We start from the raw sequence: 287,593 nt of genomic DNA on the forward strand, positions 1-287,593 counted from the left end.
GGTGGCTGGGTGTCCCCATGTGAGGAAGGGGACAGGTCTGGATGCCAGCAGGATTCCCTGTGCCACTGGTTCAGGGCTGCTGGCAGGGGTGTGGAGGGAATAGCTTTGGACTGAAGCCCTAGAAAGCTCTGGGTGAGGGTTCCCCATGTGCCACAGGGCCTGTTAAGGGCTGATAAATAAATGCCCATAAATAATGAAGAGGCTAAGATTGGATGCAAGGGGGATCCAAATGCCCAAGGCTGGGGATGGGATTCTCAGGAGATTTCTCTCCTTTGGGTAAGCTCCACAGCAGCAGCAGCAGCAGCAGCAGCAGCCAAGGTCTTTCTGCTGAACAGCTGTCCTAGGCTTCAAACCCCATCTGTCAGCCAGAGGAACTACAGGAGAAACTGGATTTTCAGGCTGGTTGTTACTGGATCCTGTTTGCAGAGTTGTCTCATGCCTCTTTACTACTCTATTTACTGCTCTAGTAAAAAAAAAAATCATTGGAATATTTCTTTGCCCTTAAAGATACAAAAAAAAAAAAAAAAAAAAAAAAAATCTTCAAAAGATATGGTGAGAAAGGTCCTTTCACAATGACATTCAGAACAAAACGAGAGAAACGACATCTTACAGATCATCAGAGAGCTATCTTTGGCAGAATATTTCAAATAAATAATTTTTACAAATATTTTCTGCAGTCATATATTTATTTTGAATAGTTCACTTTCAGCTATAGTGTTCACTACTCTCTATTGATAGGAAAACACCACAAATATAAAAATATATGAGCTCAGCACAACTTTTAGGCTACCACGACCGTGTCCAATAATTTCAAAAGTTGTAGATCGATACCACAGAAAATATGAAACAGGTTTTCTGACAGCGTGTGTTGGGCTGGGAGGTCACAGCTGCTGGAAAACACACTGGGGAGGGCGGCTGGATCAGCGTGGGAAGGAGCTGGAGATGTTCGGAGCCTTCCCACGGGGAATCGTCTCTCTCGGACCCCCAGGGCTCAGAGATGTCATGCTGGGTGCTGGCTGGGGGGCAGGGTGACGCCAGGCACGCTGAGAATTCCCGATGGATCCTGTTTTGGGAGCTCCCAAAGCCGCCCTCTTTCACCTTGGTGTGGGGAAAAGCACCGAGGGAAGCATCCCTGCCCCAGACCTGCCCAGAGCCCAGCAGGATGCTAGCTCTGCTGGCACCCCGAGCCTGAGCCATGGTGGCCCAAAAAGGGGCCCTGCCTCATCCCAATCTCCCCCTGCAGCACGTGCCACCGAGTCCACCAAACGTTTAGATTTACATATTTTGCTTTGTTTATACAGCATGTACAGAATATACAGCATCGGACAAGTATTTCCCAGTAGACTGGAAGTGTCTCCCAAGATGACCTCTTTTATCAACAAATATATATATAAATTGACAGTAATAAAAGAGTCGTACCAACAAATATTATGGCTTTTCAAATAGTGTAGCTGCATTGTGCCATTGAATTTTGTGACAGAGAGACTGGGGGGCTCCAGCTGCTGAGCCTGGGGGTGACTCAGCTTGGGGCACAAGCTGGGGCAGTGCCAGGTGGCAGAGGGAAGGTGGAGTTGAATTTATGACCCATGCTCTGGTTTCTGTCTCCCATGCAAACCAGTTCTCCTGCACACTCTCAGCTTTGGAATAATTTGGCTCTGTCCAGCTGGGGTCTGCCTGCCCTGTCCCTGGTAGGGGACCAGGGGGCTGGTTGGGCTGTCAGAGATCTCTGTCCCTCTCTCTCTGTCAAGGTTTGCACAAGATCTGCCCTAGAGTGCCGTGTGGTTGTGAGGGGGACACACACAGGGTGATGGGTGACAGGATGACTGTGGCAGGTGGCTTTGGGTGCGTCAGGAAGGGTGGTCACAGCCTTGGGCTGCCCAGCAGGGACACGTTGGTGGCTGTCAGAGATTGGTGGCTCTCAGAGGAGAGCAGGAAAGTGAGAGCCATTCTTTCTGGAGCACACCCAAAATTCAAGAGGACAACTTGCCCTGGTGGTGCTGTCCCCAGCCACCAGCCTGGCACAGGGTGTCGATGGGGAGACTCACCACACTCCTGCTGCCTGCCTCCCCCCCAGCTGTCCCCATCGCTTCTCAGAGCCGCTTTGAGCTCTTTCCCTCCTGCATCCCACTGTTCCAGGGGACTCTTGCTGTGGGGAGTGTCCAGCAACCCTGGGACAGGCTGTGCAGGCAGCTCCCTGCCCGAGTGTCCCTCCTCTCCTGGGGGGGACAGTGGGAGGAGCTGCTGACATGAATCACATCTCTGCCAAGAAAGATGAGTTTCTCTCTGAGGTGGTTACTCTAGAAGGAGGAGCAGTTGCTCAAGTGTGTGGAAATGACTTTTGAGAACTGGAGTGGTCACTCAAGCATCAAGATAATTGGGCCACTTCATCATAGCAGGAAATACGTGATGGATCTAAATTACCCCTACTGTAGGGCTTTTTAATTAATTCCCATCTCATTTGTCTCTCATTTGAAATATGGCCACTCCTTGCAGGCCTCTCTGGCTGATGGTGCCATGAGCAAGCCCAGGTGTCTCCTGTGGCTGTGCCTGCAGGATGCTGAGCTGTGAGCATCCCCTCCCTCAGCCATGTGGGGAGCACCATGGGGAACCTGCTGCATCTGAGATGGGTGAGGTTTCCCAAGGACTGCCTGCCTGGCACTCTGACTGCTTCCTGCTGGGAATATCCCGTGGGCTTGTGTTTGGGGTGGGAGGTAGGACTTTGTCTCTCTACTCCGTGTCCTCTTCTTGCTCGGTGAGCGGTGACGGTCACACGTGGGGAGCACCAGGTGTGCAGAGACCTCTCCGGACAGCCTGGAGGCAGCAGGAGGGATAAAGGTGCCCATCACTGCTGAGTGGTCTTCAGGAAGTTCGTGATTTGGATTTTACAACCTCATGCCAGGTCTTCTTGGCACAGAGACCCAGGATACAAAGGGCTGCATTGTACAAAACCCTGCGTTTTGTGGGTTTAGCCAGCGTGGCCGTGTTCCTTCCAGCAGGAGCTGGGAATTGCAGGAGAGTTCACCACCTTCTGCCCTTCATCCAGAAATAAAACTGCTGGATTGCTGAGCAGTGTCCTCAACAGGTAGTCTTGAGAGCTGGACTGTGTGCAGAGCTGTGTCTCCTAATGCTTAATGCATCATGGAAAAAAGAAGTAGGACAAGTATTGTCAGGGAAAAAAAAAAACAAAACATTTTCCTCCTTGCTTAACACAGTGCCTGCAGTGTAAGAGGTATTATTGTCATCTTTTGCTCTCTTGAGCTGCAGAAAGTAGTGCATGTTTCCTGATTAAGAGCAGGACAAGCAGGGCTCCTGCAAGGCTCCCTGCATGGGCACATTTTTCTCAAGAGCTCACAAGATGAAGGAGGCAACATGGGGCAAGTGAATGCAGATACAGACACGAGCTCGTTCTCGTTTGAACAGGGGCAGTTCAGCCAAGGGGCAGCTCATCCACAGCTCCCACTGCAAGGAAAGGCCAGGGCTGGAGCTGAAGGCAAGGGAGGCATCTCAGCGTTATACAAAACAAGGAGAAATCCTCACATCCCTGGGAGTCACAAAGCTACTGGTTTGCAAAACCTTTCATTAATGCTCCCAAATAAGCTCCGGGGCACATTTGCACTGCCAGGATCCAACCTTGCCCGTGCCAGCACAGCAATTTCACAGGGACTTAGAAATTCTTCATGTTTCTAAGCATCTCTGCAAAGAAGCTCATCTGCCAGAAGCTCACACTTCTGTGAGTGGGGAGCCTGCCAGGGGCACACATCCTGGGGATGGCAGTGACATGGGCGTGGCAATTTCCATGGGGAAAGTAGAGCAAGGCTGTGTTCCATGCAGGTCTCATCCTCCCATCTGTAAGAGACTCCTCTGAGCTGGAAGTAATGGAGAAGAAGTAAATCCCACCTCAGCAAAGAGGTTGGGAGGTGCAGGGAGAGAGTCCTGTGGCAGTCAGTCTCCCACATCTGCAAGGGTTAAGGAGCTCCAACTGTAGATAAGCATCCCAAGCCATGGCAACTTGCTCTACTTAAACTGCCCCTTTCAAGCAAGGGCAGGAAAGCCTTGAACCCCCAGCTAAAGCAAATTAGCTTGTTTTGGAAGCATAGAAGCAATGTTTGGGCTGGGGGGGTGGAATTGGAGCACCTGTGGGACTTGATAATGGTGGAAATTCAGAAAAAAATCTTCCACAGACTGATGAGTGAAGGAGAGTGGCACAATAAAAGCTGTGGCTGTGGCTGTGCCTGGGTGATAAGCAGGAGGGGCTCAGCATGCTGGGGTTTGTGTGGAAGTTTGCCTGCTCCTTAATTTTAGGGGCTCAGGTCCAGCATGTGGGGTGGTTCATCTTTGCCTTGAGACACAGACAGCAAGGCTGAGCTAACAAGTGTCATTGTTCAGTGCAGTGAGAAAGGAAATCTGTCCCACACAGCAAAGCTGTGGGGCAGGAGGGAGGGACAGAGAATGCCTCTCTGCAGGGAGCTTGGGAGAAGATGGAACGTGAAGAGGCTCCACAGGGGAGGCAAGCACAGAGCAAGCCACAGGCTGGATTGTCCTGGGTGTAGACAGTGATTTTGGGACCTTGAGATGGCTCGAGGCAGAACGTGGAGGAACCCAGCATCAGGTGGGGTCACCAATGCTGGGTCACTGATGGTCCTTCCCATTGCCACCCGAAGTGGGGCTGTGCACTGGGAGGGGCAGGAAGCTTTCCTGGTGTAGAGCAGCAGACAAGGGCTGCTTTGGATCAAAGAGATAAAATTCTGTCTGGGGTTGGTGCCCATGCACAGAGGAGCTGCAGGCTGTGCTGTAGCTGTGCAGAGGTCGAGGTGCATGCCCATGCCCCTGGCAGCCAGGGCAGGGGACATGCTGTGGCAGTGCTTGAACAAGGTTTCCACATCTGGGGGGACCCTTGTCCCTCCCCCATGCCCTCCAAAGCTGGGCATCCCACTGGAACACCCAGCTCCAGCTTTGGGAACAGTGGGTGCCCCAGTGCCCTCTTCCACACTTGCAGTGAGGGCAGCCCCAGGCTGGCATTCCCTTTGGGAAAGGGGAAGGAGCCAAGGGAGGGTGCAGAGCCTGCAGGAGAGGGCTGTGAACCACCCTGCGGGCACTGGGTCCCAGGGGCAGGACTCGAGATGCTCCACAGAGAGAGCAAGACCTTGTGGAGACTCCTTGGATGCTCTCAGGGGCATCCCACAGGCAGAAAATCCTGCTGGGAGCAGCAAGCTGCTGTCTGCCTTTGCTGATAACAGCTCCTGCTTGGCCAGGCAGGCCCCTTTCCCTTGCAGTGTCCCTTCCCTCTGTGTGAGGGGTGCTGCTGGCTGGCAAGAGGCTCTTGGCACCTCCAGTTCCAACAGCAGAACGGCTCAAGTCCTTAAAAGGTGAGGAATCTCACTGTATTTATTGTCCGTCGGTGCTTTTTGCAGGAATACGGACGCCTCTGGATGCTTTCCTCTGCAAGTCAATTTTTTACAAGACAAACAGGCTTTTCCACAGCTGTGCTGAGCATGTGTGTAGGCGTCAGTAGTTGGTCACTGCATGCTCAAGAGAGGCCAGAGAGGTTCCAGGTGCTCTGCAAACACGTTTCTCCAGGTGGGCTTGGGCACCAAAGCCTACAGAAAATAATGCAAGGCTTTGTCCTGGAATTACACCATCCAGCATTTGTGTCACTTTCTGGCTAGGCTCAGCCCTGTCCCTCCAGGAATGTAGTTGAACTTCCTCCTGAGTTATGTGTATGGCCACCAATGCCGATGTTTCTTACCCAAGAATTTAAAAATAGCTGTAACAATAACACAGGGGCTCTGGCTCCCCAGTCCCTGCCTGCAGCAGAAATAGTGCAGTGAGTTCACAGCCAGGCTTGTGACCACAGCGGGCTCCAGGCCTCCCTTCTCCCCTCTGTCCTTCCAGGGAGCAGGATGAAGATGCACAAATGAGTCTTGAGGTTGCCCCAGAGGCACTCCAGGGGCAGGAGTTGGATTGGGGATGAGGGGTTCCCTCCTTGGGATTGAGCAGCTCCTGTGCTGCCCTGGCACAGCTGGCAGGTCAGCTGGGCTCGGCACAAGGCATTGCAGATCTGTGGCTCTTCCCTTTTTTTTTGCTCCTTTTCCCAGATTTCAGGGTGTGCCTGGGATTTGCCTCCATGGCCACTGAGCCCTGAAGAGCTGGCAATAAGGTTTGTCCAAGATGGTTAGGACTGTTCCTTCTGCTTCTGGCCATGTGCTTGGCAGCAGCCTGTGGGGTTATTTGGCTGCCTGGCTCTGACATGTGCTGCATCCTTTTCCATGGAAAGGTTTGCCTTTGGCTGGCAGGGTGATGAGAGCAAATGGGGCAGGCAGATGGATGGAGGCCAAGGGTTTAAACTGCTGCTTCTGGCAACATCCATAAACCCAGGCCTTTATCAGAGATGCTCCATGTGCAGACAAAGGTGGGGAGGCTGGATGAGGAAAAGGTGGGAGAGTTCTGGCATGAGACGGGATCCACGGAGCCGAGCTGTGGCAAGGAGTGACTGTGCTGGGGATGTGCTTCCTCCTGCTGCCTCTGAGCCTGGGCTGGAGTCTTCCTGGGGAGGGCAGCTCTCTTCTGCCTTTGGAGAGGGTGGTTTGAAGAGGAGACTGTGCAGAAGAGCAGACTGGCACCCTTGGGAATGCTGCTTCCCCTCGCTGCTCCCCCATGACCCCTCGGTAAGCCCCTGGGCACACTCACATCACATGGGCACAGCCTTGGAAAAATGCCCAAAACACTCAGCTGGCACACAGCAACTGCAGGAGCAGGGCTGGTGTTTAGCCTGTGATTTAGGCCTTGTCCTAAGCAAGCACTGCTCCACCATTCCCTTTGGAAAGCTCTGTGAGCAGAAGAGTTATTTATTTACTGCCTGCTAACCTGAGTGGCTGCACAAGTCCCATTTGACTTGTTAATAACTTCAGCGAAGGCAATTCATTCTGAAGAAGCAAATGAGGAGGGGAAAACACCAGCATCACCTTTCAGCAGATGCAATTGCTGGGTCAGAAGAGCTGCTTTGCTTCCACAATCCCTGGGAAAAGCACACGGAAAGTGCTGGCCAGGAGTGTGGAAGGCAGTGCCTGCCTGGGGCCCATCTCCAGGGCTGGTGTTTGAGCTCAGCTGTCAGAGCTGGACCTCCCAAGCATTGCAGGGAGGGTTTATCTGGGGACAGCTCAACAGATGCTGGATGAAGCACAGGGAGGAGCAACATCCCTGGGCATTTGGAGACTTTCCCCCTCCTCGGTGTGGCTGAGCTGTGTCGAGGCACATGGATCTGAAGCACCTGGACTGGGGCAGGGGCAGGCACCTCTGGAGAGCAGCCCAACCTCGTGGGGTGTCTCACATCTGCTGTGCCACCCAGGGACCCTGCCCTGGTGATGCATCTCTGGCATTCTCCTTCCTCAACCCAGCACACTGAGAGGCTGGAGCAAGGGCAGGAGCAGCTCTATAGAGGACACGAGAAGAAAGAGCTGCTTGGTGGTTTGGGGGCACACCCACAGCTCACCCCAAGCCTCGGGCAAGTCAGCTCCTGGCCCCAGGAGGGTGGGTTGCCCTGCAGCTCTGTCCCTGGGTGGTTTCCTGCATCCCCCTGAGAGTGGAGCAGGCTGTGAGCTCCAGCAGACACCGAGCCTGAGGCACCATGGAGATGGACTGGGAGGAAGAGCATGAGATGGGGCAGGGGTGGCTGTGCCAAGGCACCACTGCCCCTGCCAGTAGCAGAGCACAGTGAAGGCAGACCAATGAGTCAAGGAGAGATGGGTACAAAGGGGAAACAGCTGGAGGGGAGAGAAGGGTTTTCCATAGAGAATATGCAGGAGCAGTACTGGATCCATCAGGAATCATTACAAACTTTATTTCTCTGTGCATTGTGTACCATTGATAAGGATCATCACAATTAGTGGACTCACTGCCTATAGTGGTGGGCAATACACACAAAGAAAAAAAATGAAGCCAAACAGATGAAAATGAAGTCATTGTACATAAAAGTAATCATAGACCTGAACAACCTGCACCTGTGTTTGATTTTCCCCCAAAACAATGAGAAACAAAAATTTTAAACCCCAAAACAAATCAAAAGTGAAAAAAGGCTCGAGAAAGAAAAAAAAAAACAAACCTGAAACCCACGACTTCATATTCCTAGAGAAAACCTTACAGCAGGTTAATTAAAATTTCCACAGATAGTTCAAGATGAGTACAAATACCCCCAGCCAGCTGGTTATGGTACAAGCATCAGACATGGTTTTCAGCTGAGTGGGAAGAGCTCACCATGGACAGGCAGGCTGGGAGCTTGCCTGGCTGGAGTGTCAGGAGGCCTGGAAAAGGGCGTGGGGTCAGAAGACATCTCTCCATACTGGTGCTGCACCCTCGGGAGCTCCACACCCACATTTCCCTGGCTCAACTCTCTACCCCATTGCACTCCTGGCATCAGGGGGGTGATGCTGAGTTACACCTCCCTGTCTCATCCTGCCCAGTGGTTTTGGGTTTGGAGAGTGCAGAACATGACCTTTTCCTGGGGGAATGCCTCCCGGCTGCGCTCAGTGGAGCAGGAGATCTTGTACAGCCCTTCAAGCCCTCACGTTGGATTTTTCTGCCTCCCAATGGCTGTGGGAAGGGACCAGCTTTGGGGACTGGTCCTGATGGCTTAGCACTCAGAAACAGGGGCTGTCACTACACCTCTGGGGACACAGGGAATAGCAGGGGGCCAAGGGCTGGGAGGCACCACCGACTCGACAGGCAGAAGCGTGAGGTGCTGGGAGTCAGCCACGCTCATTCCACTCGGACTGCTCACCCCACTCACTCCCTGGGACCTTGTGTAAAACCTCCTGCGGGTACAAGAGGCCTTCACACCCCCCTCAGCACATCAGAGGACCCCCATCCACACAGCTGGACAGAGCCTGAAGTCTCTGGGGTGTGGGTTTTCCTCCCCTGAAAACCTACAACTGCCTGGCTGTTATTGCTTCTCATGGACCCACGCCACGAGCAGTGAGTGGGGACAGCTTTCCATCCTCTCCATCCCCGCTAAGAGGAAACAAACAAACAAAAACCCTATGGCAAAACCCAACTAACTAAAAATAAATAAAACCCAGTGAAAAGAAAACGCTTGTAATCTGCAATGCTCAACCCACATGGTTGGAGGGACTATCTCTATAGGATGCTATATACAGATAGATTTCATTTCATTCATGCAAATGTTACAAGTACCACGACAGCATGCCCGAGGAGGCGGAGGAGCGGGAGGAAGGCTCCCGCCGCTCCGCGCAGCTCGGCTTGGGACACCGGACACGAGGCTGGGCTGCGCCCCCAAAGCATGGACAGGGAGAGGTGAGGGCATGTGGGTGGGAAATGCTAGTTGTACACACGCCAAAACGAAACGAAAAAACCAACCCCAAATCAATGACGAGAACGGTTTGTGTTCTATCCTTAGGAAGCTCCCAGTTTCCCCTTGTCTTCAGCTCGGTCTCTCGCTCCTCTCCAGCAGGGCCAGGGCGCCTGTTCCCGAGTGGCAAAGGCAGCTGGGTGGCGGTGGGAGATCAGGACCCTCGCTCTCCTCTCCTTCCCTTGCCCACTGCTCTGTTTCTCACCGGCTACTCCGGCCTTCCCGGCGCCCCGGTCGCCTTGGCGTCGTCCTCCCGGGGGCCGGCGGGTGGGAGTCAGCGTGGGAAGGGCTCGGTGGCCGCTCCTGGTGCTCGAGCTGCAGAAAGGGCCCTGCCCCTGGCTCCTGGCTGGGGCTGCTGCCTGGGGAGGGGTCCTGCTGGCTTTGGGGTCCTGCCTAGTTCAAAGGATGCTCCAAAGCCGCTTTCCATCAGCAGATGTGTGAACATGGCAAATCTCTTTTATTCTTTCTCTGTTCATTATACACAGCTTTATATCTATATCTATACCTATATATCACTCTATATAGATATATATAGATATACACATATTTACTATCTCTGATTGTCCCTTTAGAAGCCCTTTATGTGGCAGTAGGCTTCCAGAGATGAGAAGAATATGTACAAGAGCCAGAGGAGGATAAAGAGTGAGGATGTGAGCAGCTTGGAAGTCCGCGGCCCGCCCAGCTCACCTCCGATCTCGGGTCTCCGCCGGTAGAGCAGCACTCCCACACTGATAAAAGCAAAAATGGTGAAGAGGGTGACAGAGAAGGCCAGGGTGCCAGGGGACACTTGGAAGGCTTGTCCGTGCGCCGCGTGGTAGATGGCTGCGATGGACCAGGCCACCCCAATGCCCAGGAAAACGTTCACTGCGTTGCTCCCGGTGACGTTCCCGATGGAGGCGTCCGCGTACTGGTCCTGCGTGGCTGCTACTTTGCTGGCAAATGTGTCTGTGGAGGAAAGGTGGGGAGAAACCCTCAGGAAACACCCAGGAAAAGAGGGCAGCCTGGGGGGGCAAGTGTCAGTGGTGACACCTGGGGGAAGAATGTAATGGGTAAGGAGAGCGGGCACAGCCCCTCCTAATGGAAATTCCAAGGAATCTGGTTCTTCTGGGCCATCAGGGCCTGGGAATGCACAGGGGGAAATTTCAATGGTCAGAAACACAGGGCTTTCCCCAGCATGGCCTCCAGCACCTTCTGCCTCCCTGTGCCTTGTGCAGGTCCTGACACTTTGGTAAACCAGGTCAGCCTCCATCCCTTGGGAAGAAAAACCATGGGTGCATGCTTGCCCAGGTGCTCTGCCTGTTTTAATACCTGTGATAAAACTTGGCTGGCCATTTTAATGGAAAACATTGTGTCAGGCAGACTAGCATGACACTGCTCTGCACCACAGGGAAGTGCTGATTTTACATCCAAACCCACTCTGGATCTGCAGGCGGGAGGAAGAGCAGGAGGGATTAGTGGGTTTGTTCAGGTGAGCACTCTCAGCTAACAATGAGAAGATGAGTCCTGAGCATACCTGCACTCCCAGATCACCTTGGGTACAGGCAACCCAGTGTGGCTCAGGAAAACAAGGGGATCATACTTCATGTTTTTTAATTCTACAGAATTTACTCTTCATTCCTCCCCAGCGGGCTCCAAGGGGAGATGGCAAAATGCAACCTGGCACAAAGATCCAGTTCCATGGAACAGGAGGGGATGGACACATGTAAGCACAGCCAGAGCATCCATTTGCAGCAAAGAAATCAAAAGTCTGCTTTATTTAAAAATATTTTTAAAATTTAAATTTTTTTTTTTTAAAAAGCTGTCATGGAAATGCATCTGATTGCTAAGGGAAGGAAAAGACCTTGATCATGGTGCAGCAATAGAGTTGTGGGACAGTGCTGATGTCTCCAAGGCTCTGCAGCTGCCACTGGGGGAGAAGGCATGAGTGTAGAAACAACCACCTGCACTTCTGCAGGTCTGAGCATTGCTTTCAATGCAGGGAAGGTCCCTGTCAGTGTTGATCTCTCTGCACTCTCCTCTGGTGCCTGCCCATCTCCTGGAGCATAGAGGAGTTCAACCAGCACCCAGCTAACACAGCACAGCCTGGGAGCCAACCAAAACAAGAGTAGCCCAATGTATCCTAAAAAAGAACTTCTTAAATGCCACCTTTTGTCAGCAAAAGCAGCAGGGAAGATTTTCAGGGTCAAACACGTGAAGAAGCCCTGCAAAATTTCTGCCTAAATCCTCTACTGCCAGAGGGCTAAAAGATGCTCCTTCTTCTGATCCTCATGCCTCAGACCTGTTCTTTCTTTTGGTTCTGCTGCTTCTTCTCTTTGTCTTTGGTAGCATTAGGACCATTTCAGGATCTTTGAACATCTGGGTGCAGATAACTGGAAGTTTGAAGGTGGTGAGGGAAGGTGTGACGGATGCAAGGGATGGTTGGGGTGGGTCAGAGCCCCTTGCTCAGAGATCAGGCTTTGCCAGCCCAGCAGAGCCCATGGGAGAAGGTGAGTGAAAGGCACAGCCTCTTACACAAGCTGACTTGGGAATCCTCAGAGTTTCACAAGTTGCATTTCAAGCAGCTCCCCCAGCTCAGCAGCCTCACCTTGATCAATGTAAGTTGGGTCTCACACAAAGGTGTCCATGCTGGGAAGTGTGCCCTGAGTACAGACTCACACTTAATTCATCCAGGAGCAAGGTTAAAGCAGCAGATGCTTAAAATGCAGGACTCCTAATGCAAGCAGCATTTTAACCAAAGACTCTGAAAGTGGATATCACGGAGGCTGCTCACAGAAATAGATACTTCACAGTCTTTGCAGTGGGATGGTCCTTGAAATAATTCCCATGGGACTAAATCCACGTCCTGGCTCTATCCTTCCAGCCCATCTGAGACCCAAAACCAACTTCCACATAAATCTCAAACCTGTGCTTTGGGACCCTGCAAAACACAGCTCTCCCCCAGCCCAAGCCAGCCCCAGCCTGGGTGGAATGGACCTTCACAGCAAACCCCATGGCTGTGCTCACCTGGCACCGATGTCCCCAGGGCCACAAACACGACGGCAGTGACGGAGTCCTTCAGGCCAATGGTGCAGCCAAAGTGGGAGGCCAGGTCGCCAATGAAAGCTGTCAGGAGGCCAATCATGAGGATGGAGACAACAAAGCAAGCCCAGCCATTCCAGTAGTCTGTGGGGGGCACGAAGGCAAACAGGACCTTCCAGAAGACGGTCAGAAAGTGCATCACGTAGTCAAAGCAGGAGGGCAGCTTCTCCTCCCCACATTCATCGTCATCGTCGTCTTCCCCTGGGGAAAAACAGCAGGACCTGACTAGGTTTGCTCATCCTCAGGGAGGCTGGGCAAAGATCTTGTGCAGACCACAGCCCCCAAAATGCTGTGCCTCGTGATTTGGACCCTGGAAAGCCTTGACTTCCAAATATCTTATTTTCCGAGCAATTGTCAGAGTGGCTCGATGGCCTTTCCTTGCCCCTTTCTGCAGCAGAAAGACACCCCAGAGGCAATGGTTTAAAAAACATAACCTGCACTTCAGAAAATGCAGAGCCTCATGCCAGCACCTCTGCCTGAATCTAACCATCAGATGATTTTTGGGACTCGGCCCCTGCCCAAGAACCCTTCCCCCCGAGGATGTGAGGAATCACCAACCTCGTGCTGGCTGGAGCTGACTGGGACAGGCAACCCACCGAGGGCAGCTCCTGCCTTGTGGACATTCCCACAGGGAAGCCCCTTCTGAGCTGCTCTGAGTTGCTTTCCACAAGTGCCTGCAATTGCTTCCAGCTCTGGGAGGGCAGCTGGTTTTGGTGGCTGCTGAGCCGCTCTGGTGCTTCACCTCACCTTTGCTGCAAACTGGATCAAGTAATGGATTTTTGCCTGCCCTAAAGACTCCCTGCTCAATCACTGCTGGCTGTCCTTCCCTGCTGCATTTCCCTGCCCCTTCACATGCTTCCCTATAAGCTCTGGTTGCCCATTCCTTGGTGTCTGGTCTGTCCTAGGTCAGTGGGAACTCCCTTTCCTGCTCCAGGCATTGGCACCTCACCTGCATCTGCCAAACCACTTGGCATCCAGCCTACAGGGAGTGCCCACAGTGTGGGGCTGACCCCACCAGGAGCCCACTGGGGCTGGTGACCCCTTGCCTGACTCCTGCAGCTCTGAGGAGCTGTCTGGAGAGCCAGCCTGTGCCCTGGGCAGGCTGCATGGCAAACGTGGGGCTTCCCCAGCCTGGCACAGTGCACAACATCACTGCTGTGCCATAGTCAGAAACTCCTCCTGCTCACACTGGAACCACTCCCAGACTTGAAAGGGAGGTGACACTTTTCCAACTAAGTCAGTGGGAGCTTTCCTGCTGCCCTTAAGGAACAAGGATGAGTTTCTAAGTCACGAATGTTCTGTATTCCAAGGCCACTGAAAGTCATGTTCGAGACATCCTTTGCATTTTATCTGGTGATTTTCCATGTCTTTGATGCTTTTTTTTTTCCCCACCAAGGATATGGACTACCAGGTCTCCCTGCATGGCTGTTGGAAGAAGCTCCTTAAAAATAGAAGGATGCAAGCTTTGGAGCTTCAAAGTCACTATGGCAGAAAGAGTAGCTAATCTGCATTATTATTTTGGCAGATACAAATACCTATTCCTGTGCATTGTTGTGAAGATAAGGAACAGTTTTCCAGCCTGTGTTGGCCTGTGTTTTCCCCCAACATTCAAAGGCTGCTAATAGCAGGATATGCCATGCTGTGCTCGTGCTGTAATTCTGCAGCAGGTATTTCAATATACCAAGCTCAGGGAGGCATCAGGACTGCTATGGACCTAAATGTTTACAGAGATGATGAAACAGACTGAAAAATGAACATGAATGCCACTGTCACAACACTCATCCAGATCTGTCTGTCATTTTGTTAGGCAGCCATGATGTCTCTCTTTTGAAGAGCTGGCCAGATCTCGTGGAGGTGACTTGGAGCACAGAGTGGAGTTGGATGGTGACCCAGGGGTGCATTCAGAAACTGGCCTGCAAGCCCCAGAATGTTTTTGCTGTGGAAGAAACTTTATAGCTTTGGGGTGCAGACTAAAGGAGCTTGAGTGACAGGCTCTGGACAGCTCAGAATGGTACAACACAAGGTGGCACAGCCTTGTCTGCAGCTGCACTGCCCTTCCACAGACCTCACCTTCTGCTGCTCCATCCCCCTGCAAACACTGCCCTGAGCTGATCACTGGGTGGGAAATGGGGGTTTAAGGTTAATTTCCTCAGCTGGAATGTTACATTTTGAAATGGTGACAGGTGACTCACCTGGTATCCAAGTTGAGCTGTGGGGGAAAAAACTCAAACCCAACCTCCAGCGTTTAAGGGATTTTAACTTATCTGGCACAAAGCTTGAGGAGCTAAAGCCTGGGCACCTCCAGAGCTCAGAGACAAACCACTGATCCACAACAGCAAGGGACAGCTCCTGACCACCAAAATACATCCATTTATTAAATGCTTGTTAATCATCTGTTAGCTCTGGTCATGGCTGTATATTCAGGCTTTGCAGTTTTCACATGCATCACAGAAGTTGGATCCAACCATCAGTGACTATCTTTGCTTTAACATGGGATGCAATTACATAATTGGTTCTGGCACAGATTCGTTTAGCCATATTAGCTACAAAACCTGCAGCAAGGATTGTCTTGCATGATAAGTTCATGCTGAATGCAAAATAATGGGAGGCTCTTGCCTGGAGGCTCTGAGAAGAGCTGTGTTACAAGAGGAGGGAGCACAATTTGAGAAGAAAGCTGCTGCACAGTGTCCTGCCCTCATTTTCCAGAGGTAGAGGGTAAATGGTACTGCCATCATTTTTAATTACCTGGTGCTGGGCAGAGGTTACCTTGTATAGCAGAGTCAGAGGTAGGAACCTGAGTGCTCCCCCATGCATTTCAGTGCACAATTAGCCAGAGGAGATGTAATTGCCTTCCCCAAGCATTTAATTTAAGCTGGTGGACTTGGCCCTAATGCGTGCACACAGCCCAAGCTGGGCTGTGAGGTTGCAACATCCAGCCAGTAAGTAATAGTGTTTCCAGCTGTTAAAACAACATCTGGAGGAGACCTTTCTTTCTTTCTTCTTCCACATACATGGGAATGATAATATATCCTGTACTGGGCATTCTGGGAAACTGGCACCTGTGAGAAGAGTATGACAGGGCATTTGAGGGAAAGGCAATTCTCCAAGGGAGGGAAGACAAGATCACACAGGATCTGGTTCAGCCACAGATACCATGTGCTGCTGCAGCTATTGGGCTGCTGAGCCATGACCCTCCAGCCACAGCTGGGGCAGCAGGAGTTCAGAAAGCAGGGTGTGTTGAGGACAAATTCTGCCTCAGAGAGAGTGGCTGCCTTCAGGGTTTGCACCCTGCCTATTGCGCCGTCCTCACCACAAGGTACAGGGAGAACCGGGGAAGGGGAGCACTGTTGCTTCACACCAGCATCATTTATGCCACTCTGAATTCCCACCCTGTGTTCACCTCTCAGATCTCTCCCACTGAACTGACTTTTCCCCCTCTGCCGTCTGCTGCCTGCCAAGGTGTTGCTCTGCCTGGTGCTGCGCGCACGCTTCGCGCAGAAGGTTTCCTACACATGAGACAAGGTGCCCTCACAAAAGGGTTTAATCAGCTGCCTTATTTATGCAGGCACTGTAAATAACTCTGCCACCTGTTTTGCCTCCTGCTGCTCCACTGCAGTCTGTGTTAGTGGCAGAGCCAAGGCGAGCTGAGAGCGAGGGTGGTGGTAATTCACCCCGAGCTGTGGCCAAACTCACCGGCGCTGACAGTAATGGCCTCGATGAACTGCTCCCTCCAGCTGTTTGTGCCAACCACCAGGGCCAGGTTCGTCTTCTTAATGAGCTTGTCCACCGTGTTCTGTGCATGGAGATGCAGAGCAGAGGATTAGGGGCTAGAGATACTGGGCTAAAACCCACCACTGCCAGTGCTTGTGGCTGTGTGTTTGTGGAACAAGCTCAGCAGATTTTAAGCTCAAGAGCCCCAGCATTAAACCCAAATGAGATTACTTGCACTTCCCTTCGCTGCTGCTAAAAAAGACCTCAGGAAACCTGCTCATGGATGGGAGTTTGAAGCATCTCAGAGCCACAGTAAGGGTGGCCAGTTGTATTTTGATACTACAGAAAAATGGAAAAGGTAATGAAATGGCCTGGCACATGAATTCATGGCAGCTGAGCTGCACAACCATTGCTTGCATTTGGGGTTATCAGCCCTTTGCACTGGGAGTGCCAGGCTTGGGGCTCACCCAAGGCTGCCTGTAGGTAGGACCAGAGTGTAAAACTCACTGTGAGAATAGGCTCATGTTTTAAAACAACCTGCAGCATTTGGGAGCCCAGTTCCTGTTCTGTGTGTAATTCCATGCACTGCCTCACTTTGCTCCAATTCCATCAACGTGTGCCTCCCAGTGCTGTGCAAACCCAAAAAGTGGGTCCCCAGCCAGGGGGAGAAGAAAAGCAGGGATGCAGGATGTGACCAGTACCTTGAACTCATAGGACTCCTCAATGATGATCTCGAGTTTGGTGTGCTCCCCCAGGACTGGGCGCCCCATCTCGGCGATCCGACGCTCTTCCTCTTCCTTGCTGGTCAGTGGCTGCTTTTCCTCATTCTCCTCTGCAAAGCAAAGAGCCCGTGGGTGAACCAGGCCCAGCTGGTCACTCTGGATCTGGCTTTGTGTCGGAGGGGGAGGCCAGGAGGCCTCCAGGTGGGAGTGTGAGTGACAGAGCAGTGGAGAAGGAGTTCATGGAGCAGCAGACAGGAGAGTTTTAGGAAATGCTACCGAGAGGTCTGCAACTCATCCAGCCTCAGGAGGAGTCCTGCTCATCTTGGGGTTAGGGAATAGCTTATTGCTTGGTAATTGCTGCCTGTCCCACAGGGATGCTGGGAAGGGGAAACATGCTCCATTCCCCAGCATTCCAGGTCAGGGCAATCCCACCAGCCTGTTACAAGAGAGCTGGGACACCAGGGCTGAGACACATATGAAATTTTGGCTCTGCCTCCTCCAGAACAGGGCTTTGCCTTGGACAGGGGGGCTGGCAGCCCATGCCTGCTGTGATGGTGGGACTGGAGGAAATAGCACAGATGTAAGAAGCCATCCACAGCCCAATACCTGGCTCTAAACCTGGAAAGAGGAGGCAGCAGAGGGACTATGAGATCAGTGAAGCAGATCTGCACCTCCACTGCCATCTGTGCAACCTCTGGGGCATGGGGACTGCAGGCAGCACGCCCTGTGTCACTGCCCCTCGTGAACTGCCCCAGTGAACTCCCTCCCAGTCCTGGGAGGATGGGCAGAAGGACATCAGGGCTGAAAAGGACTGGAGGGAATCTGTCAGTCAGTCCAATGAGACTGACACGGTGCCACACCACAGGTACCTTGGATGGAGACCACGGTGCAAGGAAGAGGATGATCTCTAGCCTGGACCTTCCTGAAGACAGGTTTTCCTATTGAAGTGATCAGCAGGAGATCAGCAGGGGGGACTGCAGGCACTGTACCAGCTGTCTCTGTGCAGTTAGTAAACTCCATTCTTACGGCACACGGGGTTAGTGCTGCTCCCTTGCTGGCTGCCCTTTGTCTGCTCAGGTGGCACTGAGGTGAGGGAAAGCCCTTCTCCTCCTGCAGGCCAGACAGACCCACCTTGGAGCCAGAGCCTTCTAAACCTGAATTGCTTCCAGGGCTCCTGGGGGCAGCTCTGCAATGTGTGGGAGCCAGGACCTTCTCGTCCAGTGCTTGGGAAGGTAAGCTTGGCTGGCTCGTGGCAGAGGAGCCAGCCCTGCTGCTGGGTCTGGCTGCAGGGAAGGGCAGGGGCTGCACATCTGAAGCAGCCATGGGGGCTCCTGTATCTCCTGCAGTGCTCAGGCACCTGGCTCAGGCTGGGAAGGGAGGGAAGAGCCCTGTGCGCAGGGACGGCACAGCTGGATCAAATGGAGAAGCCCACCCTGCTCCAAGGCATGGAGTGGGGTTCTTGTCACTTGGGGGGGGGACAGGTCACCCTCCCCGAGGTGGGGTTAGGTGTGTGTGGCAGGCAGAGCACTCTGTGAGAGGACACACTGTTAATGGGACCGGCCGGGGCGGCTCGGAGCCTTCTTACCATTCCAGAGTTTCCCTCCAGGACAGAACAAAAGCAAAGAGGAAACCAAGAGGAAAGAGCAGGGTGAGCATATGGCCATTAAGAGAAAGGAACAGAGGGACAGGGGAAGAGTAGAAATCCATACCTGTGATGGTGAAGCCGCCTAGATGAAACCAAAAATGAGAAAAAGGGAGAGAGAGAATAAATGAGGATTAGCATTTGCACATCAACACAAGGGTGCTCCTTCCCTGCTCCCCAACACACACCCAGGGATAGTGGGGGGGACCTGAACAGAGTTTTTTCAACCCACATCTGCAAGCTGCCACCCCTTGGTGTCCAATATATGCTATAGAAGGGGTAAAGTCTGCCCTGGGGCTGTGGGTGCTTTGGGGAACGAGGGTTTTGGATTCCCTCCCCAGCTGCCCTATCCTGGAGGTGGCCAGCAAGGAAATACAAAGGGTCTAAGTCTCCCCAAGACAGGAGACAAAGTTTGTTTCTTCAAAAAGGATTGGCCAACTTTCCTGTCCAGCCACAAGCATCCCCAAGTCACCAGAAAATCCTGTTTCTGCTGCTCCACTTTAGAGGTGATGGGTTAATTTGAGTGGCACAGGTTGGTATCTTGGGGTGCTGGCAGGTTTACTCTGGCTGTAATAGCACCACCCCCCCAAAAATGCTCCTTGTACCACCTCTTAATATTTATAATATTAATATATATATTTTATATATATATATATATATATTATATAATATGCATATTATATTTATAATATAATATTAGTAAGACTTTGTGGCTCTACTCTAAGGAAAGATGGGGCATTAGGTACCTGAGCTTGCTTAAACAGTGCTGACCACCCTAAAAAGAATGCTGTGAGCAAAGAAAAACATCAAGCAAAATTGATTGTCTTCCAAAAATACGCAAACCAGAAAAATGGAAAGGAAAAATGAATGCGCGCTTACCAAGCTCATTCAACAACAGGGCTGTGAAGGAGACAGAGACAAACACAGAAGAAGAAAAGTAAATGAATAATGAAATAAAAGGGATATCCACAGAAAGACACCAGATCCCAGGGCAGAGATTTCAGATCTGTAAAGCTGCAGGATACCATTAGTGTTAAGTGAAGGACACTAAACAGAAATGTTTCATGGGATTGTGGGTTTAAAATAAAAAACATTGCAAGTATGGGGTGGATATGGGGTTAAAAGACACACTCCAAAAAATTCATTTTTCCCCTTTGAATTGTAAGTGCAAGATCTTCCAGTGGTGTCAGAGGCAGTTCTGCCCTGGGGGGGGACACAAGCTGTCCCATGTGCAGCAGCTGCTGGCTTTGACCTCCTCCAGCTGCCTGATGGGGAGCAATGGCTCCGGTGGCAGCTGCACTTTTGGCATGGACAATGAGAGAAGAAAAGTCTGTGGCAAGGCTTGGCTCAAGGGTCTCGTTGCTCAACATTTTAGATCTCCAAAACGAAAGAGGAAGCCTCTCCCCTAGTGCTCTAGTGGATCTTGGGCCCCACCACAGCCCAGGGGTGACATTTCAGAAATGCCCTCGTCTCTCTGAGCACACTGCTCCTCCTGCCTTGCTGCTTCTTGTACCAGACCAAGTACAAAAAAACAAGCTTAAAAGAAAAAAATTAAAAATTGCATGGCAGCAAATAGCTGCTTTAAATAGTCCTTTAAAGCTTTGTCTTGCCTTCCACCTAACAAGCTGGCAAGCCTGAGCTTCTCTCAGGTTTCCTGTTATCTTTGTGACCAGGTAGATGAGATTTTTTTTTTTTCCCTTTTTCTTTTATTTTTAGATAAAAATTTCAGCTGGGATCTCCAGAGCTGGGACGACAATTTTTAAACTTTGGATCTGGAAAGCATGTTTGCTCCTGCTGGACTGCTGAGCCCACACTGGCCCCTGTGGGCAAGGATGGAGCTGCTGAGTTGAGTCATCCGTGTGTAACTTCATCCTGGCAGTGCTGTCCATGCTCCACAGATGCCACCAGCACCATTTAATGACACAGACCCCACCTGCAGTGCCTGAGTCACGCCAGTGTCTGATTTTTTAGCCCAGCTTTTGTGAGACAGTCACATAAACCAGCAGGGCAGCTGATGGAAGGGACAATGCAGCTGACTTAGCACCTGAGCTGAAGAGGGAGGTGACATGTCCCCACTCAGTGTGGGGCACCACTGAGGGCCCTCTCTGCTCTGATCAAATAAATATTACAGCCTAATGCCTGCTGGAGGGAGAGCTGATGTCCCAGAAATTAGAAAGCAGCTCCAAGATAGGCAGACCAAATCTTCTGCAAAGGCTTTAATAATGGTCCATCTCTTAAGTAACTCTAAAACTGGTTCTTGCTCAGCCACCAGTAGTGTGCAGAAGCAGCTGCTGCCATTAATCCTCACTTAATTTTCTAGCAGAAAAAAAATGCATGGGAAAATAGGTGAACTCTGTCTTTTTGGGAAGATTGGCGTTTGGTTTAGAAATGTGATGAGAGAGGAAATTGTTTTTATTATTCCTGTGAGAAGCTATTATCCAATGCAGAGCCATGAAACTTCATTTGAACATAACCTGATTTACCTAAACTGATTGCATCTCATGGCATTACCTACTTGGGCTGCGATTTTCGTCTATTTTCAGACCCTAGTGCCAGTATGAAAAGACTAAAATTACTGCTCTGGCCATGCATTTTATTTCATGTGAAAGCTGCTTTATCTTCTGATAAAAATGATGCAGCGTTGCCCTTTTCACTTGCCGAGGCTGGATGTTCTCTCTGATTGAAGGTGCAGCAGGGCAGCACTCCCAAAATGTCTCAGTGGGCTGGTGGTGCCCTGCCCAGGGTGGTCCCAGCAGCACTCCTCACTCCCTGGGGCTGAGTGGGGTGGAGTCCTCTCCAAACGAAGGAGGAAAGAAAACAGAGCAAAAAGGTGCAGCGGCCAAGCTTTGAAGGAGGGAGGGCAAAACGAGGAGCCAGAGAGCAAGGAGGAGAAAGGAGTGTGAGAGTCGGGAGACACAGAGAAAGCGGCAGCGTCTCGAGAGCTGGTCTGGTTTTACTCTCACACCTTTCACTCCTCGTCGTAGCCACACGGGATCCCCAAGCACAAGGAAGAAACTGCACTCTTTCTCATACTCCTCACGGTCAAGTACTCTAAGGGTAATGAATTTCCTGTGGGAACACAAGACAAAGGCAAACACATGATTGGCGCCACGCTCGCATGCAGGTCACGTCCGCCCGGGTGCTGTGGTGACAGAGATGGTTGGGTGGGGGAAAGGGGCTGCACATCCCCCCTGGGGCGTATGGGGAAGGGCAGGAGCATCCCCAGCACTGGCTGAGGCCATGCCCTGGTGGTCTGGGGCAAGGCTGTGCTCAGGGGGGATGGGGACTGGCCTTGCTCCTGCCCTTTTCCATAGGCGCCGGGGATGCGAGCTCGGTGTTGCAGGTGCCAGACATGAGTGAGCCAGACAGGGACACACAGGCTGGGCTCAGCCCCGGAGCACATCCCCCACCTTTCTTCTCACTCATCTCCACCAGCCGGGGCTCCCCGATCTCTAGGTAGAAGGTCTTGTTTTTCTCATACTCCTCATCATCTATCACCTTGATTGATATCGTTTTGCTGGAACAGAGAAGAAGAAATAGACATTCAAGAGTAAGGGGGGAAAAGGGAAGAGGAGGGTGGAAAGAGCAGGAAAAAGGGGGCTATGGACAGAAAACAGCAGCTTTGGTGGCACAGGCTGGAGGGACAGCACAGTCAAAAGCAAAGGGCAGGAGCCAATGGGCCAAGATTGCCTCAGGATGGACATGGACCACAGAGCACCAGCAGCCTGCAGGTGCCAATGGGCCAAGATTGCCTCAGGATGGGCATGGACCACAGAGCACCAGCAGCCTGCAGGTGCCAATGGGCCAAGATTGCCTCAGGATGGACATGGACCACAGAGCACCAGCAGCCTGCAGGTGCCAATGGGCCAAGATTGCCTCAGGATGGACATGGACCACAGAGCACCAGCAGCCTGCAGGTGCCAATGGGCCAAGATTGCCTCAGGATGGGCATGGACCACAGAGCACCAGCAGCCTGCAGGTGCCACCCTCCCTGGCACGACACAGCCTGGGCCAACCACCCCCAGAGGTGTCTTGGCAAGGCACGTCTGTCTCCAAAAGCCTGTGGTATAGAACTGTCATTGGATACTGCTGGAAACCAGGGAAAAAGCCTTGAAGCCTTTGGTTTCTCAGGCTGCACAAGAACAAGAGATTATAACAATGATTATGCCCCTGCAGGGTGCCTGAGAGACATGTGAGTGTCTCGTGATGTTTTGCAGAAAGCATGTTTTCAAAGAGGTGTTGCCTTCTTGGACCAGTGAGTGTTTTCTGTCCTGTATTGCACGATCTACCCTATATAAGTGTAGTGTTTCTTTCAGTAAAGCTCTCTCTCTCTCTTTTTTGCTTCTCCATTGCACAAGGAACTATAGCCTCAGATGCAACATAGAACAGCCCCTTGGCAGCTTGCACACTCTGCATGAGCACAAGCACTGGGAGCCAGCACAGACCAAGCCCCTGGAAGCAGGATGCACTGCTCAAGCTTGGGCATGGAAGAGACTGTCTCCCCACACTCAGCAGATTCATGGACAACATCATGATCAGCTGCTCAGTTTGGGCTTTGGAGGCTCTAATTTACAAGCTTGAAAGAGAGGTTGGAGTTAGGCCTTCTGTGAAGTGAATACAAAGGAAAAATGGCCTTTCTGGTTAGGGCAGGCACATGGAAAGCTTTGCTGATGGTGAGATTTTACTTCTTAAATTTACTTTACAAGCACGTCCTTTCCCAAGCCTTCAAGGTTTAGTCCTCTCCCATTAGAGAGTGGAGGAGCAGCAATTCCCTCTCACATGACCCAGGGGTTGCTGAATTTGCTCCTGGAACATCATCAGGACAGGTCCAAAGGCAGAGTCACCACTCAGAGCACAGCCACAAGCACACACCACAGAAGCTGAAAGCCTCTCAGGAGGCTGTGGCCACCACGAGAGAAATTTACTCCTTGAGCCACCTAATAAAGTAAAAATTGCTCTTCCAAGGGCAAAAAAAAAAAAAGCACGGATGTTTTTCAGCTCTTTTCAGGGGACTCACTGAAAAGTGAGAAAAGGCCTGAAAGCTGCTCACCAGAAGGTGGCCAAACCTGGGGTACCAACATGGGGTGGTGGACCTGTGCTGCTGTGGTCCTTCCTACAGTGCAAAGTCATTGCACAAACAACAGGGCCATAAATGCAGCTGCCTCTGCTCCTCCCTGGAGGCTCTGCTCACTGTCATGGCACTGCTGTGGGGACAGGACCTCCTCCTGGCTCTCATCTTGATCCAGACAAGAAATAAGCAGGAGTAACAGCACACAGCAAAAAGCCAAGGCAGTGATTGCATTCCTGTGCTTGCTGCCAGCATTTTTGTCTGGGTTTGCTTTTCCCCCACACTCAGCACTGCCCTCCTGTGAATGCTTTTATATAAACCAGCTTTCCCACTGCTCCCTCCTACCCAAACCTGAATGCCTTGTTCTTTGGAGAAATGCTCAAATCCCATCCCTGGCTCCTCTGCACTTCCCACCAGCACCCAGCACAAGCTGAAGCAGCCCCAAGGCTGCTCCAAGATATGATGAAGGAGGCTCTGCTGCTCCTGGCAGGTCCCAGCACTGAAAACCCATAAACATGGAAGAAAGCCACGCTCTAGGGGAGTGAAACTGAGGCCACACTGCTGTGATTTCTGGCTTTCTCCTCTCCTTGCACATCTGCACTGGCCACCCAGAGCCCTTCTGTTAAGCTACAAGTATTTGGCAGCAGAATCAACATTTTCTACTCATTCAGGGTAAACACCTCAAGCACTTAGAGGAGCAGCCAGGATGATTTCTTGTGCTGTTTGCTGTGAGTCAGAAGAGTATTAAGTTTGCCCTTCATGCTTTTAATGAAACCATTTACTCAAGAGCAAGTGATGGCTGTGAAAAGTGTAACAATGCAGCACGGGCTCAGTGTAATCATATTTCATAATGAATATCTGTAATAATTTGTTCAGTTTGTAATTATTGCTGCAATAGGTTTGTACATAAGAAAAAATGGTTACCAAGCAGGCAGCTGATCTTGCTTTGTGTTGATGAGTTAGGGGAAATTATCGTGTATTAAAAAACTAATGAAGGATATAAAGATACTCTCAGTTAAGCTTTCAAAGAGAACCTGATAGAATTACCAGAATGGCACAATTTCAGAAACATTACTAACAAAATCAATAATTTTCCTGACAGCTCCCATTAAAATGTACACTGCATCCTGGCCTCATGTAGGAAAAATCCCCTCAGGAAAGTTAATTAAGAGAGGTGCCTTCTTAAATTCTGAGGGCAGCAGAGACATCAAGACATAAACTTCCTGTGGGTGCACTCTGGCTTGCCATGTGTGGCACTCCTCAAAGCCCCACAAAAACAATTCTCCCCCACGAAAAGAAATCTGTGTGGCAATTAAAAAAAAAAAAAAAAAATTTCTGGTGCTTAGATACAACACCAACAGGACTTCACTGAATAAAGCAGAATTACAGGGCTTTAAGTGCCTCTGCCAGGAGGTGGTGGTGTTATGCAGTTTTCCAGGTGATCCTTCTGGGATGAGAACAAGTGCCCCGTGTTGGGCAGACTTCTGCACTGCTGCTGCTTCTGCTGCACAAAGCTGCTGGGAAAATGGGTAGGCAGAACAAATGGCAGCTCTGCTCTCCAGGTGAATTTCCAATCAGCAAAAATTGCTGAGGCAAATTTGTCCCTGGGACGAGACCGCAGTCCTGGAGGAAAGGATTGCCTCCTTATGGTGTTGGAGAAACAGTAAGGATGTGAAAATAACACAGGCTATTTTTAGAGCGTGCCTGGTCTCCATCACAGCCTGCTGCCTGCTACAGAGCCCCTGCCCAGGGTCCTGCACACACCTGAGCTCCTGCCCCTGGACTTTCCCAGCGGGACACAGCGGCATGGGGACACCAAAGTCCCTCCTGAAATTTGCATTTACAGCCTCTCTGTCCCAGGGGCTGTCTCTCTGGCTCAGGGGCTCTTTCAGAACAAGCTGTGATAGTGCAGAACAGAAAACAAAAGGGGCACTTATTAGCACCCTAAAACCCCTCATGCTGTGTCACTGCAGGATCAAGGAGTCCCACACCCACAAGGCAGAGGGAAAAAAACCAAAGGATTAAAGCAGCATCTAAACCATTACACATTTTCTTCACTTCGTGGGAGTCTGGGGTCAATACAGAGGGTATTTCCAAGCTGACCATTCTAGACAGAGTCCAAGAATCAGCTTTGATTTGGGTCTGACAGTGATGTTTTTGCCAGAACCTTGTGTCTCCAGGAGCTGGGTATTTAAGCCTAACACTCAGGATCCCATGAGTGCACAACAGTCCTTGGAATAGCTGGATCATCTTTTTTTCCTCTTTTGACCCTCAGTCACGCTGCAGGTGGGAAAGAACAATTTCTGGAGAATCTCCCCAGCACATGGGGATAGAGGTCCTGTGTTGATATAAACCACCAGCCTTGACACACCCCTGCATCCCTTCCTCCAGTGAAACCATGGAGCAAGTCTGCAGCAACCCTGATGCTTCTGGGTTTTCCTTGCACTGGTGTTGGGTCCATCTCATCTCTGAGCTAAGGAGCCATGCTCTGGCATGAAGACTGAGGGCATCCATGACCCATCTGACTGTCCTCACTTCTGTACCAGAAATTGCACTTCCCTGAGCCTGCAGTCGAAGCACTTGCTGAGGGAATTAATTTCAGTGTTCTGGAAATCAAAGAGTAAACACATCTTGTAGAATTTTCAGCTCTTCCCCTCTTGCAGACATGCAGCAGCAACAGGAGAGGGCTGGTGTCTTTGTGAAGGTGTCATACAAAGCTCTGCACTCGCTCCAAGTCTCCAGTGCTCTCCATCAGGGCTTGCTTTTCATTTCAAACGATGCTATTTCATTCAAACTGAAGAGGTCTCTTATCACAGCATTTCCACACATAACCCTTACTTACAACAGCCCATGGAAAAGTCCTCTTGGCTGGTGATGCTCTATGGAAGAGCTGCTACACCAATGTCCAATGGCAAAAGCAGGACAAGAGGAGAAGCAAAGCTTAGGGCAAAATGCCAGTGGGGCAAGGCACCCTGAGAGCAATCCCGTGGGTGTGCAGGGACAGGTACAGGTGGAACGAGCTAGAACAGTCACAGTCTGGCACAGGATGACAGGAGCAGGATAGAGATCAACAGCAAAATATTTCTCTTTGGGTATTTTTTTGACCACAGGAGAGAAGATGAGTGCAGCACGGGGCAAAGATGCAAGAATGATCTGGGACTCCCAGCTCTTTTGTCTTCACTGGCCTTTTCCCTCAAGGGATCAAATGGCATCAGAAATTATTGGTGAGGATCTCCATGGACCTTTGCATTTGTTTTGAAGCTGAATATCTGCACAGTCGTGGCAGCCCTGTGGAAATCCTGAGCATATTTTCAAAAATCCTGTCAGTCCCAATCTACACTGCAGTGCTCAGTTCCATGAAATGGCAGAAACCCCTCTCCTGGCTCAGACAAACAACCAGCCTTGCAAGGACCACGGGAGCCTGGAGAGCATCAGCAGCCAGCTCTGGAAAGGTTCAGGCAGGACATGCTGGAGGACAGGGGACATCATCCAGGAACTTCTTGACAGGGCCAGATCTCCAGGAGCAGAGGTGTCACAAGCCCAGCTCTCTCTCAGAACCACAGTCATGCCAGAGCTGGAATAGCCAGGAAGCTCTGCACATAATCAGTGTCTCCAGTGGGGCAGGAAAACAATGACCTCTGAACACACAAGCAGCTGTTAGAGCAGTCAGCAGCAAGCTTGCCCCTGAGAACATGGCAGGCTGCTGCTGTCTGCACAGACACTTGTCCCTGAATCAACAGAGGGAATGATGCACTTCTGCAGCTTGTCACACATCCAGCTTCTCTGACCACCCAGGAGAGCTGCAGGAGCAGCTTGGAGGGTGCTCAACTGCAGATTCACAGCTACAACATGCAGGCTGGGCAGTCAGGAGTGGGTTGTGCTGCCTAAGCCTGGTGCTGCCAGCCCTGATAAGCAGAGCAGCACTTCCCACCCAGAGAACCATCAATTACAGCCAGGGAATAGCCATGAGGGACACATGTTCTGGAGGTGACACTGCAAAGCCACATCCATCGGTGCTGCCTGTCCTAGCACGAGCTCCCAGACTCCCACAGAACCCTGCCACATTGATTTCTCATGTGTCTGCTTGTCAGCCAGCCACTTAATTAGCTGAAGTTGGAGCTTGCCATGAGAGATGGGCACGTGGCTTGGGAAGCTCCCAGCCTCACACAGCTACTGTAGTCACTGGGGGCCTGGGGGAAGAAAACTCCCAAATCATCATCACCATCGTCATCACCATCATCATCATCACAGCTGAGCCAGAGGGCAGGGCCACATAAATGAGCCCCAGTCACACTGAAGAGCCTGGACCAGACTCCCAGGCATGGTTGGAACCAACCCCAAGAGCAGCTTCCCTGCTCAAATTACTGACAGATACTCAAGGAAAGAAGTTTCTTGTTTCTGGGAAGGAAAAGGAGGTGATGGGGCTTTTCTTCCACCAGCTGACAACAGAATTGCAGGTTGTGGTGAGGAGGTGACAGTCTCACCCACAGAGACACCCAGGTCCGTGGTGGAGGTGTTTGTCCACCCACAGGGTGTGAGTGTGTGCGTGGTGGGGGACACAGGTGACACCTGCTCAGCCAGTGCAGGGACAAACCTCCCCAAGGGGCAGAAGAGGAGCAAAACTGGGGCAGATTCTGTGCAAGACCTTGTGCCACACATGCTTTTAGCTGTCCAGCAGTGGTCTCTGACAGAGGAGAGGGTTCATCAGGGTTGCTGTCCCTGCTAAAGGGTTCCCATCTGTGTGAGATGTCCCATGAGTCACCCATGCAGGATCCTTTGCTGAACCAAGCCTTGCTGACACGAAATGTCTGTACTTAATGAAAATTTTGCCTGCAGCACACTGCAAACATGACAGGGAGGGAAAAGGAAAACCTGCCTGAAACGAAGCATGACGCAGGCTTTGGGAGGCACGGATGTGAGCTGATCTGATGTGGCAGCTTGCTTTGCTGGTCCAGCAGCCCAGGTCTGCATGGGGCTTCACAGTCCAGTGCCTCCCAAAACCGACTGAGCACACCAGCCTGGACTCTGCTAACAAGGGGAGGGAAGTGGAAATGCTGATCCCTCTATACCTTCCCCTCACCGCTGGAGCCAAAATTCACCTGGCTGCTCTCATTTTCTTGTATGCCCTCCACCTTTTTCTCCAAGGTGTCCTGAATGAATCAGACCTCAGGGCTGTGTTGTCATTTCCATGTCTGCATAAACCAACTGCTCCTCTGGCCTTGGGATGTGCTGAGTTTAAATGACAACATACAGCTCAAATAAGTAACACTATCCTGTAACACCAGAGCATCACTACCAGGAAAATCCTGGAAAAAGATCCAGCCTGCCTGCTCTTCCTTGGCCTTGCAGAAACACAAGGCATCAGAGGTGGTCTGCAGAGACAGGAAGACTGAGGGTGGTTGCTGCTCAAATAGCTGGGACATGACAGGCACAGCTGATGCTCAGTGTCTCAGAAAATAGTTTTTAGGAGCAACGATTGCCAGGTAAGATGATTTCACATGCCAGACTGAATGCTGCTTGACTCTCCTCCTAGGAAGACCATATTGAGAAGGATTTGTCAGATCAGAAATGTTTTTCTGGCGAATCCTCAATGTTTGCTCTGATGTGACTGTGAATTCTGTGCTCTGACTAATGCACTTCTTCATCCATCTGCCACATCTTGCTAGGGACCAGCTGGGCATAGATGAATGCCACTCTTGATCTGCCCCAAACCAGCCCTTGGTCATGTTTAAATGTTTCCACAGCTCCAGCTGTGGCCTCCTCTTCCATGGCTCTGGATATGGTGACACCAGGACAAAACTGTTTTCCTGCTTTTTCCCAATCCCATTGCCATGCATGTCTAGTGATTATGACCCACAGCCCTTAGAGCTCCCAGAGAGCCTGCTGGAGGCAGGATCCCTGAGGGATTAAACAGGAGAGACCCATCATCATCAGTGTCTGCAGCTCCAAGGACAGCTTGCACAAAGAGAGCAATACCACTGATGACTAGGAGGGAGAACACATTTGATGTGAATTTGATCAAAACACCCCCAGCAGCAATTACTTAAGGTGCCTAGGAAAGCTGACAGAGTAGAAATAACTTCTCCCCTGGCTGTGCACAGCCCTGCCCATGCCAGCTGAAAACTGCATTAGTCCTGAAAAATCCAGCCTGTGCTGCAAGCAAAGGATTGACTGCCCAGGGCTCAGCACAGCCCAACATCCCTGCTCAGTATAAAACCCTGCAAATCCCACTTCTAACCCCACAGGGTTAAGAGCCAAAGTCTGGCACTTCCCCCCATCTGCCTTCCTGGAATTTTCTCTTGACTGACCTGGCTGGGCAGTCAGGTCTGTGGGTAGTGCAGGCAGATAAATAAGGGGACAGAAACTTGGCACACAGTTGCTTCTTGCACCCAAATACACATCCAGCTTTTCTTTGCAGCCAGGTTCCCCCTCATGACAATAATTGCTCACACCTTTCAAATAGATATGAGTTGCTCTTCCCCGTGTGCACCTGGAGAGTTGCCATGACAATTCTCCTCAAACAGAAGCCATCACTCTTATTTAAATGGCTTTTGGCCTCCACAAAATGAATTTCAACGAGCCACTGCCAGCAAAAAAGGGCATTTCTGCAGTTCTGTAAATAATTTAGCAAATTTTTCTGAGTTAAACCTGACTAAACAAAACAGTGGGGACCACCAGAAATAATAGGTCAATGTCTAACAGTATGGCTTCAGCATCAGGAATCAGGACTCAAGGAAGCCCAAAATACATGTGCTGTGCATGAGCTGCTCCAGCACTGCCACTACAGCAAGACTTTGCATCAATCCTGGCAGTGTTTCCTTCCCAGGGAAGGAACATTTCAATTCCTGCTTCCAGGGTTTCAGGGCGAGGGAGAATTTTCCTTCTTATTTGGGAAGACACTTGATGAGGAGTCCTGATTGTGCCCTGCTACTCTGCCAGGGCTGCTGACAGCCAGCTCTGCTACTGGAAAAGCAGCTGAACATGGGAAAAGAAGGAGAACATGGGGAATGCTCAGTGACAGCAGAGGCCACTCCACAAAAATCCAAAAGGGCAAACATCAATAGAGAATGTGCAGGTCTGCTTTCCAGAGCAGCATCCAGCATCATTTTAGCTCCCTGCTCAGCCAGGCATGGGTCTGACTCCTCTCATTTGATGGCTGGCCCCAAAGATCAGGCCCTGCTTTTCCAGACACTCCTCTGAAATTCTTGGCATGGTGACCCAGCGGCGGGATCAAAGCCTCCTGATGGTGTGGCAGGAATAAACACTTGGCCATCACTGCATTCATCACCCCTTGCCCAGGGAAGGATGCAAGGGACTGATTTAAAGACTTGGGCAGTAGACTCACACTTAAGTTTTACTAGGAAAAGTTGTAAGTTATCCTCTGTCAGGGCTCTAGGGAGGCTCAAGTGGAATGCTCACATTTTAGCAATTTAAGTGACTGGATGCTCATTTCTGGTCCAGACTCCCTTTGGCAAATCCTTCATGCTGGGACAGTATCAGAGGTTACCTGATGGTACAAAAGATGTGAAGTGTGGGTACCAGCACATGAAATGCTGTCATTATACAGGATTGAAACATCAGGGATGCTCATTTCTGAAGACCATCAGCCAAGCTGGGAGCTACACCCCAGTGCCTTGCCATGCTCTCACTGTGCCACAAGGCAAGCCCTGCGAGGGGCGTGATGCAGAACCTGCCTTCTTGTCCTTTCTACCCAGGGATAAGGCCAGCAAGCCCAGACAATGCCCCATAAAGTATTCTGCCACCCCCAGAGAGGGGCTGCTGCTGGGGCAATGATGCCTTAAAAGGGACACTGTTTGGACCATTAGGTCAACAGATGACCACAAAATCTCAGGGGTTGAGTGCCAGCAATGGGGTTTCTTTGTCTCCAGCCCAGCAAATCTTCAGACAGCTTGGTAGTTGTTTGGTTTGTTGGGTTTTTTTCCCCCCCACTTCCTTTTCAATGACTTCCATCTCCAGAGGGCAGATGAAAAAAGGGTGTCAGTTGAGATGGGATTTTTCCCTTGTCCTTTCAAACACCTTCAGGTTTTTAGGAATTGCCAGGGATTCATGCCCTTACCCCCACAGAAACTGCTCTAAAAAGACTGAAGGACCCCAGTATCCTCAGGCAGGTGCTGGAAGGTGTGCAGGGCTGTGGGACCTGGGTGCTGCCACAGCAAGGAGCCATTCCCTGCCCCTGCTGAGGGGTTTTGCCACTCTGGTGGCTGCAGCATCCCGACAAGGGCCATTCCAGTGAAGTTTCCCTGTTTCTGGACACTCTGGAGGTCAGGAGCATGTAGGCAGCTTCAAGAGTCACCACTCACACTGTGACTGACACACCACCTGTTTACTGCCAAATAAATTATGTGGTGAAACATACCCCTCTCAGCTGAAACTGTGCACAAAAAGCCTTTGAAAGAGACACCAGGTATCCTGAAGTGCCCAGTGATCCATGGGGTTAAAGCCTGTGGTGGGAGCACAAAAGCAAACACAAGTTTGCCAAGAATCCCTCCCAGTGCTGAGATAGGCAGGAAACCAATCCCATGAGGAGCATGAAAAAATTCTGCTTCTGTCTCCAGTTACCAAGGAGATTGTTTAAACAAAGCTAAAATAAGAGGAACCAAGTGGCCAAGAGAAATGTGAGAGTGGAAGAGCACTTGAATGCTTTGTGGTGGCTTTGCTGGGCAGGGTGCCTGTGATGGGCTCAGCCTTGGCCAGCAGCTCTTCCCCTCTTCCCAGGGGAAATCGTCCATATTTTGGTTCTTGTACCTGCATGAAAATGGCCAAGAGCTTTTAAAAATGGCAATACAGAGAAGTCCCTGCCCACAGAGGTTTCAGCCATGTGCCAACCCTGTTTATGGTCATTGTGGCAGCAGGACACAGCACTCGATGGCCTCAGCCTGGACCTGTGTGTTCAGGTTCTCAGAGGTCTCCTTGTGGGAGTAAACTAAATCCAGCTCTGTGTGGGGCTAAATTCCACCCTTTGGGGTCAGCTCAGCAGCTCCAGTCTGTCTATATGACCTGAAGGATGGCAGATACATGGAATACAGGATGGAAAATTCCCTCTTCAGAGCCCCGTGGACACACACGTGCTGGGTTTGCTCCTGTGACAGTCACAGGATCACGGAATCATTCAGGTTGGAAAAGACACCCAAGATCATCAAGGCCCACAATTAAAGGCCAGAAGACAAGCACCAGCAGACTGTACATGAAGACAGGGCTTTCTCCAGCCCCACCTCACACCAGGGCAGCACAGGGGCTGCCTCAGGTCCAGCTGCACATTTCTCTTCTGCTGGGAACTGCAGATGTTAGTGGCAATTCCCACACAAACCCCAGAGCCTGAATGCTGCTTTCCATCCCTCTGCAATCTTCAGTTAAGACAAGGAGAGGGAAAACTTCCCAGATGCTGTTTCTCCAGCAGATCCTCCTATCTTACACATGCTCATCCTGCCTGATGCAGTCAGGGCTGTGAGTTAAAGGCAGTGCCTGTTGTTCAGCCTGCCCACGACTTTCCACTATTTTAGAGTCTGTCTCAGCTGCTTGGTGCTTTGCCAGACTTTAGCCATTCAGAATGAAACTTTCCATGTAGAGTGGCCACTGCTGAGAGAGTAATGAGAAACCTCACTGTCTCAGCTCTGGAGAAAAAAAAAATAAAAAAACATGCTGGTCTGCCCATGCAAACATTTTTTCCCCAAACACTATATTGAGTAATTCTCTCTTCCTTATGCTTTTCTGCAGAGGACAAAACTTAGCAGAAGGATCTCTCTCTCTAGTGCTCAGGATGTGCCAATTTGCTTAAATTAGACCAAGTCCTAAGACTCTAAAAACTTGCAAAATGCGTAGGTTTCTTCAAACTGGCAGCTCAAAGTCTTGGAAGATTTAATCTGCTCTGGAAATGCTCCATTCTTTCCCAGTGCCAAACCTGCTTTTGCACAGGCTGTGCCCTCAGCAGGGCTTTTCCTGTGCCTGGGAGCTGCTGGGGAGCTGGGAGCTCTGGCAGCAGCAGGAAAACTGGCTGGCCTGGATACCCATGGCAGGGGCAGCCTGGGGGTTTGAGAAATTCCACAGCCACGCCTCCCCTCCTCCTTTACTGCTGGCCTCTGAGCTAGGAATGTCTCCAGGCACATGGCCCCTGCACCACAGACTTTGCATCCTTGCTGCAAGGATGACAGGCTCTCTGCAGTATTTTTGGTAGCCCTCCTCACCAGCTGGTGTGGGTAAATGATGAAGCTTGCTGGGACACAGACACATACTGAGCCTGGGATCTGCAGAGGATGATTCTCCTTTTCTGCCCACCCTGATCCTGAGCCTGACTTAGTGAGCCAGGGCTGCTGGGGAAAGCTAGAGTTTAACTCTGTCCAAGGAGCTTGGCTGGTGTCTTGGGTTGCAGTACAGGATGTGGCCAGAAATGTGTATTCCATCACCCTCTGTTGAAGCTGGGTGGGACAGTGACCCTTATCTCCATGGCACATACCATCTGCTAATGGGCCAGCTTTAAAACCAGCTGGGGCAATCATCTTTATCTTTTCCACACCCCATCCTCCCTCCAGGAAGATATCATCTGCTGCTGGCCCATTCAGTCCCACTGTGTGACTGATAAAATTACATCATCCCACTGGGAGATGCTCCAGCCAGGGGGAGCAGCCAAACCTTTCCTACCTAGATAAAAACTGAGATTTGGAACACCAAAGCAGCCTTTTTCCACTGGATTCCAGAGGAAAACCAGACCCTTCCACATCATCCCTGGACTTTCAGAGGAAAACTGCACCTTCTCCAGGAGCACTGCTCCAGCTGAACCACATCTGCCACTGCAGGAGGATGCAGCCACCATTTAATGAGACTGCTACCAACACCCTGACTGACTGACAGGGTGTCAGGCTGTATTCTGACTCTGTCAGGGTTGGGATTGTTCTTTGTAATATTGTATTTCTATTTTAATTTTCCTAGTAAAGAACTGTTATTCCTAATTCCCATATCTTTGCCTGAGAGCCCCTTAATTTCAAAATTATAATAATTTGGAGGGAGGGGATTTACATTCTCCATTTCAAAGAGAAGTTCCTGCCTTTATTGGCAGACACCTGTCCTTCAAACCAGGACAGCTGCATAGGTAGAACCTGTTCCCTGTGCTGTGTTCTCTGGCTGCAGGTGGAGTGATGCCACCAAAAAACCCCTGCTGCTCCTGAATTTAACACTAGGAGACTCAGAAGCATTTAAAGCATGAAGAAATGGAAACACACCTCAGTATTGTGCTCAGGAGTTTCTCCCTAGTGTGGGAACCACTGGGATGGTTTAGGAGCTGTTGGGTGGGAGGAAGGCAGGAGGGAGGCCAGGGAAAAATGGTTTCTCACATAGTCCTCCCAGTGCAAAGCTGGGGAGGGGGAGAGAGAGAGTGATATATATATATATATAAGCAAAGCCAGCATGAGTTGCCTTTGGCTCCAGAAAGCCTCCCTAGTGATGGCAACTGCAGTATTATAAAAGTATCTTTTAAGAATTGTTCTAAAGACACTGTCAGGATTTAAGGAAACCCTAGTAAAGTGTAATAAGAGGAAACCAAATTGACCAAAACAACCAGCCAGGAAATACAAGCTGCTTTTTGTATCTTGCCCTTCTTCCTCTCTGACACTCATTTGCTTTTCCTTCAAGCATAGACAAGTGCTGTTGTGGGGCTATTAATGCTTTCAAAGAAGAGAATGAAATCTCAGCTGGAGACTCCATTCAGAGACAGGCTGAAGTGCCCTTCCAAGCCCTTCCAAATTCCCTGCAGTGCAGCCCCCCTGGTGTCATTCATCACTTCAATTCACATCATCTCATCATGATACCGAGTTTCCCACTGAATATCAGGATGTCCAACTGACCATGAGCAAATTTATTTCCTACAGCCAGGTAGGGATCCTCCAGTAGCCACACGCAGTTAAGTTTTATTTTCTCACCAGTGCTCACATTTTAAAGCTATTTAGGTTAAATTAAGCCCTAACCTTAGCAGGGTGAGCCCCAGCTCTGTGTTGGGCTGAGCCCAGGGGGAACTGCAGCAGCCTTGGAGCCCCTCCTGGAAGTGAACATTTGTTCACATGGCTGCTGTTTCCCCAGAGGAACCTTCGCAGAGCACATTAGCAAAAGTCTCTAATTTTATTGGCACTACTCAGGGAAGATGTCAGGGCATGGGAAAAAAACAAAACCCAAAACCTTAAGAATCTGGAATGGTGCTTGCATGCATTTTCTGAGAGAGATTTGCAATTTGCTGCCTCCTTTCCTGAGAGCTAGGCAATGTATCAAATAACATATTTGGGGTGGTGTTTTTTTTATTTTTATTTTTTTTATTTTTTTTTTTTTTTTTTTTGTTGTTGTTTGTTTGTTTGTTTTGTTTTTTTAAAAGAACCCTCTAGCAATGGTCTTGATTGTTTTCCAATTCACAGCTGCCAGAGAGCCTGGAGGATTATTCTGCACAGAGCTATAAATGATGCCCCATATTAATGATTGCTTCCACTGATCTTTGCAGGAAAATTCCAGAGCGACTCGTGAAGATGAGATTTCCATTTCTACATCTCAAATAAACAGCTGCATGTCAAAATCCTAGAAATAGGCAGAAAAACATGTTTCTCATCTCCCAGAAACCCAGATAGAAATGCCCAAGGTACATTCCAAGTGGACAGCAATTTGTGTGCAGTGGGCCCTGCCAGAAGAGCAGCGAACAAAAATGATTCCCAGCTGAAGAGCAGAGAACCCCACTTGGGCAAAGGGGACACCACAGCTTTTCCAGGGGGGCATAAAATGCCATTTTTTCTCACCTGAAACAGCTGTTCCATGAATAACATCAGAGGGAGGCTGGTTTGAAAGCTGAAGATGGTGAGATTTACATCTGATTTGAGATTTATGCCTGATGTGGGTACAGGCAGCGATCCTTCAGTGTTTGCCATGAGGCAGAGCCAGCCACACATTTCCCTGGTACACACCCTATTTGTGTCCCACAAATAGCAGGGCCATGTATATTTAATAGGCACAGGCACAGCCTGGAGGCACTCAGCCCAGCACTTGCAGCCTCCTCGGGCTCCTTTTGCCTTTTTGGGGCTGGAGAAGCCCCATCTCTCTTCTGCAATTTGTGACCACGAGCCAGGCACAGCTAAGGGCTTGTTTTCCAGCACTCAAACCCTGTGAACACAAGAAGGGCAATGCCACAAGCAGCACAAACCCATTTGCTGACCTGATGGGAACTTATACGCACCATGAATTTTGTCCTTTATTAGGCCCCCTCTATCCACTCTGTTACTGATCATTCCAACCTCAGTTTTCTCAAACTGCAGGGAAAGCCAAGAGCTAATCAGGATGAATAATTTTTGGGCTGGTACCCTTCAGCCAGCAGCACACCATGGAGATACACTGGGTGCCAGGGGAGCCAGGATTTCCATTCCAGGGTTGATATGGGCTCCAGAAAAATGAGCAAGATCCAGGCAAATAATCAGGACCAGCTGTGAAAGCTGCAGCCATTGGGAAAAATTTGACAAGCCTGTAGGGCTTCCCCTTTTCTAGCATGTTGATAGCTACAGGAAACAGACACTTTTTAAAGTTTTCACAACCGGGTTTCAGGAGGACCCATTAGCCTTACTAAATATAATATTTCACTCTGTGAGCCATTATTTATTTATTTCTCTTGGCCCTGCTGTCCCCACAAAGCTGCCTGGAAGTGAGGAAACTTGGCCTGAAACTGCATTTCAGACTGAAGCAATGCTCTGGATCTGCAAGCCAAAGGAAAAGAGAAGTCAAGTTAAAAATATGCACATATTTTTGTGCATATATATATTTGCAATTATTCTTTGTGGCAAGGGTTTGGGAATTTTTTTTGCTTTCGACAGAACTGCAGGAAGGCCCTAGTAAACAAGAGGAAGAAGGCTGGGAAGTGAGGGATGTTCAAGGCCTGCTTGAGCTGTTTATTTAATAAAGACCTTTGCATGAGATCCATATATTGATGCACCCAAACTAGGTGCCACCCAAATTTGGTGAGTGCATTCAGGTGCCAGTTGATTTCCCATTCTCTCCACGCTGTTTGCTTCAGCTACATGCTTGGGTCACAAGTGGGTTTGTCCAGCTCCTCCACATGGACATTGAAAGTCCCCAGATGCCTCAGAGGAAAGGAAAATGACTGACTTTGGAGCTGGCTGTGCACACCAGCCATTTGCACCAATTTGCATGACATTTGCATTTCATCACTAATCACTACTCAAATGTATGGAAAATCTGGTTTTAATCAGCTGGCTGTGGGCAAACAAAGTAATCTCTCTCCCAGTTTTGAGCCAGTGACCTTCTGTCCTGGCACCAGGAATGACATAAATTGTCACTTGGATGGGCTGGGCTTTTCCCAGGCAAGCCAAGCCACCCTGAAGACACCAGGACACACTGCCTGCCCATCCACCCTCCTCTGGCTCCCTCTTCCTTGCAGTGATAATTTCTTCTAGGAAAAGAGGCACAGGGCTCATCCCAGTGCTTCCAGAACCAATGGATTTGCTCTCAGCAGTCCCCTCCATCACTGGGCAGTTCAGAATGTCCAGGGAACAACATTCAGGCTGTTATGAAGCCATAGATAGTGGATCACTAATGCACACTGGTTTTCCTGCCTCCTGCTCTCCTTGGGACATCCATGATGGCCTGGACTTTTTAGCCACGTTCAAAAATGCATTTTGGCATAGTATTCTGGTTAGACATTAGAAAGCTTTGGCCTGCCAGCAGAATTCTGGGGACAAAGTGGATGTTCGTGAGCCTGGGGCTGAGACATCCAGAGAAATCCCAGCTCTGCTTGTGACCGACTGTATGAGGTCTCAGGAGAATGAGCCAGGCCAACATTTCATCTCAGCCTTTGGAGGAGGATGCTGGAGTCACCCAGTCAAGCTGGCCCAGCGCCCAGTGGCCAGTGTCACCCTAGTGGGCAATGGGCCAGTCCAGCAGTGCTGCAAATGCAGCCTTTTTAACAAAAGTATTGAACTGGATCAGGATGTCTGGCCCTAACAAGCCCAGATTAACCAAGGACTGACTCCCCTCTGCTGCTATTTTTAGCTTCCAAAAGCAGTGTGGCCAGTGTCAGCCTGGCTTGCCTCAGAGAGGGTTTTGACACGAGCGTCCCCGTCCCCATGACTTGTCCCCAGTGTCCCCATGGTGCTGATCTGCCATCTCTCCCCCTGTCAAGCCCACTCTGGGCTCTGCTGCCATCCACACGACGGAGTGGGTGTCTCCAGAGGCTGGTGGAGTGGCTCCCCAGCAGCTGCCTTGGGGCAGGGTGCTGCCAGGCTCAGCGGGATGATTCCCAGCAGAACCACCCGGACACGCAGGCGGTGTCTCCGAGCCTCGGGTGCTTTGCTGATTTAACAAACTGCTACACGCACTGCTGATCAGGTTCCTTTGGCTGACAAAATGACAAAACACACCTCTGCAGGCAGCAGCTGTTTGGGCTCATGCACCCAAACACCTCAGCAGACAGGAGACCCGCTGGGACTGAGGTGGCTGTGAGTCAGGAATGGCACGGCCACGCTGGATTTGGCAGAGCAGGTGCCAAGTGAGATGTCCCAGCTGGCTGGGGGCATGGGAAGGGCTGCTGGCACATCAAGATGTCCATATCTGCCTGGAGCACGCTGGAAAAGTGATGTCCTGCTGGGTCCAAGCCAAACAGCTCCAGCTGCCTTTCTCTCAACAGCTCCAGGGCTGAGTGCTGGCACACCAGGCAGGAATGCCATTTACCTCTTCCCAAATAGGTAAGGCACTGCACAGGCAGAAACTCTGATAGTGAGGTGTGAAATCCAGCACTGAGCCCGTGTTTAAAAAGCAAAGGTCCTGCAGGGCCCCTTATCTCTCCTGCTCCATGAAATGCAGTCAGATGAAGATGTGAAAAAGAAGCAATGTGTTTTTTCCCCCTGCTTGTGATTCTCAGAGGAAGGCAGGGTTTTTAAAAGGATAGGCAATTACTAGTGGTCTCCCTTTATTTTTTTCCAAATCTCAGTCCTTTAGAAGAGGACAATTAAGTTTGGATCTAGATGTCAAAATCTACTTGAAAAAAACACTCTTAACCCAACCCTGAAACTCCTCAGTGTGAATTAAATTCCTGCTGGACTGGGAGCTGCTCTAGCTACTGGATTTTGTAAGTGGAAGGAAAAAGTTTCTTCCACTTTAATTCAGCAGGGCTGGTATTTGGTTTTTTTAATTTTTTTTTTTTTTTTTTTTTTTTTTTTTTTTTTTTTTTGTGTTCAGAAGGTACAAGATGTTAATTTATTACAAGTATGTATTTCCTGCAGAACAGATGGGGCCCTGTTGTGCAGATCTGAGCACTAAGCCTTTTCTGCACCTCACTTTGCAGCTGCTGACTGTAACTCTCCAAGCAGCAGTAACACACAGCCCACACCTCACCCCTGGACACATCTGGTCTCATCTAGCTCAGGACTGTGGTCACCAGTGGCTGCACACAGAGAAATTCAGCTGTGGTTCACCCTGGTAGTGGCTGCCTCTAGTTCTGGGGGGTTTGGCAGGACAAGTGACAATGCCCTCACTGACATTAAAGGCTGAACTGGCTCTGTTACCCCCCCCATCCTCAAAACCTTCTTACCCTGGAGGAAAAAGATGCTGAAGGATGGGAGAGCACCAGAGACTCATTTTCCCAAATACAGTATTTATGGTGCAAAATATGTAGATGCCTCTTTTATTAAAAATTATGCATTTCCCTATATCTTAGGATCCATTTAATGTACCTTATGCTATTGGTATTGCATAAGCTGAATGCAATATTTATATTGCATTTGCATTAATATTGGGCTTATGCAATATTGGTATTGCATAAGCTAAATGCTTATGCATTTAGTTGATTCACTTACAATCTTACTTTTCATGTTTGCAATCACATAGGGGCCACAACACTCCTATGAAAATGATCTCAAGATCCTCAAAATGACTGCAACTCTCACTTGTATGAAAGCAGCCCCCCAGTCCTAATCCTAAATCCAGCTGTCCTCACTAAACCACACACCAGTCCAACAGACCAGCAGATCACAAATAACAGAACTCTGGTGCCTTTCCTCACATCCAAGGCAAACTCTGGGACTCCCATTTGTGTTGCACCACTCACCCTGGTGGTTTCCAGCTCCAACCCCTTACATCACTTAGGAATCACAGATGGACTCAGCAACCCCAGCCAACAGACACGAGCTGAACTCTGTGATATGACCAATCCTCTAAAAATACTGCAGTTTCACAAGAGGAAGGGCCTGGGTGGGAGAGTGCCAGCAGTTCTGCTCTGGCACATTTTGCTTTGGCCCTGCTTGGTTCCCAGCCTGTTCAGCAGTGTGGAACAGCGATCCTGCATCCCACAGTTAAACAGGAACAGCTCCTTCCTGCTGTGGGGAGAATGTGTGTGAGATAGATCCCTTCATGTTTGTCATCTCCAGGGCACCCACAAAAACACTTGGCAAGTCCCTTTTTCTCCCCCATTCCTGTCTGCTGACAGCCTGGCTTCCAGGTGGGAATTGTGTGCGGGAGGTTTGGGGACACCAGGCAGGAATTTCATGCCCCTGTGAAGACGGAGGGAAATGTGCTGCCAGTGCCAGGTGTGGCAGTGCTTCCAAGTCCTTCCTCACAGCCTGTTCCTGCCAAACACACCCATGCCATTTGGCTCTCCATTCCACGTCAAAAGCAAGGGCTGCTGGTGCCCCAGCCCTGTGGGCAGCACCCGTGGGTGTCTCAGACCTTGGCAAAACCTTGATTTCCCCTGAGTGAGCAGATCAGCCATCTCACAGAGTGCTCAGCCCCCTGAGCAAGGCGTTGGTTTGTTACCCCTGCAGTCCATGCACAGAGCAGTGCCACTTGCCAGGTACCACTCCATCAGGAATGGTAGGGGAGGGGGAGCCCCTCTTTGTACTCCTTCCCCAGCGTGTTCAGCTGAGCTCACCCCTGCTCCCCGGCATTTCTCCTGCCCTCCCTCACTCCCTCTGTCTCTGCAGGGCAGCCCTGACTCCTCTCCCAGGAGGGGATGCTGAATTATGGCAGAGTCAGCAGCGAGTGCTGCCTCCTTGGCTCATCCCTGAGTTTTGATCTGCCAAGACAAGCCCAGGCAGGTCACAGAGGGCTCCTGGAAATGTGCCCAGGTGCTCCTCTCGCTCAAGTTTATTTCCTCTGAGTACACACCCGATGGAAACAGAATTATGGAAGCCCTACCCTCACTCCAGGTACATCCCACACGCTGGCCCTCCACAGAAAGAGCAGTGAAATGTAATTAACACCTGGCCCCTTTTCCCAGGTTGACGTTTCCTTCTTGGGAGAAAAGGGAAGGGGAGTTGTGTGATAGCCCCAGCCCTGCCAAGGAAGGTGCCAATGAAGGTGCTGCCACACAGCTGAGCCTGGACACATGCCAGGAGCTGGTCCAGGCTGTCCAAGCAGAGAGCAGAGAGCAGAGAGCAGAGAGCAGAGAGCAGAGAGCAGAGAGCAGAGCCTCTACTGTGCCGCAGCTATACAGATTCTGCCTTCCCCCCATTGCTCCAAAGGAAAACCTGCACCAGTTGTGAGCTACCCCAGGAGCAGGAGCAGGAGCAGGGCAGGGTGGGGTGTGTGGTGCTGCAGGTTTTGGCACAGGAAACAAGCAGGACACAGAGCAGCCCCAAGGAGGGGATTACAGAGCTCCTGTTGCAGGCGGGACTGGACGTCCAGCATAGTTAATGCCTTCTTAATCACTCATAAGCCATTCTGCTCTGAAAGAATAATAAAAATGATAAAAAATCCCCCCTCTTTAGTCTCTTTGCATTTTGTTTTCCTGTTTGTAAATCCCAAGGCCTTCAAAACGCTGTCCCTGCTGAGTGAACTTAACCATTAACCTACAAAGAGCCACCGATGATTATGCCTCTGAAAATAGATTTTATCCATTCCCTCCACTCGCCTCTACTGATCTAGACACAAATGCTTAGTGATTGTTACTTGGCAACCATGGTAAAAATGTACTGAGCCACACGTGGCTACAAAGGATGAAATCACTGTCATGAAATTTCCAAAATAAGTACTGTAATACCAGAACACTTATTCCTAAGAGGAACAAACAAACCTCTGCCTTATATATTGTTGTTGCTGCTTAAAAAAAAAAATAGGTTTTTTTTTATTAGCTAGGCACAGTTTTTATTCTTGCTTCATTGTGACTTCATTCAGCTTGTTTTGCTGTACTGAGCATCATATCCATGCATATATGGACACACAGCATTCAGGGAAGCACAGATACCCTCTGCTGAAGCCTGGACAGAAGTACAGAGTTGTAGAAGGGCTCACAGGTGAGCAGGGACCTCAAGAGGTCTTTGGTCAAAGCAAGGCTCACCCCCAAGCAAGGGCAGGGTGCTCACATGGGTTCTGTATAGATGCATGCACATGCACACTTTCCAGGCTCTCAGAGACAGAATACAAGGTGAATCCATCTGAAACTGCTTTAAACTAGAAATCACTAGCGCAGGGAAAAGCTGGGGTGGATATCAGTAATTAATTAATCAACTCCTTGGACCTACAGCTGTCAAATGTCCAACTCAAGTCCCTGTAAATCCACTCTTTTCCTATGGGTAAGATCCTGTATCCAATGCAAGACAGAGACAGTCCCACAGACTGCCAAAACCAAGATGCCACTTGCAGGAGATACTTCTCCTCATAACAAACATCTGAGCTTTAATCTCTGATAAAATATTTCCTGATGGGAAAATGTTTGTGTCACAGCTCTCACGACGAAGAACTCAGTGCCTTTAGATGTGATTGAAAGCTGTCCTGGGTAGCCTTTGATTAATCCATGTTTCTCTGTTGGTCTCTCAATAAAGCAGGGAAGAAATGGATGTTTTTGCTTTGCTCAGAGACCCAGAGGCTGGGCTGGACAGACTCAACTCCACACAATCAGAAAGATCTGAAACCAATGCACACCAAGCTGAATTTTTCAAGCACGAGCCTCTTGAAGTTGTCTAACTTCTCACCAGGGAAATTTTTAATTTCAGAGATTAAACACCATGTTTGGAGATTCAGAGGCAAGATGCAATGCTGATTAGCATTTGTCTCAAAGCCTGATTATTCACACTGTTCCTCTTTTAGGGAACATCTTTCAAGCTCACACATAAATTTGTGCCCACAGATCTGCTTTCTCCTCTGATCAATACCCATTAGTTGCAACTTTTCCTAGACTTGAGTAGCAAGGGCATCTCTTCCTCCCCGGACCAGTGCTAGATTGGATCAGCAATCTGCAATCAGATTCACCCCAGTTTTCAAACAGTTCATCCCCTGAGCCCTGCATGCTGCACTAGTGCTCCTGGTGAGGACAAGGAGCACAAAAGGTGCTTGTCCCTCTCTGCCATGCTCCCCCCACCAGTGGGAATGGCTGCAAGGGGCTTTCAGCTCCTGCAGTGGGAATGCCTGCTCAGCTCCCTTCTGCCTCTTTGGGTGGAATTTTATTGTCAGTGGAGAGACCTGCTCCACCTCTCCCTGCAAGGAAGGGCTCAGTGAGCAGGGTCTGTCACCCCCTGGGATATTTCCATGCCTGCAGCATGCCATGGATGCCCTGCTTGGCAAGAAAAGAAGCCTTTGCCTGCTCTGCAGCTGCAAAGGAGTGAGAAGTCCTGGGGCAAACACCACTCTTTGAGCCCCACAGGGGGTCAGCATGGATATCCATGGAGGATGCTCCTGTGGATCCCCATGGAGGATATTCCTGTGGATATCCATTGAAGATGCTCCTGTGGATATAAATGGAGGATCCCCCTGTGGATATCCATGGAAGATTCTCCCGTGGATATCCATGGAAGATTCTCCCGTGGATATCCATGGAGGATGCCCCTGTGGATATCCATGGAGGATGCTCCTGTGGATATCCATGGAGGATGCCCCTGTGGATATCCATGGAGGATGCCCCTGTGGATACCCATGGAGGATGCTCCTGTGGATATCCATGGAGGATGCTCCTGTGGATACCCATGGAGGATGCTCCTGTGGATATCCATGGAGGATGCCCCTGTGGATACCCATGGAGGATATTCCTGTGGATATCCATGGAGGATGCTCCTGTGGATATCCATGGAGGATGCCCCTGTGGATACCCATGGAGGATATTCCTGTGGATATCCATGGAGGATGCTCCTGTGGATATCCATGGAGGATGCCCCTGTGGATATCCATGGAGGATATTCCTGTGGATACCCATGGAGGATATTCCTGTGGATACCCATGGAGGATATTCCTGTGGATATCCATGGAGGATGCTCCTGTGGATATCCATGGAGGATATTCCTGTGGATATCCATGGAGGATGCTCCTGTGGATATCCATGGAAGATTCTCCTGTGGATACCCATGGAGGATATTCCTGTGGATACCCATGGAGGATGCTCCTGTGGATATTCATGGAAGATTCTCCTGTGGATATCCATGGAGGATGCCCCTGTGGATACCCATGGAGGATGCTCCTGTGGATATCCATGGAGGATGCTCCTGTGGATACCCATGGAGGATATTCCTGTGGATATCCATGGAGGATGCCCCTGTGGATACCCATGGAGGATGCTCCTGTGGATATCCATGGAGGATGCCCCTGTGGATATCCATGGAAGATTCTCCTGTGGATACCCATGGAGGATGCTCCTGTGGATATCCATGGAGGATGCCCCTGTGGATATCCATGGAAGATTCTCCTGTGGATCCCCATGGAGGATATTCCTGTGGATACCCATGGAGGATGCTCCTGTGGATCCCCATGGAGGATGCTCCTGTGGATATCCATGGAGGATGCTCCTGTGGATACCCATGGAGGATATTCCTGTGGATATCCATGGAGGATGCCCCTGTGGATACCCATGGAGGATGCCCCTGTGGATATCCATGGAAGATTCTCCTGTGGATACCCATGGAGGATGCTCCTGTGGATATCCATGGAGGATGCCCCTGTGGATATCCATGGAAGATTCTCCTGTGGATACCCATGGAGGATGCTCCTGTGGATACCCATGGAGGATGCTCCCCAGGCACAGGCAGCAGGGCTGGTTCAGCCCATTGCAGCTGGGGCTCTCCCTAAGCCCTCTGCACCTTCTGTGGCTGAGCCTGGCTCCCTCTGAGCCCTGCCTTGGTGATGTGGGCTGTGCAAGGAAACCCTTGAGTCCTGGAGAGACCCTTGCTGACATCTCCCATCCACTCTCAAGTGTTGCTTTCCTATTTCTCTGTCTGTAATTCAAGCACAAACCTAAGAGAGACATCCCCCCAGTCTTCCCTCTGCAAGGATTTGGAAACAGCACTTCAAAATCTCTGTGAGGCCCTTGCAGATCATGAAATGATGGTGAAAGCAGCTTAACTGAGTGAAATGAGATGATGCCAAAAAAGAATTATCCTCCCCACCAACCTATGCCTTCCCCCTTATGCCTGGCCAGCAGATTCAGATTTTTGGGTCAGGGTTTCCCTGATGGATGCATGGCCCATCTTGCTGGGATCTTTCCCTAGGCAAAGACAGGAAGGAGGTTTCCCATCTCCCTGTGGCTATTCATGCCCTCTCTCTGAAGCCTTTGAGAAGAAGCTGGCCAGAAATCCCACAGACACTGGGAAGAGCTCTGGGACTCCCTAGCTCAGAGGAAGATGTTTTTATCTGTAAAGTGAGATGAAATGAAACAACACTAAGAAGGGAAAAGATCCATGCAAACAGTTTTACCTTCCCTGCCCTTCCCTGACACAAAACCAGCCTTAGACAACAACATACTGCAAAACAACACAGCTGTTTCCTGAAGCTGGGCTCAGGGTTAAGCTAGGCTCTAAACTCTGGCAGAAATCATTTCTGTTTCCTATTGGCACTTCAGAAATGGGTTTGAACGCTGGCTTTTTAATTGGTGAGAGCTGCCAAGCCATATCAAGTTTTCCATACTTAAAAGCTGATTTTTCACAAATGCACTTTCAAGAGATTCTTCAACAAGAAAATTTTAAAAATCCCCCGACCTTCTAAATTGCATCTGCTTTCTAAACTCACAATGCATGCAGAGCTATGAGTGACTAATAGGTATTTAAGCTAGTTATTATTTTCTTCTGCAAATAATGGCAAACCACAAAAGCTAATAACATTGGATTTCATTATCTCTTGTGCTGAAGACTTTTTGCTCCAGACAGCTGAAAGCAAAGGGAGAAATTAAAACCCTGTATCTCAAAAATGCAAACTGTACAAGAGCTGGTTGGAAGAATGATGACCTCAGCCCATTTCAGCAGGGTTAACCTGTTAACATCCACTTGCTGACAGGTTCCTGATGCGAGTGGTTTGCAGGAATTTAATGCTTTGATTGCCCAGCAGCAGGGCAGTGTGACCATGCAGACACAGCATTGCCCCCGTGGCCTTCTCAAGTACTGTCTTGCCTCAAGCAAGTGCCCTGCTAATTTCACACCCTTTTCTCAGTGGCTTGGCAGTCACTGCACTGCATGGAGTGTGCTGAGAGCTACCTGTGCACGGGCAGGAAAGCAAAGTTGTCCCTACAGCCTTAATTCTGTAAAAATTCACTGTAAATCCAATGTTCAGTGTTCCCACACGACACCTCCAGCAGTCAAGTGTGATGGTGCTGCTTGCCCAAATCTCTCTGAGCACACAGCAGGGCCAGCATGTGCAACTGAGTGCTCCTGGGAGGGCAGGAGGGAAACAGTCCTTTTAAACCATTTCCACTCTGAGCTGCCATCACTGGGAGCATTCCCAGCTCAGCATCACTTTCAAGATTCATAACTAAAGCACATTTTCTGGCTGACAATTTTGGCATAAAAGCTGAGCCCTGCGTGTCCCTGCTCTGCATGGACAAAGACCAGGGGGAAGGAAATATTCCTGCTGCCTTACAGGCAGCAAGAGGAGCTGTTTCTCCAAGATTTTAGATGTTTAGGTTGTGTTTTCCCCAACACCTGAAACAACAAAAAAACCAGGTTTCCTATTTTTCCTATTTTAATTCCCCCAAAAGCTGATGATCTCCCTGTCTCTGGGCCAGCCCATTCACCTACCTGCCAGCAAGTGACAGATTAAAACAGCCACTTTCACTGCAGCTCTCCAGTCTGGGAGCTTTTTGAATCAAAATGAGACAGGCTATTTGCCAATTCACTTCCCCATGAAATGTGGCTTTCAGCTGGGGAAATGGCAGCTCCCCTGGCTCCTGTGCTGTGCTGGCAGCCTGTGACTTGGGCATATCCCACTGGGGCGAGAGGCACAGCAGGGATGTGGCAAAGAGGTGGCTGAGGTATGAGTTTTGTGAGAGTCCTGTGTCCACCTTCTTCAACACATCCATCCTGCTCCCATTTGGCTCCTCTCTGTCCTCCTCTCTGCCAGCCTCAGTTTCCAGCTCTCCCAGGGACCAAAATGCCAGCAAGCAGCCAGGCTGAGCAGTGCAGCAGTCACGGGCACAAGGGGACACCTCACCTGCTTAGCTTGGACCAGTGAGAGTGACAAATCTCCTCTGCAGCAGGATATGGCCACAAAAACCCGACCAAACTCTTTTGTGAAGTGCCCTTCTCCATTCATCCACTTCTCTCTCTGCCCTTTTCCCTCTTTCCACCCACTGGAGACAGCACCAGCCCATGCAGGGAGCCTAAGAACCTGTCCTGAGCCTGTGTGTGCCTCCAGCACAGGAGCCCTTACACATCCACTAGCTGAGCCAAAAAGAAGGCTGCCAGAAGAAACTGGCTATATTTTAATATGGTTTATGATTTCCTCATGAACCTGGGAGCCCAGAGGCTCTGGTCAAGGCTAGTTTAGCAATTTATCTTTGTGTGAGACAACATCCTACAACAGGTGATGAGCTGACCCCCATCTCCACAGGCACCTGGGACACACACAGACAACAGGCTAAAAAAATACATGCAGCCTCAAAGTGCTCAGAGATAAAGAAAGATGTGAAGGCAGGAGGTGCTGGGAAGGCAGCAGCTGTCGGAGGAGCCAAGGGATGGATTAGTTTGCATAATTCATTCCTGCACTTCAAGGGGAGGCTCAGGAGCCAAGGTCTCCGCCTGCTGAAGCTGCTCTCCCCCGTCAGCATGCAGCAGAGACACGATCAATCATGGCCACTGTAGCTCCCCAGTGACATTTCCAAGTGCTCCTCTGAGCAGGGATGAATTAGAGATGGCCATGATGTAACTGTGGGGTGCCCAGGTCTCTTTCCTGGACTCCTGCAGCCACTGAGCTCCACCCTCGCTCTCCCCTCAACCACATTTCCTGAGGCAGATGGGATCAAGGAGATAATGCTTGTACATAGCTGCACCAGTCCTGATAACAAGCTATTAACAAGAGGCATTTTGGTACTGTACTGCTCTTAACAGGGGACTGACAGCTGTGGAGTAAACACCAGCCAGCAGATAAGCCCCAAGCACTCTGTCTGTGCCAGGTGCTGCTCACAGCCCAGGGCACGTGCTGGGGAGCCCTGTGTCTGCTCCAGCCACAGCACCCCTGTGCCAGCCCCTCTGTGACTGTGTCCCCCACCTCTGTGACAGCAGGACACCAGCCAGGCTCTGGGGAGCATGGGGACCTCTAACCTGGAGGAGCTGCATAGGACTCTGGGTGTTGCTGCAAGCTGCTGAGCTACTGCAGGCTGGCACTGATGGCATCCTAAGGTGGTGTGTGGGACATGCATGACCAAGTGGGATTTGGCCTCCTGAGCCTAAACCAGCTCTGGATTTCTTGTGTCACCACTTCAGCCCTACTGGCATCAGATGTTCCCCAGTGAGCACAAGAGAAATCCTTTGCCAGGCACGGTGCACTCCCCGGGGCTGCAGCTGCTCTTCACCCTCTGCTTGTCCAAGCATCTTGATTTCAAGAAGAAAGCCCTGAGCTGTGACAAATTCCCTCCCAGCTCTCCTTGGAGCCTCAGCTCCCACAAGGAAAGAGCAGGAGAGCTGTGAGTGCCCTTTGCTCCATCCTGCAAATGTCTGCTCATACCATTCCAGCCTCTGCCCACAGGGATGTTTCCCCTGTTAGGGCCATGCTCCTCAATGACAGGCACAGCTCCCAGCTACAGCTATTTTCTTCTTACTGGGTGACAATTTTTACTGGCTGATGCCTCTGCAGTCACTCAACCTTCCACTCTGTCTCTGCCCAAGGATCTGTAATCCACTGGGCAGTGGTTTCCACATGTGGGAAGGGAAGGGAAGGGAAGGGAAGGGAAGGGAAGGGAAGGGAAGGGAAGGGAAGGGAAGGGAAGGGAAGGGAAGGGAAGGGAAGGAAGGAAGGAAGGAAGGAAGGAAGGAAGGAAGGAAGGAAGGAAGGAAGGAAGGAAGGAAGGAAGGAAGGAAGGAAGGAAGGAAGGAAGGAAGGAAGGAAGGAAGGAAGGAAGGAAGGAAGGAAGGCAAAGGGATGATCTGGCTCTGCCGATGTGATGGCTGCATCCAGGTGTGACCCCAGCTCATCATCCAAGCTCAGAAGAAGCACAGAGTTGCTCCAGCTGATGCAAAAGACATCCCCCAACGATTTAGGTGCCAGTGAATCCCTGAACATGCTGGGCTGGATCAGAGGGTCAGCATGTCAGGGTTCCTGTCAGAAGGCAGGCAGGATCTCAAACTGCAGGGAGAGTACAAGAGGCTCTCTAAAGCTGACAGAGGGAGGACTGCTCCTGCAGGAGGAAACAAGGTGTGAGTGAATGAAGCTGCTGAGTGAGGAGGTGATGGTGGTCCTTGTGCCTGCAAGTGGAAGGTAGGAGCTGCAGTGGGAACAGGCAGTTCCCAGGGATCCACGGACTCCTCTGCCGTGGAGAGGAGGCACCTGGCTCTGGCACCAAGAGCTAAATTTACCCCAATGCCAGCAGATTCCTGGGAAAGAGCAGGATTCCCATGGAACAGCCAGAAAAGCAGAAGGCATGCAGCGTGGCACAGCAGCACCAGGGCAGCTGTGCAAACCCACCTCCATCCCTGTGGGAGAGCTGGGCTTAGAAATGGATAGAGCAGGAGGAAAATGTGCAAAGGATTCGTGACTCCCATCCAGTTGGCAATCTAGATGCTTCAAAGACAGGTCTAGCCCTGGCACCACAGCCTCAGGTGATGGCTAAGGTTTGAGACTTTATTTACTTCCCATTGGAAGACCCTGTCTGTTGCCAAACTTTTACTGCCGTGGCTGGAATCTGTCCAGGCTCAGTGCCAGCCCTGCAGGGACCCTGCTGGTCACTCTGCTGGGCCAGTGCACCAACCCTCCCCAAAAACACACCCATGGCACCAGTGCTGCTCACCCCACTCTGCAGCTCAGCTCTGTTTGAGGGGACAAGTCCTTGCCAATTCACATAGCCAGGTGAGGGATTTAAATAGATGATGAGCATTCAACAGGGAAAGGGGTGTTGCTTACCAGTGCAGCATGTGAGATCTAGTTTGTCACTTGAAGAAGGGCAGGTTTAAGTCACTTCTGAGGTTGCCCACCCCCCTGCTTGGGTTGGCATGAAGGCACGCATGCTATCTGCACTCACTTTGTTCAGAGGCAATGTTCTTGCCAATTTCAGCAATACAGGGTGATGTAAGTGTATCATCCATTATTACTATTTTCATTCTTGACACATGGAAAAATTAATTTTCTTTTTAAAAGTGATGTATGAAGAGCCCAGATTTGCCTGAATAATATACGATCCTATAATCTGGCTGCTACCCTTTGTCTGAAGCATTAATATTAGCAGAAGGCAATTTAGGATGATTGCTTTTAAGTTGTAAAGCCAATGTTCAATTAGAGCATGAAATGAAAGACTTATCACTAGTACTGGCATAGAGATTTATTCGCAGAGTATTTATTTTCAGCCACAAAGATGCTGGTTTTGTCAAAAGTGACATGTTTAGAACAAGCTGCTTTTGTCTAATATTACTATGAAAAAAATGGTTTGGAATCAAACATTTTTATATTTAGGATAATGACAGCATTTTGTTAAAAAAATTCAATGCCTTGCTTTGAATTTCAGTCACTGAGTTTGGTTTGAGGAGGTTTTCATTCCTCTGCAGACTGTAGAGGATATTGTTCACATCCTCCAGCACCTTTTGCTAGGGTGAGGGTGGTGCAAGCTATACCAGGAATCTTTTAATAACCAACCAGAGCTCCCAGAAGTCTCCCACAAATCTGAAGCTTTGTTGGACTCCAAACTGAACTGTGAATTAAGCCTTTGTGAAGTGCTGGGGACCAGAATCATACCTCCAGCAAGCAAAGAGGTGGATGAAAGTCCATGGCTTGTAAAAAAGCCCCAAACATGGTCTGGTACCTGCCAGCACTGCTAGCAGTGCATGGCAGCACAGGAGCTGGGGAGCCCTGTGTGCAAACCCTGGCTGCTTCAAAACAGAAATCCCCATTTTGTCTGCACCTTTGGATGGCCAAGACTCCAGACTTTCTAGTGACATCTCAAGGGAGGCATGGGGAGGGATTGGTTTGTGAAGTTCCAGCAGCTCAGCCGGGAAAAACCGTGCGCTCAGCACCTGGGAGATGAAAGGGAAGGCAGTGACAAACAGCCTGCTGCTCTGGAACATCATCACACTGCAGCTGCTCTGGGAGCTGCAAGGGACTGCTTTGTCCCAGGTCATGCTGATTTTCAGCACACAATGCTCCCCAAGCCCCAGAGCTGTCCCTGTGCTTCCCAAAGGGAAGCAGTTTGTGGCCGAGCCAGTGGCTGCAGTCCGGGGGTTTGCGCTGGATTGCTGCAAGAATGATGCAAAAAAAAAGGGATTTTGGTGCTGCTATGCCACGAGCTTGGAAATAACTGGAGGGAATGAGCCACATGCAAGGGGCAGCCATGGCTGGGAGGGCTTGTGCCACCCAGTGCTGGTGGGGGAATGGAGAAGGTGCACATCTCTGCAACCTGTCTGTCCCTAACTCCCAACATGACCAGTCAATACCACCCTGAAGCGGGGCTTAAGGGATGCTGAGGCTCCTGGAGCTGTGAGAGAGCAAAGCCATCAGGGCTGAACTCTGCCTGGGGAGAGGGAAGCTTTCCTTTCCCTGGCTCTTTTGGGGGGACAGCCAGGATTCACCTGGTCCCAGGGACACTCGCCAGTACATCTTGTTCCTGCTTGGCACTATTAATTTGGCTAAGCAGCCAGAGCTGGCAACACATTTGCACAGAGTCCTGCACTGAATAAAAAGCCCCGATGCTGAGACACAATTCAGGGCCAGGATGGAGCAGTGGCCTCTCCTCCTGGCCTGGCACTGCCCTCCATGCCTGTGGGTCTGACACTAGCACCCTTCTTGCCCCTCTAAAATTCACCACTGCTGTCTCCCAGCTTCATCCCTGTTTGGAAGCTGTGATCCAGCCTGGAAGCACAGAGCAGAGTTCAACCCCTGGAGATGACAGCTCCCATTGCTCTCTGATCCTCTTGCAACATTTATGTAAACAATATGCATTCAAGCAGCAACACACACAGCAGCTCTCTGCCAGCACAAGATGGCCAAGCCTGTTCAACAGAGAGGCACTGATTTTTTTTCCAAGGCGAAGGTCTGAACCTGAATTGCCACCAGGACTTTTTCTTTTTAGCAGATGAAGAATGGCAATTAGAAATGTTATTCATGCATGCTTTCAGATGGGTTGGCAGTTGTTTAGTTCAGTGGTATGAGATGGCTAGTTAGAGCAGGACAGCTGGGCATCTGCAATTAATCTATGCTTAAAACACACTGCAAATGAGCAATGCAGTCTGGTCGGGTCTTAGGCTGCTGATACGGAAATCCCAGCGGAAAGATTAAAGGAGAGAAAGGACAAATCTCCAAGAGAAGTTTATTCCCACAAAAGAAATCTCTAGGTTCATTTACACAAAGCTGTTTCTCGAGGCTGCAGCGATTATCTCCTTCCTGAGATATTTTCCAGCTGCACTTAGCAGAGGTTTGGATGGATCTGAATTACACCTTGGTTCTGAGCAGCCTCTGGCATAAGTTTACAGTGTCAAGAAATGGAAAAAAAAAACAAAAAAAAAAAAAAAAAAAAGAAGTACTAGAAAGTTTCTTGCAGTGGGAACATTTGTCACTGAGATGTTTCACGGAATAAACCCTGGGCACGAGACCAAGAGAAGTAATTGGACTGGCCGTGCTCCATGTTTAAGATACTTGTCTTGGGCTTTCCAAATGTGCAAAGAATATCACTTCTTTCTTCCAGAGAGCAAGGATGAGAGGGGTTGATGGCATTTGTTTCTTCAGCTTGCATATCCTCTAGGCCTTTACCCCAAAGTCACGCCGCTTTGTCCCTTGAAACACCGCCAGCATGCAAACCTGCTTTTCCTTGCTGTCCTGAAAGCCCTGCAAGGCACTGAGCTCAGAGCAGGCAGGAGCAGGCAGGAGCAGGCAGGAAGGAGCCCAGGTGGGAGGATGCCAGGCGGGAATCAGGCTGCAGCACGCGGCGAGTCGCGCAAGGACAGCGTCCCCAGAGAGGCTCCTCGCCACATCCCGCACGTGCCCCGGGCTCAGGAGAGCCAGGGAGATGATTCCAGCCTGCTTCCTGCTGGAAGCTGCCCCCAGCCATCCATCTGCCACCTCGGTCCCTAGGGTGCCCCCAGCCTGCCTCTGCGCGCAGCCCCCAGCCCTCCCCACGTCCCTGGCAGCTGGGAAAGGGAGGGAGGGAGACGGTGTGAAAGTCACTGGGAATGCTGGAGGGGTAGAGGAGGCTGTGGCCAGAGATCTGCCCTGTGCTCTCACACTGCCAGCACGGGGAGAAGCCAGCCTGGAAAGGTGCCTGCTTCCCCAGTCCCAGCCTGGAAATTTGTCTGCTTCCCCACTCCATGCTGTGGGTGAAGCATTTGTGCTGGCAGCTATGATGGGCCCTGCTGCCTTCTGAGCTAAGCACCCATTGGTCTCAGTTCAGGAATTTCTCCTGTCAAGAGCTCAGGCCACATGGATGGACTCAGCAAGAGGCTGTGAGAGAGGAAAAAAGCAGATTCCCAGCATCAGGATTCATCTGGGACAGCCCAGAATTTATCCTTGTGCAGGCAGCCCCTCTTGCTCTGCTTGGCTTGGAATCCAGATCCTTTTAAAGGTAGTGAGAAGGTCTGGGGATGGCAGGGGCAGGATCCACCCAGGAAACTCAGGGTCCTATAGGTCTCTGGAAAGACTGTGCCTGGCCTGGGCTGTACTGCAGCCCCACCTGGATTTGGGAAGCTGCTCCTCACTGCGCTGGTCTCTCAACACCGTGGCTCCCAAAGCTCCTCTGGCACCACCCCACCTTTCTCAGCAGGCATCTGCTTTTCAATTTTATTATTTTTTTTAACGAATCCCCCATGCTGCTGCATGCCTGGCAGGTTTTGAAGCAGAGGAACACGGCTGAAGGCAGCACTACTGAAGCAGCTCCGCAGAGGGAGCGGCAGCCCCGCCATCCGAGCCGTGCTGCAGTCCCTGCTGGGGTGACCCGGGCTCTGCAGGGATCTTCCAACACCAGCTCATTAACACTGCTCTGCTGCTGTATTGCCATGCAGGTGAGAGCTCAGGCACAGAATAATTGCCATCTTCAGGAGGTGATTAATGGGACTCTGAGCCCCCTCTCCATCCCAGGGAGCACAGACCACATGTCTCGGCCACAGCACCAAGTCTCTGCCTCCAAACCACGGCAGGGAGAGGAGATGGATGGATTTACACAACCTCTGTTTGCCAACAGGCGATCTGCCATCAATGTTTAAAGCTGAATGAGTCTCAAGAGTGGGATGAGGAGCCCTTGATAAGGCAGCATCCATCATCTTGGTTTTTAATTTTGCGCCTGTTCACTCAGTGCACGGCATTGTGCACATATTGAGTAAATGAATAATGGATAAATAATTCACCAAATGCCTTGTCCCCTTGGTTCTCCAGCTAGCATGGAGCTTGGGTGCCTGGCACAGGGATTCTGGAAGTACCAAGTGCAGGGAGGTGGTTTTGAGGGGTAGCACCACATTACTCAGCACTTCTGGAGTCCATCTGCTGACGGCTGTGACTCCCCAGCTGCCCAGCTGCCTTTATAAAGGTACATCACACCCTTCTGTCTCCCAAAACTTCTCAGCAACTCACTGGAGTCTCAGCAGCCCCACAGCCATATCTCTGTTGACTTTGAGTGTGCAGTGGGAGCTGAACACCCACCCCAGCTATTCCCAAGGGTGCAAGGGTGCCAGCAGCACCATGGGCAAAGTGCCCAGAACCTCCTGCTGTCCCATCTTTATGCTCTGAGGGCAGACAGAGAAATCCTGGTCTTCCTGAAACTTGTGCTGAAACTCTGGTGGTCTGGCTAAAACAAACTCCAGCTGCCATCACTGAATAGGGAGGACAGAATTTTGTCACCCCGTGGGGCTGTTGGGCACAAGCACTTGGACGCTGCATGTGACAGCTCTCAGCAGCACCTTTAGAAGTGGCACTTTAGTTGAGGGGAAAAAGGACAATGGTGCCAGTGTCTGCCCCAGGAAAGGCAAGGAAACCAAGGATGCAACAATTTTGGGAAGCCCTCCCCACACTCTTGTGAGGCTACAAGCTGGTTGCACCCCCCTCCACATTTATTCCTCCTGCCCCTGCCATGTAAGTACAGGGAGGGGAGCAGAGAGCTGCATTAGAGCAGAGGGACCTGCCAAACCTTGGCTAGTAGCTCTCTGCTGACCCTCCACTTTCCAGAAAAAGCACTGAGGTCTGCAGGATCTGCAGGACATGTACACCTAGTTCTGGGAGCACCCAGAAGCCTTATCTGCAAGAAGTGCTGACAAATGCCTAGCTGGATAGTAAGAGCATGACAGGCACAGGAAGGATTTACCACATGTAGCTTTTGTGCCAGGCTTCTTCAGGGATCAGACATTGATCCTCAGCTGCCCTACAAGTCACACTGGGAAAGACTTTCACCCAAGAAACTTTGATCTGCTTCCACTTGGTCTCAGCGAGAACCTCTCAGTGCTCAGCTGTCTACAGCTCTCCTGCCATGGGGTTGGGGCATCATGATCTCTGGGGAGGAACCATCAGGGCTGGGATACCCAACAGCCCTACAAGCTGCTGGTGGTCACAAGCAGAGCTGTGAAACCCCCAGAATCCTGGTGCCATGGCTGGAAAGGCTCCACCTTGGCAGCTCATGTTTGCTGGGTGCTTGCCTTTTGCAAGGATGGATGGCCAAAGCAGCAGCCCAGCTCTGGCTGCAACTCTCTCTTGAGGTTTTAGACTTAGCCTGCCCCAGTGCAGCACAAGAGACACTCATCTCTGCTGGGAGAATCCCTCAGGGGAGGGATCCCTGGGGGAGAGGAGCCCTGTCAGCAGAGCTGCAAAGCTTCTCCTTTTAGCTACCAGACACACAACTCAGCTGCTTGGGACAAACTTAGGAAACACTGAGTCTTAATTTATGGTGGCAAACAGAAAATCAGCTCCAAGTGTTTGGTACAAAAGGCTTGGCAGTTCCTGCTGGAAGTGGATTCTCTCCAGTGGCAATCAGCAGGCTCTGAACCTCTGCAAAGCAGTTTGCCTTGTGCAGAAAGCTTTATAGATTCCCCAGGACTTCTGGAAAACCTGGTCCCAGAGGGGTGTGCAGGCAGTGTCAACTGTTCCAGGGCAATCTCAGCCCCTCTCTGCCTGCAGATGTCCTGATCTTATGGGATGTGATCCAGGTCTGCTCTGGTTTCAGAGATCTGCTCTGTGAGAGATCTGCTCCTCAAAGCTCTGCTATTTCTGGCTCTCCACATGAGATGTTAGAGCAAGCCACTATTCATGGACACATGGCATGGCTTAAAATTCAGCAACCAGACTCCTAAGACGTGGATCCTGAAATGTGGACAACAGTTTTGGTTTTCCTGCATCATGGCTGCAGTGAGCAGTCATTTCCCACTTCAGCCCATCCCCAGGGATGCCTGGCTGGGGCTGGCTGAAGCATTTTCAGACCAGTGACACACAGAGCCCATGTACAACCACGGGTAATGAGTACCCTGTGACCTGAGGCAGCAAAGGGATGCACAGAAATGCTTTTGGCTTCCTCAGGGAGCTTTCTGCTCCCCTCCTCAGTCCTCTTCTCCTGTATTTCTCCCAAGTGCAGCTGTCACACAGAAGAGTGCAAGAAAACTCATTGAGGCAGTGAAAGTGTTGCTCAGCTTCAGAGGAAACACATGCAGGAAATCCCTGGCAAGCCATGTGCATCCAAGCAGGGGCAGGGGATTGGAGCAAGCCTTTCCAAACCACCTCATCAGGAGAAGGCTCCACCTGGCTCCAGTTCCTGCTGTGCCCCTGCAGTTTCAGCACCAGTGCTTGCAGGGGACACAGCACTGGGATCTCTCAAGCTCTGGCAAAGCCTGGCGATAAAATTTGACATTTTGGGGGGAGACAGTTTTTATTATATTTTGTTGTTGTTTTGTTTTTGTTTTAATAGCAACAATAAAAGTCAGTCTTTTGGCAGGTGCCCAGAGCTGTGTTTTGCCATATGAGAAATGGCTCAGCATGTGATAGCTGAGTTCATGGGCTTTGAAGAGCTTGGAAGAACAGTGGGATGGTGTCTTTAATGCATTTCTTTTAAGGGGAAAGCTCACAGAGGGGCAAATGAGCAGAAAGCTGAAGGAAGTGGTGTAGGAGACCCTTTGAAAGCCCCCCTGGACAGGGCTCCCAGCACTGGCAGGGTCCAGGCCTCTGATCAGCTCTGTGCCCAGAATGAAAACATGGGAGCACAAGGGGAGAAGGGCACTTTGCTTCCATTCCTTCCCCCACCCCCAGTCCAAGGAAGAGAAATAAGAGCTCAGTATCAAAGTAAAGAGCAACTAGATCCCCTCCCCTGCCTTGGCTCATTTTGAGCTGACCTTTAATAATTGCAGAAGGGAAAATGGGCTGGTCAGTTTGCATTAGAAATTCACTGGAGTGGCTGGTGCATTCTCCTGCTCTTCAAATCCCAGATGCTTGGATAAGCCCTGTGAGCAATCAGTGCTACAACCTACAGCCAAAAAATTTTAGAAGTCCACATGCGTATAGTTAGGAAAATGTTGATTAATTTGTTCTGATACACTCCAGAAAAAACCTCTGCTCAAATAGCATCAGGGAGCTCAGGCAGATTATAAATTGCCTTGCTCAAGATTGTAAATATTGCATCCATGCCTCCCTGTGTGTTTTAAAGACATTTTCATGGGTTGTGCCTGTGTGGAAGAGATTTGTTTTAATATTTTACTAAGGGAAGCATATTTCATCTGTGTGGTCCTTGCCAGTGAGGGATTTTTTATTTTGAAAAGCTTCTTCAGCTGTGAAGAGAGCAAGTGTGGACAATACACAGACTTGCAATAAGGCAGGATGCTGCAGCTGCCCTGAGATGTGATTTAAAATGCACAGGGCAGGTGCAAGAAAAAGAGAGGAAAAAAGATAAAGATCAGGAAAAATAGAACAGGCACTGAGCCTTGAGTCTCTGATCCCCCTAATTCTACATGTGTGCCAAGGGCCAGCCAAGGATGGACAGAGAGGGATCTTTAAATGCTCCAAATTCAGGAACATCACCTCTTGCCATCAATAGCCAAGCATTTACTGCTCAGGGCTGGCATGGCATTTACCATCAAGGCAAATTTATTTGGATCAGGGGGTGCCCAACATGAACAAAGCTACTTTCTTTTTTGCAAACAGAAGTGAATTTTGCCCTATACACTCACAGAGGAAGAGCTGGAAGTGTGGGCTGGGCAGCTCCATGACCTGTGCTAGTACCCTCCTAAATGTCTGATTCAGGGCTGCTCTCACCCTGGGTTTTCCTGCAGCCCCTGAGCTGATAATCCTGTACTGAGCCATGCAAGCTCCCCCCTGGGAAGTTTCGGCCTCCTGCCATGAGGGGCTGCAGCTACACCTGCTCAGCACTGTGCACACTCAAGAGCTCCCAGCAAGGCATTTGAAGTCTGATGCATCTGAAGAGCAGAAAGGATTCCCCTTCTCCCCTGCCCCCCCAAGCCAAGCTCACCAAAGCCAAGGATCTACCTGATCAGAGGGCTCCTCCTCTCAAACTGCCTGAAGAAATATCCCTGGCTTGGCACTCCCAGGGAGACCATCACACTCCAGCTGGAGGTGACATAGCCCCAGGGGACCCTAGCACAGAGACAGCTCCAAATGCCAGCCAAGCTGCAGGACTGAGAGGAACACAGGGCCCATTCGTGCCACAAGCAGCATTTTGGGGAGAAAGTAAGGCAGATAGACTGAAAGAGCTGCTGTTCAAAGAGCTGCTAACATTTCCAGTATGCCTTGAAGAGTTTTGTCTATTTTTGTGACTGCTGATCTAAATCCAGATCAGCTCCGCTTCACAAATGCAGCAGCTCTGGATCCAGCCTGGTTTAGCTCTGGTCTTTTATCCCTGGGAAACATGTCTGGCTCTGAAGATTGGAAGAAGCACATAGAAGAGCACAATGCTATGAAAAGCACCAGGAATTCAGCCCTGGGAGCCAGAGAAGCAGGCACATGCTGCAGGGGGTGAAGCCCACGTGCAGCCAGCCGCAGTTATCCTGAGACACTGCAAGTGGCTCAGCATCCAGCCCAGCCATCCAAGGCATGGAAAGACCTCACAGAAACAAGGACAACTCTCTCCCACTGCTACCAGGGATGGATTTGGCTGGGATGGTGCTAAAGGTTTGCCAATCTGCCACTAACAGCAAGATGCAGGGCATGCTGAAGACCTGGGTCTGTTCTGTACCTCTGAGACTTCTCCAGCTTGCAGCAGCTGATCCTGTTTGGCCTTCTGCAGGGCTGCACTGGGCACTGGCAAGGTTTCAGAGCAGCACAAGCACTGAGCAAGACCTGTGTGCAGCTGCAAAGAGCCTGGCATGTTGCCCCTTGGTGCATACATACTCAGAGCCTTCTCTGAAAAACCCCCCATGCTTTTTATTGTGAGGTGGAGAAATGCTGTTCAACGAGAGGAGATGTGAAACACTGCCAACAATTGTCTTCTGCAGGGGTCAGGACAGACATCAACACCCTCAGAGCTCTGTCCTGGCTCAGACACATCCCTCTGGTGACTTCTCCTGGTGGAGCTGGTGGGCTGCCTTTCAGTTCTCTGCTTTCAGAACACCAAAGCAAGGCAGAGTGCTGCTCCATGGTGGAGTGTTCAGAATGCCCAAAATGCACCTAAACCAAACTGCTCGTGTGGGAGCAGCAGGAAAAGGAAATGCCTTCCATGGCTGCACAGCAGCTGTCCCTCAATGACTCTTCCAGGCACTGGCAGCTTATCTAGCACACATAATCTGCTGAGATTGTCTCCATTTATCACTTTTGCCATGGTGTTTGTGCACCTTGCAAGCTTTACCAGCTCTCTGCAACACAAGGAGCTGCTGCTGCCTGCTGGGAGAGGGTGGGGGACTGGTGTGGATGGCACGTGTGAGTCCTGGGGATGGGAAATGTCCCCCCTCAGCCCCTCTCTGCCAGGCTGCCCAAAGCTGAGCATGACTCTAAAGCACGAGCATCTGCCTTACCCTGGGTAAGCAGCAAAGACCACGAGCCTGATTCCTGTCCTCTCTTAACCTAGATTAGAAAAGCCTTTAAAAGCTTCAGCCTCCTCTTGCTGGCTGCAAGCAAAAAGCCTGCAGGGCAGAGGAAGGAGAGCAGCCCTTGGGGGACACCAGCAATGCCCCCAGCCCGGTGGGTGACAGTGACCAAGCTTGCCACTGGCCCTGCTGAGCTGTGCCACCGCCGCTCTCCGCTCCTGGGAGAAATCCTGCTCAGCCACAGATGCTTGGGCAGCCACACTGCCTGCCTGGCCTGCAGCTGCCAGCCCCCAGGGAGGGAGGAGAATTGCTTCCCAGAGCACAGAGCCTTGTGCCTGGATGCACAAGGCCAGGCACACGGGCAGGGCGCTGCAGTGACCCAGGATTTACTTGTTACATCTGCCCCTGGTCTCATCCCTGTCAAGTGGCATAAGCAATCAAATCAGCATTAACAAGGGCATTTGGTGGAGGCTTTTAGGTTCTTATCTTGCTTTTGATGATTCATTCAGCTTCCCTCAGCTCTTGCAACCCCAGCCCTCTCCATTCTTCTGATCAAAACCTGCCGGGAGCCACCCCAGCACTGGCTAGGTAAATTAAAGGGACTCGAGCTGTGAGGACTCAAGGACTCTTGAGGGGAGGATGAGTTATAAGCCACATTTGCTTGAGCTTATTATCCCTAATGAACAGCTCCATGGATGTGTAACCACGACACTGCTGCTGCTGCCACCACGTCCATCCATGCCACATTTCCTGGTGGAATCATCCTTGGCAGCCCCCAGCCCTGTTCTGCCACTCTGCTGTGGCCCCATGACCACAACAATGCTCTGCTGAGGGGGTGGCCACCATGGAGGGGGCAGGAGAGCACTGCACCATTTTCATGTCTCCATTTTCATGGCCCACACCTCTGTGTCAAACACTGAGCAGCTCCCAGCCAGGGCAGAGAAAACCTCCAGCACATCTCACATCTGCCAGGCAGCTCTCCCTGCTCCTTGATGCTGATGCATGGTCTCCTTGTCCAGCTGCCAGAGGAACCCCTTACATCAGATAGCTTTTATCTCAAAATAAGCCCTGGAAAAATACCACAGGCTTTATTTGTCATTCACTCTGGGAAAGTTTTGAGCTAATAAATAAAGTGAAGTTATTTTAAAAAGCAATAGCTTTCCTAAAAACTTCAGCTCAGGACTCTGACAGAAATAACAATACCTCTGTTGCCTAAAAACCCATCAGCTCAGCTTCTGCAAAATTTGGTTTCTTTGGCTGCAAAGAACAAAACTTTGCAAATGAATTTGCTTCACACTCATGTAATTAGCAATTAGCTCCCTGGTGGAAAATGATTCCCCCACACAATATTTGGGTGAATCATACCCAAGAGGGGTTTTTTAAACTTGTTTTGTGCATGTGCACATTCATAAACACAGAGGCACATCAGAATCTTGGCGAAATTCCTCCCTTTGATCTGCCTCTCATTTCAGTGCAGTTGAGACCAGAGGTCTCAGCTCTTAAACCACAGGAAGCTTCAAGTGTTAATGTTGGTATTAGCAACCCCACTGCCCCACAGACATTAAAAGTCAGAGATGGGGCCCTGCTTCCTGATGTCAGACCAGGACTCCTGAGGACATCTCCAGAATTCCTGCCCAGATTTGAGGAGCTATTTACAGTGCTTGAGTAAAGAGGTGAGGGTGTAACTCCACCAGTGGTGTGCAGACATATGAGAAGCACAGCACCATGCAGGACAAGAACCCTTTGCCCTGAGCTGGATTTTGGACCCTCATTCTTACATGATAGATCAGGGCTTGTCTTCCTTTCCTGCCCCCAGCAGGAAACCTTTTTTTCAGGGTACAAAGTGGCTTTGTGCAGTAAGTGAATTAAATTTGACTCACTTTTGCCTAAACCTCGTGCATCAGCTTCAGGAAACACCCCTCCACAAACAACCTTATTTCTCCTTATTCTCCTTTTCTGTGATGGCAGACATGGCCTTTCATCACTTGGGTAGATTGGCAGGATGATGGAAAGATAAAAGAGCCTCAGTAAATTCAGTCAGTGACGTTGGCCAAGTCTGACTGAGTCCCCTCTGCCACTGATACAACTCTGACACTCAGAGGAGCCATTACAACCACGTACATCCATGCCTGTATACGTATTTTTGTATTTTCATTGAATAATTGGATGTTCTGTGTTGGAAGACCATCTAATTTCAACACCCCTGCCCCTGGCAGGGATGCCAGCCACTAGAGCATGTTGCCCAGGCTGGCCTTCAACAATTCCAGAGATGGGGCATCCATAACTTCTCTGGGCAACCTGTTCCAGTGTCTCACTCAAGGTTATGAGGGCAAATCACGTGAAGATGGGCTTCAAAGCCATTTAAACCTTTGGGTTGGTTCAGTTCCCAAATCAGCAAGAGAAACAGCCTGAAGGCTTTGTCCTGACAGAGAAGGTTTATGCACACTTCGGGTCTAACCCAAGAGTCCTTAAAGGTAATAAAAACCCATGCAAAGCAGCTTGGCATCTGTGCCCATGAAGGAAACGTAGGATGGGAGCCACAGGAGGGTTTTGCCTTCTTTTCAGGATGGCTGAGATGGGGGTGGAAAGGCACCTGTGCCCAGTGGGGAACGTGAGCACCACTCTGGCAGGACAATCAGGACACGTGCAGAGCTGTCCCTGGGCTCCAGCCCAGCCCCTGCATTGCTTCAGCACACAGCTCAACCAGAACTGCCAACTTCAGGCACCTGCTGGCATTTCTGCTCCCAAAGTTCACGGCACAGCAAGTGCTTTTTTGTTGGGACTGGTTTCCCGGTCTGCAGGGAAATGTGACTTTACTGAAAAGCGAGGATTCTGAGTTCTGCCCTCTCCCACGCACATCGCAGCCCTGCTTGGGGATAAAAAAAGCTCGGTCTGTTTTTATGGTCTCTTTCTCCCCTATACTATTTAACATTGTTTCACAGTGACTCAATAACAGTGTGCGTGATACGCTCCATTTCTCCCGGCGTGGTGAACCCAAATTTTATGTATCAGAGAGCCCAATGTGCTGAATGAGACACCAGACCTCACTAGTGGAACACTTCCCCCTTGAATTGCCACTGGGAAATTTGCCACAAAGGGACTCAGTGAACATGAGGTTAGCTCAAATTTAAAATGAAACAAAACAAAACCTTAATAAAATGAAGGAAGCTGGCTCTTCTTAAGGTGCGTCTAGAGCTGAAAGGCTGCAGCAGAAGCAAGCAGGGCAGTAGCTCTCCTCGTGTTCACCCAAGAGCATGCACCACTCATTTCAGCATGTGGCAGCCTCACTGCCTCGTGTAAAACTTGCTCATGTTGTTCCTGGCTCCTTAAGGATTCCCAAAGAAGCTGTCCATCCTGCTCTGCTGAGGGAGCTGTCAGGATCTGCAGCAGGGATATCACTTCATGCCCACCTGGAAAACACTGGACTGTTTCACTGGCTCCAGCAGCCTGGGGTGATTTACACCCTGTGAGGAGCTGGCTGTATTTCTGGATGGGGATTAGATTTGATTATGTGCCTGCTCATTTGGGTTTCACCAAGCTGTGTGGGGTGAGCGGCAATGGGTCTGCTCAGCCTCGCTGGTTCGCTGGCACGGCAAAGAAAAGCCCTTTGATGTTTTGTCTTCCTCTCCTGCCCCCAGCTCACCTGTGGCTCGAAAAGTTTCCGAGTTCTTTCTCAAGGTACAAAGTAGCATTGTGCAGCAGCTGAATTAAATTCGGACAGAAAGTGAGCCATCACCCAGGGGTGTCTGGTGTCAGAGCAGGAAAGCTGAGGATAAGCATCTAAGAGCACTCTGTGCGTAGTTCAGATGGCTTCAGCCCGGCCCAGCTCCCATGAAAGGACAGCAGTGACAATAGTTAAGGGATCTGAGAGAGGCTGAGGCTTTGAAAACATCTCAGAAGTGGAAAACAAGGAGGAAGAATAAGTGGTCAGCTTTCAAAGCAGCGAGCTCACCTGGGGGTGAGTGGGAGGACAGACAGGGCTGCAGAAGTTCCTAAACAGGCTGAGAAAAATGTATGGATGTGTCCATGGGTGTATACACACACAAATGGGCTAATACATGTGTCTGTGCATATCTGACAGCTCAGAGGGAGCTGTGAGAACCTCCAAAGGCACCCAAGGAGGACAAGGGAGTGGGAAGATGAAGTCTGAAGAAACTAATGCAAAGCAGCACACATGCCAATGGCAAAAGACCCAAACTACTCCTACGTGCCCTGCACTGTACATCAGCTGAAGCTGCTCCTGAAAATGACTTCCCAGCAGTCAGCCCGGCGAAGAACTCTGACATCATGAAAGCAAAATACAACCTTCTGCTGTGCAAACAGCAGATTGGAAAAAATAGTATCAAACCAGCACAATAGCATTCAGTAAAGCAGCTGCAAGGGCACATATGAGGTTTCTGTTATTCCACTTCAGAAAGGGAGAATATCAAGTAACAGGGTGACAACTGATAAAGGAGTGCAGAGATTTCCATACTAAGCCAGGCTGCACACAGAGGATTTGTTTAGCTTAAAGATAAAGCAATATATAAAAGGTCTGCCTGACACTTCTCATTTATTCTTCCTTGACACAAGAATAAATGATCTCGGTGAAATGAAAAAGCAATGGATTCCAAAGAAACAAAAGGTTTTTTATATTGTTACCTACAGTGCACCAAATTGTGGCAATGACACATTGTTGAGATCAGGAAATTAGCATGATTAAAGACAGAATCAGAGGTTTAGGAGGAAAAGACAGTAACTTTAAATGAACGTTTAGGAAAAAAAACATGCAAGCCCCTGTGCTTTTATGAGGAAATATTGACAAATATGCTTTCTCATTCAGTCCAGGCCAAACAATTAGGAACAAAGAATGGGTCCAAAGATGCTGGAAAGTAGCCCCAAACCAGTGATTCTGGAAATGGTGCAGCTCTCCCACCACCTTTCTCTGTGTCCTGAGCTGGGTGCATAAAAAAAGGAGATGAAGATGGGCAGTGACATGGCAGCCCAGCAAGAGTGGGACCACCAAAAGGTCTTTCAAATCCCATGGCCACCTCTCAGCATGGCTGTTCAAGGGCCTGGTAAAGGCTGAGGAGCAGCTGAGGTCTGGGAAGCTGAGCTGGCAAGTGTGCACCAGAGGAGGGAGGCAGCCTTCTGCTCCTTTGGGAGGGTCTGACCTAACCTGCACAGCCATAAGGGCATCCTAAGATGATTATTTTGAGATGTGCAACTGCATGCAATAAGATGCACAAAAAAATTTTGCTATGTCTGTAGAAAGCAAAAAGGGTTGAATTTCCTGGATAAGGGGAGTAATTTAACTCTCTTTTCTCTGAGCCATGTAAGACTCAGCACAACTCATGCAGGAGGGTTTCCCCTGGCTCTCAGTGGATAGGATTTCAACCATCAGCTGTTTTTATCCTACAGCAACCTTATTCCCCATGCCCCCTCCCTGGCTTCACTCCTTTCAACCTTGTTCTTCACAGCTGAGTGCCTGGGCTGGAAGAGAAGGGTTGGGAAATGAAATCACTGCAAGATGCAGAGGGCAAACAGGCAGCCCAGGATGCAGTTCCAGAGGTCACACCCTCCTGTCCTTTCCTATGGGAAAGGGCTCTCTAGATCTGCTCACACCCTTCTTCAACAGTTTAGGAGCCCAAAGCTGATCACCCATCAAGCCTGTGGTGCCTTTCTCCAGCTGGGGCATCCTGGGCAGGGCTGCTCTGCTGCAGGAACAAAAGGCTTTTTCCTCTCTCTGTCTTTGCTGGGACCCTGAGGGTGTCCCCCAGAGCCAGAAAATTACTCTTCCTGAGAAAGACAGAGCAAGGGGCTGCTCCTTAACAGTGGTGGGGGTACAGAAAGGGACAAGATCTTCCCACAGTGGGCTCAGCTTTGTGGTGGAATGAAACTCCAGCTCCTGGCAAGATCCACAAGCCAAGCCTAATCAAACCACTCACTGTGGCAGGGGGATGTCTGCAGGGTGAAACAGCTTAATTGCTGATCTTTGTGTACCCTTGGACATGCTGACACTTTCTTCTTGTGCCACAGGAGCACTGACACCTTTCATGTGGAGCAGCTCTGGGATGATGGATGGGGAGGAGAAGCAGCACAGGAACACTGTGACTCTGCCAAGGTCCTGCTCAGCAGCTGGACTGGGCACAGGACTGAGCCTGCTGGAGGGCTCTGCCCATCTGGCCCCCCTAAGAGTGCTCTCCAAAGTGACTACTTCTGGCTCAGGGTTGCCCAGCCACAGGAAAACATGGAGCCTTGCCTGGCAGAGCCAGTGCAGCCAGGGCCTGGGCATGGTGATGCCTGCAGCAAAAGCAGGGGGGCACAGAGGCCTGCTGGTCACTAGGACTGTTCCTTCTTCCCTTTCAATGGTCCCACCAAGGGGAAAAAGGACAATAATCCTGTTCCCAGCCCCAATGGGCACCCCCTTGTCCTGTTTGCTGCAGGGTGATGAAGATGGGTGACATGTATAAGCCAGCCTTCTTCACTGCTTGAGCACACACACCCACAGGAAATCTCCACCACAGATTTCCCTACAGTCTCTTTACAGAGAGACTGGAAAGGTGAGACCCGTATTTTCAGCTGCTGCATTGCTCCCAAAGGCAGCAGGGTCTACCAGAATGAGGAGATCTGTGTTTGCCCAGCCTCTCTGCAAAGTGTGGGACTTGTTGGACTCTCTTCATCCTGTTTGCCATCAGCAGGCTTAGACTGGCTTTCAGACAATGCAAGTTTGTGATTTTCTACCAAAGGCATCAGACAAAAAATGTTTAGAGGTGTTTAGCCCCTCTAGAGCAGTTTTCAAACTATACTGCAGAGGGGCTGGGTTTCCTTCTTGCCCCCCATCGGGGTTTGTTTCACCAAGGAGCAGTGGGAAAGTCTCCAAGTCCCTTCACTACCCTTGCATTGTCCCTGGGAGACAAACAACCCCTTGCTGTGGGACCATGCAAAGGGAATCACGTCTGGCCAAGACCCAGTTCCACCACAGCACTGGGGCCAGGAGAATGGATGCAACATAACCCCATGCAATTAAATGGGGCCTTGGGAGGTGCTCTAGCCCCTGGAGGATCCATGCAGAGAAACTGGACTTGGTTCATGGCAAAGGGAAACTCAGAGCTGGACCACCACCGAGACAGAACAAGGGCTCTGGGTTTTGCATGGCAGAGGGGAGGTGCACAGACACACACCCGAGGAGCTCAGCTGGGCAGTCACACATCCAGGAATGGCCACCATCAGAAAAGCAGGAAAAGGGGGTGGAGGGCAGCAGCTGGCAGGAGGAAACAGTGAGATTCTGAGACTCATCTGGAAGGAAATGCAGCTGAGCCTGTCTCTGGCACATCCCCAGCAATTCCCCCAAAGCTGGGGATCAGACAGGTTTAGTATAAGGAGCCTTGATCCTTATGGAAGCTCCAACCCTACACTGGAGTCCTTTGGGAAACAAAACCAACGATGACAAGCCCCTTCCCTTTGGAGCAGGAGCAGGAGCTATGGCTTTGCATCACTAAGCACGTCAACACACATTGGACATGCTCTCCTGCAGTCCCAGCTACTATTTCTGTCCCTGGGTTTCCACAGCTTCTTCCAGAGATGCCAGTGTGGTATCCAATTAACTCATCAGTCACAGCTCCACAAGCTTTGCTGGGTGCAGACTCTCAAATATATAAATAATAAATAGGAAAAAAACCCAACATCTTGCTTCTGTTCCTCTGCTCCTTTCAACTGCAAATGCATCTGGTGCAGTCACCTTAGTGCATGCTCACACACACTCACACACACAAATGGAGACACCAAGTGCCTGCACCCTCTTTGATTAATTGTGCATTTGGTGACGAGTTCAGCTTGTGGCAAAGCTGTACACACGACTAGAAAACAAGGCTGGCTTTAATGGATCTAATTTTCATTAATCTTGCTGCCTCTCTCTGTCTCACTGCTGAAAGGAACGGAGGTTAATCAGAAAAAAGGAGTCTCTTTTGTAGAGCTGGTGGGAGGTTGCAACAGGGCTGCATTGGTTATTTTCCACACTCCCCTGAGGCTCATGTAGGAGCAGACATTTAGTCCAAACTATATTACTTGGCTAACAAGATTTACAAGCAGTTTGAGATAATGCAATCATTTCCAAAATTAAGGAAGGGCATTCTCTAAAAAGTAAAGCTTGGGAGGGGGGAGCTGAGGGCTCATTTTCTCAAAATTCATTATCTGCAGCCTGGGTTTTGCACGTGTGTGTGTGTGTGTGTGTGTTGCTTTCAGAGTATGAGACTGAATTAAAGGCCAGCTCTATAGATTTGGAGCTAGCTTTATGTGCAGCATCATTTTTCATCTTCATCTTCATCCAGATTTTTTGCCCCTCCCTCTGCTTCCCATGAATCTTACACAAAAAACACCCCAAACAAGAGCACCTAATCAGGGTGCCCAGCCTTGTCTCATCACCCTCTGTGTTTTACCCCAGGCAGCCTTTGCTTGCAAGGAGCAGAACATGCATCAATACCAACAGGAATGCTGAGCTCATGCAATAATGCTCTCCCAGATGGATGCCTGCTTTACAGTGTGTCAGATCCCCAGGGAGTCTGCCTGCTTCCTTATTCACCTGAAGCTGTGGAGTAATGTGGTTAGCTTTCCAAAATGATAGATGGGCACTGAGTCACAGAAATCAGAATGGAAACACCAGGTGCATCATGCTGCTGTCCACCACCTCACCTTGCCTATGCACACAAGTCTCCTACTGCCTGTGCAGGGTCCCTCCCTATGGCTGAGTACATTTGGATTTTAAATTACTCCAGCAGAGGGGTTCCCAGTGTGTTCCTGGAAGTCTGTGAGCTAACCATGCAGACGTCACCCCTGTACTGACAGCCCTTCCCTCCCAAATGATTGATTTTCCCCTGCTCCATCACCCTTGCTGAGCTCCAGCATCCTGCTGAGTTCCCTGCCAGTAAACAGACTTGTCTTGGTTCCAACAAGCTCTGCACACACATTTCTGCTGTTTCACTGTAAGAAAATCCCTTGGGCTTCCTCTGCCCATGTCTGTGGTCCTGGGCTGTGCACTGAACCATGCCCATGCAGGCAGTGAGGTTTTAGTGCAGAAGGATGAGGAGGTGTGGGTGGTCGTGGTTGGAAGGGCAGGATGGCCAAGGCAGAGGGACTCTGAGGACTGTGCTCAGTGGAAGATGCACTGAGGTGTAACTGGAGCAGCAGAGGGAAGAGCAAAGGATCAAACCTTGCTCCTCTCTAAAAAAAAAAAAAAAAGAATGGGGCACATTAGAAATCCTGCATGGCTGTAAAGACAAACCACCTGCATGCACTTCATCTGCCAAGTTTCACGTGCACAACAAGGTCTGGTAAGGGCTTGGGATGTTTAATATTAAATGCACAATTCATTATTTACACCACAAAAAAAAAGTGCACACTAAGGAAGCTCTTCTGAGGCGAGCAGTGTGCCAAGCCTGGCCCCAAAAAACGTCCCTGGCTCCTCCCAGCAAGGCCAAGGGGAAGAAAGTCTTTGGAAGTCTGGGAAGGCATCCACCAGCAGCAGGGGTGTATGTAGGTCATGGTGCTGCAGTGGAGCTGGGGCTGGGGCCAGGCTGGCCAATGCTGCCTGGGGCCAGCACTGTGCCTGGGGCTCTGTCCCAGCCTCCTCCTGCCAGCCAGCCCTGCCCACAGCATGGTGCCCCTCTGTGCCCTCCCTCCTGACCCACACCATGGGGGAAAATGTCCTGCCCTTGGTCTTTCCTGATTTCTGGCAAGGTGAAGGCAGCAAGACGGGAAATAAACAATTTCAAAAGAGGAAAATGACATCAACACAGAAAAGGGATGAGAGAGGCTGGACAGGGAGCTCAGCAACCCAGGGTGTGAGCACAGGAGAGCCCTGAACTCTGGACACAAGTGCAAGGGAACAGGACTGTGAGGCTGCAGGGAGGGATACTTGCTAGAGGTGGTGGGGAAAACTCCAGATCTCTTTGGAAATCCCTCTCATTTCACACGGTTACAAAACAGAGCTGGGTTGCCAAACACATACAAGAGAGTTAAAGCTAAACATACCCAAAGCATTAGATCCAGCCCCAGGCAGTGCTTCTTTGAAAGAAGAAAACGTTTTTCTCTTAGCTGGTTAATAGTTCAGACTCTGGCCAAATTTGTAGGAGCCTACAGAGGACCTGAGGATCACCTCACATAGTTATTTTCTGCCCATTATTCTTGTGCTGCTGCTGGGAGCATAATGGACCTGTCTCCTGTGGCAGCTTTCTCTTGGGGTTGTGCCAGGCTGCCCCAAATCCAGCCCTGCCACGCCCAAAACCACCCCCTGGCTCAGGGCAGGCAGGCTGCCCCCTCCAGATATCTCTGAAAGTCCTGGCTGTTTTATTTTGGAAATACTGATAGCAGGAATCATGTTCCTAAGCAGAGAGCGAGCTCCTGAATTGTGCCACCAGCAAGGTTTGTCTCCCAGCACACCACCAGGATGGCTGTGACATAAACAATGTTTTCCAGGGGGTTTCGTGTTGGTGCATTCAGAGTACCTCATTGCCTGCCTCCCAGACACAGGAGCTGTTTAGGAGACATGACTTTTCAGAGAAAGCAGCTGTGGTATTTTCCCCTTGCACAGAGCGAGGGAAAAAAAAAAAAAAAAAAAAAAAAAGGGGAAGAAGTTTCCAGCAAGAGCCAGCAGCACACAGTCTGAGAGACTTTCAGCTGATCCCTTTATTTCCACCACACTGTGATGAGCCAAAGTTGGACACTTTCATATCAGTGCTTCTTCCACAGAGCTTTCTCCAGCACTTCAGTGCTTTCCATTCCTGCACTTTTATTTGTCGAGGAAATGAAACTAGAAACTCCAGAAAATACATGTAAAATCCTATTGCACCCAAACTCCATGCAGATCAGAGAATGTGCCTCCTCAACACCAAACCCTGTGTGCTTAGCAGCAAAACCAGAGATCTGGAGGGAGTTCCTTTCCCAAATGCCACCATGCTGAATATTTCCAAATGTACCTGTTGGAAGCCTGCACCCTTCAGCTTCCACGTGGATTGCACAGTGCACTTCCAAACCATCACTGCTCCTCAGCAGGGCTGCTCTGAGTCAGCAGAAGCTGCCTGAGACACTAAAGCTGCTCACAGAGTTCAATGTGATGGAAGAAGCAGCAGGCAAAATCCTGTAACTCATCAGACAATGTAAGATATGGTAAGTAATAAGCAGCAGTGGCAGTCTACAAAGTGGTTTATAAAGGGCTTGATGAGTAACTCAGCTGAGCCTCTGGATTACACACAAGACCGATCACTTCATTTCTGTCATGCAGCAGCCCATCTGCAGTGTGCAAGGAAGCATCCCTGCTTCTCACATCTCAAGGGCTTCAGATAAAAGGGGGAGAATTGCTGCCAAAACCAGGAAACACAAGGCAAATTTTTCACTTCTTTCTGAAAGAGACGAGTGGTTCTGTACCAGGTTTCTATAACTGGGGAGCACTTGGTATGCACAGATGTGCAAAGCCTGAAATGGACACACAACTGTGAAAAGCTCAAGGAGGGGGCCATGCTGGTTGATTGCTGCTCCTGAATTCAAAACCAGATTTGGCTGGAGCCACTGTCTTAAATCCTATAAAACTGCAGTGATTTCCACCCTGTACAATACTGCTGAAATTCAAGGGACAAAAGGGAGTCCCAGAGTGAACACTGTCAGGTGCAGGAGCTACAAGCACTCACTTCTCTGGTCCAGTCACCATCTCCAGCATTAGCAGTCCTGCTTCCTCAGCAGAGCCTCCCTGGCTATCTGCCCAGGGCATCCTACTGCTTCAGCTCTCCTAATCTCCCTGCATTTTTCACCAGACTGGCTCCATTCTGGCTTCTCACAGAGGGTCCCTGAGTAACCTACTCTCTACTTTGAGTTGCTTGAATAATTCAGAGACATGGAGAAGCCAACAAAGAACTTGTCTGATTCTCCTGGGAGACTCGAGTCAGCATCATTGCATTTACCTGCCACAAGGAAACCTGCTGCATGTGCAGCAGTGTGCCCAGGTGGCCAAGAAAGGCAATGGCAGCCTGGCCTGGACCAGGAATGGTGTGGCCAGCAGGACAGTGATTCTTCCTCTACACTTGGCACTGGTGAGGCCACACCTTGAATGTCCAGTTCTGGTCAGTTTGGGAAGGAGACCTAGGGGCTGGAGCCAGTCCAGAGGACAATGGAGCTGCTGAAGGGTCTGGAGCACAAGTCCTGTGAGAAGCAGCTGAGGGAGCTGGGGGGGTTTAACCTGGAGAAAGGAGGCTCAGGGGAGACCATATCACTCTCTACAAATCCCTGACAGGAGATTTGATCCAAAGTGGAGGTCAGCCTCTTCTCCCAGGCAACTAGTGACAGGACAAGTGGAAATGGCCTCAATCTGTTCAGACTGGACATCAGGAAGAATTTATTCACCAAAAGGGTGGTCAGGCATTGGAACATGCTGCCCAGGGAAATGGTGGAGTCACCATAGCTGGAAGTGTTCAAGAAATGACTGAAGGTGGCACTCAGAGCTGTGGTTTAGTTGACAGGGTAGTGTCTGGTCAAAGACTTGACTCGATGATACCAGAGGTCTTTTCCAATCTTAATGATTCTGTGATTCTAAGCAACAGTGCACTCCTGGGCTCTTGCCAGGAGAGCTGGGTTGGTGCCAAATGGAAAAACATCAGGAGAAAACATCTTCAAAATGCTTCAGATCCCTGTCTTGCACTTCAGCCCACTCTGCTGAGATAGAGACATCCCAGCCACCCTCCCTTTAGCATCCCTGTGTGCAATGGCACCACTGCCACTGCCCCAGAGCACCCCTGGCTGCACTTTGGCATGGCTGATGTGCCTCAGGCACAGGGACAGTGGGTCCTAGCTCCCTCCAGGGACAGCCATTTCCTGAACCTCATCCATCTCTCACACAGCTCTCTGCAGCTCGATGCAGCACAGACAGCATCCTCCAGCCCCCACAGGCTCATCTGCCTCCTGCTCAGCAGCAGCAGGCTTCACCAGCAGCCCCAAAGTGCAAGTCTCCATTCCATGACATCTCCAGGCAGCCCTGCTGTTCCAGCACCTCTTTCCCTGCATGGTTTGGCACTACCCAGAGCTGATTTTAAACCTTGAAGGGTTGGAGTTCACCATGCCACAGAGCCCTAAAAGGCACAGCTGTGCAAGCTAGGCTGGATGTGAGACCAGGAGCACACCAAGCTGGACCCAGGGAGCAGTCTGGCTTCCCAAAGCATGGCAAGATAAGCACAGTCCAGCCTTCCCTCCAAATCCACGGCCATGAAACCTCTGTGCTTTGCTGCCTTTGTCCATCTCATCCAAAACAAAGATCCACATCTCTGGTGGCAAAAAACAAGGCAAGAACAGCTGCCCTTCACCCAAGAACACAAAAACTACCCAGGGAAGTGTGCAAACCCTGGTTTCTCCTGCTCTGCAGCTGGGGAATTGTCAGTGAGGAGATGGGAACAAACCCTTCTGGCTGGAACACGGCTTCCAAGAGGGCTGAGGTGAGGCAGAGCATTTCTATTCTGAGCCTCATCTCAAAAGGTCTCCAGCACACAGCTGCTTTTCCAGACCTTCCTCTAACTTCTCTGGAATGATGGGAGCTGGCCATGGAGCCCTCCTTTCCAAGGGGCTGCTTTTTGGCACCATGACATCCATGGCTGTCAGCTTCAAGGGGGCACACAAAAATGCCAAAGTGCTGTGGGCTGTGCTGGTAATCAGCACAGTACACCTAATTCTGCAACCTCAAATGTGTCAGGCTCTCCAGTTCTTCTTCCTAATTTATTCTCCCAAGCTGAGATGGTTGATTTGTGCCTGTGTAGCTTCTCTACAAGGCAGACTCAGAGACTATCCCAGCTGGGTAGTAAACCAGGATAGCAGTGCATTGCAGCAGAGGAATTAGCAAATGGAAAGGAAAGCAGAGCAAGGGATGAGAGCTGGTGTGAGCCATCACGTCTGCAGTGATTTATTTTCAATTTCACTTATGAAAGCCTCCCTGGGTACAGACTGCCTTTCCCCACATTGTCTTCATTATCACTGCACCTTGAGGCTGGCTGATGTGGGCGTTTGATAGACTACCTGGAAGCCTGGTTTATTTCCCTGGTGTTTCCCCGTGGTGTGATGAAACCTCTGCTTCAGAGAGCTGTGCCAGCCATGCCAGGCAAAGCCCTTGCTGTCCCACTGTGTTGCAGTGCCCTAAAAAAACAACTGTGTCCCCACTCTGAGGCACATCTCAGCTCCTCACAAGTGGAGAGTCTGCACACCAGCCAGCACAGGATCTCTTCATGTGGGAAGCAAAATCAAGCAGGGAGTTTCCTTCTCTTGCACTGATAGAGATCACAAGCATCTCCCTCACAGGTGGCAAGCTGCTGATGACTCCCAAGCTGCTGTGGCCTGGACCACACTCAAGAAAACATCTTGTCACATTAGCAGCATTATCAGTTATCAATCAGCTTTCTTTCTCTCCTGCCTTTTTGGTCATCAAAGTGTTGAGGGCAGGGGCTGCTCCAAAGAATTGGGTTCCTTCTGCAAGGGTTTTGCACCCATCTCTTCTTCCCAAATTGCTCGTGTCTTCCACATCCCTATAGGTTTGTGAATCCTAATCAGCCAAACCCAGGAGCACCTGCCATCCTGCATTTTGGACCCTGGACAGGACAAACTGCAGCAAAACGAAATAAAAGGCACTGATTCCACAAGTCAAATGATCCTTTGGAGCAATGGAAAAACACCTACTTCCCCTGTTAAACCAGGATTTGTACATCTGCCTTCAGCGTCTCGCACAAGGAATTGTGGCTGCCTCATTGGCAGGATTTAGAGCTGCAGTCAGCTCAGGGAGATCACGAGGCTGTGTTTATTGTCTGACAGATGTATGGGTTTATCACAGCCTCTCTTTTGAATACATATCCCCTCCAGCACACAGACCCAAGGTGTCTTTGGGCAGAGCTCTGACAACATGAGGGAGAGAAGAGCCTGGTTCTTTCCTGGGCTGAGCTCTCAGTCCAAGCACAGCAGGACTGATGGCACAGGGCGTGCTGGAGAACGTGTTTCCTCACTTGTGCATGTACCATTTTGGGTCTAATTCATCCTGGCTGACAGCTACTAATTTGACAAGTACTTTAACCAGACATGTTTTCAGAGTGCTTCCCTTGCTCATGCGTGCTGGGCTACACGGTTGCACACTGTGATTGTGAATCTAAAATTATGGTAGCTGATAAACTGAAGGCAGAAAAGGCAGTTAGAGCTCAAGCAGAAGCCTGCCAAGTTTCTAATAAAATTCAAAACACAGCAATATTTAAGAGCGTACACGAAGCCAGCGTTTGTCTGTGTTTCAGTCTGCCTTGAAATCCCCTGAGCAATCAGCCCACATGGAGGCAGCTTAAGGAATGGAAAAATCAGTCACTTCTATTTCTCATGTCTTTTTTAGTCTGCAAAGTACAATATGCAGTGGGAAAATAGGATCCAAACTACTTACTCTGCAACAAAAGCGATTTTGGTTGTTTTCAGCTTGAGAAAACCAATGATACCACTTCCTAAGGCCTGTCATGACAGAAGCCCATGGATGCCTGACCAATCACCTATCCTCAAATATGATGTTTTTTAAGAGAAACCCCAAGTCCCCAAATGATCCTTTAGTTCCATGTGCACTAAAGAAACGTGCTTACAAGTCTAAGCAACAACAACAACAACCAAAAAAAAAAAAAAAAAAAAAAAAAAAAAATCAATTCTTCCCACTATTACTACTGCAATTCTTGGCTATTTAGTGCCCCACTCCCAAGCACAGGTTTTTAGTCACTTCTTGTTAAATATCCAGAAGGAAAGAGGCATTTGTGCTGCATTTGTGGTTGTGTCCTCCACCTCTTACAGACCAGGTTTGGGAGATCTCAACTGGCAAGGTTCCTGCTCCCCCCTAGTCCTGCAATGAAACAGAAGAAACAGCTCTCTGCTGCCAAAAAGTGCCCCTCAGGGGCCTTATCCAGGCCAGGATGGATAGCTGGGAAAATCCTTGTGAAAGCTTTTCCTAAACAATGCCAATGGCCTTGGCTTGCAGGTGACATTTCCTGAGCTCTGACAATGTTAAGCTGCACGCTGGTGTTTGGCAAAACCCCTTAAAATCACCACCTTGTGCAATAACATAATTTTTCTAAATATCATAGGTGACATTTTAGCTGCTTGTTTTACCAACTAGAATTCCAGCTTATGTGGCAGGAGAAGTAGTGCCCTACAATGAGAAATACCTTTGTTTGTGAAAATTTTGGCTCTAAATTTCACATCTGAACTACTAATTGCCCTTATGGTTGGAGCCTTTCCCAGTTTTCCTTTTGAATATAAGAGACCTCAGATCCTTAAACAAGGCAGCATGAATCACTGCATTTGTGTGGAGGCCACTTGCAGCTCTGGCTTAAGGAAAATCTTTTATTTCCTCTAAATGTCCACAATTCTCCTTAAAAGAATAATATTTACTATCAGACCTGCCCAAAAATGTCTTGCTAGAAGTTTTTTCCCCCACCCAAAACTTATCTTGGAACTCTTTTCTGGAAATGTCAAGCCCTCTCTGTTCTTCAAACAAAATGTTTGAGTATCACATTTCCCCTGACTAATTTTTACAGTATTGTTTTCAGTGTTCTTTTAAATTCCTATTATTATTATTATTACTTTACCTATTTTTCTGCCATTACTTTACATTCTCACTGTTGCTGATTTGTACCAATTTCTTTGACTTTCAGCATTTCATTAATTTTTCAAAACTGTCCAAAAATGGAGGGGAAGAATGATTGTTGTCTTAATTGTCTTTGCCAAACAGTCTTCTACATTCTGAAATGCTACAAGTTACATGGCTTTACTTTTCATTTGCCATATCAGAGATTTCTTCCCATAAACTCAGGAAATTCTGGGAAAGATGGAGAGTAGAAAAAGAAACGTTTAAAGAAGAAAGTAAATAAAGAATTTCTTCCCCACCCCTCCCAAGGCCTTGACAGTCACATATGGTCCTGTTTGAAAAGATTGGATAAGAGCCAGAAAACAAAGAAAAGGCAATGGTTCTAGGTTTGGGGTTGGTTTAGGGATTTTTTCTGGATTAATGTGGCATTTTCTTATTTCAATGCTCCGAGGTTTTGTATTTTTTCAGTTAAAATTCTTTTATCCTCTTCGGTGAGGGACTATGCAATTCAGACCATGTAATAAGTATTAACATTTAATATTTCACCAGCTCACCTGGCACCTGCCTCCAGAAATAAGGCTCAGCAGTGATTATCCGTGGCTGTGGGAATAATTACTCGGCACAGGCGAACCCGCGGCGCAGCGCTGCCATCCCCCGTGGAAAGAGAGCTGCAGGCTCAGGGCCCATCCCCTACCCTCAGGGTGCACCCCAAAGCCTCTGTCTTGGGGAAACGCTGTCTCCAAGGCCAGCCCAGGCACAGGGAGTTTCCTGGTTACAGGGTGTTTGCGTTCCGCTTCCCGCTGGTGAGATGCGGGGCATGAAAACTCAGGGGCGTTATCTCCAACCATCAGAAAACCTCCAGGCTAAAAATAAAAAACCAACTAAACCCAAACCCAACAATAAAGTGATTGTTGCAGGGATTAAATTATTTTTTCCGCCCATGCTTGAGTGTTTGCCTTTTTCCTGGTTACTGGTTATTATGGATTACTGCCCTAATCATGCTGGCAGCAGCACTGCCAGGCCCTGTTTATTGTGGGGAGAAGGGGAGCAGAGGAGTGTGAGCAGGTGGGTGCTGCTGACCTGGGGAAAAGGAATTCAGGGCAAGGCAGCTGAGATGGGCCAGAGTGACCAGCTCAGACAGGGACAGAGGGAAGCACTGCTCCACAATTGCAAAGTTTCAGCTATTTTCAGAGCACGACTGAGACTGACTGCTTTTAATTCTGAAGCAAAACTCTTAGAGTTCTTTAAATTGTCAGAATTAAGAGAGGTAAAAAAACCAAAACAATCCAACAGAAAACCTGGAATAAGGACAAAGCAAACAGAAATTAACATTCAGAGAACACTCCTGATACCTCTCAATTTCTCATGCTGGAGAAGAAGATAAATGCTAAAATCTTAAGCTTTCCTACTTGCACTATCTCTTACAGACAGAAAATTCTGGCTTTGCAGGGGAACACCATGGACCCAGACTGTTTTGGACAATGATTACATGTTCCTGGTGTCCAGTACCTGTCCATCCAGCCTGACCAGACTTTGGGCCATCAAATCAATGCTCTTACATTTTTGGAAAGCCCTGTGTCTCCCAGGTACGTGGATCAGGACCTCCAGCCACGAGCAGCTGCCCTGGTTTTCCCTTATAATGCACATTAAGGCACACAGACTAACTAGGAGGCAGGTGCCAAGGAATATGAAAGACCTCAAGGAATTATTATAAAAAAACCAAAACAAACAATGTCCCAAACCCACGAGGTTCTGTTCCAGGTTTGAAATGCAGCATGCAGAGCTGAAGCCAGCCTTTCAGCCCAGCAAATGCTGAAGCACATTAGGAACCCTGAGAAGGTCTGCTGGTTCCCCTCAGGAGACACTTGGCTGAAGCCAGCAAGAAGAGGCTGTGAATAGGACACAGCTGCTGGTTTCCCCTCCCAGCACACCCAAGTCCCACCTGTGGGCTGCTGGATTTCTGAGAGCTCACCCCAAAGCACCTGGGCTGGCAGGGGAGTTGCTGCCATGCTGCAGGCTGCTCCCAGACCCCTCTGCCTCCATTTTCCATCTGCAAGGGCAAGATTTGTGGGGGGTTTAGGTTTGTGGAGAGTCTGCAAAGCGAGTGGGATGGTGCTGGCATGGAATTGTGTGTGGAAATGCTGCTCCATCACCTGAAGGAATAGTGGAGAGGTGATGCAGGCAAACTGGAGATGCTGGATGCCACATGCAGCAGGGCAAAGATTTCCCCCACTGGCCTCAAACACCTATTTTTAAGCTGTTGCATATGTTTCCTTTCATTACCAGTCATACTCATTTGCTTTGAAAGGAGGTTACAAATAAGGAGAAAGTCCCTCGTTAATTGACTGGATGATTTATTGCATCCTCCCTCTCTTAGCAGCCAAACAGGCTAAAAAGCTGCATGAGGAATAGCTGCTCAGCTTTGGTTTGGAAATGGGCTGGCTGAAGGCTAAGGTGGAGGAGATGGGAATAACCCCAGTCTCTGGCTGCCTGATTTTTAACTATAGACAGCTCTTTGGTGGGGAGGGGTCCCCAGAAAGGAGATTCTCCCTGCACTGTGCTGGTCACAGGTCAAAATCTGTCCAGCAACATGTCTGGTGTTTACTCTGGAGCATCAAAACTTGCTCTCTCTTGGCACTTCTGAAAGATGTAAATACAGACAGGATAAGTGGACAGATATTTTCTAAAATCTCATTTACAGGCACTTTTTCAATGCACAGAAGTACGAGTACTCTCTGCTAACCCAAAGGGCAAGTTGTGGTGTCCTTAAAGTCAGTTCCAGCAACTGATTCAGCCAAGAGGTTTCAGGATGCTTCAGAAAGGCCAGAAAGTACCATGGAGAATTGGACTTCCCTGGTAATGAGAGAAGGCAAGGAGAAAGGTAAAAAAGTCTAAAGGAAAGGGAAAAATAGTTTAAGGAGTAACATGATGGAATGGAAAAGGGAATGAAGAAGAGCAAGTGGAAGCAAAGTTTAAAACAAGCTTAAAAAGCCACCAAGGGAACAGCAAATAAAATGAACCCCTGATCTCCAACAAGGTGTTGAAATGTCTTGGTTCTGGGTATGAACAGAAGAGCTTGGACAGGCAGGCCAGAGGGATGTTATTTGCAGCAGCTTGCTGGCTTTCCCTGGAGTTTAATAATAGCAACTGTATTTATACGACTAAAATGTTTTTGTTAAAAGGCTAAGTACTGGTATGTCATGCTAGTCACTTTAATTTAAAATAAATTCTAAAAGTTCTCACTGGAAAGGCTTGCAGCTAACTATAAATATATGCAATATGCTGATGAATTTTTTTAAAAAGCAAATTTATTCTTCTTCAGAAGCATTAAATTGCACAACTGCGCAGCATTTCTGTGGGGCCCCAGGAGTCAGGATTTCTAACTGATCTGGCTGCATTTTAATGTTTTTTTAGCCTTACTGCATGTAGTGGCTGCTCTGGTTGGTTTGATGTGCGTTTTTGACACATGAAGAGATTCAAAGAGATAGGTGAGAGAGAGAGATAAAGGGAAAAACGAAAAAGGAAGAGTCCTGGGCAGGGTGACAGCACTTTTCATCTCTACTACTCTGAGCATTTGGATGATTCGCCAGCAAGGGGAGAGCCACCAGGTGGGGTCAGGACTGCAGAAGGAGCCCTGGTGAGTCCCTCAGGCAGGACTGCAGCCCCCAGTGAGCTCTCTGGTACCCAGTGCCCCTCCACTCCACTGGAGCAGCCGGAGCACGTGCTGCGCTCACCCTTGTAAAGGATAATTGTGGTGAATTCCTTAGAAGGGGCTGAAGTCAGCCTGCTACCAGATAGCAGGAAATATTTATAACAATCACTTCCAACTGCAGCTTTTCATCTGAAATCTAAACAGAAAGCTGAAATCCCAGGCCTGTAAGTTGATACCTTGGCTATATATGGTCAAAGAACTCCATGGGGGAGAAAAAGATGCTAAGTCCCCAGCACTCCTCATACCCGACTCCAAGAAGATCCATTAACCTCTGTAAAATTAGCAAGCCCATATTGTCAATTAGCTTTGAAGTATGATTGTCACGCTGCTGCATTAGGAGCTCTGCTCTCCCAGGGATGTCTCAGCATGTCACACTCACAGCCACGTGTACGCAGCATTCCCTAAATGCTCACAGAGTCCCCCAGCCTCGTGTGCCTGTGGCAGCAGTTGGGAATTATAAAGCACTGCCAGCTCCTGAAAAGTTATGGGGTGAACCCTTGCACTCCTGCAGGAAAGCACTGCCAGGCAGAGGCACAAGAACAAGACACAAGACACAAGAACTGAGGAATGGTATTTTCTGGTACTCAGGCTGGCAAAAAATGAGAGCAAAGCCAGCTCCTGCATGAAAATCACCAGGCATTGAAATGCATTTCTGCAGACTCTACTAGTGACTATGACTTCCCCTTTTTGAAGTTCTTCTGATAGCAAAAGTCAGTATTTTACACTTTTTTTTTTTTTTTTTAAGGACTTCTGCCTCACATCCTTCCGTGTCAGGAGGAAATGAACTGCAGAGCTTCACTCACAGAGGTGCCTCCACTTTGTGTCCCCCTAGTTCAGAAAAAAAGGTCCTTCACACCCTGGAGCGTGGGTGAGATGGAGACACTTCGTTGTTGCCCTCCTCTGCTTTTACCTAAGCATTTGCTGACAGGAACAGGCAGCCCAGAGAAGCTGTGAACATCCCTGGAATGTTCCAGGCCAGGCTGGATGGGGCTCTGAGCTACCTGGTCTAGTGGAAGGTGTCCCTGCCCATGGCAGGAGGGTAGGGCTGAGGTGATCTTTAAGGACCATTCCAAAGTAAATCATTCTGTGATTCTACGGTTGTGTGATGTATATTCAAAACCAGACAGGCCTGAAAACAGCACTGCAGCCTTTTCTTACAGGGGGGATATACAGGCTCATGGCCCCTGAAGAATCAACAGCTTTGACCCTGTGATATTAAAAGCTTTTTCTCGCTGAGACACTGCTGCTCACCACAGAGATGGCACCGTGCTTAAAAGCAAGGAGCTGGCATTCCTGCTCTCAGCCTGCTGCATGCAGGCTTCAAACAGCTCACCCATAATGTAAATCTCAAACCAGCCAAGTGAGTTTGCCAACTTGTATAAGCCTTGAGCTGGAGCTCACAATGCTTGGTCCTCATCAAGACATCAGCCTCTGCTCAGGACATCTCATAGAGCATTCTGACAGGCATGTGCCTCTGGGGCAGCCTTTCCTTTTCATTGCAGCTGAATGCCTTCCCACTACTCGCAGCTGAATTTTGAGAAGACAGCAGTGAACATCTCAATTAAAAAATAGAGATTATGACCAAAAAGTCACGTTTCCTTTTGTGAGATCTAACATACTGTCTCAACCTGCTTATTGTTATTAAGCAAACAGCAGCAAATTCATTTCTGCATATGTGCCTGCCATATGGAGTGTCAAAACCATGAGAACCACTTCTATTTCAATACCAGCTCTTCTTTGTTTCTCTTTCTGTAACTCATGCTGCATCTCACAGGGTATGATCATGAAACCACCGACCAACCAAATTTTGGTCTCTCTCAGTGCCAAAGCTGCAGTGACATCACCCAGCAAATGGTGAGTTCCCAGGGTGGAAACAACCACTGGACACAGCAAACTTCTTTGCAGTGATGACAAATAAGGACATGCAGGCTTGAGAGCCACAGTTTGAAACGGAACAGAAACAGGTTTTCCAGCCTCAGAGAAGGATTAGGTGCAGTGAGGAGAGACCTTGCTGCCTGCTGCCTTGTGTGAGAGCCCCTTTGCTGCCCTCATTCCAGTGCCTTGGAAGCCAGGCTACCTCTGTGCCCAGTGCACACTGCTCCCTGCCTTGCGTGCCACGGCCAAACCCGGCACAGGGAACGTGGAAAGAGAGATCTGAAAAGAAAGGCACATCTGCCAGATATGCCCAGGCACAAGGCTGGAAAGGAGAAGGAGCTGTCCCCAAAAGAGCACAGTGATATTTGCATGCAGGCTCAGCCTCCCCAGCTGCAGGAGCAGCCGTCTCCACTCATTCATGTGAATCTGCGGCGTCCTCTGTAGAAATCTGTTACAAATATTTGTTGGATCTTCTCTCAGCAATCTCAACAAATATAACCCAGGGGTTTAGCTACTGGGGAAAACTCTTCAGGTTTATCTGCAGTCTTTTATACTCCTCTAGACTTCAAAGATGCACTGCCTTTGCAGCTGGGATTTTTGAGATTTGGAAAGAGCTGCTTTGCTGAAAGAGCAGCCACAGAGCTCCCAAGAGGAGCAGTGGCCAGGGGCTTAGCCCTCCTGCTCCGAGGCATTTTCAGCCCCAGCTGTGGCTCAGCTGGCTGCCCTCTACCAGGCTGCAGCCACCCTCAGAGCTCCTGTGGCAGGAAGAGGAATTATCCTCCCTTCAGCTGGCAGGAGCTGCTCCCCAGTGCCCCCATCTCCCAGGCACAGGCACACCGGCCTCGTGTACCCTGCCAATGCATTCCCCTTCCTCCACTTGGTGGAGTCAGGCCTATTAGCAGAATAATGAGAAGAAAGAAGTACAAGCCTGAAAAAAGCATCTCTGATGGGAGCATTTCTAAAGGCAGCCAGTTTCCAGAAGGCAAGAACTATTCTCCACGTCAATTATCTACAGAGATGCAAGAAGCTCGATGACAATGAGGAATTAGATAATAAAAGCTCTGATTTAACTCATTAAGTTATGGCTCCAGGTATGTGTAGTCCCAGTGCATGCCAAATTTTATTTATGCCTGCATTGCAACCACCTCTTGAGAGCATTGCTACAAGGCACAGAGCGACTGAGGAAGAAATTGAAGGCAATTTTGTTCTGCAGCTCAAGAGATGTGAGCCATTTCCACTGTCACAGCATGCAAGCAAAGCTCCACCTCCCTCCTCAATGGAACCTGGAGCAGAGTGACTGCACTCTCACAGCAGGACCATGGCCCAGGGCCCTCCCAGCATTGTTAAATCTCTGCAGGTCACTCATCCTGAGTGTTGCAGTGCAGGTTTCTGTCATCAGGGACTGAAGTAGGCAAAAGTGACATTCTCTTTTGTACCAGGAGTTTTCTTTAAAATACAAGCCAACAGCACCTCTAAATCTATATGGTTTCTCCTCCTCCAGCTTCTTAAATGAAAAGCAGGCATGCTTCTGTGGAGTTTGCAATTTTCCTCACTTCCACTGAGAGGAGAAAATGCAGCAAGGTGCTTGAGGGGGAAATCCTCAATCTAACATTTCCTCAGTTTCTGCTGTTGTAGGAATGACAACCAACAAACATACACAACCTCTGTCCCACAGGGAGGTAAGCCAGATGATCTTTCCAGGCCTTTCCAGCAGCTTTGGCACACACTGCTATGTTGCAGTTGTAGTTTAGACCAATTTGAGATGAAGCATTTCTCTACAGCCTTTCATGCTATAAACTGATGGCCTCCATCTCAACCAAAACCTGCCTGCAGCCAGCAGAGACATCCCACAGAACAATGAGGAAAACCTTGGTCACTCCAGCAGGCAGCAGAGGCTCTCAGGAGACCCCCTTCCCTCCCACTGCAGCATGCCCACCTCCTTGGGAGCACATCCCAGAGGGAAAGGCTTCCCTTGGTGGTGCCTTCCAGCCTCCTAAACTCAGCCAGCTAGTCCCAGCTTTGTTACAGGTGTGACATGAACTGCTCTGTCCCAAATCCTGCTTTGGATTCCCACCTCCCTGCTGCATGAATGACACACTGCTCTTTCTGCTGGAAGTCATTAGTGCTGTGGTGTTGGGGAGATAGCTGCTGCCAAACCAAGGCCCCTGCTCACAGTAGCTGGTGCAAAGAGAACATCATCTCACTTTATTTTTAATGACCCAAATGCAAGCCTAAAGCTACCCGTGCTCAAATGTGTTAGCTGAGCTCACCAGCTCTCCTCTAATTAGTCCATGAGTCTAAGCTCAGAAAGAAAAAAATGAATAGAACTTATGCCACAAAGCACAGGGCACTGCACCCAGCCAGGGCTGGAGGGCAGGCACTGCTCTCCACTCCCCATGGGGGTTGAGCTCAGGTCCAGAACTGGCACCTGGCTTTGTCACTGCCACCTGCTCCTTTGCAGGCTTTTCCACAGCAAAACTGGGGTGCTAGAAGCAAATCCTTACTTGCAAAGAGCTGTTGCTCAAGCTGCCTGACAATATATACCTTCCCAATGTATGGGCTTTCACAGAGAGGGTGAGGTGCTGAAGTGTTGTTGCTTCACCTTCTGTCACAGCAGGATTTCTCAAAACACTTGGCCTGAAATGCATCCCCCCCTGCTTAAGTTTCCAGAGTCAATGAAGGAAAGTTTGGTTCAAAATGTAAAATGAATCTTCAGTGAAGCAAGAAATAAATTTAAAAAAAAAAAAAATCGGACAACCCAAAATTTAATTTCTTTAGACTTCCAAATTGGTTTATTCAGGTTGCAGATTTCCTGAAAGGTAAATCTTTCTTCCCTAAATAATAACACACAGATCAGTACATTTTCCCTCATGTACAGGAAAGGAATTTTAAACCTCTGCTCTAGCTGGGAGAGAAGAGTTTAACACAATATTAAATATAGAACTCTTCATGTTATCCTTTTTCTTTCCTCTCGCACATGCACTGCCTTGGCACCAAAACACTGATGAATAGCAGGAAAATTCAGATCAATTTAGTTCTTCCTTTCCAAGACAAGTGATTTTTCTTGGCAAGGCTAGCTGTATTCTCTCTTCCTCATTGCTTTTACCTTTGATGCCTAGTGCCAAGCCAGGCTTCTCCTGGCAAGCACACAGAACATGAAACTTGATAGCTTTTCCAAAGTACCTGTTGCAAACCTGGGCAGCACAGCCTTGCTCTAAGGTTTGATGGGACAGGGGGGCTCTGGGGGGGACCCAAGCACTTTGCAGTCTCAACTGCTCAGCTGAGCTAAGAGGAGGCATTCATACAAACCACTGTGATTTTGGCCCCTCTTCCACTCCTTTTCCAATGACTCATATTTTACCTTAGCCCACCTCATCCCCACGGATGCATCACCCTGGTTATCATTTCACCTTCTCTAAGTGCTGAGGCACAGGCAGCTGCAGCCCTCAGGGGTTTGTGCACCTTGAGGTATTTGCAGCCCTTCTGGAGGTGCTGCCTGGGTCAGCCCATCTACCCACAGCCAGAGGAAGGGGCAATGGTGAGGATTAGCTGCCTGAGCTGTGCAATGGCTGCAGGTGACAAATGGGCCCTGCCTGTGAGGCAGAGCTGTGGCTGAGCAGTGCCACATTGCATCTGATGTACAGCATTAATTGCCTGTTTTTCTAACAGTGTGGCTGTATTTTCCAGAAGGCCTCTGGTTGATACTGGGTGTGTGGTTAAGTAGGTTGCTGTGGTTCTCCCTTGCCACTGGTGCTGACTCTGCTCTTCTCCATTTCACACCAGAAACCAGAGACCTCAGCACAATACCAGCGTGCCTGGCCCTGAGATGACAGTGACTGGGGGTGGAAACCAGCCCCTCTTGTGCCCCACAACCACAGAAAGAGAAATTATTCTCATTGTGAGCGAGCCCACAAAGACGATGCTCGTCTCCTCTGCCAGGCTTCCTCCCAGCACTGCCAAGCCTCTGGTCCTGGCTCACAGCTGGCAGCTTCCCAGCATCTCCCCTAAAAATGCACTTCTTCAGCAGGGTAATGAGCTCCCCAGGTTGAGTCTTTTACCGACTCCCCACAAATCACTGCAAGGACAGACTGCTGCTTTGGTTCATTAGCAAGTGCTTTGTGGAAATCTGTTTGTGTATTTGCAAGACACCAACATGCTCATTCATACTAATGGAGGAAAGCTCGAATTGAGAAGTAACTTAAGCCTTCTACCTTTCCTTGCAGCTCTAGAGGACTGGTAATTGAGAGCAATTCTTCTTCTGAAGCATGGCAACTTCTGTCTTGGAACACCAAGGACCAGGCAGAGCACACTAGATATTAGTCAGCATTTTTCTTAGGAGTCCTGGGATTCAACAAGAAATTTAATTTTCACCTAAAACACAATGAGTGACGGATGCCCTGAGGTTTTAGCTCTTGGCACAGCAGAGGAAAACATCACCAGGAAGGCTCAGAGAAATAAAATGAACCTCAATGGCATGGGCATCACTTTTGGGTCCTGCACCATTTGAAGCAGCTGTGTCACTAGGGAAGGAAGCTGTGACAGCATCACAGATGTGACTCATAGGCTTTGCACATCGAAAGGAGAAGGGTTCTCTGCAGGCAGAATGTGGGGGCAAAGGCCATCTGAAAGACTGTTGAGAAATCTTTGCAGTCTGACCCTCCAGGAGCCACTCTGGGAGCCACAATTCCAGCACCCAAACCTTCCCTGCTGGGACCAAAGCCCCTTGGCAGCAGGAGGCTCCAGGGAACCCCCAGGTGCCCAGCCTGCCTCCTTTCCACACACCACACTCACAGTCAGACAAGATTCTCTACCCTCTCAGTCCCAGCTTTCCTGCAGATGTCTGATTCTTTAAGTAATTAAATTGAGGTGCAGTCACACTCTAACAGCTGAGTTGATTCCAGGGTCAGTGAGGGAATTCCTGGGCTTCTGCACCCTTACAGCCTGTGCACCCACTCTCCTCGTGCTCTTTATGCCCCTTACACTTGATACCTGTTCGGGGTCTTCTGCTTGTTTATTTGGGTTCTGCAGAGTTTCCAGGGGACTGGCCACCCCCAGCCAGTGCTGCAGGTCCCCATCCCCTTTGTCAGACAAAGAATTGGTGCCAGGCCCCTTGCCTGAAGCTCCAGTCATTTCCCCCACCCTGGGCACAGCTCCCACTGCAGCTGCACAACGAGAGACCTGCACCAGGTGTGCTCCTCCACAAGAACAGGCCACAGGGATGCAGGAAAAGGAGCTCTAGGCTTTCACCTATGCTTTTCAAAGCTACTGCCTTCAGAAGGTAGAAGCCCTCTGGCACCTGTATTTACAAATTAAAACAGGAATCACTTCCTTTGGCAGCCAAGGCTAAGCTAAAAGCCTGCCTTAAGGGTTTGAAAATACTGAGGAAGAGGAATTTTGGATAACTTGAGTCTGGTTCTGCAGTTCTAATCCGTCAGATGACATGAATCCATCCAAGCTCCCCCTCATCGTGATTCTGCATTAACACCCAGCAGCAGCTATGGGATGAGAGCTGCTGCAGTCCAGGGAGCTTGCTGGCTCAGCTGGCACAGGGAATGTTTGAGCACAAGGCAGGCACTCTGCAGAAAGCCAAACTGCCCTCCTGGCCTGAAGAGGACAGGTGAAAGGATGAGAAGTCAGGCACTCAGTGTGATTCAGCAAAGGGACAGAGAGGGGACGTGGCTGCTTTAGTGGCTTTAGAGGGAACTTGTAGGAAAATAACCTCAGATAACTTTGCAGGATTTGTGGAGCAAAGGGGAACATTGGCATGGTGCTCCCTGGAGATTCTAAGATGCTCTTGGCTGGCAGGCACAGGGGCAGGAGATTGTTCTCCTGTGCACTGGAAGAAAAGGGCACAAAGGTTGTTTCTCAGACCAAGTATTCACAACCCTCTCTGATTTCCCCTACATTCTCAGGTTTGCCTTTCCTTGAGTATGTGCCTTCAATGGTCTTGCCCAGCTGCATGTAAGAGCAGAACAATCTCCCTTTCTGTTCCCAAGAACTGTGTTCCCATTACCTGCTCTAGGTGAGGGAGGACGTCCTGCAGGAATAAGGAGCTGGTAGTCCAAGGGAATTTTCCCAGCTCTTCTCTTCAGGTGTGTTTCCCAGGTAAAGTTTGATGAGCACAGCCCCAGCCTACTGCTGCCTTCAGATCTGTTCATTAGCACCTTTGTGAGGACTTTCCAGGACTGCCAGTTCTCAGGGGGCTGAGATACAGTGTTTTAATTGTATATAATTAAATACTGCTCCCTTATCTAGATTTCAAAGTTTACTGTTGGGGCTTCAGTACCAATGCTCTCTTCCCCTCTAATTAGCTGCCTTAATCTGTGCAGCCTTGCTTTTTCCCCCAAGGGGACAGGGCTCTCCTGCAGGGAAGCTTGGATTGCATCTAATTATTAGCAAAGGAGACAGATGGCAGCACTGCCCCTGCCCCAGATATCCCTTGAGAGCAAGAAGCCCAGAGTGGGTGGCCACAGGGAAGCTGTGCAGGTTCCATGTGTGCATTTGGTCTTCCTGCTCCATCTGTAGGTTGCTTTGCATGTTATTCCATGCAGAGGACCCTGCAGGACAAGGGGCCACCTGGCTGGAGTGCAACTCACAGGATGAACACTTTTGCCTGGCTAGCACAGGAAGAGAAGAGAAGGAGAGGAGAGGAGAGGAGAGGAGAGGAGAGGAGAGGAGAGGAGAGGAGAGGAGAGGAGAGGAGAGGAGAGGAGAGGAGAGGAGAGGAGAGGAGAGGAGAGGAGAGGAGAGGAGAGGAGAGGAGAGGAGAGGAGAGGAGAGGAGAGGAGAGGAGAGGAGAGGAGAGGAGAGGAGAGGAGAGGAGAGGAGAGGAGAGGAGAGGAGAGGAGAGGAGAGGAGAGGAGAGGAGAGAAGAGAAGAGAAGAGAAGAGAAGAGAAGAGAAGAGAAGAGAAGAGAAGAGAAGAGAAGAGAAGAGAAGAGAAGAGAAGAGAAGAGAAGAGAAGAGAAGAGAAGAGAAGAGAAGAGAAGAGAAGAGAAGAGAAGAGAAGAGAAGAGAAGAGAAGAGCTCCCAAGGCCTCATCTGACCCAATGTGTATTAAAAGAGACAATACACCTGACACCTTCAGTAAGTTTTTGAGCAGTGCCTTCTGATCTGTCTTCTGCTGTTGGCAGTGGCCACCCACTGCCCCAAGTGAGATCATGAGGATGGAAACCCTTCTCTTGAATATCTTCAGGATGGCATCTGTCTCATTCATTGCAAGAGCACAGTGTTGTGAGCTCAGGTTTGGCTGATAATGGCACCCCCTGACTTGGTTGTTCCCTTCCCACTTGAATTTGTGTTTATGACTATTCTTACACAAGCACTTTACAGTTACTTGCTTCTCTTCAGGCTAATTCACATCTCTGTAAATCCCCATCCTACCCCTGTTAATGCTTTCAGACTCTATTCTCTATCTGCAAGCTAAAACACCAATTTTCTCTTCCCCATGCCCAACAAGCTCCATTTCAGGACAAGCACCTACTGAACACCTTTTCACCCCCATCCAGTGACACATTTCTCTTTCCAGACAGATTAAACCCCATCACCCCAGTGGCCCATTTAGCCAGGGCTTGCTTATGACAAGGCAACATTAAAAGCCCTTCTGAAGCTCAGTGATATGACAACACTGCTTCTCCCTTACCCAAAAGGCTGGCATAAAAGGAAATTAGGTTGGCTTGATAAGATTTGTTCTTGACAAATATATGCTGGCTGTTATTCATCTCCTTGTTATCTTTGAGGTACTTACAAATAACGTGTTGATTTATTCTGGGCTCTTCTAGGTACAAAAGCAGGCCTAATCTGGGTGAGATGCTTTTGAAGGCAGCTTCTGAGCTTGCCTGCACATGTCACCCATTGCCCAGGAAAGCTTCCAGAGGGACTGCTAAAAGCCCCCCATGCCCTCCCCTCACAGGACAAGGCTAGATTTCCATGTGCCTTCTGTTCTGAGGACAGGCACACTGAGTCATCTCTGTCCTACACCTGCAGGCTTCATGACCACAGACATCACAGAGGGACCTGCTTCTTGGCAGAATCTGTTCAGCTCCCTTCCCTTTGTTCCTCTGCATTGCTAAGGCATGAATGTCCAGAGTATCCCATCTAATTCTTGTCCAGTTCATACTCAGCCTGATTCTGACCCAGCCCTCCCACACTTCTCTGTTACAATCCTGCCTACTAAACTGACCCATTTTCAGGTTTTTGTATGAGTCTTTCTGAGTTCCAGGTCACCAGAGAGCTCATGAGTCAGGTAAATCTCCTGCTACACTTCCCTCCTTATTCCCAGGATGATGTGTGCCTGGGGCATTGATATTGACTATGTTTACATTATTTTTGCCCTGTGTAGGGGTGATATCTTATTCCTCTAGGTCCTGTCACATACTCAGCCACTAAGGAGGAAGATAAATTTCAATGACCAGACCTAAAGTGTGAATGGAAATCTACTGAACCAAGCAGACACTTGGCTCTTGTGCAGACTCCAGTGCCAGGTAAAACCTGCTTCCTACCTTGCCTGAGCCAAAGGAACAGGTTTTGTTTCAGATCAGGCCTCCTCTTCTCAATGGAACCAGGGCGTCTCTCCCCTGCTTGCTGCGGCTCAATTCACTCCAGACTCCCTGCAGAACTGGCTTTTTCTCTGCCTTACACGCTGTGACAGGGCTGTGAATTGCTGGGAGAGCTGTGCAGTGTGAGGACAGCACAGCCTGGGCTGCACAGAGCACAGTGTCCACAGTCTCCAGGCAGAAGTGCTGCCTGCCCTTACCCAAAGGAGTGCCAGAATAAGTCATCTGTCACAGCCCTGGTGCTCAGGAGGCACGGGGGAGGTTTTGGGGCAGAGGATGGCAGAGCCAGGGCCACATGAGCATTGCAGAGATGGGAGAGCAGGGGGAATGCTGAGAGCCTGCCTGGCAGTTTTGGGGGCTCTGAGTGCTCATGGATCCGTAGATTTCTACTCCAGATTGTTTGCAAAATGCACGTTTAACTGTTTTGTTCTTTAGGATCACGTGTACTGACAAATTAAACCAGGAGCATGCAAGCACGTCTCAAAATGAGTTTCTTGCTAGGAAGCAAGCAACCAAGTTTGGAAAAGAACTCTGAGCAAATTAATCCTTTTTTGTCTTCATGTCCTTCTTGTGTCCCAGCCAGCGAGACAACAGCTTTGCCACCTGGTGACAGTGCATCTGGCCCTTGGGACAAGGGTCTCCTGCGGGGTGTGCTGGGCTTGTGGTTGAGTTAGAGCCATATTGCACAACCCCAAAATAGCACAGTGTGTGACAACCACACATCAGCCTTTTAATGGCAGCAAATAACCAGAGGAATCACTCAAGCTCTCCCAAGAAGCTTCCTGATAACAACGCCATAAAATTTAAACCATCCCTTGAAAAGCTCCAAAGCTAGTATCTCTGCACTGGACTCCACTCAGCTGGGCTCAGGGGACCTTTCCCAGGGAAGGACCTGGCTCTGAGGGGGCAGGCTTATGCCATCAGTTCTGACTCTGTGCTTCCAGCACCCAGTTCACAGGGATCCAGCCATGCCCCCCATTCTTTGTTATTGCTTTGCTTCTCACTGCCAGACACATTTGATTGTTACTTTGATTGTGTAGGAAGCAGTCCAGACATTATGGAAATGGAGCCATATAGGGACTGGGCAGAGGAGGCTCATGCTGGTCACCCTCTTACTTACACAGCAGTGGGAATATTTTCTCTCTTACACTAAGATATTTTTAAAACAGAGAATGCTGTTACTGTTTGTTGTCACCCAGGATCCAGCATTGCCATTCTTGGAAAACAGCACAGTGCCTCTAATGTCATTGTCAGAAACTTTATTAGCAGAGTTTTTGATATCTCCTGAGATGTCCTCAGTCTAACTGGCATTTTTGGCTTGGGGAGGACTGACCCTTGCTCCTACCTTGCTCATGACTGCAAGGGGGACATACCCCACAGTACCAGTGCATGCACACACCATGGCAAACACTGTGGTTGTGAGAGTTTGTTAACCAAAGCTCCTCATCTAAAAGTACTGGGAAAACACAGCTGGTTCAGCAAGACCAGACTGTGAAGTTGAGCTAAAACAGTTCCTCTGTGGTGCTGGAGAACAGGGGAAGGAGCAGAGACAAAGGACAGGATAGGTGACTTTCCCCTTGCATGGCAGTGATGTGCATGTCCTTGCTAGCGGACACATGATTTTTCTGATGTGAGCAGAGCCAGTGGAGACACACAGAAGCCTGATCCAGTCATGGAAGACTGTGCATCTGATAAGGGCAGGGCAGCTTCACATCCCCTGTGAGCACAGAGCTGGCTGACCACACTCATTCGCCTGCAGGGTGATGCCTCCAGGCTCAGCCTCTCCCTCTGAGGAGGGGCTGCTTCTGACTCAGTCTGCCAGGTCCAGCTTTGGATGGCAGCAGATGTTTCTCTGCCCATCTGTACAGATGCTTGGATGCTGGCTGTGGTCAGCTGTCTGCTTTTTGTTCTGGCACTCTCATTTTGAGCCCACGGATCCAGCCCTGCTGCTGGAAGAATACCGAGTGCCATCGTCTGAGTTCAAACCCAAGGGCAAAGTGTCAGAGGAAAGAAATCCACTCCCAAGGCAAATGCCCAGCTTGAACTCCAATTGCACCAGGATCCTGTGTATGAATGAATTACCTCTTCCTGCTCAAGGATTTGCCACAGCCATGGATCCCATGTGACAGCTGGGAGAGGGACAGATGCCTGTTCTGTTGTAAAAACTGCTGGTGCCAGTGCTGCTCTGAGCAGCACATGCCAGGGAAAGAAGGGTCTGCAAAAATAGGACTTCTCCTACCCCCTATTCTTGCCTCCCCATCAGGGAGCTGTGGAGCAGTGCTTCATTCTGAGAGAAATTTCCTCTGCCAACAAGCTTTGCTAGGGCTGCTGTTTTAATTTCTTAAAACAAGCCTAGATCCTGCATTTTGTGAATCACTACAATGCATTTAATAGGTAGCCTTTTCATAAGGGAGCACAGCGGATGTGTACACAGGCCCTGATGAAGCTAATAACTACCTCTCAATGGCTTTCAGGGAGTTATTACATATTTAAGATCCAAGCTCCCTTAATCAACCACAGAGATGCAGCTGGCAGCAGTAAATTGCCAACAACAGTTCATTACAAATAAGGAAACATTGGTTTTTCAAGGACAAAAACTGTGTCAGTTCTTCAGCTAACTCTTGTCCTCACCCTTCTCCCCCCGCCACTCACCCCCAGTGATGTGCTGGCACAACTTGCTTTGTCCAATAACTGCCTAATCCCCTCCACAGGGGACATCATGCAATCAAGTTCCTGGATTTCCTGACTTATTTGGGCAAACAGCACAGCCTGCATCCCATGCTCACCCTCCCTGAGGCAGGCACTGGCAGGACTTGTCCCACAGCACCAGGATGATCCACGTGCCACAGGAGCACCCTCAGTGGCTTCACCCTGGGCAGCAGATGAAGCCATGGGACACACAGATATGGGTTTGCCTTCAGGGGATGGAGACCTGTGGCACTTGGGAATGAGTTTTCCAGTACCTGTCATGTCCTGGGCACAGCACAGAGGAGAAGGTCTGTGGACATAAAGTGGCTTTATTCCTTTGCTGTCTCCTGACAGACGTGGCTGATCATGCAGTGAGGAAAGAGAGTTTAAGAGAGATGCCCGTGCCTGGGAGATACTAAGGCAAATATTTTAAGAGCATTCAGGAAAGACTAAACATGGCTTGAATGAAGAGAACAAAAAGACAGATGACCCTGTTAGAACTGTATCTTCCCCTCTGAAGAGGTGGCAACCAGCTTTTGGCCTTCAGGAACCAAAGAAATTATACATTTCTGGCCCAGAGAATTTCTCCTCCTGAAAAGAGAAATGGGCACCATCCATCTGCCAGGGCCACTTCCTGTAAGAGGGATCTGTCCTGGATAGACCAGGAACACTGGCTGCTTCTGCCAAGGATCCAAGCCCTAGATCCAGCTGTACTGCCTGCAAATCCCACTGGGCCAGGCAAGACTTCCAGTGGAGAGGGGAGGATACTCTGCAAACCCCATGCTGGGCTCTGGAAGCAGGCCCAACAAGAGTTTAATCTTTGTTTGGTCTCCTCTGGTATCTCACACTGTGCTGCCAGACATTAACCCCGTGCAAGCTGGGGCTGTTGGGTCAGGGGATGCACATTGTCCCAGCAGAAGAAAGTGGGATCACAAAGATGAAGAGAATGTACTCAATAGTGAAACCTGAAAACAGGAATGTTTTTTTGCTTCCCTTCCAGCCTGGTTTACAGAATTTTCTCTGCCACATCAGAAGGCATCCTGCTCTTCAGCTGCATCCTACTGCAAGGCTGCTCATGCTGGAGGCTTTGCTTTTTTCCTCTGAAGCTGCAGGCCAGAGGAAAAACTGATATAGATGGATTCCAGGGCTGAGTAAGGATATTATTTTTGCTGTTTCTTTAGAAATACCTGACCCAACTTCTTTTTGGAAAAGAAAAGGGGCACTTTAAAAAGCCATACCACTTGGTTCCCCTCCTGCCACCATCTATATTTATTGACATTGATATTTTTAAAGGGCTCTTGGGAGGGAGCCTATTTGGTTTCTGGGGACACTTTCCCAAAACAATCATGGGATGTAGCTGATGTTTGTGTGTCCATTAGTATTCAGCTCCTAAATTTATGCTTCCAGAGAAATGCCAAAACTGACTTGGACAAGTCAAATTCAGTGGGCAAAGAGTGTAATTTCCTAAATGTGCAGCAGCCATTTAAAAAAAAACCAACTAAACTGTATATTACGAACAGCAAGATCATTTGACAAAGATTTTCCAAGCATTTACAGGTGTGACTGCATAGGTGAAATGTGAGTTTAATTGATTGTCCATATGTACCATCTTCCCCACTGACATTAATGCAGTAAAATCTTTTCTTTTGGGGTGTGTGTGCTGACATCTGGAGCGCAGATTGTGACAGATCTCCAGCTGCAATGTTATCCCTAGAAAAACTTTGGTTTTTTGAACATGAAAGAGCACACTGTTTTCAAAGAGTTTTGCAATCACATCTGGAAGAGGTGCTCCTGCTGGTGCTTCGAGACAGAAAGGAGAAGAGCTGATGGGATATCAGCTGAGGAACGATTGCTTCCTCCTCTAACATGGGAAGCTGGACTTCTTTTGAATTATTTATCATTCAGTCAGGAGATAAAAATATACTGGCTGGATGAACCAGTGACCTCTTCTATGGTCACAATAGCTGTAGGGGGGGGACAGGAAGAGCCTACAACTGCACATCTTCAATGTGAGAAAATGGAGAAATCATTAACAGAGATGCAAGACAAGGCTGGAGCCACTTGCTGAGAGGGGACCCAGAGGGAAGGCTCTCCCACACTTTAAATCACAGCACCTACACTAATATCTCAGAGCCCCAGGTACCAGCAGGGCTGGGTTAAACCTTCCACAGAAGGACCAACATCTTCTCCACTACACACCTCTTCTTGGTAGAACCAGTATGAGATGTTTAAATGTGCAAGAGCAGCATGGCTTCAGCAGTTAAACTGCTGTTTTGTGTACTCTGGGAAGGGGGGACATCAACAGATTGCAAAATGGGAAAGTCTCTCTGGACAAACAAACAACGTGTTACATAATTGGGCCTTTTGGGAGCCAGAGGAAGGTCTCCAGAAGATCAGGGCCCTCCCAGCGCTTTCTAATTTTACTGGGACTTACCAGCAAGCCAGCCCTCTAATAATAGAGGCTTGTGCATGCTTTTCTTTCGTCTTCATGTCTCCCTGTACTGCTCTACCTTTGTTATTACTGCCCCAGAAAAACACATCTTACTCACTTTTATCAAGCTGATTCATTCAGACTTGAATGGCAGAACTGAAGAGGCACTAAAGACCTTTAGAAAGGGCAGCAAAGACATTTCTTGGCCATCAGGGCATGGGAAAACCTAGAATTTTAGAACTTTATTGAATCCAGTGTGCTAGGGAATTGCACCATTCTACAGAACCATGGCTTAACTAAAGTACAGCACTATCAAACAATGACCGAGCAAAAAGTCTTTAGCTCCATAATCCACATATTGTGCTAGTATATTTTCTTTATTGGAGCAAATTCTTCCAAGGGAGGATGCCTGTAAGCAGCAGCTCAGCATCAGGAACACTCTGTCTCTGTGCTGCATGGCTGTCCTAAACTTGTGTCCAGGCAAAACATGGACCTGCAGGAAATCTGCCAGGCAGATTGCACCACCCAGCACCTGAACATGGACTGTGGCAGCTAGCTAAGTTTTAAATTAATACCTGCTGCCTTTCAGTCACAGGGATAGTTTGGAATATGTACCACTGGTTTCATTCTGTCAATGTCCTCTCCCACCTGAATGGAGAAAATCCCTTGGCCAAAATCTGTCCCTGCAGCCATCCCCTCCTTACACCCCAGGCCCCAGGCACTTCTGAGATGCCACCCCTCCCTGTGATCCTGCAGTGATAGTTCACAGCCAAGAGAGATACAAGGGCATCTGCACAGGAAAAGCATGCTCAGGTTTCTAAGAAAGCTGCTTTCCCCTGTTTCTTGCTTGCTGTGCACATTCTGGCAGCCGGTAAGAAGAGGAAGGAGGAGGCTTGCAGCCCTGGAGAGGGCACACCAGCACAGATCCCACAGGATGTGGTCAGCTCCCTTCCAGCACAGCCCTTGGGCACTGGGCTGTTGGCAAAAGCCAGCTCAGAGGAGGGAGGCCAACCCCAGAGGCAAGCAGTGCCAGACAGAACACCTCACCTGACCACAGCCCAAGCACCAAGAGGCAGCACAGGCACAGGTCTTGGATGAAGGACAGCACAGAGATCCTGGCCACAGTGATGGATCCAAGGCAAGGCATAGTCCAAGCTCCTCTGAGCTCCATTGCAGACCCTGTGGCTGTGTGTTTGGCCTGCCATGTAAACATCACATCCCATGGGAGCTGGGAACAAACGTCAAATCTATCTGCCACTAGCCCAGTTTTACTAGTGCTGAGTGACCTGGATAAAAAGCAAAGAGCCTTTGGGAGATATCCTTATAGCCTAGTTCATTGCATCTCTGCGGACAACTTCCCCCAAAATGATAAAAAAAATATTCAAATAACTGCATTCCTCTCTACTACATGTATCATTCAGGAGTCAGGAGCCATGAGCTCTTGACCCTTGTATGAGCAACATGTCTATTGTGGCCTCCAGATTGTAGAGCTGTGAAGTTTTTGCTCAGTTTTTGCTGGGAAGTCAAAATCCCAACTGGTATAAATCCTACCAGAGAACTAAAAATCACTGTTTTTTCCCCCCATCTACTTCAAAAAGTTTTATGAAGAAGTTCCATTCTCCCTGCGCAGATGCAGCAGATTCAGGTGACAGAACACAAGGACCACTCTGGGCACTTGGCATAGTTTGTCACAGCTCCTAGGAGACCAGTAGCACAATAAATAACACCCAAACCAAAATTCAGCTCTTCCTTGACACAGCAGTGCCCTTTATCATTTACTTCTTTCAGTTCTGTGCAGTGTTTTTGTGCTACAGAACTTAGTCCCTCTTGGCTGCAAACACGGAATTCATGCAGGAAGAGCCTCAGGCTGGAATAACACAGCTCCCAATCCTTACTCCTCCCAGAGCAACAGCTGGGCAAGTAAAAGTCTTCGGGACATACCCAAGGATAGATGTTTTCTACCATGATTTACTGAGCAAATTATTATTATGTTCTCCACGTAATGTAATAAGGCTACAGAACTAATAATTTCCCCACCACCCAAATAGCAACACTCAGGAATAGTCTCCAACAGCAAGCAGCTGAACGTGGCTGCAGTTACATCCTAACTATGAGGGTTCCCTGCATGACAACACTTTTTCAACTGGACAGCGACCCAGACCTGCACCCGTAGAACAGGCAGGGGCTAAGTGCATTTTGTTTCAGGAGAAACAGAGACTGCAAGGAACAAACAAAACCTTGACTTACACTATCTCATCATTCTGGAACTCCAGCTCCCCGCAGGTGTCTTCAAAGTCCTCTCCTCCGCCTTTGGCCGTGCCTTCAATGGTTTTGTAGGGCACAATAACATTTCCTCGTGCTCCAGAGGTTCGCAGCACTTTCACTTCCATGGTTCCTACGCTTTCGCTGATGTGCGTCACCGGCTCCTCGAAGGTGAAGATGCCGGCGTGGTCGTCGTCGAAGATGGTGACGGTGGCAGTGGACGGCGACCCCAGGCAGGCCAGCGCTGAGACCCGACCGGCCTCAAGGACACCCTCGTCCGAGGCCTCGGTGCTCACACGGACGTTGCTGAGATGGACCAGGAAGTTCTCATCCTCCTCGAATATGTCGTCGTCGATTATGCCGACGCGAATTTCCTTCTGGGTCTCCCCAGGCTTGAAGACCACGGTGCCCTCGGTGAACTCGTAGTCGGAGCCGGCGTTGGCCGTCCCGTCCTCGGTGCGGAAGTCGACGTACACCGTGTTGGTGAGGTCTCCCCCGCGGCGAACGATGGTCAGGGCCACGGTGCCGCAGTTCTCCAGGCACTGGTAGGTGCCCTGCTCGAAGTAGAGCTTGCTGACAGGGTCGCTCTCGGCCGCCTCGCTGTTGACCTCGTGCATGCTGACGGCCTTGCGGGCCTGGTCTGCGGCGTGTCTCTTGAGGATGTTGCCGGCGCCGGTCATGAGCCGAGTGGCCTGGATGCGGTAGAAAGCCCTGCTCTTCTGCTGCTGGCTCAGCACCTGGTAGTTGGCCAGCTCTATGAGCTGCTCGATTTCCTTGTCCGGGTGCTTTTGTTTCAGCTCCTTCAGGATCCGAGCCATCTCCCTCCTGGCTTCCTCGTCATCCTGGTCCTTCTCGTCCACCTCCAACACCAGTGTCCCGTCCAAAAAGTTCTCCACGTGAGAATTAGCAACCTTTCCATCCATCTCGATGTCAGCCTTGGAGGAGGGCCGGTCACCCTCATGCTCGATGATCATCCCCCTCTGCTTGCCAGCTCGGTATTTCTTGTAGACGTACTTGTAAAATAAAAGCCTCCTGTCAGCTATCCAGGCAAACACTACACAGATGGGGAAGAAGAAGAAGGTGAGCAAGCCTTCCCAAACCTCCACAATCCCAGGAGAAGACACAGATAAAATAATGTAAAGCCAAGTGTAGGCAAAGATGCTCCAGGCCGCTGTAACAAAAAACACTCGCAAGTGCTTGATCTTCCTTATCTCTCCGTCGGGCACCACGTACACGCAGATCGCGATGATGACGAACATGTTGAAGGCAGCGCTCCCCACGATGGTGCTCGGCCCCAGGTCCCCCGCTGTGAAGCCGTGGCCGCACACCTCGATAACGGAGAGCAGGATCTCCGGAGCGGACGAGCCCAAGGCCATCAGCGTGAGGTTGGAAACGGTCTCGTTCCAGATCCTCACGGTGGTTTTGCTGGTCTCGCCGTTGGGCTTCTTGATGGTTATTTCCCGCTCTTGGGATGTAATGACTTCGATGGAGGACATGAAGCGGTCGGCTATGATGGACACTCCCAGGAACATGTACACCATTGCTACAAAATACACCGTTGCCCGAGCGATTTTGTCCCCAAACGAGGGGTCCTGGGGCTCCCATATGGGTAAAATCACGCCCTTTTTGCAGATGTAGGAGCCAGCGCACTCCTCGGTGTCGTTGGCGGGCAGTTCGCTGGGGCTCTCCGCACGTGTGCCCTCTGCATGGCACAGCAGCACCAGGACAAGGCTCAGGAGCGGGAAGCTCGCCGGGGAGGGCTGTGTGAGAGCTGCTCGCGACATGGCCACTTCCAGCAGACAGCTCCCAAACATCCTCAGCCTGAAGAGGCAAAAAGGAAAGATGCATTAAGTGAGGCCAACCAGACATAACAGATTTCCCTCTCCAAAGATACGACCGAGTTATCCCGTTACTCAAGAAGACGCAGCTGGTGAGCCCATCTTGTTAAGATTAGTGATGTCTTCCATGTAGAAATCCCCTAGTTCAGTCATCTGAACCAGGATGGACTCAGATGGCACCAGTGAGTTAGCACCTACCCCCTTTAGGTACCATGATGTTTCTTTCTCCTTGTTGAAAACCTATTTGTTCAATTGCATTTCCTTGTTCCTCTAATCTAATTAAAGCCCATCGTTCTGCTTCACAGCTGGCAGAAGTGTTTCCCATTTCAAAATTACAGTGCACTCGCTGGAATTCAAGGATAAGAGCAGCAGAGGACAGGGAAATCCACTATCCCCTCACCATGTTTAAAAAATATTTTTATACTTTTAAAATCACTGTAAGCTATGTATTTCACAGTCTCTTCTTGTTCACAGTCCTCCCAAACATCTACTCCACATCAGAAATCTGCACAAAGTGAGCTTGAGCCCTGTCAAAACCTTACTCTTAACAGTAATTTGGTCATAAGATGCACCAGAAGGGCAGCCTGTAATTAATGATTTTGGAGCCATTCCTTCCACAGTGCATCACTTTGCACCTTCCCAAAACTGGAAAGAGCCCCATATGCATGGAAGCCTGGCTCTCTTGGCATGCTTCTAGAGGAAACGTGTCCCTGTGCTCTCTTCCCACTAGGTCAGCTTTGAGGGCTTCCCCTTCAAGGGCCTTTCTCACTCCATTTACAGCATCAGTCATCAGGCACGACAGCTGTACTTGCCCTTGTCCTGCCTCAGGATTTTCCAGCAATGTAGAGGAGCTGTTAAAGAGGTTTGCAGTTAGTTAACAGTGCATAAACCGACAGAACAGATGCCTTTAAGTACAAAGGGATGCTTAGTGAAAAACAAATCTGAGCATGCTCAGTGTTGCATTCTCAAATTTACTAGCCAATAAAAGCCAGATCCCTAGTTATTAAAGCTGTATTTTCTCCTCAAGGAGAGCCTTTGCTATACCACGCTTCTCCAATCCAAGTTAATTTAATCAGGTGGTACTTAAAAATGTTTCTATGAAGAGAGGAAAATGAGCACGTCAGTATCTCGACTTCACAGGGAAATACAAAAAGCTGAGCTGATTTTCCTCAGAAAAAAACCCATACACCTGAAAGAAAAAAGGGAGCAAAGCTCAGCCATGGAAGGTTTTAACTCCTCATTAGGGCAGGGGCAGATCATGCAGGGACAGGGCTGTGTGCAAGGGAACAGCTGGCTGGAGGGAGCAATGGGAACCATCCCACACCCATCATATGGGATCTGCTCCACAAAGAGACACTGGAGTGCATCAAAGCCCTCTTTCTCCTCTGTTTGCTTTTATTTATGGATGATGCAGTAGGATTATTGGTCTGGAAGAGTAGTACTGAGAATTTATCAAGATGGTTTCATATAAATGGCATTTTCTTACCAGAAACTGTTGGTCTGCCTCCAACTCCCCACTCCCTGGTATTGTAATTAAGAAAAGAAAAAGATACATAGCGGAGGAAGTGAGCAAATCAGAGAGCTGGGTGATAAGAACAGATAAACTGAACAAGAAAAAGCAAGTCTCTCGTAGGAAGGCAGATTTAAAATAAAGTTGTTTGCATTGGGAATCCTGCTAATGCTACAAAAAAGCTCTTACTACCAGACTCACTGCCCCTCTGATCGTAGTGCCTGGGTACCTTCTGCTTCCCCAAATGTGAGCTGTAGCCACAGCTTACAAGCCCAAAGTGAAAAAGATGCAAGCATGATGTTTGTGAAGAGGAGCACCTTGTTGCAGGCCCCTCAGTGGATGGCTAAGCTGAAACAGATGTGCATTCACGGTCATTGAAATTTAGCTGAAGCATGAATTAGCCACCTGACATCTGTACTCCTGTGTTTCACACTGCTCCAAACCAAGTTATGGAGACATTTGATAAAGGGGCTGTCAAAACACAGGCAGGATTGGCACCTACTCTGTTTATCCCAGATAGCCCTTAAGTGTAGTTTTGTTTCCTTTTTAAACATGTAGGCTAAAAAACATTCATTATGGGCACAAAATACTACTCAGCTGAATGGTTCTTCACCCTCTCCTTCTACAGGGTAGTAGTTTCTTCAGAAAACTCAAGAACATCCACCTGTCCTTGTTGAGTTAATTTTTCTCCCTGTGGCAAGTCATATCCCTGCACATGTACAATTATTCAGAGCAATCAGGCATTGTGAAATCCCCTTGGCAAGAAGAGAAAACAGATGGTTCTAGAAAAAAATATTATGCTTTGGGTCACTGATTTAGGTCATGAAGAATAGGAGAGTCCCATCACACTTTGGACCAGCTCTCCATCCTTAAAAGTATTTGGGTACTAGAAGTCTCATTCAGAAAAAAAAAGACACCCTCTAAATCAAATTAATAAGTCATTTGAACTTTATTTACCATGTGTTTACCCTTTCAAACATTCTAATGTAAGTCTTGTTTTGTTTTGGTTTGTTTATTTGTTTGTTTGTCTGTTTGAAATCAAGTCCCATACTATGTTAAACAGGAAGAAAAAAGGCCTAGAGGCTTGCATCTGAGCAATCCTTATTTCTGGCATTCCCAACCAGCACTCCATGTACAAGCAATATTTTTCCCTCAGATGTCAGGAGGTAAAAAATGTGGGGCTTTTCTGGAGAGGGACAAGAAATGGCTGGAGCTTTGGGAGAGACACCCACCAGCCATGCCAGGGTGCCTCCTCTGAGCAGTACCCCCAAGCTCTGTTGAGCTTCCTCCAGCATTTTGTGGTGCAGCCATCAAGTAGGGCTCACACACTATGGCCAGCTTTCCTACTTAAACCAATCCACAGTGAGGCTCAGGAATTAGGAAGGGCTAGAAAATGCTTGGCCACAACATGCTAGTTACACACGTGCAGCCAGAGCCTGACACTCAAAATATCTCTGAGAAGCCCCTGCTGTTAAATCATCAGCATTTCTTTACTTGTACAATCCAAAATAAACAGCTTGGTCCCCAGAGACCCTCTTGCTCTGCATTTGCCTACAGTCTCAGCTCATGGTCAGCACACTGTGGCATAGTGTAGGAATACACCCAGAAAAATAATTTCCAACATGCTGTAAGGAGAAGCAAGGCTACCTGAAGAGCAGCCCTCCCTCCAAACCGAGCTTTGTTAGCTTTTCATTAAGGTGTTCAATTGCATTTCCCATCCCAGCCATCAGCAATAAAAGCCTGTGCAGCAGCTGATGCCCAGTGCCAGGCTGGCAGCCCTGGCAAACCCTGCCTGCCACGGTGCTCGTGGCCTTGGTGGCACTGCCCTGGTGCCTCTGGGGCCAGAGGGATCAGGGCAGCACAGGGCAGGGACACAGGCTGCTCTCAGGCTTGGTGCTGGCTGTACACGTGTGGTGAAAAATCCCAAAATGCTGCCCTGGCCCATGAGCAACACCTGATGCCCAGGAACAGCAGCCAGAGCCCTTTCTACCCCTCCTGGTGCTGCTGGGGAGCTCTCAGGGAGAGCTAGAAGTAGCCAGGAGAGACAGAGCCCAGGCTGGGCCCTCCTGAAGTGGCACTGAGCCCCTTTCCCTGTCCAGACGAGCTGCACAGGGGTGCCAGCAGGTGTTTTGGCACAGTCAGGGAGGACAGCCTGTGAGAGGCTCCATAACAAGCTCAGTTTAGATGGAGCTCCTGGCCAAGGGCTGTCAGCCCAGCCTTTCTTCCACCCCTTGGTGCTGTGAGACACCAGGAGGGCAGTTGTTGCCCACAGTAGGGCTGGGAGGGCTGCAGAGATATTTTCCTCCCTGCTGGACATGGGAACTCTAGGTTTTACAAATTGGTGGGAGAGAGCTCCTGCTGCCAGCTCTTGCTCCTGCCCCCCAACTGAGGAGCTGCCAGATGGGGAGGAAACAGCCTTTTAGACTCTGCTCTGATCTTTCCCTGGCAGCATCGATCCTTCAGACCGACTGGCTGCTGCATGCAAAGCGGGTCTGAAAGCTGCTCTGCATTTAAACAAGCACAGCTTTTTCTCTGCTGCAGCCTCCCAATAGTCCCATCTCCATCAGGGCACTTCAGCCTTGAAATATCCACTGTAAGACCCTCCCCTTTGTATCACACACAGGTCTGTGACCATTTGCAACACGCTAGAAGCACCATTATTTTTAAGAGCACTAAAAAAACCACTGCTGGTCCAGACACTTTAATTACAGAAGGACTGGGCAAAGAAGGAAACAGCCTGGGCTCAGGAGGAATGAGTGGCCACACAAAGGAAGACTGAGAGGCTTTCCACGTGGAAATTCTTCCCCAGCATCCCACAGAAAAGCTGTGCAGAGCAGCTGTCACACAGCAGTGTTCCCACCACTACAGCCACTGCGGTGCTACCCCACGGTGCCCACCCCGCTGCGACATCAGCTCCATCTTCAGCATCACCACTGCCAGTTTACTGCCAGCTTGGATGGGAGAAGGTGTCCCCACAGCTGTCACCAGCCTGCAGGAGGCTGGAGCAGCACCCTCTCCCCACAGGGTGCCTGGTGGCTTGCTGGGGAGCAGAAGAAAGTTTGCTCTTCACGCCAGAGTGTCTTTTCAACTCCATATGGGAACACAACCAGGAGCGTGTCGCAACACCACGGGGATTCCCAAAGAGTCTTTTCCCATCCTACGGCCAGAGCTAGACAAGAGAGGGCCTTTTCCTAGCAAGGGTGCACTAGGGAAGGCAGATCAAGTCTCTCCTTTCTGGTGTCACAGGCTGGAGAAAGTCTCCCTTCAGCCAGAGGGGCCCAAATCTGATGAAGAAGCAGCCAGTGGTCACTGCAAGGATAACCAGCATGCACGACAGAGAAACAGAGGCTCAGAGCAGCTCAGCTGCTCCTCACCTTGTCCCTGGGCAAAAGACAGTAAGCCCCAAAAAGGCAGACTCTCTCCTACCCCACAGTCAAACCTGAAGTCCCCAGGTTACAGCAGTCCCCAGTTTCTCTTGCAGGAGAAGAAGAATCCACTGCAATCCTCCTGGGAAGAAACACTGCATTCCTTGCCTGCATGCATGGGACTTGCAGCCACGGCCCCATCTCTGGAGGAATACTAAACTTCTCCCCTGTTGCTGGCCCTGCCTGGCTGTGCTCAAGCCTGTACACCTGTGCCTCACTGAAATCAGCAGCCTGCTCTACAGCAGACAGCTTGGGCAAAGCCTGTACTGGGAAAAGATATGGCTGTAGGAAAAAAAAACCCAAACAAACCATCTGGTCTCTGCCCATCACAGCTTCTGGCAGCCAAGGGACACAAAAAGGATGCCAACAGCCCTGTGAGGAGGTGCAGGGTGCTTGGAGATCTGTCTGGGCAGCCACAGGCTCTGCTGGGTTCTCTTCTGATCTCAGTGCTGACCCACTTTGGTGAAACTGAGCTCCTGACAGCTGTGAGATTTACCTACCAGAGCAGGAAAAGGAGCCTTCTGCTACACTGGCTGTACATCCAAACCGTGGAGGAAAGCTGCTAAGTCCAAAGCCTGTGTTGCCACTCAGGGCTGCATAGCGTGACGGCACTTTGAACGCTGCTTGGAAAACCCTTGGCTCGCTTCCCTGCTCCAGCTCTGCCTGGCTCCTGCTCCCTTTCACCCAGCTCTGCCACTCCAAAACAGGCACAGCCTGTTGGCACCCCCCCACCCATGACCCTGTAGATCTCCACATCAGGAAAATGATTTCCAGGCCATCAGCATCCTGATTGCATCAGTACAAAAAAACATCGAAACCTTTCCAAATATAGTCAGAGGCACAAAGCCCTCCATGAAGCTGATCAAGTAAAACACACATCAGGCCACCCTGGTTTTTGTAGAGGACATTAAAAAGTAAGAATAATTATCAGTCTGCAACTGATTTTTCCAAGTATCCTATCTCTTCAATGAAACATCCAATCTCTCCCACAATTTCCCCAGCAACTTTCCAAAATAAACAGGCAAATAGAGAAAATAAAACATCCCTGATATAAAATTTCGACCACATTGCAGGAATTTGGGGGCAGCTTGCAGAAAATGAGCTTGGAACTGTTTGTCAGGGAGATTACAGTCCTGCTTTTCGTACATGGAGACCAAGTGTCAAGTTGTCCCTTTCTCCCACGACTCAAGATCTCAGCAAGGAATATGCCAGGAAATAAGAAGCAAGGGGGAGATGCTATATTTCTCTGGGACTGTTTTTTTGTTTGTTTGTTTGTTTGTCTGCTTTTTAAACAACTGTCTTCCTACTTGCTGCTGTCTTCAGACCATTTCTTTATCCTTACCACCTGCCTTTGGTCTCTTCTTTATCAAGCAGCATCAGGCTCTTCCGTGTGATTCCCTTTGGGTTGCTGATGCCTTCCTCTCTGCCTGTGCATCTCCCTCGCTGATTTCAGCCCAGCCTGCCCATTCTCCTGGCTGGCCCCAAGGCTGCCTGTCTGGCAGGCTCCTCGTGCCATCCCAGGGCAGCCCTGCATCTCCCTGTGCTCTGTGGCTCGGTGGAAAACGGGAAGAGCATCTCCTCTGAGTGCTGGGAGAATAAAACACTGCTAATAAGCCTGAGGCTCTTGAGCAGCCTGGGGAGGAAGTATCTGCCCAGAGGTGCCCCAAAAGGGCCAGAAGGGAGGAATTAGCAGGCCTATTGATTTCCCCCACACCTCTGTCCACTCTTCCTCTGGGACTATTTTTCACTGGGTTTGTAGCTGTGTGTGGGTCTGCTGTGCAGCAGGATGCTCCTCTGGGCCCTGCAGGAACAGAAAGCTTCAAGGGCAAGGAGATAAATCCCCATCCCCAGCTCCCTGCAGCCATCCAGGGATGAAGAGGTGGAGATGTCCATGGGGATGGGTGTGGGGAAAGACTGATGCAAATGCAGGTTGTTGAGCTGAGCAATTCAGGCATGGTAGTAGACAGGAGCTGGGCAGGTTGGGCTGGGCTGGGGGCTCACCTTGGCATTCTCCATCCATCTGTTCCTGGCTGGGGAGGGGTGTAGCACCTCCCAGCAGAGCCACGTCCAGAGGCACAGCTCTGGCACGGCTAACTCTAGAGGGAGCTGGATGCTAGTGCCAAGCAGATGGCCAGTTTTTAGACCCCCAGACCTCAGGCAAGGGATTCTAAGCCCAGGTGTGTGCCAGGCCTTCTTTACCCATCTCAAACACAAGGTTAGCCACCCCTTCCTTCTCCTCAGATTCCCCCACATTCTCTGTCTCCTCAGGAGCTCTATGCAGCACCAGATCTCACTGCTATTTGTAGCCAGGTTTCCTTAGGAAGCCAGGCACATGAAATCACAGTTTCCATGTCTGTCTGTCTGTTTGCATCGCTCCCCCCTCTTTCCAATTTCAGCTGAAGTCACCAGAGGGATAGAGATAACAGCAAAAGCCAAGTTCCTCCAAGGTTCCTGGAAACAGCTGGAGAGATACCACTCCCACCCTTGGCAAGGGAAAGCCCGGTCAGGGAGCTCAGTGGATGCCAGAGTATCAAGAGCACAGCAGCCTGCAGCAGCCCCAGGTGCAGGCAGGTTTTTCACAGCTGTGTGCACCCATGTCCAGGAGCTGGGAGCACGTGCAGATCCCAGCACTCTGAGCTTGGACAGAGCTCCAGGCTCTCCCAAAGAGAGGCACTGTCACTTGTGCTGTCTATGGCCAACCTGTTGGTTGGTCATCCACTGATGCTTGGATCTTGTGGAGCACTGGGCTTTATTACAGGATCTAAGTTTCATTAGGATGCTGGAGAACAGGGGCTTTTTACCCAGTGAGCAATCAGGACTGTATCCCTTCAAAGCCACAGCAGAAACCCCAATTCTGTCCCTGATGCAGCACCAGAAAATCACAACCCTGAACATTCAGAGTGTATCAGGACACTACAAAAGGCAGAGAAGTGGCTGTGCCTATACAGCATCATTTAATGTGCTGTAGAGACTCCCGAGAGCAAGAGCATGAAACCAAAGTTTGTGCCATGTCATGTGCAGCAGTGCCAGGAGAGAAGACTTGGTGCAGCCTGGGCAGATACAGGACAGTGAATATTTAAGTTTCAGGAGCCATTCACAGCCTATAAATTACAAAAGCCTTAGTGAGAGTTAGAGAAGGAGAAATAAGTGAAGTTTCATCAGGTTAGAACTGTGCTACTCTGTGCTGGCACTCAGAGATGCTGGACACAGAGAGTATGTCCAACCTCCTTAGGTATCCTGAATGGTGGAGAGGCAGCTTTGATCAACGTGGCTCCTCAGCACTGACTTAGGAGTTGTTCGTGTCGACAGAGCTGGTAAGAGGAGTCAGACAGCTTTCCTGGGACTGGAGGTGGGGGCTCATGGCTTGGCTGGCAGGTGATGGTCCTACGAATGTTAGGTTATTTCCCTATTTGGCCCTTTGGACAAGGGGCAAGGCTGCAATTGAAGAACCAGTCAGAAGGACAAGGGGGAAAGGAACAGCTAAATGGAGGCTCCCAAAGGATCGCAAATGCCTTTCTTTGATGATAGCCACGTCTGAGCCAAAGCCATACAGCACAGCTCTGTGCTGAGTGCCACCATCACATCAATATCTGATTCTCACCTTCCCTTTTCTAAACAAAAGCTCACCCCTTTTCTTTGCGATAGTGACAAAACGCGCGTGAATTCCTTGGCGGGTGACAGGGGAGCACACAGATAACCCCAGCCTCTCCCAGCCTTCATTTCCATTGCCTGACTTGCGAATCTCCAACATCTGGGACCGGAGGAATGAACAGGTTCCTGCAAAGCGCAAGCGAGAAGGAGCCCTGGGAGCACACGCTCGCACCCACACGCCCGTGACCTTGTGATTTTACTACAGCTTTCATTTTCAGACTCCAGTCCCCAGTGCTTGCTGCATTTCTGCAACATTTTGGCAGCTTGCTCTCGCCTTGGAGACAGAGCGGAGCGTGGAGTTGTTTTGCATGGCTCGGCGGGGAGGGAAGCAACAAGGCTGTGAATAAAGAATTAAACTCAAGATGACGGAAGAGCCCCAGCCATGCTTCCACCTAGACAAAGCCTACGTGATGAGCGCTGCTTAATGCCAGTCCCTAATAACGCGCGCTGCAAGAGACGAAAATGGGAATTTCGGCGTGGCTGCAGGTGCCTGCGAGCACTCACCTCGGGAAGCGTTTCCAGGCAAGAAAAGCAGCCCCGCCAGGCGGAGGCACCGCACCCCGCCGCGCTCGGGGGGATGCTGTGCCCCAAACCCCCCGGGGAGGGAGATTTGCCTCAGCCCCCTGCCCGACCCCACCTGCCCGGCAATGCCCAGCTCTCGGGCTGGGGGGGAGGGAGCGACCCCCACCGCAGCCGCGCCTCCCGTCGCGACATGTCGCGATCGGCCGCCGGGGGAGGGCGGCGAGCCCCTTTCGCCTGCCCGGAGGTGCCGCGGCTGGGCTGCAGGGAGCATCGCCGGGTGCGTGCAGCGAGTGCGAGCATCCTGCCCCCGCCTGCCCACCGGCTCCGCACGGCCCCGGGTCCCCTCGCCGCCTCCCGCAGCCTCCCGGCGCTCGGAGCTGGGGAGCGGCCGGGGCCGGGCGGTCGCGGTCCTACCTGGCGGGGAGCGGGAGCGGGCGGCGCCGGGGAGGCTCAGCAGCGGCGGCGGCAGCAGCGGGGCATCGCGGCGGGGCGGGCGGCGGAGCCCCGGTGCGCGGCTGCGGCGGGCGGGCGGGCGGGAGGGAGGGAGGGAGGGAGAAGGGAGGGAGGGAGGGAGGAAGGGAGGGATGGAGGGATGGATGGAGGGAGCGCGCACACACACACGCACACAGAGACAGAGACAGACACACAGACAGACACACAGACACACAGACACAGGCGCGCCCCGGGGATGCGCTCAGCCGGCCCGCCCCGCAGGCAGCCTCCCCTCCCTCCGCATCCCTCCGCCGCGATGCGCGGGCAGCCAGAGACCCGCCGTCCCTCCTCCTCCTCGTCCTCCCGCTGCTGGAAATATTTCCCGAATTCCTCCTCGGATCGAGGGACTTTGAAAGGCAGGGCTGGTTGCGGACCCACCCCCAGCAGCCCTCCCCTCCCTGCTTGGGGCAGTCCCCAGCGCTGCCCGGGACTGTCCCCATCCTCCATCCCAGCCCACCCCTCCCTGGTCAGCTCCTGCCTACATCCCCCCGGCCGACCTGCGAGGGCCATCCTGAACCCCTATGCACCCTTCGGGAGGGAGAGAGCCCTGGGAAAGATGGACAGACGGGAAGCGTGTGTCTGTGTGTGTGTGTGTCTGTGTGTCTGTGTGTCTGTGTGTCTGTGTGTGTACAAGGAGTGCCTTGCTGTGAATGTCCCCGTGTCCCACAGTGAGGAAGTCAGGAGCATCCCAAGGGGCCTTGGGTTGGCGTTCAACCCCCCCCACTTCACATCCTCAGAGTTGTGGCAGGGGTCAGCAGGGGACATGGGGTGACAGGCAAGGAGCCTGCGGGTCAGCTAGGACCCTCCTGGGAGCTGGCCTCACACCTGGCAGCTGGGTCGGCCCCTGAACCCACAGAGCCTCCTGTGTCCACAGGAGAGTCCTGCAGGAAGGCAGCAGCCTGGCACAGAAGGACTTGCTGCACCTCAGGCTGACCAAAGTGTCCTTCCTGTGGGCAATTCCCCTTCCACCATGCCTGAATGACTCCTCCACTCTTCCCTGGCTCCAGCAAGGAGCAGATGAACCCATTGTCCCACCCTCCAGGCAAAACTCTGTGACTTTAGGAACTTAAAATAGGACCAGAACTAATAACTCACACGCTGGTGTGCAAGTACCCAGCGACCTTGACAAGCCCAGGTCCTCAGGTGCAACAAGAACTGTGGGAAAGCAGAGACATTGTTTTAGCTCCTGCACCCTCTTACACCTTCTTCCTCTTATCTTGTCAGCTCTGCCTGTAATTTTGGTCACCACTGGCAAAAGAGCAACCAAGAATTTTACCTTTTCACCTTTGAATTTCATTTGTGCTTTTCTTACTTGCTTTCAAAAAAAAAAAAAATTTTTTTAAGATTTTTGCACCACTGTGTCCTTCAGCAGAGATGGAAAACTAAATTTCTCTGTTCAACATGAGGGGTAAGATATGGACAATGTCACAAAATTCCTTTGTAAAGCACTTTGTTATGAGCTGACCAGCCAACAAGCGAACTACTTATAATTAGTGTTGCAGCAGTTATGGATATTTTTAGTTATTTGGTTTAGCTTATTGCCTACATATGAAATGAAAGACATTTCCAAATAAGAATTTGGTTTAGAAAAAAACCATGATTTTGTGTTCAACAGCTAATTCCGATTTTCTGCCTCACCTCTTTTGATTTAAAACTCTTTAGAGGAGGGATAAGTTTGCATCTGGCCATGTGTGGTGCTTTGATGGTACTCAGTTCTCCCAGCAGGGCCATTGATATAAAATGAGCACATCTAAATGTGTGCAGCATGCACAGTGCTGTGCTGGGCTCAGGAGCTGAGCAGAGCAGTGGATGTGTATCAGTGCCATTTGGTTTGGCAGGGGCTGCAGGATGCAAGGCACTGCACAAGCTGGCATGGCAAAAGGATAGTGTGAGCAGGAAAAATTGTCATGGTTGCAGCAAACACAATCCCTGCTGGTGCTTTTCATCCTGCACACTGAAATCCAATCACTGCGCCACTAAGCAGTGGAACTCAAATTTTAGTCATGGAGTTCTCCCTAAAACTCCCTAATTCCCTCAGTAATGTTGCTGACCTACTTCCCAGCTCTTTCAGTGAATACAGTGCCCAGCTCCTCTGGATCCCCAAGACTGTGCTAATGGGTATCCACCGGTGAGCTGCCCCCCGAAGAGCCAGGCACGCCCACGGCTCCTCCGGACTCACCTCTCTCCGCAGCTTGCAGTGTGTGTTCCTGGCTCCCAGTCCTGCCTCCTGCTCAGAAAGGCTCCTCCTCGGAAAGGCTGCTTCAGCTGCGGGATTTCTGTGGCATTCCAGGGGAGCTGAAGGAAACAAAGAGTTTGTCAGTGTTTGTGTTGATGCTCATTAGTCCATGAACCCTCTGTTTCCACCCAGCCCTAATGGCACTGGGACAGAAAAGGTGAAGCAGCACTATCCCCTCTGAACACAAGCAGCTTTCATCTGTCTGCTTCAAAAGAGACTGGTTAGGAGAAATATGAGGCTGGGAGGCTTGGAGAAAATGTGCCCCACTCTCCAGTCCCTCACACACCCCTTTCCAGGGATATTTAGACCTTTATTTCTTACAGTCTCCAAGAGAAAGGGGGAGCTGGCTCTGAAGGAAAGGTTGTTGGGGTGGGAGAGACAGCGAGTCCAGCTGCTGAGAGGAGCTGCTGTGCTCCAGGACTGCTCCCCCATGCAGTGGCCATGGTTTCACAGTGCTGAAGTGGTGGCTGTGGCAGAATGGAGCTCTGCATGGGCTGTGAAATCTGCTGGGCGAGCTGAGCAAACGCTCCTGCGCCCTGCCTGATGCTCTGTCAAAAACACAGCAAGACTGCTCGTGTCCTGACACAGCAAGTTTTGCCATGTGGGCACATCCATGCTTCAGCATTCCTGGACTGTGCTGGAAGAGGCAGCACTTTGCTCCAGCTACCTCTACCTGCCTGTCACTCTTTGCAGCCATGCACCCACCACTGCAGCCATGCTTACAACCACTAATCACTCCTCTCCAAATCATGGAGATCCTCATGCCAATAGTAGCGAATGGCTCATTCATTCATTCCCTCATTCATTCACTCCCACCCACAGCTCTCTCCCACAGCAGCCTGCATCTCTCTGCAGTTGCTGGAGGAGGTTTCTGAGAATTTTCTGCATGTGCACAGCACAAAGGCAATTCCTGCTGGCAGAGGTTGGGGTTAGTGGGCTGTGGAGCCTCGAGCACAGGACAGAACGGTGCAGGCCAATTCTCTGCACGGTGCCTTGGGGAAAAAGACATCTGATCTGCTGCACAGTTTAGAGGAGGGGGGACACAAAGCCTCAGGAACTTTTTTGCTTGGAAAATTTCTGCCTTATGTTCCCTGTGAGAGAGAAGAGGTCAGGGCAATGCTGAGCTCAGCCAAAGCGTGCTCATCTCCGAGGAGCTGTCCTACCACCCTTTCTCATCCCTTCTTGGAGCACCTCCTCAATGGAATGCTTTGGTGAGGATGCTGGAGGATAACCAGTGAGCCTGCTTTGGCTGCTTCTCTCTGGTCATGGCTTTCCTCGAGGCCCTCAGGAGATGCCTGAGAGGCCCTGCAGAAGCAGATGGGTTGTCACCTCTCTTGCCATCCATCTGCCTTTGCTCCTCGCTGCAGCAGGCTTGAGCATGCGCTCCCTGAACGTTCTCTGGCTCTCCTGTGTGTGCTCTTGGCAGAGACCTGGAGATCCCTGGAGAGTGGTGTTTCTAAAAAAGATGCTTAGAAACACTGTTTCCAGCAATTTGAGCACTTCCTTTCACTGACACCCTCAAACCAGCCTTTGCTGTTAGGAGGATAAATCAGGCATTTAGAAATGTGGCAGATGGAGTGGGACACAGCAGTGAGTAGGCAGGGCAATTTTGTGTGCTGGACATCAATATATTTCTTTTTGAGCTGTCTAGGCAGTGCCTCCTTAACTGTTTCCCAGTACCTGGTACAGCCTGAGTCCCGATGGTCCCGTGGAGGTCTGATTACATCACAGCTGTCCATCAGCCAGCCAGGGGCTTGGTTGTGAAAGGTGTCTTCTTCCCTGGAAAACTGAGAGTACAGGCTGCACCCCGGGGAGGGAGGAGGCTGTGCTCGATGGAATGTTTTGGCACACCTGTGAAAAATGGGCAGTGTGTGATTTTCTGTCACTCCCCTTTGAGAGCCTGCAGAGGTAAATGGAGAAACAGAGCTTGTGCCACCTTAGAGATTCCCCCTGGATATTTGCTCTGTGCTGTGTTTTATGCATGTTTAAACAATAAATCCAGAACACCAATTCATGAGCATAGCATTTAACAGCTTGGGAGAGAGCTTTCCTGGAAGAAGCATTGACTGGCCAAATTTTGCAGATTTTTTTTCCATTTGCTTATGTGTAACAGGCAACAAAAGTACACTTGCACTGGAAACCACCTGCTGCATGGGGACTGAAAGAAGGAGTAGTTAGAGGGGCTGGACTTGAGTTTAGGAAGCTTGGAAATGGGGAGAGCTGCACATATTTCGCAAGCATTTGGGCTGAAAAACAAGCCACACATTCTTCTCTTCAAATTCTGCTTCACGGCCTTACTTCTCTTTTTTGGAAAAAACCTGCTTTCTGGTCGCCAGGCATGTACAGGAAAAATTCAATCTGTGCATAGAATGGCTTCAGCAGCTGGGCTTATTGTGAGAGATGTACAAGGTGCAAACTGTCTCCTCACTCTTCTCAAAGGGGTAGGAACGAAAAAGCTTTCTGGCAGCTGCCAATTGTCTCGCCAGCAGTGCATGCTAATACCAGCATCTCACTTCCACTTCTCAGGCAAAAACCAGCTCCTAGCTGGAGCCACTGGATCACTGGGAAATGAAGGACCAGATGTCCCCTGCTGAACTGGCTGTCCCTTAGCATCTTCTCCTAGCAAAGCCATGGCACCAATGAAGCTTTGTTTTGCTGTTGCAAGACTTCAGAATGCAGATGCAAATTTCCAAAATGCAGGTGCAAGGTTGACTGAAATGTGTTTCCCAGTGAAACCATAACCCAGTGACTCTGATGCTGCCCTGCAGAGGGACCTGGAAGTGCAGTGTGCCAGCCCTGGGGCAGCACTGACCATCAAATAGGCTCTAGCACTCTCCAGCTGACACTCTTCCTTACCATTCCAAGGCCTGGAAAAATTTTGGTTGAAAAAAGAATTCCCCCTGCCTCAAGTACAGAATTGAAAAGTAACAAATAACACGTTCTCTGGATTTGTCTTCTGCTTTTGAGCCCTAGAGTTCGGTGCTTTCCAATTTACTTGGCAACCAGAAGTCAAAAACTGTAAGAGTGCTGAAACAGTAATCACATGACTCCAGGAGCTGGGACTTCCAGAAAAACAGAAGTGCAAATACCATGTGGCACTGTCTGGGAGCTGTGTCCTGCAAACTGGGGACTGTGAGGCTTCCTCTGCAGCTCTGGCCCTATTCCTGCTCTGATCCATGAGCAAGGTTCCCATAGTTACCAGTGGGAAGCACAAGGCAAATCAGATGTAGTGCACGGCTCTGGCTGTGGCCCCTGGTTGTGAAAGTAATTTGGCCTCCTCTGTATCATCTGTTTGCCAGCCTTCAGCCAGGCTGGGCATTCCAGGGAAAAATATCCTTTTTTATTAAAAGTGAGATGTGACTGGCCTCAGCTGCACAAAGCACCATATTTGTATTTAATTTTTATATTTTAAATCAAGAAAGCTGGTGGAACACCTTGCAAAAGCCAGGCCCATTGGGTGAGAGGCTGTACAATGATTTCTCCTAAAGAGAAAATTTCTTCATGTGGTGGGCTCTGGTCTGCTGTCCTTGAGGATGGTCAGAAATGTTCCCTGGCTCCTTCTGCTTTGACTTTACCAAGCTGTGCCTCAGCCCTGCTTTGTTTCACCTCCAAGTGGCCTTGCCTGGTGAGGTGCCCCTCCAGCACAAGCTCTGCCAGAGATGAGTTCTGGAGTCCTGGGGGCAGGGGAACGTGTTGTCTCTGTCAATCAGTCAATTTTAGGCCACAAGGACCCAAATGTGGCTGGAATTTCTGTGCTCCTTGGTCTTCCCAAGGCACCTTGGGGAAATTCTGTGTCCTTGCTCCTGGCTGACTTCCCCCCTGGGACAGCTGAGACAGCAGCAGGGTTCTTTCCCCAGTTTCCTTCCCCACAGCTTAGTCTGCTGGACTCACACTGGTGCACACACAAATCTTGTGCTGTCTGGGCACAGTGTGCTCTGTTTCTTCTGTTTTCATCTGAAGAAGTATGAACCAAAAATGCTTCTCCTCTCTGTGTTGCCTGCTCGAGTAGTACTGAGGCAGAAACCAGTGCTGCACGCCCTGAACAGAGGAATTGAAGCCCTACATGTAAAGGGAATTTACAAAAAAAAAAAAAAACAAACAAAAAAAAAAACCAAAAAAAAAACAAAAAAAAAAACCCAAAAAAAACCAAGAAAGCCAGATGTAACTTCCTGATTATTTAGTGGTTATGGGTTTGAGGGTTTTGCTGGACACTTTGGAGATATGAAACTGCACCCTTTGTAAGACCGGAGTCTCCTTTCAAATTCCCATGCTGTCACATGCTAGTCTGTTTCCCCCTTGGAATTTCAAACAGGGCCTGTTCAAAAGCTGCTCTGAGCTGGATGTTTTTATCATGTCATTCTGGATTGTGATGATGCTTTAAAATGATTGAAGATGCTTCTTTGCCACCTGCCTCATGGTTAGAGATCCCCAAGTCCCATAAGGGAATCTTCTGCTCTCATGGGAAGCTGTACCCAGCTTCTCTGCAATCTGTTTTGGTTCTGAGGCTGTAGAACCAGTTCTCTGGTGTGTAGGCAGCTGTATGTTTGGTAGAGCAGTGTCTCACAGCCTGATGGGAATACAGGATTTCCCTTTCCACTCAGCTCCCCTCCATGTGCACCTCAGTCACTCAGGAACTTTCTGCCCCCTGCACCTCAAGATACCAGTGTGGTATTTTGGTAATTGTGCCAGGGCTGTTAACAGCACCTGGATTTTATTTGCCATTGGTAGATTACAGAGTTAACAGCTGTATTTATATGACCAGTGGCATCAGGAAAGCAAACAGGAGAAATAAGAGAAGTAAGAGGTCTTGAAGACATGATTCAAGAGGAAACATTGCAAGAATGCAAACTGACAAGTCAAGAGGAGACATATATCCTTGCCCCATCTGAAAGAGTAGGTGCTTTCCATTCCTCCTGTTGATGTGATAAGAAGCCAGGAGGTTAAACCATAGGCAGGGACACTGAAGTTTGGCACAAGGAAAAACTTCCTATAGCCATGAGAGTAATGGTGCAGGCAGCTGGACTGTCTGTAAAGAGACAGAAGTGTGCATTTCATCAATGAAAGGTTTTAAGATCAGGATGAGCAAACCTCAGCTCAGGTGTAGGTGACCTAGTTCTCAACATCATTTCACCAGAAAAATGAATCTGAGAGATGAAAAATCAGGAGACACCCAGCACATCACAAAGAGAAAACCAAGACTGTGATTAGTCTGAAAGGAAAAACGACATGCCTTTAGGATTTGGGTAGAAATTTGGTGTTGCAGAAGAGTTAGAACATTGGAAATTAGGCCATGCTGGGAGAGCATAGTGAATCTAGGTGGCAATACTGTCCAATTTCCCACAGCCTGGGAGCAGGCTGACCTTTGCTCCAGCTGGCAGCCAGTTTCCTGGGTGGATGAGCCATTGAGCTCACAGGACACCAGGGAAGAGAGCTGATTGCTGCTCTGAAGCCCATGGTATATCCCACTTGTGTTTTGTCCTGTCAAGGCTTGTTCCAGGCTGTTGTTGTTTAGTAATGGCATTCCCCAATTTAATAGAGCCACTAAAGCCACGGGCTGCTCCCCCCTCCCAACTGGAGGCACAAAAAGCAAAGATCATGGGCTGAGATGAGAACAATTTACTGGGAACAGCAGAGAGAGAAGAGAATGAATGGCAACAGCAACAATATAAATTTCAAAAGTGTGCAGAGAGAGAGTGATTCACATGCCAGTATGCTCACGAGGGAGCCATTTTTTGCACAGGCAGATAGTGATGGAAAAAAATGCTAATTGTTTTAAACTAAAGGAGAAGAGATTTAGATTAGATGTTAAGAAGAAATTCTTTACTGTGAGGGTGGTGAGGCACTGGAACAGGTTGCCCAGAGAGGCTGTGGATGCCCCATCCTTGGGAGTGTTTCTGGCCAGGTTGGATGGGGCTTTGAGCTGGTCTTGTGGGAGGGGCAGGGGATTGGAACTGGATGATCCTTAAGCTCCTTTCTAAGCCAAACCATGCTGTGATTCCATGATTCTATGAAAATAATATATTTATTTTAATATCAGGGTTAACCCTGACTTATCCAACCCTGACTTAGCCCTGACTGGCTGTCTAACTACATGAAATAAAGGCATGAGAAGTTACCAGAACCTGCAGATTGTAAGAAGGGGGTGATGTACATGCAGCTGACCATGTCTGATCAGTAGCTACACTGAATAGACAGCAGCAGGAAAAACGGCAGGAAAGAGAAACATTGCTGCTAACAAGGGTGGGGTGCCAGCTTAATCACTTGTTTGTCTGGGGCAGAAGGGCTGGATAAAGAAGCAGAACCCTGGAAGGAAAAAAGAGGCAAAACCAAAATATAAGCAAGTGGCACAGTCAGGAGTGATCTGGGGCTTTTGGTCAGCTGTGAGCTCGATTGTGGCAAGGTGACAAATGAGCAGCACAGGTGTGGAGCTGTACCTGGAGCCAGCCAGGTCACAAATATCTGCCACATCCAGCACACCCCCAGCTCCTCATGAGCCTGGCTCAGCACAGGGCTTTCCTGCAGATGGCTTTGTGTGCCAGAGACCCTGCTGAAGTGTCTGCATAAGACACTGCCACAAAGGAAGGGACACACGGCAAGTGACATCCATGCCAAAGGCAAGAAATGAAGTTACAGCTCAGGATGAAGGCAGGGCATCTGTGCTGGCAAAACATCAACTTTATTAAGGTTAGAGCCTTCAAACTTGTCTTGCTCTGTGATTTTCCATAAGCTGCATACATCAAGGCACGTTTCAAGATAATCAGACCGTCTGTTTCAAAGAGAAGAATGCTAAAATTTGTTCTTATCAGCAATGTTGATAAGAACATGTTCTTATCAACAGGGACAGAAAATGTCTAGAAAACATCAGTAGTGGCACAGCTTGTAATTCCTGCAAACTTGTCTTGTTTTGTAGCATTCTTCTAGGTCTGTGCCCTAAAGCATGCTCAAAATAGTCTGCCTGCTTAGTTTTAAGTCAGGAACACTGAAATTTAGGGTAAAAGGCTGAATACCTTGTTAGTGCATTATGGTGGAGGTACATCTTCAGGCATTTTAACACCTTAAGGCTCTTTCCAGGTACACATGAAGGAGGTGCACATACAGACAGACTTGTCCTGGCTTCTAAAAATGCAAGGGCTCTCACCAAAGTATAAATCCTCAGGTGGGTCTTTGGTGATTTGTTTCAGTGGCTTTAAAAATCTAAAAAGGGTCTGACTAATTTTTCTAAAATAGTCATGACTTGTCCTGAATCATAACTGATGATTGATAACTTAACAGACAAATCATTGCCCACTAAGCAGATTTTCAGTGGCAAGCAGTACAAAGATTTCTCTTCTCTGAAAACAAAATGTTCACATTCCCCTCATGATCCCCATACACATCTCCATACTCACAGCAGAGAACCTTCAAGATTAACTCTTTTGTCAAGATTAATTTGGACACATGTCACACTTCAGGGGAAGGGTGAGGTTATTAGCAAGGCTCTAAAAAACTCTAAAGTGTTGGTTACTCTTGCTCTCAAAGCTTCACTTACAATCAAATCAGCTCAAGCCAAAAGGCAAATCTCTCCGTTATCAAGAAAGATGCTTTGTGGAGCATCTCTTTTCCACAACCAGTGGCTAAAACAGCAGGATCACAGAATGTTTTAGGTTGAAAAGGGCCTCTAGGACCATGAGTCCAGTTGTTAACCTGACACACTGAAGTCCATCACTAAACCTTGTCCCCAGCCACCACACCTGCACATCTTTTCAATACCTCCAGGAATAGTGATTCAATCATTTCTTACATAAATAAACAGGACTCATCCCAATAATGAGGCCTGGGGAACACCCCTAGTGATGGGAGGAACTTTTCAATGTGTTTGTTTTCCCAGCAGTGCAATGGGATTTGTCCAGGATATAACATGGCAGGATCACAGGGATAGAGTGCTGGACCTTGTTGTGTTAAACCTTTGAGTAATGTAAGCAGAGAGCAAAGCAAGGACACCTCACACAGCTGCATGTCTCTCTTTTTGCAGTGTTTTTCTCATGAATTAAGGCTACCAAGGAGATTTGGAAGACTAGAATTCCACAAAGAATTGGTTCACCAGGGACTTGGAAAACCATGCATAAGAGGTAAAATGCTCAAAGTTAAACTTATCTCCTTGGTCAGGACACAGCTTCTGCCCTGTGCATGTGGCTTACATCTGAAAGATGTCATAGCAGGCAGCACAGCAGCAATAAACATCATTACTGTGGACACTCAATAAAAATGGGGACCTGCTTATCCAGATAAAGATAGGACAATCCACAACATCTGTCTTGCTCCCAAACTGGGCATTTTTCCTGGACAGAGAGTGCTTTCAGAGCTTCAAGTAGCTATGTTCTAGATCTGTGAGTTCATCTTGAAATAATAGTTGGCAGCCCAAAGCAATGTAACATTTAGCATGCTTTACAGGGCCATATGGAATAAGTTACACTGGAGTAAAACAAACACCAGTCTCTCACATCCAGTGTTATTGTTAACAACTTACTGGGCTGTGTGTGTTTTTCAGCAGCAAGGATGACTCACTAAATAACAGGATAATACCATGGATCACTAGCATGTTGTGGTTTGTGGCCACAGGAAGGGTTTACTTTTATTGAGCACAAGTTGGCAGTCTCAGCACACCAGCAGCAAACCCAGAAGTTTATTGCTGCATCTAGGGCAGAAGCATAAGATCTCTACTTGGAGCCTTTCCCTAAACCAAAAAAATAACACGGGATAATTCTCCTATCATGCTTGCCAGGCTGCAGCAAAAGCAAGGAGCTGAGAATTAGAGGCTGGGAAAGAAGTCATCACCTTGGATTTGCTTCCTTGCTGTGGTGTGTGGATATGGCAAATGGTGATGCTGGGAGGGGATCTTTCAAAGAGATGGGATCCCTGCTCCCACACTGGAGCCTGGATGCCTCTTTTAGCAGCAGGTGTCAAATCAAGCAGGTTTGGAAGGGTGAAGAGGGTGTAGGGCAAGAGATAGAATCGTGCACCAAACCCCTGCAGAAATCCTGAGCGTGGTGAGGGATGCCTTAGGTGGACCAGCCCAGCCCATCAGCTGCTTCATGGCTCTTCAGGCTTCTCTGCCTGAGGCTGAAACCATGCCCAAGTCACAGGGGGCCAGGCCCCTTCATCCCCTCCCCTGAGCTCCTGTGCTGTCCCTTGCTTCTTAAGGCTTGTTGAGATGTGACATTCCCTGTGTAGCCTGGGAGACCTCGGTGTCTGCAGGGGTGCAGTAGCCAGAAGGGGACAAAGTTGGGACTGGAAGGTTTTTTGGTAGCCCCTCACATCATTGCCAGGAGCAGGGGAAAGTGTTATCAGGAGAGTGGGTCTGTGTGAGTTGTTTCTTTTCTTTATCTCCTCTGACATTCAGCATTATTGCTGTTACTGTTCGTTTTCTTATCCCATTGCTGTTTCCAGTAAATCATTCCTATGTCAACCTCTGATCTTTGCTTTTTGTTCCTCCAGCTGGAGAGGAGAGGGAGCAGCACAGAGTGATTTTAGTGGCTGTGTTAAACTGGGGAATATTGCTCCTAAACCACAACAAGGGAACATTTCCTGTGCTGTTTCCAAGAGGGACTCAAGGAAACCTGACATAGAAAGGCAGCAATAATTTTGCAGGCCCCATTCTTGCCCTTTCCATGTTTTCTCATTTTCACATTTTCCTCTATTTTCATGCTTTTGCTTATATAAGAGGGGTAAAAACCTCCAAATTGATGTTCCAGTGGAAGAAGGAACATCTCTCTGGAAGAGCAGGAAAGGATGTGTGGTGGTGCCATGCAGGATTAGTCTGCAACCTCCGTGGCACACTGTGGTCTGTGGGATAACCTGAGAAACACCACAGGGACAAAGTTCTGGTGAAACTCATCCTGAGAAGAGCTCGAAAGCCCTGGGGGACTGATGGCAGGAAAAGGATTTTATACACTATTCAGTGCACTTTATTCCCATGGGGAGTAAAGCAACCCAGGTGATGAATCTCCTGCTGGCAGGGGAAAATCTATACCTGAACAGCTCTCTTGGCAGAAGAAGTTCCTGAGCATTTGTCCTTTTTTTTGGTTATTTAGAGATAAGTCATTAATCATTGTTAAGCTGTGTGGAATCAATACTAGTCTTCCCATTGTACCTTTACCCAATACTCACATTTTGCAGAATACCAATTCTGTTAGCATTTTCTTTCTCCTATGCCCACCTTTCTCCATAAATAAGCTGATGTAGAATCCTCCAGAGTGAAATGTTCTCCTCTCCTCTCCTCTCCTCTCCTCTCCTCTCCTCTCCTCTCCTCTCCTCTCCTCTCCTCTCCTCTCCTCTCCTCTCCTCTCCTCTGTCTCTGGAAAAGACTCAGATAGAGACATCACAAACTGAAACCTGCATTTTATGATAGCAGTGTCAGAGTTCAGCATTCCAGGGATTTGGGAGAGATCCTAAAAACAAACATCCCAAACTCAGGAGGAAGTTCAGCATTAAATATAAGAGAAATCCAAATATGTTGAAGAATGGAGATCAAAATAACTTCAGCTTTGCCCTGCAGTGGCCCCATGCAATAAGAATACATTTATGATTAGATAACAGTGATGGTTGGAGCCCTAAATAGGAATAAACTGAGTTTTGAAGACCTCCAGGTTTACTATATTGTTGCTTTTCCCCTATGTGTTGCCAGAATAATAGTGAGTTCCCCAAAGGAACAACTCCAGAATGAATGTCCACTCATAAATTCCCTGCTTAACTTGCAAATTTTCAGAAAACTCCACCACTACTTAAAGCTATCTTGTTGTTGCCTCTTGTGTAAGAATAGGAAGAAGATGTTTTTGCAAGAAAACCAAAGAAGAGAGCTGGACATTTTCAGATTTTTTTTAAGAGGTCTCGATTCCTGGACCAAATTAGAATTGAATTGGCAAATGGGTCTACAGGTTTCTAGGCTGGGAGCAGGCAAAGCCATTGCACAAAGCCCATTTTGCAAGGACATAGGCAATAAAGTGTATCTGGCCAGAGAAGTGGATCAGTCTGTCAGCATGTCTCCAGAATCTGCTCCAATCTTTTGACTTCCTAGAGAAAAGACAGAGATGGTGTCCAAACACCATCCTTCAGGAATAACCATAAAACATTGAGGTGTCTGGAGAAGGAGAATATGCAGTGGGCTTACTTCAAGTCAGAGCCAGTTTGCAAAGTCCTTGCTGAGCAAATTCAGGGTGTAGCTCTCCTCTCTGATTTCTTTTTGGGGATGCTCTCTTCTTGGGCACGCTGTAAACCACAAAGGCTTTGCCTTCTCACACTGAAGTCTGAATTTGGTGACTAACTGTGGATGTCTGGTGCAAAGACTTTCTTCAGATGTGCTGTCTGAAACCCAAGTGTGTTTGGGTTTGTTTTTTTAAAGCCACTAAGGTTTGGGAGCACAAGCCACCAGTGTGCATCTAGAGGTCCTGGGTGCCTTGGCTCCTCTCATGAGCCACAGAACACATTTCTGCTCCCTCCAAGTGCCACAGGTTGGGTGAGGAGAGCTTTACCCTGGTCAGAGTCCAGCAGGAATAGGCACAGAGCTGAGCTTTGCCCTTGATCCTTCCCTGCTGGTGTGCTGCTGCCCCGACCGAGCCTTGCTGAGGCTGCTTGTGAGACAGAGCAGAGCTCCCCCTTCCCCCTCTCTGCCTGCACTCTGGCAGAGAACGGAGCGTGGGAGGATGCTCGGAGACTGCAGCACTCATAATGACTAGTCACTTATAAAAGATGTTAGTGATACTATCACTGATGCTTTATGTGGCTCTTTGTATTCATGGCTGGGGTCTGAACGAGATCCCATCGGCTCCAAATCCCAGCCGTGCCCACGGCTAATCAATAGTAAATATTAATAACAGGCAGCACACTGATAATAGCAATAAATACCAGGGACAACACGGCCTGCCTGGAAATGCTCCCGAGAGAGGGAGGGGGCACAAAGGGCAGTCTGCCCTGGGGCTGGCAACCAAGAGATGACTCATGCCACCAGGGCTCTGTCTACCAGGCCTCACTGCCCCAGCCTCTGGACCAAATGGAAACAGCAAATTAAATAAGTCCCAGCTTTTCCAGCTCCATCCTGCCATCCTCTTCCTGGCCTGCCCAGCACAGCTGTTGGGTAACGCCTTGCTCAGGGATCACACATATCAGCTGGTCCTTGTGGCTCTTGGGGAAAGGAAAGCTCACAATCTGGGGCTGGGAGGGAGAGAAAGCGGAAAAAGTTGAAAAATAGTTTTTCTATATCAGCAGGTTTACAGCAACCTATGAACCAGGACCATATCCAATAGAAAATGGAAGCAATCTGAGTAAGAGTGAAAGGCAGAAATATTATTTCACAGCATTAGCAGCTAAAAGGTTTATTTGTTAGTGACTCACTACCAGTTTAAAAGCTATCTATTGACCCCAATTGTTTAAAGATTGATTTCTGTGCCAGCATTCCTGTAGGCAGCTGGCACGTGTTTTAAAGGTACCTCTCAAAAGAAGCAAAGTTTGCCTAGCAGAGACAAAGGAAACCAGACAAAGAGGGGATGTCTATTTCAGTGAGGGTGAAAACTGAGGAAAGTGGGGATATCTGTGGAGATGCTGGCTAAATAAGGGAAGATGAGGGCATTGGCCCTTTCAACTGCAGACTCTACTGTGGGGTTACAAGCAAACACTTCCATTATGTTCTTCTTATGTAAGGAAAAGAGAAAGCATTTTCATTCATGAATGGAAATGTTTATGACATTTGTGGTCGAGTGATTTCCCTTTACGATCATCCTTCATATCTCTGGAAATCTACAATTTCAATCATACTCCTGGTATTATTTTGAGTTCTTTCTGTATAATTTCCCTTCACCTGCTCTGATGTTTTTTTTCCAGTCTATTAACCACCTGAAAAATGACAAAGCTTTACCTAGAAATTTGCAGTGGGATTATGAATACTATATTATAACACCTGAAAACACATGAACTGTTAATCCAAAGCCATTCACCAGCATTTAAAGAAAAACCTCATGTTTAACTGTACCACCATATACCAACCGGATTTTAAGCCAAGGCTATAAAAAGCTTTTTTGTGTTCTTTTTAACAAAACACTTGGTGAAAAAAGCCTCTCTGCCAAGGCTCTACTCTGGTTTTTTTGACAGTGCCCAATTCCCAGAGCTGACACATTTCTGTGCTAGTTTGAAGGAGACCTATTACTTCAGTAGTTTGGAAATATTCACAACAGCACACAGCTGTTTTCGCTGGAGCTGACTTTCACAACGCTGTAATGGCAGTTAAAACTGTACCAAAAATCCTTGCACAGGATGTAATCAACCTCAAATCTACAGAGAAATATTGGGAAACTGCCTTCAAGTGCCAAGAAAAACAACAGTCGTTTACAAGAGCTCTTCCTAATGTCCAGTCAGCTCAACCCAAGTGAAATGTATTTCTCAAAACGAAAGTAGCAAAGAGCAGGGAAGAAAAAGCCCTTGACTCTTTAAATGAATTTTTCTAAACAGAAACACAGAGAGGCTCTGACACTGGCAATCACCACTGGTCCCTCCTGCCCGCTGAAGCTCTATCATCACCCAGCCTGCAAATCCACTTCTGGAGTGATACAACTCTTGTTTTCCAACATTTTTCTCTTGCCTCCTTCAGACACTTGGAAGGTTCCTGTCCCTCCAGCGGCAAAGCTGTTGCATGTCATGTTTCCCTGCTCAGAGAGCTTAACCATTATCCAGCCACTGGAGCCATCCCATTGCCCCAGATTTATGGCTTTTCCCAGGATGCCAGTCCAACCCAATCCCCAGGTGCTCCCAAGAAACTCCTGAGTCTCTTTTCACTTACCCCAGCCGAGGCTCAGCAGTTGTGGGCAATGCAGGATGGAAAAAAGCCCTCATATGATAGTGTCTCTATATTTACCAGAAAGAAAGGAGCCGGGGTGCTTGTCCTTTAAGTGTCTCTAAAGATGGTTTGCATAGCTGGATCTCAGCTTATCTATGCTTTTCTGCTTTTGCTTCCATACATGGATCTGTTCCCAACAGTAACTCCAAGCTGTCGAAAAGAAGCTATCTGGCAGCTTTCAGCTTCATCTGACACGTAAATGAGCGCGAATAAATAATTACATTTTCTGCCATCTCCTTCTTTTTTTATTTTTTATTTGCACCTCAGGACACCGTTTCTTTTTTTCCTTCTCCCCAGATTAACATTTTGCTGTTTTTCCCAAAGCAATTCCTAGGGGAAAGCAAACAGAAATGACCCAGGCAGATTTTTTTTCTTCCTCTCCCGCAGGCTCACATAATTTCATTCTCATAAATATCTTTTTTTTTTTTTTTTTTTTTTTTTTTTTTTTTCTATTTGCTGTGCTGATAGGTCAGAGTTTTGCATGTTTGCTACTTGGAATCATGTCAAAGCAATATACATAATGTCTGTAGCAAAGGAAGGTTAAAAGTCAAATTTTTGGAGAGAGAGAATACAGCTGAGCCACGTGACTGCTCCCAGATTAGCAGCAGTAGCAGGAGTAAGCATTCCTCTGATATTACAGTAGCCACCGTGGGACATGCCTGAAACACTGAAGAGAGAAGCTGCAGATCTATTTGTGAATAAATCACTCCTTGCTCTTTTCCCCATCTTTCTAGGTACTTTCCTAGTTCCTAGGTTTCAGTTTCAGAAAGGGCTGATAAAGGACAAAAATGGGAGGGAGCCCTGTGGCACAGGTCAGGAAATAAGTCATATAATTACCTTTAGCTCTGCCCTTTGTAATCTTTGCTGTGCAAATGGAAATGTTAAGGGCTCCAATGAAAGGGGAACACTAAATAGATGTCTTTATTATTGTTTGTTATAGTGACAGCTGGGAGTAATAGAGATATTAGTGGGCTAATCTGTGGCTTCATAGTGGGCTCTGTGGATGAAAGAAAACTGGTGAAAGGCGTATTCATGGAGACCCAAGATATCTAAGGCTGAATGTAGGTATCCCTGTTCAGGCACTTGCATGGAAAATGGCATCCTCAAACGTGGTGGCTTTGATTCATTGCAGGAGATGGAAATTCCTTGTATATTCCCACACACCAATGACCTTGACTGCTAGAGATTTTTCCTAAACATCTGCTGAACACCAGGCAGAAGAAAAGCTTTTAAAAGAGCTCACCAGCTCCACCTTTACAATTAATGATAAACTACATTTTCTACATTTGCAAATTGCCCAATTAGAAAGGCTGCTCCAAGTGGCATATTTGAACTCCTGCTGTTTGCTGTCTCAGACACTGGAGGGAATATGCGTGGGAGTGTGTGTATAGATGGGGATCTGGGGAGATTTCCAGCATCTCCCCAGCTTCCAGAGAAGGCAGCCTCCCTGGGAGCACATCCCAGGGCAAGCTGAAGGCCAATGGAAGCATGCAACAGGCAGCAAAAGGAGTCTTTTGGAAAAGATCAGCAGCTACAAAGGGGACCCTCCAGTTCTCAGTACACTGGCCAAATGGCTGTGCACAACCCCCTGTTGTTTGGGGTTGTGGAGAGGAATGGGATGAGAAAAATTCCTTCTGGAAATTTGCCCTGGAGCTTCTCCAACCTTTCAAGAGCAGGAGCCAAGCTCATCCTAGGAAGGTGCTTGAACAAGAATATCACCACTGCCTGTTAGACACACCTGGTGACTCAGGAGGTCTGTGCAAATGAGAACATGATTCAGCACAGGATTAAATTCATTGGTTAATTTAAAATATTGAACAATGCTTTTGACTCCCCTGAAGTTATTCATGTGATTTTCATTCTATGCTTTACTAGGCTACCCAGATATGGACATGAAGCTGCCATGAAGCAGCATGAAAAATAAACAAGATTTGTCTCTCACGTGTGAGTGTATTTGCATCTCACAAACCTCTTGACTTTAGGTATTGCTCCTAGGAGGTCTAAGGACCAACAAAAAATGAGCTAAGATGAGAAAAACCTCAATTCACTGCATGTGTCCTCCTTTCCAAGAGGGAAATGTGTCTGTTTTCAGTGCCAAAGAAAAGCCTAGGTGGCTTTGAGAATAACATGACAAAGCAGCACTCAGGATTTCAGTAGCTCCAAGGACAGGGGAGTAGGCTGTTTTCTGGCTTTGATCTGCCTTTTGGCACAGTGGCCGTGTGTCACTCTCTAGGTGGGTGACACCACCCTCTTCAAACTCTGCTCCCCACAGAGAGCAGCCAGAGAGCTCCTCAGATTTTCCATCGAGAGGTTTTTCCATTCTTCCCTGCTGGGAGAGGTGAGGTTTGTATCAGGGTGATGATAAGGTGGAAGGCATTTTCCTAAAGCAAAAGAAGGAGCAGACAGCAGTGTTGCCAAGCACCAAGAGGGCCACAGGGAGATGGAAACAAAGCACCTTTGACCTTTGTGCCCAGCAGCTTCTCTCCTCCTCCCTGAGACAAGCAGAACAGGAGGACAAAATCCACATTTTGTGGTGAGACATGTAGGGGACACCAGCAGCTCTGCCAGGCTTGGCACCTGCTGGACTTGCAGGAGTACTGGAGAATGCAGGGCTGGGATCAGGACCTGTCTGTGGTGGTGCTGAGGGTGGTGGGGACTCATTTCATCTGCTGAAGCCTGGTCCCCCCTGGGCATCTCCCCAACACCTGGGTCCCATCCCAGAGCATGCCCCTTCCTGGGGAAAACCCTCCCCAGGCTCTCCCACAGCATTTAGAAGCTGACTCTCCAGGATTGTTCTCCAGGAGGTTGTGCTTTTTTGGTGCTGTTTGTCCTCTCTGCCTGCTGCTATCAACACCATAGCCACAGAAAGAAGCCAGGGCTTGGTCTCCAGGAACACGTGTGCTCTTCCCCACGCTGCGCGCTGCAGTTTCGAGCCACCAAAGAGGTGTTGAAGTGTCTTTTATGAATATCAATGTGGATTTCGTAAGAGTGGTTTAAATATAGCAGCCTGCTTTCCTGGGAGACCCTGTATCTGTATTCTCACTGCAGCAAGAGCTGCACCATCTGCCCAACATTCGCAGCCGCTTCCCAAGGACCGCCAGGGACTCGTCATCCTGCATTTGGCTAGCACAGGGCTCCAAAGTGAAGGGGAAAAGGGATGGATGGGCAGGCTTCAGCACACTCAGATGTGTAGCTCAGGTGTGTTTGTGTAGCATTGTGCCCTGGGAAAGCTGGACACAGCTCTGAGCAACCTGGTCCAATGTGGAAGCCAGCCCAGCTCCGAGCAGGGGCTGGACCTCCAGAGGTGCCTCACAGCCTTGATTATCCTGTGGTTCAGTGTCAGCTTGGGATATAACCATATGGGAGAGGAATAGCAAGGCAATCTGAACTCCTAGGACACCTGTGACATTCTCTGTGTTCCTCTTGTTTCTCGTGGCTACCTTCAAGCTCTTTGAGTGTGGTTCAGCTCTCATTCCACATCCATGGCTTGTCTCCAGTGTTGCCTGAACCTTACTGCTCTGCAAGTGAAAATCCACTACTTCCCCCCCACTTTATTTTTTTAAAAGCAAAGTGATTAAAATGCAGTTGGGTCTGTGCCCAGGTAAAGCACAAGAAAGTCAGGCAGTCATTCTTTCCTTGTGTTAAGTATGTAAAGTTTTGCAAGCAAATAAGACTTTTTTTCTGTTTAGGGTAAGCAAATATGCCTTGAACCTGGGGAGTGTCCAATTCTTAGTGATTGTTTATTTCACCAAGGCATAAATTACTGTGCCTTCAGGACAAAGCTAATAGAAAAAATGCTAATTAGTGCTGGTCAAAAATTTTCCAGTGGAACATTTTTCTGTCAGAAACTCTCCTGATTAGTCAAAGTTGAAATGTTCCAGAACATGTTGATTTTGCTGAGCCTCAAATGCCACGGGGTGAGCTGAGGTGGGGTGGGAGTAAGGAAAGTGGGAATCCATCAAAACCCTCTTGCTGATTCCCTGGCAATTTATCTGCTTGGCTGCTGGCCTCGTGGCACTGCTAAGGATTGGAGTTTGGGGCAATCTGCCATGCAGAAAACGTGCTGATGGGCAAGTTGTGAAAATTCCCGTTCCCTGGATGGGAGTTGTAAATACAGAAGTCAGGGAGCCTGTCTCATCTCCCCAGCTCCCTTCCACTGGACACCAGCCTGGGAACGTGCATGCAGAATGGCATATCACCATTCCCAGATGAGATACTTCAGGCAGCTGAGTCAGACCTTCTCAGCTTATAAAAGAGAAGGCTTGGATTTTGTTCTGAGACTTCTGCTGCTCTGATATTATCTGTGCTCATTTGAACTCGAGGTTCTGCAGGTGCAGCTTTTCCATCCGTGACACGCCGGATCCGCATGCGGCGCTTTTTTCACCTCACACTTCCTTGTCTTCTGACAGAGCTGCTTCTGCAGCTGAAGAGATGAGGATCACAGCACTGTGATATTCATGCATTCAGGAACAACTACATGGGCTTCAGTTTGTTGTGACTTTGAGGGCTTCATGGCCAAACTGGAACTGGAAGCCCACGAGCATGGATCTGGTGGCACCAGTTCATTCCAGACCAGACATGCCCCCAGGTTTGGATGGTGTCTGCACCAGTCCATGTCTGCTCCTGGCTCACTCCTTCACTTCAGTCCTGCTGAACCCAGCCCAGCTCTTCAGCCTTCCACATTTCCCTTTTCCAAAGGAAACCCCTGGGGCTGGGCACCAGCTGGTGGGGTGGTGGTCATGACCCTTCCCTGGGCTGGCACCACCTCTTCAGATCCCAGAGCTGGCAGAACGTGGCTGTGATGCTGATCAGAATATTGCAGGAACCAGGACTAAGGATACTCTGAATTGCCAAGCATTAATATTTGATGCATTTCAATATTTAAAGAGCTAAGATAATTTAAGAAACACTGTCATTTTTTAAAAATTATTTGTAGGCAACTCATAATGGAGCAAATCCACTTGGAATGAACAATATTTTGGCTAGGGTAGATGTATGGCTCAGACAGCTGCCTACATCTATTTAAAACATCAGAGAAATGACAATTTTAAAATTCTCTGCTAGAAACCTCAGGTCTCAACAGGCCAGACTCCCAGCCAGCAGAAGCAAGCAGAGCATCCAGCCAATGTTTTAACACTGGATGTGCTCAACAATTTCGTTGAAAATTTTGCCTTTGGAAGAAAAAAAAAAAAAAAAAAAAGAAAGCAAAAGAGACAGAGGGTTTCCCTGAGAGTTTTGCTTTCAGTGAAAATATTTGGGTTGTCATCTGAAACTCGAAAACCACAGCTGGAAAAGAAAATGAACTGCTGGTTGCCAAGAAAGGAGAAAAAAAAATCCTCCCGCCTTTTTCATTTATATATATATATACATATACATACATACATATATATCTGTGTATATATATATTTGTTTGCTTGTTGGTTTGTTTACCTAGAGCATCGTGGCATGAGGGGCTGCAGCCATTCACAGCTGATTAGGGTCATTTGCCTGATAAAAGCCCTCTGAGGCTGCAGGGACCTGGCTGGGGCAGGAGCATCATCTCCCTTACATATCACATAGCTGCCTGCCCCCGGAGCAGAGGGCAGGGAGACGGTGGCACAATTCATACACCGCTAAACGAGCTGCTTTATGTAACACAATCTGCTTCAAAAGAACCCAACGCACCACGGAAACTATGCGAGGCAAGCCAAGAAACCCTGGTACAATAGCACAAACAGAGACAAACAGTCTGTAAAGGACAGCACACTTGGTTACCAGCGAGGGAACATTCTGCATTAAACAGTCCCTTTGTTTCTCATTTTCTCGTCGTGATCATCAAGGGAGATCTGCAAACATGACATCAAAAGATGAGCCTAGGAGGAAAAATTCATACCTGCAGTGGGTCTTGGCAAACAGGAGCTGCTGGATGTAAAGTGCACAGGAATTTTGTCCAGCTGCCCCTGAGGGACCTGGGGAGAATCACCACACTTTTATTTTCTTCCCTAAAAAGCACTGTGGTCTAAGCCACATCTTCACCTTCCTCCTCTCTGATGCTCCTTTGTGTTGTCCAAACACCATCCTGTTCTCTTAAATTCATAGAATGATAGAGTCATAGAACATGGGGAGTTGGAAGAGACCCATCAGGATCATGGAGTCCAGCTCCTGGCCTTGCACAGAACACCCCAAGGATCACACCATGTGCCTGAGAGTGTTGTCCAAATGCTTCTTGAACTCTGTCAGGCTTGGTGCTGTGACCACTGCCCTGGGGAGCCTGTTCAGTGCCCAACCACCCTCTGAGTGAAAAACCTTCTCCAGATATCCAACCTAAACCTACTCTGACTCAGCTGCTTGCCTTTTCCTCCAGGCCTGTCATTGGTCACTAGAGAGAAGAAATCAGTGCCTGCCCCTCCACTCACTCCAGTGAGGATGTTGAAGATCCCACTGTTGTTTTCCCCCAGTCTCCTCCAGCCTGAACCGACCAAGTGCCCTCAGCCACTCCTCATATGGCTTCCTTCACCATCCTTGTGGTCCTCACTTGGACACTCCCTACCAGCTTTACATCTTTTTTATATCATGACACACAAAACTGCCCCAGCATTTGAGGTGAGGCTGCCCCAGCTCAGAGCAGAGCAGGACAATCCCTCCCCTGCCCTGCTGGCCATGCTGTGCCTGATGCCCCCCAGGACACTCTTGGCCCTCCTGGCTGCCAGGGCACTGCTGGATCATGTTCAACTTGCCTCTGACCAGGACTCCCAGGTCCCTTTCCATGGCACTGCTGTCCAGCCTCACATTCCCCAGTCTGTACATCCAGGGCTGCCCCACCCCAGGTGCAGAATTTGGCACTTGCCCTTGTTAAACTTCATATGGTTGGTGATTGCCAATCTCTCTAACATGTCTAATTTGTATGAGTCTGGGTAATTAAAAAAAAAATCATTTTCAACCTGCAAAAAGTGGAAAGATCAAGGTTCTGCTCTGCATGGTTTCCTGCTGAATTGCTGGCTTGGTCCAACTCACTGCCCTTGCCCACAAACCCTGCCTAGCTCATAGCCTCAGGCCTTGGCAGATCCTGCAGTGCAGGACACAAGGACAGTGCAGGGAAAGGGTTTCCTATGGAAGTCAACTTATATCTTCACAGCTGCCTGGTGCATTAGCATCTGGAATCAGTCTGCAAGCAGAAACTGGGTTTGATCTTTTTCTGTTCTTGTTTATACCAGTGCAGAGCAGAAATGGTGTGAGTTTGCTTTCTGCTGTTGTGTATTTTTGGATTGATGGGGCAACTGCTGTCTCTCACTGGAGGTATGGAGACACTTAGAACAGAAGTGTCTGATCCTGTTGGGTTCTGGGTACAGCTATAATGTAGTGAGGGGAAGCAGTTCTTGTTCTCACCAATGATGCACATGGCAAAACTGTTATGGCAAAAAAGAAACTGCACCTTTCCCAGAAAACAGAAGCAAACATGACAGAAGTGTAGTAACACAACAGTTGCAGATTTCAAAATGTTCACAGTCTTATGATGGATGAAGGCAAGAGAAAGGCAGAAAGAATGGGGTTTCACACTTCCAATCACAGCAAACCACCCAGAGGAAGGTCTGGTTCAGCCACGACTGAATATCACTAGCACAGTTCATCATCCTTCAGCCAGAGGGGATTTTGGAGCCCTGAATGGTTGAATATTGTGAATTTCAGAAATTTCTCATCTCTACAGTTGGCTTATGGCCTGATACTCCTTTGTCCTGAATGGAAAGGAGATCCCATCTTTTGATTTCTTCCCCTGCTGTGAAACCATGACCAGATTCACCCAGGCCAGTGGAGCTGCCAGGATAAGAGCAGTGCTTTATCTGAAGAAAGCTTGGTCACAGAATTTTGCCTGAAGGTGTCTGTCATCCAGGGAATCACAGAGATCATTTTCAGCCCCCTGGGATTAGGAAGGAGTTCCCATCCCGTGGCTCAGGGGCTTCCTTGCGTCTCCAGTCATGTTGAGGTGATGGGATTTTGACAACTTTTCTCCAGAGTGTTTTCGTTTCTGAAACCTTGTTGGTGTGATAACATTAATCAGCACTTCCGTGGAAATAGTGCTTTTGGAGATGAACATTGTAATCAGGATGAAGAGCCTCTGATGAGTATTGCTGAAATTAAAGAGTCTAAATCCAGCAAAACTGCTTACACTGGGAAAATGTGTTTTGATCCAAAGCCACTGTTATCCACTAGCTCCATGCTGGTTTGAGAAAGTCAGGGATGTTCCCAGTCAGAGGGGCTGGCACCTCTGTGCAGGTTCAGCAGAGATGCTCCTCATCCCTCACGTTTTCCAGACTTATTTCCCTCAGTGTGCCAGGGGTGTCCCTCTTATGCTGTCATCTGGCCAGATTCTCTTGCATCTTCTTGCAGCTTCTGCCACAAGGGCTTGGGGAAGGCAGTTCTTTGCACCTCCCTGTTGCAGTATAAACTGGAGTAGATAAATATTCAAACCCGGAGAGCAATGCAAGGGTGTAATGTCAGCATTGGTGTGACTGGAATTAGGCAATTTGTGCATGAACGTGACTAAATATGAATGAAAGATATCAATTTGCCCATAAGCATGTCAAAGATTAAACATTTCAGGAAGTTTAGCCTATAAAACAGGAATACAAAGACTAAAAGTGTCACTTCCCTCCAAAAAGCATGAAATGACTCACTGCCAGTGCTGGGGTCAGAAAGCTGCCAGTGCACAGCTCTGGGACAACCCAAGATTCTCTTTTCCTACCTTCAGTCTCCGTGAGTGGCTTCTTTCTATACCACCTCCCTGGAAAGAGAGAGGAAGTGTCCTGGTTTGAAGGGCAGGTGTCTGCCAATAAAGGCAGGAGCTTCTCTTTGAAATGGAGAATGGAAACCCCCTCCCTCCAAATTATTATAATTTTGAAATTAAGGGGCTCTCAGGCAAAGATATGGGAATTAGGAATAACAGTTCTTTACTAGGAAAATTAAAATAGAAATACAGGATTACAAAGAACAATCCCAACCCTGACGGAGTCAGAATACAACCTGACACCCTGTCAGTCAGTCAGGGTGTTGGCAGCAGTCCCATTAAATGGTGGCTGCATCCTCCTGCAGTGGCAGACGTGGTTCAGCTGGAGCAGTGCTCCTGTAGAAGGTGCAGTTTTCCTCTGAAGGTCCAGGGATGATGTGGAAGGGTCTGGTTTTCCTCTGGAATCCAGTGGAAAATGCTGCTTTGGTGTTCCAAATCTCAGTTTTTATCTAGGTAGGAAAGGTTTGGCTGCTCCCCCTGGCTGGAGCATCTCCCAGTGGGATGATGTAATTTTATCAGTCACACAGTGGGACTGAATGGGCCAGCAGCAGATGATATCTTCCTGGAGGGAGGATGGGTTGTGGGAAAGATAAAGATGATTGCCCCAGCTGGTTTTTAAGATGGCCCATTAGCAGATGGTATGTGCCACGGAGATAAGGGTCACTGCCCTACCCAGCTTCAACAGAGGGTGATAGAATACACATTTCTGGCCACATCAACCCAACACAGGAAAGCAGAGGACAAAGCAGAATTTCTTACTGCTGGCTATTACTGCTTATACTTCACACACTGCTACTTAATGCTGTTAATGCGGTTCATACAACACAGGACAGATTTAATATGCAATTAAAATAATTACTAGGTAATCATTAATAATTCCCTGCATGTTCTCAGGGGTCTGAAAGCAAGCTCCAGGCTGGCAGAGCAGTAGTCCTGCACAGCATGTCCCATCAATGATCAAGTGTCTTCATATTTTTTCCCTTCTCCGGGATTATCTGCCTAAAATAATAGAATCACAGAAACACAGCATGGTTTGGGTCAGAAGGGACCTGAAGACCATCCAGTTCCAAACCCTCTGCCATGGGCATGGGCACCTTGCACTTGACCAGGTTGCTCAAAACTCCATCCATCCCCTGAGCACTTCCAGGGATGGTGCATCTACAGTTTCCTTCTAATATTTCTTCCTTAGACCTGATCTAAATCCATCCCCATTTGGCATTAGTTTGAGGGCAGAATGAAGAAAAATGGAGCTGATTTTGCCTGCTGTTTCCTTTTGTACTGTCAGACACATCCCCATTCTTCTTGAAGCATAGAAAAGGGGACAGTGTCAGCAGGCAGATAAAGATAGGAAGATTTTCCAGGAAATCTTCTTTCTCTGTGGTATTCAAACATGGGCATGGAAGCCCAGAGAGGCTGTAGGATTTCCCTGTCTGCAACCCTCAAACCTCAGCCAGACATGGTTCTGAGCAGCCTCATCTGAGCCTGACCACAGTGCCTTCCCACCTGGATTATCCTGTAATTCTCTGTATTTCCAAGGGGTTGTTTACCCAGCAGGAGGCCCAGAGCAGAGCCAAGTGCTTCTTTCATGGGCATGGGCTGGCTCCAGATTTACCTCCACACCAGATGCCCTAACCTTCACACTGTGTTTCATCTTCTGCTAATTAAATATTCAGGACTGGAAGGCAGTGGAGACAGAGATTGATCACTTGATATTTCAGCTGTGATTACTATGAATTCATTCATTTAAACCAATTTGGAATTTATTTTTTTTTTGCTTTTGAAGGCAGACTTCGGATAGTTTAATAACATTACCTCTATTGACTGCAAAAATAAATATCTGACAGCTCTAGTTTAGCAATGTCTCATTTGTATGGATGCTTTCTGATGTATAATAATAAATAAATCCTTGTTAGGAATATATGATCTATAAATCAAAATTTCCAAGGTCTTTGATTAATCTTTGTGAGTGGTGTGAGGAAGATTGCTTTCAGCCTGTCACAAGCAATCCCTGCTCTGGGCTGTAGTAGCAACCACTGGCACTGAGGTCACAAGTCAGATTCTATTCAATCCCGTTTGTTTTCATTTCCCCATAACCTTCTGAGACATTCACCTCTGAGGCTAACATTTTCCGTGCTGTGCCTCTGCCTGAGGAGGGTTTTGGACAGCTATATTTTGGGAGGAAGGGCAGTAAGAGGCATTGTTTTCCCCCTCCATCCTATGGCAAGGACAGTGGGATAACATTTGCAAAGTAGCATGAAAGTCCTTCTTCTCTCCAAAGAGATGGATACATCCCACAACTGGAAGTGGCTGGCTGAGGCACATTTACAAGCACACAAAAAATATTGTATCAAGCATGAACTCCAAGGAGACACATGGGAAATAGTTTGGTAGATCCCCAGACCATTCCAATCCCGCACAGGCAACCCCCATTCTCATTTTTGGGGTGCTCTGTTGCCCAGGCATCATCCCCATGACTGGGAGAGGGCAGGGAAGTGGGACATCTCCAAGAGAGTGTAAAATTTCAGAAAGATGCCTGTGCCTCCCTGATACCAGTATGTTTTCTGTTTTAGGGTAGGCCATGGGTTTGTGTATGCCCTGCTCACAGCACTTGAAAAACCTTTTAATTGAGGCTTTGGCATCAGTGAGTTCTTGTTTAAGTGTCCTGGCCTCCCTTTCCCTGGGTTTGTTGTCTCCACTAATAAAGGTGATGCTGGTTAACAAAACTTCTTTGCAAAAGTCAGCCTTAAGTTTAGAAATGGCTCACCTTACCTGCCTGTCCAGTCCCCACAATCAGCCCTGGTCAGTCCTGCAGGTTTATGGCCATGGGACAATCCTCCTGGAAACCTGAGTGACCACATAACATGTTTTCTTCTACAACAGCAGGTTTGCCAGCTCAGAGTAGGAGATCTGGTATCTTCTGACGTGCATTTAGTAAGACAAGTAAAAAATTTGCATAAATCCCAACAGGATTCTTTTTTTGCAACAAGATTATGATTTTACTTAACTCTAGCCTTAACTTAAACTCTAGCTAGGTCTTCTAGATTAAACTTGTACTTTTCAAGCCCATACAGTTATTCTTAATGGTCTAAGCTCTTGAGGTTGCCAGAAGTGTAAGGATTCTGCTATGAAAATATCCAAGCACTTTTAATCCTGTGCTTCTAGTGTATCTGGAAGCAGGAAGAGATTCTTAATGATTCCAAGCCCACTGCAGAGTTAAACTGCAGCGTGATGGTGCTAAGGTTCCCTCTCTGCCTGGAACTGAGTCAAGGAGCTAAGATAAGCCTGGTGCTCTGTTGGCGTCAGCTGGGGTGTCTCTGCAGAATGAGCATATGTTCTCCAGAGCAGCCCCTTCATTTGCTCTTCCCTCATAAACTTTTATGGTATGATTTCCACATTTCCACCCCCCGCCTAAATTAAGAACTTTGGCTTTTTTTTTTTTTTTTTTTTTTTTTTTTTTGAGGGGTTTTTAAGTTTTCCCTTCCCTGTGTGGGGCGGGGAAGGGCAGATGCTGGGTGACAGAAGCTTTCATTGACTGATGAGATCTTCCATGTCCTACCTGAGAAGAAAGCTTGAATAGCTGGTAACTTGAGCAGCTTTCTGAAAGACCTTAATGGTTGTCAGGTTGTTAAATTGGCATCCGTGATGCATGGTAAAGAGGGAGAAAAATTAGATGGAGTTACGTTAGGCTGGTGAATAAATCTCTAAAGGCTGCAGAGTCCTCAGAAATGTTCTGCAAGCTTGATGGTGGTGCAGGGATTATATCTGCTAATCACCTCCACAAGAAATCATGAGAAAGAAAAGAATTAGAGGAGGCATAGAAATGAGAAATGGAGTTACATAGGAAAGTGTGTTAACAAATGTTTTAAAAGGTAAAGGAGGAATAAATGCCTGTTTTCTCCATGGAGAGAACTTGCCTGTGGAATCTCCTACATGGGATCCAGGAGAGTATGGCCAGGCTTGGTGCTGATACAGACCTGGCCTGGATGGTCTAAACTAACTTAGGAGCTTCAGACAAAATGAACTTACCAATAAAATTAATTTTGTTAAACTGCAAAATTGTATCTGTGCATGCGGGGGAGCCTTCAATATGCATGTATGATGTTTGTCTCTAAATTATCATGTACCAATTAAAAATAGGATCTGATAATTTGTGAGACTCTGCAAATCATTGTGAAAGCATCAATTTGCAGCTCAGCATGGTCAAAATTGAAAATGGGACGTAAGCAGCTCTTGGGAAAGATATCCAGGGAAAAGCAGATGACGTGGTTATCCTGCTGCATAAACCCCACACTTGCACATGGCATGAAGCTTTGTGCACTCTGCCTCAGAGAATTCCATGGAAGCAGCAGAGGGACAGGAAGAAGGGATCTGGGAACCAAGGTGTAGGTGAATGCTCTTTAAGAAGACTTTAAATATAATTGGGAAGAAAGCAGCTGAAAGGGCTGTGATCAGTCCTTCATGAATAAGGGTGAGAGCAGAGAAACAGTAGCTGCTGCTTCTCATCACTGAAAAACCTTCAAAGACGTTTTAAAGAGATATTAAAAGACACTGAAGAGAAGACTCTCTTCCATGGATCCTTTGTTGCATAGTGGAGCCGTGGTGCCAGAAAGTGCTGCACAAACTAAAGATCTAAATGAGAGAAAGCTTAAGAAAATAATTAGAAAACTCTTCCAGAGATGATCTGTCAAATGTTGTCTAGCAGGATAATAACTCCTGTGTTATTTTTGCTGAGCAAGTATGGCAAAGAAGAGGTGTTTGTGTGTCCCCCCTAGAATTTGTCCCCAGCATATGGTCACACAAAGTGCAGACAGAGATGTACTGACTGTGCCTGGTCTATGTATCTGCTGGAAGAATAACTTTTTGCCCTGTGTGTTTTCCTCCTTGCCACTGAGTTTTCAGTCTGTGCCACGCTATGAATTTACAGAAATAAGTATGAGGAACTCTGTTTGGGTGGGATCCCTCCAAAGGACGACAACAGTGTAGCATGGTGGCAGTCAGATTCTGCAGGATATTTGAGAATATAAATCTATTCTGTTCCACATAATCTCCAGAGCCCAAGTACAAGGTGCCTTGCAGTCAGCATTTTCCACGTGCCCCTGGATGATTTGGAACAAGAATGTGAAACGTGTTTTAACAGTTTCAGTGCTTGTTCTCAGAAGTGGTAGCGTTTTGGTGGCATGGGATCCCATCCCGTGTGGTTTTTTTTCCTCAGCCTGGGTATCTTTTATACTGAAAGCACTTTGCACATTTTGAGTTACTCTAGCAGTGACTGCTTTCACTGCTAGAGTGAAAGTGTGAAAATTTCTTTTTATTTCCACCACTTGCTAATCCTGTTTTGGCTGGTGCAGCCCCTGCAAAGAGCTCTCTCCATGGGATGTGTTACTCGGAAATGATCCGTACTATTGCTGAGATTTGGGGAGTGCTTTGATCTGTTTTATGATCTGTTTCACTTGCAAAGCAAACTTGTTTGCCCATTTGGTGGAAAGGGGGAAAAAACACTTGCATTGCTTATTTTATCCCTTTGCTTGACAGGGACAATTTTGCTTTTACATATTTACCAGATTTTTGAAAGGTGGTTAGGGGGGCAGGTAGCACATCCTGAGCATAGGTTTGGGAGGCAGGGACTGCAAATTCCCTGCAGACCCCAGGGGAAGGGAGACTGTATTGCACAAGGTGGAAGTACAGGTGGGGAGGGCAGGCTGGGAAAGGATGGGAAAAGGATTTTATTGGGAAGCAAAGGAAGGGTCTGGCTTTGAGGTGAAGGTGAGGAGAGAGAACTGGGAAAAGAGCATAGGGTAGAGGAAGCAACTGGCTTACCCCTGCTAGTTGGGAGGTAGGTTGGGATGGCTTGAGAAAAGAGGATGAATCAAAGTATCACAGACAGAGATCTAATGAGAGGAAACAAGGCATGTGACCCCGTGCCACTTCAAATGTGTTTTTTCTCTGTTAGCCTGAAAGGAAATCCCTAATCCCTTTTCCATTCTCTGGAGCCAAATGCCTCTTACAGCTTTCATTTGATAATTTGGGAATAGTATCACCTCGGTGGTGTGGTGAAAACAGGTGTATTCATGTGACAAAATAAATGTTTCATTAAAAAAAAAAAGTTATGCACACAGGAGGTGGAGACTTAGTAATGGACAGACTTGCAGATTCATTTCTGGGGTATTTTTTATTTGTAGTTTGAACTGGGAGAGACACCAAGGACCATAGCCCCTGTTTCCATAAGATGTGTTAGAAATTTAGCTTAAAAGATGCTCTGGATATAAGAAAGGTTAAACACTTTTAGAATATCTAAGTATCTCTTATCTTCATGGTACAGTAATTTACTATCAAGTCCTGTACCTGGGGACAGATGAACAAATTGTGTTGTTTCTGCTTTTCTTTTGGTGGACTGATTTCTGCCTGGTAACTCTTCCATATGGCTCCTTCTTTACTACTTTTTCCTTATTAATAACATCCTTGCCTTCCTGACATGTATTTCTTATGAGCACTATCAATTCCTTTTGCCCTCATCAATGAAGAAGTCTGGCAAACACATTTGTGCACTGGATCAGATGCCAGTTCTCCAGAGCAAAATGAAATTTAAGTTACCACAGCTGGTGTTTAAATCTGCTGATGCTGCATTCCCTTGGGAACAAACTGATTTACTCAGTCTCTACCGAGCAAGTGAAGCAGAGAGGTGAGCCCAGGTCAGGAAATGGGCAGGGCAGGACCAAAGCATGATGCTGTGTGGTGGGTGGAAAAAAGGCTTTAAATGAGAGCACAATCTCACTGGCAGGAGGGAAAGGATTTCTCGCTCCCCCTTGGAGGCAGCAGGGGAAATGTGCCCAAGGGCAAAGACAGTCACTCCAAGACACATTTGGATTTTAGACTACTCTTACATTTTGTTAATAGTCCAAGCTCTTCCTAGCACTGAATTGTGAAATCTTTGCAGACATAATTCTAATAGACTTTCTTTACAGTACAGCAATTATGGTGATTGATATGGACAAATGTGATCTTGAAACAGCAATAACGAGACAATATAGCTCAATACTGAAGCAAATGCATTTTGAAAATCAATTTTTGAGATGAAAATTGCAGGAAAAACCATGCAAGTGTGCGCTTGACTTCCTCAGTCTTGTCTGGCTTTTGTCCTGCAAAACTTTTAGCAGTGACCTCAACCATGTTGATGTGGATTATTATTCCCTCAGAAGGCTGTGCTGTGACAAATGAGCTTATACCAAAGGAAGTTCAGGTGTATTTTGCTGCATAGTATCTTTTTAGAGGAAGAGAAAATGTTCTGGAACATGCTTATCAGCATCAAAGAGGAAAATGTGAATCCATTGCAGCTCACACATTAGAACTCACTAAAAATTTGTCCAAGTGAAAGAGTAGAGAGCAGACACTTTATAGAAAAGTGGAATGGGCAGAGGCAGCTCGAGCTGTGGGTCTGACCTAGCAAACAAGTTTACAAACACATTCAGTGCTCACTTGGCGCTGTAAACAAAATATGTGGCAAGTTGTCTGCAAATCCTTGTGCACAGGGAGCTGATCTGTAGCAATATTCTCATTTACCACCAGCTTCCTCCCAAAGCTGCCCACCCCTGAAAGCTGGCTGACCTCAGCCTGCCCCTCCTGCAGCTCTGGGCTGCGTGAGCAGGAGTACGGCGCTTTGCGCAAGATGAAATCATCATCGCAGGCTCCGTGGAAATGCCAAGCTCTTCCCTTCTCCTGGAGCTCCTGACAGCTCATGCTGCACAGGCTGCACTCCCCTCTGCTGGAGGGAAGCTCGGTGGGCGAGATTCCTTGGGCTGCCCGTGGAAGCCACGCTCTTCCTCCAGCCAGGGAGGTTTTCCTTCCCTGATGGGTGGAAGTTTCAACGGGAGGTGAAAGATGCTGTGCCCTGGCAGTGCAGGGGGATGGTTTAATGACTGCATTTCCTTCTCCTTGTCACTGCAGGATTTTTCTCTCTCAGATACCACATTTAACCTGATGCTTTGTCATGATGCTGTCTCTGAGCACAAGCATACATCTTCTGGGAGCTAGCTGGAGTACTTCCCAGATCTGTGTCTTTTGGTAAACTTGCTAGATTTCTCTTGCTACTATGGGTGATTATAACAACTTTTTCCAAATGATGGAACAAAGATTTTATATGGTTCCCATCTCCTCGTGTTGCAGTGCTTCAGGATTTGAACTGGCAGGGGTCAGTGATAGAGAAGACAGAGGTGTACACAGGAAATAGCAATTTTTAATTCTAAATTCTCAAGAAACTTGTGTGTGCATCAGAAAAGAGAAATGCAACGTAGGCCACCAAAATGTACCCTTTTACCAAATTCTGGGCTCACAACAGCTCTGTCTGACTCCAGCAAGACATATCAGGGAGTTTTGAAGGTGCCAGACACTGTAGATTTATCTGTTACTCCGACATTACCAGCTGCTGGTAAAAACCCCACACCCCAAAAAGACAGCATCAGTTTCTGTTTCCATTTAGCCCAGTGGAAGAAAGAACACATTAGTACCCACTGTCTCCTGGTGAGAGTTACACCTTTAACAGTAAGGGTGGGGACCACTTACACAGCCTGTCTTCCCTGGTGCATCCAGGTTTCTAGGAGCATCTGCTGCAGTTGCTGATTCATCATTCACTGTGTCCACAGTTTCCTTTTCTGTGATTACAGCTGATCTGAGCATGGCCAGAACTCCTGAGCAGGGACTAATGCTGAAAGGGAAGGGGTTGAGTTGCGCCTGCTTGGGCTAAAGGCCTGTAGGACAAGGGGGAATGGCTTTAGCTGAAAGAGTTCAGGTTCAGATTAAATGATGGGAAGAAAATTCTTCCCTGTGAGGGTGCTGAGGCACTGGCACAGGCTGCCCAGAGCAGCTGTGGATGCCCCATCCCTGGAGCTGTTCCTGGAGAGCTTGGAGCAAGCAGCTCTAGTCAAGATGCCCCTGCCCATGGCAGAGGGGATGGAACCTGGTGATCTTTAGGGTCATTTCCAACTCAAACCATTGTATGGTTCTGTGGTTCTGTAAAGCTACACTTTCTTTTGATTCAGTCCACAAAGCTCCGCCTCTTCCACCTGGGATATGAAGGGAAAGTCACTGTAGGACCAGTGTATTTGGGATTTGTCACTGGAAATAGAGTCAGGTGAATGTGGCCTCAATGACCAGATTTCTTGCTGTTGTGTGAACAGTTCTAATCATTGATTTTATTTGAATGCTGATGTTTCTCATTAATGTTGTGCCAAACTCAGCAAAGCAAGCTGTCCTTGGATTACCCCTCTGAGTTCAGATGTTAGAAAGGACAGACACAACAAATAGGAAAATGGTGTCTTTTCATCAAAGTGTTGAGTTGTAGCCTGGCACTGAGAATTCCTTAACTTTCCTTAGTGCACAGGAAAAACTGTGAGGTATTGCAATAATTATTATGGAATTTCTTTAACCTGGGGTTTTGTTCTAGTGTTGGAAACTCACCTGACACATACAGAATTATCTTGAAATATTGCCACTCTACTGAAAACTGAATTGGACACTTTTTTCCTTAATATCCATTTTGATAATCGTAAATAATCCTAGAAACTGAGAAATGGGAGCATTATATGACTAATTACAAATGAATCAGCATGTTTTACAGGGTCAGTGATTTACAGGCTGGGGTTTAACTGCATGTTCTGCTTAGTTGCACTAGTTAGTTGCATTAGTGAGGGATTGCCTGAGAAATTCCTGCATTCAAACAAAACTTTGAAGGGGGGAAAGCAGGAAGAGAAGAAAACAGTCACCACTGGATGTTTTCAAAACTTGACAGGAGAAGGGCATGATCAATCAATCTGGTTTGAAGTTTCCCTGCTTTGAGCAGAGAGTTGGACTTGGTACTCTGGAGGTTGAGTTACTCGATGATTCTGCAAATTTTCATAGACGACTTCCCAAGCTGGGCTTGAAGCTGTGCAGGATCCGTGGTTGGTATGAAGAGAGCAGTACTCCTGCTTCCAAATGATCCACAGACCTTGCAAATAAAGAACAACCCAGCCTGAACAGCAAACCTTATTCAGCTGATATCATCAGCACAACTACATTGATAATGGAGTTGTCAAAGCTAAGCTAAAATAGGTCCTAAGAAAAAAGTAATTTTTGGGATTTCTGACATTGGAAAAGAACTGTACCCATAAACATCCACATAAAGTTTGACTTGGACATCAAAGGTGTTCCTTTGCAAACAGTCCACTATGCATGTTAATAGTTCTTAATATCTGTTGGAGGCTGCCCAGGGATTCTGTAAAATGCCTGGGAGCAAATCCTGGGGAATATCTGCCACACAACATGTGATTAACAACTCTTTCAGTCTTTTTCCCTCTAAATCCTCCCAAAGCCTACACAGTTTTGAAGACTGTCTACAGGAAGGCTGAACTAAATCATAGTTTTTTGATGGCAGTGATGTCTTCAGGAACTTCAATGGACTTACCTGAGCCAGGTGTGACAGCTCATCACCAGAATGAGGCACTTTTGCTTGTCCAATTTACTTCTTAGGAATTTTTTGTCTTATTTTAACAGGGAAAGGATAAGATTGTGATCTCTAAATACAATGCAGTGTTTGAAGGGTCACATGGCACCAAAAGACAGAGGATGTGCTCCAAGGATTTGAAGCAGGGAATATTCAATGTCCACAGGGCTGCGCAGAAAGTGGTAAGAGGCCACTTGCTCCTCACAAGAGCATTTGGATACAGAGGGTAAAGGCATGAAAACACATCCTGGCTGTTTTCAGGCCTAAGAATATATTTATACCAGTTTAACAATCAAGATGTGCAAATTCATTTTAAGGCAGAGCATACCCAGAAACACCAGCAGTTCTTTCTGAAAGTGTTAAGGAAAGGCCTCTGGTGCCTATGGGGTGGGCCATGCTTTTCAAGCAGCTTCAGCCCAGTCACAATGTGATGTCTGGGTGACTAAAAGAGTTATGGCCTGGTCATCTGTGCAAGGCTGGAAATTCTCTGTTTGGGATGTGGAAGTGAAAGAAGAACCATGCAAGGCCAGTGGAGTGAGAAATCAGCAGCCCTCAAGCATTAGGGAACAATTCCTCCTGCCACATCCTCAAATCCTTCACACTTTGTTTCCTCCACTGAATACCAGCCATGCCATTTTCCTGTGTTGCTTCTCTGCTCATTTCAAGGAGTTGAAGAGAAGTCCCACTAAAGGAACAAAAGCACAACTTTTCCAAAACAGTTAATCCCCAATAAAGTCAGATTTTAAGTCTTGCTGTAAAAAATCGAGCACTTGCCTCATTTGCTTGAAAATAGCAGCTTATTCCCCATAAAGAAAAAGGGATTTTCAAATTATTGAATAATCTTCATTGATTTATTTAATTCATTCTATCATTTCAAAAGCTCAAAGAAGGCTGGGGCTGTGGATTTTTTTTTTTTTTTTTTTTTTTTTTTTTTTTTTGAGAAGTAATCTGGAAATACTTTACCTACTAAGTATGAGTCTGTCCTGGTTTGAAGGACAGGTGTCTGCCGATAAAAGGCAGAAGGTTTTCTTTGAAATAGAGACTTTAATTCCATTCCCCCCAAGTATTATAAACGTTTGAATCAAGGACTCTGAGGCAGAGATAAGGGGGTAGGAATAACAGCTCTTTTACTAATATATCCAACTGTACCAGCAGAAACAACAGCAGTTGTTAAAATTACTAACAGAACAGAACAGATAACTCGGTTTCTTTAGCTGCAGGCGCACTCTCTCTGCACTCGGTCCCGGCGCTGCAGACGGAGCAAAGCCCGACAGCTGCGGAGAGCAGGCGGGAGCGGCTGGAGCGGGCAGCTCCTCGCTCACCGTTCGGGTTCTGGTGCTCAGCTGTGTCCGCAGAGGCAGGAGGCTGTAGCAGGGCAGATGCAGGGCAGGTGATGGCAGAGGGTCTGGCTGTCCTGCCTTCCGCCTCGTGGCTCCAGACGGGGAATCCTCTTCCGAGCTCCCGGAAACACGAGTCACCCCCCTGGAAGCGCGAGAGCCCCTCTCCAAGCCCAGCTCCCACCTACCCCTTTGTCTAGAGTCCTCAAAAGGTCCTGGGTGTAACCCGGCCAGCTCCATTGGCATGATAATGGGAAAAATTCTTTAAATTGACACAGTAATAGAAAAACACTCAACCCCCAACACAGTCTTACCTTTTTAATGGCATTTTGCAGAGCATTTGCACACAGCCTCTTTCAGCTCTGATGTACATCACACCTTTTCCCAGAGCAGGAATATGGGATGATTTCCTGCCCTTCCTCTGCTGTCTTCTTCAAAGGGCTCTCCTGGGACTTGCAAACTTAACACAATGGCATGTCCTGTCCTCAAATTCCTGTTTTCCCCAGCTGATATAATTCCCTTGAATTTTGCCTCGGATCACTCAAGCAGTTCCTAAAATAAAAACCTTGAAAGATTTTTGAAAGCCTTCCCTCCTATGCAGGAAGCTGCCTGTATCAAGTCATCAGGTCTAGAAGAGAGCCTCAAATGCTGTGCCAAGACATGAAAATGTGTCACCATCTGCAATATCTGCACTTCAAACTCAGAATCTGCAGCTCAGAAGGAACTTGTGCTGGTGTGGCAATAAGTTATCTGCTGGTGCCTGCTCCTGAGCCTTGCTCCTGATACTGCCCTGCAAAGGGTTACTTTGAAGAAGGTGGCAAATTGAATTAATCCTGTGAGGAAACCACATTTTGAGTGATCATTCACTTATTAAAGCAGAGCCAGTGTTTAACGTTTCTTCAACACAGTATTAGAGGGAAGTGAATGAATTATTGAATGAACTATCTTCAAAAGTTCCCTAAGGCTTATATCATCTTGCACTTACCAAAAGCATGATGCCTACTGCGCTCAGATAATCCATTTACAAAGCTTTTAAATGTATTAAAGGGTGAGCTTTGTAGGTTTCCAATTTCCAATTAAACAAAGCGTCGGCTTCTTTTAGAGAAGCCTTTAAGAAGCACAAAATCTCATTGTTTAAAATAATTTTGAAAACTTGTTCCCAATTGCCAACAGGCCTCTCTAGTATTTGATCATATTTTTTTTCCCTATAGTGTCATTTTGAATTAAGTAGGTTTACCTTGAGTTTGCCATCTCTGATTTCCTTATGGTGTTCAGAGTGCAGCAGTCTCCTCTGCCTCTTCCCTGACTGCTAAAATGTAGTTGGCAAAGTTTTTCTGCTCTGCTTGGCCACCACGATGGATGGGGGGTTGTGAGTGTTGCCTTCTCCAGGAGGTTTTGTTCTTTTCCTGCAGCTGTTTAATTTCAGACTTGTTTTGAGAAAGGTCAGCCCCAAAAACTGACAGTAAGATTTAGCTCAAAGTCCCCAGTTATGTAACCAAACACTCTTGCATGTGCAGTTTTAGGGTCCAATGTTGGAGACAAGATGTTGCTCCTTTGTGAAATTTCGAGTCAATTCTGTGACAGTGAATGAAAAATGTTAATGCTTTCACTAATAATGGTGTAAAACATACAGAAAACTTACTGCTCAGAATTTTGTTTAAATAGATATGTTTCAAACATTACAAAGTAATCCCTTTTTAGATTGATTCAGGCCTTTCCTCCCTTTTTGTCTTGTTCTCACAGAATGAGCTGTAACCATTTGAAAGTACAAAATCTGAACTGTTTTGCCAGAAAGATTGAAAATGTGGTCCTGGAAGCAGCAATCTACAAATCTTCAGCAGCTGTGGTGCTGTCCAGTGGGAACTTTTGCCTTAATGATTGTTCCCTGGGCAGTGCCCGAGCACTGGGACAGATTGCCCAGAGAGCTTGTGGAGTCTCCCTCCCTGGGGACATTCAGAAATTATTTGGACACCATCCTGTGCCATGTGCTCTGCCATGACCCTGCCTGAGCAGGGAGGTTGGAGGTTGGAACAGGTAATTCACTGTGGCCCCTTCCAGCCTGACCCATCCTGGGATTCTCTGACTCTGTAATGTCCCAGGATTTTCTTCCAGGAGGAGCAGCGGGACAACAAAAATCTCTTCTTAGAGCACAGTGATCAACACTGGTATTGGAGGACGTAAAATTGCACTTACTTACTTTTAAGAGTCTCAAAATTATCTCAGTTTCTTGGGGTTATGCCTAAATGACAGCATAACTAACAAATAATATTTCAACCTAAATGAAATAATAAATGCCACCACATGAAAGCTTTTTTTTTTTTGTTCTAGATATATTTTGCAGTCACTCCAGTTCTTGCTATGGTCCATCAAGTTGCAAAGACACCCAATACAAAGAGCTAAGAGTCATTTGCCTTGATTTAGGGTTTTCATCTGCTGCACAAGCAGGGAAATTAATTGGAATGGGTGTTCACACTTCAGGGAAAGCAGATCTGAGCTGACTGAGATACATAATGACAACTTCTAATTTGTACAGGGCAGCCTTCAGATGACTATGGCCTTTGGTTCCTTGAGTGAGCAGCCAAATCTCCTTTTCATAGCCTCTGTTTAATATTTTGCTTGTGGGATCAGTGGAGAAATAGGAAGGAAAAAAAAAGGTTCTTTATACGCATGCATTTTTCAGTGCTTTTGGATACTGTTGTAATTTAATTCCTAAAGGAATAAAATTAATGAATCCTGAAGGTGAACAGCACCAGAAACATCTATGGGAAAGGCTGCAACAGTCAGGATGTTAATTATGGAAACATCCATGGTAGTGTGATGGATCCCCAGCTCTCCTCAGGCTCTGGCTCTGCTTGTGGTCACTCAGGTTTGCCAGTCCTGCAGATGATGTCAGCGAGCACTTCTTGAAACTTTGGGAGTGTTGGCATCACAGTCACCACAGATCCTGAAGTAAAAGTGCAAGGAGAAGGGATCTCCACAAGGCTGTGGACAAAGCTGTTTTTTTCATGAGGGAAGGTTGAGTTTTTATGATGACTTGGTGTCTGTACCTTCAGAGGAAGGAGATGGAGAGTAGTGAGTGGTAGATCATGTGCATGCCTTTGAATTTGTGAAAAACCCCATCAGTGCTTTCTCACATGAGGTTCCTGAGTGGGTACAGCAGGAACTGGAAGCCCTGCTCAAGCAGAAAAACCTGCTGAGTGACTTATAAAACATCCCAATTTGTTATACTCTGAGTGGATAAACCACTCAAATTGCCTTCCTCTTGGGATTCTGGAGGTCTTGGTTTAAAATGAAGTCATAGCACAATCTGTCCAAAACAAGTCTCAATGTTTCATTACCAACTTTTGGCTCTCACTTAGCTTTCAGATATTAGACTTTGGCTTTGGTTGAAGAATCGATGAGTTTAGCTGAAAACCAGACTTTTTTTTGCAAAACACCAACTAAAACCCCAACTTTTCAGAACAAATCACTTAATGCTTGACTGTGCCAAGGCAGGCACTTGTGATGTCCCACTATGCCCGTTTCATTTGTGCCCCACAGGGTTCCTCAGAGGGCTGAATATCTTCTGAGTCATCCACATCTACTCCTTGAGCTTCCCAAATCCAACCAGAAGCACCCACAGATACTTTGCAAATAAAACACACAGACCCATTCCAAAGACCAGAGACTTTCTGCAGACCCCCTGCCAGCTTTGGGGTAGCGAGGAATGTTAATTGAAAGCTGAACTACCTCTCTTGCTCAAGATGTGTTTACACCACCTGTTGTGGAAGATTTTTGAGCTGTAATTTGAAAGTGTAGGGAAGGCAGGGATGGCAAAACTCTCTCGTGGCAAACAACTCCAAAAGTGCCAATTAGTCTGAACAGTGGGGGTTGAGGCAGAAATCTTGGGTGTTCACAGATCATCTGGGAGCTCAGCAGCTGAGTAGCACTCGGGAGGAGAACATCACAGCCCAGAAGGAGCAATGAGTGCAGGGAGGGTCTGTTGATCCACAAGCATTTCTCAGGATGATCATCATGTGCATTGTCTGGAAAATGAGGGTGATTTGTGGTTGCAGGTCCTCTGTTAAAGCTGCCAAAGCTGGTTTCCTCCAGGGATCATCAGAGGATGGGGTGCAAGGTGAATGTGAAGCCAGGCATCAGGCTCTTTGCTTTTTTCCAGTCCAGCGCCACTTTTTTCCTCCATCGTGTTTTGGATCTGCTCTTGTCCACCTCCATGTGCATCCCTGTGGTTCTGACATGATATGCAAAATCCTGCCTTTCTTGAAGGCAAATTGCTCTTCCTTTGGCCTGAGTGTAGCCAGAGCTGAACCTAAGGGGCTGTGCTTATCTCTGATGGGACCCAAACAATGCAGGAGGGATTTGCTGGTCTCAGGTGGGAGCTGGGCTCCAGACCTACATCCACCAGTCTGTCCCCACCTCGGGCTGCAGGTAGCTGCTGTAATAGCAGAGTCCATCACAGGAGAGGCACAGCTCTCTCCTCACACACAAACACTCAGATGATCTGCTCCTAGCAGCCACTGCAATGAGTCTGGAGCCATACATCACAAACGAGAACCTGTGATGACTCTGTTTGCTCTGATGGAGGACTTTGCCAGACCTGTCAATGCTAAAGGAAGCAGGGAAATGAACATATCTGTGCTGACTGAGGCTGTTTTGAATTAACTTTCTGTTTCTTTTTCTTTCCCTGAGGCAAGGTCACACGAAGGTATTGGAAAATTTCAAGGCAGGGAAACTCAACACCTTAAACTTTGTATAAATAGAGTTTTTAGATATATGAAACCCTGGGATATTTGGCAGTCTAAGGTTTTAAGTGTTTTCTCAGAAAATCTAAAGGTTTTAATTCTGGCAAAATTATGTCAACAGTCTGTCAGTTGCCTCTTGGTAAGTAATTACAGAGAGCAATAAATGTTTTTGAACTCTGAAACGTGGGCTACATCAAGGGGAGAAGGATGAAGCACTGAAGTTGTTAAAGGCAATCCATCTCCTGGCTTGGAAAGACATGAACCTGAAAGACATTCCAGCTGCCAGGTCCCATATTAGCACAGAGCCCTGGAGCAGCTCTAAGCTTTGTTCAAATAGCTTGTCCCCAGATTGAGAAGCTCAGGTGGTTTAGCCAAGGTCTTGGAAGGGACAGAACATTCCTGACACTGAGATCTGTCCTCTTGAAGCTCCTCTGCACCTCTCCTGGCAGGGTGAGTGGATTGCAAACTTACAGGTGAGAGGGTTGTTGAGAAGAAGACAGAGTGGACCTTTTAACTAAAACATCAGTGTAAATGTGGTAGAAACATAGCACTGTGGTCATAAATATTAATTTTGAATTAGCTGGAAGTCAGTTCCATGAGGTGTGATGGAGAAGACAACACTATGCAGAGAATGGATTTCGAGAAGTACTCTAGTCACATTTAAGTTATAGCTTTTACTTTCATATATTATTAAACCAATAATTCATGACATACAGAAAGTTCAAGAAACTTGAACAGGGATGATTAGTTTTTCTAAATACTATTTTACATTTTTAGTACAGTTTTTGATGGGTGGAAGCAAGAGGACATAATGACTTTTTTTTCTTCTTGTTCACCAGCAAGTTCACAGCTCTTGAACCCATTTGCCAAATTCAATGAGATCTGACCAAAGGGAAGAGATTTCAAAGCTGTCAGCTTGAATTATATCCTAGTTACCTCATAGCTGCTACACTACTTTCTGTTTGCTTAATGAAAATTGGCATTTACATAGAGGTAATAGCTCCTTTTGGGCTCATACTCAGTCAGAAAAAGGCTCAGAGCAGTGCTTACTCCTCCCACTTAATCTAAGTTGTCTGTCCTACAGAAGCTATTCAGAACTTTTTTTAAAATGAATATAAAGTCTTTTCAGCATTGAAAATTTCTAAATTAGCTTTTGTAATTCACTGCTGTTAATCATAGATGGACTGTTCCACCCTGGTGGTGTGAGAAGGAAGAAAGGTCTTTTTTTGTCTGAATGCTGATTTTTATCCCAGAGCTGCATTTATTGTGTGTACTGTCAGAAATGTAAGCTAGAGAAACAGGCACGCAAGAAAACAGTGAGCAAAGGAGGAACAGAAAACAATGTTGCCAAGGCAACTTTCTCTTGGTTTCCAGAGATACCTTTAAAAAAAAATCCTGAAAACATTAGTCATACTTTAAAAAAAAAAAAAAAAAAGCGCATTATTTTCATCTATTAATTTGGAGTTTGCTTTGCCATAGCATGGAAGGCATGGAGGTAGAAGACAACCTCTCCAGGAAGAGAAGAGTTGGTTTCTTGGTGAGGTCTCGGGGCTGAGCTTGCAGCCAGCCAGGAGTGCAGCATCCTGGTGTGCCCACAAGGAATGTACACACTGCTGTGCACCAGGAGGTGCTGCTTCATTATGACCCCAGCCAGAAAGGTTTAGGTGCTGGGAAGTATAACTGAGGTGTATTTTAAATTTTCAGCTGCAAAGGAGAGGGTGGTGGAGATGATGCTGTGTCCCTCCAGGCACGGGGAGCCCCACCTGTGTGGCACTAAGCTGCTCTGAGAGGCACAGCATGTCATGCAGACCCCATCCATGGAGAGGTTCATTAGCTCAGCCATTTGAGCTATAACTTGAGCATCTCCTTGGGGGAGAACAACTTCATTCATCACCTACTACCAAACAGAAGGCATCTTGCCATAACTTCTTTTGGGTAAGAGCAAGTTCACCCAGCTGCAGAGCTCTTCCATTGTCCTGGGGCTGAGAGGCAGGAACAGCACATCCAGAGCATGTGGGGATGCCATCTGGGAAGGGCCCTTCCATCACAGAGTCTCCAGGGAGACTCTGCAGACCAGAAATATTAGCTTTTCATGCTGAAAGCAGTCCAGAGTGTGCCATTTGCAGACATCTTTGCACTCTGGCATTGCAGAAGGAGCTGTGGCACTTTCTGTAGCACAACAGTGGCTGCAATAAAGCCTTGCCAGCTATTTATTTATTGTCCTCCCAGATACTTAATCTAAAACAGAGTAACTGCAGCCTACCTCACGAGCTGTGCAATTTTTCTGATGAAAATTTTCATCTTACCCTAGCATGCTTAAGAGCAGTTAGGAAATCACCAGTGTTCCTTCTAGGGCTGTGTGAAATGATTTTTTTTTCCCAAAATGGAAGATTTTAAAGCCATAAAAGAAGGAAAACTGGCAAATAGAGGATTGAAATTATACTTTCATTGGCAAGTGATTTCTTTACTTTGAAACAATTGGCTTGAAGGAAAATTACAGAAAAAATTTTTGTGACTGAACAGACACATTTAATCCTGAAAATGCAGAGAAGGGAGCTTGGCATTTATCTGAATTATGTAACCAATCCCTCAGTGGAACTGACAAGATTTTCAGGAGCACGTCAATCCCCAAATTCCTTGCAAATCCTTGTACCATGGGTAGGGCCACAGAAATTTTCCAAGCCACTGGAGGTGATGTGCACACGCAGTGTCTCTCTGCTCTGACCTGCAGATGCTTTGAGGAGTTTGCAGTGACAGAAACCCAGGCTGTGACTTGGGAGAGCAAATCCCCTGCTGCAGTCAGGATATTGCAACAGGAGCTGTGCTCCCTCATCTTGCTGGCTCCCTTCCCTCCACCTGGAATGCAAAGCTGGTACTTCCCAAAACTGGAAACACAGGAGCCAAAACTAGCTGTGAGCTCACAGTCGAAGAGTGACTTCATCACCTTGCTCTGAAGTTTTGTGTCCAAATTTTGACCATCCCCTGCCTAACAACAGCTTGGCATAGTCCGGAAGAAATGCTGAAAACAGGGAGATTTTCTTTAGTGATGGAGAGCATCCCCAGCCTAATCTGTGTGTCTGTGAGAGCACTTCCAGCTGCAGTGCACCAGGAACTGAAGGCAAACACTGCAAGAGGTTTCAGAATGGAAAAGGCAGATGAGATTGATGCACAGAATAGCAACTGGAATTATTTGTGAAATGAAAGGAGGAATAGGTCACAAATTGGCCTCTTGCTCACAGCATTTCTGAAATAAGAATTGAAGTAGTCCTTTCAAAGCCCTGGTGATTCAGGGTTGCCAGCTTCCCAAAGCTCTGTGTGCTTGCTTTGGAGTGGTGGTGGGCTTAGGTTTTGTTTCCTGCTAGGAATAAGTGTGGATATGTCACCCACACAGTGCAAGGTTGAATTTTCTCCTCTTTAATGGATGCTGTGAATTCAGGACCTCCATGTGGCCTCAGTAGCTCTTAATGATGTTAGCACAGAAAACACTTGCAAAAAACAGATGAGCTGAGACACAATAACTCCCAGCCATATCCCTCAGTTTATTTTTTTGGGGGGGGGTTTTTTTGTTTTGGTTTTTTGGGTTTTTTTAACAAAGATTTGGAAGCACATGCGTTGTTGAGACAGCAGTAGGAATAAAATATTCAACCTGCCTTGAACCAGAAGCAGACTGTGCATTTTTCTGTAGGTTTTGGAATGGTGGGCTTCAGAAATAATGCCACTGGCCAATTAGTCCCTTCCAGGGCAGACAGATTCCTTCTGCAGGAGTGAATCTGCCTTGTTTTTTTGCTGGACTAATTTATTTGCTAAATGATCTGGACAAGTAATTTATGAGTGGGTGTTCAGGCAGCAATTTGAATCCTGGCTGTTGGTTACCTGAGATGTGTGACATTATCCTTGCTCACTGCCTGGAGGGTGGCAAAGAGGATAAACAGTGTCACAGGTAAACAACTCTGATGAGAAGTCAGGAGGTCTTGCTGGACAAACAGACACTTTTTGTGGTCCATAGGATAAGCTGTGGCTCATGTGAGCTCAGACCAAGTATCCTCATCCATAAAAGCCATCCAGGAGCAAGTATTACAGTTAATCTCTTTATTTATACATTGAACTTTGATCTCCTGATGTCCAGGGTAGCAACTCTGATAGCTTTATTTTTTTTCCCCATTACGGTGAGAATTTTCAGCTTAATAATTTTTTGATCATTATGGCCAAGATAGTCACCTACCATCACATCCCCCACGAGTCCTTCTCTATTCACAGGAAGCAAGTCTAGGGGTCATCCTTCCTAGCTGGCTCACTGAGTGCTTGTGACAAGAAATTATCCTCTAAAAACCTCAAGGATTTCCAAGACCTGTTCATCACAGCAGTATGATATTCACAGTTGGTGCCTGGCAAGCTGAAAGCTACTGATCCAGGAATTTCTCCTAATTGCCTATGGAATAACTCATCACTGGGTTAACCTGTCCTGGCTGGAGTATTGGTGGCAGACACCCACTACATTTCCTTTGTTTTCCTCACATCCCAAAACTCTTTATCATATAATCACTAGTTTTAAGGGCTGTGCAGTGAAACCTCTCCCTCACACAGTGATACCTCCAGCTTGCCTGCCCTGCTGAACAGGCCTTAGCCCTGCACCCCATCACTCCAGCTGTGGAGAGTCTCACTAACACCAGTTGCACTCTGGGGAGAATAATTCCATGGATACTCTGGGAGCTGGTCAATGCCTTCAGTTCATCCCAGTTTTTTGTCACACTGTGCGTGTTGGTGTAGCAGAATTTCAGATGCATCCCTGAGATCTTTGTGCTCCTGTGAGCAGTGCAAACGGTCCCACTGGCATTTCCCCCCTGAGGTAATGCCATGCCAGCTCTTGGTTTGCCTACTGCTATCCTGTTGGCATTCCCTTCTCTTGTGTCTCCAAGGCTCTTTCATGGTTTAGAAGCCCTAAGTTTTGGCAGACTCACCATCCCCAGAGCTCACCTGTTTGATCCAAAGTCTCCCCCCATCACTGTGAGGACTGAGGTAAACACAACGTGGTTTTGGGATAAATTCAGTGCCTGCAGTGTCCCAACACAGCTCCTCAATTCTGTTATTTGGACAAGGTCTCTTGGGTTAGTCAGGGCACGTGCTGAGCCAAGGCTTGCCCAAGAAGGCTTGTCCTCATGGGGAGAGGAGCAGGTTTTCCTCACCTTGAGGAGCACTGGCTTAGCTTCCAGGAGAGACTGCCCCAGCCTGTGGACACTGCAGGCTGAGCAGAGGTGACCTGGAGGAAAAGTGAGGAAGAAATGCAGCCCAAGTGCTGAGCAAAGCCCTGAGAATAGATCTCCAAAGCCTGGCTTTGATAACCACAGTTCTGCTTCCTCAGCTGGCTCAGGGGATGCAGCACGGGGAGCTTTGCTCTGTGCTTCCACACTTTCCCCACCCTCACCCCTGCTGCTGCTTCTCTTTGTGCTGTGCCAGGAATGCCAAATTTATCCTAGAGCAGAAAGCCTTGTGCAGGTCAGTTTGGCAGCTTATGTCCCTGTTGCCCTGGGAGCAGGGATGTTATAGGTGCTTTCAAAAAATGCTCTGAAGTAGAAACCTGCTAGGCAAGAAGTAAGAAAGTAAACTTTTCTACGCAGTCTCAGGACTCAGATGGTTTTGCTGTTACAGCCCTTGCTACAAAATTCCCAACTGTAATACTGTAGGAATATGAAATCAGACTATCCTCAGACTCAGAGGCATCTTCCTTAAATACAGAGCAAATCCCAGATCAGCTTTGGTCCCAGCAGTGAGAGTCTGGGGTGGTGACAGGGTGACTGCCAGAGTGGTCCTGAATGGTCAGACAGGAAAGCTTCCTTAACAAGAGTGATACAGATTTAGTTAAACTGGCAAGGTGCAACCAAGTCCCAGCTCTGAGCTGTTTTAGGCAAGGTTTATTTCAGCATATCTAAAAGTCTGAAGGAGATCCTGTGTTATCTCATTTCTCTCTGGGAGATCAATGCTGAGTTTAAATTTAACTTAAGATGAAAACATCTGTTACTCCTCAAAGTAAATATGTTCTGATATTCTCCAATTGATTGAGAGGCAGACAGTTCAGGAGACAGAAACTGGAGGCATTTTGAACCGTCACTGTTTATACTTGGAGCAGGAGTAATTTGTTTCCCACTCTTATGAGTCATGGCTAGAGGTAATAAAAAATCCTTCAGAAAGTGATGATGATTGAAAATGATTTGTAGGTATTCGTACCTTTTCAGCAAAAAAAAAAGTGAGGAAATGATGTTATAGACTGGTGGGATTGCTATGTTCTTATGAAAAATTCACATTTGCTATATTAGCTGACTGGAGCTTAGAGCACTGTCTGCAATCTGCACTGTTATGCTAATTCATTATTTACATGGCAGTCGTGCTTGGAGATCTCAAGCACAATCGTGGGTCTGACTGCACTAGGTGCAGGCACATGGAAATAACAAAAGTGAAATGTCACCTCACAGCTGGTTTCACTTCCTGCTGGAACCCAGAAGTCTGGGAGTTTTGAGCTCTCTGTGCTTTCTGACACTGACCCCCAGGAGAACACTGCTTTTGACTCGAGGTCTTGGAGAAGGCTTCCAAATTTGAGTGATGGAGTTAAAATCACAGGTGTGTAGTTGGAATAGAAATGTGTGATTTCACATGGTAAAGGGTTCTGAATTTAGGATTTTTATAATATAGTAATAGGTATGGGACAAGATGGAGGGGTTTGAATGTTGTCTCTCTCTGTCTTCTTCCTTCTTCTTCATGGTTTCAGGCAGTAGTTTCTGGTTGGACAGTAGTGCTGCACTGTGGGTCACAGGGGTTTGGTTATTGGGTCAAAAGTATAAATAATATAGGTGTTAATTCTTATTGGACTGTTTAGCTTTAAAAGACCTTGTAGCTAGCTGGACTCACCTCCATTTTGCTCACCTTTAGCTGGCAGCTTGAGGTGTTGCAGAACTCTCTGTACATTAGATAAGATTTAATAAACAACCAAATCTGAACACGAGAAAATTTATCTCCTTCGTGTTTTAATCCTGACTCTGAGTGAAGACAAAAGAAAACAGAGACTAGCCAGTAAATAAGTGGTGCAGTTATCCCATTTGCAACTTTCCCTGCTTCCCAGGTGAGAAGGGAGGGCCAAGCTTAGTCTGTTCCCCTGATGGTCAGGTTGGCTGCTCCCAGGTGTGGCTTTTTGGGAGTAAATTGTGGGTTCCAGCGACTCCCCTGAGGGACTGCGTGCCATGGGCATCTCTTCTGCCTATGGCAGCTGTGTTTGAGCCTCCAGTGAAGTGCTAACACCACTAACTGGGCTGGTTCCCTAAACCCAGGGCTGGTGTGAATCACAGTTAGGGTACTGACTGGCTTAAGCCAGCTCAAAGCCTGCCCTTCAATTCAAAGAAAAGTGCTCTTTAATATAAAATTCAAAGCGTTTTCCCTGTTGCCTTGATTTATTACATTTATTATGTCCTGTTGCCTTACCTTTATCATTATTTGCAGACACTGTATTTTCATCTCCCTCTGTTTGTTTTCAGTCATGATCAGGTAGTTTTTGACCTTTGGAAAATCTGTGAGAGCAGAGAGGATGCCTGAATACAGCACTGTTCAGTGTGGTAGCACTGACCTTTGCCATTGGGTTTTTTGCCCTCCTCAAAGCTTCCTCTCTTCCTCCTGCCTGTTTTCCCATTAAGTGACATCGTGGACCAGAAGAATTTGTTGACATTTTGCTACACTGGCAAATTTTATTCATATAAATATTACTCTATAACACTTTGGATTTTTAATATGTATATTATTAATGCCTTACATAGATGGCTTTCATGCTTTAGGGCCCTGTAACAGTGCTCATTCATACAAGGGCTGAATCCAAAACCCTTGGCAGTGAGTGGACTCAGACTTCAGTAACTAAAAGGAAGTCACAGTATGAACTAAAGCTGAAACAGGGTGAGGTGACTTTCCACACTGCCCCTTATGAAGGCTGCCATCCCAGCTGTCCCTCCAGACCACTATTACTCTTAGCCAAAATGCTCCCAAAGAGAACTTGGTTTGCTTTCAGTTCCAGTTTCCCCTCACAGTTTGCAAACTGGAATATTGTATGTGGGTGCAAATTCAGCCACAGTGTTTAGCAGGCCTGGGAAGATTTTCAAGTGCGGAGATGTAAATCCATAACTAAATGTGCATAACAATATCCCTGGCTTTGAATTACTATCAGAACCCACAAAAATCCCCTGCCATCTCCTCCAAAATATGTAGCAGAGCAAGTTTCAGGACACTGGGGGGTTTAGCCTTAAAAAGACCCCAGGGCAATCCCATTCTCCCCTGCTCTGGTGGAAGGGATGACCAGAGACATAAGGATGCTCCATCTCTGGCTGCAGACAAAAGTCCTGGCCTCCCCAGTGTTTGGGAACATTGCTGCTCCAAGAAGGAGCTGGGATGAAGGACTTTGGATGTCTCCTCCCTGTGCCCTGGCCAGAGCAGAGCACCTTTCATGTCACTGTCAGGCTAGGAATGGTGATTATAGCAACACACACACGACTTCCTCAAGGCAGCAAGGAAAAGCGATTTATTGAAAAGCCACCACGTTTATATAGGGTAGATCATGCAATACAGAACAGAAAAGGCTCATGGGCCCAAGAAGGCAACACCTCTTTGAAAACATGCTTTCTGCAAAACATCATGTAGCACATGCACTGCTCTGTGATCAACAACAGGTGTTAATTTATGTTATTCATTCTTCCTTCTCTTCTTTATCTCTGAGAAAAGTCCCCAGCCTGGGAAAGATCTGAGCTGGAGATGAGAAAGCCAGCAGCCTGGGAAAAATCCGAGCTGGATTTTTCCTTGAGCCTCCAGCAGTGCCCACACTTTCATGTCTGGTAAGGTGTAAGAGCAGCTGCCTTCTCCATACCTGGAGCAAGAGCTTGCTGCTTCAGCTGTCCCTGCTACTGCCCCACAGCTACGTGGAGTGGGGATGTGTGTAAACATTTGGGTTGTCCATGCATCATCCCCGTGCACCAGGATCCCCTTGCCTCTGGCTGGCATGTTCCCCCTGCAGTTCTCTGGGGTTTTTGTCCTGTGCCAAAGCCAGAGACTGTCCAGGTCCCTTCACATCCTCCCTGTGGATCACTGGGCTGCACCCTTGAGCTCTGTGCACTCCACCAAGAGCTCTGCTCACACTGTGGCATCTGTCTGGCATCCATCTCCTCTGCCTCCTGTCTGGTTCCCTGCCTCCCCTCCCTAGTTTGTGTGCAACTCATCAATCTTCCCATCTCTTTTGATCTAGTGCAGTATTAGGTTGTTGGTGAGTCTATTTCTTTAAGGCCTTGCTGGTTTAATGACCCCCTCTGCCCAGCCTCATGGAAGCTGCTGCTGACAGATGGCTGGCATTTGCATTTCCATTTCAGAGGTTCCAAGCAGTTGTGCACCCAAGGGCTGGTGAGGTGCCCAGGTGGCTGCTGTTGAGAGGTTGCTTGGTTGCAGTGCTTTGGGCATCCTTGCTGTGCTGTACCTGCCAGAGACAGCTCTGGCTTCTAGCAGGGTCTAATTTTGCATGGCACACAGCCAGGATTGCATGGGATAAAGCTTCTAGATGGAGCCTTCCCTCAGCCCCTCAGGAATTTAATTCTGCTCCTTGATCTGTTTTCTTTGTAATGATTCTGGGCATCAGCCCTACCTGGTTGTCAGGGCAGTAGTGTTTGTTCCTCAGCAAGGATTGTGGGGCACTGTGGGTTATTAAACCATTATTTGCTTGCTGACCTGCATGGGCAAAGGGCAAAAGCTTTTTCTGTGACAGTGGATACACCTTTCTTCCTGAGAGGGTCCAAAGGGTGTTACTTACCATGGGCAAAATGAATGTTCTGGCACATACAGAGAAAAAAACCCAAACCACAAAACAATAGGCAAATGAAGCAAGGACAGTTATTTTCAATTACCTAAAGATATAATATCTTCTGGCTCATCCATGAAAAGAAACAGAGAAGGTGTACATCCCTCCCACACTGGACCTACACATTTCAGATTTCCACAGAGGTTAAAAACCCAAACCCAAACAAACAATTTCTTTTTTGGTTGATGCTGTGTAGACTAAGCAAGTGTTATGACTGGTGCTTGCTCACCTGAACTTTACAAAGAGATCCTCACTAAAAGAATTCCTGTCCTGTGTTATGATACAATGACTGGTGAAGGTTTCCCTGCTACCCCACAAGTCAGTTTGGATTCAGCCAGCCTGTTAAGGAAAAACTATTTCATGAGCCAGAGTTTCAACCAGGCTTCAGGGCCAAGGCACATCTGCTCACAGACTGAGGAGTAACTTAGTCTCTTTTCTTCCTGAGACACAGCATGGCATCACATGGGAGGAAATCTCTGACTGAGGGTCCTTTAAAGACAGAAGGGACAGAAGGCACATAGCATCCTTCTAAATCAGATGGTGGAGTGGATCATAACCAAAAGCAGCTGGTTTTTCTGATCACTCACACCACAGCTTTTGTCAGAAAGAATTTCACTGAGTTGAAAATATTTTTAATATGGTATCTGTTTGCACAGAAAAAAAAATTCACTGCTGGGTATTTTACATGTTCTTGAATCCCTCCCATGAATTTGCTCTGTCCCCCATTTTAACCCATGGTTGGCACATTTACAGGTTGATGACTTATTACTGTATTTTTTCCCAGTTTTGCCACTGAGACTATGGACAAATGAACAATGAAATGCCTGCCCTGTAAGGCCAATCATGCTGCTAGGAGACTCCTCCACTCTGTTCCATTCCAGGCAACATCAAAATTCCTCTCCATGAAAACGTCTGGTCATCAGGGCTCTCATTACAAAAAATAAGCTATTAAAAAGTCACATCCTAAACATAGCACTCAAGGGAAAAAAAAAACCCAAGCAAATAAAACCTGCCCTCTGTACAGTCCTCATTTAAATCATATACCTTCATTCTTTCAGGGAAAACCAGTGCTTTGAAAAACAAATAGGTGTTAGCTTTCTCCTTATTTCCTCATCAATGGGTCATTATCCACCCTTCAGAAACTGGTCAGTAGAGCTGGGGATCACGAATTCACATTTACACATTTACACATTTACACATTTACACTCTCCATCTCTTATCATTTCGCTTGTTCCTTTTTTTCTGACTACTGCTGCCTCAGGAGACAGGACACACCACAAGGATGTCAATGTCCTATAAAACAAGGTGTTCAATAAGCAGAAGAACGGATTAAAACTTGTTTCCTACATAAATCTGGTTCCTGTCCTGTTTCCTTTGTGGACAGTTTCTGTTCTGTCACCAATGATGCCTGTAGGTAGTGACAAATGACATCCATGCTCGTTAGCCTGCCAGCTGACAGGCTGCCAGCTGCTGCCAAGAACAGTTTTAGCAAGAACACTTTCTGGACTGCATTCCTCTAGCCAGATGCCAGTTTTCACAAAAACTGTAGGGATATAAAATCCTGGAAACATCAGCTGCTCAGTGAGATTGGTTAGTGAGTTAATATTTATTAGTGGAGGATTGGAAGACACATGAACAATGTAATCTCTTAAACATCATGGATGTAAGGAATGAAGCCAAAAGGGAAGACAAGCATGTGCAGTCAGAAATGATTACTTCTGTCTTTATCCCCTTCCTCTCTCTACAGGAGATTTGATGTAACATAGTTTGAATTCCATAATCCTTTGATCAGAAATCAGAACCTAACTTAATGTGTTCCCTTAGTGTTCCTGCTGCAGAAAATATCTTAAATGCACACTTTGCAAAAATATTGTCACTTTTTAACCTTCCTCTGAGCTTTTCTAAAATGCAAGTTTCATTTGTGAGTGACCTGCAGCAGATGTTCCAAAAATTGCCTTTCTTTATCAGATCAACAGAAAACATGCTATCTGGAGGATTGTGGAATATTCTTTTTCTTAGTTAACCAAAATCCAGATGAAGACTTACAGCAGTACTGCTGTAATTTAGTGTGTCATAGTTGCAGTGATGTTTAACTACATAAAACATGCCTGCTTCTTTTAAAGGATGACAAATCCCTTGCCTTGCACTGTGTTGTAATTGATTTGACTTTGTTCTGTCCGAAGACTTTTCCTCTGTGCTAGGCACTCACAACTTCATCTGATGGCTGTTCATGGGGCACATCACATTTCCTAACTTGTCCACTGGATGTTCAGATGCTTCCTGTGCTTCTCACCCAAACCCCCAAGAGTCTTTTTTTAATTTGACTTTTAATTTATTTTGCAAATTGCTGCAAAATACACATGAAATTTGCTTGTGGTCGTTTCCAAGGTCTTCAGAGAGCTTCATGCCAGTAGGATATGTTGATGTCTTGGAGTTAGGCAAAACATTAAATCCTGAGTTAGAGTACATGATGTAGCAAGAAAGAAGCCAGCAAAGCTAAACCATGAGCAGTTCCATTTCTGTGCCCATGGCCATGGGCTTCAGAACACATGTTGTGGTGTGTTTTCCACTGCAGAGTATAATCTAATAGCTAGGGATGTATAGAAATTCCTCCAAAAGAATGAACAATATACTTTTTCAAATCACAGCTTCTACCACCTGTCTTCACAAAATCAGCTGACAACCAGGTAGGTTTGTGCCAAGATGGGAAAGAAAAATTTTGGTTAGATTCCATTTTCCTGAATAATGTCATAACCCTCTCTCTTTCCTGAAACCATTGCAAATATCTGCTGAACTTCAGTAATTTCAAGCTTTTCTTGACATTCCTAAAATGTCTTCAGCTTCTTTGCTTTTGCTTGTGGGGTCCAGCACATACAAAATCATTTGTTTTATTTTATTACAAAGACAAGCAGAACATCCTCCTTTCCCTGAGCAGAATCATGTTTGAAATACATACTTTTTCCAGTTTTATTTTGTAAACCACTTGCACAAATAAGTTCACTTGGTTGTCTTAGGGAGTGCCTTTGGGATGAAAGGGAAGAGTGTGGCTGTAATAGAGGTTAAGTGAGTCTAACTAACTGTGTCAGTCCCTGAGGTGTTATTAGTGTCTAATTGTAACACATTAGGTCAAAACCACATAATTCTGGCAATTGTAAAAGGGTGGTGTGAGAGCCCTCCTTGTGTATGTAATGAGGAGAGCATTATCTCTCAGCTGAGCTGTTTCAAATGGCAAAGCTAAATCTCATTTGTGCTGTAAGCAGCTGTAATTGTCAGCCAGTGCCAGCCACTGTCACAGTCCCAGCCTTGGTAAGAATCAGATAGCACATGAGCTTTGCATGATCCAGAGCACTGAGAGGGGTGAGAAATCTCTTACCAGCCTAAATCAGTTCTGGGACCTTGAGCAGAAGAGGGAAGCTCTCAGTTCAGGGTGTCCATCTCACCTCAACAGAGGAAAGAAAGGCATGTCTCAGTGTTGTCATTCAGATTTGCTCTAGAAGAAAATTTTCACAGAGCTGGGGGATTCCCTTCTGTGCTGATAAACATAGCATTAGCTGGAAGATCTACAACAGTTTGCCTTATAAATACACCACAAATAATTTTAAAATATGGCAGCTTGACTTGTATAAGACAAATGTCTCAGTGCTCACTGAAAGTATTTCAAGTCTGAATTTTGAAAAGAAGAAAAAAATATGAAAACATTCCTTTGAACAAATTCTACATTTGTTTTGCTAAGGCAATAGATTGCTCTTTGCAGGAAAAAAAGTGATCCCTGAAAGACAGTGTGGCTGCTCTGCCTGTTTTAGATATACTTGACATGCCCTCTGAGGATTACACAACTATATATATTATACATAATTATATAAGCAATCATAGAATAAATAGGAGGATTAGAAACCTCTGAGAGTGGGTGTCTTGTCATAGCATCCCTGCACTTGAAGTGGCAGAGAAAAGGATGCAGCTAAACCTTTTTCCTTTCTTCATTTTGATGATCCAGCAAGGTCTGAGACCATTCCCTTGACTTTGAGGGGAGTGGGATCAGGCCTTTCCTTCCTGGCAATAGCAAGGTCATGTATTTTCAGTGCAGCACTTAAAATACATCCCTTATCTCTAGCCTGTGCCCTGTGGCTGCTCTCAGCTGCCTCTGCTGCAGCTCTGTCTCTCACTCAGGACAATCTATGGCTCACTCCTTGTAAGGCCAGCTTTTCCTGGGTACTTCACTCTGGGAAGCCCCTGCAGGCTATTGTGATCACTTGTCTGGCCCTTTTGTTTCTTCAGGCAAAAAATGGACTCAAACCAGCTGAAGCCATTTGGTTAAGGGCTGGCTTTTGCCTGATGGCTTTGCCATGGCAGTGACTGGATTTTTCAAATGGCAGGATCTTCCTTGTGCTGGCACTGGCCCTTGTGGTACTCAGAGACTAACTCTTCTGGTTTGCTGTTGGTGTGTCATTGGAGAGTGCTGGGAAAAACCAGGGAAAAGCAGCCTTGAAACCTTGGGTTTCTCAGGCTGCTCAAGGACAAGAATTACAAAAATGATTATGCACCTGCAGGGTGTGTGAGAGACGTGATGTTTTGCAGAAAGCATGTTTTCAAAGAGGTGTTGCCTTCTTGGACCCATGAGCCTTTTCTATTTTTTGTTGCACAAACTACCCTATATATAAGTGTAGTGCTTCTTTAAATAAAGCTTGCTTTTGCTTCTCCACTACACAAAGAACTATGTTGCATTATCCTCTTTGCTGCTCTCCCATAGCTCAAATGCAACACAGGTGGATGCTGCTAAGCCAGCATCCCATCCCTCCTGGCCAAGACCAGCCTCCTGCAAGGCTGTCACGAGGCTGCAAAGGGAATGGGGGAGCACTTGGAATGAACTTTGGTCAGGAGCAACTTTGAAGACCTCCAGTGTTTGTCTTTGGTTGGAAGATAAGACACATTCTAGGAAATCCATCTTCCTCCTCATGCTGTGATGAAGGCCAGGCCAGAGGAAAAAGAAACTGCTACACTTCCCCTCCCTGGTGGTCCACTGCCAAGCACAATAAACCTTGTTTTGGTATAGACTGAAATATCACAGACAAAATTTGATTTCATTATTACATTTCATTTGTTTTCTTGGCACTGCCTTATTCCTGTCAGGCTCCCTGATAATCCATTTTTCTTTTCATTTTGCTGGGGTTTTTTCCATCCACTTAGGTTTACTTAGTGCCCAAACCAATCTCCTGTTAGCAGTCATTCATCTCAAATCTTTCCACTTTATAGAGACTGCAAATGACTTGGAAAAGTCACTTGTGTTTTATTTTTAAAGGTCATTTGCCAATAACAATGCAAAGTCAAACTTGCTTTCATACTTGAAGGAAATCAGCAAAATAGGTCATTTTTTCCTGCAATGGATAAACTCTACACTTGCTTATTTGGGCTTCAGCTTTCTCACTGGACTCCAGCTATTTCCAAGTGTTCCAAGGATGCTTGGAGCAGCAAAATGAATGGGGAGCCTGACTTTGAGCAGTGTTTTTTCATTTGCTTTGCCTTGGTTATGATAGTGGATGCATTCTGACAGGATTGCTTTAAATCAGAATAGTCCTAGCAGGAGTAACCACAGGTTTAATTGATGTCTTGGCTTTCCTCTTGGTTGTTTTTGGCAGCAGCACACTTTCTACTGGTCTTATCCAGCACTATTAATATACTAAGTCTGGGAGCACATACCTGCTGTCCACTTCATTTTTAAAAATATACAAATGACCAAGCAATGGGATTTCTTTGTGGTGGGGCCATTGGTTATTTCTACAGTCAAACACATGCTCTTACAAGTGTCTTTGGTTTAAATACTGGCAGTAAGTCACTGAAAAGAAGGGGACAGTTATAACAATACCATTTGACATTTTAATGGTAATTTTGAAAGGCTGATAGTTTCAGCCCTCTCAAGGGCTTTTTAGGGAAATCTTGCACATTTTTTCCTAGGTAGGAAAGGCCCAGTACTTTGATCCTTGTCTGACCTCAGTGAAATTTGATTCTGGAGGAGCAGGTTAAGAAATAACAGGGTCCTACATGCCTGATAGAAATGGATGGCTAAGTGAAAAGGTGAAATCCTACTAATATTCCTCCTGGAGACTGGAGAACAGATTCATCCTTTATCAGACATCAGGGAATGCACGTAAAGACTCCTTTCATGTCTCTGCTCCCAGAACCACTCATTTTCTCAGACAGTCTCTTTCCTTTAAAAGACAGGAAATTAACTGTACTGAAATATGAAATGAATACATTTTCAGCATGATGTCTTGATTTGTGTATATTTTAGTTAGGCTTTCAAACATTTAGAGTTTCAAATAGTCCTTCTGTAAATCTTTCTCAGAGATTTGTTGGGTTTTGTTTCTTGGCCTTTGGAAGGAGTTGTCTGTACTAATTTCTTTCTGGTTGTTTCCCCTTGTCTCTCACATTTAATTTGCACCAGATACCTCAGCTCCTTTGAAAAGTGTTTGTTTTGGTGGGTTTTTTTTCACCAAATTCAGCAGCAGCAGCAGCTCTGTTTTTTTCCAGATGATTTCATCATGTTGTCCCTGACATTTCCTTGCATTTGTACCACCTATTTATGTTTGAGATAAATGTCTATCTGCAATGACAAAATAATGTTACAGACAGAGTTTGTAGGTTGAAGTCTGCTTGGTAATTCTTTATCTTCTATCAAGTAGCCATCAGTTGAAGCCTCAGAGATGATGAACACCAGGGAAAGAGATTTTACAGTGGCTACTGCTTCCTCCTTGTCCTGTCTGATTGTATTTCGTGTGTGAGGCAAAGCAATCCAAAATCTGGAGTGTTTTATCTCATGAGCAGTCTCAGCTAGGGATGCAGGATCAGGAGTTTTTCTTGGAAATTAGAAAATCAGATACTCCTGGAAGAAGCCAGAGATTGTGCCAGGGCTGCTGACTCAGTGTGGTGAGGTGTAAAGAGGGTTTCTTACTGGGAGTCCTGCTTTTTATCAAATTCTTTTGGTTCTTTCCACAACAACATGAGAAAGAACATGAGCAGAGCATGCAGAAAGAACTGGGGATCTCTGCTCTACGTGCACAGGGGAATCAAGAGCAAGGACCTGCCTTTGAATTCACCTCTATCAGTCCCCATTTCCATTAAATTCTTTGCTGATACTGTTCTGCTTGAGGATCGTTCTCATAACAGCAAATTTTGCTGTGAACAGTCTCATAGAAGATTTACCTTCCTTGTCTGGCTGCAGTTTTGCATAGATTTCTATTTTACAATGTGAACTCAAGATAATTGTTTATATTTTAATGTCCTTTCCTTCCAGTATTTTGGAGATAAAAAACTCACATGTACTATTAAAAACAAAATATATTTTGATAGAAATCAGTAATATTTTATTTAGGAAATGTAAAAGAAGGACCAACAGACTTTCAGGCTGCCTTCACTATCCCTCTCTCTACTGAAGTGTCCTGCTGCATTTGCTTCTCATTCCTCCTGCTGGCAATATTGGCAAAAATTCTTGGAAAAGATCAATCTGTTCTGCAGAGCCAGCTCTAACCCCACTTGTCTTTCTAGCTGTTTTTTTCAGGTAGTTCCTGGCAGGTCCAACACAGATTGCCAGTTTCCCTCCCTCCAGAGAGAGAGCATTTGCAGAGACAGGTTTGAACTTGAGCTCATTCCTTCTTTCTGCTGCCTGTGGGACAGTTTGGGATATCAGAGCAGAGAAACTTTGATCAGTGGCAAACTGGTCAGAAGGAAAGGGACTTCAGGGAGCCGGAAAATATTTGTGAGTTGAATTTAGCAAGCAGTTGTGTCTGAGAAAATAGTTTCCACCAGTGCTGAAACACTTCCTTTCAGACAGAACCTCAAGCAGGTTTCCTATATCATGCCATGAAAAATCAGAGTGTGCAGTGATTAGCTGTAGACAGGCTGTGGGAGGGGTGATGAGTGTAACTACAACACAATCAAACACCTCCTTTTGTGCCTCAGAGTGAAGTTTAAAATGGCTCTAAGCACTTAACAGGTTAGGATATTTTTAAAGTCAGGTGTGCCTTTGCACAATTGATCCCCAGTGAGTGAGTTCCTCCTTGTGATGCATCCTGCTTCACACCATCTGCCAAGGCTAAGCAGCACCAGACTGTGAGAATTAAGAAATTGAGAAGAAGTTCCTTTCCCCACTCTGTATTTCGAGTTTGACATTTTTTTTAAATCCCATAAGAGCAAATACAGAGTAGCTCAGATCTCAGTATGTGAAGACTTGTCTGATTTGGCCAGTTTTGGCCATCAGATAAGTAAGTGCCATGACCATATGGTACCCTCTCATTCATTCAGTTCCTGAGCTTTGTTAGTTTGCTTATGTAGCTTACTCAGCTGTTCACCGTAGTCAGAGTCTATTTTCTTTAATATACAGACTGTATTAAAAAAGCTAAAACAATTTTTCAACTCCTTATTAAGAATTTATTTTTGAGCTATTCATTTGTAGCTTGTGTTTTTCCCAGTGCAAAGGCACATCCATCACATGGGGGGAGGGTGTCATCAGTAAGAGTAAAACCATAATTTCTAATTTACAAGCTGGCTAAGTTGTAGTGTAGCTGTGGGCCACAAACAAGTCTGCAACGTGGATGTCCCAGAAAGCATTATTGCAATTTGCCATCCCACATGGGATGAAATATTTCATTTGGGGCCACTGGCTGTCACTTGAAAAAGTGCATTTCCTCCTTGGGAGCTGCTGATTCTCTAGTGTTTGCAGAACTTTAATGTCTGTGCTGAGCAAAGAGGGGAGGGGGAGGCAGGGACCCCTCTGTGCAGCTCCTGTGCCAGTCCATGGCAGGTCCTGTGCAGGAACAAGGGGACCCTGGAGGGCAAAGAGGTTGCCCCTCCTCAGGGCTGGGAGGGCTGCAGCTCATGTCTGGGAACAAGCAGATGCAGCACTGTCCTTGGCAGATGCCAAGCCGAGGTCTCAGCAGCATGAGCACCACTGTCTCTCTAAATTTAGCCCTGTCAGTGCCTCCTGGGTTAGCTCTGGTCTGTGTCTGCAGCTGGGAGAGAGCCAGGGGCTGGGGGAGAGGATGGGATGCTGGGGCCATAGCTCACATCCTGCTCGGTGCCTCGCTGCCAAGGCCAAGGACCAATTCTCCCCTTACGTGGGAGAGAGAAGGAATCGTGCCCAGAATTAGAAAGAAGAGTGACTTGGTGCCTGTGGCAGGGTGAATGAGCTCTCCCATTCCTTGCTAGAAGGAGCTCAACAAAATCAGGGCTTCACTAGATGGAATCAAGTATTTCACTCTTACACTTTTACTATCTTCCAGCTCATTCCAAGGAACAAAATGGCTATAAATAAAACCTCCCTGCCAGCAAGTAGCTTTGGCTGCTGTTAGGAAGAAGAGATTGATGCATTTCTGTTCACAGCTGGAAACAATCCTCAGTTCCCCTAGGTGATGAGCTTCTTTGCAGACCACACCACCATATCACATTACATTTCTCTGGGTGTTAATTAAGAAGCAGGTTTGTGAATGTGAGAATATGAGTCTGGAAAATCCACTGTTCTGTGGTGGAAGGACAAGAGTAGAGTGATAAGGAATAGAAGGGATTTCCTTCTTCTGCTTTTCAATGTATTTCATAGGCATGTGAGACAGAACAACACCTCTCCAAATTGTCCCTGTGCTCTCACTATAGTGAAAAAATGACATTTATCAGCATGGCTGGGTGTTAGGGAAGTCTATTAATGGAAACAGTATGCAACTGTACAGAGATGGTATTTAGTAAAGAGCACATAAAGCTTTTCTTCCATTAAAATGCTGCTTCAGGCAAGAATGTATTGCTTGATTAGTTTTTTGGAGAGCAGTTTTTCATTCATAATGAGAACACATATCTCAGCCACTGTTATTAGTGAGAACATGATCTAAAATGAAAATAGAGAGAAGGCAAAGCCAGGAAACTGTCAGGACAGTGTTAAACAGCATCACATCTTGACAAGGTGGGCTGTCAAGAGCATTTAGGCACCATAGGAGCACGTGCTGTGCAAGAGTCACTGATAGCAGCAGAGCACTCATCCAACACAGCAGCCAGGTTGGATCACCCCGTGGTCTTGGTGGTGCTTGATCCTCCCCAGCACTTCTCTACTCTCCTTGGCTTTCAGGATGCTGTGGAGAGAATTGCATTCTGCAGATTTCTAGGGGCTGAATGCCTGGTTCTTGTCTGTTGACTGAAGAGGTGACTGATTTTCCCAGAGCTTGTACAGTGTCTTGGGTTGCAATACAGGATGTGGCCAGAAATGTGTATTCTATCACCATCTGTTGAAGCTGGGTGGGACAGTGACCCTTATCTCCATGGCACATACCATCTGCTAATGGGCCATCTTTAAAAACAGCTGGGGCAGTCATCTTTATCTTTTCCACAACCCATCCTCCCTCCAGGAAGATATCAGCTGCTGCTGGCCCATTCAGTCCCACTGTGTGACTGATAAAATTACATCATCCCACTGGGAGATGCTCCAGCCAGGGGGAGCAGCCAAGCCTTTCCTACCTAGATAAAAACTGAGATTTGGACAGCAAGTTACCTTCTTTCCACTAGATTCCAGAGGAAAACAGGATCTTTTCCACATCATCCCTGGACCTTCAGAGGAAAACTGCACCTTCTCCAGGAGCACTGCTTCAGCTGAACCACATCTGCCACTGCAGGAGGATGCAGCCACCATTTAATGGGACTGCTACCAACACCCTGACTGACTGACAGGGTGTCAGGTTGTATTCTGACTCTGTCAGGGTTGGGATTGTTCTTTGTAATCCTGTATTTCTATTTTAATTTTCCCTAGTAAAGAACTGTTATTCCTAATTCTCATATCTTTACCTGAGAACCCCTTAATTTCAAAATTATAATAATATGGAGGGAGGGGGTTTCCATTCTCCATTTCAAAGAGAAACTTCTGCCTTTATTGGCAGACACCTGTCCTTCAAACCAGGACATATAGAAAGGGGGCTCTTCACTGCAGTGCTTTGCACAGGGACAACATTTTTGTTTCTGCACAGGGCAAGTGGCTTTCATGGTGGAGTGAAAGGTGAAATACAAAAGTAAGACAGAGTCCTTCAGGCAGTCAGTTTGACTGGAAAAGGACAAACTCAGTTTAGTTTCTGTTCTTTTGATCATCTCTGTTGCAGTATGTGACAGAAGCAGTGGCTCTTGCTGTTCAGCACTGTCACCCCTCTGTTTAGTACAATGTGTGGCCATCTGCAGCCAGGCACAGGCACCACACAGAGAGAGGAGGTTTGTGCCTCCCTGTTTGCCTTGCTCATATGAATGCATCATCTGTGAGAGATAAATAACACAACAGAAACTGGCAATGAAGTGGAATGGCTGTGTCATCCAGTTCCTGTGGAGGGAGAGTTGGAGACACTGCAGGTTAAGGACAGGTGGCAAGGAGCAAAAGGAGTTTCCAGCAGTGAAGGATGAAAACCCTCTGCCTCATCAGCACTGCAGAGCCTGAGATAGCTTCTTTTGCAGCTGATGGGTGAGCTTGTGTCCTTCACAATCTTCTCTTTGGTTCCCTTTCTCCCCCCTCAGACAGTTCAGCCCTGAACAACCAAACAAGTGCTTTGCAGCCCCACACTGGAAGTAAATCCTTTGAGTGCAGGAGTTTTGAGGGTTGAAACTAAGATCAGCCAGACTGGGGCTTAACTGACAAGTGGATACCCAAATAAGAGCAGCCAGCACCTCTGTGTAAACCATCAGAGCCCTCTGCCCTGCAGGGAAATGTGTGCTTGCTAATTAAAGGAGCCAACTCTTAAATTGCTCTGCTGTTCTCCTGCAATCTCTCACTGGGGGTTCTCCCTTGGGATCCGAGCTCAGAGTCTGTGTGTTTGCATGGGGGAGCCCTAACTACTCCAAAAGTTTCTCTTCTGATCCCCTCTCAACCTGACTGGGGAAGCAAAAAGTCACACACACCTCCCAGCCCCACTCCCCAGGTAATGCAACTGTGGCCAGGCTGGCAGAACGCAGAAGTTGAACAGTTCTTCCTTTAAAACCATCCATTTGTTGCTTTTTTCCCCCCCCCTCTGAGATTATAGTATTTCTGCTGCCAAATTAATTTTGAGATCAGATAAACTGGAAATAAGTTAAATTGTTACCAAAAAACCAGGTAAGAATGAACTTCTGAACTTAAAAATAAACCTGTGAATTACTGTTCTTTCCCCCTGTTTGCATACTTTGCTACTTTTCAGTTTCCTTCTGACATGGAAACTTCTATTATGATTGCAACCTTGCCAAAAAAGCTAAAAGCAGGAAATACAGCTGGATAACATTCACAGGAGCTTTGTAGGCAAAGAGGTAAACCTACATAAATATTTTAAGGCTCAGACACTTCTTGAATTAAGCTGCAATTGCTCTGTCCAGCTTTGCCCATTCAGTCCTATGCTGTGTTTAGCATGGTTGACCAAGTTGAACAGATTTCATGGGAGCTGCAGGGTAATTGAAGTTTCTACTGCTTGTGTTTGTCATTTCTCCCAAAGTACTGGAGGTAGCTGCTCCTGTGCTTGATGTTTTCTCCCTGCTGTAACATGAGTTGCTTGACAGATTAACGCATGCATTTTCTTATCTGTCAGTTTTTACTGCGTGCTGTGAGCTTTGGGAGTATTTTTATTGCCTATAATTTTCTCCAGAAAATGAGTGATTATTTGTGCTTTATTTTTTTACAATTATAAGAGTTCAGGCTGGAATTGACATTTCCTGGGACCATCTCTAAGTATAAGCAACCTTTGCAGCAATATTTTCTTGCTCTGCTACAGTTCTGGGACTTTTCCACGTACTGAATACTTTGATTCATAGACAGAGGTGAGCCTGATGCTTCCAGGCTGAGGAGAGAAAAGCAGTGCAGTCCTTCATCCATTTCCCAGGCTTGGATTTTCATCCAGGTCTACAGATGGAGCCTGTCTTGCCCTCTGATATACGTGATCGCCTGTGCATCACCCAAAATCCTGTGTCTGCATGAGAAAATGAAATAATTAGGTAGGAGGTCTGGGAGTGTTTAAACTCACAAGGTTGTCATCTCAAAAGTCACAGGGTGTCACAGGGAGCTTCCCCTGAGCTTTCCCCAGCACTTAACATATCTCCACTTTAAAGTTTTGTGGCAGCTCATGTTCCCCAGGGCTTTGTGGAAGAGGGTCCTGGAATTCATCAGGTAACAAGATGTCCTGCTGTAGAGGGAGGAGAAGATATGTGCCATAAGGAAAACCAGCTTTGGAAAAGGATTCAGTGCCCTAGGGGAATTGTTTACCCAATTTCCTTAGAGGATGTCTGACTCCTTAAGGATTGTCAGTTTCATGTGTTCCCAACCATCTGGAGTGATTTACATCCCATTCTTCCCATTTCCAGCTCCACAAGGCCAGGAGCTGGCCTGCATCATGTTTTAGTCTGAGACTGGAAGTGGTGTCTGTATTTAGAAGAAGAGCCAAGTTCTTGAGTGTTTCAGCTCTGTAAGATGGATAGGAACCCTGAAATGGGGATAACAGGGCATGGAATAAAGACAAGGAGAAATACTTTCTTCCAGAGACCTCTTGCATTTAGTACAGAACTGAAACCTGGTGAGGAACAGTCTGTGAAATTGTGGGGAGGCATCAAGGTGATATGTTCATTTAGTGAACTTAAAGATCTGTGCAAGAATTGAACAGGGGTGGTACAGTCTCTAAAAGGAAGGACTGGAGAGGTTTGTGGTAGGAGCCTTATACTCATGAAACAGCTTCTCTTTTTCCATGGAAGGGCCATTAATTGTTCTCTGCTAAGGAGATTTTCCCCCCTACTCCTTTCTCACTCTTTATCAGCTATTTGTACTGCTAAGACATCCATGGTACGAGGAGCTGACTCAGAGCTCAGACGTGCAGTGTGCTTAGGGTCTTGATCTTTGGGACAGAAATACACACATCAAATTTAATTCTGCTCATAAAACTGACAATATCCAGGCCAGGAGGCCTAAAATATGGCCTTATGGGTTTTTATGATTGGAAGAGGAAAGTCAAATGTCTCCATTCTCATTCCTCTCCACTCCAAAAAAAAAAAAGGAGAAAAAACAATTTATTTACACATCTGTACCCACAGATGTTCCTCTATATATAGACACTATCATAAATTTCACTACACACTCAAACACCCTGATATTTAAGCTTAATCCATCCACGTGAATGTACCAGATAAGGGAAATGCCACAGTGAAGAGACACGTGCTGTGTTCATAATTCTAGACATATTTCTAGGCTTAAAGCAATGCCACAGTGTTGGTCTTTTAAAAAACACAAAGTTGTATCCAGTGGTTTCCACTCCTGGAAAACCTCTGTTAGAGTTTCATTTCAACAGAAAAAAAGAAAGAGTTATTGCTGGCACAAATTCTGGGAAATCCATCCTCTGCATTCTTTGTGCTGCTTCCAACCTGCCACTCAGAGCTCTAAAAAAAGGTAGGGCTCTACTTCTCCATTTTTTTACTGAGGGACTGAGAAGGACAGCAGCACAGGATACAGAAAAATGAGTCAAGGAATTAGCACAGCAACAACTTCAGGCATTTGGGAAACATTCAGACCATTTAGGAAAAAGAAATTCACATAAACGTGTGCTGGATAACAACACTGGAAAATAAATTACAGAGAAAAGAGAAGCTGATATAATTGTTGTAAACAAAGCCAAGTATACAATTAGAGCTACTCAAGGCTTTTATTGTGATAAAGCCAGTTAATCCAACAAAATCCTTGCTCAGTTCTTTTTAAAAATAAACACACAAAAAAAATCTGTGCCACAGAAGCAAACTCCACAGAGGAGCTATGTTTTATCTCCAATGAAATTTAGTGAGAGGGTGAAGAGAAAGATAAGTATTTTCTGGAGAGCTTTTGTTGAGAAAAAAATAACTGGACATCAAACCTTAACATCAAAACTAAGAATAAGGAATAGCAGGGATGGAACAACCATACAAAGCCTGCACATTTCTGTTTTTTAGGCCATCTGATCAGCTTTGCTCTGCCCCCGTGGCTGCACCCTTGCTCTTCAACATTGTGTCCCAAAAGGCCACTGAATCACTCAGTATCTGAAAAGGACATTTATCATTCTGCAGTCAGAGAAATGCAGGACAAACATATTGTGTTGTGTTGATGTGGCCAGAAATGTGTATTCTATCACCCTCTGTTGAAGCCGGGTGGGGCAGTGACCCTTATCTCCATGGCACATACCATCTGCTAATGGGCCAGCTTTAAAACCAGCTGGGGCAATCATCTTTATCTTTTCCACAGCCCATCCTCCCTCCAGGAAGATATCATCTGCTGCTGGCCCATTCAGTCCCACTGTGTGACTGATAAAATTACATCATCCCACTGGGAGATGCTCCAGCCAGGGGGAGCAGCCAAGTCTTTCCTACCTAGATAAAAACTGAGATTTGGAACACCAAAGCAGCCTTTTTCCACTGGATTCCAGAGGAAAACCAGACCTTTTTCCACATCATCCCTGGACCTTCAGAGGAAAACTGCACCTTCTACAGGAGCACTGCTTCAGCTGAACCACATCTGCCACTGCAGGAGGATGCAGCCACCATTTAATGGGACTGCTGCCAACACCCTGACTGACTGACAGGGTGTCAGGTTGTATTCTGACTCCATCAGTGTTTTTGAGATTGTTTTTTGTAATCCTGTATTTCTATTTTAATTTTCCTAGTAAAGAACTGTTATTCCTAATTCTCATATCTTTACCTGAAAGCCCCTTAATTTCAAACTTTAAAATAATAATTTAGAGGGAGGGGGTTTCCATTCTCCATTTCAAAGAGAAACTTCTGCCTTTATTGGCAGACACCTGTCCTTCAAACCAGGACAGACTTCCTTCTTCCACTAGGCAGCATGATCCTAAATATGGCCAGCTGCATCAAATTCACCAGCCGGGAGAGATGGGCTGATGCTGGCAGTGCTGCTGGGGGTCCTGCTGGGCAACCTGGGGATGGATGAGGTGCTGTGGGGAGAGAGGCAGCGAGTCAGGGAACAGCTTTTCCCATTTCAGCACAAGGGAAAAGCCTGGGGAGCACCAGAGATGCACTGCAGCACTGCTCCAAACAGATGGCTGGTCCCAAATGCACTGCAGGATGCCAGGAAACCTCCAAGGACTGAACAGTCCCAGTGCCCAGAGGTGGAACCCAGCAGCTCTCCAGACCACCTCTCACACTAAGAGGGCAGCCACAATATGGGATGCAAAGGAACAGGGTTTTTGGAATTGCACAGGGCTTAGTGGCAAAGCAAAGGCAGGAGCAGGGTGGTGGTTTGGTGATTTGGGGAGGAGCAGAGGGGTCAGGGAATAAAAGGGGCAGCCATGTAAACAGTTTGCTGGTCAGTGCACTCCTGTGGGTGCACTCTGTGCCCAGCCAGCACAGCCTGGCCTCTGCCCCTGTTAAATGGCTTTTTAACCCTTCTCCAGGCAGGAGAGCCTGTGGGCACTTGCACATGTGAGGCTGTGAGTGCAGCAGCTGGAGCTGGGAATGGGGTCAGGGTGTGACTGGAGTGAGCCAGGACGTGGCCTGGGAGGAAGATGTGCCTGTGTGGGTGTCCCTGGGCCAGCTCTGGGTGTGACAGCACCTCTGTGTCCCCAGGAGAAGGACACAGACCAAGGGTGGGACCAAGGGTGCCATCCACGGAAGAGCTGCACTCCATGGTCCTGGTGGATCCCCTCCAGCTCTGTGATAGAGAAATGTGGCTGTGGGCATGTGCCTACTGCAAAAATACTTTTAGCCTTACTGCTGTTTGGAGCTGAGGGTGTGGAGCTGCAGCAGCCTCACATCTCTTAGGTAACTGAATCCAGCATGCTGTGTTTTCTTGGACACTACCAAGATTTGATCTTGGTTTGAGAATCCCTAAAAACTGTGTGGACCCTGGTGAAGTAGCCTGAGCTGTTTCTTGAAGTCAGCCCTATTTCTTGGGCTGACAGGTTAACTAAGTAGACACTTTTTAGATGCTTCTCCTCAGCCTGTATATTCAAGATACAAAATAATCCAGGATGGTGTTGGCTCACTTCAATCTGAGAACTAAAAAAAAAAATTAAGCATAAAAGCATCCTGTGGCATACTGAGGTACAGCACAATTTCTTACCCTTCTTGTCATTTGGATAATGAGGACATTTATAGTCACAGTAGGAACACTGTCACAGGGTAAGTTTCCTTAATGCTCTGTCTGAAAAACACCAGGTGACTAAAGAAAAGAAAGCTTATTACAATTAGTGCTGCTTGAGAACTTCTGGATGCTGAGTACTTGCTGCCTGCACATCCATTGTACATCAAAAGTGAAATTTGGTGTGAACATGTTTTAGTGGCTCTTTCTCAAGGATTAATGCGCCCTGCACATCCCAGACCAGCTCAGACTGTTCAAGCTTTCAGCTCCCTGCCAGAATTTGCTGGCATTTGCATTGTCAGGTTATAATTCTGCCACTGGCAACACAGAGCTGCTGCTTTCCTGAAGGCCTCAGAGAAAATGTAACAAAAGCTTTGCCTTCTCCAACATCAGCCCCCTGTCCTGATGACCAGGTATGGCCCTAAAGCCAGATTTTCTTAAGCTTTTCCACACCTGAGAGCAGCAGAACTGGAAAAAAAAAAAAAAAAAAAAAAGGAGAAGCAAAAGCTCCAAGTAGGATAATTGAGAAAATAAGTAGTGAAAAAAAAAAAAGCCAAACAGATTTCCTGGTCTCTTTTGGCAGAGAGCAGACATCCTGATAAACAGATGGGATAAACCTTAACCATTGTGTGCTTCACTTGTATGTTGTATCTGACATTAAATACCAATAAATACCATTAAATACCATTAAATACCATTAAATACCATTAAATACCTGCCACCTGTGCTTGAAGGGGCCTCTGGGTTCCAAAGGCTACAAGAGTAGCCTGCTGAGGAAGCCTTCCAGGGTGTTCAGGGCAGCCAGCTGGCTCACTGGACCCTTGGTGGCATTGATGGGGTTGTGTCAACTTATTTGGTTTGATTAATGTATGGATAAGGTTTTTCATTTTCATAAAGTTTCACTTGCAAAGCTGCCTTCCCTGTACAGCCCATTACCCATCAGGAGAGTCTTCCACCCTGTACTGGCCTGAAGTCCTTTGAAAATCTGGCTCATTCTCAACTTTTTCCTTGAGTACTGAGCATTTTCTTCTAAGCTTTGTCCCAGACCTCCCTTGCATGCAGCCATCTGTGAAGGACTCCTGAATAATTCAACAGTACAAAGCTGCTGTCAGTACCCTCAGCTCAGCACCATCCAAAGGGAGTCACTCAGAGCCAGAGGCTGCACCACATCCTCACCTGTCCCTCCTGGGACACATGAAACTCCCAGACCATTTCTTCCTCCACAAAAATACATCCAGCTTCTATTAATTGTTGCTGTGTTCTGTATCAAGCAAGCAATTAACTCCCAGTAATCTCAGGCAGCAGCCACATTCCCAAAACTGTGAAGGTGATGCTGGAGCTTGCAGTCAGCAGAGTCAGCTCTGTGTGTTGACATTAGGTAGATGTCCCTCTCTGTCTTAAACACATGTTTATACGTGCACATGCATGCTGTTCCTCTCTAAAACTCACTTTTCTTATTTAAAAAAAAAAAAGGCTCAGAGGACATGTCCTTCTTGTGAAGCCTGTCTGGAGCCTTGTGCTGGTCCTTGCTCTGTCCTCTTGGAGGACAGCAGTTGATAACATCCCACACACAAACATATCTAGATCTTATCCTTCCTCTAAGAGTAACAAAATGATGCTCTGCAGGACAGGAGGACAAATTCACACATTCATCTCTCCTGGATTTATGAGCTGAATTTTGATCTTTGATCTGTTGGTCAGCTCTAAAAGTGTGGACTTTAGTGTGCTGCAACTCAGACTTCCTCAGGCTTTTCTTTCTGCCCTGAAATTCATAATGCTGGCTAATGAGCTTAGGCATGGATGTCAGGAGAGTAGCTGTAGTACAAAAGAGAGAAAAAGCTTCAGCTTGCTTCTAGAACACACTTTTCTGCCTATGGTAAGAGAAAAAGATGCTTTGATTCATAGCAAATGAAGCCTTTCCAAATAAACTTGGCTGGGCATGCAATGGCATCTTCCTGTCACTGCAAAATAAATTCCTCCTGAAAAAAAATCCCTTTTGATAAACAACTCTCAAAGTGATTTTGTCAGGTCAGAATTTAAACAAGAAATTTCCTGCCTGCAGCAGGCCAAAAGTCAGGAAAAAATAGGGATGGATCCTCTCAGCTATAGGCAGCTGGGATTTTTCCATCCTGGGTGCCCTCTCTTCACACTGTGCTCCCAAAGCCACCCCGAGCACGCTCCACGCTCTGCTGCTGCCCTGGCTGACAGAAAGGAAAAGCTGTGCTGTGAGTGAACCCTTGGAGCTGGGGCTCTGCAGAGCTCTGGAAGAGGCACCTCCTGGGGGTCAGAGCAGACATCCTCTGCAAAGACACACTCCAGCCTCTCTTGGCTGGGCCACAGCCCGGCTGCTCCGTGGGGAGGGCAGGCTGGGTGACACGGAGACAGGGCTGGGCAAGCCAGGACAGGACTTTGGGCAGCCAGCTGAGAAGTCCCAGAGCTGGAAATAGGGCAGGCACCTCCCTGGGGACCAGGAGCTGCTCAGACTAGTGCAGAGGCCCATGAATTTTTTTTCTGTGCCCATGGGGGATGCAACCTGGCCAAGCAGGGATAACATCTGCCTGCCTGTGGTGTGTAGTGTTGCATAGGAATGAGCAGGGTCTGAGAAGCTCAAGCTGGCAGGAAGGCTTAAACCTTCCTGCCACACCATCAGGGATTTTTACTTTGGCATCTTGGTATCTCTTTTAATCTTGTACCCCACAGCCCTTGGGAATGCAAGGGTGGCACCTGAGTGGTGCAGGATGTGAGCCAAGCCCAGATTTCCCACTGGACACTGCTGACATCCTTGCTGCCATTCCCTGTCTGGCAGCCTGCCGAGGGCTTGCTAAGCTTGAGCTCCCTGCATACACCCAGATGTGTTAATTGCCATGGCAAGTTTATTCTCAGCCCAGAAAATGTATACCTGTCCAAAATTCCTGCCCTTGGAATAAGCTGGTTATTTCCCTTTTGGAAATCTGTGCAGGTTCAGCAGGGTCAGGAGACAGTGAGCACAGCCTATTTGTCTACTCCTATGACTTCTAGAGGAAGAGGACACCAACATAATCAAGGTATTTCTCTCCTAGAGTAAAGAGAACCTTCCCAGAGCCCCAGTCTCTGGTTAAGGCTCTCTAGGCTTCGAATAGGAAAGCTCATCTGCCTCAAATGTTTGACATAACCCTGGCCCCTAAATCAAACTATCATTTCCCTCCTTTTTCCACTAATCTCACAGAGAGTATCTTCCCAAAGTATTGTTTGCTAGCAACTCACCTATAACATATGCTCAATTTCCCTTTGGAATGAAGGCTCATTCCCACCCTGTGGCAGTGCTGAAGGGTTTTCCAAAGCAGATGATATCATTGCTATCTTTTTCCAGACCCTCTGCAAACTTAAGCTCTGCAAGTCTTATTTGGCCCAGACCTCTTTGTTTCCAGTATTTCTTCTTTCAATCCCATTGATCTCTTAAAAATCTTCATTTGGCTGTGCAAGTCCTCCCCTGCTTGGCAAATTAAAGCTCTTTTGTCAAAGACTATTTATGGGTCTTGTCTTTCCCTCTCAATCCCCTTTGTTCCATCCCAATCAATATTTTAACCCTCCTGCTCCATTTTTATGTGTTCTACTCAAGTTCCTGTGCTGTTGTTCCCTCTTTCTCTCTGCCTAAATGTACATGAGTGTGATGAAGTGCCTCCAAACCAATTTCAGAAATTAAGCTCACATGTCATCTTTTTGACTAACATTCAGTGATACCTCCTGACTGTTTATGGAAGGCAACAGAGCCAGCCATGAGAAATAAAATTCAAGGAGAGGAATAGGAGAAGGAAAGAAAAAAGAAGGGAAGAAATAAATGAATGAAGATTTGGGGAGAGAGAAGAAAAGAGTCTGCAATCTCTCAGTGAGATAGAGAATCAGTCCGTGAAAACTGGATGAATTATTGATGAAATAAAACTTTAAAGGGATTTACATACTAATTAATAACAGAGTTCATTCTTATTAAATGACAAACCCTCCAATTATGCCACCCAGCACAGTCATGATAAAAGCAGCTCTTCTTTCTGCAGCTCCTGTCTGTTCTAAAGACTGCCAGAATTTGTCTCCAGAAGTCACTCAGAAAAAGGAGCTCTCAGATTCCCTTCTCACCTCCTTTGTCATCTGTGTATTAATCTCAGCATATAAGAGAGGTGGAAAGTCCCAGCCACATGGCTACATGAGGTTGAAAACAACAACAGCTGACAGACTTCATCTTGCCTAATGAAAAATTGGATTTTCTTTCACTTTTAAAAGTGGGTCTGTAGAAATTCATGGATGTGGGAAGCATCTGACAATATGAGTCTGCTCAACTCAGAGGAGACTGCAAGAAATGAGCATTTTTTGATTTTGAAGTGGATAACTAGATATTGCATTGACCTTCTTAGGCAAAGGGGAAGATCTGCATCACTTGAAATCTTGGATCTGACCTTTTCTGAAGTGGCCTTCTTCAATTCAGTATGAAGTTGTCAGATTCAATCACACAGATGGAAGGGAAAAAACTAATTCTGCCTATTCCTCGATCAGCCTGGAAGGTCATTGCAATCCCATGCTATTTTTTTGTCTCTGAGCAATGCACCTGTGAGGTTAACATGCTGAAGATATCCCAGCATGAATCAGCTTTTAGAGTCTCAGCAAGTGGCTGTTGAAGGGTTCCAGTGGGTTGGCCCTGGCTGGGTGCTCCATCCCCCTCTTTCCCAGTGGGGCAGGGGAGAGAGCAAGATGGAGAACAACCAGCAGGGTGGGATAAGGCAGTTTTATCACAGTGAAAGAAAGAAACAAGCGAGGGTTTGAGAATAAGGGAGGGGAAAAGCCAAGCTCTGCTTCCATCAGCAGCAGCATTCCCACACATCCTGGGAAGCAGGGACTCAGCACACGTAATGATTCCTCTGGAAGGCAAACACTGGAGAATCACAAATGCCACAAAGCTTGAACTACACCCTTAAACCATCCCTACACCAAACATACATTAATTACTACCAGGGCTCTTGGCAGATCCCGTAGTGCTGGCCAGCCAAGTGGCTTCTGCTAAGTTTGCATCCCTGTGCTTCCATGTCCCACTACCCAGTGCCCTTAACACAGCTTTCAGCAGCCCATTATAGCTTGCAGTCTTCACAGAGGCCTGTGGATGATGGAAAATGTGATATATCTACTCAATGCTGTGTTTCTCTGCCCAGGAGTTTATAAGGCACCCCTCGCCACTGTGAATCACATACTTAAGAATTATCATTAAAATCAGCATACAATCTTCACTTAGAACAACAAAAAAGCCCCAGCTGAACTGAGCAGAAGAAAAGTTGCCCACACCTAATCCAAAAATAACATCATCACAACACAGAACAAAAATGGGCAATTTACACAAGATCTGCTGCTGGATTCTTCACTGCAATTACAACACAAATTCTCCACTACCATTTCACTTGATAACACGGTTTAATACTTGTTTTGCCCATTATTTCTCCCAATTAATACCTTATCTCAAAGTCCTCATGACTCCCCAGCATCTCCACCAAAACCTGTAATGGTTTGACACTGATCAAACACCAGGCACCCCCAAAAGTCACTCACTCATCCTCCCTGCCACAGCTGGGCAGAGGAGTGGGAAATTTAACAGGGGGTTCATGAGTTGAAATAAGGATGGGGAGAAAAACACTCCAAGGGCAAAACAGGCTCAACTTAGAGATGTGAAGTGAATTTATTACTAACAAATTCAGAGCAGGATAATAACAAGTAAAATAAGCCCTTAAAAACACCTTTTCCCCCAGTCCCTCACTCCTTGCCACCAGCAGTGCAGGGAGACAGGGCATGGGGGTTTTGGGGTCAGTTCATCACCTGAGGTTTTCTTCTGCTTGCCTCAGGGAGAGGAGTCCTTCCCCTGCTGAACTGTGGGGCCCTATCCCATGGGAGACAGGTCTCTGTGAACTTCTCCAGCCTGGTTCCAATCTCACGAGCAGCATCCTCCTAAAACAGCTGCAGTCTCTGCATCCCCGTGGATCCCCATGGGCTGTGGGTGGATCTCTGCATCCCCGTGGATACCCATGGGCTGTGGGTGGATCTCTCCATCCCCCATGGATACCCATGGGCTGTGGGTGGATCTCTGCATCCCCCATGGATACCCATGGGCTGTGGGTGGATCTCTGCATCCCCCATGGATCCCATGGGCTGTGGGTGGATCTCTCCATCCCCCATGGATACCCATGGGCTGTGGGTGGATCTCTGCATCCCCATGGATCCCCAGGGGTTGCAGGGGCACAGTTACTTCACCATGGTCTCTCCACAGCCTGCACAGGACTCTGCCTGGAGCAGCTCTTGCCCCTCCTTCTCCATTGGCCTTTGTGTCTCTACGTTGTTTCCCTCACATTTTCTCACCTCCTCCTTTTCCCTGGCTGGAATTAACCTTGTTTTGAATTTTCTTCTTAAATATGTTATAACAAAGTGTTACCATCCTCTCCAATTGGCCCAGCCTTGGCATGTGCATCTTCACATCATCAGGGATTGCCTCTGCCAGCCCTGGTGGAAGCTTCCAGCATCTTCTCACAGGAGCCACCTCTGTGGTCCCCCTGCTACCAAAAATACTGGTTGTACAAAACAAATACAAGAGTAAATGAATTGTTTATAGGGGAAGCAAATATGTCCTATCAAACTAGCAAGTGCTCTCAGAAGAAACAGATCCAGTTTGGGGTTCACAAGCCCTTCTTCAGAGCTGAAAAGCAAAGCTGCCACCAAGACATTCTGTCACTCCCCTCTTCAGCAGGACAGGGGGACAATACAGCACAGGGATGACATGTGTCAAGATAAGGACAGAGAGAGATCCTTCACCAAGGATCTTAAAAGGCTAAACAGGCTCAACTTGGGAAAAACTGATTTCATTTATTGCCAATTAAGCAGAGTAAAATAATGAGAAATAAGAAGAAATATAAACAGATCTTCTCCCCACCCCTCCCTTCTTCCTGGGCTCAGTTTCACTTTCAACTTCTCACCTGCTCCCCCAAACACTGCAGTGGGATGGGGAATGGGAGTTATTCGGGAGCTGTTTGTAACAGCTCCCTCTCTGCTGCTTCCTCAGCTTCTCCTGCTTTTCCCCTGCTCCAGCATGATGTCCCCTGTCCCAGAGTGTGACACACGAGATACAATCCTTCCCAGCCTTCTCTGATGGGGTCCTTCCCATGGCCTGCAGCTCCTCATGGACTACTCCAGTGTGGGTCATTTCCACAGGGTACAGTCCTTCAGAATCTGCAGTGTGGGGCCACAGGTCCTGCCAGGAGCCTGCTCCAGCCTGGGCTTCCCATGGGGTCACAGCCTCCTCTCCCATGGAAAAGGACACAGCTGCTCACACACCCACAGAGATGCTGGTCGGAGGGACAGGCTTGGAGCAGGATTCTCAGCAGCTGGGACAAAGCACCTGTGGTTTTGGTTATGGTTATGTGAGTTTGGTTGTGGTTGTGGTTGTGTGAGTTTTGGAACACTCCAGGGAGGGGGATACCCCATCTTACCAAAGTCTGTGTCTGCACCAGCATCCTGGGAAGAAGTTTTTCCAATGCCCAGCATGAACATCCCAAACTGCATCTCTGGCCTTTGCCCTTGTTCCACCACCTGGACCTGCCAAGCAGAGCTTGGTACTTGCCCCCCAAACTGTAGTTATCCACTCAAACTATATTAGATGGTACTTTGGCTCCTGCTTTTCCAGATTAATCCTGTCCACTGCCCTGCTCTGATCCTTGTATTTTATGTATTCCAGGCCTGGATCATTTTGGTAGGACACAAATGGACTGGCACTCTGGGGTCTGATGTGATTGTGGAAATGGTACATCATAAACCAAATACCACATTTGCAAAAACCTGATTTTTCAGGTTCAGTAGCCAGCAGAAAATTTCCAAGGTCTATAGCAGATATGGAGCAGTGCTTCAACCCACATGTGTGCCAAGGCAGTCATTGTGCTGTGGGAAACAGCATTCCTTGCTGTGAGTTCAGACATAAAACCTGGGCAGAGCACAGCTGGAAGCTGTGCAAGTGGCATCACGCTTTATAATAAAGGCATCTGGGATTTATGTTTTGCTTTTCCAGAATGAAATTATTTTGCTTTCTGATATTCCTTGTCGAACAACTGACCAGTGCTGGTGGGTACCATGATCTCACACTAATCCTGAAATGAGGGCAGCATTCCTGCTGAAGTGGAGAATCTGCCATGCCTCTGATTTCTTCTTTATCCACCCTGCAGTAAAGTCAGCAGCAGCAGACAAAGCTGCTTGCCTGCATCTTCTCCCCAACTTTTTGAAAATATAACCTGTGTTACACAGTTTTGAGTTAGCAAAAAAGCTTTTGTTTCCTTTGACAAGAATATGCAGAAAACTGCTCTTGAAATCCATGGCCTCTTAATCCTTTTAACACTTCATAATCAGAGTGCACAGGAGGCAGCAGGAGAATCTGGTGAAAAAAAATTAGCAAGAAACAATAATGAAGATTTTAAAAATGGAGCTCTGGTAAGCAGCTTAGAGAAGGACATTTAAATCTTCTTTTTGAAGTTGCACATTCACAGATTTATGCACTATTACAAAACTAATCAGGGTTCTGCAATGTTTAATATCACCTTTTGTCATTACTCATGGCTGCATAGCCTTCCACGTGTTATATTCTGTTATTTTTTTAATCATGAATTTCACATCTTTTTTATTTATTTTATGCAGTGGTTTTTTTTCTCTCATGAGCATTTTAAATTTATTCCATGTTTTATTCACTGAGTAGTGAACTTATTTTCTTTGAGCATCCACTGCATTAAAAAAAAAAGGCTTTATTCATTTAGCAGTGAGAGTCCAGATGTCTCCAGCTAAACTGATGCTATGTTTTGCACATACCTATAAAATCAGAGTATTAAAAGACTCTAATCCCCTCCCCCCAAAGGAATTATATTAGTGCCACGTCAATGTAACTAGATTTGGATTCTATCTTGTTGTCTTCACTCGGGTTTCTAAGTTCTCAGTCAGATCAGAGAGCCTGGGAAAATATTAGGGGTTAAGGTATTTGAACAGGGATTTAAGAGCAGCTGAAAGGGGTTAGGTACACAGCTCTCATTACACTCATATTCAGTTCTGAAGGAAAGAGATATAGGATAGAATTCTCTAGAAATGAGAAATATCTGGAATATTTTTACTATCCTCCACCATCTCTCTCCTTCATGTTTTGGGTTAAAATGCACTGGATGTGTTTTCTTAAGTTGACAGAACTCTGTGTTAATGTTGCTATATTCTGGAACAATCAACTTGTCTCTGTCTTTCCACTTTAAAACTTCTCAGACCTTAATACATTTGGAAGTCAGAATTTGGAATTTGCTGTACCACTCTGGCAAAAAGCCTAACACATACATTAAGATACATTTATACATCAGATTTTCCATCTGCAGCATGAAAATTGACTTCCTGCTGCCTCACAATGATTTCACCCTAGTTCCCCCTACTTATTTTCCTTCTTTCTTTATGCAATCCTTTCCATCTATGATGCCAGTGAGCAAGATACAATCTATCTGTGTAAAGATAGATATTTATATATATCCATGGTCCTTAGCTGAGAGCAGTGGCTCAATTTATACACGTAGCTGTAGAACTGCTGTATTTGTGTGATTATGTAATCAGCAGTAAGTTAAATTACTGTTTAGCTGTGTGTCCATACATTACCCTCAGCTTCAATAGCTCAAAAACCCAGAAGCCTTACAGAATGCTCCTAAAATCAGTATCTGCTCACATATTTCCAAGTTCCTGCAGCCACTGCACATCCCCTTGGCTTGGAGTAAATCCTGTTTGCAGCATCAGACTGAGAAACCTTCATTTTCTCCTCTGTACATCCCAAGTACAGAAAGAGTGTTGCTCCAGGAATATCTGGACTGTTCCTGATGCCACCTATCCATTTTGGAGCCTTACCATGCTTGGGTCTGGCATGTGGGTCTGCCTGTCAGCCACTCAAGTCTCTTGACCAACCTCACCCAAATTCGACAGTGGCCTCACAGATTTTGTGCACCTCGGAATTTTGTGAAACGACATGGACAGGGAATGAGCAGCCTTCACCATGGCACCATCCCAGACATGCTGCTGGGCAGGGCAGGCATCTTTAGAAGGGAAAAGTCTTTGGGAACCATGTCATTTGTGACATGTAACTAGGCTGTGTCTTCCCCTGATCTATTTCTGTTTCTTTAGACAACAGCACATGCTACCTCTGTGCCCTCACAGTGTAATTAACCTGTTCTCACCAACAGTGTCCCCTCTTCCTCCCCCAGCTCCAGAGCTGATAAACTAAACAAGGTCTTTGGTTATCCTGGGTGTCCTGTCTGCTAAGAAAGCCAGGACCCTCTCCTTGAATTGGAAAATGTAAACCCCCTCCCTCCAAATTATTATAATTTTGAAACTAAGGGGCTCTCAGGCAAAGATATGGGAATTAGGCATAACAGTTCTTTACTAGGAAAATTAAAATAGAAATACAGGATTACAAAGAACAGTCCCAACCCTGATAGAGTCAGAATACAGCCTGACACCCTGTCAGTCAGTCAGGGTGTTGGTAGCAGTCCCATTAAATGGTGCATCCTCCTGCAGTGGCAGATGTGGTTCAGCTGAAGCAGTGCTCCTGGAGAAGGTGCAGTTTTCCTCTGAAGGTCCAGGGATGATGTGGAAAAAGGTCTGGTTTTCCTCTGGTATCCAGTGGAAAGAAGGTAACTTGCTGTCCAAAATCTCAGTTTTTATCTAGGTAGGAAAGACTTGGCTGCTCCCCCTGGCTGGAGCATCTCCCAGTGGGATGATGTAATTTTATCAGTCACACAGTGGGACTGAATGGGCCAGCAGCAGATGATATCTTCCTGGAGGGAGGATGGGTTGTGGAAAAGATAAAGATGACTGTCCCACCTGGTTTTAACAGATGGTGATAGAATACACATTTTGTTCATATCCTGTATTGCAACCCAAGACACTGGGGCAGTTTCACAGCCCAGGTGGGAGCAGTGTCAGGGAAGCCTCGTGGCTGCCCCACACCATCCTCTGTGTGCAGGCCCACCACACCAACCAAACAGCCAGAAGAGGGATGGAGCTCCTCTGGAATTTCTATCAGACTGGGACAAAACCAAGGGCTTCCTTTGAAAAGGCTTTAGCCTTCCTCATCTGGCTGAGGGTGATCCCCGAGCTGCTGCCTCTACTCTGCCGCAGGGATCCTGGTGTTTGCCTTCCCTGGCAGCTTTGCAGATGCTGAGAAGGTTTTCTGTACAGCCACTTCCCAGTGAATTATGGACCAGCCCCAACTGCTCATTCCACTGCAGCTTAGATGAAAAGATGGAAAAAAGCAGAGACCATTTTTCTTCTTTCTGTCTCCTGGGGGTGAAGCCATAAACACACACTCAGTGCATACCTATAATTTGTCTCTCTTTATAAGCTAAATGTTCCTTGTAGAAACTCATTTTAAAAAACCAACTCTGCTTCCCAGATTTTTCTCTAGTGCTTTTTGGTTTTGCTTTTGTTTTTTTTTTTTTTTTTTTTTTTTTTTTTTTTTATTGTTTCTATTACAGTATAGATGATCTAAATGCTGTTCTCACTGCTCTGGTTGATTATGTGACTAAAATGCATTAATACTCATGTTCTGTAGTTTCATCTGATGCCAGTTAATGCTAAAATAATTATTTATGATATGTTTTACTTCTTACAGTCACTGCATTCTGTAAAATGCACTTTTGAGATGAGTCTAAACCAGTTTTCTCTCTCAGTTTTGCCAGTGGGGGTAACATAGGAAGTCCCATCTTGCACAGGTTTGGAGGTCATTTCTTTGGACACTCAATTCATGCAGAGTGAAACACCTCATCATCTGGACTTTGCAGGACTGAATAGGAGGGAAAATGTGCTTTTACAAGATACCTTCTGGGGTGATTTTTGCAAAACCCAACTGCTTTGAAAATGGAAATATTTGCAAACACAACCTCTGTGACTCATTGGTCTTCCAGTCTGGACACCTTTATAGGTTCACTCTGCAGACAAAGCTCCAGGATGAAGTGATGTGTCCTTCTGTGTGATGGGTGCCTGTGAGAGCTTGTTAGCCCCAAGAAAGGGGGAGACTCACAGGAAATAACTGTGCTGAAGCTCCCACAGAAGTTTCCATGAGCCATTCTATACAGAGAGGCTTAGGCTGGGGATGTTTCACTAAAAATAATTTTTTCCACAGAGAAAAGCATTGGAAAGAAGTGACTGAAACTAAAATATCAGAAGAAATGCAGGAGTTAGGAGAAGAGGGAGTAGGCCAGAACTAATACTGCTATCCCCTCCAGCTTACCACACCAAAAATATCACAGGTTTGATTGACATGTAAAATTCATGCTGTACTTCACAGCAATTTTGAAGCACTGTTACAAGTAAAGCAAAAATACTGCTGACAAGCAGGCTGAAGGGACAGCAAGGAAAAACAAAAATTGAAGAAAACTCTCATTTATCAAAACTTTGCTGTGATATGGGATAGGATCACATGAAACTCTGCCTTAAGGCCATGTCTAGGGAATTTGTTAAGGGTCCAGCGCTGAAACACCTGCATAGCTTGAGTTCACTGACTTAAACAAGGCTTTGTTTCATTTCTGTGCTGACTTGGAGTTGAAAGTATAAAGGCCCACTGAATTTTGTGAAATGTGCCCTGAGTATTTTAAAAATAAAGGAAGGATGTTGAGATTTTTCCCAGTTTGGAAGATCATTGAAAACTGTATCAAGGACAATTGGTGAAAGAGACAGTCTCTATTTAGCCAGGTAAATAATACATTCATGGAGGAAATTGGAATTGTTTGTTTGTTACAAGCATTTGTACAATTTACCTTCTTTTCTTCAAATGGGGAGGTGCAAAAGGAGACTTCTTTAAAGTAAGGAGGCTTTAAAAGGAGATGTATGGAGCAAACGACATGTACAAATATATGTCCATATAAACATTCCTCTGTGCATCTGTCCATCTGGAAACATATTTGCTTTAATCTCTGAAGAGGGTGGGAAAGTGATTTGATGCCTACATAATTTTTACCTGTCTGGTGCTGATTTCTGTGACAAACCCTTTAATATGGCAGCTGTTCTGAGACACAATGGTCTCATATAACATCTTGTTCTGGCTCCAGCCAGGATAGGGTTAATTTTTGCAGTAGCCAGGAGGGTCATGGCCTGGACCATCCTGTACCACCTCACATCCTGCCCTGGAGGAGGAAAGGGTTCATTCTGGGGGGATAGTGGGCAGTGAGAGGCCAGGATAACATCGTGTTTGGTGGGGTGAGAACTCGAGGGTCATTTGCCTCTCTTGTACACTGCTATCAATATTCTATTAGCATTTGTTTCTTATTTCACTGCTGCTTCCAGCAAACTGTTCTGATCTCAGCCCCTGCCCTTTACCTTCTGTGCATCCACTTGTCTCCAGCCATGGCAGGAGGGTGGGAGTGAGAAGGCAGTGAGTGAGCAGGGCATGGTTTGGGCTGTTTCAGTGGGTTTTGGGTCTGGCTGAGCTGCAGCTCATTTCCTCACAGCAGCTCTCAGTGCTGTGCTCTGCACTGGCAGCTAGAAAGGTCCTGACAGCACCCTGTGCAGCCAGCACTGCCTCTACAACATTCCCCTCATCAGCAGGCAGGGCTCAGCAAGGTCCTGGGAAGGGACACAGCCAGGCCAGCTGATCCAAATTGACCAAAGAGATATTCTGTACCACATGGCATCAGCTCAGGTAAGGAAAGGAGGAGGAAGGAAGGGCCAATTTTTATCTACCATGTTTACTTTCTGGAGCAACAACTCTGCAGGGGCTCAAGCCCTGCTTTCTGGGAAGTGTCTGAATATCACTCGTGATGGGAAGTAGAGAATAAACCTCTTTTTTTTTCTCCTTGCTTGTGCATGTGCAAACTTTTGCTTCTGCTTATTAAGCTGCCTTACCTCAACCTGTAAGTCATTTTCCATCTTATTTTCCCTCCCCTGTCCGAGATGGGAAGGAGAGTGGTAAAGTGGCTTGGTCCAGACAAGGTCAACCCACTACAAATGAGAACATCAACTGGGGAGTACCATTCCTAAACCACAACACCTCTCATTTTAATTCCAGAATATTCAATGAATTCCAAGAGCTAAGTTATGATGTTTGAGGGTTTTTCCCCTCAGGAAATTTCTGAGTGAGCTGGAACCACAGAAAGAGATTTCACTCTTGATGCTGGTTTTGTTCATGATGACAAACTGGTGTGTGGGTCCATCTGTACTTGGCTTTAATTCCAGCAGGAACTTTTCATGCTATTCCTATATGATTCCTATACCTGGGCTCACAAAGCTATAGGCTCCTTCCTGCTCACAACAAGTTGTACAACCAAGATCCTAGAGGCAAAAATAGATAGATAGAAGATGTTGATTTATTACTGGAGAAGCAGTCAGGATGAGGAAAGACAAAAGAGGTAACTGCATCCTTAAGTGCAGGCTGGAGATGTAGAAAAATGTGCTCCATTAGCAGCCATTCTCATTTACAGGCCCTTGTCTTTGTGACAGCTTCCAAGCTGAAAATTTTGTCCATATGATCACAGGGAAAATATATCCAACAGTGTTAACAAAAACTGAAACTGCCTATACTCTCATTCCAGCACCACTGTATTTCCCTGGTGTATGTGTCCACCTGACATACATGTCCTCTCTTCCCAGACATAAGCAACACACCTTGTGGATATGTGTTTATCTGAAAAAATGACACACAAATGAAGTCACTTTAGAAAAAGTCCTGCATTTAAAATTCTAAAACTAAAAAATGTCTGAATTGAAATGCTACTGATGTGCAGTGTGAGCAGCCCACACGGACTGATGAGCCTGGCTAGGAGTTATGAGACTTCGTTTGTAGCTGCTAATGTGAACAAAATGTTGTCCTGTTCTCTCTAGCAGCTTCCTGCTCCTCTTTCTCTCTACTTGCTATATTTAGGTCACACCATTTTCAGAGCCACAGATGCCTGTTACCAAACCTGTGCTGCAGCGAGGCCCTGGAGTGATCAGATGATTGCTAAAAAGAAATACATCCTCAGAAGTGTGGCGCCTTGGAAATACACTGAAACATTTCCCGTGTGGATCATTGTGGCAGCTAAGCTTCTCCCTTGGTCACTCATCTCCAGTCTGGACTGACTGGCAGGTGACCTTCCTCCATCCTGCAGGTGTTTGGCTGGCCATGGAATGCAGTGGAGGTCTGTGAGGTTGTGTATGAGGAGCAGATCAGCTGGGTGCATGCTCACACATTAATTAATTAATCCCCAGAAATCCAGGCCTGGGTCTGGCAGTCCTGTTGATGACCCTGTGCCAGTGCTGGGGCACCCAGAGGGTTCAGGGCTTGTGCCAGGCGAGCAGAGCAGAGCCAGAGCACAGTTCTGCAGGGCAGGCTTCAGAAGAGAAGCATCTGGAGGAGAAACTGCCAGCAGGAGGATCTCTGGGGTTTTGCAGACCTTGAGTGATCCAGGGGGGAATTTCAGTGTTTCCCTTACCTCATTTCCCAATAAACCTCTGAAAAAGAGAGAAAATGAGAGAGACAGAGACAGAAGAAAGCAAAGGTTTTGACTGGCACCTCCTCCCTCTGCTTTGGACCTTGTAAAACAACTGAAGGCCCTGACACATCTGGGCTCTTACATTTTCCATCAAGATGAGTGCATTTCATTTATGTCACACTTTTGAACACGCTTGCGTGCACAATGAGCTGTGCTGTCTGCCAGTGGAGGAAATGGAATAAAGCAGAGCTGGCCAGGACATCATCAGGGCTGTTCCAAGACCTAGCAAAGCCTGGCTGCAATTTCAGGTTATTTAATCTCCCCGCTGTTTTATATTAAAGGATAATGGTCACAGACAAGAACTGCTGACACTTGTCAGGTAGTGATCAACTGGACTGCCTTGCAAGTCTGGCTGTAAATCAAGATATTGACTCCAAGGAGAGGAAGCCCCCAGATGCCTCCCAGTCCTTCAGTGGGGCTGCAGTGTGCTCCAGCCATGCCTTTGATAGAACTTCTGCCACCTGTTAGTCAGAGGAGGGCTCAGGGCATTGCAGAATGCTCTTGAAAAATGCTCATGAAAAAACCTTTGTGTCCCTGTAGTGCCCAGGTGGGGAATGCACAGCTCCTTTGGATGGCTGGGGTAATGGGACAGAAGCACTTGCTTGATCCCAGGCTGTGCCTAAGGAGAAATAGGTCTCATGCCCTGCAGTGAACCTGTGACCTGGAGAGCTCCTGGCTTTCATAGGTGCAAAATGAAGACACATCTCTCTTGTCTGTGCTGTTGATTAGCAGCCAATTACTTTACTCTGTAAATATTCCCATCAGGATGGGCCCAGTCTCTCCCCTTGAGCAGGTACATCTCACAAACCTCCCTGCTGCCAGGGAGGACTGGCTGCAGTTGGGATGGAGAGCTGGTCCTGGCATGAGGACACAGCTGGCAGGACCTGCATGCCCAGCAGCCTCCAGAACTCTGCAATATTTACTTCTAGGCTGCCATTGTTCCCTGTTTACTGGCACATCATCTTCTTGGGCTGGGTACCCAGTGGTGCTTACAGACTGAAAGGTACAGGCAGATTTACTGGGGGCACTGAAAAAAATTCATTCTTTGTAGTTAATTTCCCTGCTGGCATCCCGTGTACTGATTGAATCCTGCTCCATGGCTTCCCCTCACAGTATGTGATTGTGCTTCTCTCACCAAGACAGGCACATTATTCATCAAAACACAACGTTCAACTAAATAAATTACTCAGAACTTTTTCAAGTAAGTGAAGTGAGTTTCACCCTCTCTTTCTTCCCTGCATTTACTGCAGTACTAAGCAAAGGCACCCAGTAGCCTAAAGGGATATTCCAGATATTAATTCCCTAGCTTTGTAGTTGCACAGTTTCAATTTTGCAGTGGCTCTGAGCTGCTTGCCTAGCAGAATGCAGAAGGGAGCTCAGGCTGGATTTTGTGCACAGTAATGGAGTGCAGGATTGAAAGGCTGCAGGATTGTTCATGCCAGTAAAGAGCCTGGCCCTGCCTGAGACATGCCCCTGATACCGTGGATATTGAATATTGGCCCTCCTAGGGTTAATTTAACACTCACACTGATTCATAGTCTAGGCTGGCATGGGCCATCCTGCCTCTGCTGCTCTACAGTGGAATCCTGAGGTCCACAGCTTCAAGTGGACCTTTAAATGCCTTTTATACCAAAGACCCACTGCCAAGATCACTTGTAAGAGTGATAGGGAAATGTCAGAGCAATGCAGCAATCTGAAATGCTCCAAGAGTTCAAGCATGCTCCAGATGCTAGGATGATGAAGGAGTACAATGGGAAAAGAGAGAAAAAGCTAGGATTGTTTTCTAATCTCTTTGTTTGCTTTGGTCCAGATAAACCCAAATACACTTCTTCTCAAGCTTTGGTGATGCTCTGCTTTTTCACAGGAGAAAATTCTGCTTGGCAGGGCAGCCCTAACTCCCTATGGAGCTGAAGCAGAGACTCACAAAACCATGCTTGGTGATGGCATCCAGAATGACTTGTTCCATCACCTTTCCAAGGATGGAGGTGAGGCTAACTGGCCAATAATTTCCTATGTTCTCCTTCTTGCCTTGTCTGAAGATGGAAGTAACATTGGCTTTTCTCCAATTATTCAGCACCTTTTCTCTTCACCATGACTTTTCAGAGTTGAAAGGAAGAAGAAGGGAGCCTTGCAATAAAACTCTGCAACCTTCTGCACAACAGCAAAGCAAAACTGAAGCTTGTCTTTGTCAGCTCCTCAGCTGATGGTCTGTGTGATGCCTCATCAGCCCTGCAAGACAAAGTCCTGCTGTCTTTTTGGTCATGAAAGTTCCCCATAACATCCCTTTGGCAGTACAATCACAATCCAGTCACCTTCTCAGTATCTCAGTATGGCTCTGGGAGGTTTCCAGAGCAAAGGCAGCTTACACCAGCTAATTCAGGTGGTTAAGTAATCATCAGTGAGTCTTGGACGAGGAAAATTTGCTGAGGAAGGTTTGGGGGATAAGATCCTACTGATCCCACTATCCAAATCTGTGCAGGATAAGATAAAGTAAATTTTTGTTCATCTCTGTCTTTAAAAAGATGATATGGTGTAAGGCAATAATGTTGTTGTCATTGTTGTTGATGATGTTGTTGTTAAAATCAGAGGAGCTGCCCACAACCAACTAGGCAGATTTAAAAAGTGTGATCAGAAGTGTTTGTCTGTGCCTCTGTGGGCAGCACACTGTGTAAGGAAATTTTATTTTTCTCCTGCCTGAGGTGGTTTCTTTGGGAAGAAAGCAGTCAGCAATTGTGGCATTAAAGAGATCGGCTTTAGATCTCTGAGTAGAGATGAAAGGGGAGCATTTATTGTCTGCAAGTCACTGCTTCTGGTTTTCTTCAGAAGCAGCCAAGTAGCTCTGCACCAGTTACACTTATTTCAATGTCTGCAAGATGTTCTTCTTATGCAATAGGGTTGCACAGTTCCTTTTTCCAAAGAAGAGATAAAGTTTCAGGAAGAGCAGCACAAAACATCAAACATATTAGCAGAAGATCTGATGTCTTCTTGTGCTTTTCTCATTCAGAAGGAGAAAGATACTGCAAATTTGAAAAATTCCTAAGGAGAAGGTTTATAAAATCAAGTCCCACCCCAATCCCATTCCCAAAATAAGCAGTAGCTGCTTTGGCTCAGACAATGCCTCCTAAGCTGTAAGATCAGACTCCTGTGGTTCAGGGGTGCTTTGCAAGGTGGAACTCTGCAAAGCATCAGGAAAATGTGGTTGTGTCTGTTCCATGCACTTTAGTTCTGCCTACAAAGCCAAAAGACAAAACTTAGGAACTTTGATTATTCGTTTTATAAGAGAAAGTTGATGTGTTGTGTCAAGTTCTCCTGCTGCAGAATTTCACAGAACAAATGAAACCCTTAAAATGGAACATAAGAGGATGACACTGTGCTCTCATATACAAAACAACTCAAAAGAACAAAACAACAAAAGAAAGGCATCTTTTGTATTTCAGGCTCTATCACAGGTGACTTCCCCGTGGGACACCCTACTTGGACCAATTATTATCTGGACTGTCTGTACAGGGGAGCCAAGGCAGTGCTGTCTGACCACAGGTGGGAACTAAAAATGCCCACAAGTTACAGAGAGAGCAGGGGAACAGCTATCAACCCCTTTAACTGCAAGGAGAGAGGGGATTTGTGTGGTTGTATATGTTTGTAAATGGCACAAACAGACATAACCCAATGTGCTGAAAGGCAGTGGCTATTTCTACCCATGGGATGAGTTCTCTGTGCCCAAAGGAGAAATACAAGGTTCAGGGCTTTTTTATTAGGTTTTTGTTTGTTTGTTTGTTTGTTTTTTGGTGTGTTTCCCCCACAACCCACCAATTAACATCTACATTGTACTCTAGGCTGTGCAAAACCCAGAGGCTAAGTTTGTATTGAGTTCTATACTAAAAGCAGCTCCCATTTAACTTCCAGAACATGTCAAGAGCTATATGAGATCCTGGTGCAGGATACCAAGAGGGATGGCTGAGCTCTTGGCAGCATCCTGTCTTAAGACTCAAGGTGAAAAAGGAGCAAGAACTCCAGGCTGCTATTGCAGGTAGTAATTAGGGGAAGCAGTTGGCAAGGCACGGAAATCTTCCCAGATCACACCTTTCACTGCCGTCAGAACAAAGTCCTAAATCAATATTATTGGTCCCTGAAGAAATTCTGGAGATAAATTAACATACCCTCCTAAATGACAGGCTTTTCCATTCCTGTCAGTCCCTAGATAGAAACCATCCATTGCTTCTTCACTGCACCAGTCCCCAGAAACTGTCCTGGTGTTTCAGTGCTCCCACATGCCAGGTATCACAAACCAGCCTTTGCTCAAAATGAAAACAATTTTTATATCTTTATCTTTATAGAAGGGACAAAACAAACATGAATGTAACCCTCTCTGCCAGAGCCTTACTCATGTCACCACCTTCAAGGGCATCCCTTTTCAGCCATGGAGATCCCTGTTGGAGAGCTGAAGGTGAGGATCCACAAGAGTGGATTACCATGAAATTCCCTGGCAGCAATGATGGGTGTAGATCTTCCCAGGCTCATGCAATATGATTTATATCACCTCTGCTGCTGCATGTTGTCTTTCTTGTCAAATACATGGCAATCAGTAGAGGATTTAAACAAACTGCAGACATAGAGTGGGCTGGGAAAAGTATTTTCCTCATTTAGACCAGGAAAAGGAGGTCTTTATTTTCTCAAGAAGTTTATTTAGGGAAAGATCTGGAGAAGAAAGGGAGGAGAACAGAAGAACCTCAAGTTGGGGAAGAAAAATACTCTAGATGTGACCTACTTTTTGATGCTAGGAAATGCTCTTCTCTACTTATCTGTTGCTCCTACTTTTTAGAACACCTAATAGACACTTCGTTAATTTTCGAACCAAGCCCCTCTTGAAAAATAAGTGATTCCTGTGTGCACAGAGCTTTTCAGTCTAGAAGGTCTCAGGTGGTGTCATTGTCTTTTAAAATATCTCAAGGTCACGGGGATGTGATGAACAAGCAGGACTGAGCTGCATTTTATTGTTCGTGGGAGTTTGCTGTATGCGCAGCAATTTTCTCCGTTGGGGCTGGACTATTGTGCTGTGTAACAGGGAATTAAAGATAGGCCACAGAATGAAAGCAAGATGCCTCTCACCTGTATTGTCAGGATTTTATAATCACAAGCAGCCTGCTGAACTGCTGTGATGGGCTCGCTTTTCTGCTTGCCCATCTTTCTGCTCGTTTTCGGGAGGGTTTGATTTTGTTAGCCTGTGTTGGATCCCAGAAGCCTGGGAGTTTTGAGCTTTCTGTGCTTTCTGACACTGACTCCCAGGAGAACACTGCTTTTAACTTGAGGCCTTGAAGAAGGCTTCCAAATTTGAGTGATGGAGTTAAAATCACAGGTGCGTAGTTGGAATAGAAATGTGTGATTTCACATGGTGAAGGGTTTGGAATTTGGGGTTTTTAGAATACAGTAATAGGTATGGGACAAGATGGAGGATTTGGGGCATTGTCTCTTTCTCCTTTTTGCTCCTTATTCTTCCTTATTCTGCTTTCAAGTAGTAGTTTTTGGTTGGACAGTTAGTGCTACACTGCAGGTCACAGGTGTCTGGTTATTGGGTATAAAAGTATAAATAATATAGGTGTTATTTCTTATTGGACTGTTTAGCTTTAAAAGACCTTGTAGCTAGCTGGATTCACCTCCATTTTGCTCACTTTTAGCTGGTAACTAGAAGTATTGCAAAACTCTCTGTACTTTAGATAAGACTTAATAAACAACCAAGTCTGAATGAGAAATTCGTCTCCTTCGTGTTTTGATCCTGACTTTGAATAAAGGGAGAAGAAAATGAAGGCAAGCCACTAATTAGGTGGTGCAGCAAACCCATTACAAGCCTGAAGTTTGGAGTGTGTTTGCATGAAAGGGGGACAGAGGAATACTCTGATTTATAACTTTACAAGAGGACTCCATAACCTGCTTGGCTTGCACATGCAAGGCAGGATGGCTCCATGGCTGCCAATGGCCTTCCAAGCATCATTGTCCCTTGGATCTGTGCTGCCAGGTGGGATTTGGTGTCCCAGGACTGTCCTGACACAGCCACAACACCAGCCACAGTGGTGTGTGTTCTTTTAACACTGTTCCACCACTGTTCCTTGGGTTTTTCCACTGGTTTCTTCATTTGCCCAGTCCGGCCTGAGAACCCGGAGACCAGGCACAGAACAGAGGAGAGTTTGGAGGGGGAAGAAGTGGATCAGCCACCAAAAAAAAAATGCCACTCTACCCTCATCTGAAGGAGATCTGAATTGTAGAAGAGACAGCTGGAGATTGCCATGGACCTCTGTTGGACAAAACCAGCCACAGTCGATTTTTCCATGTCTTTGTTCTAAAAACTGATTTAATTTGTGCAGTACAAAAATACTTCATAAGGATCTTTAAAAGTGCCAAGAAGGAAGACAAAGCTCAGCTGAAAGAAAAATGGAACTCTGGTACAAAGCAAGGAACCCAGATAATAAATGGGTCTAAAGGAATCAGCCTTGAACAACTGCATAGCACTCCCTTGGTGGAAAAATGGTGACTGGTTTATTGTTAAACAGTCCATATTTCTTGTGGGAAGTAATCATGCAGAGTAGTAACACTAATGTAAATAGAAATTCTCTCCAGAAATTGTTTCTGAGAAATCCAGCAGTCTTAAAATAGTTGCTTGCTCCCTCCAAATAGACACCACTGAACTTACAAATTGATGCAATTCCAGCAATGGGCCTGTAGCTTTCCTCTGCAGTCAGGCTGTTGAATTAACAAGTAAGAGGCAAATAGAATGCAGAGAAGGCAGAGTTACTGAACACCTTCTTTGCATCAGTCTTCCCTGACAGGATCAGCCCTCAGGGATCCCTGATCCAGGAGAGCTGGGTAAAAAGGATTGGTGGAAGGACAACTTCCCCTTGGTCAAGGAGGACTGGGTTAGAGATCACCCAGCCAAACCTGCCACCCACAAATCCAGGGGCCTTGATGGGATCTTTGAGAGGGTGTGATTGGGAGAGGTGCCTGAGGACTGGCAGGAAGCAAATGTCACCCCAGTCTCCAAAATGGGCGAGAAGGAGAACCCAGGGAATCACCAGCCTGTCAGTCGCACCTCAATCCCTGGAAAGATGATGGAATATCTCATTTTGAGGCCATCTCTATCCACATAGAGGAGGACAAGAAGGTGATCAGTAGCTGTCAGCATGGACTCACTAAAGTCACGCTGGGCTTGACCAACCTGGTTGCCATCTACAGTGAAAGGTCTGTCTGATGGATGAGGGGAGAGCAGTGGGTATTGTTTATCTGTACTTCAGATTTTGACACTCTTACTTGGACAAGCTCAGGAAGTCCTGTCTAGAGGGATGGATGGCAAGGTGGATTGAGAACTGGCTGAACAGCAGATCCTGGAGCATCGTGGTCAGTGGCACAGGGACCAGTGGGGGGCTGTCATTAGTGGAGCCCCTCAGGGCTCTGTACTGACCCAGTATTGTTTAACTTATTCATCAATGACTTGGATGAAGGGGCAGATGTCTGCTCAGCAAGTTCACTGGTGACACGAAGCTGGGAGCAGTGGCTGATACCCCACAGTGCTGTGAGCTCTTCACAGGGACCTTGACAGGCTGAGAGATGGGCAGGGAAGAACCTCCTGGAATTCCACAAGGGCAAATGCAGGGTCCTGCACCTGGGGAGGAGCAGCCCCAGGCACCAGCACAGGCTGGGGGACCTGCTGGGCAGCAGCTCTGCAGAGAAGGACCTGGGGGTGCTGGTGGGCAGCAAGCTGTCCATGGGCCAGCAGTGCCCTGGGACAAGAAGGGCAGTGGGATCCTGGGCTGCATCAGGAGCTGCTCTGCCAGCAGCTCAGGGAGGTGATCCTGCCCCTCTGCTCAGCCCTGCTGAGGCCAGTCTGGAGTGCTGTGCCCAGGTCTGGGATCCGCAGGACAAGGGACACAAGGGGCTCCTGGAGTGGGTCCAGCAGAGGGTGACGAGGATGATGAAGGGACTGGAGCACCTCAGTTCTGAGGAGAGGCTGAGGGAGCTGGGCCTGCCCATCCTGGAGCAGAGGCACAGAGGAAGCTCATCAATGTCAGTCAGTGTCTGCAGGGAGGGGTCAGAGCACGGAGCAGGCTCTGCTCGGCAGCGCCGGCAATGGCACAAGAGGGCACGGCAGGAGCTGAGGCTCAGGAAGTTCCACCTGAACATGAGGAGGAACTTTTTCCCTGGGCAGTGCCTGAGCACTGGGACAGATTGCCCAGAGAGCTTGTGGAGTCTCCCTTGCTGGGGACATTCAAGAACCATTTGGACACCATCCTGTGCCATGTGCTCTGCCAGGACCCTGCCTGAGCAGGGAGGTTGGACCAGGGGATCCACAGGGGTCCCCTCCAGCCTGACCCATCCTGGGATTCTGGGATTCTGGGATTCAGATCTAACACAGTAAGGCAAGTAGGGTTGGATTTTGCTTTCATAAAGATGAGATGTCATGGCCAGGCATTACTGCTACCAGAGAAAATTTGGGAGGATGGAAGGAAGAAGTAAAGATAGAATTTGGGCAGAGATCCCAGATTGCTGCTGCTAGAAGACATTGGGGATATTATCAGAAGTCTCCATGTATGTTTTAAAAACTTTTCTTTCTCTAAATCTTTGTATAACCTTTACTTCTACTGTAAGTAAATGACATTTAAGCTTTCTGAGTTTGTTTCCCTCTTTTCATCATGGATTTTTGTTTTTCTTTTGAGTGTGTGCTTCCCCAAATTCCTATCTCGCTAATTCAAAAGCCAAGGCACCTTTACAGCACAACTCACAACTTAGTTCATATCCTTAAAGTTAATTATTTTGTGTAAGATCATTAATATAATCTTTGATACTTTCATTAAGATATAGTGGTTTTAAAATGAGACATTGTTATTCACCTGTTTATCTCAAACCTACAAAGAATTACATAATTTATTAGCAGTAGTGCTAATGAATGTTTTCCTTGTATTTCCCATGAAAGTCATTATTTCCATCTCTTCCTTCTCTTCCACTGAACCTCAGAGCTGAGCAGAGTTACTTATTTTCCTCTGTGATCCTGCAGAGTGACCCCAGGAAGCTGCCAGGAGCCAGAATAGAATCCCACTGACCCCTCCCTAGGCACTGAGATCTGGCTGTTTCCAGGTGGCTGCCAACTGAGGGATAGCAAAGGTGAGCACCAGTGGCCATCACTCAGTTCTGCTGAGATCAGGGTCTGGGCTGGACTTTCAGCACAGAAAATTTCCCAAGTGTTTCATGAAAGCTGAAAATTAATACAATTAAATTGTTCTCTGGAGAGAACTTGACCTATAAATAACTTATATCTACATATTCCCCAATTCATATGATTTTTTAGACTCAGCTGGTCAGAGCATGGTTAACAACACCAAGGTCACAGATTTGATCCCTGTACAGGCATTGACTCAGAGTAGGACTTGATGATCCTTGTGGGTCCCTTCCAACCTGGAATATTCTGTTATTCTCCACTTTATACCATCAACTCTGTGATGAAACACTGCATCTGAATTGTTTCATTTCACACCTGGCTTCCTCTTTATATTAATGTTATTTTATGCATTTAGATTTCAGAGGAAGCTAAACAGAAGGTAGCGTAGCACAGCAAACCTCGCAGCCTCGTTCATCAGTGTCACTTAAGGTGATGCTGTCTTTGCTGAGTCAGAAAGCTGCCCCTTGATTTATGACTGCCTGCTTTTTGGAAGAAGCTTTTCTCAACCACAGGGTCTAAAGCCTAAAGAAACTTTCCAGTCACCTGCCCTGGCAATCCACATGCTGCAGTGTGCTGGTACAGACACACACACACACACAGAGGGACTTTTCTCTATGAGAACTTCCCCTGTGAGTTGCTGAGTTGCTGGGACCAATCAGAAGCTCATTTAATAATTGACAGCCTGGGAAACCAATTAGAGAATTACTTTGTCTCCATAATTCACATTGGTAGAAGTAAGAAGGTCTCTTTTGACTTCTGGCTTGCTGGCTCAGAGCAGCCGTGGGAAGGCAAAACCTTCCCCAGCGTGGCTTGAGATCCTGGCACGGCTCTGCATGGCCTGGCCCAGCTCCTTCACCTTCTGTGTAACGTTTTAACCCTCCTAATGCTCAGATAAGACTGCAGATCTCCTGTTCTCCCTTGAATGAGAATAATAAAGCAGAAGGTATACTAAAGCTAGTGAAGTAAGAGCCAAGTTTCCAGATGGGAAGAGATTGAGGAGACGCCGTGAAAGCTGGCTGAAAAATCTTTTTGTAAGCTAAGGAGTGGACTGTGTTATACTGAAGATTCCTATAAATTGTGAAAAAAACTTGGGGGAGTTGAAGTGTTTGACAAAAAAATCCTTTGCCCTGAGAGAAAAGGGGTCTCTGTTCTGGAGAATGGAAAGATGAACACAGACATTTGATGAAAAAGGGATGAAGAGAACTTTTGCTTTTGAATAGCTTGCCCTTAAAAGTAATAGCCCATGAATTTGACATGGCCCAGAAACCCAGCTCTGGGAAGATGGGAGGAGTTTCACGATTTGCAGATTTCTTTTTCCTGGTGGATGCGAATTGTGAGAGTGAAGACACACTGGCTTTTTTTTCCCTCTTGGGAAAAATCCCTATGGCCAGACAAAAAGAATCTCCTCTCCCTGAAGTGAGCTGAAATTATTTAAGTGAAAGACTGACCGAAGTGTTTCTGTTTGTTGTTGTTAAGAAATGTGAGAGGGGAGGAAAGAGGAAGTGATCTGAAAATCTTATTCCGAATTTCTTATTTTTCTCTGTGTTGTTAATAAATTTCTTCTTAGTACTTTAGGCCTGCCTTGTTTTTGCTCCTAATCCTATAATCCTATCCCAGAACAGAAACTGAGTATATTAGAATTGGCAAACCTAAACCAAACCAAGACGTGCAGGCTGTCACATGTTGGTGCTGTGCTGTGGTGCTGGGGATGTGTGCAGCAAGCCAACAATGTGGCATTTGAGGGGCTCAGCTCTGTTGTGCCTGCTAACAAGCTTTTGTGCAGTGTGTGTAGGCAGCTTTAATTGCTTCTGCTCAAAGCCGGGCAAAGCAAAACTATTTCCTTTCAAGGTCATCTCTAGGATGCTGCTGAGTTTCCAGGCCTGATGCTAGCTAAGATTTGTTCAAAGAAAAAAATCTGTTTAACTCCATCCAGCCTTTTTTTGGATGTCAAAATACTTTGGTAGAAAAGAGGGAAAAGAGGGAAGCAGAAAATAGTGTTGTTGAAAGATACCTCTACTCTTAGTTATGATGGGAACAAGAGATTGGCTTTTCTGGGAAGGCAGCAGCCTGGGTTAGTAAAATCAGTTTCCTGAGATTTAAGTCTCTTCCCACCAAAGGTCATTCCTACACAGTTATTCACTTAGATGTATCAATTAGCCAAAATAGAGGTGGATTTGAGCCAGATGCTAAGAACTAACCCCTGCTCATGTGGTTTATTGACTGCAGTAGAGAGCCTGCTGATTTACAGGAGTGTAGTTAAAAGGAGATCCAGGACTTAATGAGGTGCTTTAAAGCAAGGAGTTATATATGAGAGTCTCATGAGTTGAAGGTGAGGGTGCAGCCTCCAGGCAGCTGAGAATAGGTGAATAGTAGAAATAAGCTCTGGAATCAGTGGCTTAGTAAGGCACTTGCTCATGCTTGGCTGGGCTGGCTCCTCTGGGACTGGGACCAGTTGGTCCCAGATGGAGACCAGCCCCTTTGGACAGTCAAGGAAGTCACAGCATCTGACCCCCACCACACCTTTTCTTATTTTGATGCAGTTTTGACAATCCAGGTAATATCAACCAACAGCTAGTCTCACCATGACTTTCAGGGGAATGGAAGGATGCTGTCAGCATAAAAATTCTGTGGGAAAGGGTGGTAGTTCTTGCTTACTTGGGCTTGTAAACTGTTAAGTGCTGAACTTGGATAGGGCATCTGGATGTGAGACTGCTTATTTAAAATGGAAATCAGCAAAGAAAACAATATGTATGATCTCCAACCAGACCTTGTCAGTCCAGCAACATTATTCATGTTTGCTTCTGTTCTGTTGCTTCACAGTCAATATAATGGGGTGTTGTACATTATCAGTGTAACCTATAGTCATTGCTCCTTATAATTTGCCCTTTAGAAAGGTGATTTTTCAAATAATCCAAATTACTGGAATGCTAAATGTCTCTCAGAGGAGGGCCAGACCACTCAGGAATACTGGGAATCATGTATGCACTTTGTAGGTGCTTTATTAGCTACCACTTAAAATCCCTCAGAAGTCCATGGATCCTTGGGATTGGATGGAAAACCATTGCTTCAGACAGAGAAGATGAGGGAAGCTAGTGTAACCCAGCTGGGGAGAAGCAAAACTGTTGGAATAATATTGTCTGTTAAGAAAATTGAACCTTATGCTATTTGTCAAATGGTCAGTGATTTCCAAACAAGCTTCATTCAAAGGTCAGAATTTTATGCTGAATGTTCAGATGTGGTTATTTTTGCTCATTTACATGATATTCAATTATTTCTTAGTTCCCTTCTGTCATGTTATGGATAGGCACTGTAAACAGTGCTAATGAGGCTGTATCTGTTATCTTGTAGTACATACAACTAATCACCAAGTAAAATTAAGATAGGCTGAATTTCAGTGTTTGAAACAGTGGATGGGATTTAATAAAAAATGACATTGAGGTAGCTGCAACAACTTCACTTTTTTAATATATTCAGATTTGGGAACAGGCTGTAAGTAAACCTTTTTGGTACAGCCACTGAATTTTCTTAAGAAAGGATGCTCTTTGATGTTTGATCTTTGCATGCTTTCAAGCCTAATCAACAAGAAGATTTAATCAGTGAAACAGATAGCAGCTAACAAGCTCTGAGAGATGTTCATGTGTTAGAAAAACAAATTACTTGTGGGTAGAATTGCCTCGTTAAGGTTTAGGGCTGGACATGCTTCAATGATCTTAGACCCAGGGGGAGCTTAACTAGGCTTGGGAAGAAGGATGTACCACTGATAGTGGACATAAAGAATGCAGAATTTATGGGCCCCAAGGACATTTAGCAGAACTCCCAAGGTAAGAAAGAAAGCAATAAAGCAACTCTGCTGAATCAGCTCTGACTGGGTAGAAAGTAATTCTTGCAGGGGGAGATCACAACCACCAGCTCACAGACCACTGACCAGAGAAACCCAGCACAGAAAAGGAAAAACCTGTGCATGGGGACTAATTAGCATGAGAAGTGAGAATGTCATTAACCAAAGACAGAATACTAATTAACAAGTGAACTGTATAACTTGTAGCCTAACCCCTTTGTTTGCTAAAATGTAAAAATAGTAAAAAGTTTTGGTAGCAGGTGTGCTTGATTTGTGGAACACCACAGAGCACCCAGGCCTGCACAAGTCTGAAATAAATAATCTATGTCTCTCTCAAGTGTGTAATTATTGGCTTATTGCACACCAGGTAATGAATCTGATTTTTGTGGACAACATGGGAGGACAGACTGTGGAGGTATTTTATTTTCCTTATTTTATTTCATAATGACTGATTGACCAAACTTTAGGTTTGCTGGAGAAACTTTTTTCTTCTTGGTTTGGATCCTAAATTTACTCCTAAAGTGCTTTAGAAATATATTGTATAGAGGAAAACCAATGGAAATACCTTGGCAACACATTTATTATAAAGAATTAGGTCACTGTTGTATTTTTTACCAATCTTTCTGTGGAATGAATGTCATATTTCCTGAAAACTAAATATAGCAATGTGCATTGAATGCTAATGTGTAGATTTCTTTTAGTTGAAGTGTTATAGACAGATCTTCAGAAAGTCTCCGGGGGTTATGTAAGGATTTTAAAGATAAGTTGTTGATTACATGTAAAATATTGCAGATCAGTTAAAGAAAGTGGTCAGAATTAGTCAGTGTGTCTTGTGTTTCTGTAAATGATTTAAAGAATAAGGAGTCAGAAATGTTTAAATTAGAAGTGTCCTGCTTGGGCTAGTGTGGAATATGTCACTCAAGGTAGAATTAATGACTTAATTATCCCTGTTTTTCCAAATATGCTCTCATTGAAGACTCGCTTTGATGGTTCCTGCTTCATGGCTTTGCAGGACTCACCAAGATATTATTAGTTCAGACTCAGAACGAGGGAAGGCAACTCTGCCACAGCTTGAAGTATAATGGAATGAAGCCTGACACTGAAATATTGTATGGTTTGCCTGAATTTGCACCCTCTGATGTGTGGCATAATTCGCAGGAAGGCAGAACCTAGGCAGCTGCTAAATCTACATGCAGGTCACTATAAACCAGCTGGAAGATCTTCCATGAGCCTGATCACACTGTAGAGATAGTGCTGTCAGCATTGTACTCCCATGTGTGTGACAGGTTTGTTACCTTGTGCTGGTGAGGAAACTCAGATCCACAATGTTTTCAAAAACTTGTTGTATATCACCCAGCCAGGCTTGACTAAAATGTCTCTTCTCTGCCTGCCCCCAGATGGGCATAAACAAAAGTAAATTCAGACATGCTCCTTGCTTTGGGACATGTCCTTGAAAAGATTTAGAATTTTATTTTTTCCCTCCCTGAAGTCCACTGATTGAATTCTTCAATCTTGTCCTAGGTTGCAATGTAAAGACATGCCCAAAGGTGTGTATTCTGTCACCATCTGCTGAAACCAGGTGGGGCAGTGATCCTGATCTCTGTGGGAGATATCCTCTGCTAATGGGCCATCTGTTAAAACCAGATGAGGCAATGTTCTTTATCTTTCCCACGACCCACCCTTCCTCCAGGCAGATACTGCCTGTTAATGGCCCACTGAGTCCCACTGCACGACTGATAAAATTACATCATCCCACTGAGAGATGCTCCACCCAGGGGGGGAGAGCTAAGCCTTTCCTACCTGGGTAAAAACTGAGATTTGGAACACTAAATCTGCCCTTACCCACTGGTTTCCAGAGGACAAGAGCTACCAGGATCACTGCCAGGATTTCTACTGGATCACTACTTCCACAAGCCCACTTCATCTGGACTGCTGCCACCACCCTAACTAGCAGGGTGTCAGGTTGTATTCTGACTCTGTCAGTGGTTTTTCTTTTGTACTATTGCATGTATTTAATTTTTTTCTCTTTTTTCCTATTAAATTGTACTTCTGACTTGGAGTCTCTCGCTGGTTTTTATTTCAAAACCATTAGAAGGCTCAAAACTTTTTTTTTTTAATTTTGGGGAAGAGGAAGGGTGGGTAAACAATTGATCCTGTTACATTGGCAGCACAGAGAAAGATGGAGAGGGAAAGTCCTGTCCCTTGGCAGTGCCTGGCTGTCCCAGAGAGTTGCAGGGCTTTCTGCCAGCAGGAATTGGGACAGCCCTTCCCCCTGACCTCTAGGAACAGAGCAGTGTAGTGCTGTGGGAGGGACAGGCCAGTGGCTGGGCTTTGGGAGATCTGGGAAACTGCAGATTACCCAGCATTATCCACCAAACACTGTGGCTGACCAGCTGCTTCTACAGGTAAAAAAGCCAAAACCTGACACTCCTTGTTCTGTTGCTTTATTTTCATTGTCTTGGTTTTGTGGCGTCTTGTTTTTCTCCTCACATCTCTGGAATTCATCTGGTGCCCAAATGTTTGCTGGCAGAGGTGCACAGAACCCCTCAGTAGACAGGTTCAGGAATGGCCAAGGTGCAACACAAAAGCTGTGGATCAAGGCAGAGGCTATGCAGACCAGTCCCTGCCCTCTGGAATGAGCAGTGGAACACAGGAATGAGCACAGGCTGCAGGCGAGGCAGGGGAGGGTGCATGGGGAGCTCTCTGGCTGCTCAGCTGGACTAATGAGCTTGTCCTGTTAGTTCCCTCTTCAGACAGCTCACACTGGCAGAATCAGCTCCGGAGGAAAAGGGGGACAGCGATTTGAAGCATCCTAAGAGACTTCTAAAAGCACAAGTCGTGTTTGAGCACAGAAAGCTGCAAATGTTTTGATGTTAATTGAAGGATGTTTCAGCCTGATTTAATTTGTTCATTGCCCTGCTGACAAATTATGTAGCTCTGTGATATGGTGGGTGCCTTTATGCACTTTATCCTAATTATTGATAAGTAAGTGTGAGGAGTAACAGTGCCTAGCCCTTAATGGGGGGAGGGAGGGGGTGGGGAGGAAAGCAAGCAGTTTGAATCATCAGGACTTCTTTGCCTGTGACTGGTGGTGAGATGATCACCTCATTTTAGGGCTGGAAAAGCAGGCATCTTAGAGGATTTATCCTGTTGAAGGTCTGAGACTAAAACCCCCTCCTGTCTATAACCTTCATTGCCAACTCATCAGTTTTGTGAAAAACAACTACAGAGCTCTCATGGAGTCAGGTAATTTTGGGGAATTTTGACTGTGGAGCAGGGATCTTTGTATGGCTCTTATCTGATTGGGGTGGTTTGATATGAGCTGTATGCCATGTGCCCACCAAAGCCGCTCTATCCCTCCCTTCCTCAGCTGAACAGGGGAGAGAAAACACAATGAAAGGCTCATGAGTTGAGATAAGGGCAGGGAGAGATAATTCACCAGTTAGTGTCATGGGCAAAGCAGTCTCAACTCAGGGAAATTACTTTAATTTACTACCAATCAAAATCAGAGTCAGATAATGAGAAGTAAAATAAATCCTAAAAATACCATTCCCCCCCCCCAACCCTCCCTCCTTCCCAGGCTTAACTCAATTTCTGATTCCCTGCCTCCTCCCTGCCAGCAGCACAGGAAAATGGGGAATGAACAGTCAGTTCATCAAATGTTTCTGCCACTGCTTCCTCCTCAGGGAGAGGTGTCCTTGCTCCAGCATGGGGTCACTCCCAGGGGAGACAATCCTGCACCATGAGTCCTTCCCATAGGCTATACTTGTTTACAGACTGCTCCAGTGAGGGTCCCATCCATGGGGGCATTCCTTCAGGTTGTAAAAAACAAATATGAATATTTTTGGTGGTAGCAGAGCACTGAGAAGACGACAACATGGGCTAGGTCCAGGTCTTCAGTTAGAGGCTTTGAAATCATGTTGTGAAATTAGGGAGCAGCCAAGATCTCTTCTCTGAGGAATTCTTGTCCCTGTCTCAGCTCTCTGCTCACTTCTGTGCAGGTCTTGTGGTGTGGTGCTTCAGAATGTGGTACATAATCTGTGTTGTGATTTGGTTTCCAGTTCTGGCTGCTCCTTTCTGAAGTCAGTTTTTTGGCAAGTGGAGCAGTTGCACGTTCTGTTTCTGGAGTGATTTAGTATGAGCAGAGTTTAAAAAAACACCAAAGGTGCTAATGTTAGGCAGTTGCATATTCTTCATACAAAACTATCCTTCTAGGCAGTATTCCAGCATCTAGATAATTTCTTAAGGAGAATTTTGGTGCTTTGCAGTGTGCTGTGTGAGCAGAACACGTAATACTCATTCCAGCCACTGGACACTATAGTGATAAGGAATATTAAGGATTTTTTTTTTTTTTAAATATATCCTTGATTAATAAAAACATAACACTTACTGTAAGATCAGGTGCTGGAAGCAGATCAAATCTTATCCTTTGCTGAATTACGAAATTAAGCTAACGCTCTAAAAATCTCCCAACTTTTTGGTTGGGATGGAAAACGTTTTGCAAACTGTAGGGGTTATAAAAGTGAAAATAGCTGGGTTTCCAATCTAATTCTGTAACAAAAGTATATAATGCAGGAGAAGCAGAAATGGATGCTGTTGAATTTGTGCATAAGGGTTAGTGAGGCTTGGCCTCTTTCTCAAATGTGCTGCAGTTGCATGAAACAGTTGAAGATGAAAAATGGGATTTTCAACCAGGACCCAAGTGCCCTGTCACATTGTGACACTTAAAATGGGTAAATAAACTTCTTCTGAAATATGAAAGTGCAAATTAACAAAAAAAAACCAGGAATACTCTGAAAGATGGCCTGAAGCTTCTCATGGAGGAATGGCTAGGTTTTTATTTTAATTGTATTGTTATTATTCACCATAGTGGAATGTGCATGTAGGTTTCTGAAATTTCCTCTGGACCCACTTGAACAGGTCTGTGCCCTTTTTTTATGCTGGAGTCTCCAGAGCTGGATGCAGCATTCCAGGTGGGACCTCACCAGAGCAGAGCAGCAGGGCAGGATCACCCCAATAGCCATGGGTGTGTGTCTGGTGTGGAGTGTTTGTCCTCTCAACAGGCAGCCCAAGCCAGACCTGTCTGAGGGGGTGTTTGGTGGCCTCTCTACAGCTCCATCTTTGGGGTTTTTTCCATGTTTTAGATCTGCCTCTGGAAGCTGAGTGTGATACAGCAGTTCTTGTTTTTGTGTGGTGCCTGCACAGCTGTCACTTTGAGCGTGCTTGGCAGGGTGATGAGATTGATGGTGAGGAGAGGTGTGAGCAAGTGCTGCACTGCTCTCCCAGCCTGATAAAATAAATGCACTGGGCGTGCTGGAGCTGGCACTCTGCAGCAGGACTGCTGAATCAGCCACCCTGGTACCCCTGCCAGGACATTGCTAGAAGCAAAACTTGTATTCTCCTGCAGTGGTGCAGAGGGACTTCGAGGCTTAATGGGATGACATTAATTAGCAGAGCTCCCCAGCTTTAGCAGTACTATAGTTTTCTATTGGAGTAAGTCTTGCATGATCATTACCTCTGTCTGATTTTCCTTCCACTCCCAGTAATTCCTGACCCTGGCTGACAAATTTCATCGATCTAATGAATGTGCAGCATTCCCAGGGTTATTGAATTTCCTACAAATACTGAGAAAATTGTTGGCCAAAGGAACAGTCCTGATTGACTCAGGAGTTTGGTGCCTCAGCTTGCAGTTGACCCAAATAAGCATCAAGGCAAGCTGAAAGGAGAGATTAGCAGCAAATGTCTTGTGGAACATAGAGAGAAATTGTGAGTATTGCAGTGGGGAAAAGTGAAAAGGAAAAAGTTCAAGAATGTAAATATGCTAGGAGAAATTCCACTGATTGGCAAACTGGCTTGCTAAGGAACCAGAGCAGGGAAGAGAACTCCCTATAAAAACTTGCACCTTTCCTGTTGGTGCATTGTCCAAGACATTCTAGTCCTTAGTGTGTAGTCAGCCTCTATCTCGTGGGACTTGTCCTCTCTTCATGTGTCCAGTGCCACCAGAGAGGAGACAGACAGAAACTGGGACCTACAAAGGAGTGACCCTGTGCTCTCAGGTTTTTTTTGTGGCTGTCCTTGTTTCACAGCACATCCAAATTCTGCAATGGAACCCGTGCTGGGGGAGCATTCCCTGGGAGGAGGATCTGAAGAGGTGGTTTGGCACCTGCCAAAATTGGTGAGGCCCTGCTAGGGCAAAGGTGCTGGTGTTGTTTCACGTGTGAGGAGGCTGAAAAGGGATGTCTGTGGGAATCTGCCAGGAACTGTTTATCAGCAGGGAGACAGAGCTTGGATCCACAGGGTTTAACAGCCACAGGGTCACCACAAGCTCCAGATAAGACACACCCCCTCTTTTGAGGGGTTCTTTCCAAGCAGGAGAGATCTTGCTCAGAATACACTGAGGGGTTATGGAGATGTGTCTGGGTGACCACAGAATGAAAAGCCACACAGCAGGTGGGAGGCTTGTGGCTGAAAATGCAAAATTATGCATGAGCTGAGCAAACCCTGGTCACTTCTGCTGCTTTGTTGTTGTGGGATACATCAGGATTTTGCCAGCCTTTGGCCACAGTAGGGTAGAAGGATGACTCATGCCTAAAGCATGATCAGGTTCTGAATTAAAAATTTAAGTCACAGATGGACCTTCAGATATTTTTTTAAAACAAATCTGTTTCAAAACTCTTTGGAGGAAGATTAGTTGGGAGATACCCCAAGCCACTCTGTGACTGTTAATACTGATTGTAAGAATTTGTCAATCCTCCAAGTTAGGAGATTAAGGAGAAAAAAGACATATCTCTTCTGCTTTAACAAGATCTCTGTCCAAAATCTCCTGGATGGCTTCTAGGAACTTCAATCTTACCCTCTCATGTCAGAGTATAGGGAGCACATCAACATTTGGGTTCTGATTTGGTGATGTCTTGAGTGTTTCATGAAGAAATATCAAGAGCTGAGTAAGTCAGCTCTTTTTCTGACCAAACACTGTTAAAATTTGGTTATTGTATATGATATGTATTATAGGGAGAAAATGCAGAGAAATTATGATACTTCAAATTAGTAGGCAAGACTAACATCAAAGCTATGCAAATTCAGGTTAGGTGCTGAACACACATCTTCTGTATGGAGTAACTGTCCTAGGAAAGCATCCTCCAAGTTCCTTCAGCTCTTGATGCCTTTAAATTACTGCAACTGTATAGCTTCCTTCTGGCAAGTTATTTGTTTTAGCACAGGCAGAGTTGGGTGATGACCTGTGGCTGGTTATAGAAAAGGGCAAACCCAATGGTCTCCTGGTCTGTGCTGAAATGAAATCCTTTTGCATAACTGAGTGGTTTTCTTCAAGTTTTGTTTGCAAGAAAAAAAGCTTTAGTATTAATTAGCTTTAGTCTCTTCCCTTTTAGTACTTTCCTTCCAATATTTTCATGAATGTTCATAAAAGCAGAGATGAATCTATGTTAAAGCAGGCCTGTTAGCATCTACCATGACCAACCATCTTTTAAAGTTGAATCTAGAGAGTATACTGAAATCTTCCATCCAGTTCCTCGGGAAAGAGAAGAAACAAAGAAAGAGCTGCAGCTACACTGGCCATGGGAAATATTGCACTGCAAGATTCACCCCTCAGCTGTTGTTCTGCTTTTTTATGGTGTGAGTGTGAACATTTCTGTGCTGCTGTGCATCCTGGAGGCACAAAACTTTGCAGCAGGTAACAAGGAAAGGAAAGCAGGAGAGTGTATCTTCCTCCATTGAAAAACACAGGAAGGGAGTCCCATTAATATTGCCATTTTGATGGGTGCTGCTGAGCAATACACACAATATGGAACATGCTGGAACTTCCTAGAAAGCTGTCAGAAGTATTTGAATTTTCTCTGGTGATTTGAACCAGTCTGAGTCCTGTGAGCTTGCAGGGATGAGTGTAACTGCTTGTCTGGGGTCTTTTAACACACATACTCTGCTTGAATTGCAAACCCCAAAGCACTGCTGATTATTCACACTCCCAGCACGGGTGCTTTTGCTCTGGGGGATTAAATGAAATGCCATTTTGAGAAATTGAGGGGAGGGGAGTATTAAATGTCTCTCTAAGACATCAGTCACTGGAGGCCCATTGCTGCCAGAGTATGTGGGTGTGGTACATGGCTGTTGACTGGGGTTTATAAGTGCATTTGTCCCCAGGTAATCATCACTCTGTGCTTGCTCTTAAGGCTATTTTTGCATAAGGTCCCTAATGCTTAGACTGATTTTTGAACAAAACAGCTCTGAATTACTGCGGTTCTCTACCAGAGCACTTGGAACCTGATTTGGAAGTTGTAATTGTTGCCTTTTCTTCTTTCTTTCTTGGGGTGGGGTGGGCTGGGAAAGGAGGGAATTCTGTGTTGGGCAGGACACATTTTGTGTGTGTGAGCTTCTTGCTCTGGATGATTTCCTAGTGAGCCTTCTTCAGCTCAAAGCTGTTTCTTTGGATAACTAAATTTACATTGGTGCATCGAAGCAATAAACTCAGGGTTACTCCTTCAACCAGTCTGCACCTTTGACAGGGACAATAATACTCAGTGCTTAGGAGTGAGGTGTTGTTCTCAAAATAGGGGTAAGATTGTGCTCTCAGGGGTGCAGGACACTCTGATTTCACACAGTGGCAGTGCAGCAATAAAATCTTTTCCTTATTATGCACAGAGGGTAGCAGTAGTTATCCACTGCTTACTAATCCTCGTGGGTTATCCCGCTCCCTAGCTCATCCACTGGAGGTGGAATGCTTGGAAAGGAAGCTCATATCTCCCTAAAAGTTCATATAGCCATTGGTAGCCTGGATGAGACCTCTTGCCACACAGGGAAAAAAAAAAAGTGTTTTGTAAAGCATGTGTTGTGAAGGAGAGAGCAATCCCAAATCTTCTGGCAATCTGCTGCTGCAGGAAGTACCTTGGCATCGTCCGAGCACATCCCATGTGCTGCTCTGTCTTCAGGTGCTGTCTCCCATGGACCTCAATTCTTTGCTCTTTGTGTGATAAAAGATAAGATCATCTTCTAAGATGCCCTCAGAACCCTTGGTGTCCTTGCTTGCTGCCCTGCTGCTTGTCATTCTGCTCTCGTTGCTGCTTTGGTATCCAGTATGGAGAATACTTCTGTCTCCTCTTTTCCATGTGCTTTAACTTTAGCTTCTCCTTTACTCTCCCTGTTGCACTCTGAGTCTGTTGGTGAAGATCAGTCTAGATCTGTCCTGTACACTTCTCTTTCTGTCTCTAGACCTGTCCCTGTCCTGGTTTAAAAGACAGGTGTCTGCCAACAAAGGCAGGAGCCTCTGTTTGTAATGGAGAATGTAAACCCCCTCCCTCCAAATTATTATTACAGTTTTGAAAGTAAGGGGCTCTCAGACAAAGATATGGGAATTAGGAATAACAGTTCTTTACTAGGAAAATTAAAATAGAAATACAGGATTACAAAGAGCAATGCCAACCCTGACAGAGTCAGAATACAACCTGACACCCTGTCAGTCAGTCAGGGTGTTGGTAGCAGTCCCATTAAATGGTGGCTGCATCCTCCTGCAGTGGCAGATGTGGTTCAGCTGAAGCAGTGCTCCTGTAGAAGGTGCAGTTTTCCTCTGAAGGTCCAGGGATGATGTGGAAAGGTCTGGTTTTCCTCTGGAATCCAGTGGAAAGATGGTAACTTGCTGCCCAAAATCTCAGTTTTTATCCAGGTAGGAAAGGCTTGGCTGCTCCCCCTGGCTGGAGCATCTCCCAGTGGGATGATGTAATTTTATCAGTCACACAGTGGGACTGAATGGGCCAGCAGCAGATGATATCTTCCTGGAGGGAGGATGGGTTGTGGAAAAGATAAAGATGACTGTCCCACCTGGTTTTAACAGCTGGCCAACTAGCAGAGGATATCTCCCACGAAAAAAAGGATCACTGCTCCACCTTTTTTCACAGATGGTGATAGAATACACATTTTGTTCATATCCTGTATTGCAACCTAAGACAGTCCTGTATACCTCTTCCAAAGAAAATTGTCTTTGTTCTGTGGCTCTTTTACTTGCCCCTGTTGAAGAAATGTTTTGCTCCATGCCAGGTGCTAATGGAGCATTTAGTGAGTGTTGAGAGACTTGAGATGAGGTTCAGCAATTTCTCTGAGGCTGCTTGGGCTCTCTGAGTCACGCAAAATGTATGAATCAAAATGCTGTCTGCAGGCTGGTTTAACCCTAAAAATTACTAAGATGTACCTGTGAGCCCAAAGGAGAGGATAGTAGAGTGTAGTTACAGCCCAAACACACCATGTAAGCAGGCAATAAATGCATTTCAGAGAACTGGGCTGTGTGGTTCAGGGAACTGGCAGTCCATCAGCTGGTGGTGTCTGATGACCATCTATGGGACAGATATCAGCTTTAGTACAGCTTAATCTTCAATTTTTTGCTGCTTCTTATGTTCCCCAAATAGAGAGAAACGTGCAGCACCGACAGTCCCGTAGGCCCAAAATTTGAATTCTCTGGGTTTAGAACTGCTCCTCTGGACTGATTAGTGCTTAGCACAAGGGAGCTCTGTGTTCCCTCTTGCCTGATTAAATTTGGCTCCTAAGTCCTTGCCACTCAGTTCTTGGTTGAGATGAGATCTTTCACACTTCCTCAGCTGGATGCAACTCTTCTCTCCTCCTCATGGGCATTTTAGCATTGCAAATAACCCATTTTATCATGGGCTACAGAATGCAAAAGCTTTTAGAGAAACCTCAGCAAACAAATTAGTCGCAATTGTAAATTAGGGTAATTGCACAGTTCATGGCTGGAGAGACCAGCTGAACTCTTGGCACAGTCTGTGCTAGAATATTAAGCTACCTAAAATCCTGGGCAGCTGCAGAATGATGTGAAAATACACTTTTATCACCCTGTTGATGTGTCAGTTTGGTATTAACTAGGACAGTGTGATGCAGTATTTTGCCACCTCCTGCTGCTGTTATTCATCTTTACTATGAAAGCTCAGTATTCTCTTTTGAAAAATGCTGCAACTCACCACCTTGATAAAGATAATCCTTATTCTGCTGTGTGGTACTGCAGCCCTCTCAAGAGAAATTGCATTTAAGAGGAAAGTTGAAACTAGTGCATCTACAGGAGACCAATATTAAACTGGAGTTTTATTTTAGATATTGATTTTTCACAGTTTCTTTTAACCCAGAAATGAGTATGTCAAAAAAAACCTTAAAAAACCCCCAACAAAACAACAACAACAACAAAACACCAAAAAATCAAACCAAAACAGAAACAAAAATGTGGCAGTTTTGCGGGGAGAACTTCTAGCTTTGCTTGTCTGCTCAGAGGAAAGAAGAAATATTTTTCTTTCAGACCCATATTCTGTTTGTCTTTGGTACCAAAAGAAAGAATAGCTTTAAGAAAAGTGAAGATACTGCTGTTGGGAGTGAGGTTGGTCTTTTTGCATGCTTATTTGATAGTGTATAGTTGTCCTTCTAAAATTAAGGTCATCTGTCTAGTGGGTGACAACAATCAAAGATAAAACTTGTGGGATAAGAACAGTTTAATGATTTAAGACTAATTGAAGTATCATAATAGATGATGATGATGATGATGATAATGATAATGATGATGATTAACAGCAAATGTGATGCTCGGTACAATTGCTCCCCATCTCTGACCCATGGCAGACACCATCCTGGAACACAAACTGGCCCCTTCTGGGTGACTCCCCCAGTTTATACACAGGGCATGATGTTCTCAGGTGTGGAATATCCCTCTGGCCAGTTTGGGTCACCTTTCCTAGTCATGCTCCCTCCCAGCTTTTCTTTTGTGCACCTCCTCACTGAGGTGACATGAGATGACAAAAAAAGAAACCCCCATGATTTAGCAAAACCCAAAATGTCAGCGTGTTATCAACTTTATTCTCACACTGAGTCCAAAACACAGCACTGTACCTGCTACTGAGATGAAATTAATTCTATCCCAACCAAAACCAGGACATCACTGTAGGTCCCTTTTACTGAAATATTCCATTCTATTCTGTCCTGTTCTATTCTAGCCTGTTCTCCTGTTCCTGTTGTGCCTTCTTTTCTCCTCTCCCCATCCTTTATACTGAGCAGTGCTTTTGGTCCTAGCTCTGCTGGAGGAGGTAGTTGTTAAAAGCTCACAGGGGCCTAATGTAGAGTTCACTGCTGTTAATGTCATTTACCACAGCCAGTGGCCATTGAAAGGCCAGTGAAACTGGAGTAAGTGAAATATATTTGGTGTCCTTGTGCCTCAGAGCAAGACAAAGGCTTTGATCTTTTCCTTGACACGACAAAAAGCATGCGGGGCAGGTGGGCAGACTAAGGCACGTGGCAAACCTTAAAATATAACAACATATAGAGTACAACAGTATTCTCAGTCTTTCTCCAGCAAGCTCCAGAGATGCCCTTTGAGATAACATAGCCTTAATCTCCCCTGTGTTTGTGTCACAGTTTAACCCTTGATGGCAGCTCAGTACCATCCAGCCACTCACTCCCCCACCACAATTCCCCACCCCTGCCCCAGGTGGGGAGGAGAACTTGAAAAAAAAAATAAAGTAAACTTTCCAGGCTGAGATAAAAACAGTTCAAAAACTGAAACAAGATAAAAGACACTGCCAATGGTAGTAACAATAATAATAAACATAAATAAAAGGAGGGAGAGAGAGAGAGAAATAAACCCCAGGAGAAGCAAGTGATGCACAACACAATTTCTCAGCTCTCACTGGCTGATGCCCAGACCATCCCTGAGCAGCGATCAGCAGCTCCTGACAAACTTCCCCAGTTTATATACTGGGTGTGGTATGGAATATCCCTTTGCAATGTCCAAGCTGTGCTAACTCATGGCTTCTTGTTCAGCTCCTCACTGGCAGAGCAGGGAACAATGAAAAATCCTTGGCTTAGGGTAGGCACTACATAGCAACAACTAAAACATCAGGGTGTTACCAGCATTATTCACTTCCCAGTTCTCCATCACCTTTCCTATTTTTTGATAGATAGACTCACAGAAATCAGAAAATCTGGGCCTGCCAAGGTATAAGCAGTTCACCCTTCTGCTGACCAATCCAATTCCACCTGAGCCACATTTCCTTTTCCTAAAAATAAATTTAAACCTCTATCCTTTTTCTTAAATCTATCTTGATCCTTTGATTCCAGTCAAGCAATTTGATTTTTAAGGAAGTTTTTCTACAACTGGGAATGTGTTCCACTCTGATTTTGTGTTAGTGATAATGTTCTGTAGGAGAAGGAGAATCATTTGGAGAATGAAAGTGTCTGAGGAAGAGAGATGGTGTGAGACAGAACAGGGTTAGTGCCTGATGCAAATCCACTGGGACCACTGGGACACTGTGTCTGGAGAAACTGGGAACAGACAAGTCCTGAATAAGGAAAGTAAAGACTGCTAAGCAGCAGAGAGATTATGTGGGAGGGTTTTAATGTAGGAAATCAGTCCAGGAGACCAACATAGATGAGACAGACTATTTGCTTAAAAGGTAATTTGGAAGGAGAATTTATCCTCATCTGGGACAGCTCCTTCCATCATGAGTCCCTCCAGAGCTGAGGCTGCTCTGGCCCAATTCTTGTGATCAGCCTGCTCTCAGTGAGGGGTTGCAGTGGAGATAATCTGAGTTTCTTGAAGTGGTGCTTGTGTGAGTCTTATCCATCAGACTTACCAGAGGAAAGTATTTATGGGATTTTGTTCCTGCCCTTGGGGTGTTCAAGTGAATGAGACTCCCTGCTGGTGAAAAAAGGTGGGATGTGCTGGCAGAAACCCCTATCCTGACCTTGAGCAGATGTGGGAACTGCAGCTCTCCACCTGGCTGGTGATGTGAGGCCAAGGTTTTGGTTTTTTGGAGCTTCTCCAAGACCTGCTCAGTATCCCCTGGGCAAAGTATGGGTGTGAAGGCAAAGCTGGCCTATGCCTGAAGGTCAGGAAAGTTAGGAAAGATGGAAGGACATACACTGGCATCTCCTTCAGACATCATCCAGGAATCCCTGAACTGAATGCCTCAGCTGTGAACCTTGCCTCTTTTTTGTTCTTGTCTTGCCCATGCTCAGAGCAGCACTGACTCATTTTACTGTCACAATTTCTTCTATAAATCTCGTACATTGTCATACCTTGTTGTCTGTCAGAAATGGAAGACCCTGGGCTCCTAGAGGCTGTGGAGCTAAAGATATTCTATGGAAAATTGTGTGCAGCTGCGTTCTCCCTCACCCACACTCTTTCCCCACTCACTTTTAAGCTTCCTTAAAGTCTTGCTTTATCTCTTTTCCTTATCATTTTCTGTTTAGACAAGCATCACTTGCACCCTCTCCCATGAGGAAACTTTCCATGTGTTGCTGTTTCACTTTTCCTGAGGGCAGTTTCTTATCTGGAGCCCTAGTGGTCTTGGCTTCCCTTTGATCCCTAATGCAGCTTGTCACCATTTGGAATAAGCAGAGGCCTTTTGGAGTAGTGGGTCTGGATGTTAGATGCAAGTGTGCTGTCATTATTAGAAACTGGTCTTCACCAGGGAGGGATTTCTTAGTTAGATCCTTGGCAACACTGCAAGATTTTCCAGTATTTTAGTTAAATGCAGTGTATTTAGTCTTATAGCACTGCCTTAAAACATTGAGGTGGGGTTTGCCATTTTCTTGGGGAAGGAATTACAGCTGTAGCCTGTCTGCCATTCCTTGCAGAGCCCCACGAGGTTTTCAGTTCAGCCTGGGAAAGGTTTGTCCTGCAGCATGCAAATCCTTCTTGTTGGGAAGCCCACAAGGAAGGCATGTGTGTGTGATGTAACCCAGGGGCACTGAACCACTCAGGGAACTCAGGCTGGAGGAGAAAACACTCTCACTTGTCACACATGGTCCTGCAAAGACTGGCAGCCAAAGCATGGCACACAGACAAATGCAGCAGGAATTTGCATTCAGGATGGGCAAAGTGCATTTGAGGCTATAGGAGATTGGTGAAAAGGATAATACAAAATAGTTCTTTGTGTAATGGAGAAGCAAAAGAGAGAGAGAAAGCTTTATTTAAAGAAACACTACACTTATATAGGGCAGTATGTGCAAAACAGTGTAGAAAAGACTCATTGGTCCAAGAAGGCAACACCTCTTTGAAAACATGCTTTCTGCATGAAATACCAAGTCTCTAGCAGGAGTTTAATCATTGTTATAATTTCTTGCCCTTGAGCAGCCTGAAAAAGGGCTGTTTTCTTGGCTCCCAGCAGTATCTTAACAACACAAATATGCTGGCCTCAAATCTGTAAAGGGGGCTCCAAAAATGCCAAATCCCATCCAATGCAGGCATGTTTGTGGAGGCAACCTATTAACCTATCTCTGCCTTTGAAACTGGGTGCTCAGACACCTGAAGTTTGTGCAGATTCTTTCAGTGTGGATATGATGAAGCCTTTAAATCTTTTTTAGTTTAACAGTCTCTTCCATTGCATGTGGAAACTGCCAAAAGCAATCTAGGAAAAAGGAGCAATTTTTAATTGAGCCACATGTCTCTGCAGACCTTCTTGTTCCACGTCCAAACTCTACCTTCAATATGTTTTATCTCCATTCTCTGCTGTGTCTCTGGGCAGCAGAGCTGCTGATTTGCTGTCCATTGGGTGTCAGGCAAGGATGAGTCCTGATGGTGTTTTGGAAATCTTCACCAAACAGCTCTGTGTCTCCCCATGGGTAAGCTTCTTTGTTTATTTAACAATTTTAAAAAAACCATCAATGACCTGAGTTCTCGTGGTGCAAGTTCTTGACTAGCCTGAGGACATGCTCATGGGTGCATTTACCAGGCAAGCTACCCAGAAAAATCTCAAGTCATCTTTGGGATGTGCTTGATGAAGGCAACTAAATCAGAACATCTCTTATGGAGCAGACAGGTACTCATCTTTCATGCAGAGATTCAACATCTGTGCATATCAGCTGTGTCTTTTGTTCACCAAAGCACAATATGAGCTATTTTTTAGGGTAGAAAATTTTGTTTAACATGTTTCACAACTGTAATGGTTTGAAAGCAAAACCAGTGAGAGACTCCAAGTCAGAAATACAATTTAATAGGAAAAAAGATTTAAAAAAAAAACATGCAATAGTACAAAAGAAATAAAAACAAAAACACTGACAGAGTCAGAACGCAACCTGACACCCTGCTAGTTAGGGTGGTGGTAGCAGTCCAGATGAAGTGGGCTTGTTGAAATAATGATCCTGTAGAAAGGTCTGGTGGCTCTTGTCCTCTGGAAACCAGTGGGTAAGGGCAGCTTTGGTGATCCAAATCTCAGTTTTTATCTAAGTGGGAAATATTTGGCTCCTCCCCCTGAGTGGAGCATCTCCCACTGGAATGATGTAATTTTATCAGTCATACAGTGGGACTCAATGGCCATTAACAGACAATACCTTCCTGGAGGAAGGATGGGTTGTGGAAAAGATAAAAAACACTGCCCCATCTGTTTTTTAAGAGATGGCCCATTAGCAGAGAATATCTCCCACAGAGACAAGGATCACTGCCCCACCCGGTTTCAACAGATGGTAATGGAATACACACTTTTGGGCACATCTTTACATTGTAATCCAGGACAATGATTTATTTGAAGTCCAGCACAGAAGCAATTTCCTCGTGCTCAGCTTTGACTAAACCTCCTTTGCTTTCTCAGGTGAAATGCTTGCAAGGAAGGAGAGCACTCTGCAATCTCCTTTCATATACTTATTAAAACATAGCTCTATTTTGTCTTCCAGCAGGCATTCCATTGTGCTTTATTTATATTTTTAATGCAAAGCCATTTTTTATGCATCAAAACTGGCAGTTAAATTAATATACAGTATATAAATGCATTATAGAAAAACAAGAACTCTGGCAGCTGCTTTAGAGAAATGATTAAAATTTAAAAGGCAGTTTTCCAGTAGAAGAAAACATAATAAACTAATTATTTACCATGGCTACACCACTAATGGAGTGTGGAAATTATTTTATTAATGTTTTTGGTATTTCAGAGAGTGGGCTTGGATTTTTTTTCATGATAGCTACAAAAGATCTGCTTCTTTACAGAAAAGATGATTACTCTGGAAGTTAACAGCACTTTCTGTGGTAAACCTAGTTGCTCTGGCAACTGCTTTCCATCCAGAAGATAATATTCAAGAAATAATTCTCTCCTTCCACTTCTGGGCCTACATCCTTGTAAGTCAACTCTGTTTACTCCTCTAGATACTCCTGGTATTGAAAGAAACTGTACAGAGGGTGTTGGTCCATCAGACAAGCTTTCCAAGAAGAGCACAGCAGAAGCTTTATCTAACTTCTAAAAAATGTCCTTGGATTCTTCAAAGTCTGGGAGGTACCAATATCATAAGCAGCAGAAAAGAAAGAAATCTTGTTTGTTCTTCAGTGAAGAAGGTGCAGGGCTGGGACACAGAACTGCTCACATGGCACCTAGATCTCTGCCCTGGCCCTTCTAAGACTTTTATGTCCTTCACTCATTTTTTAACCAGGACTTCCCTGTGCAACTCTTGTGAAGCCTCTGACTGTAAATCCCCGTCTCTGAATTGGAATTTTGCTGCAACCATTGACTGCTGCATTTCAGAGATGTATTGAAACTTCTTGATCTTTACTTAAAATATAAAATATAATTTTTAATGTGTAGCTTCCCTAGTACAAGCTTAGTTCACCTAAACTTATCCTCGTAAATGAACTGGGCTGCAGAACAGCTGGAAACAACAGCTGGAAGAAACTGCACCCCTGGACTGTGACCACCTGAGAACTATTTCATTTTTTTTTAATTGACTTAGCACCAAGGAAACAGTGATTTTCTTGTTAACTGGATAGCAGGGAAATAAATACTTGAGATGTGCTAATTGGCTGTGCTGAGATGTCTATTGACTGAACAATTAGGATGTTATTTCAAGATGATGCTTGTGTGAGATGGCTGTGGGCTGGATTTGGTCTGTCCAAACTGTTCCCTAAGTAAGGGAAGCAGAAATGCTGAAACAGTGGAAGGCAGAGCCCTGTACACCCCCTGTATGTCTGAATGAGATGTCTCCCACCCCATTTTGTCTTCTGTTTTAGTTATTGCAAGAGGCTGCGAGTACAAGAGAAAAAACAAGGCCTGGAATGTAAGAACAGATCTTTAATCTTGCTAATCAAAGGATATTAGTGATGCCTTCTGCTTTTGCATATTGTTCTTTGTAATAATTTTGGTAGAGCAAAACCCCACAACTGTAGCTGGGTCTTACCTCCTCCAGCTAATTTGACTGTCAGCAAAGGTGTCCCATAGTTGAATATTACTTCAGTCTGTTCCAGTATCTAGATTTATTCCTTCAAGGCTGGGAACTAATTACTTTCAGGTTTAACCTTAACCTAAGCAACTTTCTCTGATAGGCCTTGAAAGTGCTAAATTCCAGAGGCTGCTATTTACTTTTTCCAGCAGTTTGAATATAATATTGTAGTGAGATACAATTGCAGGGACTACTTCTGAGGAATGTTAACTAGTGCTTTCCTTTTAAATTTAAAATCATGCTGTGAGCTGGAGTGTAAAAAACCAAGAAAATATAAAATATTTAGCTGACTCAATGTAACACAATGCAGTGAAAGAATGCAATCTGAAGGAGGAAATGGGATCTTTTCTAGACCTCTGCAGACTATTTTTCATGATCCCCTTGGGCCTGGGGTTCCTGCAGTGAGGAATTCCTGGGCTCAGCTACCTTGCCCAGAAATTCCTCACATTTCTTTACATGGCCACTATGGCAATGTTGAGAGTGTTGTAGTTAGTCTAGCACTAGAAAAACTGGAGTGTTTACTAACTCATTCCTGTCTTTGCACCTTGTAGGGTTTGAGAGCCAGGTGTTTGCTGCTTCCATCCCAGGGACTTACAACCTGCTGCTGCCCCCAAGTCTGAACAACATTCCCATTCATCTCCCTAAGGGAACTGCTGCTCCAGGTGGCACATTCAGGAAAATGCCACACACCGTGGTTCAGTCTTCTTGAGCAGCTCTGAAGGGCCTCAGCGTGTGTGGCACCTTCCAGAAGTGAAACAGGGTTTGTTTGCAGCTTTTTTTGTTGGCAGCACTGCGGTCATGCCCTGCTGGATCACACAGGAAAACCTGACAGGCAATTCCACCCGCTCTCACTGTTAGGAACCTGTGATGAGACCATCATTACTGACCTCCAAGCAATCCCTCTGCGGTACCAACCTACTTGTACCTTTTTCACAGGTAATAAAACACAGACGTGCTGTTTCACAGCCAGGGAGGTCGGGCTGCAGGGACCTCTCAGGTCCTTGTCCTCATGGTCACCCCAGTTTCCGGCCCCTGCAGCTTGTCCAGGGTGGGGTCACAGATTCACCAGCCCCTCCAAGGCTTGCTGTCACCTGCAAAACTATAGGAGGTGGCAGAGTTATTTTGGGCTGTGGCTGAATTCTTAGGTAGAGCCAAATGCCAACAGCTGAGGAACAAGACTTGACTGTGAAGGAACACTTGCAGGGTGACCCATTTTCCCTCACCTCTCACACTGGCCATACCAGAGGAGCCACTTGAAATTCTGAGAAACTAAAATATGCTAAATGCTCTTTTGTCAGATAGAAATCTCTCTCCCAAGCAGAGATTACCTAGAGAGTGAGCTGCCCCAGGCAAATTAACATTATAGAAATAATAAACCAAGTTTAAACCTGTTTCTATTCATCTGGCAAATGCCTTCACACTAATAATGGAAAGGGCAGCAGTATTATGTAGTAATAGCCTCTTTTCCATTGTTCTGTGGAACTGCACTTCATTAAAAGGTAACCTTTCTCCTGTCCCTAAATAGTAAACTGTAGCAGTAACTATATAAAAGCACTTCAATATTTTATAGCAGCTAAGGCTGCCTGCTATCTATAATTACAGTCAATACTTGGACTGAAGAGAAATGACTTCATTTTCTTAATGTTTCATACATGGAAAAACAATCAGGCTTTTCCTGTATTTCTAATTGCATTGACTGGCTCCAGATGAGTGTTCTTTTCCAAATTATTACCAGGCCCTGGAAAAAGTAGCACTGAAGTAAAAGCTTCTCACAACTTAATGCCATTCCTTGTTACGGCTTATTTCTGCAAGCCTCAGTCCCAAATCCCATTTAGTCTAGGGACCCCTAGTTCCAAATTCATAAACATTAAACCTTGATTAAACTCTGCCTGGAAATCAATGAACCTGGGAGCTCCCTGTGGTCTGGTGCCAGCTCTGTGCTGTGCTACTGGAGTGTTGCTACTGAAAGGGCAAGTAAGGGAGGGGTGGAGAGAATTTTCTGGTTGATGCTGCTTGGATGAGGGGAGTTGAAACAAAGGCACAGTGAACTCCAGCTGTCACACTGTCTTAGTTCTGTCCCCAAAAGCCCTACCAGAAATCTAAAAAAATACCATGCTCAGGCCCTTGCCAAGCAAGCCCAGTGCTTTGTTTTCCTCGAGATTCACAACCTACGAAAAGCAGCATTTGTTTTGTCACAAACTAGATGCTTTTGGTTGTGTGATACAGAGAAACTACATCTGCAGATGGCTCTCTCCTGTTCTGTGCCTTCTCATCTCTCTCCTGAAGGCAGGCAGATATATGTCCCTGTGCTTAAGGTTGCTTCCAGCTGATGCAACCACAGTTTGGGATGTGGAATGTGAGGTAGTGAGGTATGGATGTGGACATACTGATACAGTGAGCACATCTGGCTGGAAAGATGTGGTATCTTCTACCTGCTCAGGACCAGGGCTGTGTGCCTGGCTGTGACCATGCAGAACAGCTCAGACTGAAAAGATAGGATTTTTAGTGGATATTTTGCCAAAATGCACAAGACTTGCCTCCAGGAAAGTCACCCATTTGCTTGTTCATTGCTGCAATTACTGTGTGCCCATGACACTGGTTGGGTAGTCCAGTGAGTAGAGATGATTTATGCACAGAAGATGCTCTAACTGTGGGGATTGCCAAAATACCTCCAGCACTGCTGTACCCTTGCTAGGAGTCTAATTTAGTTAACGTGGCTGAGCACATCCCAGAGCAGAAATTTCCTGGGTATGCTACCACTGTGCTGGAGTTAGAGCACACTTGATATGAAACCTTTCATTGTAAGAAAAGAAGAGGTGTTGACCTGAGAAAGAAATATTTCACCATCTTGCCAGAAATACTCCAGTTCAGACTGTCATGTATGTTAATTAGTATGTGAAAGCTGATGGAGCTGATGCCCTGACTGTGGCCCCTGATCTGTGTGGGCTACCAGGACTGGTGTACCAACTCTGAAGCTGGGGCAGGAAGCAATGCCAGTGCAGAAGCTGCCTCAAAGTCACTGTGACCTGCAGAATTTCAGGATTCATCCTGAAAGTCTTCCCACTTCCCACCTCCTCATTACAGCTACTGAGTCAAAGAATCAGTTATCTGAGAAACTCTGTGTTTCCTTTGTGGTTTGGCTGGTTGTTGCATCCAGGTTCCCTTTTTTATTGCTCACTTCCCATAAAATGCTAAGGGAAAATTTAATGCCCACACAAGTAAGTGTCTAGGAGCCCCTTCCAGAGAAAAAGCCACATCTGTGAGTTAAATCAACCCTTCTTCAAAATCATTACAAAATTTTGAGAAGGTGATTCAAGTATTATTTTGAAATAGAAAAAAAATAGAATTTCTTTCCGTTACTTGAGAAAAAAAAAACCAAAAAAAAACCAACACTTTGAGCAAGTGTTCCTTTAGTATTTTTTTCCTTGTTCTTGGAAGTGTTTTTATACAAAAGTGAAAATTAATTAGGATGCAGAATGTAGGATCTTGTTTATGTGAACATATTTGTTGAAAGTTTACGAGGGCTGAATATTGCAGTAATTGATGGGTGCTTGTATTTCAGTTTCTTGTGGATGCCATCTGCTCCTGTTAAATTGCTCTGTTGTTTTATATCTTGTGTTGTGCTGGTTTATTTTTCTTTCTTATGATTTTGTGATTACTGTTGTTGGGAGGGGGAGGGAGTGGGAGAGAAGGAAGTGTGGACAAGTTGGAGGAAGGATGAAATATCTGTGAAAGCACGAGCACAGGATCAGTTTTGATTTATTCAGTTTGTATATGTGCTTTACATTAGGGACTGGCAGCATGTGACTAGAAGGATAGATGCATTTCACCCAGATTTTTGAACATAGTTGGCTAATGTTAAGAATGACAGAGAACATCTGCTGATCTGTTAGTGAAAAACATGAATGTTTTTATCCCCTGCAAAAATGGACCACATTTTCATAGCTGCAAATAGCCCGTGTGGTGCGTTAATTTAATTTAATTCTTCCTGAAAAGGCCATATCTGGACAATGCCACTGCTCTGCTGAGTTGCTGCCTGCTCATGTCCCCGTCCCTCAGCAAGCTCTGTGTTTGTGGGTAGTGATGTTTCTCCTTTTCTCCAACATCCTGGTGTAAAGGAGGAGTAACCAACTGAACCCGGACCAAGGAGCTCCAGATTTTCCATGCCCTAGGAGTTATCTTTCCATCCCAAGGGCTCAGTTCCCTTCCTGCTGTCCAGGAATTCTTTCTTGGTGAGCCTGACCTCATTTAGCCCAGCAATGACCCAGCTGCCCGTGGGCAGCCCTGCCTTTGCACCTTTTCCATGGCTGCCCACCCTCCTCCCAGCCCAGGACTCTGCTGTCAGAGTGGGTTCCCTCCCTCTGATCACAGATTTCCCCCTCCAGCCCCCAGGTCTCCACCAGTGAGTGTTAACCCTGTTTTGGGCCATCTGCCTGTGTCTCACTCCAGCAGCAGATCTATTGCAGACCTGGATTCTGTCCCAAAGCCAAGCACTTCCCTCCCCAGGGTGGCCTTGGGCACAGCCAGGGCCACTCCAGGGCTGGCCATGACCACCTGTGCCGACACCTCCATGGGGAGAGGAAATGTTTTCTTTGCAGATGGGAAGAAAAAAGTTTTCCAATCAAGAGATTAAGATGTCATAGGAAGCTTTTGAACATAACAGAGTAAAACCCTGTGTTTTAGAGGGCTGTATATTGCTTTGGAGAGACAGAAATTATTAGGTAGAGTTTGATATCTCACTTCTTTTTTATGACACTTCTTGGATGTTAGAGCCCTTTTACTGCCCACACATTTGTATATTAAGAAGGTTTTTGATTAGAAATGGGCAAAGCTTTGATAGAAAACTAAGGTGGAAAAAATATTAATTCTACTCTTAGGAGAGCTGGTTGGGAATGTTTCAGCCTTCCTTGAGGGGTGGAAACTGCAATCAATTTTAAAAGTCAGTATTTCCCACATGATATTTCTGCTTTGCCAAAAAAAAAAAAACAAAAAAAAAAACCAACAACAACAACAACAACAACAAAAGTAGAAAATAAAAATAAAACAGTAATACCATTATTTTCTCCGAACTCGCTCACGAAACAGGATCTGCCATGATGACTTTTCTCTGGTGATAAGGATGTGATATACCCTGGACAACCTCCTGGACTTCAATCAAAACTGATTTTTAAAACACTGGAGTGATCTCAAGAATAGAGGTTCTTTTTTTGGTTTGGTCAAGTTTGGTTTGTTTATTTTTCCCTATGACAGAGGAGCCAGAGGAAATGACTGAAGAGAGAAACAACATTTTCCTCCCATAATTGGTGCTGAGTCATTTCTCTGTTGGATGATGAGGCAGAAACTCAATTATGGCAGAAGACAGACTGCAGTGAAGTTCATCTGGCAACAGAACTTCCATACTTGGAAAGCCAAGGTCCAAGTACAGATTGGACTGGGAAATGGATTTTCAATCAGGCCTTCCCATCCAGGTGTTCCTTGTGTCTCATTTATAAGATTCATGTGGTAATTTACTGGTGCTCTGCTTGGGATGAAACAAATCTTCCTTCTCTGCTCATCCTTGGCTGGCTGTTTGGCTCCAAAGTGTCCTGCCAAGTGTGGGAGCTGTGCTGTGTGCTCAGCTGCCCAGACAGCACTCCTCTGGTGTGGGAGAGAGCTCAGACACTACAGCAGTGCTGTCCTTAGTGTTAACTTGTCCCTGTGTCAGCTGCAAAGGCTTTGGAATCACCCCTGCTGTGTCCTGCAGCAGCCAAGGGAAGGCTCTTGTAGCTTCTTATTGTGTTTGTTAAATATTCTGGGCAGGGAGCTTTGCCACAATATCTTATCCTGCACTTAGCCCTGCCTGCTAAATGGGAGACTGGTCTCCAAATTTTAGCTTTCTGAGATATTTCTTCTAGTCCTTTTGAAGAAAAAAAATAAATAAAAAAAATCAAACATTTTGATCAATGTGCAGGGTTTTTGGATGTACTTTGTATAAAAGTTTTGTTGGGTTTCAACTATGATTTCTCTGCTCAGCTTTTGACAAATGCTCAAGCTCTTTGTTTAGTTGCTTTGACAAAAAAAAAAAAAAGAATTTATGTAATTGCTTCACTGGATCAATACTCTGATGGCTTTAATCTTCCTTACAGTGATAATTTTCTGTATTCCTGACCCTCAGGGTACCTGAAACACACGGGTGATGACTGCTCTACCTTGTCCAAAATGCTTTCCTGGTGGAGGTGTCCCTGTTACAGGGTAGTCTGCTGGGAATAAATTCACAGATGTTCTTATGGCAGAGGGCTGGGACACAAAGGAATGATGAATCAAATGCACACTGACAAAACAACAGGGTCAATTTATTTGGAGTAGCAGCCTTGTGTGCAGCCTTGTCCATGGTGCCACAAATGCAGACCCAAAACAGCTGTATTTGAGTTCTGTCAGCTTTAGGGCATTCACTTCTTTCTCAAATGTTTATCCCTCTCTCAACAAGGAGATGGAGATTGCACTGGATTAAAGGATTGCACTGGTTTTAAAGCAAATAACTGAATCACACTAATTTTTTACTTTATCTAGTAAAGGCAGTGGGGAAGAGGCAGATCCCTGAGTGTGAGGAGATGGGAGCTGTGATGTCAACCCAGCCCTTGGAGTGGGTGAAGGTGGTATGTGATGTCTGGAAAACTTCTCATCCCATGCCCTGATACCAACAGCTCACTCTACACAGGAGGCCTCAGGAGTGGGAGGAAATGGCAAATCTTCTAGTGGAAAGCATCTCCTCCCTCCCAGAACAGATTGAGCTCATTTTGGTAACACCTGCCACAGCCAAATAAATCCCACTGGAGTAACGCAGCCACCACGTATCGTGCTCCAGCTCTTGGAAAGCAGCCCCTGTCCAGGGCAAAGAGACCTGCAGACTTTGCCCCTTTGCACCTTAAATCCTGGGTGCTCCTAGGATTTAAATGTGCCTGGATGGAGGAGCTCATTTGGCTCAGCACTTGTGAAAGCCCCCCCAGAATCTGTCCCCTCTGCAAAGCACCATCTGCTCCTCCTGACTCTGTCTGCCCTGCAATTATGAGGGCTCACACCTTAACTTTGAGGGTTTTGAGGGATTTTGTAGCTCTGAAATTCTCTATTGTCTGCAGTAAATGAAGTGTGGGGTTTGTTTTCCTAAAAAAAAAAGGAACTATTCATCTAGAAATCTTGTCTTGTAACTATTGGAAACACTGACATGGTCATACTGCAATCAGCTGATTATTTCCATTGCTTTTGAGAGAAATTATGAGCCAATGAAGCAGGCTCCCTTCTGGTCACGACATTACTGTTTTACACCATGAACCTCTTTCTGGTACCTGGGATATGCTATTTCTAGTGAAATACATTAAACTCAGAGCTTATTTTTTTATCAGGCAGACTTTCAAATTAGTAAAATAATTGGACAGGTGTGCTCAATTTTCGACTGCAAAACATCCTGGTCTGAGTCACCAAGAAACAGAGATCCTACAAAAAGACATGTAAGACTCTGTGCATTCTTTTCTTGTAATGATGATATGTGACATTTTTTTGAGCTATTCTTCAAAATTTTTCTCTTCTCTTCTCTTCTCTTCTCTTCTCTTCTCTTCTCTTCTCTTCTCTTCTCTTCTCTTCTCTTCTCTTCTCTTCTCTTCTCTTCTCTTCTCTTCTCTTCTCTTCTCTTCTCTTCTCTTCTCTTCTCTTCTCCCTTGTTTCTCCCCCAATATATCTTTTCAAAAGTCTAGCTACCACTAAAGAATTTCTTCATTTTTTAAAATATTTCCTTCAAAGAAAACCATGGAAAATTTCCAGAGATAATTTATTCTATGGCAATCATGTATTAATTCTTCTCAGAGAGAAGATTTTTCTGCAAAAAATATCTTCTGTCCATTAATAAAACCCCAATGTTTTGCTTTCCCATCTCTTAGACTATCCTTTTGTCTATTCTGTGAAAACTTGAGGAGAAATTCATTGATGTGCATCCCAAGCTCTAGTAGATTTATTTGTTTAGGGTTCTCTCACTTCCAGCCTGTTTAGCACATAGTCACTTTTAGCATCCTTGAGTCTTGTTTGAAATTAGGTTGGGTGTTTAGAGAAGCTGTAGCACTCTTGGTGAGGTACTGGGTTGTCAGGTCCAGGAAGGTTTCAAGATCTGGTTAGACAGATCCATGACAGACCTGATCCAGCACTGGCAATGGTCCTGCTCCAAAGGCAAGGCAGGTCTGGAACACCAGGGCTCCTGGTGTCCCTTCCAACCCAGACACAGGGAAAAAGCACTGTGAGAACCTAGAGCTGGATGTCAGCATCAGGCTGGGGGGCTGCTCCCTGCCCTTGTCAGGCATACATTGAAAAACAGGCTGGAAAAAGTTGTTCTTTGTCACCCCCAGCATCTACAGCCCAAAAAGGTATTTGGCAACACCTACAGGCCCAAATGCCAAGTCCACCATGGACAGGTTATCCAGACATTTTTTATTTTGGAAACTACCATTCAACAGTGAATCAAAATGGTGAAAATCTGTGACTTGACAGCAGTTAAGGGTTTCTGGGTGAGACAGTTTTGAGTTAGGCTGAGCTCTTTTCCATACTGCTCATCCCCAGGCTGTCCAGGCTGCACCTTCTGAGCCATGGCTCCTACAACAGCACAAGCTCTGCAACAGCCAGGAGAGGCAATGGCTGGGTGAAATCCAGGGAAGCTCTGGCCAGATAAACTTTACACATTACACATTACTGCAATTAGGAAACAAACACGAGAACTGAACCCTGGTGAAGGAAAAGGTGCCAGAACACACTCTGATATTTTTGCCTTGCAGCTTCTCAGACTTTGTCACTAGGAGAAGCACTTCTCCTTACTTTTTTTTTTTTTTTTTCCCCCTCCCTGATGTTTTTTTTCCTTTTTTTGGTTGTTTGCCTGAATGGATGGAAATCTCTGTGGCTTATTTTAGATATACGTTTAGTCTCCCTGGGATACTCTTTCAATAACTCACAGATCAGCAGTAGGGCACAGGTGTGTGTGTGGGAGAATTGACAGAAGGGAAGCTCAAATCTGTAACCTCTTTTCTGACTTTTTTTTTTTTTTTCTACAGTTTATGGTTGGAAATCAAGAATATTTTAAAATGTCTTAAAATAATAATATAGCCTAAGTGAGAACTGAGTAGGTGGGGATTCAATTTTTCCAATGCCAGTTACTAAAATAAAACAGATTAAGGATTTGTCAGAAAAACGTCAGCTTTTCTATGTTTTCCTCTTAGTGCATTAGAAAAAGTCAATGTGGAAGCAAGATTCTCTAGTCAGGAACTTTAGGGAGTTTAACTAAAGCAAATGTCAAGCCCTGCAGCTCCAGCCCAACCACCAGCAGGACAAACTAGGGCAAACAGATTAGAAAGAAGCTGTGCAGGAGAGGTGAGAGCCCTGGTGGTTTTTGTCTGGTCACACATCTACACAGCTACCTCCTGAAGAGTATCAGCAGTCTTCCCTCCTCTCACACAGAGCAGGAGTGCTTCTGGCAGGGCAATATCCAGGATATATTGATCCAGGATATGATCAAAGGATATTGCTGCTCATTGTCCTCTGGTCTGTCACTGAGGTCAATTGGGTTCAGGATTGAAACTGCCCAGGTAAATTGTGTGTGATATTAGTCTTCAGTGGGAGGTGATGAGTCCTGAGGGACCTGATGTTATTAAAACCCCTCCATGCACCTGACTTCTGGCACTAAAATAAAAATTGGGATTTGAATGAACTCTATTTCAACCAGTGTAAATTAGAGAAAAACCTTATTTCTGATTTCCAAGCTGTGCACAGTGGAAGAGGAGTGAGAATAGCAATTAATACTTTAATATCTGATATTTGCAGAGCAGGAAGATTCCTGCCACATTTTTATGCTTCATAAATGTTGTAAGGTAGAGGGATGCCAATATTCAGATCCAGCCTCCTGGCAAGCAGAGAAAAAGTTGAAAAGCAAACCCTGTAGCTCAGGCCAATTTTACAAAATTACAAATAAAAGCTTTCTGTAAAATTAAAACTGCTGCTTCATGCCAGGAACTCAGAGGAGTTGGATCCTGGCTTGGACCATGATGGGAAGGTAGATTTTAAGGATTACCCTTGTGTGGGGAGACACACAGCCAAAAGGCTGGAAATCAGAGCTAAGTAAGGAAGTCAGCTCACATTTACTGTGGGTTTGCAGGTGCACACAGGACAGCTTTCCTGCAAGTCAGCTGATGGCTGGAAACTCACTTTGCTGCTAGGACCTGGCAGTGAGAGCTGTGGGAGAACACATCTAGAGACACCAGGAGAGGTGGGGCTCTGGCAGCATCTGCTGTGCCCTGCAGCTCCTGTCTCTCCCCTTTACCCACACTTAATACTGCCTTAAGGAACACCAAAATAAAATTCCTCTTTTGCCACTTTAAAGCAGAAGGCAATAATATTATTGTATCAAAGGTTAGATACGTATTGAATGGTTTGATCCTATTCTATAAATAAATACATGTGTTGACTGTGACACTGGATATTTGACAAAAGCAATGACAGATTATTTTTTGTGGAGAATTGATTGTCTAGGACTGTTTCTCAGGAGCAGATCAGGAGCTCTGCAGCTGGATGCATGATAAATGTCATGGCACAGAACTGCATGAGTTCTCTGCAGGAGTTTTGTTTAGTCTGGTGCTTTTAGGACATGCAAGAAGATCTCCATTTGGCTGTTTCTCAAAAAGTGTACTTTGTCAGGCAGTTTCTGTGAGTACCTTAATACCTCCATGAGTCAAATATTTCCATGGAATTTTTAAAACCTCTTTACCTTTATTATTATTATTATTATTATTATTATTATTATTATTATTATTATTATTATTATTTAGAATAATCTCAAAAATAGCATTCCTTTCACCTTCCTTCTTTCCTTCCCTTCCAGTTTCTTTTCCATTTTCTCTCCCCTTCTGCACCAGTAAAAGGAAGAGAGCAGAAAACCCCTGCCTTGTGAATTCTTGTTTAAAAAGTCTCCCAGTCACTATGGTTAAAATGATGGTTTTCCATTATCTGTATCCTGCCTTTATTTCCTATTACATAGTAAATATTTTTTGTGAGTCAATTGAGGCAGTACAGGCAAGGGTTTCAAAAGTGACAGGTCCTAGTCTGTGGTTTAGTGAGACACAAAAAACATTCAGGGCCTGGGAAGCTGGGATTCAGACCCAGTAAGAGAATTCCCTCTGCACAGAGAGTTGAAAACACCATATGTTACCTCACTGTATTTGTCATCATGTTTGTTTCTCTGGTTGGATTTTTTTTTCAGCAGCCAAAAAGGCTTTTAGAGGAAAGATTTCTGTTAGATGATGGGTAGAAGCTCTTTGCTCAAAGGGTGGTGAGGCACTGGCACAGGTTTCCCAGAGAAGCTGTGGATTCCCAGTCCCTGGAAGTGTTTAAGGCCAGGCTGGATGGGGCTTTGAGCAACATGACCTAGGGAAAGGTGTCCCTGCCCATGGCAGGAGGTTGGACATGAATGATCTTAGAGGGCCAACCCAAACCCTTCCATGACTATGATTCTGTGCAATTGAATTGTAGGAAAATGGTGAGCCCGTTCATCTAATCAGTGTAACAAAGCACATCCCACCACATGTGACTTCTGTAATAAAGAAAAGCAGGGAAAACATAGCAAAGAACAGCAGCACCAATACACAAACACATGCATTCTGCAATGCTGGGTCAAAGCTAGAGACCTGACATTTGGATCTGACATTTCCATTGGCTTAATGGAAAACTCTAGCCAGTCTGTAACCCCTGGAGCAAGTTTTACCTGCAATGGAAACAGCTTCTCCTGGCCACATTGCTTAGGGAAAGCCCTCTTTGCTATGCATGGCACAAAAGGGGAGCACTGTTCTGCAGCTGCAACTGGGCAGGGAAATGGGAGAAGACAAGCAGGTGACCTGGATATCTGGGGTGAATGGAACAAAACCGTGGGCCACAGAGAAGTTGAGCAGACCCAAGCACCACTGTCACTTGCATTAGCTCCTAGTGCCTGCAGGAATATCAATGGTGCCATTAAAATTTTTAAAAATCAGTCAGTTTTAAACGTGAGGAGAGTGCCTTTTCTTTCCTCAAGGTCTGCAAGTTTGCCTTTTCTTATAAGATGAAGGGAAAGGGGCAGTTTGGTGCAAGAATTCCTCTTCCCCAAAATGTGTAAGATTTTGGCCAGCAAACTGTCTGAGCAGTTCCTGCCACCAGTTTCTGCTGTTGTCCTTAGCAGCACAGTTTGCTTGCCCAGCCTTTCCCCCAGGGCAGATTTCCAGCTGATGTCTGCTTCATTTTTTCTGCAGGCAAAGGGATGCACATCTGATCCCTGTGCTGGCTACTTCTGAAAACGAGTGAATGGGGGATCCTGCACCAGTAGTTGAGAAATTACCTTAATCCTCAGCATCTTAGAACTTTATTCACTGCTGGGGCAAGTGCAAGCAGAGGTGAGGTGTCTTAGGTCCTAATGCTCTCTAAGCCCAGCTTAGCAGCCCTCAGAGCTCAGAGACTGGGATGCTGAGGGTTTCATCTGCCCAAACACTGCCATCTCTGCTGGCAGAGCTCTCTTCTCAAGCCTGGGGCTCTGGCAGAGACTCTTTGTGAGATGGGGTAATTAGAAGACAATACTTACTTATTAATGTGATTCTGCTGCTCTTGGTCTGAGCTCCTGTATCAATCAGTGGCTGAGTCAAGGGTGGCTCTGCCAGGCCAGTCCATTCCTTTGGGCAATGCTGGCCTGGGTTTTGGCTTCCAGCCTCATGCTATTCCTTGGATGCCTGCTCCAGAGATGGCTATTACAGGCTCTGGCCTTTGCTCATGGCTTTATTTCTGGCAGAACATGTGCAGTAAAAATAGGCAGAGCAATCCCATCTTCCCCTTTGTAATGAAGAGGTTCTTTTGTAATTACTTCAGAGTTAGCTGGGTTTGGTACCAGGGGCTGTAGACTCCACCTTTTAAAAGATAAATTATCAAATAATTGCCCCAAAAGAAATTTGGTATTGAGCTGAGTGTTGCTCTTTCAGTTTTGCTTTTGAAAGTTATCTACATCTAGCATAGTCATATTGAAAGTTAGAAGATGGATTATCCTGGGGTGGGATTTTCCTTTTCTCCTCTTTCTCTGCCAGCTTTTACAATATCTTCAACTGAAAAAAAAAAACCCCAGAGATAAGAAGAAAAAAGTACTTTAGTTGCTTTCTGCCTCTAAATGAGAAGATAGCAAGTGGATAAAAACCCAAAATCTTCAGACTTAGAGGAGTGGGAAACCAACAAAAACTTTTTGTAGTCCCTTAAACAAATACATTAGATCTGAGCAATAAAAATTAAGAAAATAATGATTCATACTCTCAAAGGTGTATTGTCTGGAAGATTAGAAAACTGTGATTTTTTTTTTCACTTTGTATTCTGAAAAAGGATCAGAAAATGAAAATTTATAACTTTCATAAGCACGGTTTTACAATTTTAATGTGCCTCTTATTTTAATATCAGCATTGTGTATTCTGCTGTGCTTCATCTCAGCACCCACATGGCAATTTTAGAGGTTTCTCTTGGTGGTGTTTATCCAGTGTAAGGTGAAGTACCTGGTTATCTCTGCCCTTATTTCCTTCTGCTCCTATGGACCCCAAAACTAGGTGCAGCTGCTTGAATCCTGAGAGGATTTTACAGGGAGGATGGTTGTGATAGACATTACAACAAGGTGTAACAGCCCAAAACTGTTTCTGGAAGCTCATATTTGACAGTGAGCAAAAGTCCTGCCCCAGGGTGATACAGCCACCCAGAGATATGAAGGATGTCTACCCCTGGATGTTCCCACAGTCCCTTCCCAGCAGTGTGTGTGATGCTGTGAGTCAGTAGGATGGATAAGGCAATGCAGACCAGGACCATGCAGTGTGTTTGCAGCCATGGAAACACAGCTGTTGATGGCAAAATTTTTGTATTCTGACAGAGGCTCCTGCCCTTCCCGGCTTGCTCCCAGTCTCTGGTGAAGAAAATGGGGGTGCAAGGCAAACTTTGGGATGTGCAGTGTGGGGTGAAGCACCATCCTTGCCACCCAGGCAGGGCACTGAGGCAGTCAGCCCTTTGTGCTGTTGTAACCAAAGGAAGCTGCAAATCTGGGCTCTCTCAAGCACAGAGCACAGTTGGCAGCAGCTGAAGTAAAAAAGTCCAGCTTTTCTACAAATTGGACCCAAGGAAGTCCAATCAGAGCAGCATTACCCTTTCAAACCAACCCCAAATCTAGTTGCCGTTTGGGAGTTATTCCCAGTTGCTAACATCCTTGATGGGTAGCAGAAAATTAGCATTCCACAAGGTTAATGGTCTCTGCTGCTCCCCCAGCTGTCAGTCAGTTTGTTCATTTATCCCTGGAAAACATCTTTGGCTGCACTGAAGCCAGGTATGTGAAGTGAATCTTAGATCTCTCCTGGACACAGGTCTGAGAAGGACAAACTGAGACAAGCCTAACACAGGTTCCTTCTGCAGTGCCATGCTGTACTTCCCACAGAAATCCAGCTCCACTCACTCCATGGAACACACAGCAGTTTGAGGTCACAGATGGGGCCATCAAGTGTCATTGGATGCTGCTGGGAACCCAGGAAAAAGCAGCCCTGAAGCCTTAGCTTTCTTAGACTGCTCAAGAACAAGAGATTATAACAATGATTATGCCCCTGCAGGGTGCCTGAGAGACGTGTGAGTGTCTCGTGATGTTTTGCAGAAAGCATGTTTTCAAAGAGGTGTTGCCTTCTTGGACCAGTGAGTGTTTTCTGTCCTGTATTGCACGATCTACCCTATATAAGTGTAGTGTTTCTTTGAATAAAGCTCTCTCTTCTCTTTTGCTTCTCCTTTGCACAAGGAACTATGTTGCATTATCCTTTTCACCGCTCACCCATAGCCTAAACTGCAACAATCAAGGGCACTGCATTCACTGCTTTGTGTTGTCAAACCCACCCAGATTCAGCAGGAAGGATGTGCCCCAACATCAAGGAAGAGGAAATTCAGGAGCTACAGCATCTCTTTGTCTGTCTCCACCCATAGATATTTTTTGCCCGTGGTTTAAAGGAATAAAATGCAGCAAGATCTTCCTGATCACCTGGCTTGAGGGTGAGGCTGCAGGGCTGTGGTGGCACTCGTGGGCTGATATTTGCAGAGGGGTGGTTTGTGTGGGGTCAGGATTGGGCTGTTGCTTCAGAATGCCATATTCTCCCATATTTGCCAAAGGATCTGGCAACCCCCAGAAGAAATCATGTGGGCAGAAACACCCCTGTGAGCAGGATTTCCCTGGGGAAGAGCAGGACTCCATCCTCTGCATTCCCATTTTCTTTTTCCTGCCGTACAGAGGGATTTGGAGGGCAGCAGTGCCCCAAATTTCAAAACCCATGAAGTGCACTGCTTTTTGCCCTCTGCCTAAGGTGGATACTGTGATCAGCCAAGGCAAATAACATTTTATTTTGCTCTGATGTAACAAGGAGAGCAGGCTAAAATACAAAGGCCAAGCTGATGGTCAAGGCTAAGCCTGAAATTTCAAGCAGCTTGCAGATACTGCAAGTAAATACCCTGTTCTCCTATTGCTCATCCTTCTGCAATCCTGGTCATGTTTTCATCCTGCTTGGTTTCCAGAATTATGACAACATGTGGGACATTAAAGCTGAGCTTGAAAGTGGTGCACTTCAGAGGACTTTCTAGGATTTGCATAACATGAGGGCAAATCTTTGAAATGGAATTTTGCTTATTTCCATATTACAGGAGATGCTTTCCCCAGTCTTTTAAGTGAAATTGCAGGGTTTCAGTGTGGACTGTATAATAACTTGTTGAAAGAAAAACATAAGTCACCTCTTTCCTAACAGAATACTGGATTTACAACAGCATAAAGGATGTATTCCAAAATGTGTTGTTTAGGGAATCTACCCCCACTCCCTGCCACCCTGTTTTGTTTTGTTTCTGAAAAACTTGAACATCATGCCCACGAGGGAATTTTGGAAGGATTGGCTCATATTCCTACTCTTCTCTCTGATCCTGACATTTTGTTGGGATTGTGTTTGCCATAATATGCCCTGTTCCTGACACCAGAAGTGATGCAGGGTGCCAGTGTGGAGGTTGGGTCTTTGGACACCTGGGTGCTCAAGGAAGACCACCTGAAGCTCTTGGGACTTGGAAGTAACACTGGCAAATGAAAACATGCTGGACTTTGAAATGGTCCTTATGCAAGCCAAGAGGGTCTCAAAAGGAGCTGGGCAGATGATTGTGTCCATGTGTGAGACTGGAGGGGAACCCCCTTGGGAAATCAAGCTCCTCAGAAAAGACAGGCTCATACTTTCTGAGTCTATGAAACCCTGCTGGCTTTCTAGTTTCCTTTTATTAGACCCAGATTTAGATTTATATTAAAAAAAAAAAAAAAGGAGCTTGGGGCTTGGTGTGATTTGCAACTGATTGGATCATCTCAAATGCCAAGTGAAGAAACAAAGGGTCAGAAAAAGGGCTTTGTTTCATGTGTAATGACAAGAACAGTTATGGGATAACACAGCCCTGTCCTGCTCCAAATTATTACTTACTCCTGTTTTATAAATCTTCTGCAGCCTTCACTAGCAATTAATTTGGCACACTTTTAATTATATGAACTGACACATAATTAATTAAAAGAGGGTAGCTGACCCCAGCTATTGTGGGTCACAAGTTTTGGGTATTCCTTCTGTGCACGTGGCTTGTCTGTCTGTCTGGCAGCTATTTGTCATGCCTTTGGGTGGGATGGCAGCACAGAGGTGCCTCCCAGAGCTGGAAATACTGGCAGGGATCCCTACACCGTGGTCACTGCCCCTGCACCACAGAGCTCAGAGCCCAACAAGTTCTCGAGCAAAGAGGGCAGCACCTGGGCTTTGCTGTCAGGATAATTACAGTGGCTGTCAGGATAATTTCAGTGCTGTGTTGATGCAGATTTCCATCCTCTCCTGGTGCTGTGCATGCTCTGCAGGTTGGAATGAGCCTCTCTGGAGCCCTGTGAGAGCCCTGCAGGCTGGCACAGAGAGGGGCTTGCTCTGCCTGTGAGGAGCCACGGTGAGAATGAGCAAATTCTTGAGCAGAGGAGAACCACAGGTTTCCAGGAAGATAAAAACCCACAGGGTTCCATTACAACACAAAACAGGAGAGCACTTGTGCTCTGTGGTGGATTACTGTGGTTTCTGTACAAAAAGCTCTGTCCAGGCCTCTTTTTTCCTCAGCCAGTAAAGCAGCTGGATGTGGGCTTGTGTCATGTGAGTTTATCTCTGTCCTTGGAGGTTTCCAAGGCAAAGGCACAACCAACCTGGAGCAAGGGATTGGAGGGTTTAAACCTGCAGAAACCTCCCCCACCAGCACATCTGTAATTGCTATGAACCAGCTGTTCAGTGCCAGTTTCTGCACTTGAATTAATTGAAATTTAACCCCTCTCAGCATTGGCTCCTTGCAGCATCCAAGGGCTGGGAGGGCTAGGATTCCTCTTAGCCAGCTCAGTGAAGGCTCATGGGAAAGGGAAAAGGTTCCAGGAGGAGGAGGGGAAAAAAAGAAGAAAAAAAAATCATAAGGGGATGCAACAGCTGGGAAGTTTCTTGCTCAAGAAATTAATGATCCATCAAAGACTCTCTGCTATTTTCAGCTTGATGGGCAGGAGAAATACCAAGCTTGGATCACACAAGCTTAGAGTTGATTAAATCTAATGAAGGGGTGAGTTGTGCCCACTTGGGTTGGAGAATCCACGAAGTTGTTTGAGGAACTTCACTTGTCTGAAGCAGCCTGGAACACAAAGGCAGAAAGATTTTGGGCTGTCTTCTTGTTTTGGGGTGGGAACCAGTCTAGAATGTGAGTCCCAAACAAGAAGGGTTCTTACAGGGAAAGTTGAGGTGAAAATCCTCACAAAAAGGATGAAGGTGAATAATCAAAGAGGACAAAAAGACAATTACCTCTCTGGGCTCATAAAACATGGGGAGGAGGTCCCAAAAATGGTATTAAAGGTTTTTTAATTCACCAGAAACACAAATTTTTACTAATTACTACTGAATTCAACACATAATATTCCAACACTGAATGGTTTGGGTGGTTTCCTATGCCTGTCCATGAAAAACAAAATTCACAACATTCCTTGTCTTTCTCTGCTGTTAAAATAAAAAAGCAGGAGCATATTTATTAATTACTTTTCTGTGCTTCTGGTTTATGGGTCCACTGCTCACAGGAGGGATGAAGAGTCTCCAGTGGGCTTCTCTGGAAGGAAGTGGTTGAATTGACAGTGGCCTGTTTCCCAAATTATTGCCACTGTTGTTGCTTTAGTTAAAATGGAAATATTTAATGGAAAATATGATAGTGTTCCATCTGGCTCTGTGACTGGTGGAAAGCCAGTTGCAGGCCTTTTATCTAAGAAATAAAGTATTCAGAATTTTAGAGATATATATGAGAGATGATTTAGCTATAGGACGCTATCTGTGTGTGTCTTTTAAAACTAATATTGGGGTTTTTAGAAACAATTACAGGTCTAGTTAATTATAAGTTAGAGATTCTTAAATATGTCCTAACTTTTCTATTATCTTTCCAATTTCCAGCTGTTTTCAGAAATATTTCTTGTGTTACAGCTGAAAAAGGCTGGCTGCCTGGAACTTCTTAACATTAAATGCATTTTGAAAAATAATGTAGAAGCATTTCATCAGCAGATTTTTATTTTCAGCTTAGCAGTTCCAAACACAGGAGTCCAGGGCTTCCAGCCAGCTCTGCCAAAATACCACCACTCCTTTCCCTCTGACCAGAGCAGCCTATTGAAATGAGGAGTTTAAATCAGCAAAAAGAAAACAAAAATCTTTCAGCAGAAAATGCTAAATGGTCCCTACAGTTTTTTTTTAAATGAAGAAGAAAAATCATCTCAAATTCACTTGTGGATGGATGTGTTTTACAACTGATGCTAATCCTCAATGCAAGCCAATCTATATCCTTGTCCAAAAGAAGGGAGGGAAGTTGGTTTTTTTCCCATAGTTGTTGCACAGTGGTGTGTCTATACATCCTACATGTTGATGTATATAACAGATTGAAGCTGTGACACAAGCTTGGAGCATTTTGCTCCTTCCCTGCTCAGCTCTCCTGCACAGGAGTGCCTGAGCAAGGTGCATGGCCACTGCTGCAAAAGCATCTAATTAGGTATTCATTTATTTTTGACACATACCTTATAAGAGTTGGTTTTTAAATACTTTACCAAGCAGATTATGTGTCCAACAACGAGGAGATTTCAAAAGGATTTTTATCTCTTGTGTAACACCTCTTCCACCTTGCAAAAAAAAAAATTAAAAAAATCTAATGTACTGCTATAAATGTGAGGGCTTGTTGCCTTGTTGTTCTTATGGTGTTATGCATCATTGCAGGGATTGTGGCTGAAGCAGCAATTTTCCAGCTAATAAAATGGAAATCCTGCCTGCATGAGAAAACTGACAAAGCACCTGGAGATGGCTTGTGGAGAAGATGGAAGAAACAACCACGTGGGATGAAATCTCTCAGAGTAGTGTCTGTCCAATAAGCTGCTCCATTTTGCACAAACTTTTCAAAGAACTGATGGGTATTTCATGCAATGACTCGGGAGTCAGGGAGATTAGGAAAAAGAAGACAGAGAAATTCAGCCTCAAAGAGGCTCTCAGAGATGGAGGGGGATGTTGTGTTGAGTTCTGCACCTTGGGAACAGCACACCAGGTACAATCCTGCCTGGCTCTGTCATGGACACCCCAGATTTCAACGCTGTGAGAGGTGCCTGTGTCTCAAATGAGAGCTGTGGCTGGCAGACCAAGGAATCCTTGACTTTGTCACTCAGATTCAAGTGGATGGTGACATATATGCACACACAACATCCATATGGCACAAATTAAATTGAGAGGGGAATGAGCAAAACAATTTTCCAACAAACAAGTAAATGAAGACCATGTTTTATTTGCAGCAGTGCTCAAGCTAGATGAATACTGATTCTTATTTCTTGGAATGAGAAGTGCTGGGGAGGGAGGTGCCATATTCTGCATTTGCTTGCCTTTTTTTTTTTTTTTGCTTCTTTTTTTTTTTTTTTTTTTTTTGGTCATAACTTAAGTTCTCATAGAACCATAGTGGCATTTTTAATGACTTCCCCATTAGATCATATTTTTATAGCAAGCAGATTTTCTGATGAATCCTGGTCCAAAACTGTTAAGAGATCCACTAGGAGCCTTGGGCAAGTAGAAAAGACTAAGCAAAGACCAGAAGTGGTGGAGGAACAGGCAAAGTCTGAGAAGGAGTGGAGAGCAGCAAGACAGGGAAACATTCGGGTAGGACTGTTTTCACTTTTTTTAACATGTAGATATTGCTTCTTCGTTCCTTGTTGTCCTGGTTTGAAAGACAGATGTCTGCTAAGAAAGGCAGGACCCTCTCCTTGAATTGGAAAATGTAAATCCCCTCCCTCCAAATTATTATAATTTTGAAATTAAGGGGATCTCAGGCAAAGATATGGGAAATAGGAATAACAGTTCCTTACTAGGAAAATTAAAATAGAAATACAATATTACAAAGAACAATCCCAACCCTGACAGAGTCAGAATACAACCTGACACCCTGTCAGTCAGTCAGGGTGTTGGTAGCAGTCCCATTAAATGGTGGCTGCATCCTCCTGCAGTGGCAGATGTGGTTCAGCTGGAGCAGTGCTCCTGTAGAAGGTGCAGTTTTCCTCTGAAGGTCCAGGGATGATGTGGAAAGGTCTGGTGCTCCTCTGGAATCCAGTGGAAAATGCTGCTTCGGTGTTCCAAATCAGTTTTTATCCAGGTAGGAAAGGCTTGGCTCCTCCCCCTGGCTGGAGCATCTCCCAGTGGGATGATGTAATTTTATCAGTCACACAGTGGGACTGAATGGGCCAGCAGCAGATGATATCTCCTGGAGGAAGGATGGGTTGTGGAAAAGATAAAGATGATTGCCTCACCTGGTTTTAACAGATGGCCCATTAGCAGAGAATATCTCCCACAGAGATAAGGGTCACTGCCCCACCTGGATTCAACAGATGGTGATAAAATACATACTTTTGGTCACATCCTGTTTTGCAGCCTAAGACACTTGCACTAAGTATTGCTCTGCTCCTGCTCCTGCTCCTGCTCCTGCTGTGCAGCAAGCACAGCTTTGTGAAACTCTGATGTAAAACTTGCCTGGACTTGTGGTGGAGTTTGTGGTACTGGTCTCTGTGTAAGTCCAGTACCAGGATTAGTGACTCACATGCTGGCTGGCCTTTCCTGCTGCCATACTGAAATCCCTGGAGTTTCAGCACACAGCAGTGACTCACAGGAGATGCTCAGCTTTCTGTCAGTCAGTGATCCTCACCTTGCTGTCTGACTCCTGCCATCTATCCAGCGTCCACAGAGGATTCTCTAAAGGCTCTGTCAAGTACTTGAACTTCTGCTGCAAAGAAATTTATAAATGAGCAGTGTAGCTAAATCCATCTGACATCCCAGAGTGCTCAGTGACATCCACCTGAAATCAGAGCAGCTCTGAATGGCCAATCTTTGGTGTGTGAATCTGCATTAAGATGGGTGAGAGCACTGCTGTGCTACACTTTCATCAGAGACTTAAGATTTCATGCAATGAGAGAGACTGCAAGAGTCAGAAGACAGAGGTATCATCTCCTCCCTCTGTAACTCCAAATTGTCAGCACAGAGACCCAGCCCCATCTTCCACTCTAACTTTATCCATACCTACCCAATTGTCAAGTTTTTCCTCTGACTGCAAGGCAGAACAACTCATCTAGCCAAAACCAGCATCTCTAAATTGATCCATGATTCATTTACTGTCTCTGTGTTTCAATCCAAAAAGGATTTGCATGAAATCCCAGAGAGTGCAGTGATGTATAGCCGTGCTATTATGGGAACAGTCTTCAGAGGACATGTAAACCTTTTAAACAATGTTTGCCAGGACAGAACAGGCTGTGATGAAAAAGGGAACCACACCCAGAGTGTGGCTTTGCCCTTGGCCTTGAAACAGAGATAGGATCAAACTCCACAGCTGGAAAACCCCATCCCATCCCACTTTGTCCTCGGTAGGGGGACCAGAGCAGGGACCTGTGTGACAATGGGTATTACAACCAGTTATTTTCTGCTTTCCCTCTAATTCCTATGGACATCACTCCCTGAAGTGTGTGGCTGGCTCCCAGCTCTCCCATGCCTTGCTGGCAGCTCGTTCCCACGGGGCTTACCCAGGGTCCAGGTCACACAGGCTCCCAGACAGATGTTGCTGCCAGCCCAGGTGACTTTGCTCCTTGCAGAAGAAATTTCCACTGCAGCTCACTGCTAGGCTCAATGATCTTCGGCAGGGCAGCTTGGCTAAAGTCAAGGTTGTGTACATCAGTCATTGTGGTGAAGACAAAGGAGGCAGACACATGTCACTGCAGCTCTGATGGAAAGCTGGGCATGCAGGAAGACAGCAGGGCTCAGGTCCAATCATAGAAGAGAGGGGGAAACAAAAATGTGTTTCTGGAAGCTTTTTGACAACCAGGAGATCTCCAACAACTTCTGAGATCAGTCCTCCCAGTAAATTTTGAAGACCCTCTCATTTGTGTGCTTTAACTTTGCTTATTAAGAGAGCCAAAGGTCATGCAGGAGGTTTGCACAGAGCAACAGCCCACCCAATAAAAACCAAATCATAAACACCCCAAAAAACCCAGCATAAAAGACATGCAGGATGACTAGATGACTCTATCTTGAGCTTTTATTAACATTTCCAGTGACAGACCTCCAAGCGCTCTCTATAAATAGCAATTAGCTAAATTTTATCGTTAACTGACATGACTCCAAACTGCATCAGACAATCAAGCCTTCAGGTAAGAGCACAGCAGCCACAAGCATGGCATGGATGCTGTGGAACAGAAATGCTCAGCTCTTTCTGTAAATTATTGCCCCATTTCCTCCCAGCTGGCTGAGAGTGTTGCTGCAGTGATATCAGCTAAGCCTGTGCACCTTTATTTCACAAACACTGCACAGCCAACAGCAGAACAGGTAGAATTCTCAAATGACACCATGGCTAGGGTTTGGCTCTGTGGCAAGGCTATGTGTGTCTCCTCAAATATCTGCTGAATAAACCAGGAAAATAGCTGAAGTCACTCTGTTTATTGTCCTTGCTCTTTCCTGTCAACTACAGATTAATAAATCATTGCTATGTGATGATGGCCATGAGTGGTACTTGTGATGAACCTTTGATGACAGACTGCAAAGGGAGACCATACACAAGGGCTGTGCTACCACAAAACTGAGAAATGAAGAGACCTGTGGGTTTATTATTCATAAGCTGTGAAGAGCTGGGCCTGAGAAGAGCCTAGGAAATCGTGCTCCACATGGCCATGACCACAGTGCATAATGAATCCTAAGCAGGGACCCCTGGTACCAGCACTTAGGGGTGGGAAGGGAGCTGGGGAAGAAGAAAAGATTGTGGGTTCTGCAAGATAACTTAAATGCTATTCATTTCTTCCTGCAATATAGAGCAATTTTGAAGGAAAAATCTGGCAGCACTGAAAATCTAGCCTTGAAAACATAAACACTTTTATTCTAGGGTTTATACAGGACAGGATTTGTGAGAGTCTGTGGTCCAACTCCTCACTCAAAGCAGAGGCAGCTTCAAAAGTAACTAAGGAAAGAAAGACCTCTTGTATGCCAGCACACACTGCTCCACTGAGCCCAAGACCTGAACCTGGATAAACTGCATGAATGTGGCTGTTGGACACATCTGCTGGGCAGAGACCAAAATCCATCAAATAAGCTGTTAAAGCAAAAACATCTTGTTCAGCTCTAATATGACTCCTAAAATGCTGATATTTCTACTGTCTTTCAAAGAGTTCATATCCTCTGGTTATGCACAAAAGAAATCTGCAAGTGATTTCTACCACAGGCTACAACCAGCTCTAGACTAACCCCAGTTTCTTTTCAAGCTTTAATTGGTGAGAAGTGGAACCAATCCATCATGTGCAGACTTCTGGTAACATAATTAGTTAACAGAGGTCCTTTGTCTCCTTAAACTCAAAAATGTTGCAATTTCCAAGCCCTTAAATGGATAAAAAATTACATTATCTTTTGGGGTTGTTCTGGTGTTGGCATGTCAGATTTTTCATAGAGCTTATCTTCAGCACCAGCACAACCTGCCACTTAAAATGAAACAGCAGGGGTATTTTATGTTCTCATGCTTAGTCTGAAATCAGAGGTGTTCTTAATTAATTTTTTGAAATGCTCTTTTAAAAGGCTATAAAGTAATTTAAAAAATGACAGGAGATGTGGTATATTACCAGTGCCAAGTATGATTCAGACAAACCATCACTAGAAAATGGCTCTGACAATTCAAAGTCCCAAAAAATCTATTATTAAAGCTGTTTGGGCTTTTTCTTCCTTTTCTCTTTTTTTTTGTTTTCTTTTTTTTTTTTTTTTTCTTTTTCCCCCCATCAGCCACAGTGCTAAACATAATCTCAGATCTAGCAAAACACAAATTACTCTGGATGGCTCTATTGTATCTTACTCTATTCTCTGGCATTGGCAACTTCTTGGATGTAGGGATTGTAGCCAGCATCTCCCCTCACAAAGTAGGATGATTGCTGGGAAAACAATTTCTTCCAGCATAGCTGGTCTAAAGGACTGTAGGAATCTCCCCCTTCTCTCTCTCCTATTTCTGTTTCCAGTTTGCAGAATGATGTAGAAAGGGAGTTGTTCCAGCCAGTCCAACATCTCATTGCTCTCAGCTCTGGTGTCAGCACCAGGTGAGTCCAGTAAAAGGCTGAGAGTTCTTCAAAAACTCTTGAAAATGTCGTTTCCAAAGGGCATTTTGGATGAAAAAAAAAAAAATTGTGGGGGGAAAAAAAAAATCTTCTTAACACAAAAATGGAGAGGAAAAAGGGAAGTTTTAGTGTAACACAAAGCAAATGTACATTATTCTCTCAGTCTTTTCTTCAGGTTGCTCTGCTCTGCAGACCCCTCTCACAACTCTGAGCCCTGGAACTATTTTTTTCAGACTATGCCTGAATAAACAAGTCCATTTCCATCCTTCGAACTCCTCCTACCAATTTTCTTCTTTTTTGGCTGGCATCCTACAAATAATCTCCCACTGCTGCTCTTTCACCATCTCCCAGCTCTCTTCAGTTAAGTTCTTGCTAATAACCTGAAAAACAAGCAGGGATTGACAGGATGTGATCCCTGCTCAGCTGTTCTGCAGTGGCTGGGTTTTAATTGCTCTGTGCCACCTTTTGCTTTCTATCCCAGCAGTTTTAATGCAGGATGTTTCCCTTCTGCAGTATTTGCTGACCTCCTAGTAGAGGGGCTTTATTCCTCTCAATAAAGAAGAGCAAGAGGTGCTTTTTTGTGTCCCCAGCCTGCTGAGCACATGGGGCAGCCTCAGCCCTGAGAAGGCTCCACTTTTGGGCTTTGTGTCTCACATTTGGGTCTCTCTCAGGGAGCTTTACCCCCAGTTTTCATCACCTCAATGTCACAGAGCTCTGTGGGTGCCTGGGCTGACCCAGGGAAGGTGAGAGATTCCTCAGGGCACTGAAAGCTGCTGCTCCTCTCTGGCTGCACAGGGGATTGTCCCATGGGGAATGGGCAGGAGCAAGCTTGAGAGGGAGTGAGAGAGGGGCTGGCCCTTAAATGGAAAAGGCATGGGAGAGGGGGCATCACAAGGGTGGAGAAGAGAGACTGGGAACCCTGAGGGGAGAGTGGCAGGCAGCAGTTCAGGTGGCTGCAGGATATGAAAATCCTCCCACTGCTCAGATTTGCCTAGCAACTCTTGGCTGACAGCTCTGCTGGTGTTCTGCCATACAGATGCAGCCTCCATCTGATGGGGAGAGAGGAGAAGGGGTCACATCCCAGCTCTGGGGAGGTCTGTGCCTTGAAAAGAGGCTGCAATGAAGGCACTGAGTCTATCTTTGCCCCTGTCTGCTCATGAGTCTGATAAGGTGTCTGCCACCTTCTGAGTGGGGGTTTTCAGCAATCCCACAGTGCTTGGAAGGGAGTGTTCAACAGGATTCCAGCTTTATGTCCTGACAGAGTCCATCACCACTGTGTGCAGGGACGTGGCAGTGCCATCTGCATATTCTCTAATTTTAAACACCAACAGTGAAAATTGCTTGCCATAGAAATTGCCATAGAAAAGTGCTGGTGGAAATTAACTATTTTAGCCTTTTTTTTTTTTTTTTTTTTTTGTCTCTGGTCATAGCAAAATTAAAATCCAGTTTTTGACCTACTTGCAAATCTTCTGTCAAATATATGACCCCCTGTGAGTCTTCTATTCCAACACAACAGCACAAATCCCCCAGCTTTTGTGCCTCATGAGTAACAGGTTGTGTTATTGAAGTAGTACAAGGTCCTCTGAGAGACTGAATTGTCCCCATGCAAGATAAGAAAAAAGCCCCAAATCACAGACAGAGGCAAATGTCACTGGCAGCAATGGTGACAGTAAAGGGTCAGACCAGACCCTGGGGCTGGTCTGCAAAGACAGCTGTGGGGGAGGTCTAAGAAAAAAGGAAAGGCAGCTGCTGGGAAGGGGAGGAGAAAATCTGAGATGTATGACAGGCCTGGGGTGAAGAGATGACTGTGTCCTAGGGTGAGGAGGTGCAAAGTGGGAGCAGGGAAGGTTGGAAGGGACCCTGTGCCAAGCACTGCAGCTCACCACCAACAGGAGATCACAGCAAGGGCTGATGTGTGTGGCTCTGTGTGGGATGGAAACACCCCTGGGGTGTGCTGGAGAGGATTTGTACCCACAGTCTGTGCTCAGTCCTGCTGTCCCTCTTCAGTCATGGATCCCTGGAGCTAACAGTGCCCCCCCACAGCCCCAGCCCCTTTGGCTTCTTTTCTCTCCTTTCCCCTGCTCTGCTTTGCCTGGAGAGCTTTTCCTTCGTCTTGCACTGTGTGGAACTGTTCTCCTTGCTCTGTCCCTGCCAGCCCCAGTGAAATCCTTTCAGGGTACTGTTAGAACCCAGAAACCTGGGAGTTCTGAGCTTTCTGTGCTTTCTGACACTGACCCCCAGGAGAACACTGCTTTGGACCTGAGGCCTTGGAGAAGGCTTCCAAATTTGAGTGATGGACTTAAAATCATGGGTCTGGAGTTAAATAGAAGTGTGTGATTTCACATGGTGAAGGGTTTTAAATTTGAGGTTTTTATAATATAGTAATAGGTATGGAACAAGATGGAGGGGTTTGGGTGTTGTCTCTTTCTGTCTTCTTCCTTCTTCCTTCTTCATGGTTTCAGGCAGTAGTTTCTGGTTGGACAGTAGTGCTGCACTGTGGGTCACAGGGGTTTGGTTATTGGGTCAAAAGTATAAATAATATAGGTGTTAATTCTTATTGAACTGTTTAGCTTTAAAAGACCTTGCAACGAGCTGGACTCACCTCCATTTTGCTCACCTTTAGCTGGCAGCTTGAGGTGTTGCAGAACTCTCTGTACATTAGACAAGATTTAATAAACAATCAAACCCAAACACCAGAAAATTTGTCTCCTTTGTGTTTTTTAACCCTGGCTGCCAGTGAAGACAGAAGAAACTTCAGCTAAGCCACAAATTCAGTGGTGCAAAACACCACCCCATTACAGGTATCTTTTCTGACCATGCAGAATTTCCCAGCAGATCCAAGACGTTCAAAAGCCAAGCTCACAGACCAGCACTTTGTGGTTTCCCCCGGAATAAGGACAGGATCAAAGGAGTTTGGAGTGAGACACTTCCTCCTCAACTTCCATGTACACACTCAGTGTTCAAGGCAAAGCTGTTGTGAGATTAAAGAGAGCACCAAGCCCCTCTTCCCTCTTTCTCCCCTTCACAGGACTGTGATTTATTTGGCAGAGCAGGGAGGGGGTCGACAGGTCTCTCCAGGTTTTGAAAACATGCCAAGGAACTCTGCTAGAAGTCTCCTGGCACACCCACTCTGTCCTGAAGGCACTCACCCACTTGTACTATTTTGTACCAAGGACAGAATTTGTGTCCTGCAGGTGAGAACCCAGTCAGTGGGGGCAGTAAAAGAGACACATCTCAATTAAACACATCTGAGCAGCCTAACCTCCCCTCCAAAACAGTCTCCATCTCTGAGAAGGGAAAGGAGCATCAAACAGCTTAGCAGCCTGTGCACTGAAAGGAATCATCTTCAGACAAGTGTTCTGCAGTCATGTTTGCACTGTGCTCCTCCAAGTTGCTGAAACAGTCCAAAAAGCTGATAAAAACCCATCCCCATACTTCATTATTCATCAGAGTCAGCTCCAGCCCAGCATCCTGTGCACCAGCTGAAGGACTTCCTTGGAGTGCACCATCGACTGCAAAATGCTGCCAGGGAAGCTTTGAAACCTGAGCTGAACATTTTGAAACCTGGCTGAATATTTTTGTCACAGGAATAAGGCAGGCTGAAATGTAAATCTGCATGGTGAGAGTCATGTTCCCCCAGTGGCCAAGCCAAAGTTACACACACCGAGAGATTCTTTTCCTGAAAAAAATAAAAAAAAAGGGGTGGGGGTGGAATTAACCACCTAAAAACCCCAGGAGGCTGAGAAAACCAGCCAATAATTAGAAAAGCTGGTCAGGAAGGTGGTTTGGAAAACATGAGTTTAACCCAGGAATGAAGTGGAAGGACAAAAGGTGACCTGCTTGTGAAGAACCCCCAGAGCAGTGGGGCTCATTTGGGGGCAGAAATCACAAGGCAGATGTTGGCAGCTCCCAAGAGGGAAGGAGTTTTATAAACACATCAAGATTTAGTGTTCAGATAACCATAGATTTCGAAGGGGTATCAGAATTCTGTCCTTTAGCATAAACAGCACAACAGTCCAAACCCATTTCTTACCTGTGGAAAACTGGCTAATCTTTGCCTTGCTTGATATTCTGACTGAAACAGCATGAAAATGCAGTTCCTAGAGTGTTCATTTAAAAGAGAGGTTTGAAAAGGCAATTTTATATTAAGGTTAATTTTTGTTGCAATATTTCCTTTCTTAGGATTTCTTAGGGAAATACAGTGCTCCTAAGTACCACACCTTTACCCCACAACACATTTCTGTCAAAATAATCTTACTGAACAGGAAAAACTTTTGAACTTTGTAATCTAGTCTAAGGGAAGCTTATCCATGCTTTCCATCTGTAAGATTTGCAGCAGTAAGTAATGTCATAATGACTTTGGCATCTATTGACATGGCAAATTTAGTAACAATGAGCCTGCAAGATCTCTCTGTGCACTGCAGCTTTTTCTAGGAAATTGGCTCATTTGTCTTTCTCCATCTTCATGTAACAGGAAATATGAAAATTTGCTGGAAATTTTCTCTCCTTTCTTCTGTCCAGGGAACCAGACCCCCAAGATGATAAATTCCAGCACTGAGCCAGTTTGAAGCACTTTGCAAAGCAATTGCACAAAGAAACTGGTTAAGGTAACTGAGTTAGCCTTCAGTTTGCCTTGTGTTTAAAAACCTTCTTGTGAAAGGGGCTAGAAACACAATGTGAATTCCTTCAGTTATAAACCTATGTCACATCAAAGAAAGGAAAGGAATTATAAAAGACTCTTCTGAGCTGGCCTGCTCTATGCTACTGAAACCAGACTATAGTTAGACTATAATTGCTTTTTCATTTGAAATGTCACCATTTACATTGAGTTTCCACTCATTATGTTCTGTGACTGTTCATAGTTCTCTGTGTGATAATGTGCTATGCAAAACATAAATCACAAAACAAAATAATCACAAAACACAACAAATCCTCTTTGCCTGCTTTCACAGGGAGGCAGAGTAACTTTTTCATGTGATGAAAATTACCCAGAAAAACACATAGTGCTCATTTCTAGAGTTTAAGAGAGCAGGAAGATTTTTCTTTAAGGATTTAGCTTTATCTGACAACCAAGCTGGTAATATTGAATCCTCCTGAAATCTGACATCAAAAATTCAAGACTGGGTCCCATTACCCTAGTCAAGCACTAGTCTTGGTAATTGCTGAGAGGTGTGGGAGTTTGACATTTCACCTGAAAGTGTATCTGTAAAGTCACTGTCAATCTACAGCAGACTGAGGTCAGGGTTACAGTTTGAGATATTTTTCTCTTTCCTATGAGAGGGTTTGCACCCCCACTGTCCCATCCTCCCCTGTGATTTCTCTCTCTCTTTGTCTCCCTATAAACCATCCTTGCAGAAGGATTTCTGCTCCCTCACCTGATGCTTCCTTTCCTCCCTCCTCTCAAGAGCCCTTTTCCTGGCTGAGCACTGGGATTTCTCCTTGCCTGAAAACGTGGCTCAGGGATCTGACTGGCAGAGCTCCTGCTGGGAGTCAGGCTGAATCATTCCTGCTGCTGCACTTGCCCATCAGCATGAGGAAAACTGATGGGAGATGCACAGCCCAGTAATCCCATGGGATTAAATTGTCTCTACTTCCTTTCCACAGCAAGGCCCTTCTCTGTATCCTTTTGATGCACAGCTCTTGAATACTCTTTATGATTGTAAGGCATTCAGTCCATTACTTGCAATTAAAAAATTAAAAAAAAAAAAAAAAAAAAAAAAAAAGAAGAGAAACTGCATTGCTGTGTTTTAATTGCTGAAACAGTTTCTCATCAGTCAGATCTGGACTTGATGCAACCCTTGTTCTGCTTGTGTGAGACCTTCCCACTCTACAGTGATTTCTTACCTTGATTATTTAATGTACTCTTTTTTTGCTTGAAATAGATCACATTATCCCAATCTGGGCATAAAAGAAAAATGCTCTTCCTCACAGAGCTAATTAGCAGCCACGCTTGGCTGTCCCCAGCATAGCAGACCTACCTTTGTCTGCAGAAGTCTTAAAACAGCAGAGAAAGTGAAACTCCTTGTGTGAAAAAGCTGAAAATTTGCCATTTTGAGTTCAATCCCTCTCCCCATCTGCCAGGAAGAACTTAACAGGGATGTTTCTGAGTGCAGCTGGAAAAGGGTGCCTGGCTGCCACTCCCTGCTTTGTTCCATGGGTTTGCAAAAGGAGGAGCTGCTGGATGTGGGAAACGTGCCGGGATTCTCCAGCAGTGGCTCCAAGGTAGGAAACCAGTGGGAGGGGGCTGGTGTCCCCATCAGGAGAGATCTCCCCCCGGCACTGCTTTTGCCCCTTCTTTGATGCTCTAACAAGAGAAGCAGCACTCGTGGTAGTTTCTGTCAGAATGAACAAGATACCAGAACAAGCCATACGAGAGGCTGAGCAGTTTGCTTTGGAAAATGATGCTGCTGTAAGAGTAAATTTGAGCCTGTGTGAGGACCGATGGCTTCTGTGACAGCCCCACCCGGGGTGATACAGACACACTTGTGTGTCCCAGCAGCAGCTGAGCCATGGCCACATCTGAAGCAACTGTGTTTGCACCACATCTGTGATAATCCCCAGCCTCTAAAATGGAGCTTGATTGTTTGTTTTGCTTTTCTTTTTTCAGTGTGCCACTGACAGGTCGGCTAACACAACCCATGAGAGACAGAGCACTTTAATACAGCGAGGCCATTCTGATTGCTGCCACATCTCATTAATAACTCGTTGCCCTGCTATTGTGACTCCAATTTCACAGCTCTCATTTGCACTCCCTCTGGTTAATCACATCCATTTTTAGCTTGCTGATCTTAATTGGTCATTTATTATGGCTCTGTCTATTTGATGGACACTGAGATTTCGTCTCACCACCAATGCCTCTACCCCACTGCCTCTCTGCCATCAACTGGCAAAACTAAAATCAATGAGAATTAAGTTTGAAGGTGGTTTGGAAACACAGGCATTGCTCTAATTGATTCACTTTAATTGTTAATTGTCTCTGCCTCCTGAAGCCAGGGTTTCCATGCATGGGTCCAGCTTGGGGGATGCACAAGGTTGTGCTGCCCCAGCCCTGCCAGGCAGCTGCACCTGAGAGCTCAGAGTGACCCAGAGCTGCAGCCCCCACCACCTCCAGCTCAGGAGCAGCAGAGCAATGCCTGGCACCTGTGCCTTGCACCAGCAGAGCCTGCAAGAGGATGCCTGGGCAGAATAAGAGAGCAGGGAGCTGTGCTGCTGACCTTCCATGGGGCAGCACAACCTGTCCACACCAGAGTCCAGGACTGTCACTGACCACAGCAAATGCACTCAGTGCCAGAAAAATGGCCAAGGGCAGCAGCCCAGAGGGCACCAGGCTGTGCTACGCCTGCATAAAAAGAATTCTCATGGCTGGGTGGATACAGCTGTTGTAGTTTGATGATGAGAGCAGAACGAGGCTCTGTAGGGACAGCCAGTATCTTCTCTTGGCTTGAGTGATGTTGCTGGGGATAAAACCACTTGTGCTCCTGTTGTGCATGTCCTGGTTTGAAGGACAGGTGTCTGCCAATAAAGGCAGAAGCTTCTCTTTGAAATGGAGAATGTAAACCCCCTCCCTCTAAATTATTATTATAATTTTGAAATTAAGGGGATCTCCGACAAAGATATGGGAATTAGGAATAACAGTTTTTTACTAGGAAAATTAAAATAGAAATACAGTATTACAAAGAACAATGCCAACCCTGACAGAGTCAGAATACAACCTGACACCCTGTCAGTCAGTCAGGGTGTTGGTAGCAGTCCCATTAAATGGTGGCTGCATCCTCCTGCAGTGGCAGATGTGGTTCAGCTGAAGCAGTGCTCCTGTAGAAGGTGCAGTTTTCCTCTGAAGGTCCAGGGATGATGTGGAAGGGTCTGGTTTTCCTCTGAAATCTAGTGGAAAGAAGGTAACTTGCTGTCCAAATCTCAGTTTTTATCTAGGTAGGAAAGGTTTGGCTGCTCCCCCTGGCTGGAGCATCTCCCAGTGGGATGATGTAATTTTATCAGTCACACAGTGGGACTGAATGGCCCAGCAGCAGATGAAATCTTCCTGGAGGGAGGATGGGTTGTGGAAAAGATAAAGAGGATTGCCTCACCTGGTTTTAACAGATGGCCCATTAGCAGAGAATATCTCCCATGGAGATAAGGGTCACTGCCCCACCTGGATTCAACAGAGGGTGATGGAATACACATCTCTGGCCACATCCTGTATTGCAACCCAAGACAGTGCACCTGCAGTGGCCCTGGAGGCCACTTGCTTGTCCCCAGCCAAGCTGCAGCAGGGCATGGCCTGCATTAGTAGAGGATGTCACTGCTCCTGTGCAAGTGACACTGGAGTGACAGGGGCAAGGCTGGGTGTCCGTGTGCCACCACATGGGTGGCTACAGGCAGCTGGGATGTGGCTTGTGCCTCTGTGGGTTTGCTGCTCCAACAGCTCCTCTAAGTTCAGAGGGATGGTGGCACAGATGTATTTGGGGGCTGTACATCTCCTACTGGGAAATGAGGGGGGCAAGGGGGAGGAAAAATCCTGCGCTGGAAGAATGTTATGTAAACAAATTTTGAGTCCCGTGCCCCTTCGTGTGAGCTTTGCCCTCTGTCAGATATGTGGGTGGGAAATGACTGCAAAATTTAGGTGTGATTTGCAAGACTGTTAGGTTTTTCTTGGTCTTCAATGCTGCAAGAGCCTGTATTACTAATAAATACCAGAATTATATAAAAATAGCAATATCTAGGTGATGACATGAACTTGTTGCTGGTAGATTATTTCCTGTGACAAAACCAAAGGGACTGGGACCCATATTTACCATTGCAATATCCAGGCTTGAAATGTAAAGGAGAATTGATGTAGCAATAAAGGCTGTTGGATTTTCCAAATCAGAGATGGAATTCAGTTAAATTACACTCCTTACCCTTCCTGGAGACAGTCCACTGGGAAAACTGAAAAAAACCAGTACCTTCTTCCCTATGCACAAAAAATTAGTTCCAACCAATGGTGAGCCTGCAGGACAGAGTGAAAATGCTGGGGAGCCAGGAGGGGGGGAACAAAGCAGACCCACAAGGAGATGCGCTGGTAATATTTCTCTCTCAATAGCATTTCCAGGAGAGAGAGACTGAGCAGGCTGAGAGACTGACTCTTCTAATTCCCTGACCTCTGTCAGGGCACCAGAAATTTAATATCTTCCCCTCTGTACATCTTAAATTTTCATCTGAGCATTTTGCTGTTAGCATTTTTCCATGTTGACAGCTATATTTCTGGAACATTTCTAGCAGATACCTGAGCACTTTGGAAAAAACCCCCTGGCCACACAGCTCTTAAAATATGTCCAACTTTTCTAAGTAGTGGAACGGTTTGCTAACGTGGATGGAGAATTTCTTTAAAGAGCAGAGAAGGTGATAACAATAATAGGGAAAAAATCTTGGAATGTGCCAAGGTCAGACCATAATGATCTGATGAAATCTGACCCTGGATAAGACATGGAAATATCAGGTATTATACCTGGGGCTAACCATTCTTATTATACCTCCCTGTAGTTCCTCCTCAGAATGGAAAAAATGTGTGAACCTAGGTTACCTGACACTTAATTTCAAAGCATACAGGGGAATCTATAACAGCCTTCTCTAAATGGTCTGATACATTACTCCTGTCAAAGGAAAAATTACGATGCACAGGGGGCATCCATGCATAGGGAAGGAAAGCTGTGCTCAGGGCTCAGGGGCTTTTGCAGCAGACATTTTTCAAATGCTCCTGGAGTCACTGGGAGTGCATATTCTGTGGGAATGTATACTCCACAGAAAGCCAATTACATTTGCTTCCCACATCTTGTGGTCCCCCAGGGGCTGCCCTAAGCTCCAGCAGTGTGAGGCTGCAGCCAGTGTCACATCCTCCAGCTGCCAGCGCTGCGGTCGCGCACGAGGCGCAGCCCCAGTGCCTCCAGCACGAGGTGGGCTCTTTGTGCTCACCTGACTTGCTCCCATCATGGAGAAAATGCAGGCTGGCAGTGGAAATCTGCTGAGATGCGTTGCCCAGGAGGCAGCTTGTGCCCCTCATCGTGACGTGCAGCCCCCTGCGACGCACAGTGACCTGGCTGTGACCATCGGGCCACCACCAGCCACGTGCCCCACTGAGGGTGGCTGTGTTGGGCTGGTGTGGCCAGAAATGTGTATTCTGTCACCATCTATTGGGGCCAGGTGGGGCAGTGACCCTTATCTCTCTGGCACATACCATCTGCTAATGGGCCATCTTTAAAACCAGCTGGGGCAATCACCTTTATCTTTTCCACACCCCATCCTCCCTCCAGGAAGATATCATCTGCTGCTGGCCCATTCAGTCCCACTGTGTGACTGATAAAATTACATCATCCCACTGGGAGATGCTCCAGCCAGGGGGAGGAGCCAAGCCTTTCCTACCTAGATAAAAACTGAGATTTGGAACACCAAAGCAGCCTTTTTCCACTGGATTCCAGAGGAAAACCAGACCCTTCCACATCATCCCTGGACCTTCAGAGGAAAACTGCACCTTCTACAGGAGCACTGCTCCAGCTGAACCACATCTGCCACTGCAGGAGGATGCAGCCACCATTTAATGGGACTGCTGCCAACACCCTGACTGACTGACAGGGTGTCAGGCTGTATTCTGACTCTGTTAGGGTTTCGGGTTTGTTCTTTGTAATCCTGTATTTCTATTTTAATTTTCCTAGTAAAAAACTGTTATTCCTAATTCCCATATCTTTGCCTGAGAGCCCCTTAATTTCAAAATTATAATAATAATTAGGAGAGAGGGGGTTTACATTCTCCATTTCAAAAAGAAGCTTCTGCCTTTATTGGCAGACACCTGTCCTCCAAACCAGGACAGTGGTTGTGGTGCTCACAGCCTTGCTGGAGCTGAGGAGTGAGGAACTGAGCTTCTGCCTTTGGCTGGGAGAAAGTGCTGGGCCCTCCACAGCAGCCAGAGGGGCTGGATGACCTATGGCTGCCTGGTAAACATTCCTGCACATCACAGTCTATTTGTATACATTGGGCATGACTGTTTCCAATGAGATGCCATCTGGAATAAAGGCAACTTCAAGCATGTATTTGAGCATTCAGACACGTTGAGAAAGCAGACAGGAGCATGGAAGTTAACATTCAGATATTTCACAAGCTCATATACCTGGGAGCCAAATGCTCCAGCTAAACAGATTGTGCCCTATTAAATCAAAACAGTGCATTGACAAAAGCTTAGCCCACAAGTTGTCATCTAGGTCATGGTTACACAACAGTGTGTACAAAGGCTATGGATATTCTTCCTGCATTCTCAATAAAAACATTAATGCCTTCCTACCTTCTTCACCTCACCCCAGCCACATTTCAAGGAAAGAGGGATGGGTTTCATACGAGGACAAACAGTGCAATGAGATGCCAGCCTTTCTGTCTGGAGTGGCCTTCTTTTGCCCTGGGGTGCTTCTGTGCTCACACAGGGCACCAAATGCAGATGGGTTCCTTATCTACCTTGGAATAACAAAAAAAAAAAAAAACAAAAAAAAAAACAAACAAAAAAAAAAAAAAAAAACACCACCAAAAGCCCCTATGATAATCTGATAATCTATCAGCTCCTTGAAAACTGATATGTGAAGTGCTGGTTTTGGCTGGGGTGGAGCTAACCTTCTCCTCAATGGCAGGTGTGATGCTGTGTTCTGGATTTGTGCTGAACACAGGGCTGCTAATACAGAGATGCTTTTGTTACTGAGCAGGGCTTGCACACACAGAGCCAAGGCCTTTTCTGCTTTTCATGCTGGACTTGCTGGTATGGGGGGCTGGAGGTGCAGGGGAGGCTGAGGAGACACAGCCAGGACAGGTGACCCAGGTGACCAAAGGGATATTCCAGACCATGTGGCATCATGCTCAGTGTACAAACTGGGGGCAAGGAGGAGGAAGGGGAGCCCATTCAGAGTGATGGTGTTTGTCTTCCCAAGTCACCATGATGTGTGAGGGGGCCCTGCTCTCCTGGATGGCTGAACTCCTGCCTACACCTTGTTTTGCTTTCCTTGTGTGCACAGCTTTCCCTGTTTAACCATCTTTATCTCAACCCATGGCTTTTCCAGCTTTTACTCTTCTGATTCTCTCCCAGCCCTGCTGGTGCAGGAGTGAGTGAGTGAGTGTGAGGCTTGGCTGTTGGCTGGGGTTAAACCACCACAGTGAGCTAAAGTCAAAATCAATGAACCAAATTCTCAGGTAGACTAAAGCCATTTTAAGTCACTATGGCAACAGAAAGGGCTTCATAATTACAGCAAATTATATTTATAGTCGCTTCGGGGAAATGTTCTTAGACCTCTCTTCTCCAGTTAATTGATGGACATTTAACTTTAAATATTGAACATCTTTGCAAAGAGTACAATAGATCTTCCTTCTCTGCATACTCATAGCTGCCAACTAACTGACATCTAGTTTTCTTATTTTCTGGGCCCTTAGTTATTTTCCTGTGCAGGTACATTTCAGCTTCCTGGGAATGGACTTACTCTTCTTAGCAGATCCTTCAGAGCTGCCTGGTGTTTACAGGCATCAAAATGTTGTGGTGCAAAAAAGGAAAAGGTAGCAGTCTTCAGAGAAAAAGGCTAAAGAACACAAGATTTTCAAAGACACCTTGCATAGCAGAGTAATATGGTGTTATATTTATCCAAATTTATAATATGCTTTCTGTCAAGGTATTTAAGCATTACATAATGGGTTTAAAACAAGAGCAGTGGCCTGGGACTGTAATTTAAAGCTACTAAGGTTTTGAAGGCTCAGCCTTACCCCACCCCACTTTGGGGGGATGAAGAAGTGCAGTGCACAGAGATGTGGAATTGGCATCAAAAAATCAAGGAGCCACCTTTGAGTCATTCACAGCCAGATGCTGCCCTGGTTTGCCAAAGCCAGGCTGGCTTGGTGCAAGCAGCCACCCCTCAAGCCCCTAGCTCAGTAGAGAAGGTCTGGAGCATGGAGCAGTGCAGGGGAGAGATGGATAGGGGAGAGAGCTGGGATATGCTCTCATGGGAGCACCAGAGGGAATTTCTTTATCCTCATTTCATACTCCAAGTGGCTCCTCAGCTCTGCTTCTCCTGGCTGGGGCAGGGCATGGGGAGGGCACCACAGGATGGGACTTGCTGTCCCCACAGCCCCTGGCCAGCCAAATGCATCTGCACCACTCATCTCCTTTGCACTGGTCTCAGCAATCTGTTCTCTAGTAAAGCAAGCCCCAAGTCCAATCCCAAACAAAAACATTAGACTTTTCTTTCCCCATTCAGTGAGAAATCCTTCCAAAGTTTGCATCTCCTGAAGGCTCATGCAGCACTCACCTCTCACTCCTCAATAACTAAAATAGAAACTCTCTTTCCTCTCAAAGTATCATCTCCAGCTGCTGGCCAAGTTTTATTGTCCTCCTCTGGATTTTGTCCTGCTTTTCAGCAGCCTTTAAAGAAACACAGGTTTGGGCCTGGCATACAAACTTCTCAGGGCCAGGCTCCTTGGCACAGCTGGTGCTCCACTGGCACAGCCAAAGGCAGCGATGTCCCTCTTCACCACTGCATCCCATCAATCCCCCTTTACCCTCCCTGCTCCTGTGTCCCTCACTAATGCAGGGACCTGGAAGGAAAGGCAATTTTTTTAACCCTTCTGAAAATGCTTGCTGATCAAAACCACACCAAGACCAAGACTGGAACCAGAGAGAACAGAACATTCCTGTGCAACTGAGAATTTAAGCAAGAGGCAGCTGCTCCTCACCCCAACTCCTCCACCTTCCTCCTTTCATGTAAATAAACTTGTTTGTCATCCTTTGATTAATCTGAGTTTGATATAAGACAGCAGTAAATTATATTCTTCACAAAGAGGGATGTATTCCATAATCCACACTCCTTTACATTGTTTAGTTGGCAAAACCACAGCATGACTTTTGCCTGTCTGTGCCTTCAAGGCAGTTGAAAGAATTTGTGCTGGAGGGGGAATTGATTCTCCAGAAAGGATGCTGAAATATTGTTTTTCCTTTCCACCTAATAATTAAATTAAGCATTGCAGCACTAGCATTTCCTGCATGGTGGATATTGCCTGTCCATCCCTAATTAAAATGCACTTCCTTAAATGGGATGTACTTACTGTGTAAGTTAACTAAGTGGCCCACCATTTTCATTATGTACTCTATTATACATTTATTATACATAGGTGTACCTAATTATATGTAGTTCCTGGTAGGCTCCTGTTCATCTGAACTTGTTCTCAGCATTGGTAATACCACTGATACTCATCACATAGCCAAGTTGTAAGTATTTTAGCACCTGGTCTTTGTGTTTTGTCCTAAACCCAGTCTCACACCAAAGCCTTACAGGCTGCAGCATCACCCCCAGCTCAGCCAGCAGACCACAGCCTGTGTGAATTTTGGGGCTCAGGGACCAAATGCCTTCCAGAAGCTTAAGAAGAAAAACATTACAGAGTTGAAAAACCTGCCAGAATAATAAAAACAAAAAAAGTCATGAGCTTTGTTTGCCAGGTGTAAGTGCCTCTGGAAGCTGCCACAGCTGAATGCAAAGATTCTGAGTGCTCACTGTGGCTTTTGCCACAGTAATAAAATAATTTTATGGTATTAATAAACTTTTGATGAGAATAGAGGTTTTTCAGGTGGTAATGAACTGCTTTGGAGGAGTCTGTTCACAGGTGGAGATGGAACTTGCTTTGCTTCCTTGGCTTTGCTGACAGAATGGGGCTTGTGACCCTGGGGTCATAGAATCACAGAGGGTTTGAGTTAGAGAGGAATTTCTAAATGCCATTCAGTACAGCCCCTGCAATGAGCAGGAGTATCTCCAACTTGCTCTGCAGTGAGTGTTCTGGCAGGAGTGTTCCCAGGATCTTGCTGCAGGAAAGGCTCCAGCTTTGTCCTGTAATGTCACCACCATGCTGGAAATCACATCGAGAAACGTTTTTCTTTCACTTAATTTTTCTTTCAGAAATTAATTTGCCTAGAACCAAGAGAAATAGTTGAATCTAATATGGTGATGATATGGAGGGTCCTTGAGAAATGGGCTCATTCTGGGTTTAAATTTCAGCTCTTCCTTGTGATCCTCTTTAAAAGTCAGCACTGCATTTCAGCCCTGTTCTCCTCTTCTGCTTCCCACCTTGCAGTGCAGCCCTGCTGGTGGCACAGTGTCCTGTCCTGGCATGTGCTGTGTGACCTGGGCCACCCCAAGGTGCTGCTGGGATAGTCCCATGCACCTTCTCTCTAGTGAAGGAAAAAGTTGTTTGGGATCACAATCAAAAATGCTGAACTAACACAGAGGAAGGAATCAGAGTTCCACATCTGTGCTGCTATGAATGCTAATCAGTTTTAATATAAAGCATCAGTCATAGCCAAGCCCTACAGCATACAGCAACAGTTCTTCAATCTTAATGAAGTCTTGCACAGGAAAGCTGCTCCCCTTCTGTCCAGCCAAGAGCAGGGAGGTGGAGATGAACTTTAGATGGCAAGCACCAATAAACTGGATTTTTGTACAGTCATCCTGCATCAGGCAGGTACATGGCTGTGGGGCTTGCAGCAATCCCTGCAGATTTAGAAAGCCTGGAGAAAAGCCCATGGATCCCAACACAGATACTACTTCTCCCCCTGACTATACCCCTGAATAATATTCTTTCTTGAATATTATTACAGTTGTGCCAATGATGCATAGTTGGGGGCTAAAATCCACTTTGTGGTTGGTGCTATCCAGATACAGCAGAGATGGACTTTGCCTCAAAGGGACTGGGTCATTAGAGGAGGTACTTTTACAGCAGGATGCTGCCCAACTAGAACCAGTTCAGAAGGGCTGTAATTCATATTAAATCAAAATGTTCAGAGTTTTCTAGAGGGCACTCATATTCTGGAGGCTGAAGGACTCAGGCACAGAATCCATAAAGAGGAAGCCAATATTTTCCTACTTCTCCACTGCTCTTGCTTGTGACACCTGCTGCATCTCCATCCCTATGCCAGGGATCTCACAGGAGCAGTGCTGGGGAGGGGCCCCGAAGTTTGTGCAGTGGGAAGATCTTTTCCACCGAGATGAAAGAGGCTGATGGGTCTTTATCACAATGAAATGGTGTTTTCAGCCTTCTTTATCATGGAGAGTAATTGCACAGGAAAGTTCTGTGACAGGAAAAAGAACCTCTTTTGATCAGCCAGCTAAACTTCTTGGAAATGGCACACGGACACAAGGACTTCTCTATAGACTTTGTTTTGTGTTTTAAAGGGCATCTCAGAATGGCACTGCTTTTAGGGGGAACATTTTTTTCTTATTTCCAATTGTGACTTCTCTTTTCATCAGCCCTGTAGTACTAAGACAGCTGGAAAATGCTCACTGTAGATACTTTCCAACTGAAATATCTCCTCTCCTCTCCTCTCCTCTCCTCTCCTCTCCTCTCCTCTCCTCTCCTCTCCTCTCCTCTCCTCTCCTCTCCTCTCCTCTCCTCTCCTCTCCTCTCCTCTCCTCTCCTCTCCTCTCCTCTCCTCTCCTCTCCTCTCCTCTCCTCTCCTCTCCTCTCCTCTCCTCTCCTCTCCTCTCCTCTCCTCTCCTCTCCTCTCCTCTCCTCTCCTCTCCTCTCCTCTCCTCTCCTCTCCTCTCCTCTCCTCTCCTCCTTACAGTGATAAGACTTTTCAGACAGGAGAACCATGTCTGCTGCAAACACCCAGCCAGGGCTCCTAGTTAGCACCTCACAGGCATCTGCAAGAATGGTAATTTTTCTTTTGTGAAGACACTGGGTTAATATGACCTTTTATGAGGAAAAAGTGGGCATTAAATAATTGTGATGAGAAATGTTCAGGTCTGAAATGAGCAGAGCAGTGTGGGAGTCATGGCAAGTGAGTCTCTTCCATCAGTTTGAAGCCAAGAAGAGAAGGAAGAGGGAACAGGCAGCCCTGGATTCTCTCTGAGCTAAAGGAGTTATTGGTTCAGGTAGTGTGATGGCCTAAATTAAAGAGATTATTCACCCCTCCTAGTTGTTTTAAAGTATCATTGGGGACTTTGATGCTTTTTTAGAAACCAGATTACCAGCTGTGCATCTCAGAGAGCTGGGTGAGCTGGAAGATGAATGCTGCTGAGAGATTGATGCACCAGCTGGAATGAACTCGGTGCAGAAAGAGGAAATAAAATCGCCAGTCATGAATCCAGCATCACATCCCTTCAGGCATTCTCACACCTTCAATGGGCACATTTTGTAAAGCTCACTCAGGTGGAAAAAATTAATATTTTTTTTGTTCTCCACCCAAAGTCACAGTGACAAACTGAATTATTGGCAGCAGGTGAAAAATCATCTCGATTCCTTTTCTGTCTTTGCTTTTGAAACCACCTGTTTCAAAACAATTGAAATTCTGTTTCCACTTGCCTGTGAGGAGCTTTAATGCTCCATTTGCCCTGAAAGAATGTGGCCTCTCTTCCTGTCAATAGGAGCCCTTAACCACACTGCTGTGGGGTAATACAGAACTAGGGAAAATCTCTAGGGAATTTTTCTTTTTAAATATTGCTGTTTGAATACTGCTGAATCACTAAGGTTAATTATAATGCCTTTATGCAGTGTTTTGGAAGGTACCACAATATAACAAGCTATGGCACTGAGCTGTTTACACAGCAGCACCATGTAATTGTTGAAAAAGACACTGTGCCAGGCTGTTCCACAAGAAGCTGCCCTTTTATTTAGCAATTGCTTTCAAGAGCAGTATTTTCTCTACTACTAAGATCAACAGCTTATTTCTGCTGGCCCTCTTTGTCAGGTTTGATGGAGTCAGGAAATATTTCTGTCAGTCTTCTCTCACCAAGTGTTTCACAAAGTCACTTCTCTTCTCTAGTAGTGTTTTATTTAGAGGGTGATCAGTTTAAAAAAAGAAAAAAAAAAAAAAAATCAACCAAAAAATAGTAAAAATCAACCACAACACCACTCCCTACATCACCACCACCACCACACCCCCCTCCAAAAAAAAAAAAAATCAGGGCAAAGAAGGACTATCCAACTCTTAACTATGATCCAAGACTGACCTTAGGTAAAGTGGACTGATAAATACCAACCTGTTCTGTTCCAGCAGGGAATATCTATTAAGATATTTTGGAAATCAGGATTCATAGTCTCAAAAAAAACCCCACCCTCTCTGTCTGCCATTCTGGGGCTGACTTTGCAGTTCTGGCAAGTTTTATTTGCAGCCAACTTCAGACCAAATCCCAGGTCTCTTGCTACCCTAAGAGACAAATACAGCTCAGATGCTGGATTGGATGGCACGAGGTTTGAGGCTGTGATTTTAGGCTGGTTTTAAGAGTGTGAGTGCATGAACTTGGGGGCAGTGCAGCTGGAACTTGCCTGCCCTGTCAGGATCCTTTCCTCCCAGGCACTGACACTGCTCCTTGCTGTGCTCACCTTGCCCCAAAGGCAGGCAGCAGGCAGCAGCTGCCACCCCAAGCCTGGTCCCCTTCACCTGGGGAGCAGCTCCAATGGGCTAAATGTGGCCAGCCCAGACAGGCTGCCCTTCCCCTCCAGAGAATGAGGAATGTCTGAAGTAGCCAGGAACTGGCAGTGCTGTTTTATACCTGACCTTCCAACCAAGAAGGGCAAGTTGGGAACAATATACTTCCATTAATTCTGGCAGCACTGAATATACTGAAGGAATTGCACAGTATTCATGCCTTCTGTCAGCTGGGAAAGGGGTTGAATTCATGCAACAAATTATTCAGAAGAAATTGTTTGCCAGACTCTCATTATGAGCTCTACAGAAGAGAGGAGCTGATACATCAGATACAATTAACTTCATATTATAAAACCCTTTTGGGATGTAGACACTAGACCCTGCCAGCCCTACTGTACTGTCAGGGCCTGGCTGCTCATGATTTTTACAGGAACCTACATCTATTCCTCCTGTGTGTTTCTGCAGGGAGCAAAACCCTTTAAAACCTGGGAGATATTGCCCACTCTGTCTGAAGAACAGAGCAACACCCCAGACCAATGCCAGCAGAATCCAAATGTGACATTTGAGTATGACTAAGCATTCCTCAAAGCAGTCAGATATCAAGCTCCCAAGCACTAACACTGAAAAGGATTTTCGACTGCATTGCAGCCAGCAGGATTTTGCTGAAGGCAAAGCTAGACCAGCACCTGTCTGCTTTTTGAATCAGATCCCCAATTACAAAGTCTGTGCTCAGTGCAGTCAATAATCCTCTTCAGGACAAGACCCCTGCATTCTGCTCACCACAACATGAGGTCTGTGGCCAGAGCAGCAGTCCAGTCTGTGGGGTGAGAATGTGCAACTGGTTCACAAAAAAGAGGAAGCAGCAAAGCAGATTCAGGTGACACCAAAATGTCCTATAGAGTCTATGCTGTTTCACCAGATTGCTCACAGCAGCTCAGAAAATATAACTCTTGCCTTTTTTAACGCACTATGTTGGATTTTAATGCAAATTTATATTCTTGTCAACTTCTATTTTTTAGTCATTTTACAGCTATACTTCATTGGCCAATGTGAAATGTATTTTTAACTTACAGGGACCTCAGTAAAAACAAAAATAGCAAATTGTTTCATTTTCTTAACAGCCAGGGAAATAAACATCAATTAGTTGCACCGCTCTGCACAGAAGCAATGGGAGAAAAAAGAGAAATGAGTCCTGCAGCTGAGTGGAAAGCACTGCTTGAAGCAATTTGAGAGGTGAAGTTCATCCTAAGTGCTCAGAGGCCAACACTATGTGTTCCCTAGGAAAATATATGTTGGGCTTTTTCAGTATCTATTGCTATCATTTATTCAGAAGGAAGTTTTTTAGTGCTTTTAATGTAAATGCTGATCCTAGAGTAATTCCATTTAATTAACCGAACCCGAAATGATGTCTGCATTAGCAAGTAGCAAAAGAGAGACTCAAATCACTGCCATCATTCCCTGAACTCTCACACAAAGGGCACTTAATAACGTATCACTTCCTGAGAAAGAAAAGAAAAGAGCATTAAAGGAAAGAAAACCGAGAGACATCCTGCTGAGATAAGCATCATTCCTCTCAGACCTGCTTTGTTCTTTCTAGAGCAGCAGCTCTGATGGTGACCATTAGAATAACCCACAGAGCTGGTTTAGTTGCCCAGCATGTTAACAGCAGGGATCAGATTTGCTTCACATCTACACACATGGCAAAGAGGGGCAAATGCTCTGTAAAACACTACTTCAAACTGCTGGTAATACACAATCATTATTTTGTGCTGCCAGTGCAGGGCTGGCTCAAGAAATAGCTGAGATTTTGGCTGTGATGTACCTGCTCCCAACAGCCTTTGGAAAATGAAGGTTCTAAAAGGTATCACTGTGCTCCCTTAAATGTCAGAAGTGCCCAACAGAAGCAAATCATATGGAAATAAGAAGTGTAGGGCCAAGCTAAAATAAGGAGCAGGTCAGGGTGCATCCCCAAGCTCTAACGTGATTTAGAAATAACATTAAGAAGAATCTAGTCATGCAGCTTTTACAAATGCAAACGTGTGATCACAGAAGCAAAAAGGACCACGCAATTGTCAAACTTGAATTACTCACACCAAGGAAAAGCAGGGCAGGGAACAGTCTCCCTATATTGGGAAGGCTGAATAAGCAACTGGGATTTTCATTTTTCTCAGGGACCAAAGTTCCCTTGCAAAGGAGCTCCTGTGGTCGTGCATGTGGGCTGGTGCATGTTTGGGCAGACACTGAAAAGAAGGCAGAAGTGGAAGCACTGAAATCCACATCAAGAGGCAAGAGTAGTTTTGGAGCAGGGTCAAAGTGAGTGAAAAGGAAAAAGAGAAAGGCACTGTGATTGCTGAAGAAGTTGAGAGTAGAGGATGTCAAGAATTAAGCTCTCCTCCTCAATCTCACTGAGATACCCTTTTCCCTGTGGAAACTCACTGTGATAGTTTTAAACAGAGATGAGAGGGCAGGGCCATGGAAACTCAGTGACATGCAAGGAGGTGCTTGGTGGTGGCAGCTGTTTCCTGGGCCTCCTCCTCTCCTGATGGCTCAGATGAATTTAAATTGAGTGCAAGCCTGTACCAGGGTCAGGAAAATGAGCAAGGGAACAGATCCCACCATCCTCTCAGAGGCATACATTAAAATCAGGGTCAGGCAAAAATTTGCTTTAACATCTGCAGAAGTCTTAACTGGCACTGCTAATTGAATCTGAAGGGTTTTGGGTTTTTTTGATTCAACTAAGATTAGCACAGAGATTTGCAGGAGAAAGCTGTTGATTTGCCTTAACAAGTGGGAAGTGCTGTAGGAACTGGAGAGCAGGTGAGACAGAGACTGGTGAGAGTCCTGGGTGTCCCAGGAACCTCACAGGTTCCCTTGCAGGATTTAAGGTCCAGAATTTGGCTCCTCAGTGTTTGTAATTCACTGTGTGGAGTCTCTATCCACATCTGCTTCAACCTGCCCACCAGGTTTGTGCCCTGCTACAATTAAAGTGGAAGTTTTAAACCATAGATCAAACAGGCTTTCCAGCCATTCCCAAACTGTCCTAGAGGAAATAATCATGGGAGATGGGATGTGTAAGGATTTTTTGGATAAACTGTGGTTCAATAAAATGCATAATAGGAAAAAACATTAATGGAAGATGTTTGCCACTGTAAAAATCAAGTACCCATGATTTAGCAGGTAACAGATTTAGTGCTGCCTGTGTGAACTTTATTGTACTCTCTCCCACCACACAAGAGTGGTTGATTGCAATGTCATAAACTGCTTTCTTTTTATTTTTTTTTTTTTTTCTTTTTTACAGTGCTTATGTCTCTCTTATGGAGGAAATTTGATTTTCTAACTGCATAATGTTTAACTATAATATAGTGTTAATGTGAATTCCTTCTAAGCAGCCTGGATGGCAAATGCTGAGAATTTGAAAGTGGCTGTGTAATGTTATTTGGGATGCCTGAACTGCAAAGGTTGGTGTGCTGCTTAATTTCCTCTGCATGTAGCAGAGCACAGTAAGAAGTGTTTGCAGTACAGAGTGTTATTAAGAGACAGAGGGAACTAATTCTAGACTGGGGTCTGTTTAAATCAGTGCCTTCAGGAAGGGAATCTGCAAGGGGTAGCCAAACCATGGCACTGCATCAGGATATTCCATGCACATTTCATCCAGGGCCTGCTGCAGGATGGGTGTGGGGGTTTTATTGGTCATCAGGACAGACTCAGGAGCTCTCTGTATTCTGGTCTTGAAGTTTGTGGTTTATTATAAGGGCGTGGGTGTAAGAGAGAGTGTAAGAGAGAGAGTAGAGCATGGGGAGTAAAGAGGATAAGAGAGAATATAAGAGAGGTAAGAGAAGTAAGAGAGTGATTTCCCATTTACAATACAGTAAGTATTCTTCTATGATGAAGATTCTAATTTCCATTAACCAATCTAATACAATATACTAATTTCCTAATATTTGCATGCAACCTATAGGAGTCACTAAATTACCATGTTTTATGGCTTTCTTACCTGTAACCCTTATCTTCAGACCTTTCCTGCCATACTTGAGACAGGATGTCTGTTGTTTCTTTGGTATTTGTGGCATTTGGCATCATCTAAACAAAGGAAGAGGCCCTAAACCTTCACATGGCTGTTTTCAGCCTCTAAGTCGAAAAATGCTAACATTTCTATTCCATCTATTGTTTCAGCACTTTTTTGCTAGGCACTCATATTCACAAGATTTTTCTAATTCCTTCCCAACAGATGGGTGCCCGTGGGAGAGGAGGGTCTGGCAGCTGCCAGAGGGGCAGTGCCAGTGCAGGCAGCTGCTTCCCTCTCCTGCTCCAAGCCTGGGAGCACCTGTGCCACCAGCACTGGGAGAGGGGGGGATGTGCAGGTCGATATATTGAAGCACTGAGTAAAGAGGAAATAGAAACTCTTTGAGGGTTACTAAATCTGAAGAATTAAAGAATGGCAGCAGAGGCAGCCACAGTCACGAATCTCCCTTTGGACTGGGCCAAAGCACTTAAATCCAAAGCAGTCCCTCCACATGGGGTGCACTATAAATATCCACTAATTGCCTTTAACATGAAAGAACGGGGAACTTGTGGTGATCCACCTGCAACAGCAAAGAATCCTGTTTGGCTCTGTGGAAAAAGCAGCTGGGAAATGCAGGGGAAGGGAAGCTGGTGCTGCTGTCAGTGCCTGCTGTGTGCCTTCCAGCCAGCACTGTGAAGTTCCAGGCTGGACTGCCTTGTCACACCACCAGGAGTAGGGCAGGTCCAAGGAGGGCAAATCCTTCAGGTCCCACTTCTAACTGGAGCTGTTTGATGTTAAACTGAAAAGAAAAAAGTTTGTGTTAAAAGGAAGATCAAATGACCCCACCACCCTTCTGCCAGAGGAGGCAGAGCTACGGAATATTTTTAGGTTTTTGAAATTTAATGGTTTGCACTTCATGATTTCCTGTGGAGAAGAGAGTGGAATGGGAGAAAAAAATCTTCCTTAGGCCTTCATTCCCCTGTGTCATAGCAAGCCTCTTCCCATCCTGTGCATCATAGAACACAGGATAATGTAGGTTGGCTTGGAGAAGTTCAAGTCTGACTCCCTGCTCTGAGCAGGTCCAATTACAGGGGTTTGCTCAGCTGAGGTTTGAGTATCTGCAGGGATATGATCCCACAGCCACTCTGGTCCCTGTTCCAGCACATGTTGTGAAAAATCCATTGCCCTATTAAATGGAGAGCCACAGAAATAAAGATTTTCGACCATGGCATTTTCCCATAAAAATATTGAATCCATATTTTCTCCCATGATGTCAGAATATTAAAAACAAAATCAAGAAATAATAGCAGATGCAATAAAACATTCCAAAACCAAGTACAAAGCATTTTCACGGTGTGTTTTTTGTCAGAACCACACAGTTCTCACCAGTTTTTTCTCAGCTTTGACAGAAAGGCGTGTTCTTAGGGTTTGTTGCCTGGTCTAAATCTTTCCAGCCAGCTCTAACTAGGACTTTGGATAATGTTACTGTGTGATGGGGTCCTGGCACACAGCCCAGAGCCATCCTCCTCGCTTGGGCTCTGGAATAAGAGCTGGTGATGACATGTTTGATTCTTTAACCCATGTTTGATTCTGTTACTGACTCCTCCATTGGAAAGTCTCTGACCCGAACATGCTGCTCTGGGAATCCCAGAACTGGGAGATTGCTCCATGCATTGTGGTTTTCTTTGTTTTGGCAGGCACATTTCTATGTGCACTGCTGCTGTTCACAGCTCAATATGTTCATCTGGCATTTTTCTCTTCTTCCATTGTTAGACACTTTGATTTTAGTGACTGGATGAAGTTTTCTGTTTTGCTCCCGTTGTTTCCAGGTCTTTCAAAGGGTCTTGGTATTGATTAAAAGATGGGCAAACTATTTCAAAGGCTTCTGCAAGACACAGGATTTAAGCACTCACCTCACATCAGCACTGGTGGAGTTGTGTGGCAGGTCTGAGCCCAGAGTGCAGAGAGCTCCTCAGAGGCTGAGGGGAAGGAAGATGCCTCACCTGGGCACTTTGCAGGGTGTCCCTGCATGGAAATGGCTTTTTGTTGACAGGAAGAGCAAATCACAATTTCAAGGACTCTGACCCTCCTTTGATCCCTGATGTAAGCCTGCCCAAAGGTTCTCTCATGCAAGGCAGAAGTATAAATACCATACAAATACCACCCTAAAAGCATCACCATAAAAATTGTACATCTCACCATTTATCTCCCCCTAATTTCGCAAGATTTAATGCAGCAAGATGTCATCTGGAGGAACCCACAGGAAGGGCAGCCTGAGAACAGCTTTTAGAGGCAGGATAAATCTACCAGCCCTCTGCATTCAAAACTTCTGAGCCTTGCCCCTGAAAACTGGGTTATTTAAAACCTTACACAGATAGAGTCCTTCTGTTCTGCCTCCTGGCACTCATTTCACAGTTTCAAGCCTTTTCACTCCATTTCATTAAAGAAGAGGGGAAAGGAGGAGAAGGAGAAAGTGAAGGAGAAGTGAGAAGGAGAATAGCACAAGCTGAGATCCTGGTCCTGCACAGAATCAATTTATTTCTGCATGTGAATATGTGTACATCCTGTATGTATACATACACATCTATAAACAAATACAGATATATACATATTTGTATATAAATACAGGTACATAAATACATATTTACATAGACAAATAAATATAGGTAAGTATAAATAAAAACACAAACACACACACATATATACATATGACTTATTTCCAAGAACAACTGTCCTTTTTTAAAGCTGGTCTGTTTCCACAGAGCAGCTCCTGTACAATTCCAGCACCTGACTTTCTGAGCACAGATGTCTGCTTTATAGATGAAGGAGCTGGCTCAACCACAGGTTTTGTCCTGGAGCTGAGAATAAACCTACTTTTCCCAAGTTGCCTCCCAGGGCATTTTTCTGCTACTCAGCTCAGCCTCCTGGTGTGCTCTTGCTCTGACTTGAATGAACACAATGATATCAAAATTCCTGTAGGAGGGAAATAGCCATGCTGAGGGCTATCAGCCCTAGGGCTCTTGTTTAGATAGAGACACAAGAGCAAACAGATCAAGTTTTCCCATCTTTTCTCCTTAATAGCACTAGCATTTGGTCAGGACACAGAATCCCAGGCCATTCCTGTGTACAGGTGTAGCAGATATATGATGACACGTGGATTTTTCTACCAACAATAAAAAGAATCCATCACTCAATGGCTTTACTATTTATTATTGGCCTTTGCAGTTGTTGGGGTTTTTTTCTAATATATGAAAAATAAGTGATCTGTTCAGGTGAGTTGGTCTTTAATGGCCTTCAGCATTTGTTAGACACAAGTCCCTGGAGAGAATGAGCTCACGACTGCCAGATCCAGCCACTGGCAACCAGGGAAGCTGCAGGTCATCTCCCATTAAACATTTGTGTGGCTACACAAATGAGAAGAACACAAAGTAGCAGAAGTCCAGAGTATCTCTAGGAATAAAGTTCATGCAGCAGCTATTCTCTGTTATTAACATAATTTACACCTGAGGGAGAGCTGGTAAGGAAACCTGGTCTGACTGTAGTGTGGGGGTGTAGCTGAGAAGGGGCTTCTGTCCCAGCTCAGGAAGTGCAAGAGTGGCTCCAGAGTGGCTCTTAGATGGTCTGACAGGGAAGCTTCCTTAACATGAGAATGGCCCCATGGAGCCTGCTCCCCTGACCCTCAGCTGGGCTGGTGCCAGCCCCAGATCATGCCTCAGGCTGTGTCTTGGCAGCCTCCATGGCTGGCAGTCCCCATCCCAGTGCAGATCTGGGGCTTGGCTACGCCACTCTCCCAGGAAGATGCCAAACTAATCATCCCAAATGTTACAGCTGGCACCTTGGGGAGCTCCTGTTGTCAGAAGAGGCATTTCTCCCCAGGGGCTAAATGGGCAGAGACAGTGGAGAGCACACAGGACCCTGGCAAAACTCAGGATGAGGCTGTAGGACAAAGCTGATTTAAAACCAGACACATTTCTGTTTCTCTCCCATTCTTCAACACTCACAATCTAGACATGGATGTCCAGGGCTCCTTGTGGTGGCAGAGAAGATTAGAAACAACAGATTCCAAGTGTCCTGATAGCACCCATGACTCTGGGTGTTACTTTTACAACCCAACCCAGACCTTAGCTGGCTTTAGAAACCAAGGGAGAAGTCACAGCACTGGTGTTCCAGCACCAATGTGCACCCAGCAGTCCTCAGCACCTGCTGCCAATTCCCAGGAATGATCTGTGCTTCATTCTGGATGGCACAGCTGCTCTCTTGGCTGGCTGCATATCTGCCATTCCTTGACTTGTGCCCTGCTGCTTCTTCTGGCACTTCCACATATGTGCTCTCTTGAAAGAAACTGTCAATTCTCTTTGCAAACCCCTTCAGGCCTGGAAGGTTTTACTTACTTGGACAAGACAGCTCTCCTCTTATTTTAAAAAAATTAAAAAATAAAAGAAAAAAAAAAAAAAAAAACAAATTTGAGAGTCAGAGACGGTTAAATTAGTGTATGACTGCAACTGACCTGCAGAAATTTGTATGAATGATGATTCTACAGTCTGTCACCAGCCAGCTCCTCTCCTTGTTGGTGTCTAGCACACCTGGAGGAAAAATTCTATGAGTCATAGGCAGAGCAAAGGAAACAAGACTTCTGCACTGGGCATGGGTGATGAGAACACCTTGTTGTTCCTTTGTGGAGCTGATGTGCTCTTTGTCACTTCAGGGGTGCCATGGACATCCAGGTCCTGGATGGTACAGGCTGGTGTCTCAGGGGACAATCCAGACTTCTCTTGGCTTTTCTCTGTGCTGTCACCTCCTGTAGGAGCAGCAGTGGGAGAAAGCAGAAGATGAAGAACTCCCAGCATCACTTCCAAGGAGTCTGTTGTGAACTTTGAAGCCCTGCACTGTGCAGGTAGCTGCTGGCTCACTCTGCACTAGGGGATGCACAGCTCCTCTGCCTGTCTTTGGCTCTTCTTTCTCTCCATAGGACTGATAAGGGACACATCCTCATTCCTAATCTCCTTCCAGGTCATAGCATTAGATCTGCCCTGACAAAGATTTGGCTGGCTTCAGTTTTTTTGCTGATTTTTTTTCTCCAATCCATCTCTCCCTTTTTTAAAGAAAGACAAGCAAAATCAGGCTCTTATGAAGGAAAACTGTGCCCAGAAGGCAAAATGCTTCAATAAGAGAAAAAAAGGAGAGAAAAATACTGTTCTCTTTAGCCTGGCAGCAGCCAGGAAGAGCTGCAAGTCTCTTGGGAGGTCTTGTTACTGAAGATCAAAGAGGCTCAGAGTAGAATTGCCTGGTTTGGAAAAAATCTCCAGAAAGCTCTTAGCTCCATCCACAAGCCACTTCCCATCCAGCAACTTAGCCAGTTAAATATCTTGTGAGCCTCCTTCAAAGCAGTGATCTAAAAACTGCAGAGTGTAAAGTGGGATTTTATGGCCCCATGTATATTCACAAATATGTTTATGCCCTGAGCAGTTTGTAATTCCGAGGGCTCTTGCAAGGCAGGGACAGAAGCATCCAGGGAAACAACAGAGTGGGCTGGGAGCATCCAGAGATTTACTCACACATGAGCTAAAGCAACCTGAGCCAAGAGCCATCAAGCAGAATGACCCCATAACAAGAATGTTCATCAAGAGAAGGAGCAAATAGACCTGGCCACTATTGCAGAGCAAGTTAAGGCAAGATTTCCCCAGCACAGAGGTGCTTATTTCTTTTTCAGCATAATTCTGCAATAAAAGCTCTCTTTCCCCCAGGCATTAGTGGCAGATGACAAGCCATAAGCGTAATTGCACAGCTAAGATATCGCTCTTGCTGCAGCTAATGGTTTCTTTCCTCAATATAAATGATACAGGCAAGAATGTTTGCACTTGCTCCTTCAAGTACTCTGAAAATCGGAAAAGACTGAAGCATTTCCTGAGCTCAAAATAGAGTAATGCATTCACAAATTATATTCAGAGCACTGGTACTTTATTCTGAATGAGGCAACAAATAGAAGGCAGACCAAGTACCCACCAGCCTGATCAAGTGCTCAGCAGAAAGTGCTTCTGACTGTATTTGTAATGCATGGCAGTCACTACATTGCCACAGTCAAAATATTTGACTCTGTTTATAGATGTCAAAAACATCGCTGAAATTTATCTTTCCCAAGTGGCTGTGCTTCTCCCAAGCAAAGACAAACAAGTGCTTCTCACAGCGTTCTCGGATCTCTGAGTGCTTCAGGTTGTCTCAACTCATCACAACACCAGAAGTCACTTTGAGGCAGCAGAAGACTCCTGGGGAAAGGTCTCAGGAAAACACTGTCAGCATGCCATGCTGCCCTTCCCCACCTGACAGCCAGACCCACAAATGAGATGCAGACCACTGCAGGTTGTGCCTGGGTAGGAGCCAGGACTCTTGGCTTGGAGAGCTGCTGAAGGGACCCAAGGTACAGACAGGAGACTGTTAGATCCTAGAAGCCTGGGAGTTTTGAGCTTTCTGTGCTTTCTGACACTGACCCCCAGGAGAACACTGCTTTGGACCTGAGGCCTTGGAGAAGGCCTCCAAATTTGAGTGATGGAGTTAAAATCACAGGTGTGTAGTTAAATAGAAGTGTGTGATTTCACATAGTAAAGGATTTTAAGTTTGAGGTTTTTATAATCTAGTAACAGGTACGGGACAAGGTGGAAGATTTTGGGTGTTGTCTCCTTTCTGTCTTCTTCTTCCTTCTTCATGGTTTCAGGCAGTAGTTTCTGGCTGGACAGTAGTGCTGCACTGTGGGTCACAGGGGTTTGGTTATTGGGTCAAAAGTATAAATAATATAGGTGTTAATTCTCTATTACTGTTTAGCTTTAAAAGATCTTGTAACTAGCTTAGTTCACTTCCATTTTCCTCGCTTTTAGCTGTTAGCTGGAAGTGCTGCAGAGCTCTCTGTACTCAGGTAAGATTTAATAAACCACCAAGCCCAAACATGAGAAACCTTGCCTCCTTCATGTTTTTAATCCTGATTGAGTGAAGAAAAAAGAAAATAAAGACAAGCCACAATTAAGTAGTGCCAATGCCACCTTCACAGAGACAACTGTGCTCAGGGAAGGCAAGCCTCACACTGGGACGTACCACAGGCTGCTGTCCCCTTTGCACCTGAGCCATCAAATAGTTCTTTGCTAATTGTAGCAGGGCAGCTGTGGGAGGGGAGCTGTGTCTCAGCTGGGGCATTCCTCATGGAGGGGATGCAAGCCTGCTGGAGAGTGCCAGGGAAAGCGTGAGGTGGTTCCAGGTCTGAGACCTGGGCTGTGTGAGCTGTGGCAGGAAGGGAAAAGGAAGAGTTGGCTTTATTTAACCTAGCCTGGAAATTGCCTTCCCTGTCACCAGAAGTGGGCTTGCAGCCTGCCCAGGTGGCTGCACACTGGTGATAAGCATAAATATTTAACATTTCATATTAATGAAACAGACTCCCATGTGCCCTAAAGATAATAGTTGGCGAGCTGTCACTCGGAACATTTTAGGTGGGAACAGCTGCATTTTCCCCTGCAGCAATTTTCCTCAGTGAGAATAGTGATATTATTAAAGTTTGCCCAGAAAGCCTTTCAGCAGCTCATTAAACACAGCTGTGTATTCTGTGTAGCATTAAAGCAATTCACTTAGTAATTAACTAAATGTATGATAAGACATTTTAACTAATATTGCTTTCCTCATGAGAGTGGTTTTCATTCATCTCAATCCAGTGTCCTCCCAGCTGATAGCATGGCAGGGGGAGATTGTCTTCCAGACAGGATGGGGGCATGTTGCCTGTGAAGCCACTGCATGGCCCTGGCAGACTTCTCCATCTGAGCATCTCAGGTCCTCCTGCAAATCAAGTATCTGCTCTAGACTTGCCACTGTTCTCTCTGCTGCCTCCACCTTACTCCTCTCAAACAGCAGTCTTGGGATTTCCCCACATTTTGCTCTCCCCTTTTGGATTTCTGTGTCTCTCCTCCTGTGTCCATAGGTACTAAATAGTTTCTCACTTTGTGCTGCTGCTGCTTTCTCTCTTCATCAGGGGCTGTTTGCAGCCCAGGGGGTTGACCCTTGTTCCACAGTGGCTCTTCCAGGTACCTCATCTGCAGAGCATCAAAGCCATAATTTCACTTCTGTTGTGCAAAAATGGTGGTATGATTTTGTTTTTCCTAACAATTAATGTAACATATAGCATCCACTGAAAAAATGAAGTACCTTATTACACCATAATGTCCAATGTTCCTAAAGATATATGGGACACTCCCTAAATTTAAAATGGACACACATCCCAACCCCAAGGCAGAACTTAGTATAATAACATGAATAATATGGATATAGTTTTTAGCAGTTTCCCTGTATGTTGCTTTGTAACCAGAGGATGCAAGTTAATTGGCATAAATCTTATTTTGGAATACTTTGGCCTTGTCCTAGAGTCATTCAGAAAGTTTTGTTCTGTTCACTTCCACCAGTGCATGATGTTTATAAGGGAGATGGAAAACTCCTGAACCAGCCCAGTTTTCCTTACAAATATTTTGCCATAGACTGGAATCTCTTTGCCTTGTTAGTACAATGCAGCCTGCAAAGCTCAGTGTTAGGGAACAGAGCAGGATCAGACACTTGCCTCATCTTCTGAGCATTTACTGTAAATTTGCTGCCAGGCTTCCCTCCCTAGGTTGGGGAATGGTGCTTTGCATGTTAGTGATGAGCTGTAATGGGATCCCACAAGAGGTCCCCATTGCCACTGCTTAATGTGCTGCTGAGCAGGAATCTGGGAGAAAGCTGGTCATGATCTGCTCAGGCACTCACAGCACCAGGCTGGCAGAGAAGTACCAGACACATCACACTCTGAGTCAAAGTCTGACACCACAAATAAACAGGGCATCCACAGGATTTTCACTAGCAGCCTTCTTCTGCTGCACAGCTTATTTAATTGTGAGATTGTCAACAGAGAGCAGTTAAACTGGACATATTATTAAATATATTTTTCCTTTTCTTGCACGGTCCCCAAGGTATTATTTTTCCCTCTTGCTTAATGGTGCTGTGTAACTATAGAAACCTCCAAACTCTCTTCACTCAAATTTGAAGGGCAGGGGGAAGCAGGGGCAGAGAAAATGGAGATGTCATTTTTTGGCAGATTTTTACAACTCCTAGATCCCACAAAAACAAGACACTCATTCCCTTAGGGGAAGGTATTTCTTTTGTTCTGTGAAATCTAATGATAATTTGAACACAGACAAATTTTCCATCTCGGTCTTTATGTCCTGGATTTTTCCACTCATCTGGCTGAGCTCAGGTTCAAGTGCCTGGATGCTGCCTGGCTCATCATCCACACAGGAAGGAGACAGAGGCAAGAGAATCAGGAAAGCACTGGAGAATTGTAGAGGCTCCTACAGCCTTACTGGTGGACTCAAAGCAGAGAAATGAAAGCAGTTTGCTGCACCACCTAATTAGTGGATTGTCTTCTTTTTTCTTCCTTCACTCAGAGTCAGGATAGAATGCTCATGAGAGGGATTTCTTGTTCAGCCTTGGCTGTTTATTAAACCTTAGCTAAAGTAAAGAGAGCACTTCTAGCTATCAAGCTAAAAGCAAAAAAATGGAGGTGAATCTAGCTAGTTACAAGGTCTTTTAAAGGCTAACTATCCAATTAAGACCTAACATCTATATTATTTATACTTTTGACCCAATAACCAAACTCCTGTGACCCACACTGCAGGATTTTCTATCCAACCAAAAACTTCTACCTGAAAGCATGAAGAAGAAGGAACAAGAAGGAAGAGACAACTCCCAAGAACCTCCATCTTGTCCCATACCTATTATTATATTCTAAAAACCCCTAATTCCAAACCCTTCACCATGTGACATCACACATCTCTATTCAACTACACACCTGTGACTCTAACTCCATCACTCAAATTTGGAAGCCTTCTCCAAGGCCTCAGGTCAAAACCAGTGTTCTCCAGGAGGTCAGTGCCAGAAAACACAGAAAGCTCAAAACTCCCAGACTTCTGGGTTCCAACAGAGAAACAGGAATCAGTTTCCTGCTCATCCTCTAAGCCAATCCATCCCTTTGTGCATTCCTGTTTTCATCCCAAGGTTAGAGCTTTGGATCTTGCCATGGAAGAGGGACAGCAGTGGGGATTGTGAGGTCCCTGCCTGCTCCTGGGGCAAAGGGGATGGAGGGAGAAGCTGAGGGCACTGACAGGATGAACAGAACTTCTGCCCCATGGCAGGGGGAATTTGCCCCTGAAGGACAGATCAGCAGTGCATGGAGACAAGCCTCCCTTGGCTCAGGAGTCAAATACTGCAGGTGTTGGGGAGACCAGAAGTAAAACATCCTGAGAGCACCCCAGGGTGTGGGACATGTTAACACTCTGTACCCTGGTGAGTGTATCAGATACAGCAAGAACAGCAGAGACACAAAGAGGAGATGAGGGACGTGGATGAGGCTGATGATGGAGATTTTATTCTGCTGAGGGGTGAGAGGCTTGCATGGCAAGTGCAGTTTCTCTGGGAGCACAGGGAAGGTCTGTGCAGCTCTTGTGCCAGACGTGAGTCAGCTCTGCTGCACACCCTGAGTGGGCGAAGTGACACCAAAAAAACCCCAAGGCAGGCTCAGGGAGGGTGTTACTTCCTGCTTACCCTGAAGCATTTACATCCCTCAGCAGCTGATCCAAGTCAGTCTCATGTAGCTGCTAAGACATCCACAGCTTGGAAAAAAAAAACCCTGAAGCAAAATGGGGAACCTCTGGAGGCTGACAAGGATCTTACACTGAGTATTTGCTGGTTTGGAGCAGGAACTTGTTCCCCTTTGATAAGGCAGGGATCACTCCAAGAGCTTCCCAAGCTATATGAGGACAGGTCTAGGCAGATGTGTTGGAACCCAGAAGCCTGTGAGTTTTAAACTTTCTGTGCTTTCTGACACTGACCCCCAAGAGAACACTGTTTTTGTCTTGAGGCCTTGGAGAAGGCTTACAAATTTGAGTAATGGAGTTAAAATCACTGGTGAATAGTTAAAAAAGAAGACTGCAATTTCACATGGTGAAGGGTTTGGAATTTAGGGCTTTTAGAATATAGTAATAGGAATGGGACAAGATGGAAGTTCTTGGGCATTGTCTCTTCCTTCTTCTTCCTTTTTCTTCATGGTTTCAAATAGTAGTTTTTAGTTAGGTAATTAGTGCTACACTGTGGGTCACAAGTGTTTGGTTATTGGGTCAAAAGTATAAATAATGTAGGTGTTAGATTTTTATTAGACTGTTTAGCTTTAAAAGACCTTGTAACTAGCTAGATCTCCCTCAATTTTGCTTGCTTTTAGCTGTTAGCTAAAAGTGTTGCAAAACTCTCTGTACTATAAATAAGATTTAATAAACAACTGGGCCCAAACACAAAAAAAATCTGTCTCTTTTGTGTTTTAATCCTAACTCTGAGTGAAAGCAAATAAAAAAGATGACAAGCCACTAATAAAGTGGTGCAAGAGCAACCAAGTGGTGAACCTGACTGTATGCCCCATCTCTGCCTTGGACATCCTCTAGTAAGGAGTGCTCAAACTCAAGCAAAGGAGCTGATGTTACAATTGGACTTGTTTATAATCCTGTGATTCTCTGTTGGTTTCTAAACATGATCATGAGATGCAATATCTGAAATCCTCACAAAACCACAGACATGCCCTTACCTTTTGTTGGCTTTTGGCTGCAGTTTCTCCCTGTGGCAATAGTCTCCATTTCACCAGCTGGTTCAAAGGATTTTAGGAGTGGAACAGGATGGTCTCTTGTCCTTACAATGCTTGCACAGCCCATCCTTGCCACTTCATGCATTTCCTCATGTTCTTCTGGCCTTTCATCAGTATCACAAATGCTCTGCAGTTCTGCATGAGAGCCCTTTAGCTCAGGAACCTGTTACAGGTCAACATGTGCCTTTCTCACAATGCCTGGAGCAGTTCTTGCTAGCAGCTGGGATAACTCACTTTTCTACTCCTCATTGTTCCTGGCTGGTCTGATGACTAAACCAGTCTTCAAAATGCATTCTTTTCAGGATTTAAACACAGCAATGGTTTACCTTCTCAGCATTGTTCTTTTTTGTATTATTATTATTTCACTCTGGTGATACAGCAGAATGTGCACTGAGTTTGAAGCTAGCAATAGATCTAAGGAACTTTGGAGTCTTTCAGGTTTTAAGTTTTCAGCATTAACATATTTTTGTGTGTTATTTTCTGCAAGTGGAGCAATGGATGTCTATGACTGCCTCATTCAGAGGAATAAAAAGAAGATTCTTGAAACAATTTTCAATACACATTTTTTTATTGATGGCCAGTAGGGCTGGGACACTTGGTTCCTTCTAAGACCTTTGAAATCTCCAAAATCAATCCTGATCTTCACCTCCTGGTAATATTTGCCAGGAAAAAAGCTCAGTCTAAGGGTTTATTGTCTCCCACCCTGAAAACAGCTATTTCTCCATGTGCCTTTCGAGAAGAGAAGAGAAGAGAAGAGAAGAGAAGAGAAGAGAAGAGAAGAGAAGAGAAGAGAAGAGAAGAGAAGAGAGGAGAAGAGAGGAGAAGAGAGGAGAAGAGAGGAGAAGAGAGGAGAAGAGAAGAGAAGAGAAGAGAAGAGAAGAGAAGAGAAGAGAAGAGAAGAGAAGAGAAGAGAAGAGAAGAGAAGAGAAGAGAAGAGAAGAGAAGAGAAGAGAAGAGAAGAGAAGAGAAGAGAAGAGAAGAGAAGAGAAGAGAAGAGAAGAGAAGAGAAGAGCCATTGCTTTTAGCTTCCCAAAAGCAAAAGACCCTCAGACCCCTTCTCTTGACAGAGAATTGCTGTTTTCTGAAGTCAGTTGTTCAGTTTCACACTCTTGCAAGGACATATATATAAAACAATATTTTCTCAATGGCCATCAAAAAAGAGAGAGAATAAAGCTCCCAGTTTGCTTCTTCAGTGTTACCATGCAATGACATGAACCTTTTATCCGTGGTGGTGGTTTCTTCTGGACATCTTTTAAAGATGGTCTGAAGATAAAGGCTGAACAGATTTCTCTGCATGGATTTGCAATTGCTTGGAAATATGACCCAACTGGGGACCCAATGTGCCTTCATTAAAAAAGACTGTCCTTTGCCAAATGCCTTTGTCACAGCGTGGGTCATCTAGCCTAAAGACCAAATTTTCTTAGCAGAGTTTATTCTCTGAAGCTCCCAAAATTTTAGCTTTGGTTAATGGTCTTGAACTACTCCATGGCACTTAGGGGATTCTTTCCTTGCAAAACAGAGGGGTTTGCACACCCTGAGTGGTTTCAAAGGCCTGCACAGACTGCAGGCCATGGACTGGATATATTGCACTTGATTCAGTTATTAGTAATTGAGTTCTCTCTGAGGCTGAAGTTGGCAAACCAGACAGTTTTTTCCCAAGGCAGGAGGAGGAAGGGGAAGCAGTGGTGTCAGTGTAACCTGTGGGATTAATGGGGCTATGCCATTTCCCACCAGTGAAAGGTTTGGCCCACTGTGCTAGTAGCATTCCGTAGGATGGAATAGTTCTGGAGCAGAGCTCCCCAAACACTCTGCTAAAAAATAATCCCTTTCAATTGCTTACAAGTGCTCAAGCAACTTTCTACACAGCATTTAAAAATTATTCACTGCATGTAATTTAAATTTCATTGCTTTTATTTGGGGGGGCAGGGGAAAGCTACTTTAAGTAGTTACTTTATTTCTGGCTATAAACACTAGCAAAATCCAGTAACTGAAGTTGGAGTTCTAGTGAAATTTCTCAGCATAGAAATTAAACCTCCTTTTTAGGAGACCATCCTTCTTTGCGTTTCCAAAAATTCATGTTTTAATTTTTTCCCCAAAGCCCAAATGAAAGATTTCTGCCTTCTTCTTTGCCTTTTAGGGGCAAAAGGACATGAGGCTCAGCAATGATGTGTTCCTGTGGGCATCCTTCCACGTGTGCCCTTGGGAGTTGCTATTGTTGTTCGTGCAGCTGCCTGGACATCACTGTCCACTACAGGGCCAGACATCAGCCTGACCTTTGAGCCTTCATCAGTGGACTGTTCATAGGTCAGGATCTGTCACAGGAATGCTCAGGAGCAGGACAGGACTTGACTTCAGGAAAATCTAGTGCCTCACATTGCTTTGGTTTCCTTTCCTTCAGCATTTTATCTCTGGCTTCTGCTGAGATCTTCATTTGTTGATGAAATATTTCAACAGATTCTTTAGAAGGATGCCAAGCAAGCAGAAAATCAAAGCATGCATTATGCATGTGAAGATACTAGTTCTCAATTTTTGTACAATTGCTTAGATCAAATCTTGACAGGATGTGGCTGTGAAGTTGTTCCACTGATTTCCAGTCAGTCTGTAATTGCCTGGAGATCTCAGCCTGTGAAAACACATCACAGCATCAGCCAGGGTCCCTCCAGGGGTAGTCTCATGGTGTGGGTAAACCACTATAGGAGATAAAAAATGGAAAAAAGATAAGTAGGGAGTAATAAAAAGGAGGAGGAACATCTCAACAGACTGTGTTAGAAACGATGCAGCTTTCTGTCCCTGCTGTGAATCTTCCCCAGCTTGTTTCAGGAGCCTCATGGAAGACTGTTCTCACCAGCCTCCCTTCCCAGAGCCACCTGCCAGGCTTTTTGACAGACCTCATAGAAAAGTTTGAGTTGATAAGCACCTTCTAAAGGTCATATAGTCCAGTTCCCCTGCAATTAGCAGGGACCTCTTCAACTAGACCAGTTTGCTGAGAGCCCCATCCAGCCTGACCCTGAATATTTCCGGGGATGTGTCACCTGTCTGGGCAACCTGTTCCAGCCTTTTATCATTCTCATTATAGAAAACTGTATCTTATACCTGGCCTAAATCTACCCTCTTTTGGTTTTAAACCATTATCCCCTGTTCTATTGCAAGAGGCTCTACTAAAAAGTCTTTCTTCTAAGGCTCTTTTAAGTACTGAAAGACCACAAT

General features: G+C 46.4%; 1 protein-coding gene across 4 annotated transcripts; it reads right to left on the minus strand.

Annotated features, from left to right (window-relative positions):
* Positions 1-7,812: 7,812 nt before the first annotated feature.
* On the minus strand, positions 7,813-126,559 carry SLC8A1 (solute carrier family 8 member A1). 4 transcript variants are annotated; one of them, XM_056487521.1, is made up of 11 exons: positions 126,490-126,559; positions 114,366-114,536; positions 112,629-112,744; positions 98,997-100,832; positions 21,925-22,031; positions 19,394-19,414; positions 18,582-18,599; positions 16,852-16,982; positions 16,133-16,232; positions 12,365-12,640; positions 7,813-10,306 (listed from the first exon to the last, which is right to left on the minus strand). In XM_056487521.1, the coding sequence occupies exons 4-11, from the start codon at positions 100,823-100,825 to the stop codon at positions 9,930-9,932; spliced, it is 2,859 nt and encodes a 952-aa protein (XP_056343496.1). In that variant the 5' UTR covers positions 100,826-100,832; positions 112,629-112,744; positions 114,366-114,536; positions 126,490-126,559; the 3' UTR covers positions 7,813-9,929. The 4 variants fall into 4 exon arrangements, with proteins under 4 accessions (XP_056343496.1, XP_056343495.1, XP_056343498.1 ...); XM_056487520.1 differs by lacking the exons at positions 112,629-112,744; positions 114,366-114,536; positions 126,490-126,559 and adding an exon at positions 110,372-110,706; XM_056487523.1 differs by lacking the exons at positions 19,394-19,414; positions 112,629-112,744; positions 114,366-114,536; positions 126,490-126,559 and adding an exon at positions 110,372-110,767.
* Positions 126,560-287,593: the final 161,034 nt, after the last annotated feature.

The sequence above is a fragment of the Oenanthe melanoleuca genome, chromosome 3 (assembly GCF_029582105.1).
Source record: "Oenanthe melanoleuca isolate GR-GAL-2019-014 chromosome 3, OMel1.0, whole genome shotgun sequence".
NCBI classification, from domain to species: Eukaryota; Metazoa; Chordata; class Aves; order Passeriformes; family Muscicapidae; genus Oenanthe; species Oenanthe melanoleuca.

Coding starts and splice junctions, on each gene's coding strand:
- SLC8A1 (XM_056487521.1), bottom strand. CDS start 100,825: ATGTTTGGGAGCTGTCTGCTGGAAGTGGCCATGTCGCGAGCAGCTCTC. Junction 22,032..98,996: donor TTCCAGAATGATGAGATAGT/GTAAGTCAAGGT, acceptor TCTCTGTTCCAG/CAAAACGATATCAATCAAGG. Junction 12,641..16,132: donor GGCCATTACTGTCAGCGCCG/GTGAGTTTGGCC, acceptor GTTTTTCCCCAG/GGGAAGACGACGATGACGAT.